This window comes from Alligator mississippiensis, chromosome 1 (assembly GCF_030867095.1).
Source record: "Alligator mississippiensis isolate rAllMis1 chromosome 1, rAllMis1, whole genome shotgun sequence".
Taxonomy (NCBI): Eukaryota; Metazoa; Chordata; order Crocodylia; family Alligatoridae; genus Alligator; species Alligator mississippiensis.
In genome coordinates this window covers 180,232,918-180,521,275 of record NC_081824.1, presented here as the reverse complement: position 1 = coordinate 180,521,275, position 288,358 = coordinate 180,232,918, and the positions used below count along the sequence as shown (strand labels likewise).

The following is a 288,358-nucleotide window of genomic DNA, read 5'->3' as shown; positions in this document are numbered from 1 at the left end:
ATCTGTTTGGAGTGTGAAGAACGTGGTGTTTCTTCTTGCCCAAGGGTGTCCTCCTCCCCTTCCATCTCCTGCAGGGTCGCCAGGGCCTCGTACCTGTTCACCAGTCGGACTGGAGAAGCTGGTACCGGTTCGCTGCGTGCCGCTCCGGTCCTGGCTGTGACCGTCTGCCACTCTGCTGTGGAGGGTATTCCCTGGGGTGCTTCTTCCTTTGGTGCCTGGGCCTACAGGGAAAGGAAATAACTATCAATTTCATCCTCCGCCTCCCTGATCCCCCTCAGCCTGCTAACCTCCTCCCGGAGCTCCCTCACCTGCGCCTCCAGAGCCCTAAGACGGGCACCTGCTGGACAGGTGTGGGGGCCCCCAATCTCTGCTCCCCCCGGCCCTGCTGGGGATACCCCACAGGCCAGGAGGTAGGGGGACACCGGCTCCCCCATGGGCTCTGTCTGGGTGGAGGCCTCAGACCTGCCCCTGGTAGCCTTGTCCCCCTGGGCAGAGGCCCTAGCAGTACTCCTCGTAGACACCATTCTACAAGCTGCTGTTTGTAGACCTGCGCGGTGTCTACGCCCTACCCCCACAGGAGTCCCACTCCTGGCCCTCCTGGCCCGCCCTCCGGTGCGAACGCTCGCGCAAACGCCGGCGTGCTCTTACAGAGCGCGCCTGTTTGCACGCTCTGTTCGTGCCGCGCGGCTCGGGAGTGCAGCTCCCTACCGGCTCAGCTATATGGGACCCAGGGGGCTTCCCCTCCGGATCCGGCTCAGCTGCGCCGGGTCCCTCCGCCCCACTTACCTTCGGGGGATCAGCTGCTGCTGCCCCCGCTGCCAATTCCTCTGTTGTTGCTGCTGCCGCCGCCGCCGCCTCCAGTCAGTTGGTTGGTAAGAAGGGCACACGTGCGTGTGGGACACACGTGTGCTGCCTCCTCTCCTTCCCGCTGCTGGTTCCCGAGTGCTGGGAACTACATCACTCCGTGGCTTTAAAGCCCGCGGTTTGAATTACCCGCCCCGCTCCAACGGCCAATCAGGCGCCCCGGTCTACCCGGAAGTGCCTGCCAGCAGTTGTGCCCCTATGCTCCCCCGCTGGGGGGATCCGCTGCCACAGGAGCCTGCTCCCCCAGGGTTAGCCCCGGGGGTGCCCCCTGGCCTGGGGGGACAGTCCCCTTCCTAGCCCTCCCTGTTTGCGCGCTCTGTTCGTGCCGCGCGACTCGGGAGCGCGGCTCCCTACCGGCTCAGCTATATGGGACCCGGGGGGCTTCCCCTCCGGATCCGGCTCAGCTGCGCCGGGTCCCTCCGCCCCACTTACCTTCAGGGGATCAGCTGCTGCTGCCCCCGCTGCCGATTCCTCTGTTGTTGCTGCTGCCGCCGCCGCCGCCTCCGGTCAGTTGGTTGGTAAGAAGGGCACACGTGCGTGCGGGACACACGTGTGCTGCCTCCTCTCCTTCCCGCTGCTGGTTCCCGAACTTAATCAAAGTTTAAGGCATATATTTTTTCTGATTCCACAGTTCGATTGCACAGTGACCCAGGTCTACCTTAGACTGGATTCCACCATCTTTAAATTGGTCTATATGCATGGAACTTCTGTTCTGTTAGGGTTTAGACTGATTTCCAATCACTGAGACTGGGTCTATGGCTAGGTACAGACATTCAAAAAACCTGAGACAGAATTGATCAAACCTTTGCAAGTTTCTATAATCTGTGTAGACTGGACTGGGAGTGAACAGTGTACATGCTTGCTAGGCATGTGCGAAGCGGGCCCTATTTGATTCATAGATGTTAGGGTCAGAAGGGACCTCAATAGATCATAGAGTCTGACCCCCTGCATAGGCCGGAAAGAGTGCTGGGTCTAGATGACCCCAGCCAGATGCCCATCTAACCTCCTCTTGAAGACCCCCAAGGTAGGGGAGAGTGCCACCTCCCTTGGGGCAATTCGGATTTGGCCCAAATCAGGGACAGTAATTCAATTAGTTGATTTGGATCACTCTCCCATATTCGATTCAGCCAAATCTGAATCTGAAGATTCGATGCTGATTCAGAGAATCGATTTTGACATAAAACACAGCTTTAAATGTTTTTTCTACATACCTCGAGGTACCAGCATGGCTTGTGAACGCTGCAATGCTGGGGCAGATGGAGCATCCCACAGGAGTGCAGGGGGGCCCTCCACGTGCTTGGCAGTAAACCCTGAAGTGGATCGCAAGTACTTCCATTCCACTTCCGGGGCTGCCGGGGAGCATGCAGGGGTGCCCCCCCACACTCCCTCGGCTTGGCGATCAGCCGCGGGGGGACCCCAAGTGCCCCCCCCAGACCTAAGAGGCACCATTCGCTGAGCAGGGGGAGCCCCCTGGGTGCTCCCCAGCAGACCCAGAAGAGGACCAGAAGTGCTTCTGACCCACTTCCGGGTCTGCTGCCAAGCACACTGGGGATTCCCCCACGCTTCTGTGGGATAGTCCGTGCACCTCAGCATTGCAGCATTCACAAGCCACCTGTTACCTAGAGGTACATAGAAAAAACATTTAAAGCTATGTCCATGTTCGAATCTTTCTGAATCTCACCGGATCGATTCGGAGGGTTCCAATTTGATTCAGAGAAATGAAAGGGTCCTCCGAGTCAATTCAGATTTGGAGATTCGGCCACCAAATTGGGCCAAATCTCCACTGAATCATATCAGCTTTGCACAGCCCTAGAGCTTGCCCTTCTGTGTGGGGGGGAAGGAAGAGGGGGCAGGAGGGAGCATGTAGATGCCTGCACTGACTGAGGCCAGCAGGCTGGGGGTGCTCTGCTATGCCTCCCAGCATGCTGAAGACTGAGGACAGCTGAATGCACCCAAGCAGCTGGCCATCATGACGGGCTTCCAGGCACATGCTCCCAACCCCCTGCTGTCAGCAGCAGGGGGGGAAGGGGAGAAGACCCAGCCCCACAGACCCAGCCAGAACACCTGGGAGGGCCATTTGGCAGGGGCTTTGATTCCCCCCCCCCCCCCAGTGCTGACAGCTGTCAGGAGACAGGGCAGGGGAGATGAGCCAGGCTGTCTAGGTGGAGGGGGGAAGCCCCTACCATGTGGTCTCCCTCAGCTGTGACCACTGCTTCCCAGCCTGGCTGGCAAATGCAGGCAGGATGTAGGGCTAGGGAGCTGAGCTTTGCTGCCTCAACTCTGCGACAGCCCAGGGGCAAGGTCAGCTTGGCTCAGCCAGAGCAGACAAATACGGGCCTGTCTGCCCTGTGAGGGGGGGTTAGCAGGGGACCCACAAAGCAGCCTGGGGTGCCAGGGGACTGTGACCTAACTTCAGTCAGGAGGGAATCTGGTGCAGAAATTCAATAAACTGGGGATTTATATAATAAACTGGTCTAACTGGTCTAACCTAAACTGAGTTAATCTGATACTACATCCATCCAGACCAGGTTCTGCAGTTTTTGAACCAGTCTACGTGCACTGAACTTCTGTTCTGTTCCAGGTTCAGACTGGTTTCTGATCACTTATGCTGGTTTATTTGTAATGTCTATAACTAGCCAAAGTGTAAGGTCCAAACTTGGGTGAACTAAGTTAGATCAGGTGGCCATTTTTAATGTGATTTAACCTCCCCCTACTCCTTTCCCCTTCTCCCCCCACACGTCTGCAATTAGCCTATATCAAAGAGTGCTATAAATGGTCCCCTGGTTCCTGTATTCAGAGATCTGAGGAAGAATGTCTCACATCTGAAATCTTGTCTAGCTTTATCCCAACAAAAGATATCACCCTAAGAAATCTTTGCTCCTTGCTCAAGACATTTCATAACTCTGCTGACATAAGAGTGCTGGAAATACATTGTGCACTGTTTTGCAATATAAGAATAGCGCAGATACCACCTCTGTTTTAAACCCTTATGCCATTTTGCAAAAGAACTTTAAAAAATGCAACAGTACTCAGTACATGTAGTTGTATTTTCTCTTCAAACCAAACATGCTACCTGTAGCCTAGTAGAAAATGTGACGGTTGAAGGATGTTGAATATCTGTGAATTTTACACAGTATAACAATTTGTGACATACTTGCTTGACAAGTTTAACATAGAAGAGAAATACAAAAAGACCTGCTAGCTGAATCTGTGTTTTTCCGCTCCACAGTATCTTCCGTGGGGTCCAGAAAGAAATCTTTCCTTTGTGTGTAGATAGCTCAGAGACCAGTTTCTTTCTTAACAAATGTCTGGGATCATCTAAAACAGGTGTGACAGGTCATTGTCCCATAAATCTATAAATTATCTTTTCTGGAATTTAAAAAACAAACAGAGCCAGTAATTGAAGTGCCAGTGAAAACTGAAGGTCAGCACAGTTAAACTGACAGTTAATTCTCCTGTGAAATACAGTATACATATAATCCTTCCTAAGGTTTGCACACTATTTGTTTCCTTCTCCTCATGACATTGATGCAAGTATTGTAACGCCAAGCCACAGGCCCTATTTTTTTTCTTTGAGCTCTGAAACAATGGCTCGAATAAACAATGCAGTAACTTACACTGAGATGGTCATATTATATTGATGAGCCTCAGAGGAATACCTGCAAACAAGCAAACTATAAATGGACTGAGTGTCTACAGTTCAGCATTTTTCAACCTTTTATTTTTTTACACTAGGAATCAAGGTCCCTCAAAGTGCCTGCTCTTTTCTCTTTTGAGAGAGTATTAGCTCTTTCTTCACAGCTTACATCAGCGAGACTCAACCTTTTTAGATTCAAGGCACCCTTGGTTAGACTCATGGCTCCCCTTGGAAAATGCTAGTTCTTAGCTTTCACTCATTTTTTGACTAAGGAAAAATAGAGCAATTCTTCAGTTCAAAAGAACTCAGACCACAGCATGGCAGAATGTTTATGACACTTTGGATTCCTGTCTGAAATCTCTTGAGTTTATCTTGTGAATCATGTGTAGGTGTTCATGCACCTGCACTAATATTGTGCAGCACCCTTCAAAAGATACCACAACACCCCACTTTACATCAATTGTGCTTGTTTCAGATTCTAAAGTCACTGGGCCTGGTTAGCAGAGTAGCTAAATAGAGCAGATCTGCCTTTCATTTGGAGCAGACCTCCAAGAAAAGAAGAACAATAACAGCTTCTCTACCACAGGTTTGAGAATCCACAGCACCTTCGCATTGATTCAGAAATAAATCCTGAAAACAGCAAACTTACAATGTGATTTAAAGTCCTTTAGACTGACATTCTAAATGACTCAACAGAACATGTCTTTAATACCTGGGGTCCTTGTACCCAGGCCACTCACTGACCTCTGAACAAAAATTACTGTCTATGCTGTAGTTGTAAGCCTTACCACCAGATGCCACTAATAGTAAAGCTAAATGTATTAAAATATTAGAACCAAGGAAAAAATAAGAGAGAGGGTAAAGCCATTTTGTGCATCAGGGCAGTGGAGTGATCTATATGAATTTTATTATTATTTCTATTACGGTAGTATTTGTTGTGCCAGGAGCTGTAGAGTGGCAGGTATAGTCCTTGCCCTGAAGAATTTAATCTTTACAATTTTACACTGAAACTTAATATATATTTCTTAATTTCTTTAATGTCATCATCACTATTGCCAGGGTCAGAATAGGCATGGATGAACCAGGTGGCTGCCTGGGGCCCAGATATGGTAATATTTTTTCGTTGTCCAATTATTATCATCATTATCTCTGGCGAAGTGGGGACCGATACTAGAAGTTTGCCTGGGGCTGCGAGGAGTCTAGGTATGGTGCTGACTATTACACATCTATTAGCGCATCAAGCTCTTTCATTAAGCACAATAACAGACACAGAAGTCCAAGGCGAGTGAGACTTTTGCTTCTTTCAAACATCAAAACTACACGTGGTGGATATTAATCCTATGCACTACTAGAAGGTGTTCAAGTATGGATGAAAGAAGTGTAAGAAGCTAATTAGAATAACAAGTGTTTTAAGCATTTTGCATTTCACTGCATGGATTCTTCTCCAGAGACTTAATGGTTCTGTGAGTGGCTCCATGCTCTCCAGTGGTCAGTTCTTTACCAGATGACCTGTGTAGAGTGTCATGTTGAATAGTGTACAGTGGCCTGTGTATAGTGCCAGTCAAGTCTCTTCCAGTTGGAAGAGAATGGGATTCCCTGAGGCTTCTACAGTCCAGCCCTCTTATCCTTTAGCCTCTTTGTAACTGGAAACTACAGACAAAAACTTGGTACTGCTGCGCAGGTCATTTTCCAAGCAACAAGTCACAGGCAGATAGCAAGTCCCAGGCTTGAATCAAAGGATGTATTGTCAACAACTCCACTTGATTTGCACACCTAATAAAGCAGACCATACATACCAGCCTTTCTGGCCCAAAAGTGGTACACACAGACTACAGGGTCCAGCAAATATTGTTTCATCTTGATGCAAGTGGCCCATGCAGGCACCATATTTAGAAGTGACAGGTCTCAGCAACCACATAGCAATGCACAGCCACAGGGTTAGTAGTAGTGGTCCGTGGGCTGTTCTTTAACTGTGACCCACATAGGTACTACTGCCACTTGTTCTCAGTAACCCAGCAGTGTCCCTGAGCTTCCCTTTTACTAAAAGGGTGTGTGGGCCGGGCCCTGCTCCCGCCGCCACGCGCGGGTCGGGAGGGGCGATCCGCGGCCTGTCTTTCGCGCACGCGGGCTGTGGCCGGCAGCCCGGGCACGCGGGGTTGGAGAGAGCCGGCGACGAGCTAGAGTTAGTCACAAACGCGTAGTGGTTGATTGAAAAGATTGTTTACTTACACCCAAAGATGGCATTGGTGTAGGCTGGACAGGTTTCCAGGCACAGCTCCCGCTTAGATCCTCGCTAGAGGACCACGACAAATTCGATTGCTCCCACGGAGTTGTTTAGGCTCCGCGGGTCCGGTTCGGTTGGGTTCGAAAGGTTCCCCGGAGTTGAGACTCCGCGGGTTCGAAGTTACAGGAAAGGGATACGTCTGGGATTGCGATCGGCGACGGGGAGAGGCTAGAAGCGAAAGCTCCGTAGGTTTGGTTCTATTGCCTGCTTAGGGGAGGCGCGTTGGGTCCGCAAGGGTCCACAGCGCTTGGAGATCTTCACACAGAGTTTCTCTCTTCCTCCCTCCTCCTTTCTCTGCCTCTCTCCTTTCTCTCCCCCTCCGACTTGGGCGGAAGCTATCCAAGCCTTTTGTACGGCTAGCAAGCCAATAGCTAGCTGCCACGTGCGCCTACATTTGGAATTGGCCAATAATGTGGCGCGAATCCAAATACAAATGACGGGAACTCCTTTGCAGCGTGTATCACCAGTATGCAAAAGAAATGCACCCTGCAAAGAAGCTGTAATTTGGCGGGAAATCCCCCGTTGCACCAGAGTTCTCTCTCGCAGCAGAGAACTCTACCATGCAAAGAACGCTACAATCGGCGGGAAAATAATTTAGCGGTTCCAAAGTGCGCACACAAACAAAAACCACAACTTTGGGTTGTGACAAAGGGAAGTCACACATTCTTTGCCTCAAGGGGCTAGAAAAAGTTTTGTAATCTAACAAAAGGCCCAGCCTGCAGAAACATTTCCAACTGTTGCCAATTCAGCTGTTTGAGGTGTATGATAAGGGACCAGATGCCATTCTACAGCTTGAACATCTGGGCTCTATGACTTATTCAAGGAGTGGCTCACTATAGTGGCAAGAAACACAGGCCGCCTGCAGCTGACAATTTTTTGTAAGAAAATATTTCATTGTGAAGAAGGTTCCGTAAACAGAGATGGAGGATGGCTGAACCACAGAAAGTATAGTTAAAGAAAAGCAAATAGCAGGGTCTTAGGGTAATTTTAGACAGAGCTCTAACCCCTGGATTGGCTACACATTAACACCTTTTAAAAGGCTTAAAGCACTTGTTATTCAGTTTAAAATTTTGCCATTTCAGGGCAGGATCATCTCTAATCTACCTAATTTTGCTCCTGTTCCATTAAGTTGTGGCCACTCTCCACAGCTATTCCACCCAAGCTGAAGTCCTCCAGCATCCCAGGATGCAGTTGCCCCTCCTAAATCAGGGCAACCAGGGACACCAAGGTACAGTGGCACAAGGCATGGCACCTTGCCCACCAGGCATGTCAGGCATAGCAAGCACTGGAGCCCCAAAGCACCAGGCAACTGCGGTGCCTCCCACTGCCACTCAGATTGGCTTGCGCTCCCACAAGACAGAGTGAGCTGGTCCAAGTGGTGGCAGGAGGCACTTGCAGTCACTTGGCACTCTGGGGCTGTGGCATTTGCTCTGCCCAGCGGGAGCAGCAAGCTGGTCCTGCCCCTGCTCACCAAGCCTCTAGCGGCAAGTGCAGGTAAAGGACAGCCAAAGACTGTTTTTTGCCTTAAGTTGTGATTGCTCCATAAGCCAAACAGCACTAAACCAATTATGCATTTGTTCAGCTTATGGCGTACAGTCTAGGTGGCCCTTAGATGCTCATACCATAGAGCAGTAGTTAATACATCTGTACTTCTGAAGACAATAGAGGAGGAACACAGAAAAGCAAGAAAACACACCCATGTAGGGCTTATAGAATTAATCATCCATGAAATACTGGTACTAGAGCAGAAAAACAAAAATGCTGCATATAAAACTTATGTCAAGGCAACCCTTAGGTATCAGTCAAATTCTCAAGCCAAAGCAGACAGCTTTGTTCTTAAAAGGGATAGGAGAGGGCCAGCAGAGTTTAGGGGGGAAAATGCCCTCCTCTCAAGAGTCAGGTGCAGCAGAACAGACATGGACAAAGAGGCTCAGTGGTCTCTAAACGGAGTCCTCACACCCACTGTCTACATGCCAACACCATCTACAATTTTACAAGCTGCATATGTAGAGTTTCTTCCTAGTCACTAACATCCTAGTTTTGGAGCACCATTCTAGGGAGAACCAAAGAACCTTGGGGATGCTAGCTGGATTTCAATGGGCAATATTAGCTAACGGCTGAGGTCACAATGACATTTTTGACAAGGTGGTACAGAATTATCCCCCCTTGTTCCCTCCAACACCTACAGCATAATTATTGGAAAAAGGGACAGCACGGTCTCTGTTAATGGTGGGTTCTTTCCCAACAGTACCTAAAATACCTGCATCTCAAGGCAATGCCACTAGATGAGACCAAGAATTAGACTGATTGTATCTCTTCTGGCTTAGCAATGATACTGACTGATTAATACTACTGGAAGATGTAGAGACATTCGGCAGAGAATCTCTCTTTGCATTTCTTTTCCGGGGACAAGCACTACCTGGGCAGGCATGCAGGTACATCCAGGACTAAGATGTCTGCTTTACAGAGCCTTTTTCCAGATTTCTCTCTAAGCGACTAAAACACAAAAGGTATTAAGAATATAAAAAAAAATTCTATGCATTGTGGGCCCAATATCTTCCCTCTCCTGAACCTCATCACCTTCTATTCCAAATGTAAGGTGTATTTTTTTACCTTACTCTAATACATAGCAACACATGCACTCATTTAAAAAACAAATTAAAGCAAGTATCATACCAAAAATAAAACACTGCACAGCACATACTTCGTCCTCTTGAGAGAGGATGAGAGAGCAAGCACATGACAGATGCTTATCATTTTGCTTAATGGGCTACCAGAAGGTGCTCAGATACTACGGGGATGGAGACAGTATAAGAACCTACACAGACCAGAACAGACAACTTTAGAAGCTTATTATATATCCATTGCTTTCATCTCACAATACTTGTACTTCCATGTGCCAGGAAACCAATGGGACATGTTCACACCATTAACATTTAAATGTGGTAGCAATCAAAAAACCTGAACCAGATGGAGGCCCAGCTCTGCTAGGCCTTCTTCAGGCATCCAGAAAGTGACAAGAAACTGTCCTCTGGTTCGCTGCTTTTGATTTGTGTCTGTCTTTATGCATCACTACACGATTTCCAGAGGGCTAATAATGCACTGCTGAAACACTGGGAGATTCAGCTTGTCTGCACCTTCTTAGCTTAGTGACTAGGTTTCACCTCAAAATCCCACAGCAGCCTCAGTTCTGCAATAGAAAAATAAAGGAGGACTAATTCAAATCACTGAGGTTTGCACCAGCCTGGGCCAAGCATAACCTTTCTGATGGGAAGCAGGGCTAGGAGAGACTGTACTACTGGCATGAGGGATGCTAGTGATCTGGTCCCAAGATATCTATCCTCTTTCCATGCAACAGGATTGATCAGATGTGTATTCGAGCAAGGCTAAGTGGAACATATCTGCTCACCAGCAAAGTGCTGATGCTGGAGACCACCTTAGAATAGAGGGCTACTTTAACACTAGCTCTCTCAGGACTTACAGCTCGCTGAAAGAATGGTAGCACTGATGTGTAGTAGTTTTCCCTAGGTCCCACACAGAACTGCTGCCACCCATAACCTCCATTTGTCCTGCTGGCCCCAAAGATGATACTGTGGCATGAAGGCAGGCAAATGAAAGTGCTCTTGCATTTCTAGTGAGCATGTTGATGGGACTTGCACTTGAGCAGCCTTAACTCTGAACAAATACACCTTTGTACTTGAGCTATAGACTGGACACTTCAAACTGCAGTTAATGCATTTGTTACCTCACATCAGGAAAGGACATAATGCAATATATGACCAAGGTTTCCTTCTCTATTTTCTTGCCAGTTTTAACAGGCTGTCTCAGATCAGATCATAGAAATACAATGGTCTGAACACTTTTCCAGGTTTTTCAGTAGCAGGCAGGATGCTCTTTCTGACCTGGTTGCTCCCCGTTCTGTTTTCCATTAATAATTTTTGTAAGTACAACAGGGTTTACTGACAAAAGACAGCCAAAGTGTTTAAGCTCCCTGCTCCTACAGAGCCAGATTCCTGCCAGCCCAGGTGCTGTTTAGTCTGGGTGGATCAGAGCTAATTCAAATTTAGAGCATTGTGTAAAGGTTGCAGCCAAAAGTTTCTCATCAATGAATAATTTTATTTTTCTAATCATTGCATCTGTGACAGCTTCACCTGAACACAAGCAGGACAAAGTAATAGAGAAGGAGAGATTCGGTTGCTGGAGAGAATTTAAAGAAAAGCACAGGATTTGCTCTATTAAAAAAATCACTTAAAAGAATGAATGTAATTAAACAAAAATACCACTGACTCATACCAGCTGCACATTTGACAAAAGAAAATGAAAGCAACAGATGCAGTCACTCTTTCCCCCTCCTCCCCACTGACTATTTGTAATTGGTGGGTATTTCATGCTAAGCATGCGACATTTTAAATGCTCCTCCTGTGATACAGCCTACTATTGTGTACACTGGACCTAGTTTTAATGCCACATGCAGAGTAGATTGATTTAGTGGACAGAGCTTGAGCCTCCAGATTTGGGTTCTGTTCCAAGCTCTTGCGTGTTCTGCTACTCGGATTTCCTCTGCTTAAAAATGGATTTCCTCTGCTTAATCACTCCCATTTGGGAAATGATTTGGGATCTATGGAAGAAAAGCACACTGAGTGCTAAGTATTTATTTTTATCAACTTTAATGAAAGTGAATGCAAGTCTAAGGATGCGTCTAAAAGTGACACTATGTCGTTGTAGCGATGCGCTACGGCAACATAGTGTCCACAGGTATCTACACGTGACCAGCAGCTACTTTGCTGTAGCAGCACGCTCCCCCATTATAGCGTGCTGCTACAGCAAAGTAGCTGCTAAAAATAACCGTGCACTGTGCATATGGTGCGTACAGGCAATTACTGAGCCACGCTTTAGTACTTCCGAAAGGAAGTACTAAAGCATGGCACGGTAACAATGTTGCCACAGGGCAACGTGTAGACATGCCCTATTTAGAGGAAATAAAGGTTCATAAAGGCTCTTGGTTCCTGTGCTATTACTTGCACACCTTTTGCCTGAAGCCATTAAAAATTATGATTAGAGAACTTATAACTTCAGGGCCTCCATCCTGCAGTCCTCTCTTCAGCAAAACTCCCAGTGACCTGAATGAGTTTTGCCTGGCTGAGGACCAAAAGCCCAAGTCCTATGTTTTATTGCCCTACTATTGACTGCGTACATTAACCTACATGGTATTTTCCACACTGGTTTATAACTTGTGGGGAATTTAAGCCAACAGCCTTGGATAATAGTATCTTCTGGATGTTTCTACCTACTCAGTCTTCTTCAGGTTTGTAATGCAGATTAAGGTTATTGAAACCAGCTGGTGCAGCTCTAAGTGATCAAACATTAATTCACAAGCTAGCCACATAACTGGAATCTATCAAACATACATCATAAAACAGACGGCTGTGAAACTATGAGCAAGTTACAGTGGCCTCTCCTTGTGAGAACACTGACATATCCTACAAAGTCTCTTTTTTCCAACTACTTCAAAAAGGGAAAGTTCTAGTTAAAGTATCACTGTACTGCTAGAAGTGACCATGGACAGGCGTTACATTTGTAGCACTAAATACACCCTTGTAATACTACACAAAGCCTATGCAAAGCCATTCAGCACTACAAAGATGATAAAAGTGCTACAAAATAATACCTCTCTCAAAGAACTTCTCAGTTTTGTCACACTACACATAATACCTGTAATTACAGGCAGTGCTACAGGGGTCTTTAGGGCCTCCAGCAGTCCTCTCTGCTCTTCCTCCAAGGAGGTGGGAGAATGGCTGGCTTCCTGATAGGCAGTGAGAAGCTGTCTTTGGCAGCTGCTGCTTTTCAGCAGCTGACAGGCAATCTTTGACTGTCTGCCCCTTTCCCCAGCAGGAGACAGTAGGCTGTCAGTGATCAGGTTCTCCTTGGGGGGAGGGGGGGGGGGGCGCGGCAGCGGCGGCTGACCAAAGAAGCAGCCCCCTATTACCCCTGGCTGGAGACCTTGCCTTTGAGGTGATTTTGTACTTCTCCAGTCAGGGTGCTGGAATGCCTGCACAGCCACATAGCACGGTTTTTGGCAGTGCTACAAACTGCTAAGACATTTAGCAGCACTACAAATGAATACTCATGTATATCCTAAAAACGGTATTGTAGGGTTCCACATTTGCTGTGTCATTCAACATTGGATGTGCTCAGCTTTTCTGATTGTCAACCATACCAGGTCAATCTGAGGCTTGGAAGTCAGGTGGATCATGGAATCATCATCAGCAATGACAATACTGCAGCTGGAGCTTAGTTAACAATGCTGGTTACAATGTACAAGCCACAACAGAGTGCGGTTTACTCTTCAATATGCAGGCCTAACTGAAATAAAAAGCAGTAAAGGCGTTTTGATTGGAGATGCAAACATATCATATTACATAGAGACTCCACAAAGAATACCCTAAAGATGCCGCACAAAGTTAAGGTACTACCAGAATAACAATTCAGAACTGCTAATAGGAAGTTAGAAACTTTTCAATGAACAAGTTGTATTAAGAGAATACCCAGACTTCTGTAACAGATGTATCCTCCAACAGAAAAAAAATCAAAGCCCCAGTCTCAGCCACCAATTGACAAAATAACTCTTCCATTTCTAATTGTGACTCTGAATACAAACAGGTAGTAGATATATAGAATACAGTACTGCTATATAACCACAGGATTTCACTCGTGGATCTCAAGCTTCCAGCACGGACTAGACTAGTTACTCTTGTAGTTAATTGGAGGAGTCCATGTTTCATCTTTTCTGAGAGGAGGAAGATGCTTTGCCAGCCTGGACAAAATGTAACCAGTGCCTCAAACCCTGTAACCCTTGACCACAGTCAAGCAAAGTGTTCCCTCTATGGTAGACTATCCCTTACCATAGCTCTTCCTCCCCTTACCTTTCCTAGCTCTGCTGTGTACCAGTTTCACCCTCACTCTATATTCTACACAGCTGATCAAGATATTGAGTAGATTGTGTTGAGAGTTGTGTGTTATGACTCTTATTCATGTTTAGAGAAATTTTCAAAAGAAGCAGATAATGCTGCACTTATTTTCTAGTGAAAGGAGCTCTTACTTTCTAGCAATTGGATATTTTGACTTGGAACATAAATACTAAATCAGCGAACTTACGTCTCATAAGACTCAGAACAGAAAATAAAGCCTCTCTTCTGTAGTCAGTAGGATCAAACTGGGGGACCATGCCTCTACCTTATGTATGACTTCTGAAACCTGAGCAACAGATTGTGACATCAAGTAGCAAATCTTGGACATCCACAGTTTCACAAGTGGCATTATCATTGGCAGTTTTAACAGAAAGGCTGAAGATTTAGGATACAGACACATGTAATGCTTACCCCAGTTGAAACGTGTTTTATAATGCAGACTAAGTTACTGAAAGCAGCTGGTGCAGCTCTGAGCCATCAGACGTTAATTTACAGACTAGCTATATAACTGGAATCTATCAAACATACATCAACAAACAGACATCTGTGAAACTATGAGCAAGTTACAGTGGCCTTTCCTTGTGAGAACACTGATATATCCTACAAAGCCTCTTTTTTCCAACTGCTTAATACTTCAAAAAAGGGAAAGCTCTTTTAAAAAGTGCTGCTGTACTGTTAGACGTGACCATGGACATGTAATACATTTGTAAGCACTAAATACACCCTTGTAATGCTACACAAAGCGAGTGCACAGCCATTCAGGCTGTTTGTAGCACTACAAAGATAGCGAAAGTGCTACAAAATAATACTTCTTTCAAAGAGGAACTACTCGGTTTTGTCACACACCATATAACCCCTGTCCAGTTAAGTGTAGCACAGCAGGGGTTTCCAAGACTCTCGGCATCCCCAGTCCACTGCTCTTTCTTCCCTGACCTGAAATGGACAGACATAAGAGTCCATTAAATTAGTTTAAAACTGTCTGGAATGATTCAAAAAGTGTGCCTGGAAAATCAAATACTTTTCTGAACCGGTTCAGTGTGAGCTGAGTACTTTTTTTATGCGTGAACACCAAGCTTTCTGTGACGCTGGTCTGATCAGTCTTCCAGGCATCCCACGTTAGCCTGGTCTCACCCCACTCAGTGCTGCAATGGACAGCTCTGGTACACAGCCAGAACACTTGTGCCCCTCCACACACTTTTTTTTTTTTTACTTTGGTTATCGCTTAAAAAAAATAAATAAATCAGTGAGCTCCCTTGCACTGCTTGTCCAATGAAAGCTATCTTCCTAGCAACCAGCTGTGTCTTCACTCCCTACTCAACAGCAACCTGCCATCATTCCCCATATCCTCCCAGAAACCACCATAGGCATCCCAAGTCAGATAAGTACACAGCAGATTTTGGTCAAGTGTAGTCTTCAGAAGCCTACTGCATTCAGGCAAGTACACTACAGATTTCAGTCACTTGCAGGCTATTGAAGTTTATTGAACCCATGTTTAGGTTGAAGGGCAAGCAGAAAACCACCCTCTGGTGTCAAAGCTGTAGCATTTCAATGCCTAAAAGGTGACTGTCCTAGTTGAATGCTAGGGCACGTTAGTATGCACACCTGACCCACAACTACAAATCAGTTCCCAATCAATGACATTTGGGAACAGTTCAGTTAAATGTGTCCACAGCTTTGGTGGCACTGGCTAGTAAAATATTTTTTCAACATTATGGGAGTCTTCTCAACAGAGGTAAGACATATTGGAAGTGTATGTATGTGCACGCACATGCACACAGCAAAGGTGGAGAGCTCATACTGCGTACTCGGTTGCTAGAGGTTTTAAACAACACCGATGTGACTAACTTGTTAACTTTTCCAAACACTTTTAAATTTAAAAATAGAACATAGCTAAAGATTTAAGAGTTTAATGCAAACCAGAGTAGTCACTATTGCAGACAATGGACTAGTCAGTGATGCTCAAACTTTCTGTCCAGTGGGCTGGATAGGCAGGGTTAGGTCTCTCCATGGGCCAGATCCAGTTAGTGGTCCTAAAAGTGTCCAGAGTGGGTACTGTGGTGTCCCATCTGGCCACACAGAGGGGAGCAGGCTCCAATCCACCCACAAGGTGGGAGAGGAGGCATGGCTCTGCCCTGATCAGGCCCTGCTAGGGGAGTGCGGTGGCCTGGCTTTGATCCATTCTGGAGCTTAGGATTTTGGCAGCAGGAAGAGATGGCAATATTAACTGTCATGGCTCCCCTCTGACAAACTTACCAACCTGTGGGGAGTCCCATTGCCTGGATTCCAACCTCCAGGCCAGAGGTTGAGCACCCTTGGACTAGGGTGGTTTCTAAAATGCTTGTTGAAGGTATAACTTAAGTGGATAGCATCAAGCATGTTAGGATACTTAATGAAAAAAGTAAACATGATTTATCTGTTAGGCTTACGATCCCATTTTCAACAAAACCACAACAAAACAAAGACAATGCAATGGTTTCCAATAAATAACTCGCATATTGAATACAGTTGGGCTTTATGTTGCAGCTGGGCAGCTTGCCTTTTGGGATGCAGGTGTAATTAAACAATACTGACTGCTCTACTTTTGAAGCCAGAATAGCATTAATGGGAATAATTTTCATTTGTGAAATTGAATTCTTCACTGATATTAGCACCTCGGCACTCTTGCCTCTTTTCCATCTCACTCAAAATTCAAAGACCATCTTCTTTCATTTGAGAAAAGATTTGTTTCATGAACTAGATAGTTTTGCTTGTGTATTTCCACTGTTCCCTTTTTCACTAAATACAAGGTATATTTGCATTACAACAGCTTCTGTGTCACTTATGAGTTCATCTGTTCTTGCTGTTTTTCTTCCTGCCTCATCCACTTAAAATTCTTGCTTTGTGACCTCATAAACAGCAAGGGATGAGGTCTTAAGGAAGAACAAGTTTGTTTTAATGGAACTTGCCCTCATACAGTAAAAATATGAAGGACAGATAAAAGCATGTCTGACATGGCAAAATAACAGCATTTCAGGAGGCATGAGCAGCTCTGAAGGCTCAGAGTATTTTTCCTTCAGAGTTTGAGGTTATGAGACTCCTAAGATAACTGTGCAATGCTTGCAGGGCTCCAAGATTCTTTGGAAAACGCAGACAAGGTAGGTATTTGCATGTATTGTGAGGCGAGGTGAGGTGTAGGAAGTGAACTGCGGTGTTTAATTTCTGTGATGCCTCCTGTCAGTCCTCTTAGGAAGACAATTTCAATTAAGTCTTTTAAGTTTGGAAGTGGAGGGAGTTGCCTAAATTTCATTTTTCAATCTGATGTTTAGAGGAATGAGGTTCAGTTAAACTGTCCAAACTATTTACTACCATAAAAACAAATAGTATCTTCTAATGCAAGTTGTTATTATAACAGACTGTTGTCAATCACTTTAACCCAAGAACAAATTTTAAATCTAGTTAATGACCCATTTCTCTTTCACACGCACACAACTCCAGGAACAGAATGGAAAGCATTTATTTCTGTACTCAGTGGAAGTTTTATGTATTTGAAATTAGTGGGGAAGAAAGATTACAGCAATTTCATTAAAAACATACCTATTTTTTTATTTTGGAGTATAGTGTGACATTCTTCCCATTTTAACTTTAATTGCCTGTTGTACTTCAGCTGAAACCAGTGAAACAGCAAAAACACACCCTATTATAAATATGGGTTCAGTTCCCACAGGCCCTGTTTTTCTTCTTCATTGACCCCAGTCACTTTACATGCTTGCATGATGTGGCACAACGTCCTGCATTGTATTTAGGTCAGGAAGGGGCCTGCACAAAAACCTACTGAAGTTGCTGCCTCTTCTGGGAGGCAGCAAATCTAGTTAATATACAGGCATTTGATTAATTAATGCTCAAATTTAAAGTAGTCTCTAGAGGCAATCGCATGCTTTCATTTTAAAATTGTGTTTTTGGTGCTGGAGCAAACGCTTTACATTTGGGCTCTTGTGTCCTGGGGCTTGTTGTATGTATCTTACTTATTAAATAACAAGAACCACGTTGCCCGACTTGGGGATCTGGGGTCTTCCTTTCCCACGTGTTTATCGATGAGTTCCTTTCTTTTTTCTTCTTTTCTTAACTCTAACATTCTTACTCAAGTTACTTACAACCTGCACTCACACAATAACCTGAGGTAGATTCTGGTATAGCAGAACTTCAGCTGCTGTTTTAACGAGGCCAAAATAGTAGTGGTACTCTTAATTACTGCTGAAACAACAATTAATCATGTGTTATATATGGAGCTCTGAGAATCTGCAGCTTTTGATTTCTGTAACTCAGGTCAACTCTAATGCTGACTTGCAAAATGAATCCACATTTAAGAATTCAACCACAGCCTGTTCACCCACCCTTTAGTCTCCCACCAAAAACTCCAACCTTACTTCTTGTAGACAAACAGGATGTCCAAAGGCTCCATTTTTATGATTGTGAAAGTTGGTGTTAAGCAGCTAACAATATCTTAAATGCTAGTTTTAGAACTGGCAATGAATCAAAACTGAGATCCTTTTAAAGAAAATATTTGCTTTATAGTAGCCACTATAAGCTCTGACTGAGGTCAGAGCCTCATTGTGCAAGACGCTGTATGTAAATCCAGTAAGAGAATGCCCCTGCTCTGAAGAATCTGCACTCTAAATAGACAAGACAGTTAAAAGCAGAGAGACAGGAATGATCATACCTATTTTTACAGATGGTGACCAGGGCACAAGAAATTAAGCCACTTGCTCATGGCCATGTAGGAGGAAGCTGTGACAGAGCCAGGAATTACATCCACAAATCTCAAGTTCAACTGTAGTGGCTTATGCACAAAATCATCCTTCCCCTCCAAATTGTGATATATTATGTATCCTTAATGCATCAAGGGAAACATTAATCAGTTGAATCCTGTGGATACCAGACACTAGATAAACTTTGATAAAGCATAAGTGAATAGGCATTATAACCCTCCAGTACTACAACATGCCATCTGGAAAATAAATTTAAAACTGAATCTGAGTTGTTTCAGAACTTTTCAGCTAAGTATCATTTAACAGTCAAATATTTCCCCTAGCAAAGAAACACACCTCAGTTTTACACCTCAGATACTATAGTTACTCCATCATCCTAAGCATTCCTTTACCAAGGCTCAGAGCATTACACTATATTGTCTGTCTTAGAGCTGATGTTCTTCACTTGCTCAAGCTGAACTTATTCTTAGTCCAGCTCTATTTCCATTTTAGGGGCTGACTGTAGTTAAATAAGTCATTGAGTAAAAGCCATATTGACATGTGAACAGGTGTAAGCACTTCTACTTCCTTTCCAAATCCTTCACCCAACCTTTCTTGCCTCTCCATGTTGAAAAGATTTTCTCATTACGTGATCAAGGCTGTAGTTAAAAACTTCTGGGAAACTAAGTTCAGAAACTTAAAAGGAATTTAATGGACCTGAAGCTCTCTCTGTTCTTTTGAAAAATCTTTCCTGAGATTCTTATTGACCATTAGTGCATACAGTGTATGAACTGTCAATTAACAAGGGGGTAGAGGTGCAGGCCAGAAAATGGAGAGAGATGTAGTTAGCTGTGTTAGTCTGAAGTCAAATAGAAGGCAGGGTAGATTTGTACCTTATAGACTAGCCACAACAGATATCTATATTAGATGTATACATGTACTGTGGTTAGTCTATAAAGGTACAAATCTACCCTGACATATATGTACTGTGGTCCGTCTATAAGGTACAAGCTAGAATAGGAAGAAAAAAGTTAGATGTATGCCAGTCAGCAAAGCCTGATGAAATTCACTCTACAGTACTTAAGGAACTAGCCAAATCAGCAGTGTTTCTCTCTGAAAAATCATGGAGGGTCAACGTTTCAGAAGACTGGAGAAGACCAAGCATCCATCTCCAAAAAAAAAGGGGGGGGGGTTACAAAGAGAATTGTACATCAGTCTAACTTTGATACCCAGGACGATATTGAACAAACTATTAGTGTGTAATCACCTAATAACACCAGATCATGCTTTTCTTTTCATCCTTTTTAACAGGGTAACTGACTTTGTCAATACAAGCAAAACAGCAGATACTGTATCTTAACCTTAATAAAGATTTTGACTCAGTCTCATGTGACATTTCCATAAGTAAACTGGGAAAACATTGCCTTGATGAAATCATAAGGAGGTGAAAAACAGATTGGAAAAAAAAAATCACATCAGAGTAGTTAGGAAACCGTTCCAATTAGAGGGCATATCAGGGGGAATTCCACAGAAGTTTATCTTGGGTCTGGTACTAGTCACTATTTTCATTTGTATAATAAAACAGCACTCTTGTACTTTTTGTTTAGTACTCAAAATAGGAGCACTGTGAATGGGTGGAGGACAGATTTAGTATTCAAGCTGACTTCAATCAATTGGAAAAAATGGTTTAAAAAATCAACAAGACTGAATTCAATAAGTGTAAAATATGGCCCCTAAGAAGAAAAAAAAATTATAAATACAAACTGGAGAATAATTCAAGACAATGGTACTGCAGAAAAGTATCTTGAACATTATGTCAGGCTATAAGCTAAGAGTAAAAAACATGATGCTGTTGCAAAAAAGGCAGATGTCATTATCAGCAAATGTATTAATACAGGAATTTCACATGCAATACTCAGGAGGTCATTACTTTGCTTGACTTGGCCCTGGCAAGGTCCTAAATGGAGTACTCTGTCCAATTTGGGGTACCACACTTTCAGAAAGATATAGACATGTTGGGAAGAGTCCAAAGGAAAGCAACAATAGCTATAAAAAGTTTGGAACGTGTGACATATGAATAAAGGATAAACATTTTTTTTTCTGGTCTATAAAAGAGAAGAGTGAGGAGGAACATAACAGTCTTTAAGTATATAAAAGGTCTTTTTAAAGAGGACTGTAATCAATTTTCTCCATGTCCACCAGCAGTGGGATGAAAAGTCATTGGCATAATTTGCAGTGTAAGAGATTAAGGTTAGGTATTAGGAAAAGTGTCAGCCTTAAAAACTGTTAAGTTACCAGTGGAGATTTTACCACTGGAACAAGTTATCACTAGAGATTTTAAGAGACTAGACAAACATCCATCAAAGACAGCCTATGTTATATTTGATCATGTCTTAGAAAAGAGACATTGACTAAAATAACCTCTTGAAGTCCCTTCTAGCCTTCCATGCCTAAGAATCTGTCCTTCTTATTCCTTATTACTCCCCATTAGTACCTGCCCTTAACGCTCTGTTTGAATCTATGTTAGACCCTATGACTTTCTTGATAGTATTTTTGAAGCATTTTTAGGTCACAATGGACAATCTAAATGACATTTTTAAACCATAAGTCTATCAGACAGTCCTACACACCCATAATGAAGATGGAATATCTAATGAGCAAATAGGATATGCTGGGTAGTCCTGTCATGAAGGATAAAAGGGAATTGCCTAAAGAGACCACAAGATGCCACCACTGTGCTATTGACCATCAGTGATGATGAGAACAACTAAAATTTCCTGGCTAGACATATTTGAAAAGACAGACTAGCAAATAGAAATTTGGAGAGACAACACCAGCCTAGCGCAAAACCTCCTGAAATTATCTCCCTTCTTGCAGGGGGTGCAGTGCCACCCCAGAGCTTTGTTCATCTTTACTGCAGAGCATTTAAACAGTACAATAATACCAGCTCCTATATAGTACAGACTGAGTGATCCACTGACACAAAGCGCTGGGATAGAATTATCTGGGGGGAAAATAATCAAACATTTCTTTTCAGATTAAATAAATTGTACATCAAGCAAAAAGTATTTAACAAAGTTTCTTTGCAATCAGGAGTGCTGTAACATAAAAGTCTGAGAAGCCCATATTCAATGTTAACAAATGTGGATATCAATCTTATGTGAGCTTGCCAGTAAATAAAGAGTGGTAAAGTAGCTGAAAAACCACATTATTGAATTGATTGCACTGTAGCTTGCACTGGTTTGCCTTTTAACTGCTGTTACAGAGAGCAAGTGTTAGTCTTCATACAAAGGCAAGGGATGGCCTTGGAGCTAAGGCACTGGACTGAGTCTCAGGATATCTGGAGTCAATTCTCAGCTTTCCTATAGTTTTCCTCTGGGATTTAGACAAGTCAATAATTCTTGTGTCCAGGTCTGCATTCCCCAGCTGTATAAGAATACTTTCTCTCACCTTTAGTCTGTTTAATCCAGTTAAATAAGATTGGATCTTACCATACGTCTGCACAGTATCCAAGTCAATGGAGCCCCATCAATGTCAGTGCCTGTGGATACTACTAGAGTCCAAATAAAAAGGGGCTGAAATTGGGATGCAGTGGCAAAGAAAACTAACAAGAAAGTACAAGATAATGTAGTTAGTAATTATGGCTTCTAAAACTGGAAACATACTGGGTAAGGGATCCTCCCTGCACTCCACTGTCTGTCTCAGGTGAAAAGGATAGTATGACTTGAAGAGGCTCCAGAAGCCCTGTATCTGGCCTAGAGGACAGCACTGGGGACAACAGAGAAGGTACTCCCCTCTGAGGACCTTCCTCCATGTTCTGGAGATGATCGGCAAGAAGCAAGTCCAGGAATGGGAGTGCCCTTTCCGGGGCAGGGACTGTGCTGTAACTCAGACAGCACAAAGGTCTAATTCACACCTAGAGGTGGAGGACACTCCAACTCACAGCACAGACTAGGATGGGGACAATGTTAATATGACTGTAAACCACCTTAATAACTTATGCCTCTGGGATATGAAATCTCTCCTGCATCTTGAAATGATCAGCACAAAACCTCATCCAATATGCCCTTATTGTAACTTTTATTATCTGAAGTGATATAAAATCCACACTACGGATATGGAAAATACAAATGGTAGTATTTTCAAAAACATCTGACTAAGGAGCACAATTCCTGTGAAAGGACTGTGCTTCTAAGCTGACTTCTGAAATTCTTGCCCAATGCAATTTGTAAAGCAAAGACAAAAAAAAATACTCATTTTAAAGGAAGAAAAATGCTTAAAATGCAAATACTGGGTGGAGGAAGGAAAGGTTCCCTCTTAAATATATAAATATATCAAAGTTCCATAATAATGAGAAAAACACTAAAAGAGGTACTGGGTGCGTCTACATGTTCATTAATGTGCAATAGTTACTGCACATTTAGTTTAATACTTGCTTAATTAAATACTAACTAAATGCACAGTAACTACAGTTACTGCACAGTAACACCAGTGCACAGTTTTTTAGTGACGCTTACTGCGCAGTGTTATTAGGCTAGTGTTATTAGGCTAAAATGCTAGTGATGCTTACTGCAGTGTTATTAGGCTACTGCACGTTAAGCATCTCATGTAGACATGCCCACTGAGGAATATTCCTATTGAAGATCTAACAAACAAAGGACTGAAGAGACTGTTAGCTGCTCCTTACTTTCTCAGCCTGGCCTTTCATATCAAAGTTCTATTTATATAGCCGTATTTATATATTTTATTATCCAGCAGGGGTTCCTTCTGCACTCGAAAACACCCAATGAAAACAGCAGAAATTCTGGGTTTACGAGGAATACAAGAGTGACCTTACACGCTACAAAGAACATCTTGGAAAGAGAATTGTGGTTAAGTAACAGCTGTTCATGCGAACTTTGATTTCTCAGATCAAACTGTCCTCATTGTCATTTCAATAGTTCATTGGTTACTCGTCAATAGAGTTAACACCATCACTTTTCTTCCCTCCAGTACTTGAGGTTTGATACCAGTTGCATAACAAGGGCAGCAGGGCACATACTTTTGCTAGTTTTAATTAGCCAGTATAGCTAACATGAGAAGTAGCCATGTGACATACAATAATCCTAGTTTGCATCAATGGCCCCAGCATAGTTGTACAGCCCACGCTGAATGAAGTCTATGCTCCTGCATCTTATTAGTATTTTTCCCATGTTAGTTAGATTAGACCTAGCCTGGGTACACCTACCCACATTACAATCACACCTTAATTTTGCTGTGTACACATATGCTAAGGCATAGATACTAGAGTCTCAAGACAGTTTTGCAAATCTTGTCTTCCATAGCAAGGTTCCATGTTCTCTCCTTGCTAACAACATTCCAGATTTTTGCTTAAAGTTCATAAAAACCACTCAGCATTGGGAGTAAATTTCCAAGCAATTAATATCTTGCATCCCAGCTTAACAGCAGGAACTCTGACTTGCCAGTGCCTTGGGCTTCATTAAGATTTCTGCACACATAAGCATTCTATTGTTACAAAATTAAAATAAGCAAATTTAGCAAGATTGCTTAGATGGCAATTTCCAGAGCATATTTTAATGTTTTGCAAAGTAATCTGACTTTGAAAATATGTAAATGATATTATCCTTCAAGACCTTAACAGTGCAGGGAGAGGAGATTGAGATTGTTCGGAGTTTTTAAAAGCTACAGCTGCTTTCTGCCAATGAGGAGCAAAGTTTTCTTTGAAAGGAACACAAAAGGCTGAAACATTAACCATTTAGTGCCAAAGGATCAGATCACATAATAAATAAAGCTCTTTGTGATTCCCAGCACCTGAGAGAAAGACACAAACTGGCTGTTGTGAATTGTGGTTCTGGACTACTTGAGATGTACTTACTTATTTTTTTCCTGCACACAACAACCTTTATCTTAAAGTGATCTGCAAAGGGAAAGCTTATGACCTTTTCACCAGAAAGATCCCCCCTCCACTTTCCCTCCTTCAAAACTCCATACCTCCCCATTGCCTTTCCAAACTTTTGATATTATAGTCCAACTTATCTACCTAGCCTGGAAGAACATCTGATGAATAGATAACTAGCGAAATAGTACCATCGTAAGAGCCAACAGAATAAAATTCAATAAAGATGAGAAAAAATGTCTTTGCCTTACCTACGCCCAGTCTAACAGTGGGCAAGTCTTGCCTAGTATTTAAATTGAGGTTAACCTGTGCTAGTGCACACACTTTTCAAGTCTAGAGCAGGCAAGGCATGCAACATGCTTAACTTCTTGCTTAACTGGTCAAGCTAAAATTGGTGTGAAAAATATTTTCTGACCTCCACAAGCGTGTCACCCCATAAGGTGGGGGACTGACTATGCATATGAGCTCTGTTTAACTACTTGATTGGGAAAAAAGTGGTCTCAGAGCCTGCTCTTTTGTGATGCAATGAATGAGATGTGTGTTCTCTTACACAAGGAACAAACACTTTGAAAATGTTATGTGGAAAGGATCATCATGGGACATGGCAGTCAAAAGCCTGCTGACCATAAAGAACCATTTCATTCCCAAAGCTATTGTTAAAGGCTCTTTGCACACTCAGACACCTCTGCATCACTCTACACTTCGTGAAGCTGCTGCAACTAACAGCTGAAGACATTTTTCTAAAACAAAAACTGGGATTCTGGAGAACATGATAGAAGATAGCAGATAGAAGAGCTGGCACACCACAAAACAAGCCAAGCCCTGCCTTCCATTACCCAGGATGACAGAACTACATGTAGAGACCCTCTCAGAGACATAGTTCTAGAAATAGCTTGACATTGTGACATTAAGCAGCACTTTTAATTGTGTTGAATGCTTAGAGAAAATGAGGTCTTGTAAGTAGCATGGCCTCTAAATCTGTTGTTTTTACTAATTGACATGTCAGTTACATAAAAAAGAAATGGAAACTTACTAAGGATACATCTCTATAGCTTAGTACAGGGGTGTGTAAGATATAGCAGAGCTAGATGTGAGCAAATTAGGATGGTACCATAAGTTGTCTATCTTTCTTAGTGGTCTGCCTCTGCTAATTTACCCTGCTGAGAAGGTAAATATTTTAGTTCAGGAACAGCACTGCATTAATATGACTATACCACCTCTGGACTTGAACTAGTTCAGGCTGTCTTTACATGAAGCTGCATTGTGCTGTGTAAATGTACCTGAAAAGAGAACGATGTCTTACTTTACAAATACCTTGTAGGCAAAAGGAAGGTGCAGTGAGCTGAAAAATGAGAGGCTGGACAGACCTTATAGTGGACAAAGCTGGGAATAGGACTCATCCCTCCAATCTAACAAACACAAGGGTGATCCACTTTACTAAACTGTCTTATAGATTAAAATCAAATACATTTATATTTTTGTCTCTTACTGAATATGGGTCTTTGTCCCGTTCCAGACATTACACCACATGGAGAGATGTGCGAGGCTTCACCTTAATGTCCACAGCTCTTTCCTACAAGTGGTAGAAACTCATGCTTTTAGATCTACAGAGTCCAGGTTTAGTCCCTGCTGATGATCCTGAAAGAGGCTGCATAGCACTCTCCTTTAGCCACTTGATCACAGATCCAGAAACAGCCCTTTTGCATCCTCATATGCAGCTTTCAAGCACTAGGGCACAAGTAGTTGTATAACTGGGATAAAGCAACATCCACTGGATGCTTCTGATAGGGTATAACAGCACCCCTCCCCATAGCACTATTCCATTGACTGTGCACTGGAAGTTTGAGATTTCTATCCTGAGATGACCCTGTAAAGGGAGTAGTGAAAACTGGACTAAATCACTGAAATGCTGTTTTTTATAACCCATACGTAGATGTGTTTGGATCTTCATATATGGACTTTTTTTGTGCAAGTTCTTCTTCTGGTTAAAATTGGAACTTTCCTTTTAGGAACTGATAGAATACCAAAGGAACTTTTTTGAAGAAAGGGAGTGCTGGTTGGACACGTGCAGAAAACGTAGGTGCAGAGAGGCAAAATATGAATGGGGCAACTGCCTATCCCTTTCAGATTGAAGGAGAGGGCTTGACAGGAATACAAAGGCATCTCCCACTCCCCAGAAGGCAGGAATGGGTAAGCCAAGTCCTTTCTGAATAGTAAAGGAGAAACTTCATTTTTATGGCTGTATTTAAAGTTGAAGTTTGAACCTGGGATGAGGGCACAAAATAGGGCTGGTGACAAATGAAAAGATATGCAATATAATTTTTCCCCCTATAAAACAAATCTCATGGCTTTTGAGCACTTGGATACGGCAATCTTGCTACACTTGGATACTGGAGTTGTATAGTGGTTGGAGAGAGTTAAGATCAGTGATGGAACCCTAAATTCCAAGCTAGTATTTAGCTTTTTTGAACAACTAGTGCAACAGTATTTTATTTACTTGCAAGTGATTCAAATCTTACTTTTTAAAAAATAATATCTATACTATTTACAACCTCACTCTCTTGACTTGGACCTTATTTTCCTTTATAGAAGATCAGGTAAGTTAGGTATAAACCACTGGCCTTTGCCATTTAGGAACCAGACTCTGGAAGCAAAGCCAAAGAGGAAAAAAAGCTTCCTGGGTTAACTCTAGCTATAGCAAGACAGTGCTAAGATCTTTCATTAGCTTCTTACGAAATAAAAGAAAAAGACAAGAGAAAAGACTGGCAGGGAAAGTCTTCAGTGGCAGACTAAGATTTACTGGGGCCCTGGACAAACAGAACATTGGAGGCCCCCCCACTGAACTGTATAATGAATGCATCATACCACTCCTCCCCTAACTGGATTCTAGTGGGGGAAGAGTCCGACCCCCTCCTGGTGCTGCCACTGCCAAGGGTGGGAGGGCCTCCATGCCCCACATGGGAGGCTGAATGGACCTGGCTGGGTTGGGGGGGGGAGGGGGCGTGGCACATGCCTGCCTCTTCTCCCTGCTCCGCACTGCCTTGCCACGGCCAGAACAGAGCCAAGTGGGGTGAGGGCAAATGTTAGCTGCCTGCTGTGGGCTCGGGGCTCTCCACTCTGCTTTCTTTGTCCCACGAGCCTTGCACTAGCCGCATGTCCCTTGCCTGCCCAGCAGCGAGAGGCATAACTCACCACCCCTGCTGCTGCCAGTTGGGCAGGGGGTGTGCGGTCGACACAGGGCTCCCAAGGGAAGGCAGCAGAGCGGAGAGCCCCAAGCCCACAGCAGGAAGCCCACATCTGCTCTGCACACAAATCTTGGGGGCACATGCCTCCCCAGTCCTCTCCTGGGGGGTGCATACAGTAGCAGAAAGCCACCCCCCCTTCTCCCTGCTGTGTCCCCTTGACAAGCTGGCCTAGATAAAATTACCATTAGGTAGATACATAATTGGCTCAATAACTGCAATGAAAGGGTAATTGTAAATGGATCAGTGTCAGAATGGCAGGAGGTTTCAAGTGTTTTCACAGGGGTCTGACCTGGATCTTATGCTGTTTAATGTGTTTATTAATGAATTGGATACTGGGAGAGAGATACCTGATCAAGTTTGCAGATTATATGAAACTGGGAAAGACTGCAAAAACTTCAGAGTATAGGAGATTTCTAGAGGATCTTGATAGATTGGTGACATGGATTACATGCAACAGAATAAAGTTCAGTACATATAAAAATGTGAGGTGCTACACCTAGGGAGGAATAACTAAATGCACAAATACAGAATGTGAGATAACTAGCAAGGAAGCAGTGTTGCTGAGAAGGATGTAGGAATTTTGGTGGATCACAGACTCAATGCATGTCAGCAATGTGAGTTACAAAACAACAAACCTAATTTTGGGCTGCATCAATGGTCGTGTTAGGTGCAGGAGTGGATCCAAGGGGGATGCACTGGTACAGCTGTACCCCACTTTGATTCCTGCTCCACCCAAAGTTTAAATCCAACTCCCTGGCAGTGGCAGCATCATTTCTATTCAGGCAGCAGTGAGAGAGTCAATTGATTTCATGGCTCATTAAAAATCTACCTGATTCCTTCTAAACTCTTTATTCCATAGGTGTTAATGACCCACTCTCCTTTATAATGATCTTGATGTTCTACTACTCAAGCTATTCTGTATTCTGTAACCTGCTGTCTGCTAGCTGCCTTCTGGTAAATATAGCACCTATTTCAGAGCTTTGCAGACTGTTTAAAAAACTCATTCCAATAAAGTTGTATTTGTTTTTGCATGTTTTTCCATGAATCTTAAACCGAGTAAGATAGCCCGAGGCCCCTAGCACGTTAGTAAAGTTTCTAGTTTTTTGTTTTTGTATTTTACCTGTTGCCTTATACGTGATGATGCACCCCACTGTCTACACCCCTTTTCAAAATCCTAGATCCACCCATGATTTTTCTGCAGGATGTAAGATGCAGGAGGTGATAGTACTACTCTACTTAGTGCTTGTTAGGCCTTAGGGTATTGTGCAATGTTCTGGGCTCCACAATTTTAGAAGGATGTAGAGAAGCTGGAGAGGATCCAGAGGTGAGTGGGAAAATGAGGATGAGTTCAAAGAGAAGTCATATAAGGAAAGGCTGAGAGAGTTGGGTGCGTCTGACTTGAGGAAAAGGAGATTAAGGGGAGGACACGATAGCAGTTTTCAAATATTTGCCATAAAGAGGAAAAGAATTGCTCTCACCTGCTGCAGTAGGCAGAACACAAAGTAATGATTTTAAAGTGCAGCAGAACAGATTTATAGGAGATAGCAAAAAACTTCCCAACTATTAAAACAATGAAGCACTGGACTAAACAGCTCAGGAAAGTTGTAGGATCTTTTTCATTGGCGGTTTTGAGGGGGCAGCTCAATAAGCATCTGATAGGGATGGATTAGTAACAGCATTTCTATATTCATGTAAGGGATTGCACCAGATGACATCTGAACTCCCTTTCAACCCTATGATTCTAAGATTCACCTTTGAAACAAATCTGAGAAAAGGGTTTAAAGATCTTACCTGCACAAAAGTAGTAAGAGTAAATTTAAAAGAAAGGGCACATAATTCCCCTCCTAAACCTACCAGGCAGATGACTGCAGTTAAAAGTAGAGAAAACAGCATTGGCTTGAGAAAGAATAGGAAAATAAAAAGGCAAACTCAGACTAATTTTATCATAAAACTAAGCTTCCAAGCAAGGAATATTTTGCTATACATGTTAGCAACTTACATACCCAATCTGAAAAATGTGTTAGTGAGGAAAGATGGATCCTTAAAGCTTCCAAAAGAAAAAGAAAAATTCCTCCCCAACCTCCCTGAATGCAGCATTTATAACTAGGGACCTACCTTGTGGTGAGACAGCCATTTTCCCAGCTTTGCCCTGGCACGAAGAGCCCATTCCATGGGCATTTCATGGCAGCCCTGCCCCTCAGCACTGATTGGCAGAGAGGCCTGTGGGGAGGGGCAGAAGGGAGGACAGGCAGCTGCCCCCTTGTCTGCTGCTCCCTTAATGCCACCTCACCAACTGGTGCCTGGAGGGAAAACTTAATGAACACTTAAAATTTTGTTTTTGGTGGGGGGTTGTGCAGAATTCATGGGCAACCCCAGATTTGTCAGTTTTCACCAAATCTGCAAAACTCTGATTTAGGTAGGTCCCTAATTATAACTAGTCCTGCTACTGAATGTGCCAAGGTCTATGACCCTTACTTTAATATTATAAAATAGAACATTGAGGTTACCCCCTACCCTGGCCTGGGTCGCTGAGCCCTTCACAAATGACAAGAAAAATTGTAAGCCTAATTCAGTCATCTCCTGGCTCTTCTATTTCTTCACAAATCCTTCCCCTCCCCCCTCCAACCTCCAAGTTTTCTTTTAACCCAAGCTATCCTTCCCGGAGGACTGGAAAAGGGCTAACGTGGTCCCCATTTTCAAAAAGGGGAGGAAGGAGGACCCGGGCAACTATAGGCCAGTCAGTCTCACCTCCATCCTTGGTAAAGTCTTTGAAAAAATTATCAAGGCCCACATTTGTGAGAGCCCGGCAGGGCAAATTATGCTGAGGGGAAACCAGCCTGGGTTTGTGGCGGGCAGATCGTGCCTGACCAATCTAGTCTCTTTCTATGACCAGGTTATGAAACGCCTGGACACAGGAGGAGGGGTGGATGTTGTATACTTAGACTTCAGGAAGGCCTTCGATATGGTATCCCACCCCATACTGGTGAACAAGTTAAGAGGCTGTGACTTGGATGACTACACAGTCCGGTGGGTGGCAAATTGCCTAGAGGGTCGCACCCAAAGAGTCGTGGTGGATGGGTCAGTCTCGACCTGGAAGGGTGTGGGCAGTGGGGTCCCGCAGGGCTCGGTCCTTGGACCGATACTCTTTAATGTCTTCATCGGTGACTTGGACGAGGGAGTCAAATGTACTCTGTCCAAGTTTGCAGATGACACAAAGCTATGGGGAGAAGTGGACATGCCGGAGGGCAGGGAACAGCTGCAGGCAGACCTGGATAGGTTGGACAAGTGGGCAAAAAACAACAGGATGCAGTTCAACAAGGAGAAATGCAAAGTGCTGCACCTAGGGAGGAAAAATGTCCAGCACACCTACAGCCTAGGGAATGACCTGCTGGGCGGCACAGAGGTGGAAAGGGATCTTGGAGTCCTAGTGGACTCCAAGATGAACATGAGCCGGCAGTGTGACGAAGCCATCAGAAAAGCCAATGGCACTTTATCATGCATCAGCAGATGCATGACGAATAGGTCCAAGGAGGTGATACTTCCCCTCTATAGGGCGCTGGTCAGACCGCAGTTGGAGTACTGCGTGCAATTCTGGGCGCCACACTTCAAGAAGGATGCGGATAACCTGGAGAGGGTCCAGAGAAGGGCCACTCATATGGTCAAGGGCCTGCAGACCAAGCCCTACGAGGAGAGACTAGAGAAACTGGACCTTTTCAGCCTCCGCAAGAGAAGGTTGAGAGGCGACCTTGTGGCTGCCTATAAGTTCATCATGGGGGCACAGAAGGGAATTGGTGAGGATTTATTCACCAAGGCGCCCCCAGGGGTTACAAGAAACAATGGCCACAAGCTAGCAGAGAGCAGATTTAGACTGGACATTAGGAAGAACTTCTTCACAGTTCAAGTGGCCAAGGTCTGGAACGGGCTCCCAAGGGAGGTGGTGCTCTCCCCTACCCTGGGGGTCTTCAAGAGGAGGTTAGATAGGCATCTAGCTGGGGTCATCTAGACCCAGCACTCTTTCCTGCTTATGCAGGGGGTCGGACTCGATGATCTATTGAGGTCCCTTCCGACCCTAACATCTATGAATCTATGAATAATCCTCTCAGCCTTTTTATACCATTCTTTTCTTTATCACTATTTTCTCCTTCCCCCGCATTCTGGTCATCCCTCCTTTGTTTTTCTGTCTTATATGGATAACTACTCAAATGACAAGCAGGAGCCAAATGCTTTAAAGGTGAGGTTCAGCAGGAAATGTGTCTCATGGAAGCGATTAACTTCCAAAAAGTATTTTTTTTTAGACATCTCTAGGTTGCCTCTCCCCATACTAGAGATTTATGGTTTGGAATTAATCTAAACTAAAAATACAAAAAAGCTTGATTATATATGCTAGAAAAGGTATTTGCATATTTCAACAGCAACTAAAAAAACCTGTATATTCAGAATTTAAAAACAAATAAACCAAGGGTTTTGTTTTTAAACTATTTCATAGCTGAAAATATGTGCAAAATGTTGAAGACAAGCATCCTTTCTAATGGATTTTCAATCCATACAAAAGCTGTCCAAATAAGAGCTGCTCTAATTCTTATACTGATCCTTAGCACCACATTTTGAATATCTAAAAACCCTTGTGGTAAAAAGCAAAGTTATATGGCTTGATAACAAGCAGCATGAAATTCATGCATTTTTAATCATTTTTCTACAACACAGGAAAAAAGCAGAGTTCGTTAATGCTAAGAAAATACACACCTTGCATTCATCTTAAATATTCAGCATTTATTTCATAAGGAAAACTGATTTCAAGACACAGAAATGAATCATTTAGAAAGTAACAAAGCAGGAAAGTGTGGGTGGGATGGGAAGAGGAAGATAAGAAAAGTACCAAATATCAGCAATAATTGGATAAAACATGGAAAAAACATGTTTTCTAAACTTACGCATCAATAGTATATGCATACAAATTAAAATTAACAGAACATGAAATCTGCATGCAATTCATAACAGTGTTACGAGGACACTTGATAAGGCACTGTTTTCTTGTGCAGAAACAGACTGCTGTCTGGAAAGCTGTCATAACATTGCACCTAGCAGCTTTCCTATTTGAGCATTATTAGCTTCTGTAACTGACACAAAGCTAAGACTCTTTAGTTAGCTCCATCAGAGGAACTTGATCAGTTTTATTTACTGTAAAGCAGATAGATATCAAGCAATCTATGAATTATTTTCATATTAGTAGGAATATTTTTATTTTAAAGTATAACAGCCAGACTTTCTTTTCCTCTCCAACCAAACTTAACACTATTAGAATTCAGTAGCAGGATTTGCAAAAGTTAACATTGCAAAAATCTGGATCTAAGTTTATTCAGTATTGTAACATTATGGCCAGGTACAGACATTACACATTTACCAGTACAAGTGATCGGAAACTGGTCTATAGCCATAACAGAAGTTCAGCACATAAAGCCAGTTTATACCTGCAACAGAACAGAAGTTCAGTATGCAGACTGGTTTAAAAATGCAAGAACCAGGTCTAAGATTTGCACCCCTCCTCCCACCAAAGGACGAATGTGTGTCCTATTCACTACCAATATAAACTACTCCACTTACAGAAAACTGCAATTTAGATTGATTCCACTTTGGCCTTTTTGAATAGCTGTACCTAGCCTATCAGCTTCTTTGTTAGATGAGGGGGTACCATGCTAAGAATGTTGAACAATTCTTATTTGCTCCTATTTAGAATCTATTCTTGTCTTGAATTAGCAGTCAGCTTTAATTTAAAAATGACATGTCATCAGATATCCTTTATTGTTAATTCATGAGATCTTTACAGTTGCTACATTGTCATATATACATTAATATTTTAAATTAGTTATTGGGATATTAAAAACACTGCACAATGATGTAAAGAAAAACGTGCATGTTCAGAATAGATATATGTTAATCAAGCAATTAAGAAAGCAATTATTTTGAGCCATTATATCACACTTTGAAGCACGTTACAAGGAGAAGGCCCACAAGCTAGTTACAAAGAATTGTAACTTTACTGAAATTCAAGTACATGAAATGAAAAAAACTGAAGTGTTGCTTATATAAAACAACATATGCATAAAAATGAGGGTATTTTCTGGTTATTATAGAAGGCATGACAGCATGGATAATTAAAGATGAAATTGTGTCTGATGTCCTAAAGCAAGGGTAGCCAACCTGCAGCACTCAGGTCACAAGTGGTAGGGGCAGCCTGCATCTGCCATGTGGCAAACTGTGGAGGAGACTGGCATCAAAAAGCAAAGCAGCAGATACGGAAGGAGAATAGGGCAGGAAGCAGAAAGCACAGCAACAGGTCATGCAGGGGAAGGGAACTGGAGTGGCACATGGTGAGGGTGCTGGCATACCTGCCAAAAAGGTTGGCCCTACTGCAACCAATCTATGGATTTATTGAGTGAAGGCTTACATACTTTAGAGTCATGGTAAGGATTTTTTTTAAATAGTACTCAAAAGATATAAAACACTTATATTACACACAGTCACTGGCTACACACAAGATCATTCCTACTTTGGTTAGGGGGTCAGCTAAGCATTGTATGAAATCCACTACTGTTACAGCAATGTATATAGAACAAATGCTTGAGGGTCAATTTACTCTAAATATGTCTCTGTTTGTTATTTGTAGGCTAAACTGGTGACATTTAAAAAAAAATAAAAAGAAAAGACTATGGGGGAGATGATAACTATTTATGTTTTATAGATTCTTTAAAGCCTGCCATACTTAATTTTGCTCTTTAAAATACAGAGTTGCATTTATTGTTCTAGTTACAGGCCCTATTAAAAACATTTACTTTCACTGGAGTCCCCATCCCTGCTAGCAGATCCATGCAAGCCCAGGCAGATCTGATAGCAGGATTGAGCTTTAGTTTGTGAGAATAAAAAGGTCCTATACATAGGAAAAAGCAGCTAGGGATTCAGAACTGAAATCTTGATATCAGAGGGCAGCATCCTATTTCCCTTTACTCACCAAAATAGCACTCACACAGCTCTGTACAGGCTCTTTTTGACACTTAGGTGCAGAGTTTGCAATCATATTCCAAGTGGAGCATAGGGGTACAAGCATGCACATCAGGCCGGGCTCTGGGCAAATATGTTCCTTCATATGCATGTACTTGGGCAGATTAAGTCCCAAAGTGCTCTAACCATCAGGCCACAGATTAGACATTCTCCAGTCTCCTCTTCAGCCCTTCTCTTGATGCTGGCTCCCCAAGACAGCCAAGAGACCGAAATACGAGGAGCCAGGAGGAAGAGAACATCAGAGGGTGCATGGCTCAGTAAGATGGCTGTTGATGCTCTGGAAGGGAGCAGGCCATAGGGTCCTTGGTCCCAGAGGCAGAAAACTTCCTCCTGTGCTTTTGATTGATTTCATCCAGTGACCTCGGTACACCATCAGAAGGAGACTGGATAATGCCTAATCTGTGAGCTGGTGGTTAGAACACTGTTCTGGGAAATCAGAGATGTACATGAAGTGGGGAGCGTGGAAGGGGAGCTAGAATCTGGGTCTCCTACTTCCTGGGCAAGTGGCCTTACAACCCCTTAGCCACTGGAGCTAAAACATGGGAGGGTTGTTGTCCTCTTAACCCTGCCAGCTGTTTATGTCTGGTTACAGTATCAAGATTTGCATTCAAGGTGTATGTGTACAGAGCCAGGTACCTGTCCAGTCACAGCAGACTACCAAGCATGCTCAATAGCTCCTCGGACACTTGCGCATCCACACTGCTTATAGAATAGGATAGCAAGCTGCATGTGTGTAAAAAATAGCAATTACGCAGTTAAATTCCATTCTGGTGCATAAAAGGCAATAGGCCTATAGTGGCCAGTATTTGAAATTAATACCCTAAGATCTGCAAGTATTTTCTGCTCAGATGTTTTATAAACAACATCCTCTCATCTGGCTTTCAGACACACAGCAGATATATAATGCAGGTGCCACCAGTTACCTTCATTGTCCAATTTGAACACATTACTTCCCTGTTAACTCCTCTACTTACAGTGCCTTCATCCCATGTCTAAACTGGTCATCACCTTCAGGACCTTTTAAAATCTACTCCCATTATTTTGCCCTGTCCAGCTTTGCATTTGCTCCTTCTCATCAATCACTTCTGTACCTTCTTTTCATGCAGGCCTGGCCATGATACAGTTCCTCCATACATGAGGAATAGGACTCTTACTGCTCACATCTGAGTCCCTTTTGGATCTCTATCCACTGTAGTGCATACAGTGAATACTCTACTTGTATATTTTCCTTTAAAATTAAAACTCTAAAACCTGTCTAAATTTAATAACTAAACTTACTTAAATGGGTTTATAATTCCCAGTAATCAGAAATGAAACCAAAATTCTTAACCTCTTGGCTCAGAATAACTTCCCTCGGCCCCTATGTAGCCTGATCAGCAGACTGCTGCGGCCCATGTGACAACAGATATAAAACATTTTTTAAATGGATACACAAAAAGTAAGTTGTGTGGGTGTGGCCCACAGCACATTGAGAGCTGCAAGTGTGGCCCACTATGGCAAATAGGTTGAGAACTTAAACTATACAGTATTTGGTTGGGGATTCTCTCCCATGTGCATAAATACTGCCTGCCTTGGCAGTCCTGAATAGGCAGCTTCAATCAGCATAAATGCAAAATAATCCACAATATTCAGAACAAGTGAGAGCTCTGAGGACAATCTCTCCATGCAAACTTGGACATGTCACATATGGTTTGAATGTCAACTTGATGAGCAAATTTAAAGCAACCCTCAAAGAGGATGCAGGTACTTCGGGGGGGGGGGGGGTGGTAAATAACCAGTTTCTCCGAGTGTTCCTATATCTGCAATGCATTGCCATGACAACTGTAATGCCAGTAGTATCAGTGTGGGATATAAAAAGGTCTGTAGATTCTATGACAGGGGCGGGCAGTTATTTCGGGTGGAAAGCCACTTACTGAGTTTTGGCAAGCCATCGAGGGCCGCATGATAGGCAGCCAGGGGCAGATAAATATTAATTTTCTAAAATTTTTAGGGGTCCCGCAGGCCGGATAGAATGGCCTGGTGGGCCGCATCTGGCCCCTGGGTCACATTTTGCCTACCCCTGCTCTATGACAACCTGGGAAGACTGGAAAGTATTTGGCCCTAAACTGTGAATGATTTAAATAGGTCATCTTTAAAGTTTATATAGTTTGTTTTTTTTCCAGTCTCGTTCCTCATAACCCCACCTTCCCTCCCCAACAGTTCCCACCACATGTGGATGCACAAAATGAAGACAAATGAACACAGCAGAAAACTCACAAGGTGGTTTAATATATTGAAACGAGCTAACCATGCAATGGATGCAAAGCATTACTCATCAGATCTTCCATCACCCCTAGGGATACAGAAGGCTGAGATAGTATTTCTTACCAGATAATTGTCTTTTAGCAGCGTCTCTCCTCATGGACCACTAATGAGTTCATGCCACCCACGTGAGAAATTTGGAGGCAGTCCAGTGTTACTTCTGAAGCCCTGCCCTTCAGCTCAAGCCAACAGAAGAGCTCTACCAAAGCTGTAGGAAAATACTATTGATTGGTCACTAGAGTTAAGACAGCAACTTCACATGAACTATATGCGTAATTTTCTTCGAGTTATTTAAGCTTCCCTTTAGGGCTGGGAAGTATTTTCTTACCACACTATCAGATTGGGCAAGAGAAACTGCTAACAAAAAAGAAAGAAGTTTCTCATTCTGCTGCACAGCTCCTCTCCTCATCCAGTGTCAGTGCAAATGAGCAAGCAGCGAATCACAGCAGTCAAGGGGGAAAAGATAACCATAGATTTAATTATCCTTGTAGTAAAACAGTATGAATAGATGTTCCACATACATAAAACAACCAATTGTATGGGAACCCACTTGGTACCAACTTCCTACCAAAGGATGCCTCCAAAATGGATTGGAAACAAACTTTGCAAGTTTTCCTCAGAGAACCATGCACTCGTTTCCCAGTCCTTCCCAAGATTCCTGTCAAGTTTTCTGAAAGTCTAAAGTGTCAATTGATGCATATGTTGATATCTTGCCTACAGTTTCTTTGAGACCCTATGACTAATGCTTTTTGGATAGAATGAAATGAACAGGGTACAGTTTTGTGCATGTTCCACACACTTGTTATTTTCTTAAAGCTCTAGGACCTCTCTTTCAAATCACCAATACTTTTGAAAAGGGGAGCGGCAGGGGGGCCGAAAAATAACAGCTGCCACTGCTGCTGCACGACCGTGCCAGCAGCACCAGCCGTCAGAAATCACTGCTGTCCAAGGCATTCAGCTGCTCAGACAAAATGGTGGAAGAACCGCTTACCACAACTTGTGGGATTGACCTTGAGCAGAAAGGTTATGGATTTTTCCTTACTGAAACAGCAGTGTGGTTTGTATAGACAGGAGAAGTAATTCCAAAATCTGTCTTGTCTGAGGTAATGGCAACTAGAACAGCCAGCCCATAGGCCTGTCCCATCAGTCATTCTAACTGATCTTGACATCTAATAATACAGAGATGGAGATTGAATGCACCTACCTTCACAGTGGCTAGTACCCATGTTTTTATGCTAGCTGGCTGTAGGACTTCAGTGAGTCATTCTGAAGAAATGCTAATTTAGCCACAAGAACCAGAACTCCATTAAAAGTATATCTGTAGTACAGTAGCAGCTAGAAACTACTGCATATGTAACATCTCCAGGTGGACTTCTTTGACCTCACAGAACCTCCCTATACGGCCTTCTTTGATGTCATGAAAGCCTTTGGCCCCATCAATTGAGAAGCACTGTGGAGGAAAATTCTGAGGTACAGCTGCCCACCAAAATTCATCACCATTCTTTCCCTTCTCTGTGACAGTATGTGAATGGTGGTTCTCAGTAACAAGCTCAAAGGGATCTGTGATAGATTTAAGACTGGAGTTAGACAAGGCCGTGTCATCACTCCAACAGTCTTCTCAATATTCCTTACCGGTGCTACATTTGACCACCAACAGGCTTCCAGTCAGAGTGGAGCTAAACTACCAATGGATGGCAAGCTGTTTAAATCTCAGGTGACTCAGAGTCAAAACCAAGACTACCTTGACCTAAATCAATCACTGAGCTCCAGTTATGCTGAAGATGCTGTAGTGTGAGCTCACTTAGAAGCAAATATTCAGGTAATTGTTGATGTCTTTACTGAAGCATACAAGAAAATGGGACTGATGCTTAACATTCAAAAGACTAAGGTCATTCATCAACAAGCTCTTAACGAGCAGTCCCTAGCTCTGGTAATTCAGATTTACAAAGAATGCTATTTCCCGTAGCTTTGAAGTCATCTGTCGCAGAAGGTTGATATTAGTGAAGAAATCCACCAATCTCCTCAAATGTGCAAGTGCAGCCTTTGGATGCCTGAGGAAATGGGTTTGAAAAAAATGTGACATCAGATTCGAAAACAAGCTCATTGTTTATCAAGCAGCTGCGATCCCTACCTCACTGTACAGAGCTAAGACATGGACAATGTGCAGGAGACACCTCAAGTTGCTGGAGAAGTAACATTAACACTGCCTATGGCAGATCTTTTGAATCCAGTGGAAAGACAGACACACTAAAGTTAGCATCTTCTCGCAAGCAAAAACCACAAGCATCAATGTGATGATCAACCAACATCAATGTTGTTGGGCTAGCCACATCATCGGGATGTCCAACTCCAAACTCCCAAAGCAAGTTTCATTCTCCCAGCTCAGTCAAGGCATACACTGAAGAGGAGGGCAGAGAAAGTGTTTCAAGGACATCCTCAAAGCCAGTTTGAAAAAAATGTAACATCAACAACAGTGCATGGGAGACTATCACCTAGGATCACCAGAAATGGAGGAAGAGTCTGCTGCAGAGATCTCAGTACTTTTAAATCTCACAAAGACAACAGGTGGAGAAGTGGGAATGGCAGAAACAGCACAGTGGACTGAACCAAGAACCCAAAGCCACCCATATCACACAAAAACAAGTGCCCAAGTTGCAGTAGAAACTGTGGATCCCAGATTGGCTTTGTCAATCATCTTTGGACCCAAAGATAAGGCAATCATGGAAGATAACCATCCTCATCTGTGAGGGATTGTTGATAATGATGTTACAATAGCAGCTGAAAACCAGGTTCTGCTATGCTTGACACTATACGAAGAGGCAGTCGTCCTCGCCTCAACAAAGTTTTCCGTTTCCTTTGGCACCAGAATTTCAAACATCACCAAATAAAAGAGGTAACATTTCCTTGTGTAATTCTGGCACCCAGACTTAACGTTATCAACAAGTATATATGCTGCACTACACATATATGCTGCATATATGCTAGGACAAGAAAGAATATATGCTACTACATTACACATTTCTTCTGATGTCCAGATTATTAAATGCAGGTGTTCCCAGTCTGAAGCGACTGACTGCAGAGGGTTTTGTATTTTATAGTTGCATTAGATTCATTTGCTATCTAAGAAATCCAGCGTGGTTGCTGAACCAGTGGTGAACTAGGAGGGACCTCTTCTCTTTTGTCAACCTTTGTGAATTGTCCTAAAAGATTCTTCTTCTCTGCCTAAGACAATATTTTTAATTACTATAATGGAGCTCAGACCTCTTGTTCATTCCCTAGTTTTGAAACAGATACAAAGAACCATGCGTTAAACACAAAGTAATCGCTAACAGGAATAAGCACCAAAGTTACCTGCCACATGGTTTCTTCCACCTTCTTCTGAAGCAACAGGCATTTGGTACTATCACAGATGAGGTATTTGAGTCAAGAGACCACTAATCTGATGCCACATGATTGCCACAGGATGAATTAAAATATTACCAATTTTTGGAAACCTGTCTGCAAGGTTGGCTCCTCATCCTCCAAGGCTTGCTTCCATACCAAGCATGCACATGTCTAACACAAATAATGGATAGGCTTTCAGCATGTCAGTTATACTTACCTGCCTACAGCAGACATTTGAATGCGATCCAATATTCAAGTTTGCATTTTACCTGGTGCATAGTTTAAAATCTACTCAGAGAAAGAAACTCACACAATGCACCAACAATTGCAACCACTGAAGATAGCTGACTGCTGCAATTAAATTTGGGATCTTCAAATATTTACCATGATGATAAAATTATGATTAGAACGAAGGCTCTTTTGACCCCTACATAACCAATTCCCTACACCGAATTAGAAAAGCCTTTATGGTTTTGAAGATATTAATCCTTTCCAGTAGTTATGCAAGTACAAATGGGTCATATCTCTGGGAAAGAGAACTAATTGCCATTATACACAGGCAAAAATAATAATGTATTTGGGTCATGCTTCAGACTAAAGACATTTCTTAAGACTCTAGGTTTGGAAGACGCCTCAATACTTTCAAAACAGCCTCCCAGCAAAACAGGCACAAATATGTTTAGCTTTAAGACAGGGACATTCAGGAAGGCATGGCTACAGTTGTTTCAGTCAAAGATCAGACACCAAGATAATGAATTGCTTGGTGCTAATAGATTTTCCTTATTATTCAGGTTTTCCTTACTTGATTCTGAAGGGTTCTAACAAGGTTTTCAAAGTGCTGTGTGATGTGTCCTTACACTTTATGGTCAATGGAACTCATTGGAAGGAAATCCTCATCAGAAGATGACAATCTCGTACTGGTGGAAGCTATTTTATGTAGTTCTTTGCAAGCCAATGGCATCCTGTGTTGAAAAAGCCCTGAAGGTTTTTGGGTAAGAGATGGAGGGAGGAATGCTTGTGCTTTTCCATGCTTGTATTAAAGGATGGCATCCTATTCTCCCTGGCACAGGAATCACTCAGTCACATGGATGGGATTTAGGCACAAATACCTCAATTGAGGATGCAGCCTGCTAGATGTTTCCAGAAGCCTGACAGGTTACTACCTGCTCCATGAGGCTAGGTAGCATCATGGTAAGTGCTTAGGAGTGACCAAGCACCTCTTCAACTTTGCTCAGTGTAGATTTATTTTTCAAGAGGAGAAGGGCTCTCTCACTTGCCTCACTGTAATCCCACGCTGAAGCAGCTTTATGAGAATAAAATCCTCTTGGACCCCTGGACTGGTCAAAGACTGGCTGAAGGACACCATATGTTTAATAGGGAATCGGCCTGGGAGAAAGGCAGAGTCCTTTTCCCTAGTAGCTGAGGAATAACAGGGCAGCTCTGGACCTAGGCAGCAGTGGCTGCTGTGCTGGTGGTGACATGGATATTTTTGGTGTGTGCCCACCTCTCCCAATGGGGAAGGAAGAGAGCACAGATGCATAGCAGATAATCAGAATGCATCTTTCATATCCGAGAGGCTTTCCCTGGCCAAATGAAACTCCTTGGGCTGAAAGTCTGCCAGGGACAATCCACAGTACACTGAAGCCAGGGAAGACTTCTCTACATTCTGCACTATATGCTGCATGCTTGAAGTAGAGCAAACACTACCACCAAGGGAAAAAACAAAAGATTTTTGCTCTAGTTGTTCCTTCAGTATTAAGTGCAGGCTTGCTAAGGTGTATTTGCCTTTTTGGGATCTACTTTCTCTGTGGTTAGCTAGACTTTTCCTAATTAAGGAAACTATGCATCATCTAGGGCCTAGCTTCTTTTCTTAGGAAGATGAAGATCCACTGCTCCATCTGGAAAGCAGGGACTTTTGGAAGTGTGCTCTCCCCTTTAGCCCAGGACTGTTAACAAGGCTTACCCCTGAGATGAGTGACCTCCTTGTCCTTAAAATGCCTCCCTTCAAAATGCTTAGCCCGTTAAGGCTTTTCTGTTGAAACTGTGGTTCCTGATTGTGGGGGATGACACTGCCAATCCAACTCTGATCCCTGAAAGGGGAGGGCCAAGTGGATGTGACAAACAGTTCTCTGGAGAGCTGGTAAAAGCTGTCTCAGAAAAGATTTAGCACTGTGGTCCCTAAGCAATTTTTGGGGGCAGCTCTGCCATGGAGTGGGGGCAGAATAGTTCCTGCAACAGTAGACTCAGGTGCCTGAAACCACCATACTGACAACCAACCTGTTTCATGAAAGAAGGAAGAATAGATTTTAATTCAATCTATTGTACAAGAAGCAATAACATTTAAAATGATAAAAAAAGAGAAAGAAGAAACTGAACCACCAACTTGTTCAGTTGTTGGAGTTAGAAACTCTGGTGGCCCAAGCTGAAAAGTAGGGCTTAGTCCTAGAGCCTCAGTAGCTGAGCCACCACCAAATTCCACAGGTGGGGCTCATTATTAGTTACTAAAGAGAGAGGAGAGCTGACCTGCATACAGGTGGAACTTGATTCAACATCACTTTCTCTATATTCCCATTTTCATATCATCATGGTTTATACAGTAGGACCCATGGGGAACAATATTAAATTAGTAAAATCAGGACATCAAGGTCTACAGGGAAGACATTATGGTCCTGAGTTCAGCTGTTTCAACTCTAAACTACAAGAGAAGTTTGCTGAAGAGGAAAGTTCTTTGACCTTCTTGCCCCACTAAAGCTTTTCATGTTGACAGCCATTTTCAATTTATATTTTTCCTTCAAGTGTCAGGTAATAAAAAGCTGCCACCCTTAACTCATGTTATCAGTTGATGTCCAGAACTACAATCAGACCAGTTATTAAGATTTGTTTTGCCAACCTCTCCTATAGTCCTTGAAGCAATAACACTACTTTAGACAGATTTGCTTCTACTGAGGATAGTCAGCAGCCCAAGTGAAGTTTACTGCATTTCCTTTCTGACATTACAGTTTACTTCGAACAATCTATATTATTTTAGGTTACACTTCAAAGTGAAGACTTGGGATAGGACCCTAAATCAGCTGAATCAGGGAAATGCCTTTTTAAGCTAAATGCAAATTAATTGCTGGGATAAACACATTAGCATGCCAATTTTTCTCCTTAGTTTTCAAGTATCATGATGCATTGTTGCACTTTCATCTAAGCTCTTCCTTGATTTCCAGTGAGATATAAGAGCTACTTATTAGAGGTGCACCAATACATCGGTCCAATATTAGATTGGCACAGATATAAAGAAAATTGGCTGTATCAGAAATCAGCCTGATGCGGCCAATAATTTGACTGATAAATGCCTGTGCATACGCAGCCGCAGCACAGCATGCAGGCAGCAAGGAGCACAGCCCGGCAGCTTGAAGAACTGCATGCAGCTGGTAAGTCTGTTGTGGTGAAAGCAGAGAGGGGAGGGAAAGGGTATTGGGGGGGGGCACACACAGATCAATGCCCGCCATGGAGAGGGAGGCAGGGAGTGGGGCAGGGACAGACACTGCTCAGCTGGGGTGAGGGGAGCTTAGGACAGAGCCACAACTTGCCCGGGGGGGCATGGTGGGGGCAGGGCAGGGCAGGGCAGCTCCCACCACTGTCCACACCATGGAAGGGCAAAGTGGGGGGAGGAGGGATTTGCCCCCAGATCTGCACTGGGCAGGGAGGGCTGCAGCTGCGGGCTGTCTTTTTGGTGGCGGTGCTAGGAGGGGGCTACCGGGGGGGGAAGGGGGGGCCTGCAGCCACCCCAAATTTCACCATAGGCCCTCTCTCCACTTTGCAAGCTGCATACTTGATTATCAGGGTAAAGACTTCGATGGGCAACAGATTTTTTTGCATTGTAATTATCCAATGTTATGATTACACTGACAGAAAATTTAACAAAATCTTGAAATCATTTTTTTCAACCTTACGCACTACTGCCTTAGCTATTATTTTATTGTACTTTACAGTTCTTGGCATAGACGGTGTTAACCATCTCCCCTCTCCCCATCTATTTCAATAGATATTGGATAATCCTCAGCACGTTACAAAGGGTTAAATCAAACTCGAAGTTGATTCTGGAGAGCTTTAAACAAGACTGTATAAAGTACAGAGTAGGCATATGGTGACTCCATTACATGCTACTGTATCTTCCTTATTTTGTATTTTTTGGAGCACAGAAAAACGCAACACCATCTGTGTATGAACAACAGACCAAACATATAATTCAGCAGTGAAATTCTGGACTTCCATTCTGACCTGAATTCCTGGTGAGCTGAGGATTTTGGAAAAGCTACGTTAAAGAAGCTGTGTAAAGACATTAAGTGACTGAGGTGTCTTTGTAAACAGTACTCTAAAGCAGGGGTGTCAAAGATATGACTGGTGGGACAGATCTGGCCCACAGAGCTGTTTCACTCCGCCCACAGATCTCCTAGAAAGGCTAATAATTCAGGGTGGGAAAAGCATCAACTCCTATGCTGCCAACACTCATTCTGCTGCCAACACTGGATGCAGCCCCTGAAGCTTTTCATGGTCTGGACCTGGCCCAAGGCCCCAAGTGAGTTTGATACTCCAACTGTAAAGGATTAGAAACTTCATGGGCATAGTCCTTAGCAATTTTAAGGTATGGTAAATGATTCAGCCCAGGCTTTAAGTACTCCCCTTGTCATAGGGAAAGAAATTGGTCTTAAATTATTTTCCAAAAAAACTGAGCTTTGGCCATTTAAATATTACCTGCTAGAAGCAGGGGGATTTTACCTTTTTTAAAAATATACTCACCATGTATGACACACTCTGAAATGCAAGCAGCAAGCAGAAGTGTGAATGCAGACTGATTATGTTGTCACTTCCAGGGTTGCACAGAGGGTATCAATGAAGTTTATGGAAAACAGACCAAATAAACAAAAAAAGTTATATTGCTCTGGATTCCCAAAAGATGAAGCAGCAATTTAAAGGAGGAGGGGAAAAAAGAACGGATGGAAAAGATGAACAGAAGGAAAATCCCCCCTACCCCGTTCTAACCCAATAAACAATAGTTAAACAGCTACTTATAGCATACTTCCAAAAAAAACTTCCTAAGCAAGATGTTTCTTGCTGTGTAGAAGATGATGTTAATTTTTAAGGGTGACCCTTTTTATTATTATTGTTTCAATATTTTATTATACAGGAAAAAATAAAGAGAAAAAGTTGGGCTAATCTGATCTGGATTTTTTTTTTTTTTTTTTTTTTTTTTTTTTTTTTATAGCTTCTGTTGGATACGAGAACCCTGTGCTACGTTTGACTGACAGCAGGGGCCATACAAACATGTTACACAATTACAACAGTCTTGAATTTACATACAGTACTTTTCATTCATGAATTTTACGTATTCCCTTTGATTACATTCTTTGTAGAGCGAGCATTTTTAAAATAACCTTTCAAATTCAGAAATAGAGCAGCAATCTAACTCATCAAATGATGAAATCATGGATTAAAAAGGTAGTTTTCACATTCGTTAAGACCTATTTGAGAATTAAAAGGTAAAATCTATTTTTAATTAAGCATCACAAATGAATGGTGGCAACATGTATATATTGCAATTTTATTTCATTTGCTCAAAACAAACAAAGTTAGCATGTAAGAAATTTAAAATGACACAATACGGTAAAAATAGCAGAGAATGAACTGAAAAAAAACCTAAAAAGGAAGTAAAACTAAATGCATGAAAATTCAACATTCATTAGTGTTTCATCTTCAGCTTTGATTGACACTTGATGTTTAAACTTTTTAAACAATGAACCTGAAATCATGACAACTATCTGAAGAGATTTCAGCACCAGCACTAAGATTCGTACATTCAGTTTGTTTGCAATTGACTTATTAGCCACTTGTGTATAGTACAGATTTATCACAGATCAGATCACAGTGTTGAGGAAAGCAGAACCTTCCTGGAGTTAGAAAGGATCCCTAAACTGCACCCAGCTTAAGACATCCACTGTACAAAAGCAGAGAACCATCATAACATGGTTTTAAAGAACTTAGTATAACAGTAAGCAAAATAATCTTAGCTTCTGTAGTTAGTCTAATTACTGAAATCTCTATAAATGGCATAGCTGTCATTATGACAGCAAGTGTTTACAGTAATTTTTAATCCAATAAAGTTTTCTGGAAAGGACCAATTCAACAATCTGCAATTATGTGAAGTATGTATGTAGAAATAGCATGAAAGAAGACATCTGTTCCTTTTTTTTTTCCTTTTAAACAGAAATCATGTTAATTTTAGACCAAGGCACAAAGCGTTTAGTGCATAAACCAGTTTCTTTCACAATCTAGTAGTTTAACCATTTATCTGATTTTGGACCACTTATACCCATTACACTATTCCACCAGGCTAGTCTTAATTTTTTCTAAAACAAAACCACAAACAAAAAAGCATGATTTCTCACAAAGATAAATGTCCTTAAGATTGAAATGTCTGCATAAACAAAAGTTACATTAAGAAAGATGAACATGCCTCCTCTTATTTAGAAGGAAACAGTACTTTACAAGCTTGCTGCATTTTTTTAATGCCTTCACTAATACATGCAGAAAAATGAGTATTTTTTGGAAAAAATAATATACTGACTTAGCTATTATTTCCATTGTAGTCCAGTCTTAGAATATGAGTGGCTATAAAAACAGGAAAATGCTTAAACGGGAAAAAAAAAATCCTCATTCCAGCCTTTTGGAAGCAGTAAATGCTGTTGTTTTGCTTTGGTGTGCAGCACTTAAGAGGATATGCTAGTTAAAGCTATTGTCCTGTGAGCAAAGTTGCATGAACTCCAGTAAACTGAAACAGGAATAATCTCTCTAATAGTAGGTAATTTTTTCTGATTAGCACAGATCACAAAACAAAGGTGGCACTCTTACAGTTCAGAGAAATTCAAGATACAATGGAACAAGTGCAGATTTTGATCCACAATATTTTCCAAAGCACTGTGGCTCTGACTTGTGCAATTTTTATTCTTTTACTCTTGTTGGTGGAGAACAATTTATGTAGCTGAGGTGTTGAATTTTTAAACTACAGTAAAGATGGTACTGTCTCCCCTTAAGAGTTCACATTATTCACTAAAGTGAATGTTGCACCACTGCTGATCTTCAGCTTCCCTTTTTCTGCTGTGACCTTGTGCTCTAATGCATCATTATAACTACTGCCCTTGTTTGGTCAGAGTCAAAAATCAGCCTCAGAAAACACAGGAGCAGTTAGTTCTTGTACTAACAAATGTATACCTTGGTAATAACTCAGATTTAAATGACCAAATGTTTGTTCTTTGACCAAGTTAAAAATGAAAACACTTTAAGAACTTCCAAAGAACAATTACTGAAGTGTTACTGAATATGAAATACAAATAGCTGAAGAAATGATACAAAAAAGATTAAGTACCTGGTTCTATTAACATGGTTACTGATAAAAGTCACAACATTTTCCTCATTATTACACATGCATGTAAATATAAGGAAAAATAGTGCAGAAATTAATTTAAAAAATTGTTAAATCAAAAGTATTACCCCCCCACCCCCCACAAATCCTTCATCCCAATTTTTCCCCTGGGCATTAATTAAGCCTTAAAAATGAAAAGGCTACCTAATATTTGTGACATGCATTTTTTTTTTTTAATTAGAAAGCTGACTGTGTTGTGTTACATTACAAAAATGTTCACATGCATAAATCTAAAAAAAGCCTGAAAATCTACTGTAAATCTACAACATACTAATGATTTACATTTGTTCACTGATTTGTATTATGTAGAAGTCTTAGATTTGGTAAAGCGTTGTAACAATTTAGGAAGGCATCTACATCTTTAAACTCTGGACTGTATTTGCTTTTTGTGTCTACAAAATTGCATGAAGGCTAACTAGAGAGGCTTCCCATAATAAAATTCCATAAACTTGATATGTTATCACTTTCTAGGTCATTTACTTACAAATACTGCCCTTTAAAGTATGCTCTAATTGTTCCATATTTTGTGATCTGGACTTGTGCACGCCTAATTTTTTTTAATTATTCATGGAAATATCAAATGTGATAGGAAGACAAACCTGAGATACATTTGCAGTACAACAGTATAACTTGCTGAATCCTTCATTAATAAAGAAAACCTCTCTGAAAAGCCTTCCCAAGCTTTTTTCTTTTTTAACAATGAATTCTGAAATATGTGCAATTTTATCTTGACATGAGAATATTTCAATGCACTGTGATGTTGTCTGACAGGTATAGGAATTTCTGCATAATCATTACAGCAACTTTTAAGACTCTTTTCCACCTGCTGTAAAGGTCAGAAAAAAGCAGCAAACTAGGAGGGAAATAGCATATCACCAGTGATGCGTCTGACGGGTTTCAGAATGTCATTTTTCCCTCCTTCCAAGTGTCCATCTCCCATTTTCTTCTAACGGCTCACAAATGTAGTCTGTTTTATACCAAGTTAGAGAGTCACATCTGCTTAGTCCAATCCTTCTACGCAGTATTTGACTTGTTCAGTTCCTGCCTGATTGCTGATTTGGAATAAAACAGGGAAAATGAATAAATTGCACATCCTAAATGAAAAAAGGGACTGGCCAAACTGAAAGAACTGACCTTTTAAAGACAGTTCCGTATGAAGTTAACAATAAAAAGTTAACACTACCACAAGAAGTTAAGAAGCTATCTTATTAAAAAGTATACTGTATTTTATTTTGGCTTGACAGGAGAAAATTTCATAATTTTAATCATCTCTATATAGAAAAAATATTTTTCCATAATATGAAAGGAGGCAATCATCATTCTACTACACCAGTATTATCATTAATTGTTATACGAACTGAATTATCATACGGAAGTCTCAGGCATTCAAAAATCCGAGACACCACCCCAACCAAGATTCTACTATAAAAGTGGCTAAAACAAACAAACAGAACAAAACTACTGTATTTACTCAAATATAAGATGAGGTTTTTTTCCTCCAATCAACATGGGGAAAAACCAATCATCTTATAACTGCATACAAGGAAACCTCATTAAATACATTTTCTATCATTAAACTGTTGCTAAAAGCAGCATGTTCTCAGTAATGGAAACCAGCCACAAAGCTCAATAAATGCAGCTAACACTAAACATAACTAGAAACGCATGGCCAGTATTGGGCAAATAGATACTGATGGGAACTTCTTTTTTGGCCATTTAAAATAACAACAAACAGGTTGGTGTTCTCTTCACAAGGAACTGGCGCTAAGTATTACAATACCAGGCCAGCAGCAAGAGGGCCAGAGACAGCCCTCCCTTGGATGCCAAAAATATTTGATCTCAGCCCAGCGCAACCCATCTATATAAAATGCATGGTAATAGCCACTGCTTGCAGTGCCAAATCAGTACCAGCTCTTTTTACAGTTATGGCGAGCTAAAACACTGAATGCATTTTGACTTTTTCATTCCCACAGCTGAGCTGTGGCTTTCATTCCCATTTCCAATGATTTCTGTTTCTTCAGCAGCTTTAAATATCTGGCAAACATTGCCAGATGCACCCCAAACTTCACCCAGAATCCCTTCATTGCCCCCTCTCTCAGCCTGTCACATACGATTAGTGTGGCCCGGCCCTCCATGAGGTGGAGCTGGACCAAGTTGCCCTGCACCTCATCTACATATACATTTTTGGAGGATCTCAGGAGTCATGACAAGAACTCCCAGTTCCAGTCATGAGTAGGGGGCTAATTAGTACATGGAACCTTTGTGGGGGAGGATCTGGAGTACACACACATACTGAGCAGTGCTGACTGAGGCCACCGTGGCTTGAAATGCTGTTGACTCTGTTGGGGCCCAGCCCAATGAAATTACCATATGGGAAATTGTGATCTTTTTGGCTATGGACTAATGGGATTACGCATAGTTTATACTATATCTAAGTATAATACTGCTGTTTAAAAGTGTGTTTATGGAATTTAGGAGCTAAATATGCATTGCTTTGAAATCTGTACCCCAAGCCCTCTGATGGAATTGTGGTAGATTACAGAACAAAGACTTATCAGTTCATAAATTAAAGGAATCCTGTGAGACTGCTCACGGTTGTCCCTGAAAGTATGATATTGATCAACTCCTGCACCTGTCAATTCATTCTGAGACATTTGTATAATCATTCCTCTATCCATAAACCTGGTAAGATGTAAATCATCTCATTTTGCAAGAGCAACAAACAAAATAGTTAATTTCTCTCTTATTACATAGCAAAGGAGTATGTTAGAGCAGTTTTACTATTATCTTGCCAATCTATCATCTTCAGAAGGTAGGAAAATTCTGAAAACAAACTACATGTTTTTACAGTCAGACAAGTTTTAGTAAGTGCTTATCCAGTCTTTATGACTTAAAAATGAAGAATATATATGGAATAGATCTTTACTCACCATCAATGAGTTCTTCCTTTAATTTTGTTAATTCCTTTCTCATTTCATCTAAAATGTCCTACGGATCAGAAGATACATAATTCTAGTGTATTTCTCAAGATTAGCCTTTCAGCTAAAAGAAATCCAAAGTGATTCTAATATTTGCTCATTTTGCAACATCTTTGAAAAAGGTATTTCATCCTGTGTCTATATCATCAAAAGTCAGCAAGACCTAATAAAATGCCAGTAAAACAAGCAGTACATTTTAAAACCTCCTGCCTAAATCATTGTATATATGATTTCTGTAATGCTTATCATCTGAATAAGGAAGTAGTCCAGTTGCAAAGATTTACTGCACAGATTTCAAGCATGTGCTCCCCACAATAAGGGGTATCATTTTCTTAAAACTATCAGGCATAGCCAGAAATAAGACTTATCCTGTAAACAAGGTAAAAAAAAAAAGCAAATGAACATAAAAAGAACCTAAAACAATTAAATCAGCAAGGGTCTAATTATTCTCAGTTACGTATGTAAAATAAAAGTAGAATTTGGGCCAAAATTATTCAAGTTAAAATTCTTATACATTTACCCTTTTCACTTCCTATTTCTCATTTCTGATTTGATATTTTAGATCATTATATTTCATGAATGCATTTAAAAGAGTGGGAAGAAGTACTGACTGTTCCTACAGGGATGTACTTTTAATCTTGGCATGCTCAGTAATCAATGGGAACAACGAACTGACATCCAAAAGATTGCAACTATTTACTTGCATACCACATGCACTCTTCCCCCAGACAATCAGTCCTCCAAGACTAGGGTGTATGCCTTAAGTGGGGAAGCTGATTTTTCTTCACTGGAATAGAAGTAGGGAGAAAAAGAAACAAGTGGACACTGCTAAAATGGCTGTCACTCCTCCCTGGGAAAGCAAGTAGCAGAGGCAGAGCCCAGTGTTAACCCTCTCATAGCTGATGGTGAAACAGTAGGTTTTGGGTGAAGAGTCACTGAGCTGCCTGAAGGCAAGGGAGCTGCTACATGAAGTCTGTAGCATCTTGTTGATGCTTGTGTTGTGGAAGCAATGCCTTCTTACAGGAACTTAATATATTTTCTCATATATAACACACCCCTGAATATAACAACCTATTTTTAAGGGCCCTAAGGAGGAAAAAATATCGTATCTTGGAGTATGGGTAAGTACCTGAGATCATGGGCTGTGTGCCAGGGCCCAATCCAACATGCCACTGTTGGGGATACATGGTGGGTTTTCTAATGGACTACCCCTGTGTGCCAGCCCAATTCAGCATGCAGGACCATGTGAGCTAGCAGTAGAGTCCCTGCAGGGTCCACAGATTTGCAGCAGGAGGAGCAGTGGCAGCTTTCATTGCCACAGCTCCCAAGCCTCCTTCCTTGCTGTCAAATCTTTGCACCCCTGGTGAAGATGCAATTCCTTACATACAATACACACCCATATCTCCCCCAGGTGGTTTTAGAGAGAAACACAAGTGTTTTATGCAAGAAAATATGGTATAAAGAACTCTGGACAGTAAAAGTAACAGTTTTACTACCCTTACAAGGGCCTGGGGACTAGCCTTACTGCTCTTCTGCCACACCAGGAAATTTGTTGCCTCTCCTGGGGTACCACACTTCCTGGACACTATGTTTCCAGGAGGACTTGCTGGAACACAGTTGGCCATGAGTTTGGCAATATTTTTTTCTCTATATATATTCTGCCTTCCAAAAAAACCAAGGTAATGTTTTACTTGGGCGCATGTAGTATGTAAGTAAATACAGTATTATCACATCATCTGCAGCTCTCATTAAAATGATAGATTTTGTTGTAGCTGAAAAAATATAATTCAAAGGAACTGTTACTTACTATTGTGGTTCAAGTAACAAGTCTTGTAACAGATTTAATTGTGCATCCCCATTCTAGGCAACTAGCTAGCAGGGCTGTGCGAAGCTTCGGTCCCTGATTCAATTCAGCGGAGATTCGGGGGCCAAATCTCTGAATCCGAATCAAATCGGAGAACCCTTGAATCTCTCCAAATTGAATCAGAACCCTCTGAATTCATCTGGAGAGATTCAGAAAGATTCAGCGATTCAGACAGACACAGCTTTAAATGTTTTTAATACATACCTCTAGGTAGCAGGCAGTTCGTGAATGCTGTGATGCTGGGGCACATGGAGTGTCCCACAAAAGTGTGAGGCACTTCCCAACGCGCTCGGCAGCAGACTTGGAAGCAGACCAGAAGTACTTCCAGTCCACTTTCAGGTCTACTGGGGAGTGTGCAAGGGGCCCTCCCCCAGCTCAGCGACTGGTGCCTCCTGGGTCTGGGCCCACCCCCACGGTCGATTGTGCACTCTTCAATGGACCCAGAATTACTTCTGGTCCACTTCCACGTTTGCCACTGATTCAGCCGAATCAAATCAGGGACAGTGATCTGAATCAACGAATTGAATCGCTGTCCCTGATTCGGGCCAAATCTGAATCCGAATCAAATAGGGCCTGCTTCGCACACCCTACTAGCTAGCAGCGTTCTCTCTGTACAGTGGAACTAAGGAGTGGCTGCTGTGTCAGCTGAACAGGCTTGAGTACTGCTCTCCTAAATTTGGTATTTAATCTAGTAGCCAATCCAGTGCCTACTGCTTGATAAACATGAGAAACTACTCCATGCAGGAGCTTGGCATATTTCAGACAGGCACATTTTAGAAAGGGCTCTGTTGAAGTAAGCCAGAAACCATCAGTGGCAGAGGTATAACTAGCTATCTAAATAACTAAATGAAATATTATGTTAGTCATTTTCAAAGTCTCTGTAATGAAATGGCCTGGACAGCCAACATGGCCAATTGTAGTCAAATAAATAAATATTAGAACAATGTAAAAGATTTGGCGCTCTCTGCAAGTACTGCAGAGCTTTGAAGTGAGTGATTTCTTATTCCTTTATGTGCAATATGGTCTGGGAAGAACATGTGCAACTCGACTGGTTTAAGAGGAAGTAACAAACCAATTTGGGAATAAATTTTACATGAGATCCCAGTATCACCTGTTTTTAATGGAAAAACACATATGAAGATTCCCACCATGACAGCCTAAAGCTCTCTCACACTCCTGGCTGCTTCAAGGCCACAAGACTGTTCTGAGGGTGAGATGGTAGATGAAGCACTCCAAGAAAGGCTCAAAAGGGCCTCCATTAGATTTGTAAGTATGATATCCTATGCCAGGGGTTTTCAACCTTTTTTAAGCAAGGTACCTTCTGGTGTGTACCCCATCTGGATGCAGGGGAGAGGCAGGGCTGGCAGCCAGCTGGGGAGCAGGGTGGGGAGGAGGAGTGTCCCCGACAGACGGCTGTATGCAGAACCGGCAGTGCAGGGAGCTTGCACACGGCCACCACTGCTATTTATACACACCGTGTTGCCACCAGGCACCACTTTCCTGCGCCCAAGTATCCCTGCATCTCTGTGCCATCAGATTCACATGCGGGCGGCCATCAGCGCCCCCCTCCCCCAAGCAGCAATGCTGAGTAATGCATGGATGGTGGCGGCAGCCCCACCCCACCATGCCGCCACTTCCCAAGTACCCCTGTTTCTCTGCACTGCTGCCACATACCCCCTGGGGCCTTCCCAAGTACCCCCAGGTGTACGCATACCCCTGTTTGACAACCCTTGTTCTATGCTGAAGCAAGTTTTATAATCAAGTTTGGGAGAAACTTGTAAACTATCAGATGAGAGAAGTCAGTGACTATCAGTTGATAATATACCAGCTACTACTTACAAGAGGAACTTGATTCAGCTGAAGGAAGGTACAGAGATTTTAACTGTAACAAAGTCAAGCATCTTCAAAACTGGGCATACATTAGGATTTAGACTGTGTTGGAAACCCCATATTGAGACTCTGCTAGGAACTTATTCTGCTAACTGGAACAGAAACTGTCCTGCTCTGCAGCAGGAATTCTTGAACGTAAGATAAACTGTTCATTCCAGCCAGGTTACTGAAACACAGAAAATGGGTGGAATATTTGTCCCTGGTTCATCAGGTAACATGCCTGAGTGGTGACCACAAAGATATCTGTAAAACTGGTCAGCCAAAACCACCTGGGCAAAGAAGGAGCTACTAAGATGTCTGTGGCCTAGTCTCACAATCTTAGTAATTAAACTTGGCATTAGTACAATTGATGGGAAAGATTAAAACCAGGCCTTGCTCCCCTGCAGAAGGAAGGTAGCCAGCAATGAGTCCTGGTTTGTGCCACCATCAGACAAGAACCAAAATGGATAAGATAGCTCTGGACAATAACCTCCAGGACTTAATTATTGCCTGTAACCTTTGACCATGCCAGATGGGAGGGGGGAAGGACTTATAATGATCAGCTCGGTCTTGATTTTGACTTTGTTTACCACCCTTTCAAACTTGCTTCAAAGGAAGCATGGTGAATGACAGAATGAGAATAAACAAGCATTTCCTGATTTAACATGATTACATTTGGGATGGGTATTCCCAGATGGTAACTGTGCAAAAAGGAGACATTCTTTGTCTTCGCAAGTGCTGTGTCAGAAGTGCTTACAGTTTAGTGCTGGAGTGGAGATCCCTAGAAGAGTAGCCTTCAAATCCCTGAGGAAATGAAGCAACTCAACCATCTTGCTCTTGAAAAGCTCTGTTCCTCTGGAGGGTAATGTCTCTACATATAGTTGCTTGGACATTCTCCTTGGAATACCAGATTCCTATGACCAGGAGGCATAACATGATTGCTGTGGCCATAGACCTACTAGCTACATCAGACTTCATTGATGTTTCTAGTACTGCTTTAACTGCCATCTAGTTGTCTGATGGTGTTGCTCAGCTCTGCTCCAAAACCATAAGCAAGCTAAAACTGAAAAGGAGGAGTTATTATTTCCCACATCAACAAACTATTTTATGAACTAGGCCTGGCACCTTATAATATGAAGTTGGAAGGAGGGCAGATCGATATACCTTTTGACTAAAAAGGTCTAATTTATTTGGCAACCTTACCTTTGGTGTACTCAGTCTTGAACTGCAGATTCTACAAGAAACCCTGCTGACATTTTCTAAAGACTTCAGGTGCCAAAGTTTTCTAGGCCCAATATGTCTTCATTAATTTGGAGGGCAATTCTTAATGACAGAAAGGATATAAGAACATTTAGTAGCTTGTGCATGTTCTTTAGGCTGTTCCTGGACATGTAAGAAAGTAGAATCCAGTAAGGCTAAGGTGGCTGATCTGTCCACAATTCATAATGCAAAATGTTACTAGAACACCCTCTAGGGTTCCTGTCTAACATGACAGGAGATTCCCTACTAGATGCAAAATTGAACTGAAGATGGTTAAGAGGAATTTCTTTCTAGGAAGGTGATATCATTTAAGACATCCCTGTTGCCAAGGCTACCAGTATTAGAATTTGGCTTGGTTCTGAGGCAAGAGAAGATAACAGTTTCTCTAAGGTGTATCTAAGCACCAAAATAAGTTAATTTAATCAATGCTGGTAGAAATATAGATACCTGTGTTAGTACTGGCACTACAGCCTCTCTCTCTTCTTTTTTTTAATCCATCCCTTGCTGCTCGTTAGACCTCAGTGTCAATGAGTTTGGAAGGTTCATCTTCAGGGGGATTCTTCTTGTAGGATTATCATGCTGGACAATGAACTGTGCTTAGAATAGATTTGTCATTCAGCATTTCATTAAGAAAATTAAATGGATGCTGAGTTTTTATCTTGGAGTCAGTTATGGTAGTGCTGGAATCAACACAGATCTTGGCACTGGTACCCATAGGATTCTCTTCTCCATTGGAACCACGTGCGTGGTGCCTGGTTACCACGGTACATGCTATGGTTTGTCTCTCCAATTCTGTTCAATCTTCTCAAAGACCAGAAGACTTCCACAGACTGATATCACAGATTTAATTCAAAGCTTGCATCTCTATTTTCAGATGAGGAATTAAAAGAATGGCAGATTGAAGACTTGTCACAAATGTAATATTCCTTGAGGCAGACAAGATATGTGCCCATCAATTAAGGGCAGAATACCACAGCATGGTGGACAGGGCTTAAAACTTCTTGGTTTCAAGCCTGGCATGATGGTGGGTAGCACAAAACCTTCCTCTCCATTGCTGCTGTACAGGGAAATAGCTCTGTCCTATTGCTCTTTGTAATACCAATCAAGAAATTAAAAGGGATGTTTTCATCATACTCATTCCAAATGTCTTTGTTTTAAATTCCAGAAAGAATAGCAGATGGGACATGTGCCAGGTTCCACCAAATTGATACACAGGTGGTAAGAAGCAGCTGAAGGACAGTCATAGTTGTTCTGCCTTTTATGTTCTCACACAGGAACATAGGTAGCACTGGGTACATGTTTAGCTCCAAACATTACTATTTAGAAAAAGAGGCACAGTTCGCACTCATCTGGTGTAGACATATTAGTAGTAGGAGCCACAATGACATATTTTAAACACAACAATGTTCATTATCTGTTAAATGTATCTTGAGACTATACTGCTGGATGTACTATATGTGTCAGCATATAATTCAACTAGTAGCAAGTAATTAAACAATTTTGTAAAATGATAACTATTAATGGAGATAATGCAAGGTTAAAATCTTATGTTTAGTTAAGAGCTGCTGTTAAGATCTTTAGAGGTGCTCTTATTACTTATTCTAGAAAGGTTCCTATGGAATTGTATTATATACCTGTTTCAATCTGTCATAATCTAGCCCTTCTGACTGAACTCCATTGGCACTGGGTTGCCCCGATGGTGTAGATTTTGGTCTGTAGAACAAAAAAAGATGACGATGTATTACAGGTCTCCAATTACCACACTGCATAGAGACATATTATAAAGCAGATATTTCCACAAAAACAACTCATTTGTTTTGTTAATGGTAACAGCATATCAAACTTTAAAGAAGAGAGATGAAAATAGGATTTGTTCAAAGATGCATTCAGACCCACAAACATCAAAGTTGTACATACAGAAAGGAAACCAGCAATCAAGGGCATTTTCTCAGTCTGGAACTACCAAGTATTGTATTAATATATAATGAATTGTTAGTTCAAAACATTTACAATTCAACAAGTAAAGCTATTTTTACCTTTGTTTTTTTCTTTCTACAACTCATGGAAAAGTGTTGCCTCCGAGCTTAGCTTGAAGTCCTTCACGTGTTTCCTTTATTTTTTTTTTTTTTATAAAGGAAACCGGTCATTAAAACACACTGTCACGGTGATTTTCCCCGTGACCGAGGATGGCTCTACACTTATCCTGCAATATGCAGTATGTGAGATAGCCTTTAAAAAGGCTGTTAAGGATTAATCTACATGCTTGCAAGACCATACCAAAGGATTGCAAGATATACCACCCATGCTAGTTTGGCAGTTCTAACACTTCTACCTGTTTCAGAGGAAAGCATTATGTTAAGATAGGTTTGCAGAAGACTCTCTCACATTGACATTTTTCCTGCATGCATTTTCAAAAAGTCTTTAGTACATAGCTTGCTTAGAGCACGGGTCAGCCCATGGACTGGATCCAGCTCACAGAGTCAAAAGACTTCATTATTGTGGGGCTTTGCTTGTGCCAGCACCAGGGCTGGGCAACAACAAACTGTGCTGGGGCTGGGCAGCTACATCTATACCACAACTATGGGGCAAGGAGAAGTGGCATCCAGGGTCAATGCACTAGTCCACCTTGGACATGAGTGGGTTCTTCTGTCCTGCAGGTCTGAAAAGCCAAAGACTGCTGGCTTAAGAGTTTGTCAGTAAGTTCTCCACATTTACTTTTTTTGTCCTCTTTCTTTCAGACATTGCCCATCAGCTAAGCACAAGACATTACATCTGTTATGCTGTTGGGGTAACCCTGGCCATCTGGAGGGTACCTTGGAGTTAGGGGAAGGAAGGGACAAGGGGAAAGGAGAGAATGGTAATAAAAGGGTAACAGGTAAATGTTTTGGATGAAGCCAAAACTCCTCCTCATTACTTTTTCATTAACTTCCACTGGTGTCCTAGGCATTTTTTAAGCTTGATAGCAATTCCCAAGTAGTAGCATGATTGATACTTAAAGCCTTACAGGCCCTAGAATAATCCGGCTAACAGGCCATGGTTCGTGTAGAATAGTCATTTCAGGAAGCTCTAGAGATGAGCCTTGGGAGGTAGAGTGCCTTGAACAACCATCTCCTGGCCCTCTTCTCTCCTGGTTGCTACCAGAAGTCTTTTCCAATGCCTCATTTGTCTTTTGAATGTTAAAACTATAGTCACCTAACCAGAAATTCCAGATTTCCATGCAAGTTTACCCTGTGCTGCTAGCAGTTTATGCATTCTCATGCAGTAATTACTTTTAAAATCCTGCCTTTTAATACATACTGCCTTCTCCACCAACCCTGGTTAGGCTTCAAATTTATACATGCACACACACCCACCCACCATCAATTTCAAAATTTCATTTCCTTACATTAGAATTAATCTGGCATACTACTTTAAAGAGCCTTCCTACCTGGCTAGAAGACAGCAGGCTCTGTACCTCTGTCATGCTGTGAGGTAAGTAGCGCTGTTTACCTGAAGTGAGGCTGACTGCAGGGAACGTATGCACCTTATAAACTAACTAAATCAGAGGTATATGGCGCAAGCTTCCATGAGCTTGTGCTCACTTCACCAGATGCTGTGAGATCAGTGTATAAAATGGAGTGAGTGATTTGAATACAAAAGATAGGAAGGGAAGGAGGCGAGAGGGGTGCAGTACTGAGATTTTCTGACCTCTTCTGTCCCTGTGGATGTATTGCTTATTTGAATAAGATAAGCCAGGTAACAGAATAAGAATCTATAATCCCTGTTTAGACCACACTGAACACAGTCTGATCTCTGGATTTCTTTTCTTTGCAATGTCCTGTTCAAGTTAGTTTTTAAAGTTTTGCTGTTTTAAGAACAGCTACTCTGAGGTCAGCAATAGAACATCCAGGGAGTTTGTTCAGTGTAGACAGCAGAGAGGCACTGTAAACAGGTGAAGGTGTACATGGTACTGGTAGAATTATAGGTGAATGAACCTTGGATGTTATAATCCCTAGGAGGCACATATGGGTTTGTTGCAAGGCTTTGTGCCCTCTTGAGAATGAGAGATATGCAGCCTGTTGCTTGAGAGATACTAATTGAGGCTTAGGGGGCAATCTGTAAGCCAGGACTAGGGTTATCCCCCATGGCTAACTTGAAATGGCTGTCCTTGTGCAGGAAGGGTTGGAGGTCATTAATGGTATGTCCAAAGTATGCAAGCTAGGGGCTGTAGATTACAGCCATAGGGATTTTGTTGCTCTTCTCCCAGGGTTGGTATTGTAGCAGGATGGAGCGAGGTCTGAGTCTGGTTTCATTAATTTTGGCAGGTACAGTTTGGGAATTGTATTAAAATTGTAGGAAACCCTGCTCCAGATCCTTAAATTGTGCATCCCAGTCCAGAGCTCTGCTGTAAAATGATGGATCTAGTGCTGGGCTTAGGATGAAAACTGGCGTCGTGAAGGTAGTATGGTGATTGGTTTCTGATACAATGTGGCAGCAACATGGCCACTGCAAACCTTCACCATGGTACCCACAAAATGAATTTGCTGGGTAGATTTTTTTATGGAGTGCCCTCCAGTAATGTTTACTCAGGACTGCTAGAGTCTTGTCTGGTCTCTGAGAGTACCCCTTGAAGATGGCCCAGGCTTGGCTTCTAGGGCAAGGGGAGAGCCTGAGCTCCTTCCCGCTGTGAGACACTGGCCTTCCAGTCTCTCAGCCTACCCTGGTTCTCAGTGGTGCTGACTGCAGGAGTGATCATCCAGTTCTGTGCCTGAGAGAAGGATTTCACCTCTTCTTGGGATGACCCAGAACAATCCACAGTTCCCAGGCAGCACAGCAGACTGTCTCTTCAGGACAGGCATTTACTGGGGAAAAAGCCATATGGGCAGGATTATCTGCCCCCTCATCCCTCCATCCTCAATATAACCTGAATATCCTGAGAGATTCTCCACTTGCTTCAGTCACCTAACTTCTCAACAGGACCTGCCAGGGTGCTTGCTTCCAGCCTGCTCTCCCATTGTCATCTCTCTCCTCTGGGCACCTCTTGTATGTTGGGCATCTCACCTTTGTTGATATGTCAAAGCCATTCAAAGCTTCAGCCATTCAAAATGGATGCTAAAGGTCCACCTGTTCTCATTCTGCACAGTGCCAGCCCAAACACTTAACTCTCATTCTCTGTGTACATGCTAATGAGGTCAACTGAGTCGCACAATATAACGTGAACATAGTTAACACAAAACTATCACAATAAAACCTGTATTCCATTACAGGAGTACTCCAGAATTAGTTTGATGGAAGGGTGGAAGTTTCATAGATTCATAGATGCTAGTGTCAGAAGGGACCTCAATAGATCATCGAGTCCAACCCCCTGCATAGGCAGGAAAGAGTGCTGGGTTCAGATGACCCCAGCTAGATGCCTATCTAACCTCCTCTTGAAGACCCCCAGGATAGGGGAGAGCACCACCTCCCTTGGGAGCCCATTCCAGACTTTGGCCACTCTAACTGTGAAGAAGTTTTTCCTAATGTCCAGTCTAAATCTGCTCTCTGCTAGCTTATGGCCATTACTTCTTGTAACCCCCAGGGGTGCCTTGGTGAATAAAACCTCACCAATTCCCTTCTGTCCCCCTGATGAACTTATAGGCAGCCACAAGGTTGCCTCTCAACCTTCTCTTGCAGAGGCTGAAGAGGTCCAGGTGCCCTAGTCTCTCCTCATAGGGCTTGGCCTGCAAGCCCTTAACCATACGAGTGGCCCTTCTCTGGATCCTCTCCAGGTTATCCACATCCCTCTTGAAGTGTGGCACCCAAAATTGCACGCAGTATTCCAACTGCGGTCTGACCAGCACCCGATAGAGGGGAAGTATCACCACCTTGGTTCTGTTCGTCATGCATCTGCTGATGCACGATAAAGTGCCATTAGCTTTTCTGATGGCTTCGTCACACTGACGACTCATGTTCATCTTGGAGTCCACTAGGACTCCAAGATCCCTTTCCGCTTCCGTGCCTCCAAGCAGGTCATTTCCTAGGCAGTAGGTATGCTGGACATTTTTCCTCCCTTGGTGCAGCACTTTGCATTTCTCCTTGTTGAATTGCATTCTGTTGTTTTCCGCCCATATGTCCAACCTGTCCAGGTCTGCTTGTAGTTGTTCCCTGCTCTCCGGCGTGTCCACTTCTCCCCACAGTTTTGTGTCATCCGCAAACTTAGACAGAATACACTTCACTCCCTCGTCCAAGTCGCTGACGAAGACATTGAAGAGTATCAGTCCAAGGACCAAGCCCTGCAGGACCCCACTGCCCATACCCTTCCAGGTCGATACCAACCCATCCACTACGACTCTCTGGGTACGACCCTCTAGCTAATTCATCACCCACCGGACTGTGTAGTCATCCAAGTCACATCCTCTTAACTTGTTCACCAGTATGGTGCGGGATACCGTATTGAAGGCCTTCCTGAAGTCTAAGTAAACGACGTCAAACCCTACTCCTGCCTCCAGGTGTTTTGTAACCTGGTCATAAAAAGAGACCAGATTAGTCAGGCATGATCTACCAGCTACAAACCTGTGCTGGTTTCCCCTCAGCATAATTTTTCCTGCCGGGCTCTCGCAAATGTGAGCCTTGATAATTTTTTCAAAGACTTTGCCTAGGATGGAGGTGAGACTGACTGGCCTATAGTTGCCTGGGTCCTCCTTCCTCCCCTTCTTGAAAATGGGGACCACATTGTCCCTTTTCCAGTCCTCCAGGACCTGGCCCATGCGCCATGAGTGTTCAAATATTCCCGCCAGTGGCTGTGCAATGATGTCAGCCAGTGCCTTCAGTACCCTCGGATGGAGCTCATCCGGGCCTGCCGACTTAAATGCATCCAGTTCCTCCAAGTGCCTCTACACCATCTCAGGGTCTACGCTTGGTAGTCTGGCATCCTGCTGCTGCCTCTCTACAATCCCAGTGAGAGCCTTGTCTTGCCCCTCGCTTAGAAACACTGAGGCAAAGAACTTGTTGAGGAGTTCAGCCTTGTCCCCCCCGTCCGTCACCAATTGCTTCTGTCCATTTCATAGAGGTCCTATTCCAGCCTGGGTCTTCCTTTTACTCCCTATATATCTAAAAAACAATTTTTTGTTATCCTTAACTTGGGATGCCACCCTCAGCTCCATGGTAGCTTTGGCCTGTCTAACTGCCTCCCTACAAGCGCGAGCAGAGGAGGTATACTCCTCTTCAGTAATCTCTCCCCGTTTCCACTTTTTATATGCCCCCCTTTTTGCCCATAGGCTGCTCTGGATTTCTCTGGTCAGCCAAGGAAGCCTCTTGGCCCCTTTCCCCCTTTTTCCCTGCATTGGGATCATCTCACTTTGTGCCCGAAGGATCATTTCCTTAAGGCACAGCCACCCTTCCTGGGCTCCCATCTCTTCAAAACTCTTACTCTGCAGTGCGTCCCTGACTAAACGCCTGAATTCATTGAAATCAGCTTTCCTAAAGTCTAGCACTTTCACCCTGCTAGTTGTTAAAATCCTGGTGAAATTTCTCCTTAAGATTCATTCCCATGTGTCCACATGATGATATTGTTGATGTACCTTAGATATATCAGGGGAATGAGGGCAGAGCTTTTGTGACTCCTTTGTCCCTAGGGAGTTTATTGCTCGTTTGCCTCTTTCAACACTGCCCCCCACCTTCCCCTCCTGTCTTTCATATTCAAATCACTTTTTCCATTTTATACACTGCTCTGTACATGTCCTTTCACAACATCTGATGAAGTGAGCTCAAGCTCATGAAAGCTTACGCTATATATCTCTGATTAAGTTAGCCTTTAAGGCAGGGATGGGCAAAATGTGGCCCGCAGGGTGGATGCGGCCCACCAGCCCATTCTATCTGGCCTGCAGGGTCCCTAAAAAATTTAGAAAAGTGATATTTATCTGCCCCCAGCCGCCTGTCAAGTAGCCCTCAATGGCTTGCCAAAACTGAGTAAGTGGCCCTTCACCCAAAATAATTGCCCGTCCCTGCTTTAAGGTATAAAACAACTCCATGCTGTGCTACATTTAGTAGCAAACGTAAGAAGCATTTTGTTTCTCTTATTTTTGTCATCCTAAGGAATGGCCTAAATTTACTTTAGTCGAGGATGTCTGAGCCACAGACTAGGAAGGTCCAACAACATAGTTTGATTTCCTTCATGGGACAGGATATATCTCAGTTCACCTATCAGGTCCATCAGTTCAAACCAGAACATTTGGGTGGCATTAAAAATTGATTTATAAATAGAAGCAAGTATACCTTATATCTCCCTCCCCTGAATGCCCAGCTTTCCTCCTTTTTTGCCTTTGCATTTACTTTCTATTTAATCAAACCTAAACAAGCGGTATTTACCCTAAAAAAAAAAATGCAAAGCATCATGGGAAGTTTTTCTGGGATATGGACTATCTATCACACAACATCTGCCCAGCATCTAGGACATCACGCTTTATGTTCTATTTACCTTTAGGTATTACCATAAATTGACAGAAAGCCGACTAAAAAAAATCTAACCGAAGGGGGGGGGAAATTAAAATATCACTTATTGAGGTGGAATGGGCTGCACACTCATTCTGCAAAGAACATTTGATATTATAGAAGCTATTCCAACTTCTGTATTCTTAGGTAAAACTTGGATTTTCCCTGTAATATCTTGTACACAAAATTATGCTGAAAGGTTTAAAAAATGTGGAACATATGGTTAAGATGTTTAAATACCTAATTTATATAGGTCATTTATTTGCTTTATTTGAATACTCATTCCTACCCAAAATACAAATTCATGAGACTGCAGTCCCTGTGAGGAGACACATTAAACCAAAATACTAGAATTTCTTCACCTTTTCTCAAAAGCAAAAACCTCGAAGCAGACCGTGGCAGCCAAATTTTATTAGTTTCGTTTGGCTGTTCATTAAAAGTGGAATCTCTCAAACTATTTGAAGCTGACCACATTAAAATTAAAGGTGAACTATACATTTAAGAACATTGGGAGCCAATGAAATGCTAGAAAATAAGAGAAATTAAGTAACTATAAAATAGCTGAAAAATATAAATTACCTTGTACCCATAAAAAGCTACACAGTACATGTTACTGCTATGACAAGCCAATTATAAGTTTGTTGTAATCTTTTGATATTGAGCTCTACTATGGCATGAGAGAATCCTTTTAAACTTAGAAAATTAACTTGCCAACAATTGTTGCTTTATCGTACATCTGAAAATGTTGAAAGAGCATGCAGAATCTGGCAGCAGAATGTGCGTCTTGGAAAGCTAGAAATGAATACAAGTATTTTTATTTTTAAAAGGGGAATTTTCCATACAATAAGAATTGTATACACTCCCTCTCCATCCATATGCCACGCACTTCAGTCTGAGCATTTCCACTGCTTTCACATACAGTGCCTTGTTTTATGACTAACACCATTCCTTGGAAAGAGCCACTGCAATTTTTCCAGTCAGAGACCAATAACATGCTTCCCAACTACTGATGAATAAAGACAGGAACATACATTAATGGAAGAACGTAGCTCTTACAAAATAAGAACTTCTCAGTCCTTTTGGTTTAGAACTGTAAGAAACACCAACATTATTAATATCACATTATTTTTGCTCCCTTAGCCAAATTCTGTCACCTCCCACCAACACTGTAATTATCTGCCTGAGAACTGTATAAGGAAAATTCTCAATGTGAAGAGTGCATTCTTTCACGGATGTCTGGGTCCATTGCAGGAAAGGTTGTCTATCCAACAAAATCTAGGACAGGGCAGGCAAAATCCAGCCTGTGGGCAGATGAAGCGTGCAGCAAACTCCATTTCCCAGCAGCCCCGGCCCACTTAACTGCAGCCTGTTTCCATGGAGACCCCAGGAGCAGGAGGGCTATGAGCAGGGCCATAGTTCCCATGGAGACTGGCCCAAGCAGCGCTGGTAGGGCATGGAGCTGGGAGATCCTCCAAGGCCAGGGTTGGAATTTGCAGCACTGACAGCGCAGGCTGGCGCCAGGGCAGAACTGCAGTCTGTTGTCCACACACCCCAGGCAGGGGCATGCAGGCAGCGGATCGTGGCTCTGTCTCAGCTCTGGGCCACACTGTTACCACCGCAAGATCACTGCCCTGGCTGGAGCAACTCCCCACCCAGCTACATGCCCTGCCAGCACTGCTGAGGCGGTCTCCATGGAAACCTGGCCCTAAGCCATCACAGCCCTGCAACTCCTGGGGTCTCCATGGAAACTAGCTGCAGCAGCATAGGCAAGGGCTGCTGGGAAATGGAGTCCAGGTGCTGGCTGAGTCCGCTATTTTGCGCACCCCGATCTAGGAACTCTAATTTCCTTCCAAGTCTGATAATTTTTTGTTAAATTTCAAACAACAGTTTCCCTTTAATTATTTGATTCTCTTATCTTCTACACTTACAAGATAACAGGCTACTGAAACTGCTACGAGAAACTACCAGTCACTGAAAATGTAGCCAAAAAGACACCCAACCTTTGTGCCCTGAGGTCATTACTGGTTCATTACCTACTAGCTCAATAAGCCACCTTTGAAACACAAGAAAATGTGATTTACACATGCAAGATAAAGATTTTACTCATGCTAACATGCAAAATACCACCACCCAAGATAATCATATAGTGGCAGAACTTTTTATACAAAAGAACAGATAGTCACCACAGTACACATTTTGTTGCAAAAGACATGGCAAAAAGTTGAAAACTTTGCATTAGCAATTTTCTACAGCACAATACCACTCTTTGATTTGAAAATACCAACAGCCAGCATCTTAACTAATCAATTTGTCCAAAAATCAAGTGTGGCACTTTCTTAAAGAATATCTGAACGCTGGGTGCTTTATGAACTGTCAAACTAATGCTCTGGATAACAGATGCTAGGCCTGTGCGAAGCGGCAAGTATTCAATTTGGATTCTGATTTAAAGGGACATCAATTCGAGTCACTGTCTCAGTTTGATTTGGCCAATTCAGGTTCAGCATCGATTTGGAGATTCAGCCCTAGACTATAATGGAGAATCACTAAAATACCTATAACCTTGTCATTTTTTTTGCAGATTCAGATGAAAACAGCAGGGATGGTAGCCCCTTCTGAGGGCATGAAACCTGCCAAGTTTCAAGGAGATAGGTGTAGGGGTGTTTGTGAAAGTGCACCTCAAGGTTTTGAAAGCAAAATTCATATCACCTGTGTGTATTAAGGGGTGTAGGTTGTAGCCATGTTGGTCTAAGGACACAGGCAGGCAAAGTTCTTTGGGTCTAATAAAAGATACCAGATTGACCAACTGAATAGTTGGAGAAATAGATCTTAGCAAGTTTTCAGGTTTAAAAAGCCTTTGTCAGGCTGAGGAAGCATCTGCAGTTGGTGTATCTTCCTGGATGGAATGAATCATTGGAGATGCACAGGGCGGGCACACAGGTGCATGTGCACCCCCTGCAAAAAGGTACCGCCAACACTGTCAGCAGTACCTAAGGGCAGCCCACAACTGCAGCTGGCTATCGCTGATGCTACCAGCAGCACCATACCCCCCACCACCCACAGCACTGGCTGTGGCCGCCTGCAGGAGCTCCCCGCTTACTGCCACCACGCTGCCACTGATGTGTGCGGGAGCTCACTGTGCCCCCACAGCCTCTGGGGGCACATGGCATTCATGAAATGAATAATAAAGAAGCCAGAGGCTGGTATGCATGCAAGAAAGCCAGTCACTGAAATGTAAATTGAGGCATCAGGGGGTGAGAGACCGTCCACACAAGAGGTCATACATCACATATGTCTATGGTGACTACCAATCTATGTAGAAAAAGCTCAACCCTGTAACAATCAAAGTTGGTTATGAAAGCAAAACCAAAACAACCCCAAACCACAAATCCTAACAGGATGATACCTGTTTAACGAATCATAGGACCTGTTTTCAGAAACAATCAGATTTTTCCATGGAGATTCCCGTCTATGAAGGGGGAAAAACACTAACTTAACAAGCTATATAATAGAGCTACGCTATATACACTATAAATCAGATTAAAAATGCAAGTGACTGCTTTCAGAAAATTACTGTATCAGATAAATCAGGGACTATAAAATGAAAGATGTTTAAGTAATTTAGAAGTGCAGACCTAAATAAGAGAAGCTTAATTTTAAATAAGACAGCAGGTGTTTTATATATATTTACTATGAATACTAATTCCCTGGATACCAAAGATAGAAAATTCTGCTTATTTTTTCAAACATTCCACCAATCCTCCTATGTGACTCATGCCCTCTTTGCATAGGCTGGAGACAAATTTCAGCTCAAGGAGAATTTTCTTCCCTGAAAAATAAGCTTTGATGGCTAAGCATTAAACCAACTGACCAAATGTACTTTATGCAATAGTGTTCAATGACTGATTCTGGAGAGCAAGGCCTACATAAAGACAATTCCCAGCATAAATTACTTGCTGAGGCAGATGCATCAAACCTAAAATGGTTTAAATGTATTCAAGGACATCTAGGTGACACTTCTTAAATGGTGATATGGGTTTGAGGCTTTAAATAAAAGAAACAGTGAAAGACCTTCTTCACTTAGTTATGGTGACATTGGAAAATAAACTTTGTCAATACTTTTCCAGTCTAGAAATAAAAAATTCTTGTATTAATAGATTAATCCTTCATAAATATAACTAAAAGGCTATGGACAATCCAAACTATGTTAAGACCTCTTGTGAGAAGTTGTAGAAGATGCATAAAAATCTTGATGAAGCATTTTCATGATGTGAAATACAAGTCCTGACTTGCAAATAACTCGCAGGACTGTTCTGAGAACAGCTTCACTCATGCAGGTCACAAGCTGTTCATAAGAAATGACAGTTCTACAGCCCAACTAACTAAAGCAATCACAATGATAAATGCTGTTTTAAAAAACAGAAGGCAGCGTATGGGAGTCATGGCCATAGAGACAGGTAGAACAAACATTTAAAACCAAGTTCAGATTCTGTGCACAGACCACAAGGTTAAACCTGGTTTCATACAAAGATATGGTGTTAACAAAATAGCAGAGGAAAAAAACACCAATGGAAATAACCCCATTTTTGACCCTTCTACTTTTCCTCTGACAATTGCTTCAGGAGTGGAAATCTGTCCCTGAAGGGTTCTATGTCATTGACTATCAAATACAGAACACTAAATCTCAACGATTGCTTGCATTAGCAGTGAAAGGAAACAAAGCAAAGATGCTGTCTCAAGACTGAAGAAGTCATCAACTGCTTGAGCCTGCCTGGTTTTTGAAAATAAGAAAAAGGTGCTAGAAGGCTGAATGGCCCTTAGGCACTACTTTTATTTTAGTTGCCAGATGTCAGAATGTTTTGCCAGTGATACCAACGGGACATTCAACTAAGTAATAATTCTTTCCTTCTATTTGGTTATCAGACCTTATTTCAGCCGCTTCTATTAGCCTTTTCTATCCTTGAGAATTCTAGTGCAAAATACTTATTTGAAAGAACAGTCTCCCCCAGGTCTATCTTGGAATTCTGCAAATTATCTTAAGACACTTAAGAGACTAACAAAGAAAAAAGTCTGTCCTTTGATTAACTCTTATCGAGTGCCTTATGAGGAACACTGAAATGAACAATTCCTTTCCTCCCCCAGTGGCCAAGTATATGCATTTTAGACATTCGGAGGAACATCCATTAAATAATTTGTCCCAAAGTGTAGAATGACTATTGCAGCCAGTTCTGTCATATCATCCAACTAGCCTGTGATGTTCCAGCTGGCATACAGGCAATAATGCAGTCGCATATTGAAAGGCCTGTACATTTTAAGGTGACACCAAGGATGGGGTTGACCCACAGAATTGCTCAAGGCTCCCTTCAGAATCAGATTTAATCAAGTTTATATATTTAGTGAGGTAGCTATATTTCAACTAGCACAATAATACTGACTAATCTGTCAGATAGATTCATCTTCTGTGCATGAACAGTCTCTCTAATCTGCCTGAGGTCAGGAGGTTAACTAGCATTTAAGGATTCTTTAGAAGGAAAATTAAAAGTTTTGATAACCAAAGTTATACTGCAATTCATAGAGTTATACTCTGAAAGCTGTTAAAAAGATTCTATTTTGCTTTCTATTGTATTTAGTATCAAAACCTCATTTATCACTCCTCCCCAAACCTCATTATCAAAACTTACATTTTATCGAATAACAAAGTTACACTTCTAACCCCATAAAAATACTAAAACAAAACAGTTTCAGATGCTGTAGAATATTCAGATGAGTTTTTGCAATTTTATTGCAATCACTTTAAGCAGCATGAGTAATGGCAATGATGTACATGTGAAAAGGATAAGTACTGGTATAAAAAGCAGGATACCTGGAAATAACAGGTGACTTGCTTCCATTCACTGTATTTGTTCTTTCCCAAGGCTTTCTTGTTAGTTCTTTAAGAAATAATTAAAATTAAATTGTTAAACAACACACCCATTACGTTGCCTTAACAATGCATCTGAAGTAATTTCAAGTAGATGTGAGTAAGCTAGTTAGGAACTTTACCACTCTACACTAACTCAAATATTACAAAAGCCTAAATCTGTCTGTCTGTCTGTAATGCTTTATTCACAGCGGGCCCAGGCCTGCTCCTCCCTTCCCTTCGCCGCTGCAGGAGGGAAGGGGAAGCAGGCCCGGATGCGGGGGGAGGGCTGCTCGGGCTCCCTCCCCACCCGCTCCCCTCCTGTCACTCTTGACAGGCAATTAGCTAGTTCTTCAATATGAAAGCTACCATCTGCCATACTCTCATCACTTTTATCAGGTTACACTGTTATTGTATTGAGACTCAATCACGGATTGCTACATAAACACTAAAGAGAGAGGCAGAGGGGGGGACAGAGGGGCTGCCCCAAGCTACTTTAGTTAAAGTGAAAAAATAAAATACTTACAAAAAGATAAGAGTTTTAAAATTTTGTCTAACAGGTAAAATGAACAATATTAGAGCTTTCAAGTTAGCTGGGTTCTGCTTCAAGCTGCAGACATGCCTTACAGTGGAGCTGTCCAGTTGGTGAACTGTGGGCAGCATGAAGTCCCTAAAACATTAGCATGCAGCCCACGGGGTCCTGCCCATAACCTACCCACACTGTGCACTCTCCAGCCTAAAAGGTGCAGAGGATCTGGGGGTCTGCTCATCCACCAATGCAGTATGTAGTCTCTGGGTCTGTGGCCCTCATGGCATGAGGCCCCTGGATACTTGGAAGTTAGACCACCCTGTTTTACAAACACTGCTAAAAACAGTTTCAGCAGACCTAGAGTATTCCAGGAAGACTGGACTAATTTTCCTTACCAAACAAAATATGCATTTTACTTCACAGTGTAATTTTTATTGTTTTTAGTGAAATTACAGTATACGTTTAATATTAAGAACAGTTTATCGTTTTGCCTTGTAAATGAATGTAAAGTGAGACCTAAAACTACTGAAAAAGAATATTGCTTTAGCTTGTTAGCTGAACAAGAACAAGTAAAATCATCATGGTACAGTAGGTAGCGCACTGGAGGACAGCTTTGGTTTATACACTCTTAGGTCTGCCACGGACCTTCAGTGTGATGCTGAGCAAGTCACTGCACTTGTGTCTCTATTTCCCTTTTGTGCCACTTATCTGTTTTTTCCTATTTAGATAAAACACTTCAGGGTAAGGCCTGTTTCTGTCTTTGTCCAGTATCCTGTACAAGAGGATGCTATATCTCAGATGAGGCCTACTCCAGAACCACTTCTTTGTTCAGACTTAAGTGGGGAACTGCCCTCATACTTGATCAAGCTCTGTGACCCATTATACTGAATTGTGTTTTCAGTTTTATTTGGAATTCTCCCCAGCAAGATTTGGATTCCTACTGTGAGTCACCTGCAGCAATTTGAAGACACACAATGCTCATGATAATGAACTGTGTGGTAAACTTTTGTCTACCAGTTAAAATGATTGCTGAAGTCTTTGTCAAGTGACAGGAAGAATGAACCATTCATGATTAAAGGCAGCAAATAAAAGCATTCCACTGCGCATAAGCCTATTGCAGTTACTGCATATCTGCAAACATTTTAGGTCTGACCATGACTGTCTTGTTTTCTTCCTCTTGGGTACTACCTTCAAATGGAAAGATTAGAGAAAAGGGCTATCAAACAATTTTTCTTATGTTCCCTGCCAGCTGCCTCCCTTTCCTTACACACTTAAACTACTCCATCCTGGCTCGGAATAAGATTAATTGCATTTCACCTGAGACGTTTTTTCTTTTACTAAACTTGGTAGACAAATTGTTCTACAATACAACACATGATGGTCTGATATGGAATATGAAAGAGTTCTAATTCAGTTATTGGGAATAAGTGTCAAATATACTGCCATCAGTCCTTGCTATTTTTTAAAAAACTGGATACAATTGGAATATTTCCAGTGTATAACTTGCGTGAAATTTTATATTTGGTTTTGTCCGTCTAAATGCCAGACAGGTGAATCCGTTAAAAATGTATGACTTTGCTCACCCTCACTTTGTTCAAATTAAGTAACCTTTCATGTCTCACTAGAGCATAAGATCTTTTTAATAAAATTATCAATTGACTTGCATACAATAATACAAGAAAAGATCACTGGCAAGGATGATAACTAGGGATAAACCAATCTTTGGATAAATTATATCAATATACCAACAGAGATTTATTTAAAATTATTGGATATGCTAAGATATTTTTATTCTTTCCCCTGAGAGGAGAAATATTCAAGATTAAAAAGTCTGATACCATATCAATTCAGTTTGTAACAATTTCAGGATGAACATTTAGAGAGGATTTACAGAGGGTATACCATTCACAACACAAATCTACATTACTTACCAGGTGTGCTCGTTGAAGAAGCTTTTGATGTTGATGGTTCTGATTCTTCCTGATTAAAAAAGAAAAAGAAAGTCTTAGAAAGTTAAGTAGGCTGGTCAGATTCATGTACAGCTGTTTAACTGAACTGTTGAAATATTTGTAATTTTTTTAATGGGAAGTTATTGGCTCTATTCACATGACTTTTCTAAAAGCTACACAAGCAATTTGTAAGTACCAAATTTAAATATGTAACACAACCTTATTATACTGAAATCTTCTGAAAAAGGGGTGTTATGATTCATATTAAACTAAACTATAAATGGCCCTTAATTTCACCATTAAAATGGCTTAAGTGTACATCTAGTATTGAATAATTCACAGCAGACAATCATTTGTCAACTTACAATTTTATCCTCCTTTTGTTCTGGTTCTGTTGATCCCTTTTCTGCAATTCTTCTCCTACAATGAAAAGATACAAATTAGTAGATGGCTAAAGTCTTCAGTGCTACAGCTAAAAGATGGGAAATATTTGTTTAGTGATAACTGAAAGCTGAAAGCAATATCAATTTAAAAGGAGTAAAAACCAGTGATAAAGAGACACTTTTCACAGAATCTTCTCAGCATCTGATGAAGCTGCTGCTTGCAAAAGCTTATGCAGCTCTGATTTTAGAAGATGCAAGTCTGAAATCAGGAAGAAGGCAGTATAGATTAACACAGCTACTTCTCTCCTCAGAATCTTCTTGCCAAATGTTGGTTTTGCAATCACATTTTCCTATCCAAAATGCAATTTTTATCCCACGCTACTAAATGGAAGGCCAATGCAGAAGAAACAAGCTACCTCATTTATATGAGTGAACCTATTTATAAATTACCATCAAAAGCTCAGAGTAAACAAATCTCTCTAACTGACATATTTCTCCAAGTTACAAATTGATGTTAATAGCAGGTACAAGAGTTTCAGACAGATTTGCTTCTTATGTTGATGTAATCTCTTTAAGATAACAGTGAAAACATTCTGCTGGTTACAGTTGCTTAGGAATAAAATGATCTGCTTACCTCCTGGCCAGCAGGGCACTCATTTCTTCCATTAATCCACTCCCCCCTAAGGGAAGTGGCCCATTTCCACGACTGCTATCTGTTTTAGATAAAGCAGAGCTTGTTCCTCCACTCGAACCAGAAGATTCTTCCCCCTTTATGACAATACACAAAATAATGTTGCAAGTCTAAATTAGTTTAAAAAATGTATTGTTTTACATTAATGCAAGAAAACTGATTTTAGAAGCTACAAAAATCAAATAGGGATAAATGAATCTGCTGTGAATAAGTCCTTACAACACTGCTTTAATCAGCCAGGTTACCCTTTGGATAGCCCTATTTCTGCTATTCAGCATTAAATGGATACTAGAAATTATTCCAAAGCTACCCATAGTTTTTCAAAGCAGAAGTCAGAAAAGTAAAATGCAGAATTACATTTACCCGTGACACTTTCCTAAGTTTGGCTCCAGCCAGTGCAGCTGCTAGTCCAGTTAAAGGGCGATTGTCTTCAGACATATATCCCATAGAAAATCCAGAGGCAGGGAGAGGAGGAGCAGGAGGTGGTGGAGGAGGAGCAGGAGAAGGAACTTGGCTGGGAAGGGGAGGAGGTGGCGGTGGCGGTGGCGGCCCTGAGGGTGGAAGAGGTGGTGGTGGTGGTGGTGGTGGACCAGGAGGAGGTGGGACTGCTACTGAAGACTGGATTGGGCCAGGTGGCAGTGGGGGTGGGGGTGGAGGTGCAGGTAGTCCTTGGATGACACCTATTCAAAAGAAAAGAAAAGAATGTAGAGTAGGGATTTTATTTTTATTGAAATGAGGACTTTTCTTGTATATCATGTAGTCTTCCCAAATTCATTAGAAAATAGTTTGGTCTTTACCCATGAAAATAATCTACCTCAGAAGGAAAAACTTTTAAAACCCATTAGAGGGTAAGATACGGTATAAAAATGCTTCAGAAGAGGTCAAAAAGCTGCTGCGATTACTTAGAATATGATAACACTAATCAGCCTTTGTATCAAACTGGAAGATTCCTATGGTAAGATAGAGAACAGAGCAGATTTTTTACAGCAAGCAAATAAGCATCGTAAGCATGGTAATTAATAAGAAAAAATAATAATTTACCTGGGAACCCAGAATGGCTTTAAATTGAGCTTATAATGCAATGAAACTTTAGAACCAGATACTCCTACTCTCCAGCACTTAAAAAATGTTTAGAAGTGAAAGCATTTTCAACTCTGGTCTCTAGACAATTTAATCTGACATGAAACATTTTGGGACTCAACATTCAAATAGTTTAATATAAACATATGTTAGTGAGTTAGCAGCTTGTTATTCTGGTAAGACAGAACTTAAGGGAGATAAGTTTTCATTTTGTGAAAGAAAAATTTACATGACTAATTATGCAATTCAGATTCATATGCAGTATGCCTGTATTTTGAAGAGCACCATATAAATATAAACACATATACAAAATAGGGGATTACAGTACCACAAAATGGCAAACACAAATGAAAGTGCAACTTAATCGTTTAAAAACTCAGCCCTCTATCCCAGTTGCTATAGGCCAGTCTTAATAAATGGCTGATGGACTGTTGGATCATCAACTAATCTAACAAATCTCTAACATTTTGACTTCAAACAAAAGTTGCATTGATTTAACTAAAATTTACATACGGGCACTCAAATCTATTTTCAAAATCATATTCATGTCAAATTGTGTCCCCAGGGTTTTGCACTGGTTGAACTAGACTGATTTTAAAGCCAGTTTTAGCTAAATTGGTTTAACTCTATGTTACTATTCTAAAATGTAAGTATATAATCTCAAACTCACTCCGGAATTATACAGTAGTTGCATTCTGAGTTCTAAAACTTGAACTACATTATAAGCATCACCTGATAGTTAAAACTACCTTTCACTAAAGTTGGTTCAAAACTGCAATATATGTTCCTTCATTTATGCTCTAATTAAAGAACTAATTACTACTGCATTAGTATTATGAAATTCTAAATAAACCAATGATGCAGAATTCATCAAATAAGAATCTCACTTAAATTTTTCTTGAAGCATGAGATCCAAAGAGCCTGGACATGTTATGGTCTCACACAGAATATGTAACCCCCACATTTTTCTCTATTAAACTTTTTAATGTCCCCTACTTGCACACTGGATTCTATGGTGGTATTAAGATCACTGCAACTTTCAAAGTGTTTCGAGGTTTTTTGGACAGGGCGGGATATAAACCTAATAAATAAATATTTTTAAGGCAACTAAGGAGCTTTTGATGCAAATTATTTTAGAGTGCACACCTGTTTAGTTCATTAGTAGCAATAACAGAAAGCCTTACCCTGCTGGGTCGGAGGTTCAATCAGCTGAGAGGCTGCCTGCAAGACTGGCTCAGAAGCAGAGGAGTCTCCCAGCACAGAGTTTAGAGAGTTCTCAACAGAGGCAGGGGTAGCTGCAGAGGGAGAAGGGAGAACACTAGGCTTGGATGAGGGAGTTGAGGCATTAGGGGAACTTGGAGAAGGAGAAGCTTGAGGTCCAGAGAGTGAGAGAGGTGGAAAGGAAGGCAGTGGTGGAGGTGGGGGTGGTGGCGGGGGAGTTGGACCTGAGGTAGAAGGTGAAGGAGCTGGATAAGCTACGCATTCAGGAAGCCCATTGGGAGCAGTAGGGGATGGAGGCATTTGGGACAATGGACTAGAAGCAGGAATTGGGAGAACAGGTCTTGGACCAGTAGCTTTGCCTGGTGGACTGCTAATCATGACTGGAGGAGACGGGGGGAGAGGTGCAAAACTGGGGGCAGACCAGGCAACAGGCTTTGTATTTGGGGGCAAAGAACTTGGAACATTCACAGGAGAAGGTGGTCGAGAACTTTTGTTCAGAGGACGAGGAACTGTAGCATAATGGGGAAGAACTGGGTGGAAGGCTGAGCCTAAAGATGTAGCAAAACGTGATGCAGAGTGCCTTAGTGGTGGTGTAGGGGGAGCGGAAGTCGCTGGTGCAGAAGTCACTACAGCATAATCCGGAGTGGAATCTGATATTGGCGCTGAGACTGCTTTTGCATATGATGGAGGAGGTGCTGAAGGAGGCTGGCAACTGGAGTATTCAGGAAGTGGAGTGCTATACAGGGAGTTGTCGAAAGATGGAGCTGGACAGAAGATGGAAAGCAGCAGCAAAGGCAGGATAAAAAAGGAGAAAGAGAAAAAGGGAGCTAATGAAGCAACAAAACCAGCATTCAAACAAAATGTATAAATGTAGACTATAGTTAGTACCAGAGGATTAGGCACAAGTGAAAATACTGTTAGGAAAGTTTTTACATACTATTAACAGCTTTTCTTGATTTCACCAACTATTTTTGTGCCTTTGTTTGAATTTACAAGCACATTCTGGAAATCTAAAGAAATATGGAATAAATTTGCTCAACTCCCATCAGTGGGACTGATCAGGTGACTGCTTTGTTAGGTCCTTCCTTATCAGCTTGCATCTTACTTCATTCCAAAACAAGTGTAGTGATCTTGATGTTAATTATAATTCCACTAATAAAGCTCACAGCATCTAGGCAGTAAGATTTTATTCCCCTCTTCTGAAAACAGAGATCACTTCGTACAAAAGTAAAAACAGTTCAAGTAAAATGCCAAGAAAGTTGATACCTTCTTCCTCACACGACTTGTCTGTACAATAAATTCTTTAATTTTACCAATAGTTGATTTCTCATGTGCATTAAGTTTATTATTGAAGAACAACTAAGAAATAATCAGATGGATCATTATATTACAAAATGGGGACGGTAAAGCTAGCTCCTGGCTTATCTTTAGATCCATATCTACTTAGATAGTTCATTAATACATCTGCTGGTACATCAAACACATTGTACTGACATCTCACCACAAAGTTAATTAATAAATAAGGAATAAGACTCTTAGGCCTGAGCCCACATTACATGTATGCCACAACTCGGATATTAATTGCGCTATGAATGGTAGGGGTACCACATGCATGCCCAATTTAAGGCACTATAAAATGAAACACCAGCCACAAAAATATTCTGCATGTAGAACATTTTCATCACTGGTTTCTATGGTGCCTTAACTGAACCAGTGGCATATTAACACACCAGTGCAGATTCTTAGCAGTCAGCTGATTATCAGAATTAGTAGTAGACATCCCTGAGTCTCCAGCTAAAGTAGCCTGGGGCTGCCCTGCAAGCTCCTGGCCAGGAGCTGAAAGGTTCCCCCACTGCAAAGTTTAACTCCTCATGCCAAGTTGCCATGGTGAGGCCCAGCACAGGGAATGAGGTCCCTGGTGGCAGGGTGCAGGGGAGAGCTGAAGGGCTTCCCCTGCTGGGCACATTAAATGCCTGCATCTTGAACTAGCCCAGTGCAGTCCTGGGGACAATTGCTGGACCCAGTTGAGACAGCCCTGGGTGTCACAAGTGGGGCTTGCAGGCACCCAGCTTTAGACTCGTCTTTGCAGGGGAACCCAGTATCATGATTTTTATAAAAACATGTACAAATCATGATCCCAGGCTCCCCTTGCAAGGGCAAGTAGGAAGGTGAGATTTGGATCTGATCCCTGATCCCCAAAATTACACCTCCTGCCATGCATGTGTGATAAGACAGGAGACAATTGTTTGGACCAGGGATCAGATCCCATGGCAACATTAAATTAATATGTGGCAGTGGCTTTATTTCAAGGCAGACCTTTCACTATCAATCATGGCTTATGAACATGTACACCGCTAACACTTAGATTCCCATATAATTGATGGTGTCATTTTCAGATTATGCATATAAAATCTGGCCTGGCTTAATTGAGCAAACTAGATTAGGAAGTATTTAGAAATTGTAGTTCATTTTTAACAGGTCATGCCTCAGCAGGACCAGCATATTAAAACACTTTCATGAAGTTAGAAAATACAGTAATACAGTAAACCAAGTATTTCACTCCAGAACCACTAGAAATTAAGGCAATTCTGAAGAATTGTTGTCAGGGGCTCCTATGGGAATCTACATTTTTCATAGCAAAGAGTGATGCTCATCCAGGAAATCAAAGTATGAAATCTTTGAGAAACCATTTATTTGTACAGAAATGTTATATAATTACCATCAATTCTTCCCAGTCCTATTGCATTGACCATATATGCAAATAATCTAGACAGTAGTCAAATACACTGTTCTAAAATTCTTACCAGCATTTGAAATTCTTCTCTCTCTTTCCCATTCCAGTTGTTCCCTTTCTAACTGTTCTTGCCGTTCTCTCTCTTGCCTTTCCCGTTCAAGCCGTTCCAGTCTCTCTCGTTCTTGCCTCTCTCTTTCTTGTCTCTCCCTTTCTAGACGTTCCTGCCGCTCTCTTTCTTGCCGCTCTCTTTCTAGCTGTTCCTGTTCTAGACGCTCTCTTTCAAGTCTTTCCCTTTCTAGTCGCTCTCTTTCCAGCCTCTCCCGTTCCATTCTTTCACGATCCAGCCTCTCCCGTTCCAGCTCCTTCTGCCGTTGCTGCTCTTGCAACTGTCTACAATTAAGAAAAATTGAAGAATGAAAACAGGCGACCAAGAAACTACTTGGGCAAGGGGTTCAAGGGTTTTTAGGCTTTTACTGTTTAAAAAAGGCAACTTCCTGATCTTGGCATTAATGAAGACAATGCTATGGGTAGAAAAAGATGTTGCCTTTGTGCCACAATAAAAATTTTTATCCCTTGTCACACCATAAATTGTGGCAGATAAAGGATCATGCTCAACTTTCCCTGCTTCCAGAGACATGTCTCTGACTTCCCCTGCTTACTGAGATGCATCTCAGATATGTCTCAGTAAGTGGGAAAAGCAGAATGGGTGTTCCCAGGACCTGAAGGGCCCGATCCTGTGCAGGAGTTTCCCCATAAGCCCTGGGAGAACATGGCACCTGTTGTCCTGCAGTATCAACAGAAGGAACAATGGGCAACGTACGTTTAATCCAATTTAGTAGATCTGCTGTGCCAGGACACATCACAGCTAATCTGCTTCATTTGGTGATGTCTATGTCTATATTGTGATACTTCTTATCCACTCAAGAGTCTTACTTATACATATTAACTTCTCCACCCAATGTAATAATTAGGTGAGTTATTAAGAGTAACAGAATAGTTATATATCCAATTTTTTTTTTTTTTTTTTTTTTTTTACTAGTGGCCTATCAAAGTACAATATACATATTTAAATTTTGGGAGACATATTAAATAAATGCAAGACTGACAAACCATTAGTGCTAAATAATTTACTAACCAATATCTAATATCTTTCAAGTTTGGGAGCTGCAAATTACATTTGTGCTTGTTTTACATATATTATCAGTTTACATATGAAGTGATGATATAAAGAACCCAGAACAATCACACAAAAACACAAGTCTCACAACAAAATAAAATGTTTCTCTTGCAAGTTAATCATAATATAAGGGAAGACTTTTTCTGCAAAGACAACATTGAGACCACCCACCCACACATACCCACAGAGTATACATTACCTATCAACATTTTCCAGCTTGAATAATACATTGGTAAATCAATAAAGATCAGCTTGATTATTATCTAGTATTGTTTTGAATCAGGAGGTTCAAAACCTGAGGATTCCTTCATTGTCGTGAAGCCAGCGTAGCCAGTTAGATAATACTTTTTGCAGTCACTGGCACAGAGGCATGAGTGAGGTAGTGCAATGTTGCACTATAGCTATCCCAAGCTAGTAGATGGCCAACACGCTTTAAAAGAGTCTAAAGGCAAAAGTCAGAGACAATTTGGCACCCCAGGCTGGAGTTTATGGCTTGGCCCCTTGCTGTAAGCTTCAAATCTCCACTCCACAGAGAGCTCAAGTCACCTGTGTTTACCCTTGCTGCAAATACCCAGACCCTCTGCAGCAAGAATAAACAGAGGCACAAAGAGTAGCAGGGAGAGTTATGGAGGAGGATGCTAAGGAAGAGAGACAGATTGGTACAGTTCCATACTGCCCAATCCCCTTTGGGCCAGATCGGACCTCTTCACAGGTCAGATCTAGTCCGGGTGCTGAAGGTTGCCAACTCCTGGTCTAAGGTTTCTCTTAACTATGCCCAGGCCTGTATAAAACTTGCTCTGTAATCAAGGAGCTTTCAACTACTCCTTAACAGCTTCCCAACTATCTCCTACTTTTGCTCAGCAGGTACCAGGAAGAGATGAAAATTTGGGTCCAGGTTTAAGAAATTAGACTAATTTGCAACTTTGCTATTCAAGACTTATTTTACTGAAGAATTTTTTTCCAATGCATACTTTTATAAAAGCTGGAAGTCTAAAATATTTGAGAACTGTTCACATTTGCACTGACACTTAATTTGCTCACACAGAACACCATTAACTCTCAAGGAATGGACACACAACAGGTTTACTCCAGAGTTAGCTGACCTTTCCATGTAGCAAGTCACCAAGTATCAAAGGTAAAATTCTCCCTTGAAATAAATATATGTAGTAACTTTAGTATGTAGGAAAATTACTACATAACATGTGTCATGTTCTCATTCTCATAGGTAGTTTATCCTAGACTAACCCATTACTCAATGGCACTGGTCACTGTTCAATAATTAAAGCTCCACCTTCCTTTCTATTATAAGCCTCATCTGACCAAAATCCACCAAAAAGATCTAGGAAATTTTACACAACAGGGACATCAAAGATAGGGCTGGCCTGCTGAGCCCTATGATCTGCCCTGCAGTGCAGCATGTACATCTCAGATCAGGCCTGCATATTGCATAAAATATACACCAGCTCCAGTCCAATGTGCTGCATGTGGCATACAGAGCCTGTCTGGTGTGCACTGCACAGGACAGCACACACAGCATGCAGCACACCGGGCTAGTCCAGCACAGGCACCATGTGGCGTCCAATCTGGAACAGCCCTCTGCACTGGATCCAGAAACGGGACTAGTTTGTGGGCCCAATCCAGCCTATGGATCAGACCTGTGCCCCACATCCAGATGAGTCTGATAACCGTGTTCTACTATATGTAAAGGTATTTTCTGCAGTACATGAAGTTAATTAAACCTGAATTATAACCCCTTAGAAATGGGGTAGAACATTTAGTAGAGATGTTAACATTTTACATTTAGTAGAAATGTTAAAAAAAATTCTGGAAGTTTCACTTTTTAACACTTTCTTTCCCTTTTGTTTTTTTGACGAATTCCAATTTTATTGAACACTGATTTTTTCAACCGAGATCTAACATTTAAGACTAAAATTTATATGTTGGATTTGAAGTTTCAAAATGTATTTATTTCCTTTAGTGGAATGTCAATAAGAAACACTAGTTCACAGAGCTTACTATAATATCTCAAAAGACCACTAGAAATTTATTTAAGCTTTCATTTTTCAAAAAGATACTCTTTCTTCCTTACTAATATGTAATTGCATTGGCATAACCCAAATGTAAGGGAGGTTCATAACAGGAAGAAAAAGGGATTTTTGTAATCAATTGGCTTGCTGGAAGGTACCTGGGTTCCCCAAAACTTCTGCACAGTAAAAAAAATTCAAGGCTCTTAAGACTTACTGGATACTTCCTTCCCCCTGCACAGCTGAAGTAATCCTAAATAAATATAAGGATGGACAAGACCAAGGCATCCCCTGTCAGCTCAAAACCACTTCATAAACATTAGCCATTGTAGTGTATGCTTTTATCATATTCTAAAAAGTTTTACTGTCAGGGGAAGAGATTAATTTGATAGTCATGACTCTTGAAGTCTTTGGACTCCCTAGTGGTAGTAGTTTGGTGATGATGGAACACTTGTTAGTAAAAATAGACCAAAAATGTATTGAGTAACTTGGTAATACTTGATAACTATTTTTAGTCATTGCTGATCAGGGATAATACCTGAATCTGTATTTTTAAAATCAAAATACCAAACTTGAGCCATTGAGTACCCTACCGTACATATGATATTATTTACTTTTGTTCCATGCATTTCCCCGTTTTCCATTTTTTTCAGCACCTACAAGATTAAAAAGCAACTGAAGGAAAAGCTTGTCCTGAAAGCCAGGAACAGAAAGAAAAATGAGCATTTATATCAGTGATTTACAGCCAGGGTGCTGGGAGATCTCTTTAAGAGTGTGGCAGGGTACCGCACAAAAATAACACCATCAGATATACACACACCTACAAGATTTGTAAGACAGACCCAGAGATTTCAAGAAGGAATCCAGTGTCAAAAACATTATGACCTGTTGTGGTCTTTGAGTTCTTTGCCACAAAAGAATTGCTCTATTATTTTTCTGTTGGCAAAAAACAAGTGAAGGCTAATACCTGGTATTTTTAGAAGGGGTGCCGCCTTGAGTTTAAGAAAGTTTAAGAACCACTGGCTTATAAGAATGCTCTATTAACAGGGGGAAGCAAAATCCTTGTTAGAGCTTGCAAGCATTTCCTGCCTATTATGTTTTATAAAGGTACCATTAACTGAAACAGCCTTATCAGTAATATTTTTTTTCTGACAATCCATTTAATATTTCTTAGCTTTAAATATTTAAAGCCATTCATATCATTCACTGTTCATTTTTATAGATAACATTATCCATTTCCCTAGCCAATCTAGAATCCTACTTTTTTACAATGAGCCGTATATATTTATTTGGGTTGAGTGATCATAAGCAAGCTATTGTGTTAGTTATCCAACTGCAAGTGTGAGAATTCACCAGTTGGCTAGCTATTAATTCATTTGTCCCTCCCTCACCCTGTTTCCTGAAGTTAGAATCCTCTGTTGACATGCTTTTTAGAGTAATATACATAACTCGTCCATCTCGCATGTTAAAAAAGTCAACTACAAAATAAAATTATAAAAAATACAGACATTGTGATTTACTTCCTATTGGAGTACCTCATATTTTTTCTAGCAGAAGCAACATAAGAGCCTTCCAAGCTTTTAAGACTCCATACAAAGCTCTATTAAACTGAGCATAACACAGTTGGGGGTGGGAGGAAAGGGTGTCATGCTCTGTAGCCAAAAGTACGAGGGGCATGTCAGCAGCAGTTTGCTGTGATTCACTAGGCAATCACGATTTTCATGTTCAGCAGCTGACCATGAATACCACTCAGAACAAACAAACAAACAAAAAATTGAAACTCATTTAGAGTGTATTTTAAAAGAAATTAAGGTTAAAAAAAAATCAATTTAATATTCTTGTTCAGCTGTCTTCTTAAGATGTTACATTTATTGTGCCAGTACTGTGCAAATTGTAACATGACAACTGGCCATACATTAAAATTATCTTGGTATACCTTCTGCACCACAAAAGAGTTGATGTTTAACAAGCAACTTCTCTGTAGATAATCTGCCATTTTTATCCAGGGATAAACTGGTTTAATGCCTGGAATGTTAGGAGTGTGTGATGCTCATCAACAGTATGCAATAAACGTAATGCCTGCTTGGGGCCTTATACCACTGATCAGGTTAAGAAACACTTTTGATCAGGGCAATGGAAAGCCATTTGTAACATTTACAAACATTTTTTAAAAGATTGTTAAAATATAAAGTATTGAACAAGCATTATAAAGTAACAATATTTAGAAAAGCTCTTTGTCATCAAGTTTTTGTGAGCTTGCTTGCCTACAGCTAATTGCAAAGGCATATCTTGACTAACATAAAAATGTTTTTTTAAAGAGTATGTTTACCAGCCAATGCTAAAATTCACTACGCGTGAAAACCTGCATGAGGTGAAGTATAATGTGCCTTATCTACACTAGTTTTAGCTCTAACTTTCCAGTACCAATTTGTTCTAACTCATGCTCAAATACCCTATTTTCCAAGTCAAGAGAAGCTTAGAAGCTGCATCTACTTAAAATAAACAACTGTTTTGCTGCCTACAATTCTGAAAATACTGGAATACTAATCCTTGTTTCCACTTCAGTTCTGTATCCACTCTTTCAGGCCTCTGAAGTACTGCACAATTTGTTTTATAAATGAAATCGGTGTAGAACAAAGCAAAAAAAAAGAAAAAGCCCCTGAAGAAATTTAGTGAGGGATACACCTCTAACTACAATCAACTATTTAAGAAAATATTGCATTTCATTCAGACACAGCTAGGACTAGTATTCCACATTACTAGATGACTAGACGTTTGAAAATGGATGGTTTAAAAGGTAAGCATTTTTTTAAAATATTCCAGACAGAAACATTTTTCTCTCTTCCTTTTTTATACCTCTGAGAATGTGCCTTCTCATCCCCTATAGAAGAAATTAGCTTCCCAAGGCATCAAACAACCCTCAAAATCTTCTGTTGTTAAAACAGTTTCCCTTTCAAACAGAAGTGAATTCTAATCTAGGTTTCCAAGGAAAGTAGCCTAATGCAATACTGTTTTACTACAGTTATGATTACATTAAACTACTTTTTTCACTATTAAATTGCCAACTTAGTAAAAATGTATGTATTCTCTCTGGTTATTCTATGCAGTTGAAATGCTACAAAAATTATTTTAAAAAATCTGTCACTCATGCTATCTTGAAGTCGAAAGTTAATTATACTGTCACTGGGGTTAAATTATTCTAATTATATTTTAAAATTTGGATTAATGGAAACCTATTGGCTGATTTACTCAAAAAGTCAAGAGTGGGTACTGTAAAACTAAATAACATTGCACAAGTCTTTCATAATACTAATACCGCAATGCATAGATATAGAAATATATTTACAGATTTCAAAAATATCAAATCATGCTAGCCCTACTGTGCAGCCTAATTATGAAAACTAAAATTTTCAGATCTCCTTTCTGTTAGCCCTTTCATAGAATCACAGAAAGTGAGAGTTGGAAGGGACCTCAGGAAGTCATCTAGTCCAGGGGTGAGCAAAATATGGCCCATAGGCCGGATCCAGCCCACCACGCCATTCTGTCCGGCCCACAGGGTCCTTAAAAACATTTAGAAAATTAATATTTATCTGCTTCTAGCTGCTTGTCAAAGATGACACGAGACAGGGGTAGTAGGATCCAGGGGAAGCCAGCAGCAGGATGCAGCAGCCAACAATGGGACACACCCAGGCAGTGTTGGGTGTGTGTGCGAGTATGGTGGGGTGTGTGAGGGAGTGTGGGTACATGTGTGAGGTGTGACTGGGGCTTGGGTGGGTTGGATGTGTGCATGTGAGGGGCTCTCCCCTCCCACACACCCTTTGTGATCTGACTGAGCCCAGACCGTCCTCAGATTGGGGGGAGGGAGGGGGTGGAAAGGAATCAGCGCTGCCTGCCTGGCTCGCAGTGTGCTACAAAGGCAGGGAAAGCATTTGCTGCTGCCAGCAGGAAGCAAGACAAGCCCCTAGGATAGGGGAAGGGGGGGGACAGGGCCTGGAACCCTTGGTCTCTGCCCACACCTGTCTGGCAGGGCTGCACCAATCTCTCACTTATTCACACTGCTGCTCTCCTGCCACCTTCCTGTCCCATGCCTGCCTGGTGGGGCTGAACCAAGCCCATGCTGGCTCCTGCTGCTGCTCCCACCTCACCTGCCTGTCCCATGCCTGCCTGAAGAGGCTTTATGAACCACCAAGCTCTTTCAGGTCCCTCCCCTCCTCCCTATCCACGTGCTCACTTGCCCAGCCATGTATGAGCAGGATCAGAGTGAGCTGCAGGCAGAGCCCCACTCCCCTCAATGCTGCATCTTCCCCTCCCTATCTGCCGCCCAGAGCGCTGCAGCGGGGACAGGAGTCACTGGAGGCTGGGGCAGCCCAGCAGTTCCCTGGGTACAGCAGCATCAGCCCTGCCCAGAAGTTGTGCCTGCTGGCCAGAGCTGGCACCCTCTGGCAGTGGAGGCTGGGAGCACAGTACACAATCCCAGGTGGGAGGAGGCAGGACTTAGCCCCATGCAGATGCAATTAATTGGTGGATGCCTGCCTGCAGGCCAGATCCCATGAACTTGCAGGCCAGATCCAGCCCACGGGCTGTATTTTCCCCATCCCTGGTCTAGCCAGGTCTTAAAAGCCTCCAAGGATGGAGATATTACAACCTCTCTAGGCAGCCTCTTCCAGTGCTTTACTATCCTTACTATTTAGCTTCAAGCTAAAGAATACATAAGATGACAGAACTTTTTAACTAGCTTCACTCCTCCAAACAAGCCTGAAGAATGGCTCCCCAACTAAAACTACACGAAACCCAAACCAGGCAGGCCTTACTAGTCATCAGCCCTCACAAACCGTCTCCCCAGGCAGCAGTAGCTTCCTGCTCCTCTCCCAAGCCAGACTCCCACTCAAACTCCCCTGCTGACCTGTTGGCTGGTCCTGTGCTGCTCACTTCCATGTTGCTTACTTTTAGCAAGCCTAACCTTCTGCTCAGGTAAGCCCCACCTTCTTACTCGCACTGCAATCAACCCCAATCACTCACATGCAGGTAGAGAAGACAGCATTGGGACAAAGAGCCATGGTTTTCTTCAGAAAGTATGAAAAGATACAGGTTTGTCAGTTGTTGACATAAGTATGTCCTCATGCCTGAGAAAAGATGTTTATTTTTGCCAGAAGGGTCAAATCAAAAACTGCAGAAGAGGAGCCTACATAGTTGGAATCCCCAATACGGAAACTGTCCATGGAAGTCAACTCTCATCTGACCTGGCTTCCCAATGAGTTCCTTAATAAAGTGTTTCCGTACAGCTGTCAAACTTCAAAATTCATTAAGACCCAGTGGTATTAATACTGACCTGATCATCTTGAACCTGAGATCCTAATACTAAAGATTTTTTCTTTCACAATGAAGACAGGGGAAAGTCGGAAGATTAACCCAGGCTATCACTGTTGTGGAAAAGACCCACGCATTGGCTCTGAACCTCAGAAACCAGCAACATGTTAAAACCACTATTTTATCCGAAGCAGCCTCCAAATCCACTTCAAATCTATTTGTGCAAACCTAGCAAGATAAACTAAAAAACGCTTCCTAAATCAAAGATCTCTTGTAAAATACTTGGATCTGCAGGGTTTTCCTATCCAGAGCTATCCTTTAAAAAGTAATGCTTAATACTGTTAAAGCAGCTGTTTTTCCACATGGTCCCAAGTTTCCTTATTAGAGACATACTGTTTCTTTCCCTTCTTGTAAAGGAGAGAGAACCACCAAACCTTAAGAGAAATCTGGTCCTATTCTTTATCAGGCATTAGAACTGAAGTGCACTCAAGGGAGCTGCACTGGCTGAATAGAATGGCTCACAGCTGAAGTAACTCCAACAGCTGCCAAATCTGTAGCTGGCCCATGACAAATAGAGAGTCAGTAAAATTACTTCATGAAAAGTCTAGCCCAACTATTAATTCTAACTCAAATTAACACATTTTGTCTTAAATTTTTAGAAAATTCATTTTGTATGCAAGAGGTACTGAATGTTTTGGGGAAAAGATAAAAAGTCAAGGACAAAACAGAACTCAACCTTAATCTGAATTGTGACCAGCAACTTTTTGAATTATCACCTTTTAAAACATATACACCCCATCTTGATTTTTGTTTCTTTTAAATTTGATTTCAACATGTAGACCAGTGGTCCCCAACCTTTTTGGACTCAAGGGACCCACCCCTCACTGGGCTTGAGGCACCCCTCTTGAGGCACCCCTCAAACAGACTCCAGGCACTCCCATCCATAAAACTTTTGTGAATTGTGTGGCACCCAAATTCAAAAACTAATTTATATATTGCAGTACTTACCTCATTACATAAGGGCTTAGTTGTAGGGGTGAGGGAATCATCCAGGCAATCATGAATAAACCTGAGCCTGGTTTATCTGCTTATCTCCTCATACCTCATGGCACCCTTCAAAGGATCTGGTGGAACCCTAGGGTGCCCTGCCACCCTGGTTGAAAAATCACTGATGTTGACAAACTGAAGCAAATTTCAGGTACTTTATTTTATTCTAGAATATTAAACCAGCTACAGCATTAACATTTGTAGTCAGCCAATAATAGTTAACTTCCAGTGTAGTATATATGTAATTACTATTATTTTAAGAAGCTTTGCTGCAATTTGAAAAGGTCACCTAACTTTGACTCACTGGCATGGTTCTGCAATTAGTGTTAAACATTTATAAGAAAAATTGACAGATGAATTGGCGTGGAAAGACTGGCTAGTGCACTTATTGGCCTTGTCTTCAACCAAAAAGTATCGGAGAATAATTACTGGATATGGGATAAAAAGAACTGAAGGGTTACATCTCCAAAACAGAAAAACTTATACAGCAAGTCTGTTTTTGATATCAAAGTGAGTTCTATGGGAAAGGAAAAATCAGCAAAGACATAGGTAGGAAAAGCCATCAAAATGTAATTTTAAAGCTTCAAATATATACCTGGATTCACATGCAGGACAGCAGAGAAATATTACTCTGGCCAATGATGGACAGCACTAATAAAGAGGCTTACAGATAGAAGCAGGCCTAACTATATGATTTTATCTTATGTTAAACATAGTATTTCAAAGCTTAGATTCTTCTATGCTTAATAATGCTAAGTTTAATATATAAATTCCTATATCACTGCTGTTGTTTAAGTAGCTGCCTGGTTTTATGCTGGTGTAATCCAATTGTGTCATTCTTAGTTGATGCATACAATTCAAATAATTTTGTTATTTGAGTTCTTGTTATTTTCATTATGTTTATAAGAACTCTTTTGATATGTGTGGCCTCTCAAATATGCAATAGCACCAATTTTCAAAGTTAATGCCAATTTCCCATTGTCATTACATGGCAAAAAGCAGGAAAGGAGCCAGGAGACACACTAAAAATATTAGGGAACTATTGAAAAAGAAAAAAGAAATAAGAAATATATATATAAATAATGGAGGAACTGCTCAGCAACCAGGGAGAAATACACCTGTATCACCAGGGCCTGCAGGTATGAGACACAGAAAGCTAAGGCAGGTATGGAGATCAAGCTGGCAACCAGTATTGAAGACAACAAAAAGTCCTTCTACAGATGCATAGGCAGCAAGAAAAGATCACGCTCCACTGTGGGACCCCTACTGAATACCCAGAGGCAGCTCACAGTCGATGCCCGCAAAAAGGCAGAACTCCTAAACACATACTTTGTGTTGGTATTCCTGAAATCCAACAGGGACTGCTCACCTGACCAGAGGCCCAGGGAACATGGGGAAGGTAACAGCCTACATGAAATCAGCCCAGAACAGGAGGGATCTTCTACAACACTTGGATGTTTTCAAGTCTGCTGGGCCAGATGACCTGTACCTGAGAGTCCTAACAGAAGAACTGGCCAAGCTTATAGCAGCACCACTGGCCAAGCTGTCTGAAGAGTCATGGAACTTAGGAGTGTGGTCCCAGACAACTGGAAGAAGGCCAATATGGTGCCCATCTTTAAGAAAAGGAAGAGGGATGACCCCACAAATGTCAGACTGATCAGTCTGACCTTGGTCCTGGGTAAAATCTTTGAAAAGTTGGTTAAGGAGGCCATCAGTTACAAGCTGGTAACAGATGGGGTGCTAAAAAACAACCAGCACAGCTTTGTCAAGAGTAGACCATGCCTGATGAACCTTGTGTACTTTTACAACCAGGTAACTAACTATCTGGATATGGGACACAAGGTTGAAGCCATCTACTTAGGCTTCAGTAAAGCCTTTGACTCTGTCTCTCACGGGATTCTCTCTAACAAACTGGAGAATACTGGGTGGACAACTGGCTTAGAGGCCACTCCCAGAGAGTGGTAATTGATGGGATGACCTCATCCTGGAGGGCTGTCTCCAGTGGTGCCCCCAGGGATCAGTGCTTGGACCCATGCTATTCAATATATTCATTAATGACCTGAATGAGAAGATGGAAAGCTCAATGATTAAGTTCACAGATGATACCAAGCTGTGGGGAAATGTGGGCACACCAGAGGATAGGGCAAAGATCCAGAATGACCGTGAGAGAGTGGATTTATGGACAGAACAAAATCAGATGAGGTTTAACAGGGAGAAGTGCAAGGTCCTTCACCTGGGTAGGAAAAACCCTCACCACAACTACACAACTGGCCGAGCTTATAGCAGCACCACTGGCCAAGCTGTCTGAAGAGTCATAGAACTTGGGAGTGGTCCCAGACAACTGGAAGAAGGCCAGTATGGTGCCCATCTTTAAGAAAAGGAAGAGGGATGACCCCCAGTGGGTGGTGGCCCACTGGCTGGCACAGCATCTGAATGAGACCTGGGGTCACAATCGACTGGAAGAAGAGTATGAGCCAACAGTGCAATGAGGTTGCCAGAAGGGAAAATAAAACTCTGGTGTGCGTCAGCTGATGCGTGACCAATAGATCCAGGGAGGTACTCCTCCCTCTATTCTGCATTGGTGAGGCCCTCAGCTGGAGTACTGTGGCCTGTTCTGGGCATCGCACTTCAATAAGGATGTGGATAAGCTTGAGAAGGTACAAAGAAGGGCCACCCATATGGTTAAGGGCATGCTGGGTGGGCCCTGTGAGGAGAAGATCCAGGAACTTGGTCAGTTGAGCCTGAGTAAGAGAAAGCTGAGAGGTGATTTAAAAGCCACCTACAAGTACATCAGGGGGAAGCATCAAGAACTAAGAGACCAACTTTTCAGGAGGGCACCTTAAGGGAGGACGAGGACCAATGGACATAAGCTAATAGAGGGTAAATTCAGGCTAGCCTGAAGGAAAAACCTTTTCTCTGTAAAAAGTCACCTGAATCTGGAACACACTCCCAGCAGAGGTGGTACAGTCATCCTCCTTGGAGGTGTTCAAGATAATACTGGACAGGTACCTGGTCAAGCGCATCTGAACCCAATAACTTCCTGCCCACGGCAGGGCACCAGACTTGATGATCTGACACGTCCCTTCTGGTTCTATGATTATTGAGCTTTTATTTAAGTACTCTAAATGCAATGCAGGTTTTGCCCAATGACCTCATGTGTCTAATATAAACAACACAGTCCAATGGAATATGTATTCCAAAGATCTCAAAACTCGGTGCATTGCAAGTATTATTGAACTACTAAATTTGCTGTAGATAAATCATTTTTAGTCAAGAATGGGAGTCCTGAATTGTTTCAATGCACTGCAACATATGAATTTCAATTCCTGCTATAGACAACCTCCATCTGGAGTGAAAAATACTGAGGAGAAAAATGAAAGGCAACAATTTTTGGTGTTATCTTTTACTGGATCAACTTTATGATCTGGAGGGATGTTAGACAAGGTCTTCAAACCAAAGTGCCTTTCCTCACTCCGAAAAAATGCCAAAACAACACCTCACTCCAACCTTCCCCCTCTGAAGTTACAAGAAGGGCTTTCAATTATATATCAGCTCATATATAACATCTCATGTACAGCAACATATGTTTCAGTTGCAACAGTGACCAGGACTTTTCCCCAACTCAAACTCACCTACATTGGCTCAACTTGAGAAAAGTTTAAAGGTGCTGATTTTGACCTACAAAATGCTAAAAGGTCTAGCTCATTTCCACCTGACATACCAGCTTTTTGAGGACACTACATACTACATCAGATGCAATAAGGTGAGGCTCTCTAGCTGCAAGTTGTCCAATAGGACTAAATGAGCAAGGAACCCGGCAGCTATGGAATTCTGCTGACCTATAAACACTGCTAAGTTCAGCTGCTGAATACAGATTTGAAGTGGTAGCTGTTAAGAAGGTGATTTTTTATTTACATTTGTGGGTAACAGGTAGACTAGATGGACAGCATTTACCTTTTCTAAAAAAATAAGCAAGCAAAGAAAGAAACCTTTGGTATACTAATTCTGCATGTTATCCCATTTTCCTTTTACAAGCAGTCCTTGGACTTATGACAATTGGTTCCTGAAAACCATGTCTCAAGTCAAAACATTGTAACTTGGAACTGATTTTCCCCATAGGAAACAATGTTATAATGGGGGAAGAGGGGGTTGAGGCCCGATACCCTATTTTCACCAAAAATAACCCAGAATTTTGTACTCATCTATAGATAAGTAATATAGTTACATTAAGGGTCTAATAAAAGATATCAAATTCACCCAAGGAACCTTGTCTGCCATAGTTACATTAATGTATTTATATTGTAAACAGCAGTCATATGGATTTGGAAGGACTTCTTTGAGGTGACTTTGCTGGACTTTTTGAAGGGCTCTTGGCTGGAGTCTTCTCAGGAGTCTTGGCTGCAGGTTTTTCTGGAGTCTTGTCTGCTTTCTTAAAGAAAGTGTCCAAGGAAATTTGGACAGATGTTCTCCAGGGAGATGGGCAATGCAGCTAACTTGTTCGCTGGTGTGGCGTTGTGTCTCGTCAGATCAAGCATTGTAAAATCGAAACTGACATCAGAAAGTTGAAACAGGGTTTCAACTTATAAACATTTTAAGTGCAAAATGTTATAACTCAAAACTTTGTAAGTCAAGGACTGCCTGTACTTATTTTTAATTATTCTATCCTCCAGAATTTGTTCCAAGGCCTTTCATACTATTGGCTAGCAGGTATGTAGTTGCTCAGATCAGAAGGGCTCTCTTCTATAACCTGAGGCTCACCAATTGAAAACAGGAAAGAGGGAAGAGACCTGGGGGTAGTGGTCTGACACAAAACAACTGAGCCACCAATGTGATGCAACCAAGAAAAAGGCAAATGCAATCCAATCCCATACTGAGTAAAGTACTTCATTAACTTGACTACAAGACACCCCTGATGATAAGACAACCCCCCAATACTTAGATTCTATATATGGAAAATGTATATATGTGTTATAATTTTTCAGGTATAGAATCTAATTATTGGAGACTTGCCTTGAATTTGTTACCCTACTACTTCGGGGGGGGAGGGGGGGGAATAAAACTGGGAGAATCAGGTAGCCCCCCTACTTCCCTGCCACTGCTACAGAAGGGAAAATAAATCTGGTGGATTAGATAGCCCTCCCCCACCACTTCCCTTCAACTTCTTCCCACTGCAGTCCCTTCCCCCACTCCCTACCATCAAAACTTGCTCTTCCTGAGCACATGAAAGTGAGGGGCAAATCTGAAAATGCAGACCTTGAAATAAACATACCTGCAGTTATTTGCATATGTTCAAAGACTTAGTTCATCCAGAATTGAGGTACTCCATAAAAATACTTTAAAGCAGCACTTTTGTGCCTACTTACTTATATATAGTACACTTGATCTGAGCCTTCAAGAGGCCAAAAAGCAACATATTTATCCAAAGACAAAATGTTCATGATTTACCAAGCCACGGTGACCTCAGCACTGCTTAGTATGCATGCATACTCCAGATATTCCTCCCCCACCCAAACAGAGGATCCATGTGCTAATTAGCCCCCCACTCATGACTGGAACCGGTTGTTCCTGTCACAAGTCCTGGGATCCCTCCAAATATTAGATGCAGATGAGATGCAGGGCAACCTGGTCCAGCTTCACCTTATGGAGGGCAGGGCCACACTAATCATATGCAACAGGCTGAGGGGGGAGAGGCAACAGAGGGATACTGAGTGAACAGTTTGGGGCCCTGTTTGGCAATGTTTGCCACACATTTAAGGTTAGCGAAGAAACAGGAATCACTGGAAATAGGAAAGAAAGGCACAGCTCAGCTGTGAGAGTGAAGAGGAAGTCAAAACAAATGCAATGTAGTGACTCACCATGACTTGAAGAGTTGGTGCTGAGGGGGACTGTGGTCTGTGGACGCAACTATTTTTCCTGCTCAGATGGACTACAATAACCTAGTCTTGTGGCAGGTTCCCATCAGCATAGACCATGTATATTATAGTCATACTCAGTGTGACATTTAAATCAACTTCTCAGTTGGTTTTCATGACTAAGTGCTTATTTTTCCCAGCAGTTTAATGACAGGCAATGTATTTAATGAAGTTTGCTTGTAGTTACTTCTCACTTAACATCATAGTTATGTTCTTGAAAAAAATGTGACTAAGCAAAACAATATTAAGCGAATCCAATTACGTCGCAGTATTTACCTACTAGCAGGCAGTGGCCAAATGTTATAACTGAACATTGTGTAACTTTAAATGAGTCTGTTCTCTAATAGATTAGCGACATAATAACAAAACAACGTTAACTAGGACAAGGTTAAGTGAGGAGTACCTGTAAGCAAATGTAAGGCAAGCAGCTTACCCTCCCCTGCCATGCTACTTCCAGGGGGGAAAACCCTTCTCTTGTACTGGAATAAACACACAATAGTTAATAAAAGAGAGGGAGCTGTTACTGATGTTTGTACAAGTCACCAGGTATCTCATGGAATTTTCTATGTAAATTCTGGTAACCCATATTCAAGAAAAATGTATTCCAACTGGAACAAGTACAGAGGAAGGCTCCTACAATCATCAGAAGCATAGAGAACCTACCCTATGACAGGAGACTAAAAGAGATTGTTTTGATATGCTAATTTACCCATATATTGAGAGGGCACAGGATTGTTTTGCATAATCATATTGGTGGATAAACAACAGAGGGAACATGAGGGAGAAAGCAAGCTATTTAAACTTAGACACATGTTGGCACAAAAGCAAATCTGTATCTAGGGCTGTCAAACTATTAAAAAATGTAATCGTGATTAAAAAATTAGTTGCAATCAATTGTGATTTTAATTGCATAGCTAAAAACTCCAAATTATGGGCAGAAAAACTCAAAATTATGCAAGTAATATGTATGGTTGGAGGGGTGAGTATGGGGGGGAATTTGTGAAGTTGTGGGGTGACGTGGGGATGTGTGTGGGTTTTGGAGCCAGGGAAGGGGGTTCCCCACAGAAGGATCTGGAGCCCCAGGAGGGGAGACCCACACAGGACCCACACATCCCCTTAGCAGGATGCCCAACTTGAGTGGCGTTTCTGCAGAGCTGCCCTGGGTGGTGTTTCTGCAGAACATGGCCCCAGTGGCAGTGGGCTCACCCCATCCTTGCCCCAGCAATGGTGGCCACAGGCTGCCTGGGCTGGGGCAGCTGCTCTAGCCCCAGCCCGGACCTGAAATTCCTCACCTACCTGCTCGGTGGATCCCAGGTGGTCATGACCCGCCCTGAGGCCAAGCTGCGGAGCCCAAGCATGCCAGGAAACCCTACCATGGCCCAGCACCACCTTCCCAAAATCCCCAGCACTGCCAGCCTAGCTGCTTGGGGCCCTGGATGGGGGTTATGTGGGGTGGGTGTGCCCCCCACACCTGCTGTAGCTTCCTGAAGCCCACGCCTGGGCTGCCTGTGGCCCTTCTGGACTGCCACCGTAGCCCCACTGGGCGGCCCAGAGACAGCGGTAATGGTGGCAGGGCAGGGCAACCTGGGTGCAGGCTCCAAAACCATGTGCACAATTAACATGTTAAAAAAAATTAACGCATTAATTGGTTCTTGAGTTAACCGTGCATATTAACACCAATTAATTGACAGCCCTAGTATTAAACTTTTCAAAAATAAATTTAGGTCGGAGCTAGATTTCTAACCATGAAAAGAGTCAAGTTCTGGAACAGTGGGTTGGAGAGCCAGGAAAACTTAATTGATTTAAAATTGTGGTTTGATAAAACTAGACTCAATAACTTACAAGGCGCGTTCTAATCCTACATCCTAATTAATGCTGATTAAAGATAATTAATGCTCAGGTAGAAAGTAATTTTTTATCTTTGTTTTCTGCTTTAAATCATTCATCCAAATTTAAAGATTTAAGAAAGGGTAAGATTTCTAAAGAGAAATGTGGTTCAAATAATGGAAACCAAGAGTCAAAAAGTCTCAATACTGCTCTTAAAATGGTAACATATATTGGATTAATTGTAGCAACTAATGATATTGTCATACCTAGAAAAGTTCTGTAATTGTCTTAAGGAATAACTACCTGATTTTGAAGAAAGGGTAATGCAGTAGTCTCTCTCTCTCTCTCTCTCTCTCTCTCTCAACGAATGCAAGACTACTTAGCTGAAACAGTGCTTCACAATATGATAAACATGTCAATGTTATCCAACATCTCTACTGAGTTATATTCTGATCAAATTATGCCTACTGGATCCAGATAAAGATAGTCATTCCATTAAGGCTTAAAAAGTCAGACTCGACAGGAATGGCCTTCTTAAGAAAAGGTCTACTATGAATGAAAGGCCAGAATTTTTTGTCAGCAAATGGAAGAAGTTCTTAAGTCTCATTACTGAGTAAATATTTTTTCAAGACACAAATCTTGCTTAATACTTGTTTAAGATTTTAATTTATACTTAAGTCCATTATCACCATCCATCACACAAAAGGCATCATCTCCCACCCAGCTTGCTTTCTTACTCTCTTCCTCCATTTCTTTTGTCCCAGGCCGTTATCACACAAGTTTTAATGCATGCAAAGACTATTAAGTGTGATATACAATCACCTTGTTTTATTATTTTTTCTCATATGAGATTTCATACTATAAAATTATGTTCAGAGTCAGATAATCAATGTTCTGGAACACAACAAAAATGGGCTACCCAAATTATACTAGGGATAATCTTAGCCCCACAACAATTGAGATGGGAGAATATTAAGGCATATTAATGCCTCCTGCAGAACATCCCTATAGGACACAAGTTATGCAGTGTGCCTCTAAGATATGTACCTCAATCTTATCCTGTTACAGCACTCTACTGACTACTTTAAGATGTTGTATAAATTTGGTTTACATCTTGAAGTCAGTCAATTTCAGTTACAACCTGAAGCTAATTATAACTAAGTCAAGTCAAGGTTGAATAAATACATTTTAAATAATGATAGTGTTGTTAAAGTTTAGAATACATTCCTTTTCAAATTGTCCAAGCTACTTTAAGTTATCCACTTCTTGTTAACCTTTTTTCAAGTGACAAGAATCCAACAGTCTACCATTCTCCAGAACTAAGCACAAAAATATTAGTGAGGACTCAAAATAGTTTTATGTACAAGGGCTGTACAGTAGTGTAGTTATGTGTTTTGATTATTCTTCCCCCTCTTAGAAACTTTATCTCAATGAACAGAATATAGACAAAAACTACAGCAGATCTTTACAACATTTAACACTAATAACAAAACACCTTACATACATTCTCCTGAAAAAGCAAATCAGATTTTTGAGTACTTACAACAGGAGCCGGTCAACCTTTGGTCCATTACCTCTCTGAAAGACAATGGGAGGCCTATATGTTTTCATTGCTCCTACAATCTATACACTTATTTTCTGTCTATGGAGTTCCTGTTCTCTTTATAAATACTTGTTTGAAGTGGTGATGATTTCCAAGCTATTTATAAATCTTAGCCAATGAGTTTCCTACTGACATATGAGACACTGGCACAGTGATTGATTTACATGCCTCACAATATATTATTTATCACTGCTAAAATAGGTGGTACAATATTATAAACATAACATGAGTAATACAAAGAGGCATGGCATGACCTAATATTATATTTTAACATGGACGTTATAATACCAATCTGTTCTGAAATCATTTAATATATACAGATGCCTATTTGAGAATGTGCCTACAGTTAGAACCAATGAAGTTGCACTCAGCAGCTTTTGCCTTTCCTACTGAGTTAAGTCTCCTGTTTTTGACTACCGTTCCCTCCATGAAAAAACTAAGGTCAATCCACTTTGGCTATAGTTACAAAACTAAGTTATGTAAGTTTTCCTCAAAAGTCCTGGTTAATATGTATCTGTAGAACTGCAGCCACAATCACTTTTGAGATCCATTATTGACCTTATCTAAATGAATGCTGGTAAAATATATACACTGTGCCTTCAGTTTGCTTGGTCATTCTCTGTAATACTAGGTACAAAAGCTAACAATCACATGCTAATATTTTGGAAAAACACCAAACAAAGATAGGACTATCAACTTTGGATGGTAACATGAAAACTGCCCAGACTTAAGTATTTCAATACTGATTCGACTATATAACGTAAAACTACAGGTATAAAAATAATTCAAAATACTATGGATTGCAAAGTTAGTGCTAAGTGACTTTACAGATGATTACATCATTAAATGCACAATCACTAATTTAGATCCACATCCATGAGGACCAACAGTAAAAAGTATTCAGCTTAAAGAAGCCTTTTTACTTTCATGTATGCTGTATGAATTTGAACCCAAGAGTATTAGATTATAAATTTCTTGTGGACTACTGAAAAGACATTCAAAGGACAAAAATGTAACTAAAATACTTTAGAACATTTTATTTTTAATCTCACTCCGTGCTTGACATTGTTATGAAGTGAATTAATATATTTCAGGAATTTAAGTGATGTGACAGAGGGATTCTGTCACTAATGGCCCCATATTAGCAAATGCTTAGCATTCTCCCTGCCTGATCTCTTAAATGTAAAAGAAATAGATCATCTCCACTGCATAAATGAACACTGGTTAGGAAAAAAGGGAGAACAATGAAATAGAAGCTTGCTAAGTGTTGTCTTTAAAAAATGCAGTTTCTTAATATAAAAAAACTAATACTAGGAAGTGCTTTACAGCAAAATCTTTACACCAAGTAAATATATTCTAGAATAGCAGGTGCCTGCATATAGATACTATTTTCACTACTCTACTGCCATTATTAAATCTGCTACATAATATGGCAGTCAATGTTATGAAGACAAAAAAGAATCTTGGAACTGTTAATTTAATTGAATAGGCAGTATTACAAAGTATGCCTATGATTAAGAAAATTAGAAATTTCTTCTGTGCTAAAAGATACAAAGTAGATTCTACTGTTTATCTCTGTACAGGAGACAATATATGTTTATATCGCTTACCTGAGTGCACTTTAATATAACACATCTCTATCCCTAAATACACGTAATCAACCAGGTATTGGAACCGACCTGCCTTCTGTACGGAGCAGCAACATTACACATTTAAGGATAACCTTAATATATCATTAAAATCCAAACCTTAAGCATGGTTTTTGGCTAATAAATTCATCTTATTAGCTAGGTCACTGGAGATAACAGCTTTATTTGTTTAAAAATTCATACACTTTTTAATGTTCTCAAGTAGCAGAAACCTTGGTTAACTGTCCAGCTAAATGTTGGCTCTGAGCATTGTGCCCTGTATCTAGAGCCTAGAAGTATCAGACATCTGTAAATATATTCAAACCGTATACAGAACCCTACTTTCTTCCTACATGTTCATTGCTTCCTCAATTATCCAAAGACTATTCCTGAATATTATAATGGATTTTCACTATGATAGAAAAGTCTGTGGGAGTCTAAAACTTGTTAACACCAACAATTAAGTTCTATTCAATTTAAAAAACACAGTAACTGTAGTAGAAAACCTGAAAAAGGATTTAAAAATGACAAAATCTAGTTACTGGACTTTCATATACAGTCTTTGAAAAAAAAATTTTTTAAAGCATTCACAAAGCAATTTTCCTGCTACAATAGGAATAGTAAAGGCATATTGAAAATTGTGCCAAAAATTAACTTTCTAAGAGTTCACAAAGCAATGAAATGGGAAATGGAAGTAATGTTGCATATTAATAGGAAGAGAATGAAATCTCTTATATTTGGCACCAGAACTCTATTTGATACTGTTTTTTGTACTAATGTATTTTCTCAAAAAAAATTATTGGGGCAAGGTAATGGCCTATATTAAGAGTTATTTACATCTTCTGTTTCCTTGAAATATGGTTTGAGATTATACATTTCAAATAACTATAGGAGAAGCCAGAATCTTCACAAGGTTAGATTCCTTACCCCTTTGCAAACATGCGGGTTTTATGAAGTAACTGGGGGTTTATGAAGCTTCTATGATCAGCTCTGTGGGACTATTGATCAGCTCCAGTTGGGTAGAGAAGCAGAGCCTTTTGAAATAAAAGCTGTAACGAACAGCTCAATAGTTCATTCTTACTTCCGTATCCTCACTGAGAATTAAGCAGGTTGTGAACAACCCAAGCATGAATGGTCTGGGTTCTACTGTACTGAGGTTGTTTAGATAAAAATAACAGAATCAAATATGTAATTTGTTCATGTGGTCAGCCCCTGATCAATAATCAATATTAAATACCGATGGTAACAGGAAGATTATTTATGTTAAATATAAATAAATCATTTTCAAAAACAAGACAACCTTAAATAAAGGGACCCTAATCTAGATATAGGAAATGTCATACTGTCGAAAGGTACATAATGCTGATTTTTTAATGTCAATTGTCTGTTCACTATGCACTGCTACTGAGTCAAATCTAGATGATGAATTACAGTTTATTATAAATTATCCACCATCTGGTTCAACTGACAACTTCAAAATAAAATGCATGGAAAAAATAAAACCAGAGTTAAATACTTGAATGCTTTAAAATTAGCTTTTCATTACTATTTTTATATTGCATTTAATATTAAAACATATTGGGATTTTCAAAATACTGCACGCTGTTTGGCAGACAGTACCCTGTCCACAGATCACAGCACAAGTAGGGAAGCTGACATGGGTAACTGGTCCCTCCCGAATCTGGAGGGGCACCAAATTGCCGCCAGGGAGTGGAGAGGGGAGAGTCCCCCCAGTCCCCACCACAGCCGATCACCAAGCCAGCAGCAAAACTGGAAGTGCACTTCCGGTTTTGTGGCTGGTGCTGCCAAGGGTGCATGGCCGATCTCAGAGGGTGTATGTGCACCTGCATGCATCCCCTACGCATCGCCAATGGAAGCTGAGCCCATTTCCCAATAGTAATTTAACAACATTCTTCAATCTGCTGGACGGACCACACTTAGAAACAAGGCTATTCAGTCTCAAGCTATTTTAGCTATTTCTAATTTAAGGCATTCTCTTTCCTGCCACTCCTTTCTTTTTTAGTAAAGAATATGAGTACATTGACATACCTAGAGCTCAAGAAAGTAGGCATTTATAAAAGTGAAAATTTGGACTGGAGGGGGAAAAAAAAAAAAAAAAAAAAATCAATCTGCTTGAAAATCATGGTACTGAATTTTCTCTAGTATTCCCTTCTGGTGTCCTTACTTTAGTGACTGGAACATGAAAAGTCCTATGTGGATTTCTGACAAAAGATGCGACAACTAGATTTCTGTACTAGAGTTGCTGCACCTGAGCAAACTGATGAGAAATGTTGCACTACTGCACAGCATAATCTGCAAACAGGTAACTGCATCAATGCAAATTACTTTTTATACCAGAGTATTTGCACTACACACCCATTCACTGATCCCCACCAAAAAGTCTGAATTTCTAACCTAGGTTTTTTGGATCTCGTCATGAAATATAAATGGTTCAACTAGCAAACAAGTAAAGCTCTATAACATCAGTAGGGACAAAAGCATAATAGCAAGTACTGTGTTACAGATTGTTGGTGTAATGTAAAAACTAACAAGTATTGGTATTTCAATCCAAAAGTCGAGCAGTAAAAAAGGTTAAAAAGTTATGCCTATCAATATGGTTCTATTCATGTAATGCATTTTACCTTCTCTGGATTTCCAGCTCTTCTTGTGATGGGCCATTTTGAACTTGTGGAGGAAGCTGAGAATTCTGTCGAGGCAACGTTGGACCTGTGAATGGAGACAGATTAGAAATGAACATATCTTACACTTTTAAGGTATAAAAAAAAAAACAAAAACCCAGAAAATCAGGAAACTCAAATAGCCACAACATGAAGCTATATAAATTATTCTTTTTTTTTTCTAGCAAAACAAAACAAGCTCCATGATGCAGTATAGCAAATAAAAGCTGCCACAAATATTGCTTTATGTATTTCCAGAATGGAATCATTTCAAATGAATGAAAAAGTTCAACAGGAATGCAAAAATAAAGTTTTACATATGATGAGATTTAAGACTAAACAGGTGTTCATAGGCTTTCAAAAGACTCCCATATTAAAAATTTTCTTTGACAATGAACAAACACTCTTGAGTGAAGGGGAAAAACTCAAAGAATTAAAAACTCACCTAAATAGAACACTGGAAATGAAAAACAGGAGAAAAAACATCAGATATTTATCACCATACTGAAAGTGTGAAGATAAATTTATGTTCCCTAAGACTGCATTAAAATAAATTTCACAAATATATTTTGTCACCTGGACCAAGGTAAATTCCTCTGCACAAAGAGTATTTATTTACTTACTCATTTATTTTTAATATTTTACTCCTAAAATCTGAAACTGTAGCACAAAAAGCCTTAGAAATAGTACATTTTTCCAAGGATACAGCATATTGATTTTTTAAAAATGTGTACCACTTCTATGGTTGCTATATAGAGAGGTCAGGGAAAGCTATACTTGTTTAACTTTTTGCATTTGACACCATTTTATAGATCAAGGCTGAACAACTTCTGACTGTGTGGGCTGTGCACCTCCCAGGCCATACACCACATACCACAATGCACAGGTCCCCGTGCTGGAGGTACTCCCCTTCCTTCCCACCACCCTGACAAAGGATGTAATCCCTTGGGTCCCTGCCAAACCCACCTACTGTGGGCTCCCTCAGCCCTGTGGTCCATGCCATGCTGCACTACTCCCAGAATAGGGGCACATAGCAGAAGCAGGAAGAGAGAGGGGTAGCCCAGAGACTCCAGTGGCAGCAGAAGGAGAATGATCGAGGGAGTGGCACCCAGACTAGGTACCTGAGGGCTGCAGGGTACCCCTTGGGGGGCAGATACAGGGCATACATGGACAGCCAGCTGGACAGCCCTATTATAGACAGTAATTTTCGTGATTTCCCTTGCACCTCAGACATTTCTTGGGCCATCACAGCTATAACACCACTCTTGCCCTTGTGCAGTCAGCCAAACAAATGCTTACTTCCAAAAAGGAAGGGCCCCCTGCACGCAGCAGCAGCAGTTCCACTATATGTACAAGAACCTATCGTGATACAAGTGAACTAAATCATGCCAACTTTAACCTTGCTTCATTCAGGGTTAAAGTTGAAACAGTCTGGCTACATTTGTATTGCTACAGGCTCCTACACTCAGAGCTGTTACAGAAAAAGAGCTGCTCTGCAGTCCAGGGCAGCAGTTCCCCTTCTTTTGAAACTGATCCAGCAGAGGCCACATACAGACATTCAATTTCTCCTGAGAGAGTTGTTACTCTACCAGGAGAAACCACAAGTATACAAATGTTCAGGATTTTTTCTTCCAGAGCAAAAATGGCCATTCTGGGAGAAAAATAACAGGGAGTAACTAGGGTTAACTGACTCCCATAAGAGTTTCTCCTGCAAGTACATGATCTCTTCTGACAAAAGGCACAACACATTCCTATAGCATCCTAGGGTGCTTTGCTTCAACTTTGCCCCCCACCCCCTGAGGAGCAGAACACACCCCCTTTTACAATCACCACATCGTGCTTTGCAGGCCGTCTCTCCCTGCAGAAGTCTGGTTCAGCCAAATCAGGGCTGCCTTGTGCACTGCTGCCATTTGTTGCCAGGCAGACTGAGGGACCCTTCAGAGGATGCCTAGATGTATGCACGAGGCCTCTCTGGCTGCACAGAATCAGCACTGAAAGCTCTCTGCTTTTCAAGAGCTCAATATCAAACTTATGTTCAGGCATCACTGGGTAAGTTTTTCTCCCAGCAAAACAAACTAGAATTCTAGAAGAATTCTTCCAGCTCATTTGAACATGTGTACGCAGTCTGAACATCTGCTGATATTCAAAGTATCACACAGCAAAAGGGAAAAATCAGAATTTTAAAAATGTGGGAATGCAAGACTGCAAAACCTGGTAAGGCAACTCTGAGTTTCAGATTCTAAATTCCTTGAAACTTATTTATGACTAGCTATCATATTAATGTATCCTCTTATATATGGCATTTTGTTCAAAATGCTGTACTAGATTGCACAGTGTGCCTAGTTTTATTATAGGCTTTACATTTTTCTAGACACTTTCACGGACAAGCTGCTCTATTCAGGAGTTATTTCACATCCATATTCTTCCTTAACAGTGTTTTGTAAGACCTGCTTTATAACTAATATTATGCATTGTTTTTAAGGTAAAATAGAGGAGTGCATAACCAAGCAATTAATAAATACTGTATGATGTGTCAACATTAACTATTGCTCCTACTTGGGTAGAAATTTTAAAATATATACTTTATATATAATTATCTATGCATTGTTTGTTATACCCCAAATCATGTATCACGGTGAGAAGACAACACATTTTCAAAATGTCAGTGTCATGTTTCTGCAAATATCCCCAATATTTCCTATTTGAGTCATGAAAAGATGTGTTCAGGTATTGACTTTTCTATAGTAGTCTTGCCTGGACACAGTAGTGCATATTAACATTTTTAAAAACATATAATTTCAAATACATTAAAATAGCTACATCATAAACAGATACTCTCTCTAGAAAAGGACAGTACAATCTCATAAAGGAATCTCCAAAGAGATGCAACTCATCATGCTGTTTACCCGTCACATTGTCATTTAAGTTGTTTGTAATGCCACTAACCAGCCATCAGAAAACAACAGAACTCACATTTGACATGGAACATAAAAATAGTAAACGGATATGACAAGATGTGGGAATGATGTCCTCTGTAAAAAAGTAGTTCTCAAACTTTTTAGACTCAAGACACCTTTGTTAGACTAGCAGCAACACTTGGAAAAATGCCAGCTCTTAGCTTTCACCTGGTTTTTAACTACAGAAAAAAGGGAGCAATTTTTCCATTGCAAAGAACAAAGACCACAACAGTTCAAAATGTTTTTGACACTATGGATTCCCTATTTGAAATCCTTCATTATATCTTGTGAATCATGTACAGATGTTTCCATACATGACAGTGCAAATACTACATGATAGGGCTATGCGAAGCTTCAGTCCCCGATTCGATTCAGCAGAGATTTGGCCCAATTTGGTGGCCAAATCTCCAAATCTGAATTGAATCAAGAGACCCCTTAATCTCTCCGAATCGAATAGGAACCCATCTAAATTAATTCGGAGAGATTTGGAAAGATTCAATGATTCCAACATAGACACAGCTTTAAATGTTTTTTCTACATACCTCAAGGTACCAGGCGGCTCATGAATTCCGAGACGCTGGGGTGGATAGAGCATCCCACAGGAACGCAGGAGGCTCCCCAGTGTGCTCAGCAGCAGACCCGGAAGTGGACCAGAAAAGCTTCCGGGTCTGCCGGGGAGCGTCCTAATCCCCTCCTCCCCGCACCAGCACTCCTGTGGGATGCTCCATCCACCCCAGCATTGCAGTATTCATGAGCCACACCTGGTACCTGAAGGTATGTAGAAAAAACATTTGAAGCCATGTCTATGGCCGACTCACGGATTCTCCGAATCAGCATTGAATCTTCAGATTCAGATTCAGCCAAATAGAATCGGGGACAGTGATCTGAATCAACAAATCAAATCACTGTCCCCAATTCAGGACAAATCCAAATTGAATACGGCCACTTTCGCACACCCCTACTACATGGTACCTTGGTTGAGAATCACTGCTGTAAACTAAGAAGCAGGCAAGTGCATACAGCACAACATGGAACAAAAGAATGGTATGTAGAATGAGGCAGAATACTCAATGGTGTTGTAAGTGAGAAAATCTTGTTCAATATAGTGACTTCCAGTCTTATATGGTAATCAGGGATGTTCACAATTAGATAAGCAATTTAAAAAAAAAACAAACCACACAAAACAGGAAAAATAGCTCAAATGAATAGGTAACAATGGATACATTATCAAGTATGCATCCTGGTATACACTTAAAATATATATGAGGAAAATATGGAAGTCAGATTAATTTGTGACTTTATGTATTCTATGGATTTTAGTTTTGAAAAACAACTGAATAAGCCAAATTTGCTTAAGGTACCAATTTCTCAAGAAAAACACATTAAATGCTGAATATCTTTTTTTATATCTAAATGTAAAACATTCTCCTGTGAATTACCTGGTGTAAATTCTGAATGGCAGCTAGTTTTCTGGGAAGATTTCATTTTTCATAACATTTACTAACCCTCCTTGTGCCTAGGGCACAGAAGAGAAAGGGCAGCATGTATATCTTGCTCTTCAGTTGCTTTTCATGTGCAGTCTTCTTCTGAACGTAATTCAAAAGAAGGCAAGAAGGGCAGGATGCAAATGTGTATGTGGACATTATAGCTTGAATTCCTGTAACTGAAAAAGATTTTCAATCTTTTCAGCAATTGTCAACCTACACATTTTCTTGCTGTAGGCAACACCAAAGCAGTGCCTACGTGTATCTGAAGGTCAGGCTTGGACAACCTGTAGACAAAAAGTAACTGGAAGGCCATTGTATCAGATGCTTCATTCTGCACAAAAACTTCTGCAACTGCACAGTGCTTGGTAAAAGTATGCATCAAGCTCCAGGTGACTGGTCTGCAGACATCCCCTATAACAATGTTGCTTAGAATTACAAGAGAGATAACCTAGGTCCTGTTATAGAGTGGGTTCATATCAGAGAAGAGAGGCTCCACACTTCAGTGGTCATACAGCATAATTTCACACCACCAATATTCAGCTTAACAGTCTCTGGACTGATACTGCTCAACTTTTAGATCTCTCAGTTATCCCTTTGTATCCCTGTTAACATGGAAATCGCTATCCATGACTGCTGAATACCCCCAAAATGTATCTGCATGGGTTATGTTCTAACCCATGGCTGAGCAGGACTTCAGCTAGAAGGACTGGAAGACTTTGACCTTCTGAAGACTGTACCATGTTGAGGAACCAAATTGAAAGCATGGAGCCTCTCTCTCATTCTCTGTGATTCCCTTGATGGTAAGGAGAAAGAAGCTACCTGATTAGAATGTCAAGAAAAGATAAACTGGACCTGCTGGGAAAGAGGTAACAAGAGGAAAAAGACTGCAATTGTCTGAATGAAGAAAGTTTGGAAGTTGGGGGTAGGGAAGGGACTATTACTGGATGGGCAAGGGAAATCTGGACTAGGTAGTAAATAAAGAATGAATGGAAACTGGTCATATCAGGAGCTAAGGGAGGAAAGGGATTGAAAACCATCAAGATGCAAAAGAAAAGGATCTAATGAAGAGCAGTGATGTGGTTAGAAAAATGAGCCTAGCTGGTCACATATACTGGGATATATAGATCCATAAGGATGAGTGGTATTCAAAGCTGCATAATGAGCCCAGGGAAAGCACACTAAGACTTGGAGGCACTGGGAAAGCAAAACCTGGACATGGGGCAAGGGGAAGGGAGGAATGAGAAGAATCAGGCCTGATTTGACAAGGACCATAAGATCAGTTTGGAAATCTTGAAGTCTGGAAACAGTAGAGGGAAGGACAATGCTACTGGGGCAAGGGTCAGGGGTGGAGTAAAGATAAGAGTGGAACACCATCAGATTAGAATGAACAGAACAGAAGGGGTCAAACTCTTTGCCCACAAATGTATACTCTCCTGCAGGCCATCAAGTGGAACCTGAGTATTTTAAGTCTCAACCTCTGCTATAAGCATCTATCTGTGAAATCACAGTACTGAAGCATCTCATATTCTTTTAGTCCTGGCCCATATAGGAGGATAACAGTTTACAGGTATCAATTTCTCTGTGGGCACATCTACACGTGCGCTTTAATGCGCTGTAACCTATTTTACTGTGCATCAAAGCATCACGCCAAAAAATATGACAATATGCTAGTGACCAGTAAAAATAGGTTACTGCACATTAAGCATCACTATAAAAGTACACTTTTGCTACTGTGCGTTTGGGCAGCCTAACGCCCATTTATTTAGTACCTTTACATAAGAGGTACTAAACTTAATGCACAGTAGCAAAAGTGCATTAATGAACATGTAGGCACGCCCTATAGGCTCAAATAGTTGAAGTCCGTGATGAATCTAACAGTTCCAATCCTACTGATGTCACTGACAACATGATAGAAATTTTTTTTATTTTTTACTTTTTTTAATTCCTGGAGAAAGGAATTGATTCTTTTTTTGTTGCTGTTGTTAAATATAACATACATTTTCTTTGTCTTCGAGTTCGTTATATGTTGACAGCTCTTAAGAGCATACATTGCAGGCATTACTTAAACATTAAAGAGTTTCTATTTTAGAAGTGAAACTTTAGCCATTGATATGTCAGCTTTGTCATCTACAAGAGTTGAACAAATTTCTACCATATGGTTATCAATCAGATTTTACTAATGAAAGCCTAGCCGGAAAAGGAAATTATTAAAAAACAACAAGCCAAGGATCTTTTATAGAGATCATAGCTTGCCAAGGGTAACCATTTACTATAACATTTGATCATACACCTTTCTTGTATATATCCCACCTCTCCCCTCCCAGAGAAATGAGGGTGCATATTATATGTGAAGGAAAGAGCTCTCTATAGGTACAAAAATCAGGGTGGGGGGGAAGAGGGAGCAAGGAAGAACAGAGCAGAGCAGTGACAGCAATGGGAGCCATGGCAACTAACAATCCACCACTTACTTCCCCCCTCCCCGGCCCTCTGTCACCAAATTTCTGCATCCATGGGGAAGCCTCCTCCCCAGCTGTGCGCCAGACTGGGCTGGTATGTGGAGGCAGGGGGCACCCATCATACAGGTCTGGCTCCAGCATTGGCCCAGACCTGCCATGCAGCTTCAGCTACAGCACTGGCTTGGCCAGTTCAGGACCTAGCGTACAGCATCAGGGCCAGCATGCAACTCCCAACACCCAAACTCCCAGCCCAGGTACACATATCCCCCAGCCCCCATGCACAACCCCATAGCTCTGCAGACCCATATACTTACCATTACTCTAAGGTAAGAGCTTTTTCTTTCTTGGGGCCTTCTCAAAATGGGTTGCATGTTACATTCAAGCGTACGTTATATGGTAGAAAATATGGTACCTTGCTTCAGATCTGTAGTGGCACAAACAAGACTCTAATGGGAAAAGTATCCCATGATTTGCAGCGGCTGCAATGCAGAAAACCAGAAGGACAGCCAAATAGAGGTTTTTTTGCCAATTGTAGCATTTTTTTCTATATCTATGTTTGGCCTATTTGTCCAGATAAGTACCTTACTACAGAACTGCCAACAATCAACACAAATGTTTCCAGGTTACACTTGTTACAATAGATACAAAACATGTATTAAGTACCCTAATAGATTTATTAGAAGCATTCTTGTATCAGAAAACTTTAGTATGTTTCTGTGAAGGAAAAGCTATTATAATACACTTGTTTCACTTTTATTCTGGTCAGCTCCTCAGGGCAAGTACAGACTTAACAAGACTAATGTCAAGTTAAAAGTACAGTATGAGGGGGAATAACATAAAATGGGTGGGGAAGGAGGATAAGGGGTGGGGAAAGAACTATTCATTATCTATCTTAAAAATATTCAATTGTAGTTGAAAGATAAGAGAATAAGCAATTATTTTTCTGCTGGAATACCCCTATACATCTACTCCCACCTATCTCAACCCCAAAAGATATTGAAGAATATCTTGAATCAGGGAATAAATAAAGAAAACAGAAAAGACTACATAATAAATAATAATTGGAGCTTAGAGTAGAGGAGCCCTACTACATCCTCTACTATGAGCCCCAATTGCTTTTTCCTCTAAATCAATACAGCTACAACCTGGATACCTGACATATGGAAGATATCAAATTTTAGCCAATTTTTAAAATTAAATCTCATAATTTCCCAGGCAGGAAGCAATTTTGATCACCTGTAACCTGAGATACTGCTCCTGCCTTTGCTCAGAGCAATTTGCATCGCCATAGAGCCTTACAAGAAGCTAAGAGACACTTATCAGCTAAGAACTATCTGCTGTAAGTACCCCATCTTTTGACTCCTCTGTGAGATATGAACTTCCATTTCTACCCAGGAGGACTTTAACAATCTTTTCTCCAATGCCTGAAGGGTGTTTGTGCCTGAAAACTTGCAATTAAAGAATTTTTTTGCAAAAATCTTCTTGGTCTAATAAAACACATCTCCTCTACTATGAGCCTCAACTGCTGTTTCCTCTAGACCAATATGGCTACAACCTGGATACCTGATACACAATAAATAAGCACTCATTGTAGGTCCTCTCAGACACCTGAAAATGCTCTGGAAACCTCAAACACCCTGTAAGGTAGGTGTCCCATCCATTTTAAAACTGCACGAACTGAAGCACGGAGGTTAAATGACTCACTCAATATATTGCATTACTGAGTACATAGTAAAATAAGTAACGAAATCTATTCATCCTATATACGGCTCCTTAATCTAGCCAACAGACTCTCCTCACCAAGAGATGCACGTCATAAAATAGAATGAACAATCTTTGGTACTCTTTATTCCAATTTTCTTTCCATGTGGTGATTCACACATCACCAAGTGGAGATTCAACAAATAAAAGAAACAAGGCCTTTAAAAAATAATTTATCGTAGTACAAAAACAGATTTTGCAAAACAGAAAGGCCACGTCTATTTATGTTTAGTGGTGCAGTGTCTATACAATACTGTTGTAAAAGAATTTAGTAAACATTTGGCTGCTATACAGATTTTAATAGGCCAAATTAATGAGATTATTTTATTATGACTGGTTGGTTTCTAGTGGAATTATATATAACCTGACCTGCAAATGGTAACCCTCCAGGAAGCAAATCCAATTAACCATTTTGAACTGGTTCTCTTGGGGTGTTCATACACGTGCTCTAGCACTGGGGGAGAGGGGGTGCCTTAATTAGAGCAGCTCTAAGAGCCACTAATTAAAGCATCCGGAGCATCTTGTATATCAGCACCCCCATGCTTCAAAATAGCGGTAGGAGTGCTTTATCTAAAGCTCACTGAACAAACTTTAGGTAAGTCAACCCCACCATTTTGAAGCATAGGAATGCTAATACATCAGACGCGGGAGGCTGCTGGACAGCGGTAACTGCCATACTCTAGACAACTCGAATAATCGAGTCTGCTCCAACATGCTGAAATTCCAGCATCTCAGAGCAGCCTTCCTGCTTGTGTATAGGCACCCTTGCAGACAGCACTAAACCAAAGAAAAATCACTACCTACTTTGATATGCTGTTTCCAGTAAGTCAAGTTTGTTCAGTTACACTGTCACTATTTGGCTCATTTCTGTCCCAGAAAAGCAGGTATAAGTAAAATAGCATGAAGAGGGCTTATCTTGAGAAAACATTCTGGTCCATTTATGAGGCTGTATTATTTTATCTCTGTTTAGTGCAGAATGAACCTACTTCTCTATGAAGCCAATACATTGTTACCATCAACAGAGAAAGAGACAGTGTATTTGCCTTTTTATTTTTAAATTAAGTACAATGCAAATATGTACTTGTAATCATTGTATATCATTAAAATGCATCTTTTAATCACTGAATATATCATTAAAATACAACTTTTGTAAGCCCTTTTCAACAAAAGAACAAAAAAAAATCTTCTTAAAGAATGGCTGTTATTGGAAAAAGTGTAGCTGTACCTTAGTCAACTACATAAGATCTATGCACTAAAACTGGTTAGGAAAATGAGCTCCCTTTAGAAAGCATTTCCTGAACAGCAATATAAAATCTCTAGTTTGTGGTATTATTGTTTAATGATAGGGCTCTCTACCTAATGGCTTGTGGGCTGCATGTGGCCCCCAAAGGGTTAGTACATGGCTGACCAGCTCCTGCTGTGGCCCCCTCTTCAAGTTCCTCTGCCCTCTCCAGCTTTTAGTTCCTGCCCTCACTCCTGAGGGTGGGGTAATGCAACAGGAGGGGGTGGTGTGCGCAAGGTGTACACATGGTGGAAGGCAAGGGTGCCCATGGTGCATGTGTGGCAGGGCAAGAGGCAGAGTTGCTTGCTCTGCATGAGAAAAGGGCATGACCTGAGCTGCAGGTGGCTGTATGGCTAGGAGAAGAGAGGGATAATGTACATGCAAGTGGGGGGGGGGGGGGGTGCAGGCCACCTGTGGGGCACACACAGCCAAGAGAGAAGCAGGGAGCCAGGGTATCTACCTATGCTCTGCTTGTGATGGAGGGAGCAGTGCTAGGCTGGGGAAAGCCTCGGGGAGTGTGGTGCTGCCTGCCTTAGCCTGTAGCCTGAGCCTAGGACTACAACTCATGCAGCACATGGCCCAATTGCCCAGAAGTTGGACAGCTCTGGTTTAACAATTAAAAACTGCAAAGCTGTCACAAACTTAAGCTCACATGAAACTAAGTTAAATAGTGCTGAAACTGGTTGTTCAAGTCAAAATATGAAATAAGGCTTTTCAAGCAAAGAATCAATTGAAAATAAATAGCGAGTTGATGAAGTAGTATGAAGGTTAGAAAGAACAGATTACTTAGCTACTTCAAGGAAAGCTCATATTCGTATTATATAAAAGGAAAGCTTCCTCTCATTTTCCTCCATTAAAACTACTTACTTTTACGGACAGAATTTCAGATTTGGCAAAGCATTTAGTTTTATTCGGTGCTAACAGTAGGCTCCTGAGGACCTGCTGCTATAGAACATTATGATTTCAATTTCCTTATGCTAGTTGTTCTATGCAGTTGATCTTATTTAAGATATCATTATCAGAGGATTTAGTACACTTATGACAGCAAGCAAACAAAAACATGCGCATAAAAACTGCTGCAAAAGAAACTTTGTAATTTACATAAAAATCCTTATAGAAAGAGATTAGAAAATGTAGCTAAAACCCATTTATTAAACAACTTTCAAAAGTAGAGTACATATACCTTTTTTATGCGCAAGTAGCTCTGCCCTTGAAACTAGCAAGCCCTATTTTCATAACTTAGGATCATAGAAAAGTAGCACTGGAATGGACCTCGTAAGGTCTAATCCAGCTCTGTGCTCAAGGCAGTATCATTCTTGACTAATTATTTTATAAATAGCCATAAATATAGATAACTGGGAGTATATGTTTCAGAAAGGTGTACAAAGAACAATCAACCCCTTGTAAAGATTATATATTTTATCTTTAAATATTTTTATATATATAAACGTGTGCGCGCGCACGCGCGCACATAGTATAAAGACAGCACACGTGCATGTGCACAACACCCCCACCCATTTCACCAGCTTGTTTTCAGTCTCCTTTCTATCCACTAAAAACCATTTCTCTTGTGCACTTGTTCCCACTGCCATCCCTGATAATAGTGTAGATGACAGCCCTGTCTATATACAGTTCTTTTTTATTGGTTTATATGTAACATTCTTTTCTCGGTTACTTACATTTTTATTTCCTCGACAAAAAAATTTAAATCCAGGCTCGAATTATGGTTTTGTACCCCTTTTGTGCAGACGGGTTCATTAAACATTGTTTTCAGCATTAAAAATGCAGTCCATTAAAGCTAGAAAGACATTCATAACTGAACTAAGAATTTTGGAGGATCTCTCTCTCTTAAAAAAGAAAAAAAACAGGAAATGGATTTCTGAAGGAAGGGTACTGTCACTTGTAAATGTTTTTCATGTCTTTGAAGCAACATACTTTTATTTATTGGCTTACAAAGGCCAAGAGACCTTTTTTTCTCCCCGTGGTAACATGGTGTTCTATTGTTTGTTCTATTCCTGGCATCATCATCATCTTACTGCGCGACTTCAGGCAAGTCAAAAACTTAATCTCTGCTGTGCCTCAGTTTCCCCATGTATATAATGAGGATAATGATACTGAACACGTTTGCAAGCACTTTGAGATGAACTGATAAAAGCACTACCATTATCACTTTAAATATATTATGCCAATATTATCTATTGCAAACTTGCTTCTTCTTAAATTTCATCAGCAGTAGTAGACAGAAATGCTGTTGTCTGCACAGAAGACAATCATCACTTTTTACTTTTGATATTACTAAATGAGACTTTAAATTGGCAGTTTTGGAAATACAAGCACGAGATTGTAAAGGCACTGCTCACTTATTAAACACAAACCTTTAAAATAGCTGACGCTCATAATGATTTTACTCAAGACCAATAGATTGCATTACTGAATTAATTTAAAAAAAACAACCTTTACATCTATGTTCATTTTGTGAATAAGAGGTTTCAAATACGGCATCTCCATGATCACTCTGAAGTCAGGCCAACTGGAGAATTTTAATACTATTCTTCAAGACTTGGACCCAAATTTTAGCTTAGTACTTTTATGCGATATATTACTGACCCTTGTGATAATACTATGCAATAGAAAACAGTACACAGGTAATGGTTAGAGACAATTGCAATAATGCTGAACAGTCTGAGCCCCAAAGCATACAATAACTAAAATTAAAGTTGATATTTCTTTTAATAATGTTACATGCTATAGAATTATAAAGGGAGTAGAACGGATAGACAATAACTAAATGACAAAATTCCTATTATTAAACCACACTGTTCAGATTTTGAGAAATTGGTAATGTAAAGTTATCCTCCTAGGTGACCTAAGTCATCTTGCGACCTAAGTCACCTTTCAGAAGACTCAGTGCAACTAAAAGAAAAAATGGCTACTGTTACAGAATATACCAAATATAGGTCTAAATCAATTTTCTTTTAATAAAATGTTAAATCAAACATTTAAACAGGAACAAAACAGAACAAAAAACCCCAAAAAACTTACAAGCAAATATGGAGATTTTATTCCACTTCTGACAACACAGACACTGCCACATCCCATTACTACTGTGCTGGCAAGAAGTAATCTCAGTCCCCTCCAGAGAATTGTCAGAATGCAGGTAAACCACCATTACTTTAATGCAGCAGAAGCAGTTCTCCCTCCCCACCCCCAAATAAGGTTTACAGGTTCTTATTGCAGTTTGAAGTATGACATTCTTGATGACCCAAATCTGAGATTTTTTTTTTTCTTGTTTAGCAGATTCATTCTGTTCAGTAGCATAATAGTCACATATTCTGGAAAGGCTCCTTGAGTTCTTACTGCAGTTTGCATTTCCCGAAGTTACTAAATTATTCATTCCATAATATGCATATGGCTAACCCAATCAGCAATGATTCTGTTAACTCTATCTTTATTAAGGGAAAAAAAACACTGAACAAACTCATAGCTTTAAAACATGTATTATATATATCATGAGCTTTGTATAGAAGCAATCTTGACCAGTTTGATCTCAAGCCTTAGTTTAATAATCCATAATAGTATAATTATGGAGGCACAACTCTCATCTGAAAAATACTGTTGTTTTCAGAAGGTAGTATAGCTGTTCCTATTTCCAAAGTCTCTTCTTCACCCAGCCAGGGGGGGTGATTTTCAAATGAGAAATGACCTGCTATCAATAATTGAGCATAATCCCACATGGGTAGCGATTTAAAAAGCAAACAAAGAAAACAAACAAAAAACCCCACTTTGACAGTTTTAATTTGAACTCTTTAACCTTGCTAACCAGTAGTTTTCTGGCTTGAGGGTATCCAACCTGTGGCATGAGTACCACAAGTACCAAGGGCAGTCACTGTGTGTGTGCCCTGACATGTTAAGTCAGGGATGGGGCAGGCAGCAGATCAGACAGGGGTCCCTGCACAATGTAGGGAACAGAAAGCAGAGCAGCAGATCTGGCAGGGGATGGGAATCAAAGTGGCACTCTGGGAACAGCACAGGGCTTAATTTATGGCACATCTGCCTAAAAGGCTAGCCCCCACTATTTTAGTTGATCAGGAACTATGATTTCTTTTGACCACTGTAGACATATAATTACCCATTAGTTCTAGATAAAAGATTTCAAAGGTCCTTAAAATGAGCATTAGAACCAGCAATCAACTGAGGTTAATCCACACTAGTCATTTAATGGTACTATACTATTAAAATGCCACAGCAGCTAATACTTCATCACTGCTAGAAATTCATGCAACATACTGATATTTGGAAAGACAGTATTCCAGCTTTTCTAAGGTACTCTGCTAGCTTTAATACTGCATGCAATACATTACTTTAAAAAAAACAAAACACACTCAGTGTATACTCTTACATTTATGTCTACTGATTCTGTGTTTATAGAAGACCATCCCTGCCAATGAGCCAGCCACTGATCAGTAGCAAAGAAATCGCTTAATTACCTTGCCACTCATTAAATTCAAGAAAACAAAGACATCTCCTATTTACCAAAATGATCAAAATGTTGTACTTCAGACAAGTTTTAGCTTTACATTGCTATATAGACAAATGATCTGTATTTACTCCTGGAAACTCTTTGTTTTGCTGAATCCAGTAAAAGATTCTGCCTATTTCCTGAATAAATGGATTTAACCTGTGGCAAAGAATGCAGTACAATTCCTGTTCCCTCTTAAATGATAAAAGGAACTAAGTACCATCTTCTTAATTTGGCACAACCTATTCTTATATGGCCTTCTGCATTTCTTTATGAAATCAAATCAGTAAAGGAAATGCAGATTATATTGTTTGTCATTAAAAATCATGGACACTAAAAACTCTTGCATCAAAATATATTGAGTATATTTAGTATTGTTGACAATGACAAACATCAGTAATCTTCAAAAAGTGTCTTGATGCCCACCTTGCTGAGGTCATCTGACCCCAGCAGTCTTTCCTGCCCAAGGGCAGGAGGGCTGGACTCAATGATTTTGTAAGGTCTTTTCCAGCCCCTAACATCTATGAAATACCCCTAAATATACTGACTTATCACAATTTCTACTGAAGAGAAAAATGTGATCGTCTCCTTTAGAATACCCCTAATTTAGTTGAGGTCCCTAAACTCTCACATTTAAAATATTTGTACCCTACATTGAAGCCTATTAGAATCCTAAACCCCAGCTGATAATATAAATAGCATCTAAGCAAGTACTATATTTTGATTCCTCCACAACAGAACTAGTAGGAGAGTTTACATTGACATAACCTCATCCCAGATCTATTGTCACAATGATGCAGCATGTAAACATGTAAGTTGCAAACAAAAAGAGAAAGTTTATTCTTCATTTTAAAACAATTCAGGGGATGCATAAGCCATCCAACTTCTGAAGGAATGTTAGAAACATTTACCTATAAAAAAAGTAAAAGAACTCCCAACTTGGACCTTTAAAAAAAAAAAAATCTTTTGTAACATTTTCATGGGATCTAAATGTCATCTAAAGAATGCCAACATTTTAAAGTTAAAATACAGTCCCCCATTTCACAGATAAATCCAAAAATTATCTGAAGAGCATGCCCAGCACACTTGTAATAAAATAAAAAATTAAAATATTTCATTGTTGCAGGAAGAGTCCAACCAATATATAACAGTATAAATTCAGAATCAAGCAACTAAAAGTCTTACTTTTTCTTTTATATTTCTTGGCCTGTGTAAGTAAGGAATGTGTGCAACAAAACTGGAGATGTTTAAACAGGATTCTCCTAGTTGACTTGAATTTAAAGGTTGTAAAATACTGTTACATACATTTAGATTTAGAAAAATAAAAGTAGAAAATATCACTGTAGGTAAGTTATCCTCTTGAAGATTAACATTTCCTTAATTCAGTTAAGCCAGGTGAAATAAAATAATATACTTTCAGGGGTTAAATGTATTTGTAAATTATTTTGAATACAACAGGAAACTCAAAATGAGCAATATCCTTATTAAAGGATATATGCTGAAACTGCCAATGTAACATACTATTTAAAATCAAATGCACGTTTTAAAATAGACTGAAGCATATTTTTAATAAAAATCTATTTAAGTCAAGGACAGTTTCCTAGCAATAAAAGTGCTGATGACACTGATACTGCAGAGCCAGTGATCTGCCCAAATGAAAAAAAAATTCCATGATGTCAGAGATACTAGAAAAAGAGCTAGAGAAAAGTCCTGTACTTAAAAGCTGATGCAAGTAGCACAGATATATAACTAAAGCACCTGAGCACTGAAAAATACTTTAAAAAAAAGAGAAAAAGCAAGCAGAAGTCAAGGTTTCTGTGTACAAATAACTTCAACTGAAATAAAGGAAATGTAGCTATAACCTCTAGAAGAAACACTGGATGTTACGATACTCTTGATTTCTCCTTAAATTAAAGATGCTGGCTAAATCTCCTTCCCTTGTAGTCAAGAACCTACATTCCCTTTCACTGCTATAGCTAATTCAGACCCTCTCAAACCCAAATACAATGGAGTTTGGGTATCAAGTAAGAATCCTTACTTGGAATAACCTGAAACCAACGTGTGTACATCAATGAAGATTGACAGCTAGTAGGACCCAAGGAATTTTTTAGCCCATTTCCATCTGTTACTTGGTAAATTTATGCAGATTACATGGATTGAGAATGAAATTTGTAATATTTCTATATAAAACACTCTGATCTCTGTATTAATAATTATCATAAAACATTTTAAAGCCCTTTAATACTTTCTTAAACCTGGAATATGACCAATTTGTAATGATCAAGACCTCTGAAAACAAGATGAAATGCAATATTTCTTCCACAAAGCTTGGCACATAATGCAAAGAAAAGACTGACTGAAGAAATAAAAAAAACCCTGCAATGTGAACAGCAAGAACCCTTCAACTATGGAAAGCATCGAAGCCATCTGCAAAAGAAATCAATAATATCCTTTGAACTGTACTTTTTCTTTTGATGTAAAATCCTTCTCTCTCAAGAAGGTACACACTCATCCATAGAACACCTCATGCTCAATAGTGCTTTATTTCATCATATACTATAATTAAGCCAGTATATTACGTTTTATTTTAAAATGTTGTTAAGTGTGCTTTTTTAACCTTCTATAGTACATAAACAGGTACAAATATCTCAGTTTTACAAATAAACTCATTTTGACATTACTTAAAGTGTCTGGTGGTCATCAAGACTAAGGGTTGGACCACATACAGAAGTATTTAAAATGTCATTAGTATGACTAAACATTTGCCATAAACTAAATGATTTAACTCTGGCAAAATTAATAAAGTTTTCAAAAATAAATTAACAAAAAAACCCTCTCAAATGGCCACATTTCTATGACCACAGAACTCTATTAGCACCTGCCTACCTTAAAAAAAAGCATTGGTATAGCCAAAACTATAGAACTCATTACTGGATATCAACCATCTGGCCAACTACTAACCCGTGTTATTTTCTACTTTTGATTAATACTATTGAAAAAGTTAAGAAAACTCCTTAAATATCAGGTTCTTAAGAGCTCATTGAAATCTGTCAATAAAAATGGATAACAATTTATGGGACAGATAACCTTCTGATTAGAGGTGCACCAATACATTGGTCTCATATCGGATCGGTACCAATATGAAGAAATGGCTGTATCTGATATCAGCCCGATGGGGCCGATAATTTAGCTGATAAATGCCTATGCTGCATGCAGCTGCAGCACAGCACAGACCACAGCTGGCAGCGTGAAGACCTGCCTCCAGCTGTTACGTCAGAAGAGGGGAGAGGGAAGGGTCGTTGGGGGGGGCCACAGGTTAATGTCCCCCCCAGTGAGGGATGGGGCAGGTGCAGGCGCTGCCCAACCGGGGTGCGGGTGGGTGCATGGGACAAAGCCACAGCTCATGGGGTGGGGGCAGCTTCTGCCACTGCTTGCACCCCAAGAGGGCGGGGGGTGTGACACAGGGTGGGCTGCAGTTGCAGGGTGGAGCTGGATCCGGCACTCCGTGGGGCTGTTCTTGTCAGGGGCTGGGCTCAGAATGGGCTCTAGCAGCATTGGGAGGAGGCTGCAGCCACCCTAAATTTCACCGCAGCTGCGCTCCCAGCCCCACACTGCCTGCTGCAACTCCAGCTCAACGCCCCACCTCCACCCAAGCGCTGGGAAAAGCTGGGGCTGCACAAGGCAGCAGCACGGGGCTGGGAGCACAGCTGTGGCAAAATATGGGGTGGCTGCAGCCTTCTCCCAGTGCCACCAGAGCCTGCGCCAAGCCCAGCCCCCAGCAAGAAAAGCCCCGTTCACCACCAGCTCCACCTCGTAGCTGCAGCCTGTCCCATGTCGCACAGATCCAAGGGCACACACATCCCCACACTTCAAAATGGTGGTGGGTTTGCTTTAACTAAAGCTTGATTTATGAACTTTTAAGCATGGGGATGAGAAATGCACAAGATACCAAGGCTGCTGGAGTGTTCTAAATAGAATGCTCCTGCATACTCAATTAATCAAGCCTGCTTGATTAAGCAGACTCTGTTTCATAGAGTCTGGTCCAACATGTTCCAATTAGAACACACCGGAGCAGGCATGTGACTAGGTGAGACTAGAAAATAGATGAAAAATAGAGTATTGAGGTTAATCCTAACAAAACAGAGGGTATGAACAAACAAAACATACATTTCAAGTGCTTTAAAAGGGGAGCTTTTAAAAGTTCAGAAGCTAAGAGCAAGTGTTACACTGTAACATATGCCTGCATAATCCTGTAGCAACACAAGTGAGCTGAACTTCCCCAGATGAGTCACAGCTGAAGTTGGAGTGGTTTTAGCTTGTTCTTGTATCCTTTAACAGGGATACAACTGTTATGTCTGTCTATACCCTGAGGTAATATTGGTTGGCAGCAGGAAGTAGCAAAAGAATGCAGGAATACTATCTGTTCCTTTAACTTATGGTGTCCACAATAGTTGGGTCAGGTTGGCAGCCTAACAATATGGTTAAAGTCTCAGCTGCTACTGGAAAAATCAGATAGCAGTAATGGAGAGCTCAGCTTTCTTTTTTGCACACAACATGAAAGGTGGAATGCAGACCCAGTAATTGTTACCCAGACCCTTGGCACTTTAAGAATATAGACTACTTCAATGACTTTTGCATGGAGATGCATCCTAAAAAAAATATTTGGAAACTGAAGTTGGGGAAGAATGTAGCACTCTTACTGGTACATATATTGCCTTGTTATATGTATACACAAACTGCCCATCAAAAATGACAGCGGAGACGGATAGCAGGGACAGAGCCCAGCATTTGGCCCTGCGCCCCCATTCCCCCACTCCCTGTGCTAGTCCAGCCCAGCCCCCTTCAGGCCCGACCCCTTCCACCCAGGCAGTTTCGGTTTGGGGCTGGGGCCACTTCCCATCCTCCACCCCCGCCACCTCTGCCGTGGGCCTGACCCCATTGCCTGCCCCCCCCCCCCGGTCCCTTGCTGCGGGGGCTCTGCTTCAGCGTTGGAGCCAGGTCTGCCCCCCCCACCCCAGCCACTTCAGCCATTTCCCCACACCCCCCTGCTCCAGAGCCGAGCCCATATCTGCACCCCCTGCTTGCTGCTTTGGACCTGGTCCTGTTCCCCTACCCCACCCCCTGCAGCTTTGGGTCTGCACCTGCTCCCCCCACAGCTGCTGCCACACCCGTGCCACCACTGACCCACACCTGCAGGCCCGGCAGTTGGCACAGGCCCGGTGGTGGTTGCGGGCCCGGCATCAGCGGCAGGTACAGGCCTGGTGGCAGTGGGCCCGGGCTCAGCAGCGGCCACAGGCACAGGGTGGCAGCCATGGCTACCAGTAACCACCCCCTCCCCTCCCTGCCAGCTCTTGTTGTGGGGGTGAGGGGAGGGTGCTCTGGCCCCTGGCTCCAAGGAGCAGATCTGGGGGGGCTCTGCCCCCTCTGTTATGGTGAGGCTCCAGTCCTCACCATCCCCCTCTGCCTCCAAGGAGCACCGGGGGGGGGGGGGGGGGGGGAGGAGGAGGCTCAGTCCTCACTGTGATGGAGGTGCTCCGCTGTCTGTCCTGTCCATCTACAGCACTTTGGACTGGCTGCCGAGACAGTCAATCAGAACATGAATAAAGTATTATAGACAGACAACCATGGCCGCAGTCTTCTTATATGGGGATGACAGTCTTCCAAGTAAACAGGGAAGTCACTGGTGAGTCTGTAGATTATGGAGAAGTCCAATCTGAAATCAACTACAGAGATGCCAAATACTTCCAGGAGGCAAGAGTAGATCCTAGAAATGTCAGGTCACAGCTTTTTTCCCTTTGTCTCTCTCTCCTCTCTCCACCTCCACAGCGAGGTAAGTTTATTTAAATTAATCAATGCTTTGTTGTACATCACTGTGCCATTATGGGCAATTCAGTACTTGAGTCTCCCAGACGTTGATCTTAATACCACAGTTATTCAGAGGGCCTTCAAGGAATCCTTGAACCTCTTCTTTTGCTTACCTCTAAAGCAGTGACCTTTGGTGAGCTGGAAATATAGGACCCTGTTTTGGGAACCAGTTGTCATTCATTCTTATGACATGTCCTACCTAATGAAGCTGGTGTCATAAAATGTGGCTTTAATGCTGTTGTTACTTGCTCGAACCAGAAAATTAGCATTTATTCTTGTGTCTTTCTAATCGAGTTGGAGGATTTTCTGAAGATATCACTGGTGGTAGCATTCCAAAAATTTCATGTGTTTCTGATATGTTGTCCAAGTTTCACACCCATACAACAGGGCAGGGATGTCAAAAGCCTGGTAGACAAGAAGTTTGGTCTGGTTCCTGATGTCATGATCACTGAAGACAATTTTGGAGAGATCCAAAAGCAACAGTGGCAGATCTTATCTGGTGTTGAATGTCATCCATGTTTATTGTCATATTGAATGTAACAGTCTGAATGTTTGTAACAGTTGCCCATTAGCCAGTTTAGAAAAAGACAAGATTCTTCTTCTTATCTAGGCCGTTGTTTTGGCCTACGTGCGGAAGGTCCGGGCTTTGCTCAAAGTCTTAACTCTTGAATTTTATCTTTAGAGGCCTTTAACAAGGTTAACCTAAAATGACCCTTAAGCAAACATCCCACATTCCGAGAAATCAAACCCTAGGAGCCTTTGAAAAGAGGTTGTAAAAGGTCACTGCAGTGGTGTGGAAATTCCCCAAAGAAACTGAACCCAGCAGAAATCTGTTAAGAAAGGTCCGAGCCCAAATTTGGGAGTAGTGACAGGTTTGGTTAGGAGGGGCCCAAGACAGCAACTCGCTCAATAAAAACTGTAACCTGCTGTCCCAATTTGGAGGTAACCTCACTTGCAGAACAACAAAGGAAGAATCGCAAGTGTAGGCCGGATCAGACTGATCACCTGAACCACCCTCTCCATGAACACGAATCTCTTAGTTCACACTGAAGCTGCGGAGCACCCGAAAGGGACTGAAGGAAGGGGACTTAGTCCTATCAGTATTGAGGCCAGCCCACTGAACCATACTACTGAGGCCAACTCATTAAATTATACTACTGAGGAATGAAAGCATATCTAGGCGTTTGGCTTCTCGGAATTTTAGGATTGTAAGTATATCATGAAAATAACAGTATTGATTCAAATTTAACTTTTAGTTGTAATTGTTTTAAGAAAGTGCATTTGGAGCATTGTTTCTAATGTATATAGTTACTGTGTTCTTAATGTTTGTGGTATTTCTTAAAGCTAAGCAGTGCCATATGCGTAGCAAAGAATTTAAAATAAAATTGTGTTGTATGAATTAAGTGTGCAATCATTGTGAAATCGTGTAAGTAGCTAAAAATTTCCCCAGCCAGTGCATTAAATGAATCAGTAAGTTGTGTGGGATTTTCTCTATTCCATAACCCACTAGAGACATTTACTTTTTGGGAAATGTGGCTAGTCACGTAAAGGAAACATTCAATATTCTTCAAGGATTGCCCTCCTCCAACTGCAATATGTGGGGGAATAGCTGGTTAGTTTGGGGTGGGTTGGTAAAGTATGTTGGTTTTTGTGAAGTTGACAGTAAGTTTAAGCATTTCATACACTTCACTAAAATTATCAAGAGTGACCTGGAGTTCTTCAATTGAGTAGGCACAGAGGACACAATAGTCAGCACACTGAAGATCAGCAACGGCAGGGCTGGTTGTCTTGGATTTGGACTGTAACTGTTTAATGTTAAAGAAATTCCCAGCCATGAAGTACTAGATGGTGACCCCAGATGGAAGTCTAAAGACAATGAGATGCAGAATAGCTGCAATATAGATGAAAAAAAGTGTTGGTTCAATCATGCATCCTTGCTTGACTCCAGTTCTAATGGCAAAGGGATCTATTATTGAGCCACTGCTTAGAACAGTTGCTGTCATATCATCATGAAGAAGTCTATGAAATTAACATATTTTGGTGGGCATCCAAAACTTGTTGGTATCTTCCATAGGGCCTCTGTTGATTGAATCAAAGGCCTTTGGGTCAATAAAAGCCATGCGAAGATCTTGGTGTTCCTTGTTGAACTTCTGCAGCTGTCTAGCAACAAAGGTCATATATTTATCATACTTTTAATTTTGTATACATCGGAGTGGCCTGAAACCACATTGGGACTCAGAAACTCCTCAGAGATAAAAGTGAGTCTATTGAGAATGCAAGGGAAGATTAGGGACGTAGATATCGTTTTTAAAGAAGTATGTTTTACCTCCTCAAATTATATAAATTAAAACAGGGGTTTTCAATCTTTTTGGGTCAACGTACCCCTGGCAGTTGGTCAAAGTTTCGGCAGCATGGCAGCACCTGCTGACAAGCACCCATTGAGGCCATCCCAAGTACCCCCAGGGGTACACATACCCCCAGTTGAAAACCCCTGGGTTAAACTATTAACCAATAATACAGCAGCTGCTAGGAGCTGCTCCTGGGGTATGGGGCCCTTTGACAAGGAAAGCGGGGAGGCTGCAATGGCAAGCCCAGCCAAACACAGCCCACCTAGAAGGCTGGAAAGAAGGAAGCAACTGTAAACAACCAGCTAATTGCCTACTTGATGAGTCATCAGGCTGCCTGCAGTTTTCCTCTTAGGCTATAGGTACTCATCCCCCTCGTCCCTCCACAACCCCTTCCTTGCTCCTCCCTCCCAACTGCCTGTCCTGCCACCTTCTGGTTCCTGCTGAAGCATTGTCCGGCTTCCCCTCCCCCCGCTTCCCTTCCAGACTGTGCCTGCCAAGCTAAGCAATAACCAGTGAGCTAACCAGTTATCACTGCACTCACCTGATAAACATTTAATCATTTAGCCTTTCACATCCCTAGTAAGGATGTTCCTAGCTAAGAACTGAAGTACAATACCACAATAACTGCTGCAATCAGATACATCTCCTTTCTTGAATATGGTAACAAGTCTGGTTCCTCTCAAATCACTGAGAATCCGTTTGTATCCCCTGCTTTTCATATAAAAACAATGGACAGTTGATAAGAAAGCTTTTTTTGACCTTGCTTATAAAATGTCACCTGGTATTCCATCAGGACTACACACTTCATTGTTCTTCATCTGTTTAATTGCTTTCCCTACCTCCTGATAAACTGGTTAATCTGAAGGACAGTCCTTAATGGTGTGCTGTGGAATGGCTTTGATAGTACTGTCTTTGACATAAGAATCTCTATTCAGAAGCTCTTGAAAGTGCTCCTTCCACAGTACATTGATAGTGGAGCTGTCTTTAAGGAAGGTTATTCCATCTGTCAGCTTAGAGGAACAGCTCCTTGTATGTATGGCCCATTGATAGCTTTGGTTACGCTTAAGAAACTACGTATCTTGTGGCTATCAGCAACCTTTTTGATCTCTTTTGCTTTGTCCTCCCACCACTTGTCCTTTCACTCCTGACTTTTCTTCTGGGTCCTGGCTTTAATGCGTCAATAAACGTTTTGCTTCTGTTTGATATCATTCTGCCAAGCTTTGAAGACTTTGGTTTTTCTGTTACAATGAGTGCTTGAATTTCCCTATCCTTCTCATTGAAACAGCCCTGCCATTTCTTTGTGGAAGCCCAGATATTCCCATGGATGCTTTGTGGACACCTTTCTTGAACCTCAAGAAAAGCTTCCCCATGTACCATACATACCATCACAGTTGACAGCAACACATGTTTAAACAGAAGGTCTAATAGTATATACAAGAATGAATCTTTAGGAGGGCTGTATGGTTTTAGAATTCATTCCTATCATTGTTCACCTAGTCTCAGTATGACAATGTATAGGACATTCTGCAAAGTCCATCTCCCCTACTTCCACCTATTTGAGGGAATGATTAGAAATAGCAACATAAAGATAGAATGAGTTGAATTTTCTGGTTTTGGTAATGGGTTTGTACCATTGTGTATTAATAATATTTTATTGTTTTGTTTATATCTTCAAAGTTATGGCAGGAGTCCCTGGAACAAATAGATAAACACTGTCTTTAATTTTGTATACATCTAAATAGCTAAAATAACAATTTTCTGTAGACAAAAGCAGGAGATGTATATGAAGAACAGAATGCTACAGATCAAAGCAACCACCCTTGACCCTTCAATATGCTAGCAACTGTACCATCCTTGCACATGCTGAGAACGAACTCCAGACTATGCTGGATCTTTTCAGAGAAGCCTACTAAGAAAATGTAAGTGCTCTATCAGCTTGCCCCAAGCCACGAATTCCCCCACCACGCACAATTACCATCAGGAAAAAACCATGCAGGTAGTCAAGTACTTCCCCTACCTCTGTAGCCCCCTCTCTGAAAGGAAATATTAGGTCCAGCACAGGACCCAGCGTGCAAGTCCCTCCTTTGGGAAATTGTTTTGGTGCGTCTTTATTTATCATGGTCTTCAAAGAGATACCAAGATCCAAGTCTACAATGCAGTCATCATCCCCACTCTCCTTTATGGATGTGAAACAGGGGAGACCTACCATTGTCATCTCGAGATCCTGGAGAGGTATCGCCAGCAATGCCTTTGGAAAATCCTCCGTATCAAATGGGAAAATTGCCACACAAACACCAACATCCTTGCTGAAGCCAATGTTACCAGCATTGAGTCAGTGCTCTTCAAGCACCAACTTCACTGGGCTGGACATTGTGTGCAAATACCCGACTCCCAAAACAAGTGCTCTACACCCAGCTTAGTAATGGTCTAGGATTCCCCTGTGGCCAGAGGAAACACAACAAGCACACATCAAAGGCATAGCTCAGGAAAACAGATGCCCATGTCATGACCTGGAGGAGCTGGCAGCTGACAACTCAAATAGCGCTGCAACCCATCAATAGGCTGTGGTAGAGATTATCCTCAAATCAATGAGGGATTGCTGACAACAACAACATGCTATTACCAAAGTCCTGCCATTTCACCTTTGGAGTTCCTTCGCAGTTCTCTATAAATTCCATCCAGTCCTAGATACTTGTTACTATTTAATTTAGTTTGGTTTATCAATTTGTTTTAAAACTTCCACTGCTGTCACTTCAATGTGGTCCAACTCTTCAAACCCATCTACTAGAAAGGATTGATTTAGCGTGGGAATTTCCTTAGTATCTTCCGTGGTATAGACTGATGCAAATAATTTGTTTACCTTCTCTGCTATGACCCTATCTTCCCTGAGTGCACCTTACACCTTGGTTATCTAATGGCCCCATTGATTCTCTAGCTGGCTTCCTGCTTCTGATGTGTTGTTTAAAGTTTTTATTATTTACTTTAGCATCTTTTCCTAGATGCTGCTTAACTAATTGTTTGGCCTGCCTTAATTTGCTTTAACACTTGACCTGACACAGTTTAGGAGCTTTCCGGTTTCCCTCATTTGGGCACATCTTTCATTTTTTCAAATACTGTATGCTCTTTTTTTTGCCTTGAATGGGGTTTTACTGATCCACCGGGTACCCTTTCTAATTTGTGGTATACACTTTTCCTGAACCTCTAATATGGTATTTTTAAACAGTTTCCAAGATTCCTGCAGGCTTTTTACAGTTTTGATTGCTCCTTTAAATTTCTAATTTACTCATTTTTGCGTGATTTCCCTTCCTAAAGTTGTATATTGGCATGGTGGACTCTTTGGGCTTACTCCCTCCTGCCAGAGTCTTTTTTTTGCAGTTCAGTTCTGTTAAGGGGACCATGATTAAAGGATTAAAGTTGGTTAGTTTCACATAAGCAGTAAATTGTTTAGTGATAATTCAGACAAACAAAAAAGTCGTACTGACAAGAATGATCCTGTCTTATTCTAAACTGGGTCTTGCATTATGCTGAATGCATGTTACACTAGACCCTCAATAGCTTGGTGATGTGGAACCGTACAGAAACCTGAAATAGATGCCTATGACCACATATGATTTGTTTCAAAAGTTAAGTCCTGAACCACCTACCAAACTGAAAACTATGCTTTTGACAAATTACTTCCATGCTTTCAAATTAGGTTTCCCAGAGCCACAATGGTTCAGGAAGGACATAGGGGCAGAGAATGCCTAGCTAGCATAGGACTACTGTCCCTTATTATAACAATGGTCATTTTTAAACACTTAATAAAAAGCACAGATGAAATGTTCCTAATCATTAAATTCAGGATGTCCTAATTCATCCCAGAATGAAAGTCTGTGGCCACTGGAGTTGTCATTTTGTGTGTGTGGAGTTGTGTATGTTAGGATGAGCATTAGCACAAATTGTCTGAAAAAAAAGTGTAGAGGAGATTGCTGAAGGTTCCTAGGAGACATCTAAAATGAAGGCAAACCTAAATCTAGGAAATACAATTGCTTGGCACAATGAAGACCACAATCCCAAATGAGGTTTTTGCTATTATACCAATACATCACCTCAGTTTGCTGGAAGAGGGATTAGATACTAATAATTATACAACAAGAACTCCTCCTAGATTGCCTAATGCACTATTACGTTTTCCCCCAGATTCAAACACCTCCATGATCAAGAGCAGGAACTTAAAATCTGGTAAGAGATTAGTCATGGGATTAGAGGTGCCTTTTGTTGGCGTTTTGATAATCTATAAATATTTATCTAGGTTTTCTTTGATACAGTTCTTGCTTTACTACAAAACCCAGCCTGCTTCTGTGTGCAATGTACTAGTGCTCTGTTTGGCACAGAGACATAGGAGTTTAGACTGCCTCAAAGTACACTTCAACATCGGGAAATATACACTGGATTGGGAACCAGAAATCAAGTGTCCACGTCTCATGTCGACTGATAGTGTCAATTCTGTACCCTTATTAATGATTAAGATTTCTTATTGCATTAAAGGTATACAAACTAGAAAGAGAGCCTACATCCCTAATATGGCCACTCTAAGCCTCAGCCACCTAGTCTCACCGTCCATCAGAAAATCTGAAAGATCCAAGTATTTATCAATGCTTTGTTACACATGAAGAATCTCGTGAACATACAATTATTTCACTGTATTACATATCCTCTTTCACAGAGGTTAACCACATGTTCCTGGTGTCAACTATTGCAGGTAATCCTTCAGTTTAAATGGTAACAGTATGTCTTGCAGAGCTAAAGACCTGCAGTTGAAGCTTTGTTGGATGATAAGGAAGTGAAACATGTCTTATACAACTGTGAATACAATATCTGTTTCATTAAAAATCTGAAACATACAGAAAAATGTAAAAATAATTCAAGTCATGAAACCAAACACAAAAAGGAAATGCCATTAGAAAAGGAAACACATGACTAGGATTTAAGTCCCTTATGATTCCTACCTCATTCAGCTTACAGGATGAACTGCAAACCAGACTAGCCAAAATTGATGAAAAGATTGAAATAGAGACGTCCTACAACGTATATACATGTAATCCAAAAAACCCACAACATACATGCAAGTATGAAGATACATAGCTACACAGTGAATGTTAATTAAATGCACCATCATTGCACAAAGGTACTATCAAACTTAACTGCAAGTAAAGTTTTTTCTGCTAACACGGAACACTGACATTTGTAGAGGTAATTGCTTCTAATTTCTGTTAACAAAAATACACCAAATAATCTATTAGCCGACCCCAGGCACTAGGCCCAAGAAACCAATAATGTAAGAGTTCTAGGGACATATCAGAAGTATACTCATTTAACCATTTTCCTATATTCCCATTCCTCACATCTCAAGTGCTTTGCATGAAGCATTTTAGGTACTTGCTTTTACACAGCTGAGTTGCATCATGAATGTGGAGAGAGTTAAACATAATAATAATAATATCTGGAACTTTTATAGCAAGGTGAGTGTGAAACCTTATAGGGAAGGATTTTAGACCTAACTGGATAGGTCAGTTACTTGGGATATTTGGAGTAAATAGGAAGCCTACAAGGACTAACAATAATTTTAAAAAACTAACCACCACCTTATCGGGGGGAAAAAAAAGCCCGAAGGACAAAGTGAAGAGAAGCATTAGACATTGCACAGGAAATTAAAAGAAATAAAGACTCTCTGGCTATACAAATTAAAAAAAAATGGGGTTGCATAAAATGAAAATGGGGTCAATTTTGAAAAAATAATCAAAGTATACCCCCAAACTAGGCAAATACTTGGTCTCATTCTTTCATAGAAGCGATACTCAGGATTAGAACATGGGGACAAAAGCATATAAACTACTAGGAATGAATGCACAGAAATGGAAATTACTACATCTGAGATAGAAATAACATTCAAAAAGCAAATGAGCTCAAATTAGGAGAACATATAATCCCTGTCCCAGAATACTAAAATAACTGACATGTGCAAATCACAAGTCTGGTATCAAGCAGTTTTAATCAATCTATGAAAGCATATATAGTACTAAACAGCTGAAGAACAGCAAACACAGCACCTTATATTTAAGGCAGAGAAGCAACCAGGATAACTGCAATTCCTTTAGTCCAGTGGTCTCCAACCTTTTTCAGTAGGAGTTCACTTTTGGAATTTAAAAGCAAACCAAGACCTACCCCCTGCCCAGCAAGTAAAGTTGTGGTGAGGGAAGGGAGGGTGCAGATTAAGGCAGAGGGAGAAAAAAAAAAATATTTGGAGGCACATCCCCCCAGTCTGTGGGGGAAGAGGCAGGGGGAGGGGAAAGGGCCGTTTGGGGGGGGGGGGCAAATCAAGGCCCCAACCCTAGCCCCACTCCCTCTCTTACTGCTGGGGCCTCAATCTGCGCCCCCCCAACTGCAGTGACGGAAAGTTGGGCTGGAGCAGGGGCAGGTCCTGCAGCCAGGTCGGGGCAGGACAGAGTTGCTCAGGGCTCATCTGGGACATGTGTACACACCCGGGGGGGGGCACATGCCCCCAGATCTGCATGCGGGGTGGGGCAGACTACAGCTGTGGGCTGGGGCCAGGCAGCCAGGAACAGCCTGGCTTGCAGTGCCAGTGCTAAGAGCAGGGCTTCGGGGGGGGGGGGGGTGAAAGAGAGTAGTAGCCCCCCCTACCTAGCCTCAGCCAGAGTGCAGCACAGCCTCCCAGCCCCAGCCTTCAGCGACAGCCATCCCACCCCATGCAGATCCCAGGCACATGGCCCCCATGCCCTCGGGGGGAGGCTGCATCAGGGTGTTCCCAGCTGCACTGCATTCAGGGGTGGTGGCACTGGGATGGGGGGGTTGGGGGGGGCTACAGCAAATTTTGGGGTGGCTGCATGCCCCCCCCACCCGTGGCCGCATGCCCCCCCCACCCGTGGACCCGCTCCAAGCACTGCCACTGCCTGCCCCAAGCTGCAGCAGGGCTTGGGGCGCAAAGTCCAGCCCACAGCAGCAGCCGCCTCACTCTGCACTTGCCCCACTCACCCGGTTGGGGGGAAGGGAGGGACTCATTCCCCTAACCCAGCCCGGCCCTGTCAGCAGGGGGCACAGCTCAGCCCAGCCATGTGTATCCTGACACTCCTACATCCCGGCAGCTCCCCATGTGCACCCCACCACTCCCAATCGTGGTGCCTCTGACAGTCGATCTCAGTCTGGGGGGGCTAGCCCTGTCAGACTGAGATCAACTGTCAGGGGCTCCCCGATAGATCAGTTGATCAGGATCAATTGGTCGATGACCACTGTTTTAGTCTGATCTCAGTAGTGTACAAGGCTTTAGAATAATTTTTCCTTCAAAATTTAAGTCAATGCAGTAAATGGAGAAAAAGGGAAGGGATGAGACTTACCCAGGTAGATTATGCCCAATAAAGAATTCAAGTTTACCATATGTGTTTTTTAAACAAGGGAAATTAAATATACTCTGTGGATTTTGATAAAGCATTTCATACAGCACACAAAACATTAATATGGAAAACATGGAAATTAGTACAAAAACTTAGAAGCAGATGAGGAACTGGCTAAAGGACAGATAACAACAGGTTGTGCTGCCAGGAAAATCATGGAATTATTTAAAATTTAGTCTGGGACTGATCTCATTAAGTATTTTCATTAATGACCTTGGCACTAGATTAGCAGTGATGACATGTAATCTATTGATGACACAATGTTGGGAGAATCATTGATACAGAGAAAACTCAGCATACCATGCAGGAAAACCTGGATGAACTTGAAGACTGGAGTAATAGAAATGGGATTAAATTTAATAGTATGAAGTTCAAGGTCATGTTATCTATAGACCAATACAAGTTTCCACTACAAATTGGGGGTTTGGCAGTTGAAAATGGCAGAGGAGAAAGACTTGTGTGTATTAGTTGATCACAAGAGAACTATTAGGCACTAGGAATATTTAGGATGTTTAGTCAATTGGGCTAGGGACAGATGTTATACATAAACCAGTTTAAGTGACCAGAAACTGGTTTAAGCCTGTAACAGAACAGAAGTTCAGTGCACATAAACCAGTTTCAAAATGGCTGAAACAGGTTTGAGATAAACCTGGTTGAATGTAGTATCAGACTTAACTGATTCAGCTCAAACCGGTTTATGCAACTTGTGTCCCAGACTGCTTCCTGATTTAACTTAAATCAGAGTCCCCCAGCATCCTGGCATGCTCTTCAGCCATGGGTGGGGCTGTGATCTCTGCACCAGTACAGCAAGGCTGGCCACACCCCTCTAGGCCCCATACCCCCTAGCTGGAGCAGGGGCAGACAGGGGTGTGGCCAGATGCCATCCCCAAGGTGAAGGGGGCAGGGAAGAGATTTATTTCCCCTCCCTCCCCTGGCCCACCAGCACAAACTCCAGTCAGGGTCTAACAGGCAGGGCATAGAAGCTCCTGCCACACATTTCTCCACTCATTGCTCCAGCAGCGGGGGCATGGCCAGCCCTGGCAGTAGCCTCAAATGAACTGGCCAGGGAGGGGGTTTAACATGGCTGGGGTATGTCTTACACTCCTCCATCACTACTGCAGCAGGAAGGATGTGGGCGCAGCCTCGCTGGCTGGCATGGCACCCTTAGGCAAGAGGGCAAGGAAGAGGGTTATTTCCCCCCTCCCTCCAGCATCGGGTGAAAGGGGCAGACAAGGAGTTTATTCTGTGGCTTGCCCCACACAGGAAGTGATCAGCAGTGACGGTGGGCAGGGCAGGCAGACCCCAGCTACAGTCCCTCAGGAGTAGAGGGGGTGGAGGTGGGGATAAACCCCCTCCCTGCTCCTTCTGCTTCAGGGGCCATGCCAGTTGGCGTCTGACCGCACCCCTGTCCCTGTGGCTACAGCGGCGAGGGGGGAGCACCAGACAGACCCCGGCCTGGGTCCATGTCAATGGGACAGGGAAGAAGGAGTTAAACCCCCTCCCTGGCCAGTTCACTTAGGGCTATTACCGGGACTGGCCACACCCCTACTGCTAGGTGGCGAGTGGCATTTAAAGTCTGGGGGCCAAGAACCAGGCTTTGGGACATCTTTCTCAAGCCCAATTTCTAAGGGTGCACTGATAGAGATTTGGGGGGCCACTACCAATTTTTAAGGAGGATTTTTAAGTATCGGCCAATACTGATTCAATTTCTGATACAGTGGTGTGCAGCTGGTAAGTCTGTTGTGATGAAAGGGGATAGGGGACGGAAAGGGCATTGTGGGGGGCAGATCAACACCCCCCCCTCCCCAGTGAGGGAGAGAGTGGGGCTGGGGCTGAGGTAGGCGCTGCCCAGCTGGGGTGGAACAGGCGCACAGCTCGTCCAGGGCACATGGTGGGGAGACATGGCTCCCGCCTCTCGTCTGGGAGGACATGGGGGGGGGGGGGGGGGCGCCATGTGTCCCTGGATCTGTGCTGGGCAGGCTGCAGCTCTGCATTCAGGGCGGGTTGCAGCAGCGCTGCGAAGGAGGTGATGGGTGGGGGCCTATAGCCACCCCAAGTTTTGCCATAGCCCCCTCCCAGTGCCGCTGCCACCTGCCCCAAGCACAGCGCAGCCCCTGGCCACCCGGCACAGCTCTGGGGCACATCTCCCCCCCCCCCCCCATGCCCTCCCAGAAAACCATCGGGAGCAGCAGCAGGAGCTGCTGGACGAGTGGTGTGCAGCAGCAGGAGCCACCCTCCCGCCCCCCAGACGAGCCATGGCTCTGCCCCACACCTGCCCCACCCAGGCAGCGCCTACCTGAGCCCCAGCCCCATTCCCTCCCTCACTGCAGGGGTCATTGATCTGCCCCCCCCATGCCCTTTCCCTCCCCTTTCACCACAACAGACTTATCAGCTGAACACAGCTCTCCTTGCTGCTGGGCTATGCTTCTTGCTGCCTGCGTGCTGTGCTGCAGCTGCGCACACATGCATTTATTGGCCAAATTATCAGCAACATCAGGCTGATTTCCGATCTAGTCAATTTTCTTTATATCTGTGTTGATCTGATATCGGACTGATGTAGCAGTGCAGCTCTACCAATTTCTGATCCCTAGGCTTTGTTTGCAATTCTCACCCCCACTGCCAAGCTGGGCAGCAAGGGTGGCATTAGGAAGCCAGAGGGGGCCAGCATAGGCCCTGGCCTCTTCCTCAAACTGGAGGCTCTCAGATTTGCAGAAGAGAGAGAGAGAGCAATAGGGCAAAACCCGCAGTTATTTTATTTAGGATATGATACAGTGATCACAAAGCAAAGAGAAACATTTCCAATTATACGTCCAAATTTTCTAGCCAGCTGATTGCCTCAGGTGTTAGTATTGTGCAATTCCAACAGAGGTCCACTAAATGCATGAAGAGGACATTCAGAGGTGATGAGATTCCAAGTCTGAAAAGGGGCACTACAGTCACAGTTCAGTGAACTAGCCCAGCCCCATCAATGTAACCAAAACCTGCTGTGTGCTGTCCCCGTCCCAATTTGGTTTAGGGAGGACCAAAGATGTCTACGGAGATCAGAGCCAGTTGGTCTAATGGTAAGATTTGTAATAATAATTTCCATTAGAGGGTGAATTGAGTCACTCTTGTGGCCAGGCATCCTGGGTGTTAAATGAATCTTGCTCAAGTTGAACTGTTGTTCTCCAAGCAGGATGTTTAGGATTCTGATCTTGGATCTAGTGGGTTTAAACGATCTTTGTGTATAGGCAGCTGTGGGTTATTTTTTTATTTTAGTCCATAATTAAGGCATTTTTTCTTCTTAATGGGGAAGGATGTATATTGCTAAGAATAGGGAGACATTGAAAGGGAGTAGATTGATTTGTTCATGTAATGATTTACATCGCTTGGTTGAGTTGTATGCCAACCTTATTAGTATGAGAACAGATAGGTCAAAGGCAGTTAGGTCAAAGGATGTGGTCATCATGGGGGACCTAAACTATCCTGACATCTGCTGGGAAAAGCAGTCAGCCAGGTCTGACTGTTCACATAGGTTCCTAGCCAGGTTACAGGACCTCCATCTAACCCAGGAGATGCACAGTCCCACCAGGGGAAATGCCTTGTTAGACCTGGTCCTGGCCACAGGCAACAACCTGGTGAGGGGACTGCAGGTGCTTGATCACCTGGGCAACAGTGATCATTGCCTACTGGAATTCACCATCCAGCGCAGGGTGGCAAAGGCCTGCAGCAAGACAATAATCCTGGACTTCAGAAGGGTGGATTTCAATGAGGTAAGGAGATTAGTCGGGGAGAGACTGAGGTCCCGGAGGGGAGTTGGGAGTTCAAGAAGAGTGGTCATTCCTTAAGGAAATGATCCTCCAAGCTCAAAGGGTGGCAATCCCAACAAGGGTCAAAGGGAGCAAGAGTGCTTAAAAGCCCCCTTGGCTAACAAAAAGCATCCAGGAACGTCTCAAGGCTAAAAAGGAGGCATACACCCAATGGAAGGGAGGGGCCATCCCCAGAGAGGACTATACAGCTGCTGCTCGGGTTTGTAGCAGGGCTGTTAGGAAGGGTAAAGTGAAAATGGAACTGGGACTAGCAACCCAGATCAAGGACAATAAGAAGTCCTTTTTTAAATACATAGGGGGTAAAAAGAAGGTTCCGGGTAACATAGGGCCTCTGCAGGACACGCTTGGAAGTCTGGTGGTCGCACCAGATGTCAAAACTAACTTATTTAACAACTTCTTTGCCTCCATTTTTCTGAGCAGGGACCAGGTCATCCCCATCATGATCCCCGACGGTCCCAGGGGAGGCGCAGCCAGGCCCAGGGTCGGAGTGGACCTAGTTAGGGACCTCCTGGTGGGACTGGACACGTCCAAATAAGCAGGTCCTGACGATCTCCACCCCAGAGTGCTGAGAGAATTAGCAGAGGTCATTGCGGGTCCCCTGGCACAGCATTACAGAGACTGGAAAAAGACCAATGTGGTCCCTATTTTCAAAAAGGGGAGGAAGGAGGACCCAGGAAACTATAGGCCCATTAGTCTTACCTCGGTCCTGGGGAAGCTCTTCGAGAAAATTATTCAGGAGCACATCTACAAGGGACCAGCAGGGGAGTGTATGCTTAGGGGCAACCAACATGGGCTCATCAGAGGCAGGTCCTGTCAGACCAACCTGGTGGCCTTCTATGATCAGGTCACTAAATCCTTGGATGCAGGCACTGTGGTGGACATAGTCTTTCTGGACTTTAGGAAGGCCTTTGACACTGTCTCTCACCCCATTCTCATTAAAAAAATTAGGCGACTGTGGTGTCGCTCCCTACATGGTCAGAAGGGTCGCCAATTGGCTGGAGGGCCGTACCCAGAGAGAGTGGTGGTGGACGGGTCTTTTTCGACCTGGAAGGATGTAGGCAGTGGGGTTCCACAGGGCTCAGTCCTCGGGCCTGCGCTGTTCAACATCTTCATCAGCGACTTGGACAAGGTGGTGAATAGCACCTTGTTCAAATTCGCAGATGACACTAAGACGTGGGGCACGCTAGAAGGGAGGAATGGACTGCAATCAGACCTGGACAGGTTACAGAGGTAGGCAGATTAGAAAAGGATGGGTTTCAACACCGACAAGTGCAAGGTGCTGCACCTGGGGAGGAAGAACCAGCAGCACACCTACAGGCTGGGGAACTCTCCTCTCGCCAGCACAGAGGCAGAAAAGGATCTTGGAGTCATTATTGACTCAAAGATGAATATGGGACCTTGGTCAGGCCCCAGTTGGAGTACTGCATCCAGTTCTGGGCACCGCATTTCAGGAGGGATGTGGACAACATTGAGAGGATCCAGAGGAGGGCCACTTGCATGATCAGGGGACAGCAGGGCAGGCCCTATGAGGACAGGCTACGGGATCTGAACCTGTTCATCCTCCACAAGAGAAGGTTGAGAGGGGATCTGGTGGCCGTCTATAACCTGGCCAAGGGAGACCAGCAGGCAATGGGAGAGTCTCTGTTCCCCCGAGCACTACCGGGAGTAACAAGAAACAACAGCCATAAGCTGACAGAGAGCAGATTCAGGCTGGATATCAGGAGGCACTACTTCACAGTCAGGGTGGCTAGGATCTGGAACCAACTTCCAAGGGAAATGGTCCTCGCTCCTACCCTGGGGGTATTTAAGAGGAGGCTAGATGCACCTTGCCAGGGTCGTCTGACCCCAGCATTCTTTCCTGCCATGGCAGGGGGTCAGACTTGACGATCTGCTCAGGTCCCTTCCGATCCTACTAACTATGAAACTGTTTAAACAGACTCGGGCACAGTATTCTACTAAAGATTAGACCAGTGCTAAGGCTGTTTTTCCTCAGTGCATCAGCATCGGCTTCCCAAGAAGGACCAGCGGATTTCTGGAGCAAATTATTATAGGTTTTTAACTTAGCTGCTGTCATAGTTAAGTGATTTTATAGGACATTGTTCTATCTATGATGATTCCTAAATATTTTGGAGTACTATTATAGAAGCTGATTTCTGAAAACAATAATGGATTGATAATTAGTTTGTTTATTGATCATGTGAAATATAGACACTTCCGTTTTCCCAGGGTCTGGACACACAAGCCATTGCTTAAAGTAGGTATCTAAAGAATTTAGATCAGATGAAAGTATTATTTCTGCTCTGGAGAAACAAGAGTTTTGCATAAAGAGAATGATATCATCAGCATACAGGAATTTTCTTGAGGAAGTGTCCAGGAGGTCATGAATGTAAAGATTAAACAGCAGAGGTGCCAGGGCTGATCCCTGCTGGAGTCCACTGTTCAATTTATGTGGTCTACTCTTAATGTTATCAGAAACAATCTAGAACCATTGATTGCTAAGCATGTTGTCTAGTAAATAAGCAATTTTAAGACAAGGTGTGATGCCCAAGAACTTTAAGATGAGTCCTTGTCTCTAGACTGTATCATATGTAGCTGAGAAATTGAGGAAAACAGTTACAGTTTTTAGTGACTTTTCAAAGCCATTTTCTATATTTGTAGTCAGGGCCACAGAGTCCTGCAGTCACTTCCCCAAACGGGGGGCTGCCTGGTTTGGAAAAGAGTCAGGAGGTAGCTGTTGCTGCTACTCTCTTCCCTCCCTTCCTGGTGTAGGAGAGTGGGGGAAGGATGCAACCATTTACTCTTGCGAGGGGGGGGGGGAGGCGGCGGGCGGCACAGAAGTCTCTCACAAGGGAGATCTTGTTGACACCTGGAAGATCTTCCCTCAGAACCGGCATGTTTCTTCTGCGGAGAAATTGAGTGAATGTTTATATGCTTGTCATTTCTACCAGAAGAACAGTGAATTCTCCCAATGGAAAATGTGATGCCTGCACACAGCCTAAAAGAGCTTGGCTTGCTCATCTCAGCAAGACAATGACTAAATGTATATATTATTGCTCTCTCTAACTACATTGGGGGGGGGGGGGGGAGACAGACAGACACACAACATGGAGAGTGGGGAGAGGATAGGGGAGAGAGATGGAACCTAAATGTAAGAAAGAACTATTTAAGCTAAACGATTTTCACCACATACTGATATTCTTAAACTTGCCATCTGATATTGGATTTACAAGTAGCTTTATTAAGACTAAAATGACAAATTTCCAGAGTTATTCTCCCAATATCTGATCCAAAGCCTCGTAATTTTAATAATGGCTTCGGATCAGATCCTACATATCAAGTGTTTTTAGCTTTCTGCTAAAAACTACACCTGAGATCTGAATAGTTAAGCTGTGGTTTCTGCTACTTATAACAATAAAGTCATTGTACTGTTATAAGAAGTAGAAACCACTGTTCAACTTCTCCACACTAGCATACTATCAGATACAGTAGCACATCTGTAAAATTACTGTAAGGTTTACACTGCCTCTATTCACATTTCATTCATAATAATCATATTAATTATGATTTCTAGCACCACCTAAGGTCCCACTAAGAAAAGAGTCCCATTGTGCTTAGCAGCATATGATATGCTGTCAGCATTCAGGGCTAAGTGAGAATTCACGTTAAGAGTTAAAGCATAGTTAAATACTGAGTACAGATTGAACTTGGAGTATTTATTTTGACTTTCTATTCCTTTATATTCATACTGGTCCCAAGCAGATTATATAGACAGGTTACAGAACAAAAAGTAGGAACCAATAACATTTTTAAAAGAAGCTACATATAAACAAAAAACAGTAAAAGTTTATAACAGAAAACAGTTCTTTATAACAATGTTAACTACTAGAAGGCTGGACTTATTCTTCATTTTTACAAATTTTTGGTTCCCTAGGTAATCTGAATCTTTGAGACATTACCCTTTCTGTAGGTAAAAAGTATAATCAGTTTCTAACAATTTAATTAACATGTGAGGCATACTTGAAATATTCTACAATACTCCTGGCAGTAATAAAATGTATTTTGCTGGCTGAGTAAGCAAGAAAGCAGATTTCAGATGGCAATAGGTAACATTTCTGCTGATCATGATTTTATGAAAAAAATATATAAAGAACTTCTCAAAGAAGAAAAGCATTCCAAAACTGTTACATTTCAAACAGATGTTGGCACAGATTTTCCTTATCCATTCAGAAACAAAAATATTTGGGCTGAAATTTGTGCATCTGGGTTCCTCCTCCACCTTATTTTGTCCCCCTCCTAGCAAAGATTCATCTTTGTTGAATTTCACTTTGCTGTCTATAGCCCAGTTCAATTCATTAAAACTCCTTTCATTTTTAATCCTACCATCCAAAGCATTTTCAACCTCTTCCAGTTCTTATCTTCAAATATATCAGTATATTTTCTATTCAGGCATCTAAACCAGTGGTTCTCAACCTTTTTTGTACCAGGACCCGTTTGTAAACATTGATGGCCAGTCCCAACTGAGTGCCCCTCACTCCCACCCCACTGCCCCTGGCCACACAGCTCCCTCGTGTGTGGGGCAAACGGGTGGGGAGGAGAGAGGGGCTCCCCAAGCAGCCCCTCACAAGCTGGAGCTCTGCCAGCCTGCAAGGGAAAACCCACAGTTTCCCACATTTCTCTCCTTTAAAGGAGAATCCATTTTTAAAGTTTGTTTGCAACACTTTCATATATTCTTACAACCTACTTTCGGGTCACAATCCATCATGGGTTGAAAAACACTGATCTAAACCATTAGTGAAAAAATTAAAACAACTTGATTTGAGATTAGGGCAAAGATAAGCTAGGAGTTTTAAGTGTTCTAATACATTCTGAATATCCTTTAACAAATGTATATGTTAACAAATTTATGGTTTGGAAATAAAGTCTAAGACTTACATTTTACTATACATGGAGCTTATTGCACAATTTATATTTATTTGTGACCTGCGCATATTATACAGAACAGATAATTAAGCAAACACTTTGAAATTTACTATATTATACGTCCATGAAACATCTCTACAATACAGACATGTTTCCATAGTAGGACCGACCCACTGTTCTAGCATGCAAACATTACCCTAGAAGATGCTATTTCCTACACTAAGGTTTCAGAAGACAAGCCTAAGTTTAGGCTTAAGTTCTAATGTAGTAGTTCAGGGCACTGTGGCTCCAAGACCCCTCAGGGGTACTCCAGCACAGGTGCTACTGCCATGGCAGTAAAGCTGCCCCACGTGCATTGCTCCTGCATTAGGGCTCTGATAAGGCTGAAACAGGCCATCCCCCACCATGTTCCAGGAGGAAACGGGGGAGGGAGCCAAACCAGGAAGGAATACACAGCACGAAGCAGCTCTTCCCTGCTTTAGGCTGATCAGAGCTCTAATGCAGCTCTACTGTGCGCATGAGCCAAAGCCCTTCCCAGGCTGATTGCACAGCAGGTGCACAGGGCACTTACTGGGAGGCAGCAGAATCTGGTTGCAAAGCACTGAGGTAAGCTGAGGCAGCACCGGTCCTTCTCAACCAGGGATACCGCTACATTCAAAAAGGTGATGGAGTGCCCTGACCCTGAAAAGGTTGATAACTGCTATTCTAATGCTTCCCCTAGGAAAGGGTGAAGAAGTAGTTCAAATTTCTACAAGTAGACAAAGAAACCCAATTCTACCCTCCCCCGGTCCATCTGCATACATTTATTAAAAATCTCAAGACTTAGTCCAACATTTCAGTTTAATTTTTGCATCTCTAATCTCTATATTTCAACAAACAGCAGAAAAGACTTACCAGCTTCCTGTGAATTTAATACTTCTAAGGCATGCATCATGGCACTTGCGAAGACATTGGCATCTTCTTTGCTGCCAAAGTTAAGACCATACACCTGTCTAGCATCGCGCCACTGGTGGAAGGTCTGTGTAGCCTGATTGTACTTCAGCCCTTTTGGAATGGCACAATTTATTACCACCTAAGAAAATAAAGTAAATACTTTTAAGTACAACTTAAGTCTCAAATACGTACTTTATCATTCCTCACAAATTTCAGCTTCTTTCCTGCAGTCATTTGCATTTACTAAATTGCTTGCATTATGTTATTGCTAAATTTAACACTTGGCTACTCATTACAAGTTTAAAGAACTGCTCCTTTTTACACCTTGGTGCCAACATTGCATTAGATCTGTGCTGAAAACTGACAGCCAGAAGTACCAGTATGCTATCAAGGAATTTTTTTGCAGCCAATTGGTGACGCATCAGTTTCTACAAAATACTTAATTTTACTGTTTCCAAAGTTAGAGTACAAATTTTAGTGCAATCTAGTTCAATATTTTCTTCTTCAGTTTTTAGACAGCCTAAAAAAAAACCTTACATACTCTACCCTTTTATCTCAACAGAATGTTAAACTACTATTATTAAGCTTAGAAAAATATTTAATGTTGACACTTCAATCAATTTTAGCATAAATAATTCGTAAAGCGTGAATCTCTGCATTTAAATATATGAAACTATGTACAACAAACTCTTGATCTATGCTTTATCATTTCCAAAGCAAAGACTGGGCACAGAAGGTGAGCAAAAATTAAGAGTGCTCCTGGAACCAGAGGGTGACATTACATGCGACACTTAGACCATACTAAATCTTTGGAATGTTAAACCATGTTAAACTTAAAATGTTCTGTAAGTAGCTACAAGTTAAGGGTTAATACTGCTGCCCGGCTTGGGCCTCCTGCTCATCCCCTTTGGAACCTCCAGGTTGACTTGACCTCTTGGAGCGCTGTCCGGCCCCATGCCACCCCAGCCAGGGCCAGCCATCGCCCGGTTCCGCTTGGAGGGGTCGCTGGGCACTGACCCCAAGGCCCCACGACCCTGCTGGAACCATCCAGAAGCACCTGCCTTCCTGGTCCTCAGACCAATCACCAGGGCGAACCTGGATTTGTGCCCAGGCTCCTGAAACTGCCGCCCAGCTTGGGCCTCTGGGTCGTCCCGGTGCCGGTTGTCCCTGTCCGCAGGCCCACGCGCACTGCCCAGGTGCCCAGACTTGCCCTCTGGACAGGCGAGGGAAGCATGCGAATTGGCAGGTGACTTGTGGTAGTATCCAGGCCCGAGTCCCCCGTCCCTATATACCTGCAGGTACCTTCCTAAACGTAGTACCCATGCCGGGCTCCAGGGCGAGGGGTCAGGGAATGCATTTTGCATGACCCCTTATGGACTTCCAGGTGCTGGCTGGGCACCAGGTCAACCTATGTCATTCAGCTCTGGGGGGTGCGTTTCAGACACCAGGTCAACCAATTGATTCCTATGGGAGGTTTTCCGGACACCACGTCAACCAGGCACTTGAAGGGGAGGCCCCTCTGGCACCAGGTCAACCCTGGCCTGGCACTAGGGCCTTTTCATGCACCACATCAACCCAGACAAGGTTCCTTGGGTGAATTTGATATCTTTTATTAGACCAACCCAAATGGTTGGAGAATAGTTATTAAGCAAGCTTTCAGGTTCAATAACCCTTCGTCAGGCTAAGGAAGCTTCAGCAGTTGCTGCGTGCTCTTCCTGGATGGAATGAAAAGTAAACAAGCCAGGGGCTGGGCTGCGCTGGGCTGGGCTGCGCTGGGCTGGGGAGTCAGTTGCCAGGCAGATTGTAATGCATCCAAAATCCAATGTCTATGTTTAGTCCCTGATCTCTAGTATCCAGCAGGTTGATGAAATGGAGCTCATAGGCTCGTCTCTGGGATGTGTTGTGTAAGTTTCCCTTGAGGATCAGGACTGAGAGATTGGAGAGAGAGTGGCCCTCCTGTGAGAAATGTGCCCCCACCGGTAATTGGGTGTTTCTGTCTTTGATGGATTTCCGGTGTGCGTTCATTCTGGTGCACAGTTGATGTCTGGTCTCTCCTACATATCTTCCATCAGGGCATTTGGTGCATTGGATGAGGTATACTACATTCTTGGAGGTGCAGCTGTAAGATCCTGGGATGCTGATGGCTCTGTTGTGGGGTGTAGTAATAGTGGAGGTGGTGGAGATGTGGGGCCAGGTGTTCTCTTCAGTACAGATGAAGATACCACCGTATCTGTACTGAAGAGAACACCTGGGATTGCCACCTCACCAATCTTAAAAAAGGCTTTCACCCAGCAAGGACACTCCTCCAGAGAGGTAGATCGCATGTTTGAAAGAGCCACCTGGATACCACGTGAAGAACTGCTGCAGTACAGAAGAAAAACACCGACAAATCGCACACCGCTGGTTATGACGTATCATCCATCCCTTGAACCTGTATGGAAAATCCTCAAAAAATTGCAACCCATATTAGAAAAAGACCCTATTCTTAAAAAGATCTTCCCAGAGCCACCCATTCTAGCCTTCAGACAAGCACCAAACCTTGCCAACCTCATCACCAGAAGCAAACTTCCTCAAGCCCAGAACACACCAAAAGGATCCAGACCGTGCCAGGACAAGAAATGCAAAACCTGCCCCCACATCTCCACCACCTCCACTATTACTACACCCCACAACAGAGCCATCAGCATCCCAGGATCTTACAGCTGCACCTCCAAGAACGTAGTATACCTCATCCAATGCACCAGATGCCCTGATGGAAGATATGTAGGAGAGACCAGACAACAACTGTGCACCAGAATGAACGCACACCGGAAATCCATCAAAGACAGAAACACCCAATTACCGGTGGGGGCACATTTCTCACAGGAGGGCCACTCTCTCTCCAATCTCTCAGTCCTGATCCTCAAGGGAAACTTACACAACACTTCCCAGAGACGAGCCTATGAGCTCCATTTCATCAACCTGCTGGATACTAGAGATCAGGGACTAAACATAGACATTGGATTTTGGATACATTACAATCTGCCTGGCAACTGACTCCCCAGCCCAGCCCAGCCCCTGGCTTGTTTACTTTTCATTCCATCCAGGAAGAGCACGCAGCAACTGCTGAAGCTTCCTTAGCCTGACGAAGGGTTTTTGAACCTGAAAGCTTGCTTAATAACTATTCTCCAACCATTTGGGTTGGTCTAATAAAAGATATCAAATTCACCCAAAGAACCTTGTCTGCCTATATCCTTAGACCAACACGGCTACAACCTAAACCCCTGCCACATCAACCCATGCATTTGACTGGCAGGCCTCTTGGGCACCAGGTCAACCTGGGCCTGGCAATGGGGCTTTTCTGGACACCATGTCAAACCATGCATTTGAATGGCAGGCCCTGTAAGCACCACATCAACCCATGCATTTCAATGGAAGGCTTCCCTAGCAATGGGGCTTTTCCAGACACCACATCAACCCGTGCATTTGAGTGGCAGGCCTGCCTGGCACCAGGTCAGCCCGGGCCTGGCAATGGGACTTTTCTGGACACTACATCAACCTGTGCATTTAACTGACAGGCCTCTTAAGCACCAGGTCAACCCATGCATTTGAATGGCAGGCCTTTTTGGATGCTGGATCACACTGGCCATTGCAACGCGGGCCTTTTTGGATGCCAGCTCAGCCGAGTCATTGCAAGGCGGGCCTTTTCAGACACCGGGTCAGTCCAGACACTGGAATGGGGGGGGTGCATTTTGGATACCAGGTCCACCCCAGCCTTGCAGTGGGAGCCTTTTTGGATGCGGGATCAGCCCAGGGATTGCCATGGGGGGCTTTTTGGACACTGGGTCAGCCCAGGCTTTGCAAGGCGAGCCTTTTCAGACACCGGGTCCACCCCACCCTTGCAGTGGGAGCCTTTTTGGATACCAGGTCACCCCAGGCATTGCAAGGAGGGCCTTTTCGGATGCCAGGTCAACCCAGGCATTGCCATGGGGGGCTTTTTGGACACAAGGTCCACCCCACCCTTGCAGTGGGAGCCTTTTCAGAAGCTGAGTCACAATGGGCATTGCAAGATGGGTCTTTTTGGGCATGCTATCAACCCATTCATTCCTATGGGAGGCTGACAAAGTACCCGGCAGAATTTTTTAGTGTCTTATTTTGCTGATGAATATTTGCATTTTACTTTCTCTTCTTTCATCCTGTCCCCCCCCGCATCTTAATTTTCTCGCCTTCCGGTTGGTTTCACTAATACAGTTTCTTGGCTGACAGCTCTGACTTGCTAGTAAAGGGCTGGGAAGCAGGATTATAGCTAGAAGCCACAACACCTGGGTTCTTCCCCTTCTCTGGGTGGAAGTGGGGCTGGGAGTGGTGAATCCCAGGATGCTGGAGGACTGTAAATTGCTCATTTTATCTTTCTGGAGCAGACTGAAATTACCTTAACACAAGCTAGGCATGGCACTACTATGATTTAACAAACTTTAAACGTGTGCACACTTATAGTTGAAGTGCCCTTAGTCTTATCTAAGTGCAACTTGTTCTGTCTAGCCTGTTATTTCAACAAATGGAGAGGCATACGGAAGACTAATTTTGCAGACAGCTGCAAGGTTTAATATAAAGACCACTCCTGACAAAGATGATTGTTTAGAGTTCCATAAGAGGACTGCAATATTTGTGCAGACTTCTAGAAGTACTTCGCACCCTTCGTTGTGTAAGTGACCACAGGGATGAATTTTTGTCTAGCACTGTATATTTCTTATGCTGTTAAATAACAAACAATACCGGTTTCAGAAATTCTCTCTCTATATGTGGGTTATGTGCTTTTACTGTCGTGTTCCTAAAGAAACTGTAGCCACAGAATACTCAAAGCTGGGGGTCAAAGAGGTGTCTCGAGCCCACAAAAGAATGTGAAGAGTAGGCACTAAATTCAGGAGAACAGACAGGCGAACACTGAGTTCCAGTCATCAGAAGAGTAGTAGAAAGGTGATATGCACCTCAACAGTGTGCCTAGAGCAGTGGTTCTCAACCTTTATGAAGGGGTACCTGGAGTCTAAAACTTACTTGGTACCCTATTTCAGAAACTAATTTATTACAGTGCTTAACTCCTTGCACAAGGGCCAGGCAGGTAGAAAAGAATAAGTGCTTACCTCCTTACACCCATGGCATCTTTAAAAAGGATCTCACAGAATCTCAGCATGCCATGTCACCCTGGTTGAGAAGCACTGGCCTAGAGGCTCCATAGTCATGGGTGCTACCTGCACACTGTTCAGGCTCCACAGGCTTAAATACACAGAGTACCACAAACTAACAGAGCAGTCAGGTGAGTATTTATCAGAAGGAGCTTGATCAGACTTTACACCTAGACTAACCCCCTATTCCCCAAATTTATTACAAAGTTACTGTGAAACCTCACGGCTAATTTCTGCAGTTCCTGCATGGGGAAAATCTTTTAGCCAAATACATGACTGAGTCCCTCTACACTTTCTATGCAGCATAAAGTGCCAGATCTCACCTCAGTATCACAATGCATTCAGGAGTTGGCACAGCTTAAAATTTTACAATTATATTTTTAAACTGAACTGTAAAGTGAGACTCAACTATGAAAAATGGCACATTTTACCTCCACAGATGTGTTCCCTTTGTGGACGTGTAAAGCCTGCCTTTACTTGAATAAAATATGCTTTGCTCCTGAATGACCTATGGACCCAATACAGCTTAAAAAAACTGAGATAGATACTGTTTTGATTTGTACTCTGTAACTTGTTTGCAGAATCTTAATCTTGGTAAAGATTTGATTTACCTTACAAGATATTGCCAGCAGAACTCCTGTTTTGCTGTCAAAACTTTGAGTAAGAAATACCTAAAGCTCTTCTGCAATAGCAGGACCCTCCTTTCTGCTGGCTGAGTTGATTTAACTCTGCCAACTAGGAGTAAAGCACTGTATCATTTGTCAAGTGGTGCAAGGCATGGGAATGTCTACACACTCTTCTGACAACTGCCACAATTCCTTCAGCAGTTGGTACCTTCCCAACATACTGTTTTCACTCTGGTGGCTTGGCTGGTGCAGTGGAGCTGCATGGGTCTGCCAAAAGTGCTTGGATGTGCACATGCTCTGATAGCTTGTCAGTTGCTGTCTGGTTGCAAAACAAGGTATTGGTAGACAAGGCTTTCATGCGGTATATAGAAGTGTTCATAAGGGCACCTTACAGATAAAAGTTAATGTTAGTAAAGTGTCTAAGTTTTCACCTCAATATTAAGGATGCTGTGACATAAGGGCAACAGAATACTACATTCTGACATATAGGCATGAAGGTAGTGCTTATTTTTAAAGTGGTAATTTTCAGACATCTTTTGTATTAATTTTCTATTATTTACTCTTTAACTTAGTTACTCTTATTGTTAACCCTAAATAAGTTAAATTCTCATACAGAAATGGTTTAATACCAATATCTATAAAGACAGAATTTATAATTCAAGGATAGGTTTATAATATTTGAAGTTAAAAAACAGACTTAGCTACATGTACAAAATGCAACCATCAAGACTAGAGACATTATTAGTTACCATACCATTAAGTAATGTAATCTTACATGGGAAACTAAATGTATAATAAAGCCAAAGACTGAAATTTAACCTTAAAATGTATTAATCAGCATATTAATCTCCAGAACAATAGTCCAACATTAACATGAATACTGCCAAAATGGACCATGACACTTTTTGCCCTAGATTTTACCAGATGATTTGTATAACTAGCAGAAAAATGTCTGAAAAAGACCAGTTGTTTTTAAAAACTGAAGTTTAAAAATAGAGATGGAAATGCAGTGAGAAAAGAAATGACCTTAGTACTATTTTTATTTCAGTCAAATGCCTTTTGTCAGGACAAACCATGTTATGTTCCCAAGGTCTGCACAACTAAACCAATACTGTGCCCCAACATACATTTATGTGCCCAAATTCAGATAAGCAATAATATGACATCAAAATTAACTTTTTAAAAAAGTCTAAGATTTAAGATCAAACTAAAACCAAATTTACAACCATGTCACACAATGATGTGAATGTCATTAAAATTATGACTTAATAGTAAAGAATTAATATTAATAAATGCACTGAGTATAAGTGATATTAATAATGACCAATAGTTTCCATCAAGGTTTCAAAGCTAATACATACCATATTTTCTCACATACAATACATACTTAAATATAATAGATATTTTGTCTTTGAAAAGCTGAGTGAAGAAAAATTATTTTCCCAGAATTATGGCTGCACAGAATAGGGATAAAGCTTAATCTTCAGCTGACTTACCCTTCCTTTCATGCATGACTAAAGCTGAATCCTTAGCCACTGCTGTTGAAGACTGGTCTTCATGGATAGATCTATCATTTTGAAGAGTTAAGAGTCTATGCTAAAGAGTCTGAACTAAAACTTGAGGGCATTTTTACATGTGCTCCAGGGGTGAAGAGGGCACTTTAATTAAAGCAGCTCTGAGAGCCACCCTAATTAAAGTGCTCAGAGCATCTTGTGTACCAGTGTCCCTGCACTTCAAAATGGCAGCAGGGCACTTTATCTAAAGCTTGAACACAGTTTAGATAAAGCACCCCACCACCATTTTGAAGTGCAGAGCTCCTGATACACAAGACAGAGGCTGGTTGGATTAATAGAGTCTGTTCCAACACGCTGTAATTAGTGCAACAGAGCAGCCTCCACACTTGTGTACAGGAACCCTAAGAGGCTGTAAAACAAACCAGAAACACCTAACAGACAGCAAAATTGCCTTTAAAAAGGTTAGCCTGATTAATGGAACATCTAAACCATTAAAAAAGATGGTCATTAACACCTGTGGAGTGAGTGAACAATGAGGCATTAAGTCAACTGAATCTTTCAGCTGCCTGAACAGTAATACCAGTAGAAGCTGGGTGCTTCTCCATTTAATACATGCATCCCAATTCTGGGAAAAAGGGTACACATTATACACTATATAGCAACATCTCAGGTTAAATATTTAGGCCAGGGGCTGGCAGCCTATGACCTATGGGCCATCTCTGGCACATGTTTTAAGAACAGCTAGCTAATCTCTGGCTTCTGCCCAATCGATTCCATGTTTTACTGATGGCCAACTGCTCTCTGGCCCTTCCAAGATAGCCTCTGCTCAAATTACCTACTCAAAATCCTTGCTTCTCAAGTGGATGAGAAGAGAGGCAGGGGGAATAGCTTTTCTTACAGCCAGCCCCTAGTAAGTTTGCCAACCCCCAATTTAGCCAGTTAATGATATTTGCAGGCATCCTAGCAGTTTCAATTGTATCCATGCCAAAATAACTTCACAAAAGTCACCACACTCAAAGAACATATTCATTTACATTCACATTTTGCTTAAGAAAGAATGCCTCCTTGCACTCCTGGGAAGCTGCTCGGGAGAGAGAAGGAAGTAGTGCACTCAGCAGAGGCCGCCCCATGGGGAACAGATCACCCCCTTCCTCCCCAGGGTGAGCTGAGGAGGACCCAGCCCAACAGCATGGAGTAGACTTCCATGTCACGGCTGCAGCAGCATAAGTACAGCTGGAGGCATAGGGCCCTGGTGCCACCATAGGGCCAGCAGTCTCACTACTGTGGTGGGAAGGCCCTGCCTGACCCCAGGGGTGGGGAGAAACACCTCCCTCCCCATGTGAGGTTTGACCTAGAAACTACTATGCAAAGCCTAAGCAAAAGTGAATGTTATGTGACGAATGCCCATCTGCAATGATAAGAAAGAGACAGTCTTAGATAAAGGGGGCTTGAAAACAAAAGCAGAATCAGAGTACTAGGCCAAAGAGCTCATTATAATACTAAAAATCACACCCCTAGGTGGGCAAAAGATATGCTAATGAAACATGTATGTATGTTAATGAGATACATAGCTAAAACACAGGTATAGAGACATGCTCAGTAAAGAACTCCTTGCGTCACTCCTTTATAGCCAATTAGCAAACAAGGATGCTTATGAAGGTTTAGAAACTCCTGTATAAAATGGTTTAGTTTTTTGAAAACTAGTGTGCTTGTTCTGTGAGATTATTCCGCTTGCACCTTTTATTGCTAGCAATAAATCTTCTTTATACTTTCACCCCTGGTATCTTTATTGGCCTTTGCATACCGGGCACAAACCCAGACTTGAGCTGGGGCCTAACACCCATGGCAGTGGGATCCAAGCACAGGAGATGTCTGCAGCCCCAACCCTTGCCCCGGGGGGGGGGGGGGGGGGGGGAGCTGTGGCTCCAGAGCTGGGCAGCACCCTCTAGTGGCTAAGATATGCCCACCACCTCATATCCATAGCTCTCTGCCAGCAGCACAGTGAAGACATAAGGGGTTGGGGCCATTCCTACCAGAGGTCACTAAACTAGGTATGAGCTATCAGTTAACCATTAACCATTTAACCAATACAATTGGAGGAGGTTTAAAAGGATATTTTTAAACAATATTTACATCCCTAGTGAGGACTACATTGCAATAAAACTTGTATAAGTAGGCTAAAGCTTTGAATATGCATTCAGACTCATTTCTGTAAAGTAAGTCCTTTACAGCAGGAAGTTCCCAGATAAAAACAGATTCAATTCTCATGTGTGCAAGAGCATGGTCAACAATGCAGAAGCAGGACACATCTAGATCTGTACATAAAATTTCACAGGAATCAGTTATTCTTATTGATGGCAAAACTGTCAGAAAGAAAAAATCCCATAAATCAAATATGATAGGTACGTCCAGATTTTAGTGCAAGATGACTGAAAAAAGGAAGTCAAGTTTACGAAGTTGACAGTTTTCCTTTAATCCATGTACACACATCTCAAAAACAGTTAGTAGAAAAGCACTAAACATTTTGCTTCTCACTATTCTCACGACCATGGAGTTTTTGACACTGTTGTGACTCCCACATCACAAATAGCACACCATTTTCAAGTCACCTTGCAAGGTGCTGAAAGTGGAGGAATCTAACAGCTTCCTGACTCCTTTAAGAGTCAAGGATGCCACTTCCTCAATGTAACAGACATTAAGTTATTCTAATGGCATGTTCAAAGGGGAATTTAGTCCATTAGAAACTAAGGCATGAATTTAAATAGGTATCATTTTACCACTGTAAACTCCACTCCCCATGTAGACATTCCTGTTCCAGTGCAAGTACTCATTTTGGTTATGTAAATTAAGAAACTCTTCTTCACAAACATAAAATTACTAATACACTATGTGCTAGAGAAGAAGAATAATCTGTACTACTACAGGAGAAAGGAACAGTTGTGTGTGCAGTATCTGTATTAAACAGATTTCACAGACATTAGGGCTGGAAGGTACCTCGCAAGATCATCGGGTCCAAACTAGATGTATTATCTATATCCACATTCCACTTCAGGTGTGTGTACATTCAGTGCACTTGAGCTAAAGATTTTTGGTATCCTACTGGAGTGGTGCATATAATCAGAAGTGTTTTTGTGGTTCTAGGACAGGGCATAGCTGCTCCTTTAGTTACTGTAAGCTGTAACCTTTAGTTACTTAGCCACCAGAAGCTTAGAAGTAACTGACCCCACAGCAACATGACTGAGTGCAGGTCTTGGAATCTGGATTTGTACTTGTCTTGAAGTACTAGTTACTTTTATGTAAACCTTCCCTCTTTAAGCAGCTGCAAACAGATAATTCATTTCAGGCGACTCCCAAACAGTTTTCTTTAGATAGTGGAAACTCAAAGTCTAAAAAACAAAAACTGATGGACTACCTTTTCAAAGTTTGCTTTCAATGCTTTGATGGAAGCAAAATATTCAAAGCAAAATGTTGCTCTCCAAAATGTCCATGACTAGACAGTTCCTCAGATAGGCCTCTGATGTAGCCTGAGTTCTGGTGCGAATTCTTTGCAGATGTTATACGTCTGCTAGGTTACTCGTAGAAAATCTGGTTTGAAATTGTCTGACACAGCCTGCTATCTTATCCTTCTGCATACCATAAGCCATGGAATTACTTAGCACTGTCAACAACAACAAAAGAGCACTCTACACACATCCAGGGTGCAGCTTTTTATCCCTATAACACATTTTTGGGAAAAAAAATCAGAAGATTTATTACCCAATTCAGATGGAAATTAGTTATGAACTCTGACTGGAATTTAAGAGAACCCATTAACAAAACTTCACTCATTAGAAAATTGTGTATGGAGGTGCCACCATCAGCACTTATTCCCTCGTTCCTACTACTACATGAAGAACAGGTGAAATGGACCAATGGGCTAATGGCTCTAAAGGCAGTCCCATGAGTCTTGTCAAAACCAATTTAGATTCCAACAGGGATCTGACTAGTCAGCAAGCCCTTTAACATGTTATAGGATTCCCTATTCTCAGGTAGGAATGTAGACCCTCCTTGAACACACAAGAAGATAACCTGGCAGATATATAAGTTTATAGAGCAAGGGTAGCCAACCTCCAGCAGAGGTGTCAGAGTGTAGCACACAAAGGCATCTCATTTGGCACGTGCGCCTTGGGGTGCACAGCAGGGAAGGGGCTGGGGCTACACTGCCTCAAGGATTGGGCCCCTTGTGGCTCTTCCACTATCCACCCCTGGCACACCAACATCTTACAACACAAGGCTGCAGGTGCTTTTGGCACTCTGTGCAAATATGTTGCCAACCTGTTATAGAGAGACCTGCTTTTTTTTGCTCCAGTAGATATTACAAAATACTTTCCCCTCCACATTCTGGATGGTGGCAGTGGATTACAGCAGGCCCAAATGGAAAATCTTTTCTATTAAGATGTTCTTATCAAATATTTCCTACTGCTAATAAGGATTTTTTTGTATATTTTACAAATAGATTCTTACTGATACACAAACATGCAAGAACATATTTGCTGAGGTATAGATTACAAGAACCAGTATAGAGAATCCTGCCAGTAAGTTTGACATATCATGCCTTGAAACAGGTGTAACATTAGTAGTTGAACAGGCAGGTTTGCAGGCATGAGAATTAAATGAGTCTCTTCCAAGACCAGGCTACCATAGTCACCCTGACATGTTTACTTCAAATTTTCCTATAAACCCAGAATCATCAGCTTTGGAAGGAATGCAGCAGGGCGGGACCTTGAGCCCACAGCCCGTGCCCGCCCCCACCCCTGCCCCATGCACAGATCTGGGGGGCACAGGTCCCCCTTGCTCCTCAGGGTTGCGCACAGTGCTGGGGAGCCACCCCCCCCAGACAAGCTTCCCAAGGCCCCATCCTACTCCCTGCTGGGGCCCTGCAGCTGCACACTGTGGCCCCAAGCCCAACACCACCCTGGGGGAAGCCCCAGTCTCAGCCCTGCCCAACCCCCACCCTCTCCCTACAGAGTCTGAATACCACCTGCCCCCTCCCCCAACCTACCTACCTGCAGGAGCTGCTCTCCAAGCCCCTGCCTGACCACCCTTCTCCTGCTCCCTCTCAGCTCCCTGCAGGCTGGAATTGTGCCAGCCTGCAGGGAGCTCATCACAAAACTGCAAAATCCGTGGGTTTCTCCGGTAAAATAAGAAATCCACGTTTGCCTCTGATAAAAGGTAGAATCTGCAGTTTACTCTGTTTTTCCATGGGAAACAGAAAACCCAGATCCCTGGTCATGAACAAGTCGCATCAAATAACCCCATCAAATCCAAACCACACTTGCATTTTTCAGGGATTATTTATGATTTCCCATCCTGAGGTTATCTGACAGAATGTTCTACAACCTAGAGAGGTTAGAAGCCTTGAAAGATAACATCATTCTGAATGCAGACATTTCAGAGCTGAACCACCTTTAGATGCAAGGGGATTGGAACCCTTCACCCTTTTGAGGTACAATGTTGTGCCTGAATTGGCACTTGGACTGTGAGTTTCATGATGACCAGAAGACAGTGCACACATAGTGTATGGTCCTCTAGTCCAAAATGATTAAATGAGGAGTTTATTCCTGAATTAACCTTACTCACTGAGACCACATCCCATCCAAGTAGGACTGGGGACCAAATTGCATTGATCTGTCAGTGTTTCTACTAAGAGAAAGAGTAAGGTACCCCACTGCAGAAATGTTTTGAACTCAGCCATAAGCTGAAAAATGGTAGGACTTGAGAGATGAATGAATCATCATGTTCAAATAATATATTAATTGATGCTCTAAGCATCAGTGAGCTTTAAAAAAAAAAACAACCCCCAAAACCAGTGCTTAATTCATGGCACATTTGTAATAGCACAAATTTTCAGGTTCTGTTTTTGCGAAACTAACCATATTTTAGCTAGTAATTTAAAATTACCCCCATGCTGATTAAGCCCAAGGTAATTATTGAGGTGAGGTGAACACACAATGCTATCTGAACAAAAGCATAATCAATATCCTGAATTGTAAAAACAGAGATTTTAGATTCTCTCCCTTTTTCCTAGAGCCTGAAAGCCCAAATCTGCACCAGAACTTCTACTGTAGAAGTACCTTGGGACAAGATGCATCGTAGTACTTAAAGTTGAACACCTTGGGAAGTTGCTTGCCATGCAAAAGCCTTAAAATAGGGGTGTCAAATCTTACGAATGCTGTCTATCATTTGGTAGACAAACCAACTGTGAATCACCCAATCATCTCTGATACAGGATCATAGGAAAGTAGGGTTGGAAGAGTCCATACAAGGTCAAGTCTAGCCCCCTGCTCAAGGCAGGATTTTCTCCAACTAAACCAGGGGCAGGCAATTATTTTGGGCGGAGGGCCACTTATCGAGTTTTGGCAAGCTGTCAAAGGCCACATGGGTAGCCCTGCCCCTTGACAGGTGCCCTGCCCCCTGGTCACCATCTTGTGACCAGCAGTCCCTCCCCTTGCCCCTAGAAGTATTCCTTTCAGCAAAGGGTTTTTCCTTCTCAGAACCAGAAAAATAACAAATTCTATTCTAAAAAGTGATCATCTACAACATTCATCAACTTGATTTCAAAAAATATTTTGTTGATTTACATGCGTTCATGTAGCATACAGAGGCGACTGCACAATAACTTAAAATGAAGTCTTATTCTTGTATATTGTGGGGGGTGGGTATAAGTGTGTGGGGGCTGTGGATATATGGGGTGTGGGTGGTATGGGGGGAGGGTGGCTGGGGTTTGTGTATGGCAGTGCAAGGTGGGGGGTAGGTGCATGTGTATGGAGGGGTATGCGTATAGGACTCACCCTATGAACACACACACACACACACACACACACACACACACACACACACACCCCCACCCACCCCTACCAGCGCAGTCCCTTGCTCTGCGGTCCAGGGATGCAGCCAGGAGCCACAGCCAGGTGGTGCTGGAGCAGGGCAGAAGCAAGAAAGCAGGGAACTGTCTTGGGCAGCCCAGGCCTGCCCACCCCAAGCCTGCTGAGGGCTCCCTCTGTGTCCTATGGGTCCTACTGCCCCTGCCCCATCAAGTTTCAACAGGGAGCCGGGGCAAATAAATGTTAATTACTAAATGTTCTAGGGGCTCCACAGGCCAGACAGAATGGCCTGGCAGGCCGAATTCAGCCCGCGGGCTGTATTTTGCCTGCCCCTGGACTAAACCATCCCAGTCAAATGTCTGCCCAACCTGTTCTTGAAAGTTTCTAGGGGTAGGGATTCCACAACTTCCCTACATAGCCTGTTCCAATGCTTGACCACCCTTCACAGTCAGAATGTTCCTCCTAATCTCCCACCAAAATTTCCTCTGCTGTTGCTTGAGGCCCTTGTCCCCAGTTTTGTCTCCGGATGAAGAGCTGGGGGGGTGGGATTCTGGAAACTGGAGGCCAGGACTAGGATCTAAAATGACCTGTATAGGCTGGAGAAATGTTCCATAGTCAGTCAGGTAAGATGCAAGGACAAAGGCAAAGTTCTATACTTGGGATGGAATAACCACGTGCACTAATACAGACAGGGGAATGACTAGCTAAGCTGCAGTACTGCAGAGAAGGACCTGGATGTTATGGAGAATTGTAATATGATCCAACAGTGTGATCTTATTGCTAAAAAAAAAAAACAACAGCATCCTGGGTTATATTAACAGAAGTGTCACTTGTGAAGCAAGGGAAGCGATTCTTTTATTCCATTCAGCACTCGTGGGACATCACCCGAAGTACCGTGTCCAATTTTGGGCCCCACACCAAGAAAGACATGGACAGTTTGAAAAGAGTACACAGCAGGGCAACAAAAATGATTAGGGGCTTGGGAGACTAAACTTAAGAGGAAAGGTGGAAAGAACAAAGGCTATTTAGCCTAGAAAAGAGAAAGCAGAGGGAGGATTTAATATGTCTTCAAATACCTGAAGGGCAATTATAGAAAAGATGGAGATGGGCTTTTTTCTGTGGCTGTAGGGAACAAGACTAGGAACAGTGACCTCAATCTGCAGCAGGGGAAATTTAGGTTGGACATAAGGAGGAAATTCATAATTATGAGAGTGGTCAGGTATTGAAATAGGCCACCTAAAGAAATTGTGGCATCTCCATGCTCGGAACATTCAACAGCAGGTTAGACAGAGACCTGGGCAGGAATGGTTATATGTTTTTTTTATATTTCAGAAAAGGACAGGATGGTAAGATAGCATGTACCTTTATGCCACTTGCCTCATGCGACTATTGTCTACTGTGTCCCCACATGCAGTTTTGCAAACTTAGGGTCTGGGTTAAATGCAATATAGCAAGGATCTGTGATTAGTGTTTGGATTTAGTCAAACCCTTCATGCCCACCCAAGTTATTGCCACAGAAACAAATGGAGCCACTAGTAAGGTTTTCCCTGGTTCAAACTGCAGGCTTAAAGCACAAAGAGTGGCAAATTGAGGGCACTACTGAAAGATGTTTTGCCTTTGTAAAACACTTCCACTCTCAAGGGTCTTTGGATGATGCTATATAAAGGCTGAAGCAGAAGAAAACTGCTGTCATGGTCTCTAAGGCTAGGGACAGAAGTTGTACATAAACAGGTTTAAGTGATCAGAAACTGGTTTAAACCTCTAACAGAACAGAAGCGCAGTACACATAAACCAGTTTCAAATGGCTGAAACTAGTTTAAGATAAACCTGGTTGAATGTAGTATTATATTTAACTGATTTGGGTTAAACCAGTTTATGAAACTTCTGTCCCAGACCCCTTCCTGGTTCAAGTTAAATCACAATCCCCCAGCATCCCAGCTTGCTTTGCACCATGCTTTGCAGCCCTGGGCTGGGCTGTCTGCTCCAGACAGCAGGGCTGGCCCCACCCCGCCCCTCTGCTCCCTAGCTGGAGCAGTGAGGGCTGGCTGACAAGGGGTTGGGGAGCAGGAGGCAAGCCTGGCTGGGTATGCAGCCCAGCCTAACAGACCAGTGATTATCAACCAGGGTGCCACACAATATTAGCAGTGTTAGGTGTACAGTGCAAACATATACATGGTTCATAAATCAGAATTCATAACTTCAAAACCATTCTGACCAGCTGTCTTTCTAGAGCCCACACTCCAAGGTCTTTCTGGAACCTACACTCCAAGAGGGTCTGTACCCAGCTGAGTCCTATGCTCCTGGATCAAAATGTTAATCCCATAGATTTACCCAGCAAATAAACCTGGAGTTTAGCTTCATAGTCTTTAACCTAGGAGATAAACAGCTTACAAATAGTGCACATCCAAGCCACATGGGACTTCTGTATAAAATAGTAAAGTTATTTAGCACATCCACCTGTGACAAGCATACCCCATTTCAAGAGGTACACAGCTTAAAGCCAGGTGACTTGAGGGAAATTATGCTGACAAGCCATGGGTTAGGTCCTGCTGAACTGAGGGGGAAAAAAATGGACTCTCTCAACTACAGAAAGCACATGGTGCAGGGAGCCTCATTTCTTAGAAGCAGCTGATGGAAAACAGTAGGGAGGGATGGGAAAGAAACACGATTCATGGATGCCAGGGTCAGAAGGGACCTCAATAGATCGAGTCCAACCCCCTGCCTAGGCAGAAAAAAGAGTGCTGGGATCAGATGCCTATCCAGCCTTCTCTTGAAGACCCCCGTCTGCGGGGGCTGCCTGACAAGGGGTCTGTGGTCAGGGGCGGGAGAGGGGTCTGGGGGCTCCCTCCCCTGTCCTTCTTGTAACCGCCTACAGGCCCTGGAGGAGCAGGTGAGGGAGCTCCAGGCCGAGGTGAGAAGGCTGCGGGGGATCAGGGCTGCAGAGGATGAAATTGAGTTATTTCCATTCTCTGCAGGGTCAGAAATCAAGCAGAGAGGCCCCCCAAGTAGGATGCACTGCAGAGGCATGGCAGAAGGTACCCACCAGAACAAAGCCTGCCCAGGCTAGTGCAGTGTCAGCTCCCCGGGTACAATTCGGGAGTAGATACGAGGCCTTGGCAGCCTTGGGGGAGGGGGCTGATGGGATGTCTCCGGAGGAGATGAAGCCACTCCAGGCAATGCACGGACTGAGTAAGGACAGAACAACAAGATGAGGAGCCGCAGAGTCCTCATCATTGGAGATTCCATCCTGAGGGGAACAGAGGGACCCATCTGTTGCCCCAATCCTATGGCACGTGAGGTCTGCAGGCTGCCTGGGGCCCAGATTTGGGACATCACAAAGATGATCCCGGACTCATCCAACCCTCTGACCAGCAACTCATGGTCCTGATACACGTGCAAACAAATTATGTGGCCAAGAGCAGTCCAGACTGCATCATGAAGGACTACAAGGCTCTGGGGGCCAAGCTCAAGGAGACAAGGGTGCAGGTGGTATTCTCCTCTATTCTCCTGGTGGGTAGACACGGACAGCGCCACAAGGCCTGCATCAGTGAGGTCAACCGGAGGCTTCGGAGCTGGTGTTACTAAGCGGGCTTCGGGTTCTTCGACAAGGACCCCCATTTCCATGCAGGGGGCATGATTGGGTGGGATAGGCTTCATCTTTCCCCAAAAGGTAAACATGTCTTTTCTTCCAGGTTGGCTGACCTTGTACAGCAGGCTTTAAACTAGTCTCACCAGGGGACGGGGCCACAGAGGCACAGAAGGATACTTCACTATCAAGCCAGGTGTTGAGCACAAGAAGTACCCAGGTAAGTGACAGGGACCACAACAGACTTAGGAACAAGGGGGCAGCACGAACACCCACAGGTCTTAAATGCCTCTACACTAATGCTAGAAGTATGGAGAATAAGCAGGAGTAGCTCACCCTCCTGCTAGCTGTCATAAATCCAGACATAGTAGGGCTCACAGAAACCTGGTGGAATTCTACCCACAACTGGGCAGTAGATATCAAGGGCTGCAGGCTGTACAGGTGGGACAGCAGGGAGAAAAGGAGGGGGTATAGTGCTCTACGCCAAGGAGCAATACATGTCCTCAACGAGCAAGGTAGGGTCAGAAGCGGGGCTGACTGAGGTACTCTGGGTAAGAATACAAGGGGACCGTGGGGAAAGGGACTTAATGGTGGGTGTCTATTACAGACGGCCCAACCAGGAGGAAGAGCTGGCCCGGGAATTTTTTAGGACAGCTCACAGAGGCTGTCATGTCAAGAGATCTGGTAGTTATGGGTGACTTGAACTACCTAGACATCTGCTGGGAAGAGCAGTCAGCTAGGTCTGACCGTTCACATAGATTCCTAGCTGAGATACAGGATCTCCACCTAACTCAGGAGGTGCACAGTCCCACCAAGGGAAATGCCCTGCTGGACTTGGTCCTCGCCACAGGCGATGTCAGCTGGTGAGGGAATTGCGGGTTCCCAGCCACCTGGGCAATAGTGATCATCACCTGCTGGAATTCACTAACCAGCACAGGGTGTCAAGGGCTAGCAGTAAGGCAGAAGTCCTTGACTTCAGGAGGGCCGACTTCAATGAGTTAAGAAGACTAGTACGAGAGGCAGTGTGATCCTGAAGTTTTGGGGAGATGGGAGTCCAACACGGGTAGTCATTTCTCAAGGAGACAATCCTCCAAGCCCGAAGGGAGTCAGTCCCAATGCATAACAAAGGGGGTAAGAGTGCTAAAAAGCCCCCATGGCTCAACAAGGGCATTCAGGTATGCCTGAGGGCTAAAAAGGAGGCATACATCTGATGGAAGCAAAGGACTATTACCAAAGAGGATCACACCTCCGTTGCTCGAGGCTGTATGGCAGCTGTTAGGAAGGCCAAGGCTAAGATAGAACTGGGGCTGGCAACCAGGATTAAGGATAACAAAAAGTCCTTTTTCAAATACATAGGGAGCAAGAAGGCACTGGGTAACGTAGGGTCCCTGTGAGACGTGCTTGGCAATCTGGTGACTGCTACAAACGAAAAAGTGGACCTTTTTAACAAATTCTTTGCCTCCATTTTTCTGACCAGGGACTGGGACATCTCCCCCACCAGGAGTACAGAAGGACTCAGAGGAGGCACCGTCAGGCCCAGGGTTAGGGATGACTTAGTTAGGGAACTTCTGGGGGGGCTGGATGTATTCAAATCAGCAGGCCCAGATGTTCTTCATCCAAGGGTGCTGAGGGAATTGGCAGGGGTCATTGCAGGGACCCTGGCACAGCTATACGAGTGCTCATGGAGCTCATCAGGTGCCAGATGACTGGAAAAAGGCCAATGTGGTCCCCATTTACAAGAAAGGGAGAAAGGAGGACCCAGGTAACTATAGGTCTTACCTAGGTCCTGGGGAAGATCTTTGAGAAAATTATCAAGGAGCACATCTGCAAGGGACTAGCAGAGGAGATCATGCTCAAGGGGAACCAACATGGGTTCATTAAGGGAAGTTCCTGTCAGATCAACCTTATTTTCTTTTATGATCAGGTCACAAAGTCCTTGGATGAAGGCATGGGGGTGGATGTCATCTTCCTGGACTTTAAGAAGGCCTTTGACACCATCTCTCATGCCATTCTCATAAAAAAAAAACTAGGCAACTGCAGCATTGATGGGTGGTTAATTGGCTGAACAGTCACACGCAGAGAGTGATGGTGGATGGGTCGTTTTCAACCTGGAGGCATGTGGACAGTGGGGTTCCCCAGGGCTTGGTCCTCGGGCCCATACTGTTCAACATCTTTATCAACAACTTGGACGAGGGGGTGGAAAGCACCTTGTCCAAGTTCGGTGATGATACCAAGATATGGGGTGAGGTGGGCACGCCAGAAGGGAGGGATAGAATCCAGCTAGATCTGGACAGGTTACAGGGATGGGCAGATGAGAATAGGGTGGAATTCAACACAGACGAGTGCAGGGTACTGCATCTAGTGAAAAGGAACCAGCAGTATACCTATAGGGTGGGGAACACCCTTCTCATCAGCACAGAGGCAGAAAGGGATCTTTGAGTCATTGTTGACTCCAGGTTGAACATGAGCCGCCAATGCGAGGAAGCTGTCAGTAAGGCTAACTGCACCTTGTCATACATCCACAGATGCATCACAAGCAGGTCCAGGGAGGTGATCTTCCCCCTCTATGCAGCATTGGTCAGGCTGCAGTTGGAGTACTGTGTCCAGTTTTGGGCGCTGCACTTCAAGAGAGATGTGGCTAGCATTGAGAGGGTCCAGAGGAGGGCCACTCGTATGATCAGCGGGCAGCAGGGCAGACCATACGAGGAGAGACTAGAGGGCCTGAACCTATTCAGCCTCCACAAGAGAAGGCTGAGGGGGGATTCTGGTGGCTGTCTACAAATTCACCAGGGGCGATCAGCAGGGAATAGGAGATGCCCTGTTCCCCTGGGCACCACATGGGGTAACTAGGAATAACGGCCACAAATTGATAGAGAGCAGGTTCAGGCTAGACATCAGGAGGCATTATTTTACAGTTAGGGCAGCTAGGACCTGGAACCAACTTCCAAGGTGTTCGCTCCTACTTTGGGGGTCTTTAAGAGGAGGCTGAATAGACACCTGACTGGGGTCATATGACCCCAGCATCTGTTCCTGCCCAAGGCAGGGGGTCGGACTTGATGATCTGTTAGGTCCCTTCCAACCCTAGCTACTATGATACCCCCAAGGTAGGGGAGAGCACCACCTCCCGTAGAAGCCCATTCCAAATTTTGGCCACCCTTGCTATGAAGAAGTCTTTCCTGATACCTAGCTTAAATCTGCTCTGTCAGTTTGTGACCATTGTTCGTTGTTACCCCAAGAGGCGCCCTGGTGAACAGAGGATCTCCAATCCCTTGTGGCCACTTATAAATTCATTAGGGGGACGCAGCAAGATCACCTCTCAGCCTTCTCTTGTGGAGACTGAAGAGGTCCAGGTCCCTCAGTCTCTCCTCATAGGGCTTGTCCTGTAAGTCCCTAACCATACAAGTGACCCTCCTCTGCACACTCTTGAGTCTATCAGCATCCTTCTTGAAGTATGGTGCCCAAAACTGGATGCAGTACTCCAACTGTGGTCTGACCAATGCTGTAATAGAGGGGAAGTATCACCTCCTTGGTTCTATTTGTCATGCATCTGTTGATGCATGATAAAGTGTGGTTAGCTTTGCTGATGATTTCGTCACACTGACGACTCATATTCATCTCGGAGTCCACTATGACTCCGAGATCCCTCTCCGCTACTGTGCTGCTGAGAGGGTCATTTCCTAGCCAGTAGGTGTGCTGGACATTTTTTCGCCCTAGGTGCAGCACTCCACATTTGTCCTTGTTGTACTGCATCTTATTGTGTACTGCCCACTTTTCTGACCTTTCCAGGTCTGTCTACAATTGTTTCCCTACCTCCCAGAGTGTGCACTTCACCCTACAATTCATTATTGTCTGCAAACTTGGACAGAGTACACTTCACACCCACATCGAAGTCACTGATGAAGACATTGAAGAATACAGGTCCAAGGACCGAACCCTGTGGGACCCCACTACCCACACCCTTCCAGGTCAATACCGACCTGTCTACTACACTGGGTGAGACCGCTAAGCCAATTTGCCACACACCGAACCATGTAAACATTTATGTCACAGCCTCTTAATTTATTTATGAGCATGGGATGAGATACCATATCAGAAGCCTTGCTAAAATCCAAGAAAACAACATCCACCTCTACTCCTGTGTCTAAACATTTTGAGACCCTGTCATAAAACAAAGCCAAACCAGATTGGTCAGGCATGATCTACCTGTTATGAATCCATGCTGGTTGCCCTGCTGCATTATTTTTCCCACTGGACTCAAACAAATCGACCAGCAGGGCTCGGTCCTTGGACCGATACTCTTCAATGTCTTCATCAGCGACTTGGACGAGGGAGTGAAGTGTACTCTGTCCAAGTTTGCAGATGACACAAAGCTATGGGGAGAAGTGGACATGCCGGAGGGCAGGGAACAACTACAAGCAGACCTGGACAGGTTGGACAAGTGGGCAGAAAACAACAGAATGCAATTCAACAAGGAGAAATGCAAAGTGCTGCACCTAGGGAGGAAAAATGTCCAGCACACCTACAGCCTAGGGAATGACCTGCTGGGTGGCACGGAAGTGGAAAGGGATCTTGGAGTCCTAGTGGTCTCCAAGATGAACATGAGCCGGCAGTGTGACGAAAGCCATCAGAAAAGCCAATGGCACTTTATCGTGCATCAGCAGATGCATGACAAATAGATCCAAGGAGGTGATACTTCCCCTCTATCGGGCACTGGTCAGACCACAGTTGGAGTACTGCATGCAATTCTGGGCACCGCACTTCAAGAGGGATGCGGATAACCTGGAGAGGGTCCAAAGAAGGGCCACTCGTATGGTTAAGGGCTTGCAGACCAAGCCTTACGAGGAGAGGCTAGAGAACCTGGACCTTTTCAGCCTCCGCAAGAGAAGGTTGAGAGGTGACCTTGTGGCTTCCTATAAGTTCATCACGGGGGCACAGAAGGGAATTGGTGAGGTTTTATTCACTGAGGCACCCCCGGGGGTTACAAAAAATAATGGCCACAAGCTAGCAGAGAGCAGATTTAGACTGGACATTAGGAAAAACTTCTTCACAGTTCGAGTGGCCAAGGTCTGGAATGGGCTCCCAAGGGAGGTGGTGCTCTCCCCTACCCTGGGGGTCTTCAAGAGGAGGTTAGATAAGCATCTAGCTGGGGTCACCTAAACCCAGCACTCTTTCCTGCCTATGCAGGGGGTCAGACTCGATGATCTATTGAGGTGCCTTCCGACCCTAACATCTATGAATCTATAAATCTATGAAATATGATCCTTCATAATCTTTTCAAAGACTTTTCCAAGGATGAAGGTGAGACGAACTGGCCTATAATTACTTGGATCCTCCTTCTACCCCTTCTTGAAAATAGGGACCACACTGGCCCTTTTCCAGTCCTCCGGGACCTGACCCGAGAGCCATGAGCACTCAAACAGCCATGCCAGTGGTTCTGCTAAGACACTGGCCAATTCCTTCAGTACACTCAGATGCAGCTCATCTGGGTCTGCTGACTTAAACATATCCAGTCCATCCAATTAACTCTGCACCAAGTCAGCAGCAACAGGTGGTGAGCTGGTGTTCCTCTGATGCCCATCTAAGAACCCATTAGGAGACTTATCTTGACCCCTGTTCAGGAACACAAAGGCAAAAAATCTCACTGAATAGATCAGCCTTGTCCCCCCATCTGCCACTAATTGCTCCTTCTTGTTCAGTAGGGGTCCTATGTTGCCCTGCACCTTCCTTTTACTCCCTACATACCTAAAAAAGAGACTTTCTGATGTCTTTTATTTGTGTTGCCAGCCTTAGCTCTGTAGTTGCTTTGGCCTTTCTAACTGCCTCCCTGCAAGTGCGGACCAAGTAGGTATACTCCTGCTTGGTAGCTTCCACTGCCTATATGCCTTCTTTTTTGCCCTTAGGCTCCCCTGGATTTCCGTTTAGCCAAGGAAGTTTTTTGGCTCCTTTCTCCCTTTTCCCCTCATACTGGGATCGTCTTGCTCTGTGCCCGAAGGATCACTTCCTTCAGGAACGACCACCCCTCCTGGACTTCCATCTCGCCAATACTCCTATCTGCAATGCGTCACTGACTAAACTCCTAAGTACACTGAAGTTAGCTTTCCTAAAGTCAAGCACTTCTACCCTATGCCATATGGTGAATTCAACTGGTTGGTGGTCACTGTCTCCAAGGTGACCATGAATCTGCAGCTCCCCTACACCAGGTCATCCCCTGTAGCCAGCACCAAGTCCAGTAAGGTATTCCCCCTAGAGGGACCAGTGTTGGGTGAAGGTCACGCAGGTTAAGAACCTATGTGAACAGTTGGATTTGGCTGACTGCTCCTCCCAGCAGATGTCAGGGTAGTTTAGGTCCCCCATGACAACCATGTCCCTAAACTGTACAGCCTCAGAGCTGCCTCAAGACTATTAGGTCATGGTAGCCTTTTATAGCACACCTTTGCATTAAGAGATCACGTTAAAGTGATTATGAGCAGAGATCCTGGTTCTCCCTGGGTGGCATAGCTAGAGCAGAGCCCAAGGGCAGGGAGCTGGGGGGGGGGGGGGGGGGGGGGAGACACAGGCTGACCACTGCAAGCCTGGCTCCCTGCCCTCCCCCTGCGCTGCTGTAGCCCAGCAGGCAGGACCCAGCGCAGCAAAGCAGAGCAGGGCCAAGCAGGAAAGCTCACTGCCACCACTGGGAGCTCTGTGCCACCATGGCAAAGTGCCCCCTGCCCATCTGGCAGCAGCAAGGCCCCCAACTCTACTCCACCATGCCCACTGCTGTTGGACAGACAAGGGGTGCCTTGCCAGGGTGAAGCAGGACTTGCAGCGGCAGGGAGCTTCTCACCCCACTCTGCCTTGCCATGCCAGGTCCCACCTGCTGGGCTATAGAGGCCCTAGGGGGAGGACAGCAGGAAGGGGAGCCCGAGCACACAGCAGACAGCCCACATCCACCCCTGCCCTGTGCACAGATTTAGAGGACATGTGCCCTCCCCTGCACTCCACCATCAGGAGTGTACACAGCAGCAGGGAGCTGGCTCATCCCCCACTGCCCTCCAGATGAGCCACCCACAGATCTGTCCCACTCCCTGTCCAGGCCCTGCGACCACATATTGGCCCCAGGCCCCACATACCGCCCCCTATGGGGGACTCAATCCCCATCCCCCCCACTGGACTTACTTGCAGGAATTGCTCTCCTGGCTGCCTGGTAGCCATGTAAGTGTGTAACTGTGCACATGCACATGGCATCCTCTGCCTGACTGCCCTCCTCCTGCTCCCCACAGCCCTTTGTAGACTGGAACTCTGCCTACCTGCGGAGAGCTCTATGCAAAAGTAGAAAATCCATGTTTCTCTGTTACAACGAAAAGTCCATGTTTTTCTTGCTTAAAAGGAGAAAAATCCATATTTTTCCCCATGAGAAACAAAAAGCCTGGATCCCTGATTATGAGCACCAATCCATAAGTCATCTAGAGTTACTCCTTCACAACATTCTCCTACCTTATATAGACTCTTTTCTTTGCTTTTAGATCTGTTTACATTTAGCCTGTAAACATTTAGCTGCGCCCTAGGTGCAGCACTCCTCATTTGTCCTCGTTGTACTGCATCCTATTGTGTACTGCCCACTTTTCTGACCTTTCCAGGTCTGCCTACCATTGCTTCCCTACCTCCCAGAGTGTGCACCTCACCCTACAATTTAGAGTATAATACACATTTCAGTGTATTATAACTACACATAGCCAGGAGATTTACGTCACTAAGTACACTGTCCATATTTGCTACCTCAGCAATATTTGAGACCATGTTGCTAAGTTTGCAAATTGCAAAAATGTTATCCTTTAGATATCACTAATAAAATATTAAACGTATTGGATTGAGAACCAATCCTCAGCATAACTTGCTAAAAATAGCCCATGCTTATGGATGTCTTCCCATGAGCAACTATACCGTAAGATGTTAAGCAAGCCAGTTTTTAATCCATTTAATGTGTGCCCTGTTAATCCATATAATGCAAATATTTTAAAATCAGTGTGATACAGTATACAAAGTCACTATCATCAGTGACCTTTAGTCTACCAGACCAATAATCTTGTCAAAAAAGATAAAAGCTTTGTTTGACAAAACCCACCTTCCACAAAACCAAGCTGACTAGTATTATTTACATATTAAACCTCCAATGACAGACCCAAATAAACTATTCTATTATTTTATCTGAGACTGACACCAAAGAAATTAGTCCATAGTTTTACCAGTCATCCCTTTTACTCTTTTTAAAACTGAAGTTACATTTGCAGTCATCCACTTATTTTCCTAGTTTTCCAGATTTGTTAAAAATTAACATTGTTACAGAGTTCTTCAGTTCATTTCTTGGGAATAAGTAATTCAGACCTATTGATCTGAAAATATATATTTTTGTAAATGTTTAGGAGACTGTGCCTCTCATTTCTTTAGTATGCAATGTAAACTTTCTACTCCCTTGACATCACTCAAGTAGAAGGGATAAATCTCCCTGCTTCTCTCCAATAAGAAGATAAAACACCTATTGAACATATCTGCATCACCATTTACAAATTTTCTCATCATCTGCACCTAGCAACAGGGTTGGATGTAGGGTTTCTCTTGTTTTTAATGTTTTAATAGTACCATGATATTTCTAACTACTGGCCACTGGCATCTCGTCAATTCCTCTGAAACCCTTTATTGGTTATCTGATTACTTTATCTTGCAAGAAGCAGACATTTCTTAGGGTGATCTCTTTTACTGGACCATCTACATAGCTGGGATAAATCCTTGCCTCTCGTGTAATTCCTGGACCATCATGGCTACACCATCACTTTTACACAATTTTAATTTCTCAACCATGCTATATTTCAAGTCTTTCCTACAAACATTAGATCTCCACTACTAGTAAATGTGTTGAACAATTATGAATACCTTCATGGTTTATGATATTCAATAAAATAGTGCCTTGGAATGGATGATTAACAAAATGGGTATTGTAAGGCTGACTTCAAGTTAATCTCATGAGATGAAGGGGTCTGAATGGTACATGAAAATGCTTCTTAGATCAGTGACACTGTAAAGTGTTCTCCAAAGATCATTGTTATTATGAAATTAAACTGCCTACTATAAACTGCATTCTTCTATATATTCAACCTACAGTTGCATACTACATCTGGTAGTGGATACCATAAAGGAAAGATTAGTAGATACTGTTTCACAAATATGAGCTCTATTGCAGTTATCCCCAGGTGTCATACAACTGATTCCTTAATATATAGGACTCACATCCATATTTAGGAAATGGACAAATCTGTTTCTAGGGAGATGTGGAGACTACCCTTGAGAATTAATTTTTGCACATCTTCTAGTTTACTGACCATTATTTACTATTACTATTTACCCAAATTCATGCTGGCCCTGAATTTAAGACAGACAATCTTCTAATAATTAAGTTTCTATACATGGAAAAATTATAAATGTTATAATGTGCTATACACAAAATCTAATTATTGGAAGATTGTATTTAATTCGTAACTTCCACTGCTGCAGTGGAGAAAACAGTGGCAGGGGGCAGGTGGTGCAAGGCCTGACCCTTGCCACCTGTCCCCTCTACCTCTTGCTCTTCCTGCTGTATACCTGCACCTCCCCACCCCTCTGACAACTTACCCTTGCTCCAGCCTGGCTCCAGCCCATGCTTGCTCTGACCCCAGCCCCAGTCCAGTGGCAGTGGCAAGAGGTTTTCCCCACATTGTTTGGGGGAAGAAGGACAACCTACTTTTGGATTACAGTAAATACAGTAAAGAATCCTTGAGCTATTCCCTACATGGAGACCTCAGTGGATCATTTGGGAAAGGATAACGCATTATTTTGGCAAAAAGCTCGACTTGCTGTTGCCCTCTTATTTTTGTTATGAGTCCCCAGCTTGGATAGAAAAAGGAATTCCAGCCACAACATGACTGCTTTAGCACACAAAGTATCTGAATGAACCACTGCTTTATAAATAACCTCTCTCATCAGAATGCCGCTATTCCATTTAACTTGCAAGTCAGCCTTCCAAGATCTCGGCCATATACATATACCATGATGTCCAGAGCTGAGCTTGCAAAACGAGCTCAAGGAAGCATTAAGTACAAACAGGTATTTTACAAATCTCACAGGATCCTGACTTCATTCAAGATTTCTGGTATGTTTTCTAGGCACAATAAAATAGTCCTAAAGTGTGGAAGGTGCAAATATTTTAAATAACCCATTATAATGGTTCTTCTTCAATACCGCTTCCATTTTTCTGTTCTCAAGACTGTACTGATACATTACTGTCAATGTATAGCGGGGTGAGGGCATAAACAAAGCTCTTACTTCTGTTTTGGAGAAACAGGATATTTTAATTTAAAAAATCTTGTGAAGTTCATTGCCATATGATACAGGAAAAGTTTAGCAGGATTAAAAAAAATACTATAACATAAATACTGAACAAAATCTGGCAGCGTTCTCCTAATAAGAATTCAAAACAAAAATTTGAGGTGCACTGATACATTGGTCCCATATCAGATCAACACCAAAATAGGGAAAATTGCAAGCATAGGAAATCGGCTTTTTTTGCTTGATGTGGCCAATAACGTGGCTGATAAATGCCCTGTGCGTGAGCGCAGCCACAGCATGCATGGGGCCAGGAGCATAGCCCAGCAGCTTGGAGACCAGCATTTAGCTAGTAAGTTTGGTGTGGGGGAAGGAGTGGGGGGAGGGCGGCAGATGGAGGCCCCCAGGGTGAGGGAGGGAGAGAGTGGGACTGGGCCAGGCACTGCTTAGCTGGGACAGGGCAGGCATGGGACAGGGCTGCAAGCGGCTCATCTGGGGGTGGGGAGGGGGGAGGAGCAGGGGAGGGGTCTGCCACTGCTGCACACACCCCAGGAGGGCATGGAGAGGCATGTGTCCCCAGATCTGCAAATGGGGTGGGATAGAACAGACTGCCACTGGGGGCTGAGCCAGGCTATGCTGCGCTCAGGGCGCATGCTGGCAGTACTGGGAAGGGAGGGTGGGTGGGCAACAGCAAAAATTTTGGGGCTGCAGCCTCCCTGCCGTAGCTCTGATCCCAGCTCTGCCACCACCTATCCAGAGCAGAGCACAGCACAGCACAGCCCAGCCCAGCCCCTGCCAGGAAGAGCCCAGCACAGCCCCAGCCCAGTGGCATCCCACCCCACCCTACACAAATCCAGGGGCACACCCCCGCCCATACCCTCCCAGGAAGCATGCAAGGAGAGAGCCGCTCCCCATATGAGCTGTGGCTCTGTCCTGATCTCCACCCCACTCCAGCTGAGCAGTGCCTGCCCCAGCCCCACTCCCTCCCTCACCACAGGGACCTCAATCTTATGATGTGGAGATTAAGGGGAAACATAAAGAAGGAAGGTAGTGGGTACAGATTTGGGAAGGAGGATTTGTTTTGTAATTTGACAGTTTACCATGAAACAAATTGATGTATAAGGCAATTGCTTGATGTTCTCCTTGACCTAATCTATTTGCCTGTCTACTAGAAGTTGAAATACTTGGAAAAGTGGCCATCTCTTCTTAAAGGCTTAGAAAGTCCCTGGTGTATTGCAGATAATACCATAAACTACTCTTATTTCAGATCATGCCATTACCTCATTGAGAAAACAGCTCTCCTAAGTGATTAGTTAGGATATTTACCAGTATGTTTTCTAGGAAAATTGTTTTTAGGAGGTTCACTTACTTGATGGTCTTGAATTTTCCTGCCCACTACTCGAAAGGTATTGTTGCCTGTATGATGATAAATATGAACTCTGCTGAATCCAGTTGACCCACCAGCTGGTACCCATTTCTTATTGGCATCATCATAGACCATTACTGCAGCTCGTGCTTGGCAGATACTCTGTTCACTGTTAAGGTTAAAAAGTAAAAATATTATTAAGACAAATGAAAGAACAATATTCAAGCAAACAAATAAACAAAACAATATATTAGACTTGCTAAACAAATATTTATCAGATTTTTCTAAAGGAAAGTTTACCAATAAACATGACCTTGAGTTATTGCCCTGTGAGTAAGAACTGTAAAATATGACTTAAAAATCTGTGAAAAACTTGTAAGGTCTTAGATGTCTAAGTCTCTTAAGTTGTATTGACATTCTATGGTTCTCAGCCTTTTTTTCAGACTCAAGACAGCATTCTGGAAAATGCAGCTCTTAGCTTTCACTCATTTTTTACTACAGAAAAATAACAGAGCAATTCTTCTGTTGAAAATAATTCAGAAAGGCCACAGCAGGTCAGAAAGATTTTAACAAAATTAATTTGTTTGGAATCTCTGGGTCTACCTTGTGAATCATACTTGATTCATATTGATTTGATTTGTGTTCATCTTGTGACTCATATTTGTTAAGTTTGCAAGGCACCCTGTAGCACCCCTGAAAGGACCTCCGGCATCCTGGTTGGGAATCACTGTTCTATGGCTTTCTACAGCTTATCAGTAAGAGCTCCTTTGCCAGCGCAGCATGCCATTTGATGATGAAGTGACTACGTAGACTAAAAAACCCTTTTGCTAGTATAAGCTGGGGACTTTACACATATAATTATATCGGGGTGCTCAACCCCCTACCCACAGGCCCATGGATTGTCATCCAGTCCACAGTGCTCCCCACAGCTCCATGGGAAGCCCCGTGGGACTGAGGCCCTGCATATCAGACCCAATCTTGACACACGGGCCTGGGCAGAGGTGGTACAGGGCCCCTGGAGCCTGATCTTGCAGGTGGAGGCAATGCAGGGCCCAATCCCAGGGGTATGGAGGTCCAATCTGGCCTGTGGACCAGACCCACACCCCTCATATGGCCCATTGGGCCAACAGGTTGAGTACTGATGAGTTATACTGATGACGTCTTTGTAGATAAGCCCTGAGTAAAGCAGTCATGTTGAGATCAAGGTGCACTCTTAAGTTTAGGGGAAGCCACGAGAACCCACAAAAGAGAAGAACAGATGAGAAATACTATCTTCAGTAAAGACAATTCCTTTCCAGTAAGTGCCTAGACACAGACTGGCACAAAAAAATAGCAAGGAATGGTTACTTATCACTATTCCAAATTCTTTAAATACATAGTTGTGACATCGTAGGAAGTGCATGTAGTACCCTAGCTTGCAAGGAATGCTGCGTCCCCTTTCAGAGTTGGGAAAACGGACAATCTGCAAAGGCAACCTACGAAGGAGAAACGCAGAATGAGCTACATCTAATTAAGATATAAAATTGAAAGAAAGGCTTTCCCTGTGCAATATTTTTTATGTTTATTTATTTATTTGTTTGTTTATTTGTTTATTTATAGCATTAGTTCATTCAAGGAATCATAGAAAGTTACCGTTGGAAGGGACCTCAGGAGGTCATCTAGTCCAACCCCCTGCTCAAAGCAGGATCAGCCCCAACTCCAACCAAGGCTTTGTCTAGCTGGGTTTTGAGAGCCTCCAAGGATGGAGCTTCCACCACTTCTCTGGGTAACATGTTCCAGTGTTTTACTACCCTCCTAGTGAGATAATTCTTTCTAATATCTAACCTAAACTTCCTTTCCTGCAACTTCAGACCATTGTTTTGTCATTTGCCACTATTGAGAACAGTCTAGCTCAGGGGCAGGCAATTATTTTGGGCAGAGGGACACTTTTGGCAGGCTGTCAAGGGCCGCATGGGTAGCCCCACCCCTTGACAGGTGCCCCGCCCCCTGGTCACCACCTTCGGACCAACTGTACCACGGTCAGCACTGGTGGGGCCCAGAGGGGGGCACAGGCCGGCAAAGGTCTGTGGAGCTGGGCTGGGCTGCACCAGCAGGGAGGGGGGAAGATAGCCCGGCTCCATAGTGCCCCTGCCAGCTGAGACCCTGCGCTCCTGCCACCCTGCTCTGGGATCTACCGGCACTGGGCCCAGGACACTGGTGCGGGCCCTGTGCTCCCACTGGCTCCCTGCCCGCTCACACCCAGTGCCCCCCAGCCCCATGGTACAGGCTGTGTGCTGTCCTCTGCCTTGACCCCCTGCTTGCCAGCAGGAAAGAAGCTGGTGCTGAGCATGGGGAAAAGTGGCCCCTCGCCTGCCCCATGGCTGGCGCTCCCCGATGCAGCCGCTCACAGTCCACATGGGGCTGTCTGGAGCAGGCACAGGCAGCCTCGTGCAGGCTGCAGGTGGTTGCAGCACGGGGAGGGGGCCACTTTTTCCCACGCTCAGCACCAGCTTGTAACCCGCCCCACTGCCAGCCTGGCAGTGGGGCCGGGTTACAAGCTGGTGCTGAGTGGTGGAGGGGGGAGGGGGATAGGGAAAGCAACCCCTTGCCTGCCCCATGCCCAGCACCCCACGCTGCAGCCACTTGCAGCCCGCCTGGGGCCACCTGTGCCTACTCCGGACAACCCCACATGGGCTGCGAGCGCATGAGGATCTGGCTCCATGATTTTTTTTTAAAGGGACTGAGGTGAGGCTGACTGGTCTGTAGTTTCCTGGATCCTCCTTTTTCCCTTTCTTAAATATGGGTCCTATCTTCGCCCTTTTCCAATCATCCAGGACCTCTCCTGATCATCATGAGTTTCCAATGAGGGCCAATGGCTCTACAATCACATCAACCAACTCCTTCAGCACCTTCATAGATTCATAGATGTTAGGGTCGGAAGGCACCTCAATAGATCATCGAGTCTGACCCCCTGCATAAGCAGGAAAGAGTGCTGGGTCTAGATGACCCCAGCTAGATACTCATCTAACCTCCTCTTGAAGACCCCCAGAGTAGGGGAGAGCACCACCTCCCTTGGGAGCCCGTTCCAGACCTCGGCCACTCGAACTCTGAAGAAGTTCTTCCTAATGTCCAATTTAAATCTGCTCTCTGCTAGCTTGTGGCCATTGTTTCTTGTAACCCCCGGGGGCGCCTTGGTGAATAAATACTCACCAATTCCCTTCTGTGCCCCCGTGATGAACTTATAGGCAGCTACAAGGTCGCCTCTCAACCTTCTCTTGCGGAGGCTGAAAAGATCCAGTTTCTCTAGTCTCTCCTCGTAGGGCTTGGTCTGCAGGCCCTTAACCATACGAGTGGCCCTTCTCTGGACTCTCTCCAGGTTATCCGCATCCCTCTTGAATTGCGGCGCCCAGAATTGCACGCAGTACTCCAACTGCGGTCTGACCAGCACCCGATAGAGGGGAAGTATCACCTCCCTGGACCTATTCATCATGCATCTGCTGATGCACGATGAAGTGCCATTGGCTTTTCTGATGGCTTCATCACACTGCCGGCTCATGTTCATCTTGGAGTCCACTAGGACTCCAAGATCCCTTTCCACCTCTGTGCCGCCCAGCAGGTCATTCCCTAGGCTGTAGGTGTGCTGGACATTTTTCCTCCCTAGGTGCAGCACTTTGCATTTCTCCTTGTTGAACTGCATCCTGTTGTTTTCTGCCCACTTGTCCAACCTATCCAGGTCTGCCTGCAGCTGCTCCCTGCCCTCCGGCATGTCCACTTCTCCCCATAGCTTTGTGTCATCTGCAAACCTGGACAGAGTACATTTGACTACCTCGTCCAAGTCACTGATGAAGATATTGAAGAGTATCGGTCCAAGGACCGAGCCCTGCGGGACCCCACTGCCCACACCCTTCCAGGTTGAGACTGACCCATCCACCACGACTCTCTGGGTGAGACCCTCCAGCCAATTCGCCACCCACTGGACTGTGTAGTCATCCACATCACAGCCTCTTAACTTGTTCACCACTATGGGGTGGGATACCGTATTGAAGGCCTTCCTGAAGTCTAAGTATACGACATCCACCCCTCCTCCTGTGTCCAGGCGTTTCGTAACCTGGTCATAGAAAGAGACTAGATTGGTCAGGCACGATCTGCCCGCCACAAGCCCGTGCTGGTTTCCCCTCAGCATAATTTGCCCTGCCAGGCTCTCACAAATGTGAGCCTTGATAATTTTTTCAAAGACTTTACCAAGGATGGAGGTGAGACTGACCGGCCTATAGTTGCCCGGGTCCTCCTTCCTCCCCTTTTTGAAAATGGGGACCACGTTAGCCCTTTTCCAGTCTTCTGGGACTTGGCCCGTGCGCCACGAGCGTTCGAATATTCCCGCCAGTGGCTCTGCAATGATGTCGGCCAGTGCCTTCAGCACCCTCGGATGGAGCTCATCCGGGCCTGCCGACTTAAAGGCATCCAGTTCTTCCAAGTGACTCGGGTGTATCCCATCCGGCCCAATGGATTTGTACATGTCCAGCTTTCCTAGGTATTCCCTAACCTGTTCTTTCACCACTGAAGGCTGCTTACCTCCTCCCCAAACTGCTACCTGGTGCAGTAGTTTGGGAGCTGACCTTGCCTGTGAAGACCGAGGCAAAAAAGGCACTGAGCACTTCAGCCTTTTCTGTATCCTGTCACAAGGCTGCCTCCCCCATTCAGTAAGGGACTCACACTTTTCCTGATCCTCCTCTTGCTACCAACATACTTGTAGAAACCCTCGTTGCTTTTCACATCCCTTGCTAGCTGCAACTCCAATTGCACTTCAGCCTTCCTGGCTTCATCCCTGCATGCCCAAGCAATGCTCTTAAATAAACACCTAGGGAAGAATATAAGTTTCTACTTCTTACAAGCTTCCTTCATGTGACTTAGTTTACTAAAGAGTTCCATGCTAAGCCAAACTGGTCTTCTGCCATACTTGCTAGTCTTCTTGTGCATCAGGATGGTTTGTTCCTGCACTCTCAGGAAGGCTTCTTTGAAGTACAGCCAGCTCTCCTGGACTCCTCTCCCCTTCAGCCTGGCTTCCCAGGGGATCCTGCCCACGAGTTCCCTGACTGAGTCAGTCTGCTTTTCTGAAGACCAGGGTCTTTACTCGGCGTCTCTCCATCCTTCCTTTCCTCAGGATCCTGAATTCAATCATCTTGCAGTTGCTGTTGCATAAGTTGCCATCCACTATACTACATTCCCCACCAATTCTTCCCTGTTTGTGAGCGGCAGGTCAAAAAGAACATGACCCCTAGTTGGCCACTCCAGCACTTGCACCAGGAACTTGTCTCCAACACTCTCCAAAAACTTCCTGGATTGCCTGCGCACTGCTGTATTGCCCTCCCAGCAGATGTCATGGTGATTGAAGTCCCCCATAAGAAACAGGGCCAGTGATCAGGAAACTTCTGCTAGCTGTTTGAAAAAAGCATCATCCACCAAATCCACAAAGTCAACTCAAGTTTTGAAACTGACATTTCTTTTTAAGAGTCTGCGTGTGCATGCAAACACGACACATACAAGTCATATACATTCATAGAGACATGTTTTTGAGTCTAAGAGTGAAATGTGCCAATTTTAATCCAAAAAAGCATGCCTTAGGTTCAAAAGTTAGGGAACATTATCTTAGGCAGTAAGTGTGAGAGCATACAAAGGCACATCAGCACACAATACAAGTCATCCAGCTGTAAGAGATCAAGAACATTTGTATATTACTTCATCTACACTGCACTGCAACCACTTTAGGAAGAAGGATGATGTCTGAACATTCCACAGATCTAAAAAATAAGTCTATGCCAAATTCTGGCCTTTGAGGAATTCTGTTGGCTTAGCAATTAATAAAATTATAATTTAAGAGTAGTATCCCATCTTTTTAGCCTAAGGACTGAAAATATTTTAAAAAAGTAGAGCCCAAACTGCTTTAAGCATATTTCCCCCTGTTCTTCTCCCTTTGCACTAATCAGGAAGTGCAGTGGGACAGATCCTCACAAAACCCCTGCAGGGATACTGCCATATAGGAGATTCCAGCAGGCACAAAGTAAACCTAACTGGCTTCTACGCACCCCTTGCTGCAGCTTCTGGTGTAGGACACAAGCTGGGACAGAAATAGGAAGTGGGTGGAGCATGCTGAACTCCAGCTATTCTAGAACTGGCACACACCCCGAAGGGGACGCTGCTACTTGATTCAAAGGTCTGGCCCATTCCTTCCACCCAACTCTAAATCAGTGTTTCTCAACCCATGGTACGCATACCCATGGGGGTACGCGAGACATGGGCAGGGGGTACGCAGGTGCTGTATTTTGAGTTTTGCCCGCCCCCCTGCCTGTTCGGACTGGAAGTTCCAGCCATCGCCCCTCCTGCCGCAACCAGTATACCAGGGCTTTCACTCCCCACCATCAGTGTGCCAGGGCACAGGGAGGGCCCCCCCCCCACACAGGCTGCTTTGCTCCAGGCCATGGTGAGACTTGGTTCGTGGCAGCAAAACCGGAAGCGCTACGGTGGGACTTTTGGTTTCCCTTTGCCATGTCGATCAGCAGGTGGTACATAAGGTACCAAAGGTTGAGAACCACTGCTCTAGGTCATTTGTAGGAAAGGAGAAATTCTTTGCCAGAATGTGACAGAACCACAGAGGGCTCCAACAGCAGGTAAGATGGCAAAGATGCAACCAAAAAACAGCCTATAGGGCTAAAAAGAAAAGCACTAGAACCAGGTTCTCTTCCTGTAATAATAAGAGATACAAAACAGTCAGTAAGCATGGGTTCTGACTTCAAAAATCAAATATGCATTTTCTTACCACACTTGCCTTTGAGGAACATAATTTAGAGCTCAAGGACAACAAATGACCTCTGGAGAGACTGGTCAGAAACTAATAATCTACCTATTTAAAAACACGATTTTTAGATGCATTTTACAGCTCCATTAAAGTCTGCTATAGCTAGCTAAAAGGTTCTCTCAAAGGACAAGATTATTTCAAAATGTATTCTACCCTGCCATATTTAGATTGTTTCCTTAACAATTATCTTGCTGAAGTCAAGATCTAGAGGCCTCTTGTACAGTCTTTCAAAAACTATCAGATCACAGGAAAGTAGGGCTGGAAGGGACCTCATGTGACTCAATTCGTACAAAGCACAGTACAGACAACATGCATAATACTAATGAATTTCTACCACAGCTAGATCTGATCACTGACAACCTGAAAATGTGTGAACTCCCAACTAAATGTCTGATTGATTTTGTATGTTGTCCTTTAAAGCAAGAATCTAAAAGATATCCAGATACGAGAGTGGAACTTAAAGAAAATAACTGGTGGACATTAACCAATGGGCTTTCACCTAACATGGGGATGAATTCTGGGTGAGATTTTCACATTACCTCATCTTTGTGGAATGCCGTGTAGAAAGACTCAGCCACACAGGCCTAAAACTTGCTCACTCTTCTGGCTGCAACAAGCTGCAGGAAATACGGAGCATTCCCAGAGAGAGTAAGTAAAGCTCCAGGAGTATAAGAAAGACTGTATTTAGGTTTCTGGCAGAAACAGGCTCTTGCATTGCTGGGTATCTAAGAGTCTCCTGACAACTTCAATACCACTGAGAAAAACAAGTCTCAGTATGATTGTACAAGTGTTGGAAAGCAGAATTGCAAAGAAATGCTCTTCAAAGCAAACTAAAAGGCTAACTGTGTCAAACAGTTTGCAGATCAACTACCAGGGGCCAGCACTGGGTCCAGGTTGCCCGAATTGAGAACACTTTTGGTACTAAGAACAGGTTTTTTTTGTCAAAGTCTTCCTGCTTCTTAGGGCTAAAAATAAGTGATATTCTTTTAACTATTTTTAAATTAAGAGTTTTTCTTATTTTTATAAACAGATCAGTCTAAAACAAAATCCAAATTTTGTGTAAAATATGCTCGGGGATAGACTTTTCATAATCTTAAAAAATATTTAAATAAAATAAAATATGCTAAATCCAGGAACTATCATCAAAGACCGTTACTAACTACATACTTTCCCAACATAAAGAATCAGGAAAAAAACAGTTACTTTTGAGGGCAAGGTCTATAAATATGGCCCAATCAGTCATGTACTACCATATTTGCTCAAATCCAAGATGAGGTTCCCCATCCCAAACAGCGTTGGAGGGGAAAGCCTCGTCTTAGATTCAAGTACCAGCCTGGAACAGGTAGCAGCTCAGCTCCAGGTGTGGTCCCAGGCTCAGAGCCAAAGCCAAGCCACCCCCTGCCCCTAGGCTGGAGTGGCTTGTGCAGCAGGAAAGGGGACACGTAGCCAGGGAAGACTGTGTGGTGAGGAGGGGGGCATCCCACTGTTGGACATGGGGGGGGGGGGAAGGGGGGAGAGCTGGCCACTTGCCTCCATCGTTTCTTTCTCCACCACAGCAGTAGGGGGACATATTTAGTATGACCTTCCACTAATAAGATTCTATATATGGAAAGTAAAACAAATTTATAATTTTTAATGTATAACATCTAACTATTGGGGGGGGGCAGTCATCTTAAGTTCAAAGTTGTCTTGGGTTTGGGGAAATATGGTATATTAAGAATGTATTCCTACGAGGACACAAGGACTCTACTACTAGATACAACAGAAGCACCATGGATGTTGGGACCCAGCCTGACTCCAGGCAACCCTATCATAGCACCTCATAAGGAACATCCACTGAGCTGCACATAGGTGGTTTCATACTCTCATTAATCAAATGCAAAGAGACTCCATTTTGTTGTCAAACTACATGTCCTAAAGCAGTGGGGGTCAATCTTTTTGGCAGTTACATCACAAGTTAGTACTGCACTCTAAGGGTGCACCAATAAAGATTTTTTTGGCCAATACCAATGACCAATTATTAACCTACCACATCAGCCGATACTGATCCAATAGCTGATATGCAGCCCAGCAGCTTTTAGAGCAGCCTCTGGCTGGTAAGTCTGTGGAGGTGGAAGGGAAAGGGGGCAGACTGAGGCCCCCCCATGGTGAGGGAGGGAGTGGAGCTAGGGCAGGTGCTGCCCCGTCAGGGCAGGGCCCAAGACAGAGCCACGGGCGGCTCGTCCAAAGGGCACAGGAGGTGGGGAGGGGTGCGGCTCCTAGATGCCGCACACACCCCTAGGGGAAGTACAAGGGGGCATGTGGGCCCCAGACTTGTGCATGGAGCAAGGGTGGGCTGCCCACTGCGGGCTTGGGGCCAGAGGCTGCACCAGCCTCTTTCCAGTGGGGGGGGAGGGGCGGGGGGCTGGACCGGGGGGGGGGCAGCAGCACTGAGAAGGAAGGCTATAGGGTGGGCTAGCACTTGGTCTTCTCCACCTGGCCCCTATGCTAGGAGGTAAGTGCAGACTCACCTCTGGGTAAAGGCCAGGCTTGTCACTGCTGGCCCCTACGTAAAGAACTAAGTGCTCACTCCTCCCTTCCCTGACTCCCATCCCTTTCCTTTGTGTATGAGAAGCTAAACAGGCTCATCTGTGCCCACCCAGCTCCAATGCAAGAAGGTTTAAGCTCATGATTGTCCCTGCCTTGCTGCTCTGTGAGGAGTTAAGTGCTCATCCCTTCTGCTCACACTCCCCGCCCCAACCTGGAATTAAGTACTGCAATAAATAAATTACTTATTGAAATGGGGTGCCTTATGGCTTGTCCATAATGCCAATTTGCCTGCTAAAGAAACAAGCACCACATATTCCGTGCTACTCCACAAATACCCAAGCCTGGCAAACAAACAAGGCAAAATGATTAAATGGGTTCTGACCGTGTGCATAATGTCATTCCTAGGCTTTGTGACTTGGGAGATCATGAGAATAATCCTGAGGCATAAGATGCAGGCTGCTGAAGTTGGTCTAAGCCAGCAGTGAGCAAGCTTTGGGAAACAGGCCAAAACAACCTGCCTCTGGTGTGATGCAGGCCAGGGGCTTCAGTGGCACTGTGGTGGTAGGTGAGTTTTTTTGCCTATACTGCTGCTGCAGTCAGAAGGGAGGGAGAAAAGAAGCAGTGGCAGGATGGGTCCAACTTCCATTACGTTCATTACATTGATGCAACTTTCCACCAACAAGTGCAATTTTGTTTTAACAGTGGTAGATTTTATACCACTAAGCAAAATAATAGTTAATAGGACTATTCATGCTTGCACCTGTCCAAGTATTATACTGCCTACAACAGTTTTATAGAGTTCAAATAATGCTCTAAGTATCAGTGGGATTTAAAAGAAAAAAAACCAGAACACAGTGCTTAATTCATTGCATATTTATAATAGCACAAATTCAGGTTAATTTCATAAAACAGAACCATATTTTAGTTAGTAATTTAAAACTACCCCCATGCGAATTAAGATTGGGGTAACTATTGGGAGGGTAGACAAGCAATGCCATATGAACAAGGATATAAATCAATATCCTGAATTGTAATAAGAGACATTTTAGTTTCTAGAGGCAGAGATTCCACAACTTCTCTAGGTAGCCTGTTCCAATGCTTGACCACCCCTACAGTCAGAACGTTCCTCCTTATCATTTACCTAAACTTCCTTTGTTGCAGCTTGAGGCTCTTAACCTAGTCCTGTCTCGCACAGCCACAGAGAAAAGCCTACATCTGTTCTCTCTACAAATTTCCCTTCGTGTATTTGAAGACTTAACCTGGAGGCAATACCTAATGCACAGCCCGTAGGATGGGATCAGGACTGTGGAACTGTGTCACTCAGCCACAGCACTCCTAGAGAAACTATGCCTACTATTGAAATCTGGGTTATGAGATCCCACTGGGGGTACATGCTGGCAGCAGGGGTTAAGCGATGGGTGGAGTCTATCCCTGTGGTGACCATTGCCAATTTAGATCCAGCTCAGGGAGCTGGGTGAATACAACACCCCTGTCTTACATAAATCCATTCATAGTGCATTTCATGCTCAGTCCCATGCTATGAGGCTTAAAAAAGGGCTTGTCCCACTGCAGCCCATCTGTTCTGCCCTCATGTTTTTGCAGTTTTGGTGACAATCATTTACATGGCAACAGGCTGATAGCCAACAGGTGTTAGACTTGACTACAATACAGTTACAGAAAAAGTTCACTATTTAGTTGGCCTAATAAAAGCTACATCTACCCAAAGAACCTTGCTTGTCTCATTCAAAGAAACAGTGTGACAGCAAAGATCAATAACAATTCCATATGAAATCCTGTCAAACTAGATTTGTGATTTTTTTTAAATCAAGTACAGGTGTGTACACTTCACTGTGCAAAAACAATGGACCTGTCAATTAAAATGTTTAAGGTAACCTCCTCACTGAAATGTTCGCTATGTACCAATCTGCATCAAAATTTGCTGCACTAACCCTATAGCCAGCAGTGTGCTCTGTGTGAAGCTGTACATAGATCTTTGATGCCAAGCAGCTAACAGTCTCAACAGACAACCTAAGAAACTAAGAGAAATGTCAACTTTTCTTAATGTTTTGAAAATGTACTTTAGTGTTTGAGAGTTTAGCTTAAACTAATTTGAAAAGAAAAAATGACCCCTGCGATACTGAAAGAGAATGTTTTAAGCATAGAAGCCATATAAAGAGTGGCGAAGCTGGCTTAAACCAGTACGGCAAAACGATGAGCAAAAGTAATAACAAATTGTAACAGAGAAATAGGTAAAGGAAGAGTGAAGTAAATCATGAAAAACCTTAAGCTTCAAAAATTATCTAATGCTTTTAACTACAGTTTTACTATCACTCCAATTATAAAATAGGTGATGAAGAACAGGAAGTAGTAACTTGTGAAAAAGAACTTCACTGCACTGATACGAATGGACCAACAAGAAGCAAAATGGAAATTAAGGATGTCAAAGTTAACGAAACCATAAGGTGGCAAATAAGGTGTGGTAGAATCTAGACCTTTATATAATGATGGTTCCCAACCTGCTTACATTTGCACCAAGTTACCAAGTCAAGATAAAGCCAACTACACTAGTGGTTCTCAACCTTGTTAAACTTGAGGCACCCCTCAAAATTCCACCCCTTAGGTTTTGTTCATTTATTGAGTGCACAAACATTATAGAGCAATTTTTGTTGTTGTAAATAACTCCAAAAGACTACAACAGGTCAGAATGTTTTTGACACTCTGGATTCCTATTTGAAATCTCTGGGTTTCTCTTAAGAACCCAAGTTTGCACACATAAAAGTGGTAACATCACATTTCACCCTGGTTGAAAATCAATGCACTGAACTGTTCACTCCAGCTTTTACTTCAAATTACATTCTTTCTCCACACAGCTGGCTGGAGAAAGGGTGTACTTTAAAATGAAAGCTGCAATAAATGGCTGGAGCACCTCAGGAGTCTCTCAGTGCTGTTTGCTGTGGCTAGTTCTCAAACCCTCATCTTTACAGGACAGTAAGGAACCTAAACTTGCAAAGATCCAGGTTGTACTTTATCTATCTTAATATACTAATATGGTGCTTCTCAACCTTCAGTCCACCAGCCAGACACAGAGCCAGATGCAAAGCCAGTGGGAACATCTGATTGTCAACCAACATGTCAGCATGGGTGAACACTCCTGCTACTAGTTCCTCCTTTCCCCTGCTACTAAATTCAGTGATGGGGAAAAAGGGCTATAAGCAGCAGCAGTGTTCATGCATGCTGACATACCAGGGAACTCTGAGCTTTCACGCAGCTCAGGAGCTGATCACGTCACAGTTACTGCTTGGACCCTCTTTTCCTTGCTCTAGCTACATCACCTCAAAGTAATGAAAACCCCATTGCTCTGGGGCACAGCATGGTCCCAACCTGCACTGCATTTCCAAAAGCACACAACCCTCCCTTTAGGAGGTGCTAGTAGGGCACTGGGAATCACAGACAACTGAAATAAGATACCATGTTGCCAGCTAGGCAATCTCCATCTGTCATTTGAGAGAAATTCTTTAATTATCTTGTACAAGATTATGGTTGGTCTTATTTTTGGTAATGATTTTTAAAAGTTTAATTACGTTTAGAATTTTTTAAATAATACAATAGTATACTGAACTTTTACTTTGTATAAATAAGCCTAAAATACTAGAATAAGTAATGTCGGAAAGGAAAACCATATAAAATACTTAATATTAGGATACTCCAAAGTATAGAATTATAATGTTTTTCTATACGGAGAAGCTCACGTCCTTGGTTAAAAAAAGGAAAAGAAAAAGAAAATGAAGCAAACCTTAAAATAGTTGAACAACACTGCTCTAATAGAAAATAAGAAAAGCAGGGGGAAATTGGCAGAAACTAGCAAGTAACAAGCTGACTCACCAAGTGTTATCAATTAACGTGGAACAAGATTTTTTATTGGGGGGGGGGTTTCATTTATTTTTTTAAATATAATTTATACCCTGTTTTACAAAATTATATGCCAAAAGTTAATTTAGGCAACTGGAAATTGGGTATCATCAAGACCCTCTAAAAAATAGTTAGACTTCTGATTTTATCCAACTTTGATCTCAAAAATAAATAAATTAATGGTTTCAAAATATCTGGCTTGATGACTCAAGAACAGATAAATATATCCAAAATAAAAGGTTTACAGCTGCAAGTTGTTTAGTTAAACTCAGAAATTACCCCTCAGATCATCCATATGTTTTTTTCCTTCAATATCAGGGGAAAATAGCATGAAGGGAATAAGAGATTACTAATACCAACATGAAGAAATTTTCATCTAACTTTATACGGTGAAAAATTCATGTTTCCATCAGACAAGTCAACAAAACATGCATCTTCCTATGTTTCTAGTTGCCTCATACAAAGGAAGGAAAAAGAAATAACTGAAGGAACACATAGAAATATAACCAATACACTTCTTACTCTATGCAACTATTTTTTTTTAATTGAACTAGATTCATAAGACTCTTAACAAGCCTTGTTAATAATAAAAATTATCTGTAACAATACATAAGATTACTAATGTATCTTAAAATAAATAACACTTCTAGGGACTAAGAATTACATTTTACACATTTTTGACTCATTAAGCCCACCCTCTGCATCACCTTCACATAAAACTAAACATCTCATCCAAGAGGAATCTCAGCAACTGTATTATCCCAAATCCCTCAAGGTATCTATGTTTGGTAAAAAAAGGCTCAGAGACAGTCTGAGCAGAAAATTTCATTGCCTGAAGCATTCTATTGGCTGTCAGACTAGTAGTCTTGCACTAAGATCACTTTAAGTAAATCAAAGCAGAGATTTATGAATCCAAACATATCATTCTTTAATGCTTCCTATGCTTTTTCTCAGAGAATGTCTGCATAGAAGAGGAGCAATTACAACACTAGCAGTACAAACAACTCAGAATTCTAAATAATTTTTAAAAGAGACTTTTTGATTTTATATTCATTTATTATTTCTCAATAGTCTCAATTTATATAAGAGACTACACCACTGATGCTCCACCAGGGTGCTGCAGCATCCTCCAGGGTACCATGCAACATTTGGGCTGTTTAGTATGCATGGTTCGCAAGACAAACCAAGAGATTTTCAATAGGAATCCAGTGTCAAAAACATTTGTTGTGGTCTTTTTAATTTTTTTTGGAACAGCATTGCTATATTATTTTTTCATAATCAAAAACTGAGGGAAGGCTAAGAGCTGGCACTTTCCAGGGGGGTGCTTTAAGACCAAAAAAGGCTGAGAGTCACTGTACTGGATATTAGAAGAACAGTCATGCAAAAACATCTTTGTACCCTTCACAAATTAATTTATGCCTTATTGTGACGTTTAATGCAAAACATATGATTAGCAAATGATATCAGCAGATCATTTTCTCAACTTCACCTAGAAAATATGGCCTGTTCTTTGACACTTGTGGTCAGAATGTTTACTGACTAAATACCAAAGTAATTTAACAGCCAGATATATTTTAAAAATCACTTTCCAAGCAGCATTTGAAAGAAGTTTGGAACAATCTTCAAACTAATGATTACACGGATTACAAAATGAGCACATTTTATTAAATAAGGCAATTTGATTTTATATGAAGGTCTAACAAATCACAACAAACAACCCAAAGGAAAAAAAATATTAGGAATCCCCTTAAAACAAATAAAATAATCTGCATTCTATCTAGCAAAAGCTAGCCTCAGTAGCAACTACTGTATTTACCTGAATCCAAGACAAAACTGAATTTAAAACAACTACCCAGTAATTAGATTCTATATATAAAAAAATCTATTAAAATGCTATACTTTTCCATGTAGTCAGCAGTCCCTCAATATCAGGGTGACAGTCTTCCATAAATAGGGAAGTCATTAATAAATCTGGAGATGAATGAGGAGACCAATGCAAGATCTGCATGTTGATTGCAGGCATGGTATACAGTTATAGAAGGAAGTGGATCCTGGTGATGCTGGGTCTCAGCTCTTTTCCTTTGTCCCTCTCACCTATTCACCTCCATAATGAGACAAATTTGATCAAAATGGTCAATGCCTTGTCATACTCAGCCAGGGATGATTCAGAGCTCAGGTCCCCCAAGTATTGATGTCAATATCACAGTTCTTCAGATTGGTCTTTAAGCTGTCCTTGAAGCTCTTCTTTTGCCTACCTCTAGAAATGTGATCACTGGCAAGTTGCGAGTACAGGACCTGTTTCAGGAGCCATTTGTCAGGCATCCTTATGACCTGTCCTGCCTAATGGAGCTGGTGCTATATATAAACATGGCTTCAACACTGGTGATCTTTGCTTGAGCCAGAACTCCAATATTCATTATTTTGTCCTTTCAATTGAGGTAGAGGATTTTCTGAAGACATCATTGGTGGTAACACTCCAAAGCTCTCTGGGGCTTCTGTTAAGCTGTCCGAGTTTTACACCCACACAGCAGGCTAGAGATAACAACAGCCTGACAGACAAGAATTTTGGTTTGGGTCCTGATGTCATGATCAGGGACACAATTTTGTAGATGTTCAAAAGGCAGCAATGGCAGATTTTTTCAGTGCTGAATCTAGAAATCATCATCATCCACGTTTCCATTTCTGGTAAGGGAAATACTCAAAATTCTCCAAGTATTACCCTCTAATTGTAATGTGTGGGGGAGGAGGGAGCAGCTGGCTGTTTTGGGGCAGGTTGAAAAAAGTATTTTGTTTTTTTGTGCAGTTGACAATAAGTCTAAGCATTTCACATGCTTCACAGAAGCAGTGAGTGACCTGGATCTCTTTGATCAAGTGGATACATATGACAACAGCATACTGAAGATCAGTAATGACAATGTTGGTTATCATGGATTTGGAACCTATCTGGTTGATGTTAAAGAGATTCCCCAGCCACACAGTACTGGATGCTGACTCCAGATGGAAGCCCAGCAGCAATGAGATATGAAATAGCTGCAATATAGATAGAAGAAAATGTTAGTGCAATCATGCATCCCTGCTTGACTCCAGGAGTTCTAACAGCAAAGGAATTAATTTCTGAGCCACAGCTTACACTTTCTCATCATGTCATCATCACAAAGAAATCTAATGATGGCAACAACTTCTGATGGGCATTCAAATCTCATCAGTATCTTCCAAAGGGCCTTTCTGTTGATTGAATCAAAGGCCTTAGGTCAACAAAGGCCATATAAAGATCTCAGTGTTGCTGCAGATAAAGCCATGTGTTGATTTTGCTATCTGGACCAAAATTGTTACTCAGATGCGAAATGTCCGCTTGGCATACACAAGTGTCTCGTGACCTTTTGTTTTACACTGACCAACAGACAACATGCAACAGTCATCAGTGCTTACGCCCTGGCTGCACATGATGAAACTAAGGAAGAATCCTATTCTAAACCCAGCCAAGTCTTGTCATCTGCCCCCAAAAAAGATAAGACCATTCTTGGGAATTTCAATGCTACACTGGGCAGAGAATCTGAACTATGGAAAGGAACACTTGGAAAGGAAGGGGTGGGAAAAGTCAATTCAAATGGAATTTTCCTTCTGAGCAAGTGTTTGGAATGTAGTCTTATCATTACAAACTCCCTATTCAGTTACAGAAGAAATGAAAGACATCATGGATGCACCCCCTACTCAAAACACTGCAGAGATATGCTTAAAAGGGGTAAGTGGTGCTTTCAGCAGTCCATCCAGTTGCTCACCTCCACAGAAAACTAGGGCAATCTTATTAACCAAGGATCAGGGCAGGTGTGCTGGCTCAAGTGCTTGGCCCAGCCCGGCATGGTTAATGAAGAAGACACCCTGACAATATGTTCCATCATGCCCATTCATCACCCCAAAATGGTGTAAGCAAAAGAAACAACCAAAGAAGAGGTTCAATATTATTAAGTGCTTGAAAGACCCTGATAAAAGCAATTATTTCCAGCAGTACTCTCCAACCTCACTGATGATATTGACACCACTGATCACTGGGAAAGCCTCAGGAAAGGCATGCTTGAGTCATGAGAAGAATCTCTAGGCTTCTCCACAAAGAAATATCAGGACTGGTTTGATGAGAATGATAAGAAAATTCAAGTTCTCATTGACAAAAAAAGGGGGGGGGGAGTGGGAAGGGTAGGCAGCAGGGGAAGTCAAGCAGCTTGCTCCCTGCTCCTTGCTCCACAACACCTTGCCCTTGCCACCTGTCTGTCCACACCACTTACCTCCCCCACTATCCTATGTTTGGGCTGGGGTTGGGGCTGGAGCAAACATGCGCTGTGGCCCAGGCTGTGGAGAGGCTAGAGCCTGCTGAAGCTGGAGCCAAGCTAAGCAATAGGGGGAGTTTTAGGGGGAAAAGAGGAGGGAAAAGCAGGGAAAGGGAAGAAACAGACAGGGGAGCAGAGACTGTGGGGTACAAGGAGACAGGGAAAGAGGTAGCAGGGGGATGGGGACAGGGACAAACAGCAGCCTTAGCTTGGGCTCCAACCCTAGGTTAGGGCCAGGGCTAGAGCTAAAGCAACAACAGCTAAACCTTGTAAACCAAATCCAAGACAAGGGGCTTTTTCTACCACCCCCATTAAATGGGGGGAACTTTGTCTTGAATTTGAGTAAATGCAGTAATGTCCCCCAAAGCCACCCTGCTTCAGTCCACCCACCTTGCTCCCACTCAGCAGCAGTGGTGTCTGCCAAGCCAATAGGCACACCAAACTGCTCCGCGTCCTTGGCAGGCTCCACTCCAGGACTTCCAACCAACCAGCTAGGACTGGAATAGGGAAGCCGGGAGTGTTCAGGTTTGCTTGGGATGGATGGTCATCCTATTCGTTAACAAAATTCCATTTAAGATTTGGATTTAAAACATTTACTTTTTCCATTTAATTAAAATGAAGTCAGACACTTCCTTCCTTTTTCATGTCCTTGTATGACAAGGCATTTTGCAGAACTTGTAGATTCGTTAGAATCTGACAGGGCTGCACCATGAGCACTTCTGCTATGGTCTTGACCTTGCAACCTCTGGGCTGTCAGCCATGCACCTCAGTGCCCATGCCACCCCAGTGCCAGTCAGATAAGGAAGAGCTGTACAGGCAACCCCCGCTTAATGCTGTTTCGCTTCGCACTATTTCACTATAACGCTCATTTTAAATTGATACCTGATTTCACTTAGTGTTCAGCGAGTTTCATGATAACGCTCACGGTTGCCATCTTGAGTCATTAAAAATAATTGTGGTCACCATCTTGGGTTGTCAAATACTTTCAGTTTCACTTAACGCTCGGTTTTTCAGGAACAAATTAAGAGTGCTAAGTGAGGGTTGCCTGTATACATTTTAGCAAGGGTAAAAGGGAAAAGGCTGCTCTTCAGAGCACTATCTGGGAATGAAATTATAAATCACGGCTATCAAATTCAAAGTAAGTGGCTGGATATTTGCTAAGCAGCTGCTTTATGGGTTTGAGGAGCCCGGTCAGAACCTAACTTCATAGCCACTGAGTATCTAAGGCAGCAGTTCCCAAATGCTGAGAGACTGCACACCACCAATTTAAAACCATACAACCTTAAGTACCACCAGCAAATTTTTGTCGTATAAAGTAATTATAATAAATCTGTTAATGCATACCAACAGGTTTTCTGTGTACCACTGGTGGTATGCATACCACAGATTGAGAACCACTGAGCTAAAGTGTGGGCGGGTTTCTCTTTCCTTTTGCTTTCTTAACATATTAATTTTGGAATAGGAGTGGCTCATGTATGTAAAATATAAAATCTTCCCTATATTGGTTTTGGGGGTTCTCTGACAGATTAGTACTAGTACACTGCTATGTTATGAGAATCTAGATGCCTAGGCAGTTTTGCAGCCACTGAGAAGTGTCAAATTAAGATTGCTCTGACTTGTACACCTACATTTCCAACTTAAAGGATGTAAATGCGTAAGTACCTACAAAGTCTATTAGGATCTCCTAAATAGGAACAGAGAACTTCTATGAAACCTATCACTACAACCCATTTATACAGTGTACTCAATTTAAGTGCCTAGCCTCTCGACTAAAGAAGACCTGTGGCACTTTCTCCAACTCAATCTAAACAATACTCATTAACTATAGGAACAACTTGGACAACACTTTCTGCATCTCATTAAGGCCCATTACATCATTTCTCAGAGTGCCTCATGCCTCTAATACAGTGGTTTTCAACCTTTCTTCATTTGTGGACCCCTAAAAATTTTTGAATGGAGGTGTGGACCCCTTTGAAAATTTTGAATGCAAGTGTGGAACCCTCTGAATTTTAAGTAAGGGTATTCACATAGTTTTGATTTATCATCGTCATCTTTTTCAGACCCCTTGGGCATAATCTGTGGACCCTCAGGGGTCCCTGGACCACAGATTGAAAACCACTGCTCTAATCAGCAGCCTTGAAATTAACAAAATCTAATCAGTTCAAAGCTGATTTAGAGTTCTTGAAATCAACAGCTCTAAGTCAGTATTGTCAATTATGCAATTAGTGGACTACAATTACTTACAAAATAGACAGTATGGCCAAAAATTCCTAGCGTTTAAATGATTTATACACTTAGTCAACATGCATATAACCAAAGTTTGTCACAATGCAGGTAGCTGGGACTAGACTTGTGTTACGCAATTAGGCAAACTTTGCACTTGTGGCAAACCCACAGTGTAAAGTGAAATGTAGCATACACTTCTATAGTGCAAATAGTCTACCAAAAAAAAAAATAAAAATCTAACATATGCACATAACTTGTTTGTTTCAGCAGAAGATGCTCTCCTAAACAGCTGCACCAAAATTTGAGAGTCAATACAGCTATGCATGCAGATTTTAAAAAGTTAGATAGACAACTTTATTGTTCCTTTCCTTGAAAGGAAGAGGAACAGTGGAAACAAAAGGAACTCAACAACAACCAACACACCACACAAATAAACTAGTAAATGTCTTAAAAGGCACTACAGAACAGGTGCTCAGATATAAATACATGTATTTCTTAACCGTGCAATCAGATAATTGCATTTACAATCCTAGTTAGGACTAAACCCAGATTCTCTGAACAGACTATCAAAATATTCTGTGAAATCATTATTAAAAAAAAAAATAAAAAAAAATCAAACTTTATAAAATATCAGTTCTTTAGTCCTGTAAGTGCTATTTCTTTAAACTACCATAAAACATGCTACTGTATCTACTTACATTGTTATAGGCAACTGAAAAGTCAAAGGAGTTTCCAGTGTTTTAATAAAAAATTGCTGCTCTATGTCAGACATTCTTAAAACCCTCATGGTAAATTAAATATCCAGCACTGCAATTCTTCTCACAAACGTCTAAGTGACCAAGACTATTAGAAACTTGTAAGCAATGCCTCAAATTTCTAATTAAGTTGGATAGTCCTCTTGAAAGAATGTCTGTCCCCTAAAATAAACATACTGCTGAAAGCTTATCTACATACTAAATTCTCTCTTCCCTGCCTCAATCCTCTTTAACAGCAATATTTTAATATTAGATGTAGTCGTATAATTGAACAGCTACTTCTACAGTCCAAAATTAAAATGTGACCATTGTATACATTTCTGTCTTCAGTCTGTTCCTTTCTGATTAAAACATCTATTCTCTAGAGCTACAAAACTATTAGCTTCCTACTCAGTGCTGTCATTCTCTCTCCTTATAAGAGTTAAGACTAGGAGTTTCCTAATTTGGAACGCCAGCGTGGCAACACAAAAATCTGCTACTAGACTCATGCTGGTTCTTTTTTTTAAATCTTAGGTCTTCAAAATATTTATGAATTAGGAAGTTATAAGATTAACTCTGAATGTTTTAGCTAAATGGCTGAACAGATTTTTAAAGAGGCATATTCATTTAAAAGCTAAAATTAACAGGTTGCAAGAATCTTCCAAATCTAAAAATAAAGGCAGAGTTAAGATGTTAGAGATACCTTACATCTTGTTTCAGCACTTATTTTCAGTCAGCTATAAGAAAGTGCCTTGAGTGACCAGTGACAGTTCAGAGAGTCAAAAAATGGCACATCTTCATATCCCCTAAAAGATTCTCCCTTATCCTATAAACCATCTGAGTAGATAAGCAAAAGGTTTCAGGAGTTCCTAGGAATGAACAAATTTGTACTCAAAAAAATTTCAAATACGACATAAATCAGCTGTCGCAATGTGGACAACCTTGTCATTATTTGTCATGCCTAAACCTTCATTTTGAGGAAGATAAAAGGAAAATACTTACTAGGAAGTTTTTGCAATAAACTGGATTGCTAAATATTTCCTGGACCTAGTCAGCAGTTTTTAGGCATACATAAGGTAGAGAACCAAAGCTGACTGGGAAAGTAAATTAACACTTTCTAAAAGAGAGAAATATCAAGCATACATGCTTATCCCTTGATACAGATGACCATAAGATAACAAGTACCATCAAGTGTACTCCAATAATACTACAATTTACTTTATGGTTAACTCTATCCCCCCTTTTTTTTTTAGGTTCTAGATCACTGGCCAGCAAACTAAGTGTGCCTGGGGGGGGCCATATGATCTGGTCCAGGAGGCTCACCAGATCCAGAAATCTGGCAGCAGTGGCAGCATTAAATCACCATAGCTTCCAGAACTAATTAACTAATTAGTGGCAATTAATGCTGTCACTATGGGGAGCCCTGCAGGTCAGACCCAGTACTTGGCACCAGACCAGCACATGGGTCACACCTCAGCTGGATCTGGTGTACCAGGTTGCACCCACAGACTAACCCCATGCTGGACCCAGCATGCAGACTGGCATCCATGCCATTTATCTGACCAGGAGAGCCAGAAGGCTGATCACCAGAGTTCTAAATGGCATCTACTCAATTGTCTCAAGGTCTTTAAAAGCTCCTTTAGCTGGCAAGTACATGAAAATGACTGTTATGTATCACTAGCATTCACAAACTGAAGATCGTGTTTTGTTACTACTGCTAAATTTCAAGCCAATAGCAACATGCACTTTGTCCTCCTTGGTAAAGCATATATTCCCATGTTTTCCTGTTACCTTAGGTTTGGACTACAGGCAGTCAGACTTATAATGTTTCAAGTTACAACATTTTGCACTTACAACGTTTATAAATTGACACCGTTTCAACTTTATGATGTCAGTTTCAACTTCACAACGCTTGATCCGATGCCACGCCACACCAGCAAACAAGTTCACTGTGTCACTCACCTCCCTGGAGACCATCTGTCCAAACGTCCTTGGACAATTTCTTTAAGAAAGCAGACAAGACTCCAGAAAAACCTACAGCCAAGACTCCCAAGAAGACTCCAGCCTTTCAAAAAGTCCAGCAAAGTCACCTCAAAGAAGTCTTTCCAAAACAATGTGATTGCTATTTACTATATAAATGCATTAAATGTAGTTATATTACTCATCTATAACTGACAGAGTACAAAATTCTGGAGTATTTTTTGTGAAAATTGTGTATAGGGCCTTGGTTCAGGAACCAATCCTCCATTTATAACAGTATTTCTTATGAGAAAATTGGTTCGGAGTTGCAACGTTTCGACTTAAAATGCGGTTTTCAGGTGCCAATTGTGTCGTAAGTCTGAGGACTGCCTGTATGCTACAACACTTTGCAAAGAACTGCATCTAAATGTTACTCTGAGAGGTACAATAAGCAGCTACTCAATTGTTAACATTGCAGCATATTTTAAAAATCATGTCATGCCACTGGTTGTATACAAAGTATGAGATACTGATCCTAACACAACTCTGTGAGTTATCTACCAAGAAATGAGTCCACCGATATATCAGTTGCCTACTGGAGCAGCGCCGGTAAGAGGGAAATTTACATTACTGGCTATCAGCTTGTTTGGCCATTATAGCCAATAATGTTCTCTGATAATTATGCCTTCTGGCGGGGACCCCTGGATGCCTGGGTTTCCTCGTGACCGCATGGCTGGGGCCCTGGACACCTGGTCCCCCCCCGAAAGTTGGGGTGACCCCCCCATCCCCTTACTGATAGGCCAGGCTGAGCTAACGTGGAGCAGCTGGCACAGTGTCCTCGGCATGGCACAAACTGCAGGCTGGGGCCAGGAAGGGGTGGGTAGAGCCAAGTTGCCCAGCCCAGCGTGACTCAACCCACAGTTAATAGACTGGTATTGGCTGATATGGCTGGTTATAATTGGCTATCAGTATCGGCCAAGAAAATCTTTATCAGTGCACCCCTACTTCCTTAAAATACTCCATACATCTCAGTCCCATGGGCCAGATAATATGGCTCTGCCAGGCAGATTTGATCTATAGGCCAGAGGTTGATCTCAGTCCCATAACAGAAACTGATCAGAAAAGGATGTTAAATATTCCTGATACTAGATGAAGCAGATTCTTGTTAAAGCATTCATCTTTAGAGAACTTTAATCTTCACTAAAGGGCAAGCCAAAACCTCGTGACTTTCCGAATAATTCATTACTTCCCAAGAAGGAGATGTTTTACTAACAGGTGATGGTCATGAGACTCATCTGAGCCAGGGTAATTAAACCCGAATTTAGAGGTTGCTGAAAACAGATGTTTCACCTATTTTGGGCTGCCAATAAACAACGTATTATTGCTTACAAAGTACTTCACTGGTACAACAGTAAACCTTATAGAATTTGCAGTGATCAATAGTTACCAAACATTTAATTTCCAGTTGTATGTGGGTACCACTCTAAGTACATTAAACGCAAGGATAGAACATTTAAAATCCATGGCTGTCCATCATGTGGCTCCCCTGCCACAGTGCACAGCATCCCCCTATTGGCACCCCTGCACTATGCTGCATAGCTCCCTCCCCCCCGCAACCCGCACCATATGGACCCCACCAGCACTACTATGCCACATGGCATGCGCCTCCCAAGCCCTGAGCTGTGCACTGCCACAGTCCTATGCATGGGTGGATCTAGAGTTTTGAAAAGGGGGGTGCAGATTGTGTGGCTGTGGTGGCCATTGATGCATCCCCAGAATACCAGACAGCCCCTTAGTGACAGCCCCCTTCAATCAATCAGTGGTGAGGGGTGGGGCTGCTGTCTCTTCAGCCAGTCAGCAGCGAGAGGTAGAGCCACCACCTCCCTCCCCCCTCTCGCTGGTTCAGAGCCCCTCTCCTCCTGGCTATTCACTGCCCTACCTCTAGGCACAGACAATCATGGGGACAAATGACTGACATATTTCCACCAATGAACTGAAAAACAGGATTTTTTGCTGTCTGTTCCTGGTTCAGGAACAGGCAGGGTACAAAAGGTTTAAACAGAAGGTTCCAGTATAAAACAGGACCAATGACCACCCTAAATATGAAACTGCATTAGATATAAACACAACACTTTCTCCAATTAAAGAGAAAGCAGAAGCTTTACTAATATACTAGAGGCTAGCACTATATTATTCAGTTTAAGATTAAATCAAAAACAAATATAACTATTAGAATGTGCACTCATTTCCTACATTTATACATAACATTTTAAAAAGCATAACAAACGAGGCAAAGAATAGTCAAAAGATATTGTCTCACTAGTCCTGTAGTCATTACAATTGAAATGTATGTCTCATTCAGATACTCAAGAAGGCTAGATCTTATGAATCCCAACAGTGCTTCCAATACTTCAGTCATTTCTACACCTGAACTAACATTACCACACTTGAGTTAAGGCTTTTAACAAGAGCTAAAAAACAGTTAAAATAGAAAAGATATTACCAGAAAGAGCTAGAAGACAGCAAAACTACAGAAGCAAAAAAAATAAATTTAAATAGTGGAACATCAAGATTATTAAAAATTATAGAGGGTCATTAACACCTGTGAAGTGGAGAGAAACTGAGCAAGAATCAGAGAGGTGATAGATAGTGAGCCATGAAGTTAATAGACTTTTCTCAGCACTGTCTGAATAGAAATGCTGCTGCCCTCCTAAGCAGTTTAAAAAAGTTGAGGTAGAGCAAGAGTGAAGGAGAGGTTAGGGGAAGAGGAGAGGGGAAGTGTGCAAGTGCACCCAGAGTGGGCCTTAGAGATGGGTGACATGGGCAACAGCCCCCTGTGGTCAGGGGACACCATGCACACAGCAGTGTTCTACCCCTGCCCCGCTCCAACCAATCCCCACCCCCTTCCCCCACCATGGCTCAGGAGGAGGCAGGCCTAGCAGTGCAAGCATCTGTGGGAACACACTCCCTACCTCCTGTGATGGAGTCAGGGAGACACACCCACAGTGCTGGGGACCAAGCCAGGGACAGGGTCACCTGCCTGGGCAGCAGCTCTCTCCCTTCCTTCCTTCCCCCCACCCCACTCTGCCTGGCTGAGGCTGGCAGCACAGCTGAACAGCGGGTGTCACAATTGTTCCTGGTCTTAGTGGCACCTCCACACATGAGCACTCAAGCAGCAGCAGGCTGGGCTGACAGTTGCTGGGTGCTGCAGAGCAGCATCCAGGGATGGGGCACACCAAAATACAAGCTCACCCAAAGCACCATTTCCTCCCCCCCCCCCCCCCACCCTGGATCTGCCCCTAGCCCTTTGGGCTATGTGATTTGCCCCATCCCTAGAGGCAGGAAATGGAAGCTAGAAGAGGAAGAGAGAGCCCAGAGACCTCATTAGTAGCAGCAGCAGCACGATGAGGGGAGCAGCACCCGGACAGGGAGGTCAGGAATCACAAGTTAACCCTTTGGGAGCCACTAGTTAGCCCATCCTGATTTAAATGCATCATTATGCACCCAATGTAGGAATCAGTACCCGATGTTGGCAACAGTGAAGTGTTTAAATGTTAAGTACTTGGTTAAATAGGAAAAGATTCAGACCTATACCCATACTTGCCCTACTCTCTATAAATTCTAGATGCTTCTCTTTCAGATCACACTTTAAAAAAAGGCGGTATCGTCTAGTCCACACGGGCATTCGCAATTGAAAAGCATGTTGCAAGACTGGAGGTTTGCCCCAATTACCTCCAACAAAAGTTCCCAAACTATACATAATGCAACGTGACATGCATGGTCAATTGGTATATATATCATTAAGAATGAAAAGCATTTCTATAGTATAAAGGCAGATTCACCCAAAGAACCCTGTCTGATATCTTTCATTAGACCAACTTAAATAGTTGGAAAACACCCCTCTATAGTATAAATGTATTTGTGTTATTTAGAAATTAACATTTCAGTAAAATTGACAGAATGTTGATTGGTTTTTATCTAAAAATAATCTTTGCTTAATACACCATTGCTAGGGTTTTAGGCTATTTTCTAAGGGATTAAGTTTGTCTTAATTCATGCTATTTTTTTTATCAGAATTAGGATTATTTTATTGTAAGACTGTTATTTAAATGATAACCACATATAATATTTAACAAGACTTTAAAAGGAGCTGTGAAGGGGAACCTGAAGGGGAATTCAAACAATTTATGTTGTAACATACACTTTTAATACTATTTTAATACTAATGGTAATGTTTCAATAAAGTGAAAAGGTTGTTTGCATCTAATTAGACTGCATAAAATAGAAAAGTAGTAAATTGCTTTACTAGTTGACTTTAAAAAAAGGAAACAAAAAATTGAATAAGCAGAAATCTGAATGCCATTCATTCCATTCTAAGTATACCGTCTCCCTGACTCACTTTTCCTCTCAACACAGAGAAACAATTACAGTAACTAATTCAACCTAGTTAATTATTAACACTAACTCTACACCAAGTTGGAAGTTTCTCTCCTAGAAAGGAGGACTCAATCTAGATAACACCTTGAAGTATCAAGCAGTAACTGTTTAATAACTTTACACGGAATGTCAGCTCTAATTAAACTCTCTCTCAACAAAAAAACCCAGCTAGAATGAACAAGCATAATTTAACTTTCCACTTTGGTACAAGAATGTGTCACTCTAGATGTTTTCAGTTTTTCTTATCTAATCCGGTCTACATTTAATACCCAATCTAACAGAAACCAAGACTTAATTCCACTTTTAACAAGCAAACAAAAGTGATAGTTGCTTGAAACGTTAACCACCTTCCACTTCAAAAAGAAGCTAGTCTGTTGGTTTTTTTGTCCAAAGACAGTGTAAAGGTTTCCAAGCAACGTAACTAAAAACTTTGATAATTCTTTTTGAACATAAAGCAGAAGATAAATAAATGCAATTCTTGAAGTTTTTCTGAAGAAGCATCTTAATGAAGATGGACAAGCTGAAACAAATATTTTTAAATCATCTTTGCCAGAAATCTTGGGAGAAACTTTATCGTTTGCAGTAATTTCCAACTTTGAAACTTCTAACTAATGAGCTCATCTGACATTGGGTCTGAAAATAAGTCATTAACTTGAAGAGTGCAACATTAGATTTACCTGGGTTTTCTTGACCTCAGTTCTTAGGAATTAAGCTATTTTTCCATCTGCATTTCTCATGTCCAAAAATAAATTGTGAAACTCAAAGGATGCTGAGCTACGTACCATATATTTTAAATCTTCCCATATACACGCAAATCTGTATCATAGTTAACCAGCAGGAGGGGGAAAAAAGTGTATCCATCTCTTCAAAATTCCTTTTTTCAAGTATTAAAAATCAACAGGTCAATTGCAACACACAGTCTGCTTACAGCTTGAGGAAGTGTCAGGTGACTGAATCAGATCTATCAGTTACTAAGTAATAGGAGGCCACCTCACCTCCTGAAATTCCCTCCAGTGGAGAACTTCATAGATGCTAGGGTCAGAAGGGACCTCAATAGATCATCGAGTCTGACCCCCTGCATAGGCAAGAAAGTGCTGGGTTCAGAAGACCCCAGCTAGATGCTTATCTAACCTCCTCTTGAAGACCCCCAGGGTAGGGGAGAGCACCACCTCCCTTGGGAGCCCATTCCAGACCTTGGCCACTCGAACTGTGAAGAAGTTCTTCCTAACGTCTAGTCTAAATCTGCTCTCTGCTAGCTTGTGGCCATTGTTTCTTGTAACCCCCAGGGGCGCCTTGGTGAATAAAACCTCACCAATTCCCTTCTGTGTCCCCGTGATGAACTTATAGGCAGCCACAAGGTTGCCTCTCAACCTTCTCTTGCGGAGGCTGAAGAGGTCCAGGTGCCCCAGTCTCTCCTCATAGGTCTTGGCCTGAAAGCCCTTATCCATATGAATGGCCCTTCTCTGGACCCTCTCCAGGTTATCCACATCCCTCTTGAAGTGCGGCACCCAAAACTGCACGCAGTATTCCAACTGCGGTCTGACCAGCGCCCGATAGAGGGGAATTATCACCTCCTTGGATCTGTTCGTCATGCATCTGCTGATGCACGATAAAGTGCCATTAGCTTTTCTGATGGCTTCGTCACACTGACGACTCATGTTCGTCTTGGAGTCCACCAGGACTCCAAGATCCCTTTCCGCTTCCGTGCCTCCAAGCAGGTCATTTCCTAGGCAGTAGGTATGCTGGACATTTTTCCTCCCTAGGTGCAGCACTTTGCATTTTTCCTTGTTGAACTGCATTCTGTTGTTTTCCGCCCACTTGTCCAACCTGTCCAGGTCTGCTTGTAGCTGTTCCCTGCCCTCCGGCGTGTCCACTTCTACCCACAGTTTTGTGTCATCTGCAAACTTGGACAGAGTACACTTCACTCCCTTGTCCAAGTCGCTGATGAAGACATTGAAGAGTATCGGTCCAAGGACCGAGCCCTGCGGGACCCCACTGCCCATACCCTTCTAGGTCGATACCAACCCATCCACTATGATTCTCTGGGTGCGACCCTCTAGCCAATTCGCCACCCACTGGACCGTGTAGTCATCCAAGTCACAGCCTCTTAACTTGTTTACCAGTATGGGGTGGGATACCGTATCGAAGGCCTTCCCGAAGTCTAAGTATACAACATCAACCCCTACTCCTGTGTCCAGGCATTTTGTAACCCGATCATAAAAAGAGACTAGATTAGTCAGGCATGATCTACCTGCTACAAACCCATGCTGGTTTCCCCTCAGCATAATTTGTCCTGCCAGGCTCTCGCAAATGTGAGCCTTGATAATTTTTTCAAAGACTTTGCCTAGGATGGAGGTGAGACTGACTGGCCTATAGTTGCCTGGGTCCTCCTTCCTCCCCTTCTTGAAAATGGGGACCACACTGGCCCTTTTCCAGTCCTCCGGGACCTGGCCCGTGCACCACAACTGCTCAAATATTAATCGCCAGTGGTTGCGCAATGACGTCAGCCAGTGCCTTCAGTACCCTCGGACGGAGCTCATACGGGCCTGCCGACTTAAAGGCATCCAGTTCCTCCAAGTGACCCTGCACTATCTCAGGGTCTACACTTGGTAGTCTGGCGTGCTGCTGCCTCTCTACAATCCCAGTGAGAGCCTTGTCCTGCCCCTTACTTAGGAACACTGAGGCAAAGAACTCATTGAGGAGTTCAGCCTTGTCCCCACCCTGTCCGTCACCAATTGCTTCTGCCCATTTAGCAGGGATACTATTCCACCCTGGGCCTTCCTTTTGCTCCCTATGTATCTAAAAAAACAAATTTTTGTTATCCTTTACTTGGGATGCCATCCTCAGCTCCATGGTAGCTTTGGCCCATTTAACTGCCTCTCTACACATGCGAGCAGAGGAGGTATACTCCTCTTCGGTAATCTCTCCCCGTTTCCACTTTTTATATGCTCCCCTTTTAGTCCGCAGTCTGCCCTGGATTTCTCTGGTCAGCCAAGGAAGGCTCCTGGCCCCTATCCCTCTTTTTCCTCACATCGGGATCGTCTCCCTCTGTGCCCAAAGGATCATTTCCTTAAAGTACAGCCACCCTTCCTGGGCTCCCATCTGTTCAAAACTCCTACTCTGCAGTGCATCCTTGACTAATCTCCTGAGCTCCTTGAAATTAGCTTTCCTAAAGTCTAGCACTTTCACCCTACCAGTTACCTTACCCACTCAACGTCTTATGATGAATTCTATTATTTGGTGATCACTGTCCCCCAGGTGACTACCAATCTGTAGGTCCCCTACCATATCATCCCCCAGAATTTCCACCAGATAATTCTATACTTTGGAGAAATTGTTCTTGTTAAGCGATAAATTCTACTTAATGACAACAAAACCAACTCTCATTATCAAATGTAAGACATGTCCCGAGAATAGAGACTCAAGAATATAGATAAGGCTTTTTTGTTGTTCTTCCTCGACTGTATAGCAATTACTGCAGGATTTTAAAAGTAGTAGGACAAAGCCAAATCTGCCAAATAGGGGCATCCAAAAAGAAGATTATACTCCCCTTGTCAAAAAAAAAAGGAATGGGTACCAGCTAAGATTAGATAACTAGTATGAAGAACTTGGCGAACTGATGCACTGATAATTATGCGACTGTTTGGCCATGCCAGCTGAAACTGTATAGCTAGTCCTTTCCACTGCGTCTACATTCCCACAATGCAATAAACCATCTGTTCTGTTGCAGACTTAGGTTCTGATGCTTTAAACCAGCAAGCACAGAAGTGACTTTTCATATCAACTATCCAAATCCAGCATTACAAGATTGTCATAGGGAAAAAGGTAGTCATAAACTAGTGGTTTTGAAGCCAAAAGGAACACTGGCCTGTTCTTTTATTAAAACGATTTAATAGACAAAGCATCTAACACAGGGGTAGGCAAAATGGTGATCCAGCTGGCAGCCAGGCTCCATTTCCCATCAGCCCCTCCCCACATCACTGAGGCTGATTTCCACAGACCCCAGGCATGCAGCCGGGCAGGGGCTGGGTCGGGATTCTGCAGCCCTGACAGCAAGGTCCGAAGCCAGGGCAGAGCCTTGATCTGCTGCCCACACGCCCCGGGGCAGGGGTGTCTAGGCAGTGAACTGTGGCACTCCCCCAACTCTGGACCATGTTGTCACTGCCACAAAATCCCAGTCCCAGCCCCAGAGCAGCTCCCTACACCCAGCTGCGTGCCTTGCCAGTGCTGCTTGGGCCATTCTCCATGGAAACCCCAGCCCCATGCTGTCAGGGCCCTGCCTTCCTGAGGTCTCCACGGAAACAGGTTGCAGTGAGGTGGACATTGGCTGCTGGGAAATGGGAGTGTGCCATGGGCCAAATGTGGCCCACAGGCCAGATTCTGCTTGCCTCAATCTAACAGGCCATCACATATTTTAGCATCCATGGTATAAATATGTCAAACAGAAGTAGGATTGGAGAATCACTGCAGCTGTGATTAATTGAGAAAATATACAAGCAGCACAGTTTTTTGGCAATACGTTTTACAGGACCAAATCTATGTTGGGAAGGATATTAGACAAGCCTACCCAAAAGCGTGTCTAATTTTTCTCCCAATGATAACTGGTCCAATAAAAGGTACTGCCAAAAAACCTGCTTCTTGCACACCAAGCAGAAGAATTTTAAATTAAAAAAAAACAACAAACAAACAAAAAAAAACCCCACACACAACTCTGAATAAAATGCAATTGCTAGTATAAGGATTGCCCCAATGAAAATCCGGCGCTGTTTTCTGCTCCTACACAAGCTACTCAACAGTACAAGACAGCTATTAAGATAAAAAAAGAATCAATAAAAGCAGAACTGTTAAGAGTTAAACATGCCTACCACAGCAAGGTCATACCATAAAAGCATTGCCAGGACTTTACTAGGAACACCTAAGCAACTTTATTCTTCAGGAACAGTATCCAATAATTATGAAAAACAATGCAAAGGGAGTTAAAGTGTACCTGGACCAATGGATCCACCAAAAAGAGTACTGACTGTAATGTCTTATTTACTGTGCACTGAGGACTGCCTTACTACACTTTGATTCTTGAATACAAGACCCAATCCTGCAAAAATCACATGCTTGATTTCAATAGAATTATCTATATGAGTTTTCACAATTTACATGCTTTGAAAACCTTTACAGCAATTGTTTCAGTGATGGAGGGTTACATTTCTAATAAATCTCTTTTGTTGTCGTTTAAAATCATTTAAAGGAACAAAAAGATACTTGGAACAGTGGTTCCCAACCTACCTGAACAAAACCACAGTCAACCCTCAACATTTCTTGCCAGCCACCATGCACCTTTATGCAATTTGAAGCCCCCTTATCATGGCCCTGACAACCCACCAGTGGCATGCAGAACAGTGAGGGAACCACTGCTCTAGAATGTAGCTACATTTGTTATTTAAAAGCAACAGTTGAAAGGTACTGTATTATGCATAAACTGCAGTAGTGGTGGCAATGACAAGGATTTTTTGGTGATAATTTCTTTTACTGTAGCTGGAAGAGATGTTAGACAAGCTTTCCGACACAAGTGACTTTCTTCAGGTCTGAACATTCTTCCTCAGCGCAGAGATGCACCTTACAGAGCAACTGAATCAGAGATTCATGAGTTTTCATGAGCCACAACAAAATCCATCAAACGCTACAAAAGGACATAAACGATGAGGTTATCAAAAAGGGAGTGATTTAAATACAGAAGACAGAGAAGAGGGGAGAGGGGAAAAAGAGAAGTTGTCAAACTGTGACCTGGGCCTGCCTGACACAGCCACTAATCCTAGTCTGCCACTCCAACTGATCATGCAGGCTGGGCAAAGCTGGCTGGGAGCCTCCATCAGGGTCCAGCCATCCACCACTCCTGAACATCAAAAAGATGGTAAACTGACTCATTGCATTAGAACTGGTAAAGACAAAATATTTAGTATGATTTATCTGTATACGTTTACATAAATTTTACTATAATTTTAGAATAGTATTCACTACCTTATTTAAATAAGTTAGGCTATATGTTTAATTCTCAAAAAAACTTAAGATTTTTTTTTTCCAATCTTACTTAAAAAACAAAACAAACTCATCAGATATGTATGTATGCATGCATGCTGCCTTACAAGTATTTAAGACTGTTAAGGATCCACTTTGCAGTACACTTCCCTATCATCTGTCTCCTTGCTCAGTTTCATTCTTAAATCCTGGCTTCCATGTCGCTATCCAGTAGAATGCAATACAGTGAGAGACTACCCAAGAAGAATTTAACCATAAAACTAAAAATATACTGTATGATTATTTTATGTATTTATCTTGAACAGAATCCTAAATTGTGGCCAGACAAGGCCTATCAACTAAATGTTGAAAGCAAAACACATGGCTGTAATGCAGAGTTTTCTTTCTGTACTAACCATTACTTCCAGATTCTGAGTAAGAGACAGAAATAGTTTTGAGATGCAGGCTCAGTAGAAACAAAATGCTTTCAGGGAGCAAGTAACATATTTAGCAACAACTAAGGCTATTAATGATTCAGTGCTGGAACCAGAAACAGAGGTTGATTAATCTGAGGTTTTGCTCATGGTAGGAAAATTTTCAGATTTATTCCATCTAGCATCAATTTAACTTCTTAGCAGATTTAAAGTGGCAGGAACCACAAGAACAGTCTGAAGTAGAGTTCCTACTAGAACTGAGCTAGCATTAAGCAACGGAAATGAAGGTATTTGCAGATTTAATCAGTTTTCAACAGTGGCTAGATACTTTTAGTACCCCCCAAAATGGTTAGAAAGTTCTTATACATTATAACCTCTAGGACAGTTTCTTGAAGAAACCTACCCTAGAAAAAGAAAGCTATGGATGGCAGCAAACTCTGGTTAAATTTGCCAGTACAAAGAGTGCAAATAACAATTAATTATCCAGTAATGACCAACTTATTAAGAGGTGCTGGGGGGAAGGGAAGAGAAGCAATGGAAATTGGAACATCAGTGAATTAAACCACTGCAGGAAACTGTCCAACTCGTTCAAGACAAAATGCTTAATTAGCTCCAATGGATTTAATTAGCAGATATTCAAATCTGAAGGATATACAAGGTCACTTTACCTAAGGAACCTGTTTCTACCGGGATTCTAAAGCCCCTCCCATTACTACACATCCAGATACTTTCCAATCTTTTGTGGGTTGACCCTCAGTTCTGAAATAGTACTATTACTCCCATTCTACAGAGGTGGAAATGAGGCCACATGGGATACCTAGGATGGAACAACAAATTCAATGTAGTTCTCTCAAATCTTAGATCCATGCCCCTTCCCACCCTGCCCTCCTATCCACTAGACCATTCCAGTCTTCTAGCCATCCCTCACTGAGAGAAAGCTTGGCCAAGAAAGCCATTTAAATGGTTGTATAAGCACAATGACTTATGATTTTAGACTCTACAGCAAATAGATAGATTTTAATCTGCATTGGCCTTAATTTTAAGGGGAAGAAACCGTTTTAATTCTTCCTTCATCTCACATGTACAAACAATAGCATTCACTATTTACCCACACTGTGTGGGCTACGAGTTAATTTGTTTTAAAAGAGCTCCTAGCAGTCAATCAAGTCTATTCTGATTAAGCCTTTCAGGAGTTGCAACAGTATTTACCTAATCCAGAATATACCAATTTACAATAAAGTATAAATTAATCAAATTTTCACTATATTCTAGACAAAAGTATTTTGTTATTCTAACCCTATTCTGCTGCTAGGACATTAGACTAAACTATTTTCAACATGGGATATTTAAAGATCTGAACCATGCAATACAGAATAGTCGCATCAAAGTACTCGCACAAGTTCTTTCTAGGGGTGCAACAATAAAGATTTTTTGAGCTGATACCAATGGCAGATTATTAACAAGCCAGATCAGCTGATAATGATCCAATTGCCAGTATGCATCTCGGCAGCTTGGACAGCAGTGTGCAGCTGGTAAGTCTGACTGGCAAAAGGGACAGAGAAAGGGAAGGGGGGGCAGATCAAGGCCCTCACAGTGAGGGAGTGGGGCTTGGGGTTGGGGCAGGTGCTGCCTAGTTGGGGCAGGGCAGGGCATGGGACAGAGCCATGAGCAGCTAGTCTGGGAAGCATGGGGGGGGGGAGGGAGGGAGCAGCTCCTGCCACTGGCGCACCTCAGGGGTGCTATAGTCACCCCAGAATTCACCGTAGCCCCCCCCCCGAGCTGCAGCCATCTTGTATGTTAGCGTGTCCATGCTGGGTACTGCCTGATCCCCTGGTTCTCACCTGCCATGACTTCGATCTTATTAAACAAATGGGGAGGGAAGAGATGTTGCAATGATTAGTATCTGCAGAAGGACCACACTTGGTCTATTTCATGATCTAGGTGCTTTTTTTATTCTCTCTTTTACAGAGGACTGGAGGGGAGGCAGCAGCTCATCCAGACTGTTCCCAGGATCACCCCAGTGCTCCAAAGAGGATCTCCGATGGCTCAATCTATCCAGTAAGTGCCACCAGATGTTTTGCTGGCTTATGGCTGTGCCCGTAATCAGTCCCAGCAGGTTTCCAGCTCTACGCCAACTGTCCTATGTAGGGTGTCCCCATCTGCCTCTTCTTACATGGGTTGCTCGCTGTAACCCGCTGCGTTCACAGTCATTGCCCGTTCCAAATAATAAGAAAAAGGGGAAAAGATACAAAAGGTTTCTTTTTTCACCCACATCTCAGCTCCCTGCTGCCAATTAACTCATTAGCTGCTCGTTAAAGGGCACCGCCCAATCTTTTGCTGCGCTCTGTGCCAGCATGGGTCCGGGAATCTCCCCGCGGTTGGGTTCACAGTCCTGGACCCAGCTCCCCTCGAGTTCTGGGGTGATGGGCAAGGTCTCTTCTGGGGTCTTAGGCTTGCGACCCGCTTTTGCTTCAACGTTGCCTCGCCGCATCCCTGCACGGAACCACGGCTTCTCTCAGTGTGGTGGCTCAGTTTTCCCCGGACTCACCGCCACTCCTGTAGGCTCCTGCTAAGTAGCGAGCGTGGTTTACCGGCCCCAGGCTCTGGAGTCCCTCGGTCAGCACTGGCCTCGTGTCACGGATCCCTCCTCACAGGAGCCCCCAGCAGCTCCTCTCTTCTCTCGTGGTACCTGAAGGCAACTTTCTCTAGGCATCGTCCTCTTCATATCACCGGGCACCAAGTTCCATTGGCTCTCTGCAGGTACGGGTGTGGGGCGTCTCCTCGGGCCATAATCACTACCAGCTGTGAGATTTCTCAAGTAACAGCTTCAGTCGGGAACCCTGTTACAGTCTAACCTATGCGCAGCCCTGGCCTACCCCCCTGCCAAGAGCCTGATGCCATGCTTGGTCCCAGCCCACAGCAGCAGCCTGCCCCTGCCCCACGAAGATCCAGGGGGCACATGCCAATCATCCATGCCTCCCCTGGGGTGTGCCAGCAGCATGAACAAGCCCCACCCTACGGCTCTGTCCTGTGTCCCACCCCAGCTAGGCTGCACCTACCCCTGGCCCCAGCCCCACCCTCGCTCCCTCCCTCACCGCAGGGGCCTCAATCTGCCCCTCTCTTTTCCTCCCCCGCCCCTTTTCACCCCACAGACTTACCAGCCAGATGCTCCTCTCCAAGCTGCCAGGCTGTGTGCATGAATGCAGCATGTATCAGTGACATTATCAGCCACATCAGCCAAAAAAAGCCAATTGCCGATAATGTCAATTTTGCTTTTATTGGTGCCAATACAATAAGAACCAATGTATTGGTGCACATCTAGTTTTTTTCATAAAAGTTTGTAAAGTAAGAATTAAGGGATAATGAGGCATACATGGAAAACTATGGATTCATGACCGGATCAGAAGAGATGGATCAATCAAGTAAGTGGAAGGCTGTAAGAGTAGTGAGGTAGATAGGAGGGAATAGATTACAGAAGCTCCTCCAGTAACTGACTAGTAACTAGCAGCAGAAACTTCTTATGGAAATAATTCCCACACCAGAGATCCTCCCCTCAGGGGACAAACCAGAATTGACCCAAATTGAGATACAGGAGATTACAAAGGAAGCTGATAAACTAAAGAGCGGCAAATCACAAAGACCAAATGGCATTCATCCCCCCACCACCTCATCTTGTACAGCAGCCTCTCCAGGCCTTGATTACCCTTGTTGCTCTTTCCTTTATCTTTTCCAGTTTAACTATATAGAAAAGATAAAGGAAAGAGCAACAAAGACAATCAAGGCCTGGAAAGGCTGCTGTACAATGCAATTAAATAGGCTAGGACTTTTTATCTTGGTGAAAAAAAAAGATGACTGATGGGAAATATAATAAAGGTCTATAAAATAATGAATAGTGTAGAGAAAGTAAATAGGGATTTACTATTTGCCATTTTTCACAATACAGAAATAAGGACCATACAAGTAAATTATAAGAAACAGGTTTAAAACTAACAGAAGAATTCCACCCCACCACAGAGCATGCAACTACTTATGGAATTCATTGCTACAAGATGTTGTAGAGTCCAACAATTTAACTGAAAGAGGATGCGAAATTCATGAAGAATGGGTCCACCAGTGGTTATTAAAAGAGGTGGCAGGCTCCAAATTACAGCTTCATACCCTTCCAAGTGCTGACAACTCTAAGGGAAGCGAGGCAGGAGACAGCTTAGTCTGGCCAGGTCCTGCATAAAACACTCTTCCACCTAGTATCCACTCTGTGCCACCATGAAATACAGGGCATTTGGTTGGATGGCCCTGTGGTCTGAATAAGGTTTCTTATGGCATCTATGTTCTTATCTCAACTGTCACACAATAACAAATCTGCTTTGGAATAAGTATATGCTTGCTGTAAGAATCTAAAAGCACTTCCTTTAAAGCATATCCTTTTAAGCAGTAACCAAGGATGATTTCCATCTGTTGCTCTTGAGCCCCAAATTGCCTAAGTATAGAACACAATAAACGCTATTCTTGACTTATTACAGTTTCTTGGAAACGGTCAAGTTTTGTCAAGATACAGGCAACCTAAAATGCTCGAGTTCTTAAATGTGCTAACTCCTACAGCTAGACGTCTTCAAAACTTCTGGAGTCACTGAATCCAAATAGCAGAAGTCTACTGGAAGTGTGATACCCCCTTGCAAATATTAAATATTTCTTGTTCACTGACTGACAGAGATGTAGAGAAGTGTGTCCTGGACGTACAGATCTGTGAACCAGTGCTGAGAACATTATCAAGGTTATGGTTACCATTCTAAACTTAAACAAATGAAGCAGTCCTTTGGAAAAAAGCTTCCTCCTGCCTTTTTGGAGAAAAGCATGTACAAGGTATACATGCATGTTTCTTTTCAATACAGGGCAAAGGATATTTCTCTGAAAACAAAAATCAAGTTAATCTTTTGCTAGAATGGTCTCTAGAGAAGAGTGCCTTGAAAAGACTGAGAAGATGGGCAAGCTTAAGGAATGCCTAAAATGGCAAAGTAACCTAACTCAATGGATGCCTACACACAAGCAGGGAGGCTGCTCTGATGAGCTATAATTCTAGCTATAATTAAATCGGAGTCCACCGGAGTGCAGCAATTATCATGCTCCAGCAGCCTCCTGCATCTTGTGAATTAGTGTCCCCATACCTCAAAATGGTGGCAGGGGTGCTTTATCTAAAGCTTGTTCAATGAGCTTTAGATAAAGTGTCCCCACTGACATTTTGAAGTGTGGGGATGCTGCTACATGAGACATTCTGGGTGCTTTAATTAGAGCAGCTCTTGGAGCCACTCTAATTAAAGCACCTCTCCCCCACCCCCCCCAACACACACTCATGGAGCATGTGTATAAACACCCAATCCCAATGATTTCTAGGTTCCCTTGATCCATGCTGTTGTTGTCCTAAGTCTTTTGAAAGTAAAGCAACTAGCCCTAAAGCAGGCAAAGACTTATAGGGCTCTTTCTTCACAATTCCTCTCACCTCCTGACATAGCCATCAAATTAACTATTTGGAAGTTATTATCAGCTTTGCTGAATCTTATAAAAAACCCCATGGATTTCTACCAGTAACTTTAGCTATAGTACCCAGCACTTTGTTAACAGGTCTTTGCCATTATTCCCCCTCAGAAGCCAGAAATGCAAGTTCTCCTCTGGAACCCTGCAGTACTCTGAGGCATTCCAATACAGGCAGCCTCTGCTTAACGCTTTCATTTAATGCTATTTCACTATAACGCTCATTTGAAATTGATACCGTCCCAAGCCCCGCCCCTGCTGGGCAGCACCTGCCCCTGGCTCAGCCCCAGCCCTACTCCTTCTGTCACTGCAGGGGCCTCAATCTGCCCCCCCCCCCCACACAACAGGACTTACCAGCCCAACACTGGTCTCCAAGCTGCCGGGCTGCATATTGGCAACCGAATTGATATTGGCCAATATCACTCGTTAAATATCAGCCATCGGTATCAGCCCAAAAAATCTCTATCAGTGCACCCTTAACTGCAAAGTTCATCACTGATACTACAACTGCCTTATATGAAGGGTAATACTTTACTTAAAAGTGGGAGATTCTGGTCATCCATGAACCAGAACAATAATACCAGGCAAATAAAACATAACATCTTTTTCTGAAAGGAAACCTAATAAAAGCCGCATCCCAACTTACTGTTAAACTATGCTAAAAGGGCAATTAGCCCCTGTTATGCTTCAGGTTTAAAAGATGGTAATATTGCTGTCTTAATGCCAATAAAAATGAAGTAAGGGACAGCTGCCCCTGCATGTACTCAGAAGGTAGACAAGAGCATTCAGGGTACTGGCACAACAAACCAGCAGTACCAATCAGAAAAAGAGTCCAATCCCAGAGAAGTAACTCAGAGAACAGATGAGCTCTTAAAACTTAGACTGAATGCAGGAATATTATTAACAACAATAATAGTAATATTATTATTACTACTACGTTATCCATTGGACACAAACCACACAGTGCAAGCCACTGCATAGTAGAGTGATGAATCATAGAATTAAGGACCTCTGTGGGGAAACATACTTTTCATTATGCTGGATCTAAATCAGGACCATCAATGCCTCACTTATCCAGGAGATCATTCAAGTTTTCACAAGTATCCAGACAGCAGTAGCCGCCAAAAAAGCTACTTTTTAAAACGTGTATTTTCTGGCAATATCTTCAGTTATGTTGAGATATTCAATTTAAAGTTTATAAATTTTGCCAGGGGTTTATTAAGATGTAACATGTTCAGGTAAGGTACATTTCCAACTTCAAAATATATTTTAAGCACACATTTCTGTGAAGTGTCCAAAATCAGCTCAGAATACATCTATTCAAGTCATTACGCTGCGTCTTCTAGAAGTGTCACTGCTCTTGAAGCTAAACGTGAAAGTCACATAGTCCTGGTTTCAAAAGCTGATTTCCAACTGAATCTCAATAAAATTGTATGGCCTAAGTCTACCAAGTCACCATGCATGTGCAAAGGTAAGGAACCATGACAACTTGTTAAAGAACATTACTTATTTTGCTCAGCAAAGAAATGTACAAGGAAATTATTTCCTTCTAGATTGGTTAGGAAAGTTACCTTTTTATATCTGAATGTATAAACATATTTGAATGTGTAATACTATTAATTCCAAATGTTAAAAAAAATAACCAAATCAAGAAAAAAGTATGTCAGTTTGAGATTTAAAAAAAACCCTTAAATTTCAAATGGTCTTTCACATTGAACCTTTAGGTGGTCCAATTTTCCAACTTCTCTGTACCTAAAAAGGTTAGACACTTTCTTGATAGCCCAGATCACCAGTCATTTGACTCAAGATGAATGTACACATAAACCAAGTTAACAGTGGAAATATCTCATTACAAACCGCAGTGGGCTCTGTGGGTACAGTCTTCTTCCTGAAAACACCGTGCAAGTGCACAGGTCACAGCCACTACAAAGGTATTTCAGAAACTAAGAGCAAAATGGCTGCCCATAATGTATCGTAATGTACTGTAATGGCAGCTGGAACTGCACTTCCTAGTAGACTGCTGAGGAAAGGGGAAGGGAGCCAAGTGAGAGCTGGGGTTTTGGCATATGCCAAAACAGGTAACAGTTGGGAAAGTATGTGCAGGAATGGCAGCAAGACATGTAGTGGAGATATAGGAGCTCAAGCGGGGCTGATTTTAACAGGCTATAGGTGGCAAGACAGATATCTAGAAGCTACAGTGGGGATGGTCCTGAAAGGCTGCTCCTGGCAATACATGGGGCAGAGACCCAGGAGCTGCAGCAGCGTGATACAGGTAGGCTGCAGTTGGCAAGGTATGTGGCAGAGATCTGGTAGATGCAGTGCAGCAGACTCCGTGAACCACAGTGGTGGGGCTCAAGTGTGGGGCCTGAGTGTACAGTTAAGCCAGTTCTGTGGGCCACAGTGGTGGGGTTCAGGCACAGCACTTGAGCGCACAGTGAGACTGGGGACTGGTTTGAGAGCCCCCTGGAATTGGGGGAAGAGCTCAAGGGTTCCTCAATGTCAATATTCTGTGATTAGTGTTTCCCATTGGTTACCTTGTTATTTGTTGCTGAAACCTTTTACCACTGAGTGACTGTCTATTGTCTGTTATGTTTATTCTAAGTGTACATACCTTAATGCTTAAAAATCGCCTGTTATGTAGATTATACATGTATATATCCTAATGTACTCACCAGTGTGTTCCCAATCTCCTAAACCCACTGGCCTGCGACCCAACCCCCAGTGACCCTATATAAAATTTATAAGAAACCCATACTGGCTCATGCAGTTTCCAGGGCTGGGTACAGTATGTTTACTACAAACAGGAAGCTACATAGCAGCAGAGAACACTGATAGCAGCATTATCAAATGCATCCATCATTTTGCATTGAACAGATTTCATAGACATTAGAGCTGGAAAGAACCTTGCAAGTTCATCAGGTCCAGCCCCATAATGTGACACTGATGACCATGTACAACAGGGCTTTACAGATCAAGTGCGCAAAGAACAGGGTTCTGTCATTCATTTTTTGTGAGCCAAAGGTGTACTGCCTAGTGAAACTCACCATTAGACTTGTGGCACAACATGTTGAGCGCTGTATGGTTCAACAGAAGGTCTATGAGTGAGTGAAAAAGTTCAGAAATGGTCTTTGTGGATGCAGATTCACCAGTGATACAGAGGTACAACTTGCAGAAAGTGGCTGTCACAGCAATCTACTTATGGGCAACTGGTGCTGCCTTAGTTGGGGGGGGGGGGGGGGGGGCGCCACGTGCCCCCTCCAGTGACCGGGGCCAGGGGATCCCCCACAGCAAAAACTTACCCACTGGTAAGCAACTGCGCGCTGATCCAAAAAGCGGCCACAGCACTCCTGGAAGTGGCCACAGCCTACACGCGGCACTCGCAGGGGGTGCACCAGCACTCCCGCCTACCCCCACTGCCTGTCACCTGAGTGGAGAGCACAGCCCAGCCTGACAGGGGGTGCACCGGCGCTCTCAGTGGGTACACATGCACCCCTGTGCACCCCCTACATGTCACCACTGCCTTCGATAATGGTATCAAGAGACTTGTGATTTGCTGGAATACTTGTGTTACAAAGTAGGGCAACTATGTAGGCAAGTGATGTGTAGAAATGTTTGTATGTAAGATTTTTATTTCAAAATCGCAGTTAGCTTCTAAAACACCCTAAGGAATATTCCAAACTACTGAAAGTCAGAGAAATAGTAATATTTAGATATTATATCTAATTTTAATAAGAGACTAAAATTTACTTCTCAAGGTAAAAACAGCACTTTCCTACAAGTATTTCTTATACACTACTCTATGCATCTTTTTTTAAAACTAACTAGGCTACAAGTTACTCAGAGTAAAAAAAGTTTTCAAATGGACCACTGAACTGTATTGATAAGTAATGCTAGCTAGTGTGGACAAGGCAAAATTTAAGTGGGGTTTAAAGTTACTCATGACCAGGGATCCTGGTTTTCTTGGTTAAAACCCCATAAATTCTCTGATAAAATGAAATGCCACTCATATGCACACACACGTAAGTTGAACACAAAATTCTATTGATTTACAATTTTAAAGTAATTTGGAAGCCTACAAGTGCCTCAACCATTATAATAAAATAAATTCTAAATACCTATATATTTTGGCGTCTGATTTGAGATTTTATTATCATGGAAAAATCAGAGCTAGCCCTGCCCCCTTCACTCACCAGGATGCAAATCCAGCTGCAGCTCTCTCCCCTGCTGCTTTGTGGTTCTGTGCAGCCCTGATATTCCAGTGCCCTGCCCCTGCTCATGCTGATGCCCCCTCACTCACAACCCCCAACCCTCCCAGTACTCCTCACTCACAACCCAGTCCCCCTTCGCTCCCAGCTCTGCTGGTGCCCCCTCACTCCTAACCCGCAGCCCCCCATGCCCCCCAGCCCCTGCTGGCTGTTGCCCCTTGCTCCCAACCCGCAGCCCCCTGGCCCTAACAGTGCCCCTCACTCCTGAGGAACAGTCCTCCAAACCCCCTCCAGCCCTGCTGGTGCCCCCTCACTCCTGACCCATAGCCTCCCCCCTCCAGTGTGCATTGGAGGTGCATGTACCTCAGTACCAGATTTTTGTGCCCATAGCGGGGTATGGGGCTACGGCTTAACCGAACCAGCACTGGGCAGGAGCTGCCTCTGTGGCCCAGCAGGTGGGACTCCATACAGGAGGGAATGCCATGCCACCATGGCCACCAGAGTGAGGCACCCTCTACCTGCCCAGCAGCAGGAGGCAGGGGAGGAGAATACTCCAGGCTGCTGCCACTGAGAGACCCACTGCCATGCTGCAAAGCTGAGGCACTGCGGCAGAGGCAGCATGGAGTTGTGTGCCCCTGCTGCTGCCAGGTGGGCAGGGGGCACTTCAGCTTGGTGGCCATGGTGGCATGGCCTGGTGCTCCCAGCAGCCGTGGCAGCAGCACCAAGCCACCCCACTCTGCTCCACCCTCCTGCGCCAGTTCCCACCTACTGGGCCACGGAGACAGTTCCTACCTAGTGGCAGTCTGGCCAGGCTGCAGCCCCATACCCTGCTGTGGGTGTAGAAGTTTGGGGGAGGGGCACATGCCCCACCATGCCCCCATACACATTGCCTATGTCCCGCCCCCATAGACTTACCTGCAGGAAGCTGCAGGAGCTGCTCCCCACCATGCTACCTGGCTGCATTGCTGGCCACGTGCATGTGTGGCCTCCTGCCTCTGATCACCCTCCTCCAGCTCCCTTGCAGCTACTTGAGACTGGAACTCTGCCAGCCTGCAAGAAGAAACCTGTGGTTTCCCAAATTTTTCTCCTTCAAAAAGGAAAAAAAAACCCCACAGAATCATAGAAAATTAGGGTTGACCTCAGGAGGTCATCTAATCCAACCCCCAACAAGGCAGGACCATGCCCAACTAAATCATTCCAGCCAAAGCTTTGCCCAGCCAGGTCTTATAAGCCTCCAAGGATGGAGATTCTACCACCTCTCTGGGTAACCTGATCCAATATTTTACTACCCTCCTAGTAAGAAAATTCTTCCTAATGTCTAACCTAAACTTCACTTGCTGCAATTTGAGACTGTTGCTCCTTACTGTCATCTGCCAAAATCCATATTTTTCCAGGGGAAACAAGAAAACTTGGATCTCTGCTCATGGACTAGTTCCTGGATTTAGGCTAGTTTATTTTTCAGTCAAATTTAGGAAACTTGCTCTCCTCTCCCAGCACTGGCTGAAACTGTTACCAAAAAAGCAGGATCAATACATTGGCTACTTCTCTTATATAATTCTATATTAATTCCAGGCTTCCCACTCTGGACTGTTATTATTAACAACACTCTAATATTAAATAACAATGTGCAGACCCCCAAGCCCTTTTCCTCCTAAACAGTGGGAAGGGATAGCCACTGGGGCCTGCAGGCTGCATGAGACCCACAAGACACTAGTTGGACAGCCCTGTACTACATATTTCATGTCTTTTCACCACTCTGAGGGTCAGTCATAGCAACTAGAGCTTTTATTTCCTCTGAGGTCTAATGAGCAACAAGAGACTGTATCCAGTCATCTTCCAACAAATATCCAGTTTAATATGTCACAAACTAATTAGAAACCATATAAAGATCTATTAAAACCTCATAACCAATTTATTTTCACTGCCACGAATATGAATTCTGCTTAATCAATTTTAACTGGTAATTTAATTCAGTTTTAAATTGATTATTAAAATGTTAACTTCAGACAAATAAAAAAAACCTATGAGGACAAAATTATTAATTGGTTTAAAATACAGAACATCATTTTCTTTCAAAAAAAAAAAAAAAAAAAGTTTTACCTTGTATTTAAAATTTCATTTCAGTTGTGAAATATGGCTTTAAAAAAAATGAAAAACATGTATACAGAAGTCAAAACAATTGCGTCAAAAACTTAGCTTGTAAAATGAGGATATTCTGAAATTAGCCATTATGTAAAAACAGTACACAAAGATAATTAAATATGAAGCTAGATATTGTTTTAGTCATCTTCTGTTGCTCAATAATTCTCTCTGAAATGAAAAAACAAGTTCATCTTTTACCATTAACAAAGCACACGGTTGAAGTGCAGTTCTCTTCTGAAAAGAAAATTATAAAAGGCACAGGTTTGTATCTCAATTTTATATATTTACTTAATATTTTCAATATATATTTTCAGCTCTTCAAATTCTGAAATGCACAATAAACAGGACTTTTTCAGACACGTGTATTGCCAGAAATAAGATATTCTGCATGATAAAATATGGCCCTACTTCCACATGAGCAGCTTACATTTTCTTCAATGGCATTTGTGTAGACGTAACTGAAGACTGTTTTGGCCCTTCAACTGAAACCTAACTGAACTGATTAATGAACTAGTATACAATTCTAATTATTCCCCCATAGTTGCATGAACCCTAGAACTAACAATGGTAAGCTTCATATTTGCCCTGAAATAATGTAATAATTTCAGCTAAGAGATCCAAGTGTTTTGACTCCTCCCTTGTTTCTGACTTCATAGATTCATAGATGTTAGGGTCGGAAGGGACCTCAATAGATCATCAAGTCTGACCCCCTGCATAAGCAGGAAAGAGTGCTGGGTCTAGATGACCCCAGCTAGATACTCGTCTAACCTCCTCTTGAAGACCCCCAGGGTAAGGCAGAGCACCACCTCCCTTGGGAGCCCGTTCCAGACCTTGGCCACTCAAACTGTGAAGAAGTTCTTCCTAATATCCAGTCTAAATCTGCTTTCTGCTAGCTTGTGGCCATTGTTTCTTGTAACCCCCGGGGGCGCCTTGGTGAATAAATCCTCACCTATTCCCTTCTGTGCCCCCATGATGAACTTGTAGGCAGCCACAAGGTCGCCTCTCAACCTTCTCTTGCGGAGGCTGAAAAGGTCCAGTTTCTCTAGTCTCTCCTCGTAGGGCTTGGTCTGCAGGCCCTTGACCATACGAGTTGCCCTTCTCTGTACCCTCTCCAGGTTATCCGCATCCTTCTTGAAGTGTGGCGCCCAGAATTGCACGCAGTACTCCAACTGCGGTCTGACCAGCGCCCGATAGAGGGGAAGTATCACCTCCCTGGACCTATTCGTCATGCATCTGCTGATGCACGATAAAGTGCCATTGGCTTTTCTGATGGCTTCGTCACACTGCCGGCTCATGTTCATCTTGGAGTCCACTAGGACTCCAAGATCCCTTTCCACCTCTGTGCCGCCCAGCAGGTCATTCCCTAGGCTGTAGGTGTGCTGGACATTTTTCCTCCCTAGGTGCAGCACTTTGCATTTCTCCTTGTTGAACTGCATCCTGTTGTTTTCTGCCCACTTGTCCAACCTATCCAGGTCTGCTTGCAGCTGTTCCCTGCCCTCCGGCGTGTCCACTTCTCCCCATAGCTTTGTGTCATCTGCAAACTTGGACAGAGTACATTTGACTCCCTCGTCCAAGTCGCTGATGAAGACATTAAAGAGTATCGGTCCAAGGACCGAGCCCTGCGGGACCCCACTGCCCACACCCTTCCAGGTTGAGACCGACCCATCCACCACGACTCTTTGGGTGCGACCCTCTAGCCAATTCGCCACCCACCGGACTGTGCAGTCATCCACATCACAGCCTCTTAACTTGTTCACCAGTATGGGGTGGGATACCGTATCAAAGGCCTTCCTGAAGTCTAAGTATACGACATCCACCCCTCCTCCTGTGTCCAGGCGTTTCGTAACCTGGTCATAGAAAGAGACTAGGTTGGTCAGGCACGATCTGCCCGCCACAAACCCGTGCTGGTTTCCCCTCAGCATAATTTGCCCTGCCGGGTTCTCACAAATGTGAGCCTTGATAATTTTTTCAAAGACTTTACCAAGGATGGAGGTGAGACTGACTGGCCTATAGTTGCCCGGGTCCTCCTTCCTCCCCTTTTTGAAAATGGGGACCACATTAGCCCTTTTCCAGTCCTCTGGGACTTGGCCCGTGCGCCACGAGCGTTCGAATATTCCCGCCAGTGGTTCTGCAATGATGTCGGCCAGTGCCTTCAGCACCCTCGGATGGAGCCCATCCGGGCCTGCCGACTTAAAGGCATCCAGTTCTTCCAAGTGACTCTGCACCACCTCAGGATCTATGTATGGAAGTCCAGCGCCTTGCTGCTGCCTCTCTACAACCCCAGTGAGAGACTTGTCGTGCCCCTCGCTTAGGAACACTGAGGCAAAGAACTCGTTGAGGAGTTCAGCCTTGTCCCCCCTATCTGTCACCAGTTGTTTCTGCCCATTTAGCAGCGGTCCTATTCCTCCCTGGGCCTTCCTTTTACTCCCAATATATCTAAAAAACAATTTCTTGTTGTCCTTTACTTGGGTTGCCATCCTCAGCTCCATGGTAGCTTTGGCCCGCCTAACTGCCTCCCTACAAGCACGAGCAGAGGAGGTATATTCATCTTTAGTGATCTCCCCCTGTTTCCACTTTTTATGTGCTCCCCTTTTGGCCCTTAGGCTGCCCTGGATTTCTCTGGTCAGCCATGGAAGCCTCTTGGCCCCTCTCCCTCTTTTGCCTCGCTCGGGGATCGTCTTGCTTTGTGCCCAAAGGATCATTTCCTTTAGGCACAGCCACCCTTCTTGGGCTCCCATCCCTTCAAAACTCCTACTCTGCAGTGCTTCCTTGACTAATCGCCTGAGTGCATTGAGATCAGCTTTCCTAAAGTCTAGCACTTTCACCCTACTAGTTACCTTACCCACTCGCCGTCTTATGTTGAATTCTATTGTAAGGTGATCACTGTCTCCCAAATGGCTACCGATCTGGAGGTCCCCTATCATGTCATCTCCCGTTGCCAATACCAGATCCAGTATGGCATTCCCCCTAGTGGGACCATGCACCTCCTGTGTCAGGTGGAGGTCCTGTACACAGGTTAGAAACCTGCGTGAGCGATGGGACCTTGCTGTCTGCGTCTCCCAGCAGATGTCCGGGTAGTTTAGGTCCCCCATGAACTGTTGCTTTCTCCCCTCCTAGACTCAGGGGCCATGAATGCTTCTGAGGTCCAAAAGAAACACTTAAAAGGCTGAAAAGAGAACCAGACATAATCTATCCAACTTCTTCAAAATGCATAACAGAATCCAGGGTCTGTCACAGTAACTGTTTTAGTCCTAGACTACATAAACGGGCAGCTACATGCTCAGTGAGGTTTTACTTTTGCACATTCCACTCCTCCGCCCCCTCTTATAAAGAAATATTTGGTCTTTAAATCCAGCTTTTTCAGAGTAAAGCAGTTAAGTGGCCACCTCTTACATCACTATATACTTACTAGTGTGTTCTTTCCCCTCAACATTTTAATATCCAAAACCCTATGACAAGCATATATATAATTTTGAAAGTCCAATTATTACTCACACTAATTAAATGATACTAGCCCCTTTAAATTCCATCTTGGATAAGGACAGTTATGCCACTATCTCCTAAAAAAGAAAAAAATAAGTCAAGCCAAAGGTAAAGAAAGCATCTTACAAATAAGACTGTTATAACAACAAGAAGTTCTCACAGTAACCACAACTGCCAGTGCAACGATCAGGTACCAAACCATCAATTTACGCAGCACAAAGCTTTTATTTTTGTTTTTTTCATATACACAACCAATTTTCTTACTGTTGTTTTAAGCACAAATAAAGATACCAAGTACAGAAGAGATGTTTTCACTGTTTAAAGTTTTAATATAGTAAACTAATTTAGTTCAGTACTCCTCCTTTATGTGGGAAGGACAGAAAAAGAAAGGATAGCAGCACAATACCAGAAGTTTGATTTAATTTTAAAGCCCAAGCTTCTGAAACACTGCTCTAGCATGGACTATTGTGGCCCCTCCAATTCATGTTAACCAACCCCACAAAGAACCTCACGCTTGAAATCTGTGTTTACTTTGCATGCATCAGCTTCCTCGTTATTACTAGAAATTTTATATCATTACCTTCACAGAATTTCAGCATGTGCCATGTTAAGAATACTAGCTGGGAACACAGTTTTTTGATAAGGGTTCTCATGTATGATTAAGTAAAATAACCCCAGAGGCAATAGGAAAGTTATAATGAATGGCTGGTCCTCCAGTTGGAGAAAAGCTGTACAAGTTACCGGTACAAATGTTATAATACATAGGCTTGGAAGCGGTGAGAGACGCGCGGGTGAAAGCCCGCTGCGCCCCCGCTCCCCTGAAGCCCCCCAGAAACCCTCCAGCAGCTGCGGAGCCCCCCGCCGACCCCCAGCACAGCAGGAGGTAAGCAGGGCCCGTGGAGAGAAGGGGCTAACCCCTTAGTGAGCGGGAGGAGGCGGCTGAGTGGAGCCGGGCCGGGTCAAGCCCCACCCAGGTCCCTACTTCGCCCAGCCCCACAGGGAGCCACGTGACCGGAGCCACGCAAACAGGCTGCGCAAACAGGCGCGCTTCTCTGCCGGCGCGTTAGTGCGGAGTTCGTGCGGGAGGGCACACGGGAGGGCACAGGACCCTGCCTGCACACCCCCCCAGGGTAGACAGTCCCAGTCGTAGCCAGCCTACCAGAGGCATGACACAGATGGGCACGCGCCACACCCTGAGGATCTCCTTGGGCTCCGCAGCCCCCGCCACCTCAGAGACTGCCACCCAGACGGAGCCCCTGGCTCTCGGCTGCGGGGGCTGCCTGTCCCTTTTTCAGGCTCTGGGGCCCGGGAGCATGGCTACTTCCCCTTGTGGTGTCTGCTCCCTTTTGGGGTCTCTGGCACGCCAGCTGGAGGAGCTCCAGGCCACAGTCCAGAGACTGCATGCCATCAGGGACTGCGAGGAGATAGACTCCTACTGCCAGGCCCTTCTCCCCCGGGAGGCAGAGGGTAGACCACAGTCTCCCTCCAGGCCAAAGGAGGACTCCAGGACCTCCTGCTCTGTCCAGCCAGGGGCATGGACCAAGGTGGTCAAGGGCCCTAAGGCCTGCTGCACCAAGGCCCCTGCCCTGCCAGAGCTGAGCAACAGGTACGCATCTCTTGCTGCTCCAGCAGAGCCTGCCGAGTTGCCGGCTCCCACAGGCAACACGGGCCCAACTGCAGCTACCGCCCCTGCTCTCCCCAAGACAAAACGTAAGGTGTTTGTTGTGGGAGACTCCCTCCTGAGGGGGCAATCCGCCACCCCGACCCCTTAGCCTGGGAAGTCTGCTTCTTCCCCGGGGGCCCGCATCCGGGACATTGTGGAGAGGATCCCAAAGCTCCTCAAACCCACAGACCACTATCCCATGCTCCTTATTCATGTGGGCACCAATGACATGGCTCGGAGCACTCCCAGCCGGGTCATGAGGCGCTACAGTGATTTGGGGGCACAGGTGGTGTTCTCGTCAATCCTCCCAGTCTCAGGCTATGGGCTGAGGAGGGAGAGGAGGATCCATGTGGTCAACCAAAGACTGCAGCGCTGGTGTCATCGGGAAGGCTTTGGCTTTCATGACCACAGCCCGCTCTTTGGTGAGAGAGGCAGCAAGCTGCTGGGAAGAGATGGCCTCCACCTCTCTCCCCTAGGGAGGAGGCTCTTCTCAGCCAGACTGGCTGACCTGCTCCACCGGGCTTTAAACTAAGCCTGCTGGGGGTCGGGGGGACGACCGCCACTGCTGGCCTGCTGAGCAATCCTTGCAAAGCCAGTGGGTCAAGGCACTTAAGGGAGCCCACCCCTGCCCCAGCCTTGGTAAAATCTGTGGGCAAGGAAGGAGCCCCCCAGGGGACACTTGCCTGCCTGTACACAAATGCCAGGAGCTTGGGGAATAAGCAGGAGGAGCTCATCCTCCTGCTCAATGCAAATAGTTATGATGTCATAGGGATAATGGAGACCTGGTGGAACTCCACCCATGACTGGACCACGGGGATAGATGGCTATACCCTGTACTGGAGGGATTGTGTAGAGAAAAGGGGCGGGGGTGTAGCTCTCTACGTTAAGGAAAGCTACACGTCCCTGCAAGCCGATATTGGTGACCAGGGTGGACGACTGGAGACCCTCTGGGTTAAAATCCGTGGGGAACACGGCACAGGGGACACACTGGTGGGAGTCTACTACAGACCTCCCACCTGAAGTCCTGAGCTTGACCAGGAGTTTGCCCGGGAACTGGCTGAGGCCGCATGCTCCAGGACCATGGCTGTCATGGGTGACTTCAATTACCCGGACATCTCATGGGAGGATCGCTCAGCAAAATCTGAGCAGTCGCAAAGCTTCCTCTCGTGTGTGGATGACCTCTACCTGACTCAAGAAGTCTATGGGCCAACGAGAGGCAAAGCGCTGCTCAACCTGGTACTGACCACTGGGGAGGACCTAGTCAGCGACCTAGTGATCGATGGGAAGCTGGGTGACAGCGACCACGAGCTGATCACCTTCACCATCCGCCGAAAAGCTGGCAAGTCAGTCAGCAACACGTAAGTCCTTGACTTCAGGAAAGCCGACTTTGACAAGCTCAGGAGGCTTGTCAGTGAGGCCCTAAGGGACCATGACCACAGGGAGAGGGGAGTTCAAGAAGAGTGGTTGCTCCTCAAGGGAGCGATCCTCAATGCACAAACTAAGTCTATTCTACCTCGGAGGAAAGGCAGCAAGAGGGCACAGCAGCCCCCCTGGCTCTCCAGGGATCTAGCAGACCTCCTGAGGCTAAAAAGAAAGGCCTACAAAGGATGGAGGATGGGAGTCACCTCCAAGGAGGATTATTCTGCACTGGTCCGGTCCTGTAGGGAGCAGACCAGGAAAGCCAAGGCTGCAACTGAACTCCAACTAGCTTCAAGCATCAAGGACAATAAAAAGTCCTTTTTCAGATATGTGGGGAGCCAGAGGAAAATCAGGGGCAACAGTGGACCCCTGCTGAACCAGATGGGGCAACTGACAACTGACACCCAGGAAAAAGCCAACCTATTAAATAGGTACTTTGCGTTGGTCTTTCATCAGTCCCATGGGACGCCCATGCCCGCTACAGAACAGGGAAGTCCGGGTAAGGGTGATCCCCTGCCCTCCATTAATGCTGACTTTGTGAAGGAACATCTTGAGAAGCTGGATACCTTCAAGTCAGCTGGCCCTGACAATCTTCACCCCAGGGTACTCAAGGAGCTGGCGAGCATCATAGCCCAGCCTCTAGCACGGATCTTTGAAAACTCTTGGCGCTCTGGTGTAGTGCCCGATGACTGGAAGAAGGCCAATGTGGTGCCTATCTTCAAGAAAGGGAAGAAAGTGGATCCGGCTAACTATAGGCCCATTAGCCTGACTTCTATCCCTGGGAAGGTCTTAGAAAAGTTTATTAAAGAGGCCATCCTTAATGGACTGGCCGACGCCAACATCTTAAGGGATAGCCAGCACGGGTTTGTTGCGGGTAGGTCTTGCTTGACCAATCTCATTTCCTTCTACGACCAGGTGACCTATCACCTGGACAAGGGAGAAGAGATTGATGTCATATATCTTGACTTCAAAAAAGCCTTCGATCTGGTATCCCATGATCACCTCTTGGAGAAACTGGCCAATTGTCGCCTTGGGTCCACCACAATCCACTGGCTAGAAAATTGGCTCCGTGTTCGGACCCAGAGGGTAGTAATTGATGGAAGTCACTCATCATGGTGTCCTGTGACCAGTGGGGTCCCCCAAGGCTCTGTCCTTGGACCCATACTGTTCAACATCTTCATTAATGATGCGGGCGCTGGAGTCAGAAGCGGACTGGCCAAGTTCACCGATGACACCAAACTTTGGGGCAAAGAATCCACGCCAGAAGACAGGTGGGTGATCCAGGCTGACCTGGACAGGCTCAGCAAGTGGGCGGATGAGAATCTGATGGTGTTCAACGCCGATAAATGCAAGGTTCTCCACCTTGGGAAGAAAAACCTGCAGCATCCTTATAGGCTCGGCAGTGCTATGTTGGCTAGCACTATGCAAGAAAGAGACTTGGGGGTCATCATTGACCACAAGATGAACATGAGCCTGCAGTGCGATGCTGCGGCTAGTAAAGTGACCAAAATGCTGGCTTGCATCCATAGATGCTTCTCAAGCAAATCCCGGGACGTCATTCTCCCCCTGTACTCGGCCTTAGTGAGGCCACAGCTGGAGTACTGCGTCCAGTTTTGGGCTCCACAATTCAAAAAGGATGTGGAGAAGCTTGAGAGAGTCCAGAGAAGAGCCACGCGCATGATCAGAGATCAGGGAAGCAGACCCTACGATGACAGGCTGAGAGCCCTGGGGCTCTTTAGCCTGGGAAAGCGCAGGCTCAGGGGTGATCTGATGGCCACCTATAAGTTTATCAGGGGTGACCACCAGTATCTGGGGGAACGTTTGTTCACCAGAGCACCCCTAGGGATGACGACTAGGTCGAACGGTCATAAACTACTACAAGACCATTTCAGGCTGGACATAAGGAAGTATTTCTTTACTGTCCGAGCCCCCAAGGTCTGGAACAGCCTGCCACCGGAGGTGGTTCAAGCACCTACATTGAACACCTTCAAGAGCAAACTGGATGCTTATCTTGCTGGGATCCTATGACCCCAGCTGACTTTCTGCCCTTTGGGCAGGGGGCTGGACTTGATGATCTTCCGAAGTTCTTTCCAGCCCTAATGTCTATGAAATCTATGAAATACCAGGAAAAATCTCTTAAGTTTCGGTTCTAAATATAGTACTTAGAAAAACGTTAACTACTATAGTTAACTGGGAACTTCATAAAACTTTCAAATGTGCAGAAATCTGCAGCAATGACCCTACAGACAAGCCCACAATCTACTGTGGATTATTTTATGTTATAGTTATTGCACAAATTAAAACAAAAAAAAAAAAAGTCTGTACAGAAATCTAGTGGTGCTGGATCAGAAACAACAGGTGTAAAATAGAAAACAAATCTCAAAACTCAGGTGCTTCCTAAAACTGCAGTTTGAAAACAAAAGTCAGATGATCTGTCCATGACATAACAGAATTACGGAGGCAACAGAATTTATGTTTCCAAAGTCTGACTGCTGTGAGAAACGGGGAAAAGGTACTTCAAAGTCCATGGCTGTAGCTAAAGAAATGGGAGTCACAGTCAAGGTCGATTCAAAGGGAGCCAAGAATTCAGAAGAGGCATGTAGAATGCTGAAAGCCTCACAGGAAAAAGACAGGAATTAGCAGATACTCCAGAAAAACAAGTTCCAACCAAGATGTGTTCAGAAGACCAAGTGGAAGAGCAGTAGTGGTAAAGAACCAGATGCCAGTTTTAAAATATTCTTAGAAGGGTGACTGCACAAAGATTGAGACTCATTCTGAGCAGTGAATTCACCAAATATTAAGCTGATAGATGGCAAGGTTTGCAACTAAAAATGCATGGCACCACAAACAAGATGCAGTCATGAAGAAAAGGAAGCACTGAAAAGGGGAAGAAATCATTCGGGGGCAAACCTAACTCAACATGCTAGTAAAACCAGCAACAGATTTTCTGATGTTCATGAAGGTACTGGGAATGGTGAGAGAAAAGGAAGAAAAAAGGATCTTTGAGATGGCAGAGTGTAAAGATCTGTTCATTACAAGAGCATTTAAGAATAAATAAGAAAAAATAAGAATAAGAGTAACACAAACTTGCCTACAAGAGTGGGCAGAACACAAGCCAAACTGACTATATGCGGGTGAGACAAAAACTGGAAAAATTTTATAAACAGCAAGATCACACCGCAAGAAACACCTGACTATGCAATATACACTGCTTGTTACAACCAGCAACAGAATTGATAGTAAGAAGTGGAAACAGGAGAAAACGAGACTGGAAGCTGGAGAAAGAAAACATTCAGGAGTTCATAGAAAAATATTCTGAGAAGAAAAAAAAAAAGAGTACAGGAACCAAAAACCTAGAGAAAGAATGGAAAGCCATGCAGGGAAATACTCCTGTTGCTGTTCGTGTGACTATGTGGAAGAACACAGAGTAGCACGAGACAAGGCAGGCAAACCCGGTAATGGAATGAGAAAATACAGACATCCAAATAAAGAAAAAGGCGTAACTCAGCAGAAGACAAGAGATAATCACATGGAGTAAATGAAGCAAAAAAGGGCAGTGGCCAAAGCTGGAAGAGTGCCTGAGTATCTTAGATAACTGAAGGTTAGAGCTACGTAATGTATGGACCAAATTAAAAGTAAGACTGGATACACAGATCCCTCCCATAATTGTCCATAGTTGCCGATTTTGGCATGTGGCAGGATCTAAGAATATTTTAGGGTAAAAAACAAACTGATCGTTTAAAGCCTAGGGCTGAAAAAAACCCTTTTTTCTGATGCTGAAATAATTGTTACAAGCAAGAACTTTGTTCCCCTTCCCCCCCCCGGAAGACCTTCACTGGATGTTCCCGATTCCAGAAGCTCTCACAAAAGATCATTATGTTATGCATCAATCTTCTACTGGTTGGTCTTTCTAGGAATCTTTTAAATGAGCACTTTAAGACCTGAAGGAAAGTAATTTTCTAAGTGTGCAAGCCTCTCAACAGAATATTCTCTAAACTAAATTTTAAATTTGAAGTCATTGAGGTTAAAACCATAGTTTGTATTAAAAACAGGTTTTATAAACAATTTGAAATACAAGGTCAAAAAACCCAGCCATGATTCTCACCCATTCACTCCTTTTATTCAAAACAACCAAACCAGACATGTCATCCCACACTGGAGCCTTCCTCTAGCATTCAAAACTGTGAGATGCAAAATGAATCTCTAGGCAGTGGTGGTGCTTCTGAAATTTTCCATTACTTGGAGGACAACACTGGCATGATGTCCCATTCGTGGAGAGGAGACACAGAGGGACCCATGCACAAAAAATCTAGAAAATTATCATCTTCCTATTTCAAACCATATCGTAACTAAATATTTTCCCAAGAGTAAAATCTTCTCTCAAGGGAAATATCCAGATCAAGAAATTAATTCCTTTGAGGGAAAAAAAGAAAGAAAAAGGATTCTAAATGGAAGACAACCTCTATAAAAACAGGATCCAACTCGCATACATTTGCTACTGTATTATATTTATCAACTTCCAGAAGACCAAATTGGAAACAAAACCAAAACATATGGGATGAGCTACAGTAATTAAATGCTGAAGACAACACAAGTAGGCTTCTTTTAGCCTTTAACCAAAGCTATTAAGTATTGAAAAAAAATTTAAAAAAAGTTTGAGCACAAAAAGAAGAGATTCCCCAAATCCTGAAACAAGAACATTTACTTGTGAAAGCCAATTATAAGAGAGATTATGTAGACAGCATTTTCTTGTTTGAAAAAAAAAAGTAGCTGGCCCCTGCTAGCCAAACAAGACATGGCTGACTTCAAACAAACTGAGAGTGATACCCTTCACAAGAGGGAATCCTATAGGACAGAAATACTAGGAAAGTTGACTGGGGGCACTGGTGCCCAGAACTCTCCCTATCTCTTGTTCTGCAATGCAGTGGAGAGAATGAACCTCTCTCACTTTGTACTAACACAATTATTTTTGGGCTCATAAGTCACAGGATTACCAAACATATTTTATAAAGAAAATGGGAAAAAAAAAATCTCCTTTATACTGAAAATAAAAAACAAACATACAAAATTATTCACACCTGGAATTGGGGAAATCAAATAGAAGCCTTAGTTCAACCTTCAAAGAGTACTGAAGAATCCGAACTTGGATCTTTACATTCCCTGGTACAATGTATTCCACCTGTACTTCAGAAGGTGCGAACAGACAAGACATTTGCAATGGTATAATCACCATTATGCTAGTATATTAAAATAATAATAATAGGCAAATGCAGTGTGTGTGGGGGGGAGGTGACAATTTAAGGACACCTACCAATAATTGGGTTCCATACATGGAACATTAAAGCAACGTCTAAATTTTCCATTTACAGAATCTAATTATTAAGGGGTCATCTTAAAATTCAAGGACATACTGGATTAAGTTAAATACAGCATTATATTGCCTTATGCTCACAAAAGTTGACTCATTTAAATTCTGAATAGGTTCTTTTACAAGACTAAGTGCACTTAGTTGTATCAAATGAAGACAATGCATTCTGTATAAATCATAACGGGGGGAAAAAAGCGATTAGGTTGAAAAGTTAATCAGTTATTACATCTCCTTTGGGCAAAAGACTTTTATTAATTATGCAACCTAATAGGGTTTAGGATACCAGTATATCTAACAGGCAGAAATGCCTAGAAAAGTGGTAATTAATTGTAAATGTTAAAGAAAATGTATTTAAATTAGTCACAGTTCCAGATATATTCCTCATGTACTTTGTTAATGTATTTCTTAACAGTACAAGTCTAATGTTACTTCTTTAGTAGTTTAGAAAGGCTGATCATAAGTCTCCTTCTGAAATGTTTTCATGAGTTATTTAGAACAGGACTGTCAAACTTAGGTGTCGGGCTGCTGTGGTAGAACCCTATCACTCAGCTCACAAGGCCGCACCAGCAATGCACAGCTCTGGGCCCTTTCCCACTGAGCAACAGTGGGACAGGCAGCTACTGAGGCCCATCAGCTGGCTGCATGTGAACCACTAGCAGGCTACTAGCTGGCAGCCCTGCCCAATTAAAGGATAGCCTTGATCACTGAGGACCAACCTTTTCTGGCAGGTGTGTCACAAATTAGCCCTGATGCCCACTCTATGATCCTTTTCCCTTGCCACTCTGCTTTCTGCTCCCTGCCTGATCTACCACTCTGTTGCCCATCCTTTCCCCAGTCTGCCATGTGCCACACACACAAGCTGTTCATGCCACTTGTGGCACATGTGCTGCACGATGGCCACCCATGGTCTAGAGCAATGTGAACATACAGCAAGCCATTCATGGGCATCTTTCAAAATTCCAGAAAAAGATAGATAAACCTTCCAAGTAGATTTTCAAAATGTCCAACCAACCATTATTATGTTTCTGCAGTGTCATTTCTTTTCTGCACTTAAAAGAACTAAAAAGAGCCTGCACTTCTTCAATCAGGAAATCTTTCATTATTTGCAAGAGCTTCAAAAATATCTTTCCAAGGGTTTCAATTCCTTTTATTTATAGTATATTTTTACTTATGTTTTAGGAGGATAATCAACTTTTATGTTTTAATGACTGCACACAAGTCAGTTCCAATTAGCACAACTATTTGGAATTCTTCTATACTACTGAACATCATATAGTATGATGTCAATGACTACATACTACAGAGATCAGCTTCATCCTAAAGTGCTGAAATTTCTTTTTTTTTTTTGCAAGCTGTGTATAATGTGGTCTCCCAGATACACAGACTGCGCAGCCTGTGCCCAGCAACAAGGAAGACCAATGCTGCTGCTGGCTCCAGGCAGGAGCAGCAGTCTGTCATCTGGCCCAGTGGCGGGAGGGCAGGGGACAGCCAGGGCTGCACTCCAAGCGGCTCCACAGCCCCATGGAGTTCTGCCCTGCCACGGGAGGTGGAGTGCAGCCCTGGCTCTCCCTGCCTCCTGCCACCAGGCTGAAATCCGTGGGACTGGCAGAGCTGGTTGGACCAAAGCCCTGACTCTCCACACCTCCCACTGCCAGGCTGCACTCTGAGCAGCTCCATAACCCCATGGAGCTGAGCCCGACAGCAGGAGGTAGAGCGCAGCCCTGGCTCTCCCCACCTGCGCTCAGAGCTGCTCTGCCAGCCCCATGGAGCTCAGCCCAGTGGCGGGAGGCAGAGCACAGCTCCATGGGGCTTCGGAGGCACTCAGAGCACAGCCCTGGCTCTCCCCTGCCTCCTACCAGTAAGCTGCTTTGAAACATTTTGAAACGTTTCAGTGCCCTCATTTCGTTTCAAAGCTGTTTTGAAGCTTTTTGCTTCGTTTCAATTTCACTGTTTTGAGCTCGAAATGCATCAAAACAGCTTTGAAACAAAATACTTCAACATTTTGCACAGCCCTATAATCCACAATACCAAAGGAATCCTCTTAAACTCCTGATGCAAGAAGGCAGACCACTTTTTGTCTGTTGCATCTGCTTTCAGGCCAGGTACAGACATTACTTTTACCAGTATAAGTGATTGGAAACTAGTCTATACCCATAACAGAACAGAAGTTTGGCATGTAGACTGGGTACCGTCATTTTTAATCCAATCTAAGATTTGCCCTCCCCCCCCCCCGACCCAAGTCAGAAGGGTATGTGTTCTGTTCACTACCAATCTAAACTATGCCACTTCCAGAATAACATGCAACATAGCCTGAGGCGGAATCTATCGTTCTGAATGTCTGTCTACACCTAGTCTCCTGCCATAAGGCAGAAGAGGCAAGTAGCTAAACTGAAGCAATCAAAAACAGCCAATTAAAGACTACACAGAGCAAAATGCAAGACTACTGGATAACTATTAGCAAAATATCCCATTTTGTTTCAAGTTTCTAACATTAATTTTTTTTTTAATTCCATTGGAATAGACAATCTTGCCAAATGTTGATTTTTACAACATAAATTTTACAGCATACAAGGATTTACGCAAGAGTGCTTTGCCCTCTAAAACATGTCTAACTTTATCCCAACTATAGAGCTGGTACAATAAGATGTATCAACCACAAAAGTCCTTGCCTCTTGCATAATTCCTGGACCATCACAGCTACCACCTCCCTCTAAAACTACCATTTCTATTTAATTGTCATCTATATAATTTGGAAGAGGGGCCAGCACTTTGTATTTCAGTATCTACGCTAGTCTAGCTGCATAAGTTCTGGAGTGGTGCCCTAGGACATTTTGGTCCATGCATAAACAATTTTAAATCAATCTAACTTGGTGCAAGCTAGCTTTAAAACTGTTAGATCAGCTGTGTCCCCCCTCTAATTCCTTTCAAAGTGTGTGTATGTTGAGGAAGGGAAAGGAAACTAAAATTCCCTTAAGATGACATCAGAAATGGCTGAACAGTTCTGCTGTAGGCAGTTCTGACCCGACTTCCAACTCTCTCACTTCCCTTCTTGTGGAGCATCTGCTTTATCTCTTTAGAAAATAATTAAAAAAAAAAAAAAATCACAGCCATGCACAGCTTTCTTTTGACTCTTGGAAAACTGTACCTAATGATGTTTCCTTTATAGCTACCCACTCTTACAGAGGTCTCTCATACCAAACTATATATACTACATTGCATGGGATTGTTTTTACCTCTCACCATTTTGCTGCTTTCAATCTTTCCTTTCCCACTGCAATAGCATGGTATCCAACCGTCTTCCGTGTTGCTGTTATGTACCACCTATGCAGCTCCTCTCTACTCATCTTCTTCATTGACTCCCAACTCTCTCTCATTGTGATCTTGCATGCTCCAATTTGTCATTTCAGTGTCTAAAACAATTACTTATGCAACTCCATAGCTCCATATATCTATCCTTTTCTCCTCTTCTAAACTGGATAAAGTATCCAAGACTACCATCTCACTTTGGCTAGTTAGCAACAGTTTGGAGAGGAATAGTGCTTGAAAAATTCCCTTTTGACCATCACCTAGACTCAGAGGTGTAAGCGGCCAGCAGTGACGCACACTGCAGGAGCAGCAACCAGAAGTACCCGACATGCATATTGGTGGCAAAAAATGGAGGCGACGTCTCTTTCCAGCAGCAGCAGCAAACTACTGGCTGCAGTTCCTGCACTATGCACTGCTGCCATTTCTCTGCCCTCCCCGCTGCAGAAAAGATGCACTTGACACTTCCCTAATGTTTTCTTTCTTGCTTTCAGTCATGTGCCCATCCACAGACCAAGGTCAGAAAATAAGTAGCCCACAAGGCTCTCTGCTCAGACTAACTGATATATGCCACAGTATACAATGGACAGAAAGGCCCTACATTGGCGAGATGCAAAGCTACAAGTTTATACAGGCAGTCCTTGGACTTACAATGTTTAGATTTAAGACGCGATTTTCAGGAACCAATTGTTGTAACTCGGAACCAATTTTCTCATAAGAAACAATGTTATAAATGGGGGATTGGTTCCTGAAAAAAGGCCCGATACCCTATTTTCACTAAAAATACCCTAGAATTTTGTACTCTATCAATTATAAATGAGTACTATAGTTACATTTATGTATTTATATGGTAAATAGCAATCATATTGATTTGGAAGGACTTCTTTGCAGGTGACTTTGCTGGACTTTTTAAAGGGTTCTTGGCTGGAGTCTTCTCAGGAGTCTTGTCTGCTTTCTTAAAGAGAGCGTCCAAGGAAGTTTGGACAAATGTTCTCCAGGGAGATGAGCGATGTAGCGAACTTGGTTGCTGGCGTCGCATTGGATCGAGTGTTGTTAAAGTCGAAACTGACGTCAGAAAGTTGAAACAGGGTATCAATTTCTAAAAGCTGCAAGTGCAAAACGTAAGTCGAAACATTTTAAGTGGAGGACTACCTGTACCTTCCTGCAGTAGGGGAAAAAGGAGAACAGGAAGGGGAGGCGCCCCCTAGCTTCACTCCATCACTCTCCCTTTAGGCAGTGGCTATAGCTTATGCCCCTCTCACCCACTCAGCTTTATGCTACTGCCAAGGCCCTTTCAGTTCCCCCCCCTCCCCCTGGTCTCTTTCCTCACTGCTATACCAACAATCCTGTCCTTTTGGGACCTCCAATGCATAGCAATGTAATGTATTAATATTCATGGCTTATTTTCTGCTATCAGCCCTCTCCTTCCTTTCTTCCACTCATTCTCTACACCATTGCCCACTCTGGCTCCTTTTTTCCAATTTCTACTTGCGAACTCTAATCTGCTAACTGCCCACATTTACTTTATGTGCTTCTGTAGAAGAGCATCCCTGGCTTGACCCATGAGACACCTGACAATTTCCTTAAGCAGGAAACCCACAACAGCAGCAACTAGGTGCTGTCTTGAGTCCCCAAAGATTTAAAAATAAATAAATAAATAAATAAATAAATAAATCAATCAATCAATCAGGATGGGTAAAAATCAACAATTTCTTTAAAATAAAAACATTGGATTTTTTTTAAATCTAAAAATCAGATTTTTTAATTTAATCATATTTTTAATTTTTAAGATTTTTTTTTAAACAACAAACCTATATAGTTTTAAATTTAAGGTATGTTAAAGCTCAAAGATATCATCGTGGAATAGAGATTATAAACTTCTAATGATATATTATTTGAGACAATATAGTCATATAAAACTTTTTCTAAAAAGGTTACAAATAGGTCACAACAGGCCATGAACTATATTAGGAGGCCCGATCTTATGGGGTTCCCAGAGGCTCCTCTGTAGATTAGAAAAGATTAGAGAAAACTACTCTACCCAATGAGACTCAGTGCTCAGTCAAGATCCCATTAAGCATCTCTGTGATGCTTCATTTCAGTTCTCAAACTGTGGATTTGTCTCCGGAGATAACATCCTTGTTAACAGCAGTATATTGAGATGAGAAAGGACAGACCTGATTACCTACTGTCAGCCCTATTGTCTCTCTGCAAGTTTGTGTACACAGAGTCAAGCCCTTACCCCTCTCTAAAGTGCAAAATTTCAAGAAGTTAAATGAACAGAGAATTGTTAAGGGTGGAGTAGATCTGGGCAAGTAGGAAGAGTCTGCAGATAAATGCAAGGAGGGAGGGGCAGTAGAAACAAGAGAGAAACATTTTGAGCAGACTATTCCAGAAGTCTTGAGGGATACGTTTCTGAGTATAGCTTCTCCATTGATTTGAGATCTAGTGAGGGAATGGTATGTTAGAAGGAAAAATCTATCATGGCAGCAGGCTTGCAAAGCCATAAAAGAAACCCTGTTGGAAATGATTTAATGAAGATTATTTTAAACAACAAGAATGCACTTTGTAGAAAACAGTGATTAAACCTAGGCTTCCTGGCCAGTGATTTAAAATAGATTTGATATAAATCAAATCCGCCCTGGTAAAACTCTCCCACCCCCACCTCTGCTCTTGATACCCCTCTCTCGCCAGTGCTCAGCAGCACCTTCCCTCTCCATCAGAGTATGCCCAGGCACAAGCCCTGCTAACTACAACTCTGAGGGTATGAAGAGTGGGCCCTGCCACCACCGTCACTTCCTGGTTAACCCAAGGACACAGGGAGCTCCAAGGCCACTCTGTCCTCACTTCAGCCAGGGGCACCAGGAGCAGGGTGCTGGGCACTGGGCCAGGCTGGAAAGAGTGGCTGTAGCAGGTAGGTGGGTTCCTCCTTCCTGCATCTGCCCGCTGCAGCAGTGTCAGCCATGGGTTGGGGCAGCAGCAGACAGGTCCCCTTCTCCTGTGCTCAGTGGTATAATTAGCAGGAGTTTGGGGGAATTGGAGGAGAGGTGGAACCAAGAGCAGGAGTTGGAGAGTGGGAGAGATTCTTACCTGCTTCAGAGACTCAAATGTCCCTAGTTGCTGCTGACATTGTAGTCTGCCTACTGAAGGTGGCGGGGCAGAGCCCACAGTCACCCCTATGGCATTGGTCACAGTTCCTGCACCCCATTTTTCAAAATCCTAGATCTGTCTATGGCCCCAAGTGTCCTCACTCCACCTTCTGATCAGTCTTCCATTTTCCCTAACCTCTTCCTATTATCCTTACATTTCTCCTCATTATTGAACTTTCAGAAACTTATCACTTACCTAAAACCTATGGATTATTTGGGGAGGTAAGTGGCAAAAAATTAAATAGTTACATTTTAAAGCAGCTGAAGAGATTGACATTTCCCTAATCTTTTCTTCCTTACTTTCAGTCACATGCCCATACACAGGCCAAGGTAAGAAGAAAAGAAGTCCACAAGGTTCTCTGCTCAACCTAACTGATATGCACCACAGTGTACAATGGAAAGAAATGCCTTACATCAGTGAGGTGCAAAGCTCATAAATAAAAGTTTGTACTTCCATCTCCCCCTGATTTCTATCATCTTACTGCCAGAGGGGGGGAAAAAAAACAAAAAAAAACAAAAAACTAAAACTCGCTTTTTACATACATTTTACTGAAACAGGTTTTATACAATGGAGGCATTATGAAGACTGAAAAGGATGAAATTAAGTGACAGCAAAGAAAACAACACCAGAAAAACTTGAAGTCTTTGCCAAATTGAGCTTTGGATGGGAGATGCACTATGCTCCTAGAAACAAAATCAGCTATGACTATCAGCTTTGTGGCTCAGTCATCCTCTGAAATCTAGCAGTCATGAACTGCAACTTATTTAATGAAATTTCACATTTGCTCAAAATACTGGTACCCAGCATTAAGCACGGAAGTTCAAAGTTCTGCAAAAATGCACATTCTAGGTGGGAAAGATGAGCAGCATGTACTTTTTCAGGTAGTCTGCAAGCAGGAGAAGCCATAAAAGTACTAACTAAATCTCAGTGACATTACAAAGTAGTAAAATATTTTACAAAATAAAGAAGCTCCATTGATTTGGGCTTTTTAAAAAAAAAAAAATAAAAATCTTTTCAACTAAGATATTTTGCAGCTATTAGTGACAAACTGTATTAGAAGACAAAGAATTAGGTCTTTCCAAAGAAGTTTTAGCTTACGACGTAGATCACTGATACTTTAAAAATAGAATCTTTGTACACCCAACTCAGAAGAAATTTCAGTTTTATAAAATAACACAGGGCAATTTCAAGCATTTTTAGTTTTATATAGAGCACATCTTTACCTTGCACATTGTACACAACTTTACTGTAGTGTACACGAGAACCTTTAATTTTAAGAGCCTATTTTCTTTATAATTTCATAGTTGGTAGGGTCGGAAGGGACCTGAGCAGATCAAGTCCGACCCCCTGCCACAGGCAGAACAGAATGCTGGGGTCAAACAACCCTGGCAAGGTGTCTATCTAGCCTCCTTTTGAAGACCCCCAGGGTAGGAGCGAGCACCAATTCTGTTGGAAGTTGGTTCCAGATCCTAGCCGCCCTGACTGTGAAGTAGTGCTTCCTGATGTCTAGCCTGAACCTATTCTCACAGTCAACTTGTGACTGTTGTTCCTGGTTACTCCTGGTAGTGCTCAGGGGAACAGAGACTCTCCCATTCCCCTCTGGTAAGTTTATAGACAGCCACCAAATCCCCTCTCAGCCTTCTCTCGTGGAGGTTGAACAAGTTCAGGTCCCGCAGCCTCTCCTTGTAGGGCCTGCCCTACTGCCCCCTAACCAGGGGAGGCACAGCCAGGCCCAGGGTCAGTGAGGACCCAGTCAGGGAACCTCTGGTGGGACTAGATGTGTTCAAATCAGCAGGTCCTGATGATCTCCACCCTGGAGTGCTGAAGGAATTAGCAGAGGTCATTGCGGGACACCTGGCACGGCTTACTAGCACTCATGGTACTCTGGCAAGGTGCCAGAGGACTGGAAAAAGGCCAATATGGTCCCCATTTTCAAAAAAGGGAGGAAGGAAGACCCAGTAAACTATAGGCCCGTTAGTCTTACCTCGGTCCTGGGGAAGCTCGTTGAGAAAATTATCCAGGTGCATATCTGCGAGGTTCCAGCAGGGGAGATTATGCTCAGGGGCAACTAGCATGGGTTCATTAGAGGCAGGTCCTGTCAGACCAGCATGGTAGCCTTCCACAACCAGGTCACAAAAGCCTTAGTTGCAGGTGTCATGGTGGACGTAGTCTTTCTGGACTTTAGGAAGGCCTTTGACACTGTCTCTCACCCCATTCTTATTAAAAAAATTAGGCAACTGTGGTGTCAATGCCTACACAGTCAGATGGGCCGCTCATCGGCTGGAGGGCCGCACCCAGAGAGGTGGCGGACAGGTCATTTTTCGACCTGGAGGGATATGGGCAGTGGGGTTCCACAGGGCTTGGTCCTCGGGCCCGCACTGTTCAACATCTTCATCAGCGACTTAGATGAGGGGATGAAAAGCACCTTGTTCAAATTCACACATGACACTAAGATGTGGGGAGAAGTGGGCACACTAGAGGAACAGCATGCAATCAGATCTGGACAGGTTACAGGGGTGGGTGGATGAGAACAGGATGGGTTTCAATACTGACACGTGCAAGGTACTGCACCTAGGAACCAGCAGCACACCTACAGGCTGGGGAACTCCCTTCTCGTCAGCACAGAGGCAGAAAAGGATCTTGGAGTCATTATTGATGCCAAAATGAACATGGGCTGACAGTGTGGGGACGTGGTCAGGAAGGCTAACTGTACCTTGTCATGCATCCACAGATGCATCACGAGTGGGTCCAAGGACATGATCCTCCCCCTCCATGCGACATTTGTCAGGCCGCAGTTGGAGTACTGCGTCCAGTTCTGGGTGCCGCACTTCAGGAGGGATGTGGCCAGCATCAAGAGGGTCCAGAGGAGGGCCACTCACATGATCAGGAGGCAGCAAGGCACGTCCTACGAGGGGAGGCTACGGGACCTGAACCTGTTCAGCCTCCACAAGAGAAGGCTGAGAGGGGATCTGGTGGCCGTCTACAAATGACCAAGGGGGACCAGCAAATGATGGGAGAGTCCCTGTTCCCCTGAGCACTACCAGGAGTAATGAGGAATAACGGCCATAAATTGATGGAGAGTAGATTCAGGAAAGATATCAGGAGGCACTACTTCACAGTCAGGAAACCAACTTCCAAGGGAAGTGGTGCTCACTCCTACCCCAGGGGTCTTCAAAAGGAGGCTAGATAGACACCCTGCCGAGGTCGTTTGATCCCAGCATTCTTTCCTGCCCATGGCAGGGGGTTGGACTTGATGATCTGCTCAGGTCCCTTCCGATCCTACCAACTATGAAACCATGCAAGTGGCACTCCTTTGGACTCTCTCAATATTGTCCACATCCCTCCTGAAGTGAGGCACCCAGAAGTGGACACAGTACTCCAACTGGGGCCTGACAAATGTCGCATAGAGGGGGAGGATCACCTCCTTGGACCTGCACGAGATGCATCTGTGGATGCATGACAAGGTGTGGTTAGCCTTACTGACCACGTCCTCACATTGGCAGCCCATGTTCATCTTGGAATCAGTAATGACTCCAAGATCCTTTTCTGCCTCTGTGCTGATGAGAAGGGAGTTCCCCAGCTGTTTTTTTCTCCCTAGGTACAGTACCTTTCACTTGTCAGTATTGAATTGCATCCTATTCTCATCCACCCACCCCTGTAACCTATCCAGATCTAGCTGTAGCCTGTCTCTCCCTTTGAGCGTGCCCACCTCTCCCCACATCTTAATGTCATCCACGAATTTGAACAAGGTGCTTTTTACCCCCTCATCCAAGTCACTGATGAAGATGTTAAACAGTGCGGGCCCGAGGACCAAGCCCTGGAGGAACCCACTGCCCACATTCCTCCAGGTCAAAAATGACCCGTCCACCACCACTCTCTGGGTGCGGCCCTCCAGCCAATTTATGACCCATCTGATTGTGTTGGCATCAATGCCACAGTCGCCTAATTTTTTAAATGAGAATGGGGTGAGAGACAGAGTCAAAGGCCTTCCTAAAGTCCAGAAAGACTATGTCCACCACGACACCTGCGTCCAAGGATTTTGTGACCTGGCCGCAGAAGGCAATCAGGTTGGTCTGACAGGACCTGCCCCTAATGAACCCGTGCTGGTTGCCCCTAAGCATAATCTTCCCTGCTGGTCCCTTGCAGATGTGCTCCTGGATAAATTTTCTCAACGAGCTTCCCCAGGACCAAGGTAAGACTAACAGGCCTATAGTTTCCTGGGTCCTCCTTCCTCGCCTTTTTGAAAATGGGGATTCAATACTCTCCGACCCTAGGCCCAGCTATGCCTTTCCTTAGTCCATCCGGAATCCCGGTGGGATGTCCCCGGTCCCTGCTTTAGAAGATGCACATTAAATTTTTAAAATTATATACATAGATACATACTTTAGTTTGTGAAATGCTTGTGAAAATGTGAAATTAAAGACTGATAAACATATATATATGTCAGACCTTGCAGTAAGGACAATAGACACTACCAGCTTCAGGCTACTACAGATTACCATGAGACACCTGTCACTCAAGCTTTTTCAGTGTTCTCTCTAGCATCTCTATATAGCCATTTATATATAGTAGAACCTGTGTTCTTTGCCAGGTTAGGTTCCTTAGCCCTCTGCAAAGAATCAAGTGGTATACACAAACTTCAGAAAAAAAAAAATTGTACAGGACCACCGAAGTACTCCAGCAGCTGCTAAAGCTTTTATTTTGAAGGGTGACTCAGGATTGATGTGTTCCAGCTGAGTGGGAAAGCAGCACCCTTTCAAGTAAGTCACAGCAATCACTTGAGTAGCTAATTCTTAATTTGGCAACCTGATGTGAATAAGCAAGTAGCCAACCATCCCTATACCAAATCTGAGCACTACTTAATATTACACTTTGAATATCCCTTTTTGGACAGATAGCACATTTGCACTGTAGTTGTGCACCAGAGCTAAGCACCACCTTGTATACATACAAGCATGTGGGATGTTGCAACTCTCCAACATCCAGATATAATGACATGCTTCAATTGCTAGATTGCTACATGAAATACATTCAACTTATATTAAGAAATTAAGCTTTCTGGAGCCGCAAGCAAGCAAGCAAGCTTCACGAATTTGCGTGTCATCCTTTCGCAGGGGCCATGCTAATCTTCTCTGTAAAAGAAAAAGTGTGTTTTATTCTGGGACACACGATAGGTAAGAAAATACAGTATATCATTTGTCAAAGTCAGAAAGGGCAATCATCTAGTCTGCATTATATCAACCAGTTTTTAGTCAGCAATCACTGAATCAAATTCAATAACTGGGAGCAAAAATAGTGCATCTTTTAGAAAGTTATGTAGTCTGTAAAGCAGTTGTTCTTAACCTTTTAATACTCAAGGCACCCCCACAGAAAAGCCAGCTTTTAGCTCTGACTCCATTTTTTACTACAAAAATAAATAAATAGAACAATTTTTCTGTTGCAAGGAGCTCAAAAAGACCACAAAAGGTCAGAATGTTTTTGACACTGCGGATTCCCATTTGAAACATCTGGGTTTTATACTGTGAATGATATAACCATGCTAATAGCATGTACCACCTTTAAAAAGGCTCTCATAGGACACCCCAAGTTACCGTGGCACCCTGGTTGAGAATCACTGCTGTAGAGATTTCAAACCATATAGAACTTACCATAACCTTTGATAAATTATTCCAATAGTTAGCTAACCTCACTGTTGAGAGCTTAAGATTTATTTTAAGTTAAAACTTATTGAGCTTCAGTTTTTAGCCGAACTGGACTAGACTGGATTTTATTATGCCTTTTTCTGATTAGGCTCTCTTTAGTATATCATATCTTCTCCCTTTGCAGATACTTACAGACTGTGGTCAAGTCACCTCTTAAATTGCTCTTCAATACATTAAACAGACTGAATTCTTTAAGTCCCACTGTAAGGCAAACTTTTCTGTCCTCAAGTCATTAATAACTACCTATATATCATCTCCCATTTCTTCACTCTTAAGTGAAGTGCTAGAAACAGAAATGTACGTTATATTTTAACATAAATCTCACCACTGCACTTTCCTACTGTTACCTGATATTTCCATCTATAAATAATCACATTAGAACTTTTAGCCAATATTGTACACAAGGTGCTCACACCGAATCAATTCTCCACCAGTACCCGAGTCCTTTTTAGCAAACTTGCATGACTATAGATTCCAACAATGTAAAAATGTCTTGCATTCTTTGCTCATAGCTGGCCTTGCATTTGGCTGCGTAAACAAATGCATCTGAAAGCATCCAATTTAATGAATAATCCAAATTACTCTGTCTGTCCCATTTTTATTGTTACTTCTGATCACCAAAATGTGTACCACCTCAAGATATCAGCACTTATTTTGTTTCAGGTCATTAAGTGTTCAGTAGACTTAGGACACTGATTAGTATTTCTGTAAAGCAAAACAGATATGTATCCCTGAATTAGCACTTGAGCATTGTCTCAACTACTGTCTATAGTCATGTTTGTTAAGGTAAGGGGTTCATGAAAATCATTCAGAAAATTCCTATTACAGCTCCTGGGGAGATCAACACTGCTAGTTAAAAACCAAGTTGTCTTGATAAACTTCTGAAAACTCAACTTTATTTTGTCCCACACCCAAAAACAGTTTCCCTTTACTGCACAGAGTCTTTCACAGCTATGCACTGTGGTTAGAGCAATTCCATCAGACAGAACAGGCACCATTTACCAGATAAGATGGTGAAGGGGCATGACAAATCAAGAGTCCTAAATGAAAGGCATCATGGGTTCCATCCTGAAGCTAAAAACTACAGAAAAGATCTTTACTCTTCAGATCTGCTCTCTTTGGAACAGTGACAAAGCACAATTTGAACTATCTGAATGAGTATGAAGCACTCAGATCTTTGAAAGATAAAAGGTATCTGTCAATTTGGGGCAGGGGGAAAAATTGCTGAAAGCTTTCAAATTAAACATGAATATTAATAAGATAAGAACAAGACAGGCCATTAGATTATCTGGTGAGACCTCCTTTATAATAAATTAGACTAATTAGAAAGAGAGAACATCTGAAAGGAGTATCCCTATAACAGATGTCCAGAGGAAAACACAAGTATACAACTATTTATAATACATTAATATAGAGAAACAAATCAAAGTGAAGCAACTACATGTAGTGCGTGTGGGGAGGGCAGTATTTGCTTCCTGGAAAGAAAAAAGCCAGGATCAGAACAGATTATTTAGAACGTTACAACCAACCTCTGCCCTCTTGTGGACAACTACCAAAGTGTTGCCACCAAACAAACATTCTTTGTACCATATGCTGTTCATTAAGGTCCCGATAGCAACTAGCCCTTGATTCAGTTCTGGGTCTCAAGCGCAGTGCCAAGTGAAGGCTGGATGTCTGCCACCTTCCATGGCCAACAGAGCCTTGCTATCTAGGGTCTTTATGCAATCATTCTATATCATGAGTAAAGAGATAGCATTGCCTATATATCAGGGGTGCTAAACCTCTAGCCTGCATGCCAAATATAGACCATGGAGCCATGGTATCTGGCCTGCGGGGCTCCCTGTGGGTTAGAAAATTTGGCAGCAGAGGAGCAGTGGTAATTACTACCACCACCCTTCCCCACTGCCAAATTCCTAAGCCCTCCATTGCAGTCCAGAAACAGGCCACACCCCCTTTCCCACTGAATTGGGACCAGGCTACGTTCCATTCCCTCCACAAGGCTGGGCTGGGGCTGAGCCAAGACCCCTTCCCCTCACACAGCTGGATCAGGGCTGGGCTTCCCCCTGCCCCACTTCACACAACCAGATGGAGCCACCAGACAGATCTGGCCTGCGGACACACCAGGCACTGCATGCTGGGGAAAAGGGGCACCATTGCTCTATACTAAAGATTGTCCCAACCTTCCCTAATAACAGGGGTATCCAACCTGCAGCAGATGTGCCACAAGTGGCACAGGCAGCCTGTTTGGGGTACACAGCAGGTCAGGCCAGAAAGCAGAGCAGCAAGCTAGGCAGAGGAAGAGGACTGGAATGAACCTAGGGAGGATGAAGAGCTAATCTGTGGTACACCTACCAAAAAGACTGGCCTCCACTGACTTAAAGATCTGATTTTTGGTTGCTTATACCAGTGGTTCCCAACCCTTTTAGACCACAGACTGGCAGTGACCAGTATACTGCGGACCAGCAGCCAACCCTTTTTTATACTCAGTATAAAAAAAGGTTGGCTATCAGTCCACAATATGCTGATCACTTCCAGACTTCCAGTCTGGCAGCCAATCCTTCATGACCCAGGGGCTGGGAACCTCTGGCTTATAGAACTTTGGCAATCTTTAACCCTTGGCCTCATGTTTTCTATGCCAAGCAAATTTTTGTTCTTTTGACTGTTCAAAAAACAAAAACACCTTTAACCATGAAATATACTTTCTAAAACTTAGATGGAATTTTCAGAGACCTGCTATACTAGGCACAACCCACCCCACAGCTGTAAGGATTAAGTAAGATTTTCCTTGCAATTACTGCTCCTCGATGCTGCAGTCTGTCATGTGCTACTGCAATCCTATGCCCAAGAACTGTGTGCAGAGACCATCTCTCCTGTGACCTCAATACTGCCCCTGCTGGCAGCAAAACCATGTGGAGGAAAAGTGCAGCCTCATGCATAAAAGCAACATGACTTTTATGCAGAGAGGTAAAATGACTGGGAAAGAACCTCAGGGATGCAACAGTAGGAAAAAGAAAAAGACTGGTTGAGCAAAGTAAGGAAAGGAGAAAGACAATAGGGACTGAAAGCCAGGTGGGTCTGACCACTTCCAGTCAGCAAATACCTGTGAAGCCCACAGTAAAAGCAAACATTGTTCTTTTATATTGAACCTTTTATATGAAGGAAACAGCCTGTTACTACCACTACCACCACAACTACAAGTTACACTGGGAGGTCAAATGACAGAAGTCTCTACCATGAATCTACTATCAGCAGATTTGGAGCCACATGGACTCCAGTATTATGCCACATAATAACAACTCTTTCTTCTATTTGATTTTAAAAAAGCCCTAGAAATTTAAAGAAATTCATGCAACTTTGTAAAAGAACATAAGAAGTTGTAAAATCAAGCAATCAAAAGTTAAGATTGCCTGTGCCACCTTAAAAGAGTTATCAGACCGCAAACATTTTATATTTCCTCATGGGCTTTTCTATGATGCTCAACACTATAGAATCTGAATGCTCCAAAACTTAATTAACTAATTTTCATGTTGTTGATGGAAAAAGTAAGGGAGTGATAGATGCATTTATAATGCAGAACAGAGACAAAGATCAGTGCCCAGTGCTCACTAATTCTTATTGGCGATTAAAGAAACCTGCAACCTAATTTTGAGAAGTTCGTACAGTACTTTATAACATCAAAGTATAGCTCCCATTGTCTTGATGTAGAGCTGTGCATGCTAAGCACATCTGCTAATCAGACCTACTGAATTCAAAGTCAAAGTACACTGTGCAGCAACTCCTTTAATCTTTCGTGCTCCCCAGTGAGCACCTCACCCCTTGTCCCTCCCCCCCTCCCTCCTGATCATCAGGAAAGCTAAACATGGAGCCGTTTTTACCATCCCACCAGTCAGCAAACAGCAGGGCCATCTGGGGCCCCTCAGCCAATCAGTGGCGAGAAGCAAAAACAGTGCCATATTTAAAACTGCAGTTCTTGCCTCCCCACTGATCAGGAGTGAACTGCAAGTGGGGACCCTCCACCAGTCAGCGGAGGGAGGGAGGGGCACAGGGGAACCTGCAAGATTAAAGGACCCATAGCGCACCTCACTTCTGCCATGAATTCAGCAGGCCCCTACCCATGGTCTAAGTTTAGCACTGATAAAAAAGAGGAAGCACAAACCTAGTGACCATCTTCGAAAACTTAAGTGATTTGCCCACCTTCACACAGAACAAGAACTGACAGAAACAGGGCACACAAATTTTTGAAGGCAACAGCCAACTGCTCTGACCCAGACACCATTCTCTCTTGCAGCAGTCTTCTGTTTCATTCACAAGCCACCTTCCAACTTTTATAGACAAGACAGAAGTCCTAGAAACAACCTCCTCAGACATACAACCTAGACTGTATCCTAGAGACAAACCTATCTGGATTTAAAAAAAAACAGGAAAAGGGGTCTTGTGACAAAAAAGCATCACATAACTAGAGACTAATTTAATGTCTACATATATGGAGGGGGAGAAGCAAATTAAAATTATACAAGCAACACAGAAACAGAAGACTTGATTTTGCCATCAGAATGTTCTTTTAACAGTTTTATATATAGTCTGCATAAAGGCATAAGAGATTATCTAGGACAGGGGCTGGCAACCTGTGGCCTGTGGGTTGAATCTAGACCACAAAGCCATTTTACATGGCCCAGGAAACCAGGACTTCTTCAGTGTTTTGGCAGCAGCCAGCCTGAAACAGCCTGCCTTGAACCAAGCTGAATAATTTTGGCGAACCACTGCTGAAGCATTGCAAACCCTTCATTTAGGAGCCATGGGATTGCTTTTACTGAATTTTATAATATATGCAAACCTCTTAAAGCTCCTTAATAGTTGGACTCAGCATATAAGATCTAACTCAGAGCTGGGCAATTATTTTGGCTTGAAGGACACTTAAGGAGCTTCAGTGAGCTGTTGCAGGCTAGGGGTGGAGAGGCAATTGATCCTATCTGGCCCCAGGCCCACCACCAGATGGAGCAGGCACATAGGGTCTCCACAGAGAAAATCTGCGACCCCATGGGCAGGGCAGATTAGACAAAGCTGCGGATGGGCATGAAGCAGGATCCAGGATGGACAGGCCCAGGATTGCATAGCAGCGACATCATGGAACTGAGGCCCAGGACAGAGCCGCAATCTGCTCCCTGCACATCCCTGCAATGGACACCAGTTCCGCAGGCAGTGGTGTGTGAAAAGCAGATTGCAGCTCTGCCCTGGGCCCCAAACTTGTGTTGTCACTGCCAGCCCCAGTCCTGGCCCCTGCCAACCCATTCCACTCCCAGACACCACTCCCTGCCCACTCAGGGCCCCATCCCATCTGCCTGACTAAGCGTGCCCTGTGTGGGCCCCCCCCTCAGGCCAGTCTCCATGGAAACTTCACCTGCCACCTGCTCCATTCAACACCCCTGGGGGTAGGTGTGGGGTGGATTAGCAGTAGCAGCCACACGGAGCAGCCCAGGAGCAGCAGTACTTACTGCATACCCCATGGCCTAGGCAAACACACCTCGGCCAGGTGGGGCCGAGGGACCCACCATGGGCCAGACAGAATCCCTTGGCAAGCCAGATGTGGTCTCTGGGCCATGTTTAGCCCACCTCTGATCTAACTTGTTCCAATTGCTTGCATATGGGGAATTAAGAAACAACAACGCTTGACGCTGATCTCAAACTGTTTTGGGACTATTTTTTGAGCTGACAAGCTCCAATCAAATCTGTTCCAGTTAAGATGGCACACGATCTCTGGTCTCATTGGCCTGTCCAGTTTTTGAAGCTAGAAATTTATGACAGCATGCCATCAATGGGACAGCAAGGAGTTTGGCTTAGTTCACCAAAAACTACTTTGCTTGCTTTATTCAAAAGATTCTTGTCACTGGAAAAAGGAAACAAACCAACATTCTGATCCTGCTGTACATAGAATCATAGAAAATTAGGGTTGGAAGGGACCTCAATAGGTCATCTAATCCAACTTCCTGCTTAAAGACGGACCACCCCCAAAACTATCATTCCAGAGAAGGTGCTGTCTACCCAGGTCTTATGAAGATTCCACAACCACTTTTTTGGATTGGCAGTAGCAGCCACAACCACTTCTATACTCCTAGTGAGAAATACATGGCACTACAGAGAAAAGGCAGTACAGATCCCAAAGTGGAAGTGTTTTGGTCAACTGAGATTGAGAGTGGGACTTTGGAAACACGGGTCAATTTACATAGCTGCCTGATCACAGCTGTAACTGTATACACAGTATACATCAAAGCTTGTAAATCAAAGCTTGAAAAACTAATGCTAGGTTGTAAAGACTTCAGAAATACCTGCATCTCTGTCTAGTTGGTCTTCAGAATACCGTTTCTTCTAACATCCAAAAAATGTAGCATCCTTTCTTGGATTTTGTCAGCACTTAGGTCTAATACTGCAATAGAGTAATGAGATCATGCTCTTACAGACAGCCATTTGCCTTCCACATTTATATGAAGCAGGATGAATAATGTCTGGAGCCCTATACAAAGCAGTCTGCAAACCTAACTGCAAACTCCGATTCCTACTCTGTTGTCTCTCTTAACTAGTCTTCCTGCTTAGCAGCTCTAAGCAGGCAAGGCTCCCCCAATCCTTTTCTTTATCGTAATATGGTATAGAGAGATGGACAATGCCTCTTCCTCTTGTTTTTCCATTGATCCTCAAAAGTTGGGAATCCATCTCTGAGAATCGATAGTAGGGAGTTTACAAATCCAAGCCAAAGCATAACTAATATTCAACAGGATGTGTCTGCCCATCTGGGCTATGTATACTGGACTTTTCTTTGGGTAGGTCTGCGATTAAAAAAAGAAAAAAAAAAGGAAGCCTTCCCAACAAAAGTATTTTGTGATTCTTCACATGCCAGCTCAAACATCTAGGATTAGATGTTAATAAAATAACCTACTGCCTGCAGAGCCATCTGGACTATGCAACACTGCAGGTTGGGGTGCGGCAGGTGGATTGGGGTGGCACACTAATGACAGTGACAGACTGTGGTGACAAGCCAGCTTGGAAGCAGACCATGCTCAGAGCTAAGCTCCATCGACCCCCTCTCCCCATACCTGCACCCTATACTTGTATAGAAGATAAAAAACTAGCCATTTTAAAGTATGTGTCATCCTAGCCTCATCTACTTATTAAGGTGGAATTAAAAAGCTGATTTTTAAAGTGGTTACTTACCGTATGTTTGCTACCAAACACTAACATGTGCCTGTTCAAAAGACAAAAAAACACCAGGAAAAGCATAAAAAAGGAAGAGAGAAAGAACAAGCTGAGGGGGTGAGAAATATAAGAGTACAAGATATTTAAAAACTGTCAAAAGTTGTCAGCCCTTTGATTCCATAGAAACTGTGCTGGCAGAATTTCTTCTTCAGCCTTCCATGTATGTCAGCAACACCATTGATACTACCTTTCCCACAACTGAAACACTGAGAAAGTTAAATGTATACATTTCTATGAAGATAATGATTGGATCCAGTTCAAGTTAAATAAAACCTAAGGAGTGTAACATACAAGCAAAGAAAACAATTACCTCCTCAACCTTCACCTCCAGAAGGAAAAAACTGGAGAAAAAGTTACTTTCCTTTACATCAGTCACTAAGCCATCTTGAGTCTACCCCTTGAGTCTCTCTTAAAGACTTTCAGATAAACTAACACCACTTACAGCTGAACTCTTAGGCCTTCCCTACTCCCTGTTCTCAAATCCATGGAAATGACACTTCGTGGTTAATTTAAAAAGTTGAACAAGTTAAACCTAACTTCTCAATGTCACAACAGTTACTTGCATCCAAGCTAGGGCAACTCATCCAAAAACAGAGAAAGGGAAAAAGGTCAGACTATTTACAGTTTTGGAATACAAGAAACAGAAGACAGAAAAAAAAGAAAGATTTTTCAGTCATTTCAATGTCAGGTTTCTCTGCTGAAATGCCAACATCACCAAGATAGCTAGTTTTGGGCTCAGGTTATGCTCAGAAGAATGTTGTTGTCATCATCACTGTCCCTCATCTAACCTCCCACAAAAAATTATAGTACTCATTCAAGTACAGAACATAGTATATGCACAAAATCAACTTTAGATGTGCCTACTGCAATTATGAACCATAAAGCTGGGAGTACCACAAGTAAATAGGTTATAAGCAGGGATCCTGATTCTGTTTCAAAATCCCAAAATCTCTGATAAAAAAAAAAAATCCCTAAACCCATGTTTTTCCATGATTAAAATGAAATGCTACTACATATATATTATATATCAGCTGAACACTGTTTTATTGATACATTTACTATTTTAAAGCTCACCAGGACTGTGAGTCCAAGTGCAGCTGTCCCCTGCCACCCGCTTTAGGGCGCTGAGCAGCCCTGATATGCTGGTGCCAGTGCCCCTCACTCCCAACCCACAGCCCCCTGGCCCTTCCACTGCCCCTCACTCACAACTGGCAGCCCCCTGCTCCCCCAGCCGTCACAGGGGGCCTCCAGCTGCCAGGGCCATGAGACCAGGGCCAGGGCTTGCAGTCCTCTGCTTCTCCCTCCTCCCCCAAGCAACACCCTGTGCGGGCTGGGAGCAGTCCGAGGCCCTTTTTTCGCACGGCAGGCTGTGGCCAGCAGCCCGGACACGCTGGGTCAGGGAAGGCAGGCGGCACGCTAGAATTAGGCACAGACGCTTAATGGTTGTTTAAGATTGTTTACTTACACCATAGATGGTCGCGGTGCAGGCTGGAACGTTTCCAGGAATACTTCACTTAAATCCTAGTTTTAGGCCTTGGACAGAGCTCTGGATTCACTCACAATTCACTCACACAAAGTTTTCGAGGCTCCGTGGAACTTTTGCGCACAGGGAAAGGGTACATCGAGGATTGCGCTCAGCGACGGGGAGAGGCTAGAGGCTGATCAGACCCCTGTTGCCTTCTTGATATTCACGCTGGGTCCAATAGGCTCCGCAGCGCTTAGAGATCTTCACGAGACGTGAAGTCTCCTCCTCCTGATGTTCGTGGAGTCCTCCAACTTGGGCGGAAACCACTCAAGCCTCTTATACGGCTAGCAAACCAATCGCTAGCCGCCATGTAGGATTAATTTAGAACTGACCAATAGTGGGACACAAATTTGAATACAAATGGCGGGAACTCCTTGCAACGTGCATTTCTGCGCTGCAACGAAGAAATGCACCCTGCAAAGAAAGCTACAAACGGCAGGAAAATAATTTAGCAGTGCTGAAGCACACACAAACAAAAACAAAAAACAAAAAAAACAAAAAAAATCACGCCCTTGGGTTGTGACACACCCAAGCCCCAGATGCTTCCCACAGGAGGCGGAAGCTGCTGAGGCCAAAGCAGAGCACAGAGCCTGGCTGTTCCTCCTCCTGGAGGCAGCACCAAGGGAGTGGAGCCCATGGGGAGGAGGATGTGGGCTGCCTCTGGCAGCCTCAGGGCACCCCACCCTACTGTGGGGCAGGCTCACTTCCACTGCCAGGAGCCCCATGCCAACCACACCACCATGGTGAGGCACCTACTGCTCACAGGGCAGCAGCAACTCCATGTTGCCATCACTGCTGCCAGGCAGGCAGGAAATGCCTCACTATGGCAGAGTGGCTGGCATGGGGCTCCCAGCAGCAGAAATGAGCCTGCCCACCCCACTCTGCTGTGGAGGCCCTAGGGGAAGGGCAGCAGAGTGAGGAGTCCCAAGGCTGCAGCAGCCAGCCCACATCCGTCCCTGGCCCATGCATAAATCTGGGGGGCACATGCCCCTCATGCCTCCCTCCCCAGGATTGCACATAGTAGCAGGGAGTCAGCCCCTCAGCCACCCCTAGATGAGTTGCCTGCAACTCCTTCCTGGTCCCCAGCCAGGCCCTGCAGCCACACTAATCCTGCCACAGGCCCGGACCCCACACACAGGCCCAACTGGGCAGCCCTCCCAGCCCCCCCCCAACTTACCTGCAGGGAGCTGCTCTCCACTCTGCCTGGCTGCCATGTGCATGTGCACCTGCACAGAGCACCCCTAGATAGCCTTCCTCCCACTCCCCCAGCCCCAAGCACCCCTTGCAGGCTGGAACTCTGTCAGCCTGCAAGGCAAGGGGAAACCTACCATTTCCTGCGGTTTTCCCCTTTAAAAGGGGGAAAATCCGCGTTTTTCCATGGTGAACAGAAAACCTGGAACCCTAGTTATGATAGTAGCTGCTCCTTTATACTTAACTTTAATGTACGAAGTATTTTTCTCTAACCACATGAAAGTAAGAAAATAGTATTTCAAGTTACTTCCAGTCATCCATAACTTCAATTAGCGCATGTTTTATTTCTCCTTCCTGTTAGCAAGTCAACAAATACAGTACTCATGATCAAGAAAACAACTGAATGCATGTCCACCTCTGGTTTACAGAAGTGTGCCACAATAGATCTTACACAAAGTCAGCAAAAGTATTTCACATGCTAATTTCAATGTTTAAAATTATTTAAAGTATCTAATCTAAAGTTATACAGGATGCCAAAATCAAAATTTTAAAAGGTATATTGTATTTAAGCATTAAATCAATATTTAGCACCAAGAAATACTTGTTTTTGAATATCAGTAAAGAAATTGAAATTGCTGTAGCAGAGACATAAGAACTACAGCACATACATTTAATACACAATAACCCTAATATCATATACATATGTACATGCATAATTACCTCTCAGTATTAAGTTTAGAAGTTGATATATACTTATTATAACTCAAATAGCTGTTTATACATGTATAAAGTTACATGCTTTTCAGTAGCATTTATGCCATTCTTCCCAATTTATTTTATTTTCATTTCAATGTAACATTCTGCTGGTTTATAGTTCTACTATTAAACGTAAGACACTGACCTTCTTTTAGCATATTAAACACCCACAGAAATACAAAAAACACATCAGAAAAATCTTCTGGTTCCACCAAAGTGAAACATTAATTTATCAGTAGCCCACTACTGTATTTGAAAATATTTTAGATAAAGACTGACTGAAAAGATTATGTTATTTTATTTCTGTCCTCACTGTATGCCTTCCCCCCACCCACCCCAAGACAAGCTAGGTTATATTAAAACATTACAGTTTCAAGTTATCTTTTGTCCTTCATTTAAGTATTGGTTTCGCAGCACATACATGAAGAAAGTAATACCCTAAGCAGAACAGCACAATCTTTATTTCAGAATCCTTCTAAAGATAGCTTGGATACATTTTGTAAAATAACCTGTCACTTGATTTTTTAAGTCAATAAAAGTCAATTGGTGCTTTCAGCACAGGATTCCACTGAAACTGATTTACTTTGTGTGGTATTTATATTTATTTAAATGTTTTCCAAAATTCACAGCCTACTAAGTTCTTCCACACAAAAAGTTTACCCCACTTCTGAAGTCTTACCATGTTGCTTGGCAATACCACTCCACCTCCAGGAATATAACCAACACCCTTTTTTTGTCTGGCTAGAAGATTATATTGCACAGGTGTCCTTTACATCTGAAAACAAAGAAAGGCTATGCAAGTAAGTACTCCCATGTAACCACAGTTACAGCAAGTGTCCAAAGAAAAACTAAGATGCATACTTTACATTAAGAATTCTGTAGAAAGCCTGAACCATAACCTCCTCAGAAGTATGAAATGAACATGCAGAGAATACAAATTTAATATATCCTGTACCAAGTGACATTGTTTGTTGCATAGCAACAGGAATCTGCTGCAGAAAAACAGTATGGAACTTTTTTTTTTTTTTATTTGCCAAGCTACAATTAACCCTATCAGTCTATGAAGAATGAGAAGCAACACAGTATACACAATTGCAAGTATTACAGATATAACATACAAGTCCATCAGTACCAAAAATTAGCATATTTAATTTTTGTAAAATCCTTCTGGACTGCTCCCCACCCTCCTGTTCTCTGTTTTGTTTTGGGTTTTTGGTTTGTTTGTTTGGTTTTGTGTTTTGTTTTGTTTTTTTTGGGGGGGGGGCGGGGGCTGGAAGTCATGCTTCTGTATTTAGCATTCCCTAGTTCTAGCCTACAACCTGAAATATGCTCATTTTGCAGAATTATTTTGGCAATTATCTTACCTAATACATTTGTTTTTCAAATCATTGCATCTTTTTATCAATTCTTCTAAAGAGAAGTTTCCACTCAAAAATGTGTGTCCACTAACATAGGAGGAAACTCCCACTGCAGTTTCATTTTTGTGAATAGTTTTTAAGAAAGTAAATTCAATAAAAGTGAAATCAAGCCCAGGTTACTTTATTTTTAAGCTTCTGTCCTTGATGGAGTTTGTTGTTTTTTTTCTTATCTTGTGGGTTGTTCATCTGTTATTGTAAGCCACACTGAACCTTTCTGGATAAGGTGAGAAGTAGTCTTAACAATACCAGCAATACTAATATAACTCCAACTCTTGGACAGCCAAAGGTTTTGATGGGACAGAAAAATATTAAAATAAGCCATAACAGTTTGGCTAAAATATATTCAAATTCTTGAAAATGAGGAAACCATATTCACTCTAATACATTTTCAAAACAATTATAGAGTGAATACCACAAACGACTATGGCTGTTTTGTTTCATTCTCCCTTTTACAGCCATATACTTACATAGTTGGTCAAGGTAAGCATTATTGTTCAACACAACTCTCTAGGAAACCAATGTATTATATGGAACATGAAAAAACTGTAACACACCAAACTAGACTGACAGCAGTGTCATTTTCTCTTTCCTATTCCCAAAAAAGGCAACATTAAGTACCATGAGAACTAGGACTAATGAACTCCCAAGGTAAATCAATAACCAATCCCCCAGAACATTTTCCTGTTGTGAGGAAGTATCTGTTAAATTTCCTGCTGTGTCATGAAGGAAGTTTAAGGTAATCGGGTTATAGAATTTTGCAAATTCAAGTTGTGCTCAGTTTACTCTATCACAAATTAAATTAAAGTTACAGAAGATAACTACAGCTTTTCTTGTGTCTGATAAGGAAGAAATCAGGGTGACAGAAAATACAAAAAATTCTTTTTTTCCCAACCATCTTCTATGCATATTCTATACTGGATAGTCCGTTTTTGTGTGCAAAACAAAGTCACCAGAATAATAGTCAGACTGCTCTATAATCAAGATTTTTTTTATTAGTTTTTGTAAGGCAGAATCCTTGCCCCTCAAGTCAATGAGAAAATTTTTAATCAACTGCAATTGCATCACTATTTCACTCTGTGTCATGTATAGTCAACAGAAAAATAGGTTATTTTTCTGTCCTCCCTGCTTATTAGTAGGTAGATCCAGATGGCTATGAAAGTCTTTATTCATTATTAGTCAATTAGTATGCTATAAGCAGATTTCTTACCCTTTGTTTCCTTTTTAGGGGGGGAAAAACCTCAAGAATCCACATACATGACACAGAAGAAGATCTTTCATTGGATCAACTGCATACTTTGGATAAACACAGACAAGCTTTCAGATGCAGATTATTTTTCAGGCAGTTGCACTAGTAAACCTAAATTTTCATTCTAGGAGTACTTGCAAAATTAGTGTCCTTTATGCAGAGATAAAAACTTCACTAGAAGCAAATCATTGTGTTTAAATACATACACCACAAGCACAAAACATTTCCTGTAGAATATAATTAAATGACCACCTATATTTTTGAGAGTCAAGTAACTGATATATAGTTTCAGTTAGGTATCATAAACCTGACGGCAGGTTTCAATAAAATTGTGTGCAAAAAAAAAAATCAAGACATTCTGTAAGATTCCTGCTACACAGACAGCACACTAGAGTTAAACCAGTAAAGAGTTTTTTTGTTTGTTTGTGCTCTTATTTAAAACTTTCCCTAACAAAAAGATATGCAAATTCAAGATAGGATTTTCAAGTACTCAGCTTAGCCGAACTGCATTTTTTTAAGCTAAAAGGAATTTAACTATGGATTTCAGTGATAGAAAAATAAAAGCCCAGTAGTGTTATACAGTAGTCGCATCATACATGCATTTAACTTGCGCAAATTCAATTACACGCGGGGGAGGATGGGGGGGGGAGGGCGCGGCGGCGCACATGGGGCTTAAGTTTGCGGAGACGGCAGGAGGTTTGGCAGCGTAGTGGTGGCCTGGCGGCACACAGCCATCCCCCCCACCACCCCCCGCTGCTGCTCTGCCACCGGCCACACAGCTCCAAGCACGGCTCCACGGCAGCAGCAGGAGGTTTTAGAAGCAGAGGCAGTCACCACTAGTCAAATCGCTGGCGATTTGGCAGTGTGCTGGTCGCCTGGTGGCACGCAGCCATCCCCCCCACCACCCCGCACTGCGATTTGACTATACGCGATTTTCGCCTTACGCACTGACCTCAGAACCTAACCCCTGCATAAGATGCAACATGCCTGTATTTTTATCTTGTTTATTATGGTTGCCATGCTTATGGTAATTATTGCTAAAAAATTACATGACATTTGACACTCTATACAGTCATACAGGGACCTCAGTTTGTTTTTTTTCAGGCTGGTCCACCAGGTTAGTTAGGATCCCTAAATTAAGAAGCCCTGTCCCCACTAGTCAATACTGCAGGAGAAGTGCTCAAGATTTTTTGTCTCTTACCTGCCTTTATAAACAAGGGAAAGTGTCTTCACACTTTCCAAAGTAACAATATAAAACTTTAAAAATTGCTATTTCTGATCTTTCCAGTCTTTGGTTACCCTGTATGCATAATCCATGTACACTGCAATTTCCTAGCAGCATAAATAGCTACAAATTCTTTTTTTTATTAACCTGTTACTTAATAATCCTCTAGAATCTAAACTTCTGTTTAAAAAAAAAAAAAAAAAAAGAGTCTGCCCCATTTATTGTTGGAAAAAATGTACTTCAAAACAATTAGCTAAATATAACCTCACTAGCCAATTGGCTGGGGGGGGAAGTAGGCCAGGATGGATCCCTGTGCCCCACCCCGTCTGGGCCTGCTCCCTGCTTCCTGCCTACTGCTTGGGGTCCAGGCCCATTCCTCCCTGCCCCCCCCCCGCAGCAGGAGGGGGAAGGGAGGAGCAGGCCCAGGCCCAATGCAGGAGTTGACTGGGCCTGAGGGTGGGGCAGCCAGGCCACCACCGTGGGTGGGGAGAGGAGCAGCAGCCCCGGCCGACCCAATGGCAGCAGGTGGACAGAAGGAGTAGGCTCATGGCTGACATGGGGGTAGTAGGAGAGGAGTGGGCCTGGGCCCGAGGTGGGGAGGAGGCCCGCTCCTCCCCTCCCCCAGCCGCTGCTGCATTGGGCCGCATGCACTGCTCAACCCCCACCTTGCATTGGGCAGTATCTGCTGCTTCCGCCCCTCCCCCCCCCCATGTCAGCCCTGGGCCCACTCCTTGCTTCCCCCATTGCCACCAGGTAGGTCCTGCAGGCAGCAATGACAGAAGGGGGGACCCCCCCTGAGGCAGGCGCTGGTGGCCTCACCCCCCCCCCAATCACCTGCAAGAAGCAAGGGAGGGAGGGGCAAGGCCAGCTCCAGTGGCCTCCCCCCCCCCCCCATCGTCACCACCTGCAAGGAGCAGGGCGGGGGGGGCAAGGCCAGCATCCCCGCCATCATGGAGGCGCGTTGCCACCTGTCCGAACACTTCTTCACACTCTGATTGGCTGTTTGTCAGACAAACAGAATAAGGCTTTTATAATATTAGATTCAGTGATCACTGATATCTAATGCATCTGCAGACTGCCTGAAACAGCTCAAAGATGCGTGTTGTTTCCATGTGGTGGCTCTGAAGCCTAAGACAGGAATAGAAGTCAAGTTATCCATCCAACTGCTGCCCACTTGTGTACTTATCTAGGACTGCCATAGGTAGTGACATACTAGAGTCAAGGATTATTCTGGTGGGGAATATGTAATTTATAGATTTCATAGACATCAGGGCAGGAAGGGACCTCGGAAGATCATCGAGTCCAGCCCCCCGCCCAAAGGGCAGGACGTCAGCTGGGGTCATAGGATCCCAGCAAGATAAGCATCCAGTTTCATCCTGAAGGTGTTCAATGAAGGCGCTTGAACAACCTCCGGCAGCAGGCTGTTCCAGACCTTGGGGGCTCGGACAGTAAAGAAATTCTTCCTTATGTCCAGCCTGAAACGATCTTGTAGTAGTTTGTGACCATTCGTCCTCGTCATCCCTTGGGGCGCTCTGGTGAACAAACGTTCCCCTAGATACTGGTGATCACCCCTGATAAACTTGTAGGTGGCCATCAGATCACCCCTGAGCCTGCGCTTTTCCAGGCTAAAGAGCCCCAGGGCTCTCAGCCTGTCATTGTAGGGTCTGCTTCCCTGACCTCTGATCATGCGCGTGGCTCTTCTCTGGATTCTCTCAAGCTTCTCCACATCCTTTTTGAATTGTGGAGCCCAAAACTGGACGCAGTACTCCAGCTGCGGCCTCACTAAGGCCGAGTACAGGGGGAGAATGACGTCCCGGGATTTGCTTGAGAAGCATCTATGGATGCAAGCCAGCGTTTTGGTCGCTTTACTAGCCGCAGCATCGCATTGCAGGCTCATGTTCATCTTGTGGTCAATGATGACCCCCAAGTCTCTTTCTCCCATAGTGCTAACCAACATAGCACTGCCAAGCCTATAAGGATGCTGCGGGTTTTTTTTCCCCCCAAGGTGGAGAACCTTGCATTTATCGGCGTTGAACACCATCAGATTCTCATCCGCCCACTTGCTGAGCCTGTCCAGGTCAGCCTGGATCACCCGCCTGTCTTCTGGCGTGGATGCTTTGCCCCAAAGTTTGGTGTCATCGGCGAACTTGGCCAGTCCGCTTCTGACTCCAGTGTCCACATCGTTAATGAAGATGTTGAACAGTATGGGTCCAAGGACAGAGCCCTGGGGGACCCCACTGGTCACAGGACACCACGATGAGTGACTTCCATCAATTACTACCCTCTGGGTCCGACCCCGGAGCCAATTTTCCAGCCAGTGGATCGTGGGGGACCCAAGGCGACAATTGGCCAGTTTCTCCAAGAGACTATCATGGGACACCAGATCGAAGGCTTTTTTGAAGTCAAGATATATGACATCAATCTCTTCTCCCTTGTCCAGGTGATAGGTCACCCGGTCGTAGAAGGAAATGAGATTGGTCAAGCAAGACCTACCCGCAACAAACTCGTGCTGGCTATCCCTTAAGATGTTGGCGTCGGCCAGTCCATTAAGGATGGCCTCCTTAATAAACTTTTCTAAGATCTTCCCCGGGATAGAAGTCAGGCTGATGGGCCTATAGTTAGCCGGATCCACTTTCCTCCCTTTCTTGAAGATAGGCACCACGTTGGCCTTCTTCCAGTCTTCGGGCACTACACCAGAGCGCCAAGAGTTTTCAAAGATCCGCGCTAGAGGCTGGGCTATGATGCTCGCCAGCTCCTTGAGTACCCTGGGGTGAAGATTGTCAGGGCCGGCTGACTTGAAGGTATCCAGCTTCTCAAGATGTTCCTTCACAAAGTCAGCATTAATGGAGGGCAGGGGATCACCCTCACCCAGACTTCCCGGCCCTGTAGCAGGCACAGGCGTCCCATGGGGCTGATGAAAGACCGACGCAAAGTACCTATTTAATAGGTTGGCTTTTTCCTGGGCGTCAGTTGTCAGTTGCCCCATCTGGTTCAGCAGGGGTCCAACGTTGCCCCTGCTTTTCCTCTGGCTCCCCACATATCTGAAAAAGGACTTTTTATTGTCCTTGATGCTCAAAGCTAGCTGGAGTTCAGTTGCAGCCTTGGCTTTCCTGGTCTGCTCCCTACAGGACCGGACCAATGCAGAATAATCCTCCTTGGAGGTGACTCCCATCCTCCATCCTTTGTAGGCCTTTCTTTTTAGCCTCAGGAGGTCTGCTAGGTCCCTGGAGAGCCAGGGGGGCTGCTGTGCCCTCTTGCTGCCTTTCCTCCGAGATGGAATAGACTTAGTTTGTGCATTGAGGATCGCTCCCTTGAGGAGCAACCACTCTTCTTGAACTCCCCTCTCCCCGTGGTCATGGCCCCTTAGGGCCTCACTGACAAGCCTCCTGAGCTTGTCAAAGTCGGCTTTCCTGAAGTCAAGGACTTGCGTGTTGCTGACTGACTTGCCAGCTTTTCGGCGGATGGTGAAGGTGATCAGCTCGTGGTCGCTGTCACCCAGCTTCCCATCGATCACTAGGTCGCCGACTAGGTCCTCCCCAGTAGCCAGCACCAGGTCGAGCAGCGCTTTGCCTCTCGTTGGCCCATAGACTTCTTGAGTCAGGTAGAGGTCATCCACGCACGAGAGGAAGCTCTGCGACCGCTCAGATTTTGCTGAGCCATCCTCCCACGAGATGTCTGGGTAATTGAAGTCACCCATGACAACCATGGTCCTGGAGCAAGCTGCCTCAGCCAGTTCCTGGGCAAACTCCTGGTCTAGCTCAGGACTTTGGGTGGGAGGTCTGTAACAGACTCCCACCATTGTGTCCCCTGTGCCGTGTTCCCCACAGATTTTAACCCAGAGGGTCTCCAGCCGTCCACCCTGGTCGCCAATATCGGCTTGCAGGGACACGTAGCTTTCCTTAACATAGAGAGCTACACCCCCGCCCCTTTTCTCTACACGATCCCTCCTGTACAGGGTATAGCCATCTATCCCCGTGGTCCAGTCATGGGTGGAGTTCCACCAGGTCTCCATTATCCCTATGACATCATAACTATTTGCATTGAGCAGGAGGATGAGCTCCTCCTGCTTATTCCCCAAGCTCCTGGCATTTGTGTACAGGCAGGCAAGCACCCCCTGGGGGGCTCCTTCCTTGCCCACAGATTTTACCAGGGCTGGGGCTGGGGCAGGCTCCCTTGAGTGCCATGATCCACGGGCTTTGCAAGGACTGTTCAGCGGGCCAGCAGTGGTGGTCGTCCCCCCGTCCCCCAGCGGGCTTAGTTTAAAGCCCGGTGGAGCAGGTCAGCCAGTCTGGCTGAGAAGAGCCTCCTCCCTAGGGGAGAGAGGTGGAGACCATCTCTTCCCAGCAGCTCGCAACTGTGCAATTTTAAATTACTTCTTTCCCAGCTTGAAACCGGAAAGCAGAGACAGATTGCTCTTGCAAATTCTAAGGGTCACCACTGCCTCAGGAATACCAACGTAAAACGAAGCTGCAACATGCAGTTGTCAAAACTTCTAGCTTCCCTTGTCCCCTTCAGTACCTATATTGTATCATAGAAATGATAGATTCCCCAATATAAAACCCTGCACCTAATTTTTGGTGCACTATAAAGTTTATTAAATTGATCAAAATAAAGGACATTGGACTGACTGCACTATACTGCAAAAAAAATGGAAGAGGTAGGAAAGGTGCTTGTCACATCTAGGCTTTTATATAGTATCCAAAACAATCCCAGAAATAGTACATGGATATAGTAATTACAACATACTTGACTGAACTGCTTCTGGTTTGCATCCACTGTTTGAAATTCTGCCCCCAATCATAAACTTCAGTACAGTATAAACATGCTGCTGCACTCCTCAGCAACCAAAAGTCCAATCATGGCCCACTTGATCTGAGAAATTAGGTTTTCTATTAGTTGCACCTATCCAATAGAATCACTGGATTCACATACTTAACAGCACACAAAGTGCCCCACAAGTCTGAGGCAAGCACTGAAAGCCTGTATCCAAGAGCTACTGAAACTTCTGTTAGCAACAGCATGCTCCTCTGTACTACCCTGGAATTCAGCTGCCTCTGGCTCCTAGATCTACAGGCAGTCAATTCTCTTTCTAGGGACTTGTCAACCTTACAAGGTCTGTGCCAGAACCTGCAGACACCTGCACAGTTTCTAGTATTTCTATGCAGCTCCTGCCAGAACCAAATAGATCCCCTATAGCAACTGTCTCAGTTCTGTACGCAGTACATCCTGGGTCACACCAGCTCTTCAAGGAGCGTGGGCACCCTTCTGACAGCTTCCAAGGTAACACCAGAAGTCTTCTGTCATTCAGGCAGAAGTTTCCAGGAATTTGCAGGAGTAGAAAAACATGGTGAAAATGGGGGCACATGGGTAGAGAACTAAAGTCACCTTAAAGACGAGCTTCCAGCCAGGAGGCAATAAAGAACTGCTCCTTGGTTCACCCCCACCCCCAAGGGAGCCCAACAATTGAAAGTCTGTCCTCTCCCCTCTATAAGGGGGTGGGGGCAGGAGGAGAGGAGCATTTCCCTGACAGCTCACCACTGCGCAGGCTATCAGAGAGCAAACCATTCTCCCTCTCTCTTGGGAGGGGTGGAGGGAGAGCAGAGGACTGTGAGATGATGAGAGTCCTATGGACCCCCATCATACTGTGCAAAACTGAATAGGCATTACACATGGCACTAGAAAACTTTGCTCTCCAGCTAAATTTGATGCTTTAAACAGCTAACAGTTTTTCAGCAGAATCACTATGTTCTCTGACACAAACTGCCAAACACCTGTACACTTGCTATTTGTGCTGGAATAAGGGCATATTTCTGAACACAAAAGTAGTGATTAATACAGGCTTGTCCAACATGCGGCCCACCAAGCCATTTTATCTGGCCCGCAGTGGCAGCGTGGAGCGTGGTGGCAGCGGCACGCGGAGCCACGGCAAGGCAGGCAGGGCCAGCCTGTGGGCCCCAGCCGGCAGCGGGGGGAGGGGAGCTGCTTGGCCCCGCGCAGGAAGCCAAGCAGCGGCCGCTGGCACTGCCAGCCCGCGCCTGCCTCCTCACCCGCCCGCTTCAAGCCAGGCCCGCTGCCCTGCCCTGCCCCACCCCACAGCAAAGCAGCGCCTGCTCCCCCGGGCAGTCTCCTCCCGGGCGCTGCAGCTCTCCGGGCCTGGCCACCTGCAAGCGAGGCCCCAAGGGGGCCTGCTTCTCGTGTGCTGCTGGGGACAGGAGGAGCCTGGCTGGGTCTGCACCGGCCAGCAGAAGCGGAGCCGTGTGCCGCTAGGGACAAGCCTGCGCCGGTCAGTCCCGAGTGGCACACGACTCTACTGCCGCTTCTGCTGGCCGGTGCAGACCTGGCCGGCCTCCTCCCATCCCCAGCAGCACATGGGAAGTCGACTTCAGCTGCATGCTGCTTTTCCTGGCCAGTGCTGACCCGGTTCTGCCCAGGCGGGTCCTGCAGCACCATGTCAACCCGGGCATGGCACCAGCAGGCCGGGGGGGGGGGGGGGGGGGGGGGGGGGCCAGGTTAACCCCAGCCTGGCCCCATGGCTTCTCCAGCAACAGGTCAACCCAGCTGTAGCCAAGCGGGCATGCATGCCATGTCAACCAGCACTATGTCAACCCCTGCAACTTAATTGGTGTCAAAGGTCACATGATATCACTTCTTGATATGATACCACTTCCTGTGATGTCTTTGAATATGGCTCGCCGGCCCACTAGGTGATAAAAAGTTCATGATCCGGCCCCACACTCAAAAAGGTTGGACACCCCTGGAGTAGTAGAACATCAGACATGTAAGGCCATGGCAACAAAATTATGTAGTGTAGACCAGGCTTGAGTCTTTAAACGGTTGCCTTTCTGTCTTGTCATAAATGCACATCCTAATTTATTGACTTTCTGGTCACAGAAAAGCATCACACTACCTTAGCATATTGAGAATATCAGAATTATCCAAGACAGTCCCTGCACCTTTTCTCCTTTCACAGCCAAAGTATGCCCCACTGGCCAGTTCCAGTAATTATCTTAAGTTTACTAGTTACTAAAGCTGTAGTGAAACTCAGTTCCTAACAGTGATAAGTGTTTACTATTTTGATTAATATGAAAGATGATGTGTCTACTTGTTTTTTTTCCTACTTAATATGAACTAAGTTTAGAATACTACCCATATTTTATCTACATTTTCCCAAGGGATGATGTAACCAATCTCAAAGGTTGGAAATGCATGAATTGAGACCTGAGAAAGTTGTGACACGAGAATATCAACCCTGAAAATAATCCCTTGCGTTCTTAAGGTGTATGTTTATTGTCAGCTATATATAGAAGTTAATGGTCCTCCTCAGTCATTTACTTCTTGCAGCGTGGATCACCACAGGACTTCACTGGAATACACTTCATTTTCTGTCTTTAACTAGATGATTGAGCCACATGGCATATCTGATTAGGGAAGCAACTCTCCTACATCTAAAAGTGTTTATTCTATATATACTCTTTGCCTCTATGCAGTATGGTATTCCAACATCTATTTCCTGTGCAGTAAACCCATCTCACTCATACCAGCATGACCTGTTCTTGAGCTTACATCGAGTGATGAATTAATATGTGTTCATCTAACAAAATATTTTTCTCCAGATATATGAGAACTTAAACAGCACACTAGTCACACTTTTTTTTTTTTTTTAAGTAGTCATGAAGAGTTAAAGCTGCCCTAAGCTACGTTAAAAGGATAGTTACATTCTAGTTTTTAGCTAACAGCTTGATGAACTAAGAACGGAAACAGAAATAATTTCTCTTAAACTCATTTTTTGAAAAAAAGTTTGAGGGAAGGAAAACCTCAAGCCAAAAACACAGTGGAATTGCTGAAAATAAGATCTAAAACCTGTTCTCTAGAAAACTCAGTACTGTGGTCAGAGGGATATATAGTTTGCTTGTAATTAAAATACAACTGCTAAAAAAAACCCAAAGTCTTATCAGAAACTAGAGGTACGTGTACACTTTTTTTAAACTCTGAAGGAAACGGCACTGACCAGCTTCTCTCATGACTTTTGCAGTCATCCCATTACTCTGATTTATTACCTCTGCCATAATTAAGTTCATCTGGATTTCATCTTTTACTGTTTTCTCAGTCAGGCAACGCCATATTATTTCAGACTACTATATTTGCTGTAAGGAAAAAAGAGTAAGTTATCCCACAGCAAGTAACTGCAGTTTTACAGAAACTAACCACTAACTGCACTTACCAAAACTAAGCACACTATACAATTAAATTCTTCACTAGACCTGTCATTTCTATTTTAGAAGTTCAGTTCTTGCTTAAGGAAAAAATATTTCATTCGCATCTATTATTTAGACTATTTTATAGAAGATTCATTCCTAATGAAAGAACCAAAAACTGCCCAAAGAAACACACACTTTCCATTATCCTCAATTACAGATGAGCACAGAGAGCATAATTTAGCACCATGTACATTAATGGGTACATTTCTTTATGATGTTTTATTAGTACACTAGGAACAGACATGGCATTTGTCCCAGGACTAGTTGTGCCTGTGTTTGTCCTGGAACAGGAAAATCAGGAGACTGGCATGCACACAAGTCACCCTTCCAACAAGGGTTTAGCAAGCGTCTGAATGCACTGCTGCTTTTCTGCCACTGATTCAATGATGCGATCCCAGGGCAACTGTTCAGATGTACTTTGTGATGCCCTGAGACAAACCATTAGCACTTCTTATCCCATAAAATATTTTGGGGCTGTCCCATGACAACAGACATGGGGATCAGAACAAATGTACTTTGTCTCAGGAGAAAATGGTTTCTCCTGGGATCTGCAACCTAAGAGAGGCTCTGAGAGAGAAGGAAGCACGAATAGCCTGTAACAAGTAGAGATACAGCAGACCCCCGATTTATGCAATTACGACTTCAGCATCCCTCGTGTTTAGGCGATTTTTTTATTAGGATCTAGACTGAAAAATGCCCCTCGAGATTTGCGTATATACACGAACGCTCGCAAGGTTCACATATATACGTGAACGCCTCACAAGATTTGCAGGCGGAATCAAGCAGAGCTGTGCCACTATTGTGCCACCACTGTGGTAGCAGCATCTCAAGATGCATAGGTGAGACGCTAGACGTGCGTCCTAAAGGCGATTTCACCAAGAAAAGGGGAAAAAAAAGTTATGACTAAGGTATGTCTAGAGTACGCAACCCCTCATTATTCTATTATTTCCTAGGGGGAAGTCGTACCGACTTGCACAAAATTCCCCTGGAATGCAATACTCATGTAAAATTGGGGGTCTACGGTACAAAGAAAATGTGTTCTTTTAAAACTTAAAGAAGTGTTACTTGCTTACGTAAAAAAAAACAGTACACAACAGAAGACCAATACAGGTAGATGGCCTGAGGAACAAGGAGGTAAAATATTACTGTATATTCTTCACAGCAAACTATTTTCATAACAAATCTATCACCTAGACTACTTAGGAAAAACCTGTTGTTTTGGAAGGAAATTAAAAAAGGTTTATTTTATTGATTCAAAAAGTAACAAGTTGTGTGTAAAATTCAGACAGACAGACCAACCTAAATGGCAACATAATAAAAACTTTAGTATGGTCTAACTATGGTCTAACTCTTCCCAAAGCTAATAGTAACAAAGGTTCTGCAATTATTACTGCACTGACAAGTTTTTCTGAGAATGCATGAGAAACCAAAGCGATCCGGATTCTTTGTCATTATACTAGCCCTACAAAGCTAATGCCAAAAACTGCTTGCCAAAGTAAAGTGGCCTAGACATACAACGTTAGCAGATATGCACAATAAGGTAATTAAGTTTCAAATAAGTTTTGACAGTCACTTTTCTGACAACTATTGCCCCTTTTAAAGACTAGGTGTGTTTACTACCTAGGATACTTGAAAGAAAGAATGCATATTTCCCAATGTAAATTCCAATCAGCATGAACACTGAGTTTTTACTTTTTTAAAATTTTCTACAACAAAGCAAAGAGGTAATGCTTTCACTCTAACAGAGCAATAAGAGAAAAGTCATCTTAAATAAAACCTATAGACTCAAAATACTGGAAAATAATATGCTCTAATCAAAACATGTTTTAAAAAGTGTCAAATCTGTTTTGAAGAAAGTAAAGTTAGGCTTTTGTCAGAAAAGATTATAAAACCAACACCCCACACACTCTCCAATTTTTATTTTTATTTTTCGAATTAATGTTTAATGGAAGATGCAAAGCCCTTTGAACAGGGACCAGAAAGCAGGACGCTGCACCCTCTGAGTCACTGCCTTAAGCACAAAGTTAGAGGCAGGCTCCCACTTATGATTCTGGTACCATGAACTCCGGATTCTTTGTTGAATAGTACCCCATGTTTAACGGAAGTGGTGGAATGTGTCACCCAACTTGGCCCATCATTTGGTAACAAGAGCACTTACTTGGGAAATGGGAGATAAGTACACTTCTCAGGCTGAAGGTCTAGAACATAGCCAATTTGCTCCTTGGGCAAGCTCAATAACTACTGGTTCTTTAAAGGCAGACACTGCCACCAGATCCATTTTAAAACCAAGCAACCATTTTTGCACTTTCCCAAACTATCCTGCTGGTGTGGGATAGGAAACCTAAAAGGATGCCTATGAAATCAGGTCCCTCTGGGAACTTGGATGCCACTCCACTTTGTTTCTAGATGCAAACAGAACATAAGGTAGGAGTTCAGCTCCTAGCTGCTCAGACTGGAACAGTTCTAGGAATATGCAGTATTGAACCTAAAGGTCTCTAGCTCATTTTCAGGCCCAAAAGAGAACAAGTTTCAGGTCCTTCCATAGTTAGGCAGCTGCTGAGCAGAGATTCTTTTGGATCGTAATTTTGGGCTTAAATGCCTAAAGACCACTCATTTAAGTTCTTTCCTGCTAATGGGAAACAGAAGTCAAGGGAACAACAGGTCCAAGCCATACTAAATCTGCATAATGACACTATGAAATTAGGATTTTTTTTTTTTGATTTTTTTTTTAACTGTCAGAGCACACTGCTTGCTTAGAACTGTACAAAGCAAAACGTCCCTGTTGTAAGTGTCATAACCCAATGATTTTTGGTGCCTCGGCACATTGGAATTTTCCCGCCACATGGAGCTTTCTTTGCACGGTGGATTTCTCAGCTGCAGAGGGAAATCCCCGGTGCAAAAGAGTTCCCACCACACACATGCAAATTCGTACCCTATTATTGGCTGATTCTAAATTATTCCTATGTGGCAGCTAGCAATTGGCTCACTAGCCGTATAAAAGGTTAGAGCCTTTCCGCCCAAGTCGGAGGACTCCACAACCACCTCATGGAGAACTCTGAGCGCGCTGTGGAGCCTAGCAAACTCCACGTGTGTCTTGGAGGAGGACAGAGAGGCCTGATCAGCTCTTAGCCACTCCCCGTCATAGTGTAATTTGACGTATCCCCCCCGTGTGAAAAAGCGCTCGTGGAGTCGTATATCGACGACTCATCTCAGTTCGGTGAGGTTCAGAAGAGATCTCACTTGCGTTTGTTTGTCTGCAACTGCAACTCAAGCAAGTTTCCTCCCTGCACTGTGACCATCGGCAGTGTAAGTAAAGCTTTCTTTATAAAACCAATATGCTTCCATGCCTAACTCTACTCCGTCGTGGAAAACCACACCTGACGGTCCGGGCTACTGGCCATAGCCTTAGACCGCCCCTCAGTCCCGACAGTAAGAAACTTCCAATCTGAAATTTTAACATCTCTGCTTCTGTGATGAGATCAATATAAAACTCTCACACCCTCTTTTTAAACACGGCAAGTAAAATACCAGAAATAGTGAGTATGAGATATACACGCTTGAACCCTTGGGACCCTGGAAGAGTACTACAAATTAATTATTAATCTAATAAATAAGGACAAAACTCTAGAATGAATTTTAGGAACATGAAAGGATAGCAAAATTACACTTCTTTATCAACCTCCAAAACGTTTTCCTCGCAGTGCTTCCTTCAGTGTAGGCAAGTTTCTAGAGCATCTTTTAAAAAAAATAAAGAAAAAAAAAAATCGAAACAAAATCCCCCCTGTACTATTAATGAAATGATGTAGTACATTTTTAGACTAGATAAAAGGAGGATTGCATTAGGCATCAGGCATTATAGAAGCAGATTCATTTGGCTTGACCATACATCTCAGATTTCCTTTGTCTCCACAAGGTTTAAGCAAGCAACACTTTATTTAGCTCTTGTGCTGCCTCCCGAAATGTGTACTTGTTACCGATGGTACAGACTGTAAATCAGAAGATTAGTCTTTCCACCTCTAATTTAACTTGTAGGAAGATTATAGCAGAGCACCACACAAAAAGTGTTAAAGCATGACCTTATTTTAGCTTCCTCACGTTTTTCTTTTTTTATTTTAAACAACTTATTTTTGAACGAACTGTAAATACTAGTTGGTAGAGATGTACCATGAAATAAAAAAAAAAATACTGTTGTCATAAATAACAATTCTCCACTTTCCTTCATTCAGCTACCAGAAAGTATTTTAAATATTACACTCATACAGACACAAATATAGATCGTGAGGGCTTAGCTATTTATGATTTCAGATCTAGTCCTTTAAGCACACACTTTAAGGTATCCCCCACCCATTCAAAAGCAAAGCAGCACAAAGATGCAGCACTTGTTCTTAATACACAATGTTCTACGGATGCTGCCAGATAGATACAAATCCTGGTTGTGCTTCAAATTTGTGAAAACATATATGGAAGGTTAAGGTAGCAAAATGGGTAAGGGGACTTTCATATGTGCCCAGATTAAAACTGACCTTGTAGGTAGAAAAAGAAAGTGGAAACCATATCATATTAACCCCTACCAGACAGATTCTCTCAACACAAAAATGCCACAAGTTCTGCTCAATTCACAACTTTGCTACACTGAAGAAACAGGACTGTGGTCAGGAAAGTGAAGAAAAAAAAAAAAAGTTGTTCAAGCTAGCTCACATGAGCTCAGCCTACAGTATTTTTACTTTTAGCCAATATTAGAATTCTGATTCTAAGTATTCTCTCAGCACCAAGCGGAATTTTAATGTTTAGAACCTGAACATATCCAGGTGTTTAGATACAACTAGCACATACATACTTCTACATTGCTGAACAGAAGCAGGCATGAAATAAATAATTATTTTAGATTAAAAGTCTAAGTTAAAAAGAAGAACATAACTTTGGGTATAAAATGTCCATAAACCCTGACTAATGGTTTAGAACTATACTCCTATAATAAATTCTGAGCAAAATGTACAAGAGTAGGGAGCCCACTCCATAAGCCTGACACACACACACATGCCTCAGAGTTAAATATTCCTCTCACAGATGATCTAAGTGTATCACGCTGTTCAATTATCATCTACTGAGAGGACATCTACCTCTCCCTATTTTGTGGGGAGAGAAAAGACGACTCTCAGCCCCCTTCATTTTAGCTGGGTAGAACAGGAAGACAGGAAAAATGTGACAAGCTTTACTTTTTTCACAAGAAGTCAGCTCAAGGCCCTGAATAAAGGGCAATGGAAAGCAACTTGCATTTACCCTATCACAGTCATGCTGATCTCAGCCTCCTGAGATCGCACCTCTCCTTGCTCATTTTTAGTTTTGGAACTCTGCAATACAAGTTTGTAAGATGGCCAGAAAGCATTTTGTAGGAAAAAGCATGTTCTGGTTGATGCACATTTAGTCCTCAAGATTTCTATGAATGAAAACCTTATAAATCTACTATCAAAATAATTCACTAAATTCTATCCAGAGACCTTGGGGCAAAGCAGTTGTCAGCTTCCATATCACACGGGCAGAAAACAACCAGTCCAAGAACTGCTTGCAACTGTCACAAATGAAGTGTAAGCTAACGAAGTCTGCACCAGTATCAGACAGATGACTTAGTCCATCTGTTAGTTTTCTTAGAACAAGGCAAGTAACCTGAACCAAATTCTTGTGCCTACCTGAAATGTCTGCCTACCCCTCCAATTCTACTCTTGAGAAATGAGAAACGTAGCGATTGGGAAAACATACAGTACCAAATACAGTTTGATTTAAATAACTGGTGTGCACTTTCAACATTTTGTGAAATAACTCTGTCCTAGATTAAGCATTCTTTCCAATATGTAATATGTCATGCTGAAATTAAATGCTAAAAGAGAAGAACAAATCTGAAATTTAACCCTATATAATAAGTCTTGGGCAATACAGGAGACCCTCACCATTCACAAGGGATACGTTCCAGAGATCCCTGCAAATGGTAAAACCTGTGAATACTGACGGGGCTCCCTGTCAGACCCCACAGCCACCCCCTGCTCCCCCACATTGTTCGCAGGGCTCACCCACAGCACCTGGGGACCAACCCCTTCCCCCCGTTGCACTGCACACACTCCAAGCACTGCCATGGCTGCCTCCAGGGGAGAAGATGCCGCCGCCTTCCCCAGCACTTGCTCTCCATCCCTGCCGCAGCCCCAGACCCAGGAGCTCGGTGCAGTGCCCCAACACACCCTGAGTGCGGTTGTGCCATTGGTGTGGCGCACTGAGAATATTTGAATCCGGAAATCCCAAGTTCACAGATAGCGAGGGTTTCCTGTACACTTTAATGGTCAGAGTTACTGCCTCCTTCTATTCCACTGCTGCAACAGAAGATTGCAGTTAGCTGACCGTGTTGCCATCATCTATTCTCTCACCTTTTGGGTTATGTACACCTAGCAAGGAACTCTAGGATGCACATGAGATTCCTCAGTTATTCTTTATGGTATGAAACTGTTCATTTTGGTGCTATTGGCCTGAGCCTGTATTTTTTTTTAATTCTTATTAAACCAATAGTAAATGATACCATGTCTCAATGCAGTTTAAGAGGTAACAAAAATCTATTTGACTGGGACAAAAATCCACTTGACTAATTTTAACAACATTGCCCGATTTGTTTTTAAAGTCAAAATATTTGCACAGAAGCAGAACTTTAAGGTTGTTTCAGATATCATTTTGGATTTAAAGATAAGTTAAAATAATGAGGAAGTTATCATTAAGTAGGAAATGAAATGCATTAATGCCAGATCTGATATAATGCAGCCACTTTTCCCACTGAACAGAAGTGCTGTTAAAAATAGAACCTATATAAAACCATAATTGGTCTGTCAGAACAATAACTGTTTGCCAACCATAAAACAACACATAGGAAAGTAAAGAAATATAGTTAATAGCTGAAACTCTGAATATATAATTTGCGCTTGCTGATATCTGACATCTCTTTTCTGCATTTCCTTCAGTCTGGACAATTAAACTAGAATAGTCTGTTTCATTTTTCTGAATTTTATGCACTCATAGAATGTAGGTCTCCCCCTACATATATTATAGATGTTTAAATCCAAAGACTGCACTGTTTAATTTTAACACAAGTGTCCTGAAAAGTTTATTAGGTTGCGTACAGCCTTCAGAAACTAAACTCTGAAACTACGAGTTGTCACACTATCTACTTGAATGCTGAAAACCATTTTCTGCCCCATTTGCACTCCATTTAAGATAAGAATTTTAGAAATGTATGAATCAACCTCTTTATTGAAAAAAACATTTTCATATTGCGTTCAGAATGTTATTTACATACGAGCTTCCAATACAGCATAACCAGATGTCATGCTACAAAAAATAAGTTTTAAAATAGAAGTAGCAAATACACAATAATTTAAAAAAATATATTTTAACCTACCGACTCTTTTCAGCATCCCAACCTGCTATTATTTAGAAATCTCTAGCACATGTATCTATTTCCTATTACCTATTATTATGACATAAATACATTCAAGCAACACTGCATTAAGAGCATCACCTTCAATTGCAATACATTAACAGAAAGATGTCTGCAGGAATCAACTGGTTGCCTACCTAACAGGAAGACAAGTTGAGGGCCACATGCAAGCCAAATGCAACCTTCCTGAAATTAGCAACTTTATACATGCAGTTCTCTTTACTACTAGGTAATTTTAGATTTAAGACACATATGCAGTCTGTGCCCAGTACCTGAAATGTACCAAGATGCTACATCATCTTCATTCAAATACAAAAAACCCATTGCAAAAATTAAACATCATGAACTGATGTTTAGGAATCCAATATTAAGCATGTAAACTTGTGAAGCATAATTAGACAGCTTAAATTGACATTGTTTTGTTTTATTTGACAAGAAAAAATAAAGTTGTAATATTTAAACAGTCAACTAGATACCCAAAATAAGGTGGCAGGATTTCATAAGCATCAATCCAAAATTACTTCAGGCTTGGATTTACAAGACAGTGGTTTTCTGGCCACTTTGCAATTTGGTCTTTATTGTGTACCTTATTGCCAAGAGCAGCAACAGTTATTTCAGGTCAGAAAGACTTAGTGTACCATGAAATGATTATGAATATCTGTTCCTTTCATATTGGTCAATGTATACAATTTGTCAATTGTACAGATTACTACAAAGCTAGGTTAGTTTATAATGACTCAAGCTATAGGCATTTCCTCTATGGAAAACTAGAGGAGTCTCCACCTTAGAATTAAGTTTTAAATTGTCTAATCTTTCTCTCTGTCTAGATACAGATAAAAATAAATATTTTAAAACATGCTAGTTAAACATTTTAAAAACACTCTAGCAGAGACAGGCAAGCTGTATATGATACGTTAGCTGGTCATGTTGGCATCCACTCCCTTACAAAGGTTTACCTCATCCAGCAACAGTATTAAAGACAACTTTCCTGCCTTGAAGACATGTTTTAACTAGCGTCCGGCAGGCTTTAGTCCCGCTTTTTGCTTTCAGGAAAAAGCTGTTCCCTGGTGTTTCTTGTGTTCCTTCTACTGTTCAACCTCAAGCCCTAGGTCCTATTCAAAACATGTTTTAACTAATGTCTTTTGGAAATACACTTTCTATGCTAGTCTAAACAAGCCTCAAAAGGAAATGTTCACAGAAGGCTTGCCCTCTCATACCTGTTGTGGCAATTAAACCAAACTGATTTTGAAACTGATTTAACAGTTTCAAAACTGTCCACGTAAGAGGACTACACCACTTTTAAGAACATGATTTTTAGACTGATTCAGTTTAACAGGCACAACTTGGAGTATTTATACAAGCCTTCAACTTATTGAAGAATTGTTAGATTTCTTTAAAATATCCAGTAATCATTCATCAGGAGTACTTAATTCAGAACATATCTGCTGCTGGGTAATGATCTGCACTTAGCATTTGCAGACACAAAATACTAAGCGTGATGTTCATGCTTAGAGTCTGCATGAATGTGTGAATATGCAGATTACTCAAAGTTAACTACATGTTATGTCTAAGTAGGCAGCCTCATCCCACATCTACACTAGAAACTTTTGCTGGTGCAGTGATGTTAAAAGACTTGCCTTTTTCTTTTCTTTCTTAGGTGTTTCAAACACTAGTACAGATGCAATTATTTCAGCATAAGGCTGTTTTTGCCAGTCAGATTATTTTGGTCTTGGGGCTAGCATAAAGTATCCTGGGGAGGGCTTGCTAGGTGAAAGATGTGTCTACACACTAAATGGTGCGATTGGGCTGGTTCGCCCTAACCTCCCTTCTAGCAGGGACCTGCTTATTAAAACTGTTGCTTCAACAACACTTAAAAACACAAAACCCGGACATCAAAATCTCAGCTCTTGCCTGTTCAGTGCTTGTGACTACAACAAGTTATGTGTTGATTTTTTTTCAAGCATTGAGAATTCAGATACCTGCAGAAAATACCACTGTTTAAAGCAAAAAGTAAAGCTACCACACATTAGGATACAAGCAGAGCTTTAAAAAAAAACAAAAAAACAACCCTGCATAAAGAGCTGCAAACAATAGCTACAAACGCAGACATCGCTGGTACAAAGCCCTCGGCGGACAAGAAACCCGGAGAAGAGGCTGGGAAGGGAAGCAGCCCTCCCCATGCCGAGGCCGGGCAGGGAGCATTTGCCCTTGGGAGGGGGGAGGCTTAAAGTAGCGCAGGACAAGAACGGAACAGGCAGCCCCGGCTCAGAGGGAAGCCGCCGGCGCCCCCATGCCGGGCCGCACTGCCGCAGACAGACCGGGCACGGCTCTGGCCGCCAGCGCCCTGCCGCTGCCCGGGCCCCCGCCGGCCACACAAAGGAGCCTCGGAGCCAGCCGGGAGGCGCCGCCGGGGCGGGGGGGATGGCACGCAGCCGCCTTCCAGGGACGCGGCAGCGAGGGGCATCCCCTGCCCGCCCCCAGCCGGGGACTTCCCAGCCTGCAGCCTCCGGGCGGGGGGGGAAGGGGGCTCCTCGCTCCTATTTATTGATTACACAGGGAAAAACCCAGCTGCCGCCGCTGCTGCAATGCAACACCCGCAGGCGGGCGGGCTGGCCGGCGCGCGGCAGGAGGCGCCCTCCTCCCCCCGGCACCAGGTGAGTCCCGCCCGCCCCGGGCAGCAGGGACACGCCGCGAGACCCGGCCCCTCCCCCCCGAGCGCGGCCGTTACCGCCGCGCGCGCTCTCCCCTCCCCCAACGTCGCGCGCAGACCCCAACTGCCGCCGGGGGGGGGCTGCAATGGAGTATTTCTATAGATGGAAACAACAGAGGCGGCGGCGCAGGGAAAAGACCCCTCCCCACTCCCGGGACAATAAGCCCCCTTCCCCTCCGCCCCTCCCCCACGCAGGGACCCCGCAGCGCCCCCCGCCACATACACAACGCCAGGGGGGGGGGTGAAGACCCAGCCAGCCGCAGCACCCCCCGCTTACCTCATGGTGCTGCCCGGGGCGGGGGAGCCGCTCTCCTGTCCGCTCCGCAGGAGCCGGCGCTTCAGCAGGCAGCGAGGCGAGTCGAGTCCCGTCCCGTCCCGTCCCTTCCCTTCCCTTCCCTGCCTGCCGCGGGCTCCCCTGTTCAGCCGCCTGGCCGGGCCGGAGCAGACCACAGCGGGGAGTCGCGGGGGGGAGGTTGGGGGGGGTGAGGGAGGGAACGGGGCGGACAGGAATGTACCAACGCGCCAAGTGGGGAGGGGGTGAAAGGGGAGGGGCGATGCCGAAGGGCCGCGAGCGCCGACAGCAGCGCGCGGGCCGCAAGAGACTCCGGCTCGTGGGGGGAGGGAGGCGTGGCGTACGCTGGAGACGCTGCGGGAGGCCACGCTCCCTCTGGGGCTGGGGCCAGCGCGGCACTCACGTGGGGATGGAGCGTTGCGGCAGGGCCGAGCTGGGGATTATGCGCAGTGGCGCCCCCTACTGGCTCTCCCCCCCTCCTCCCGGCGGAACAAAGTAGTGAGCCAGCGCAGAATGCGGCCGGGGGTTACATAGGTGTGCGCTGCTTGCGTAGCGCTCAGTGCCCGGCCGGTCAGCGCCGCAGCCCCACCCTTCCCCGGGGCTGCAGAAACCAGTGCCCCTACTGGTGCAGTGTTTCACAGGTGGCTTTGCAGGCGTGGGCTGTGCGTCCAGTGCTGGGCACCAGCCTGCTTGGCACCTGTGCCACAATTCCCTCTTCCCCTGCCTTATCTGCTTGCTGCGCCCCACCCCATCTGCCTGTGTGCCACACACAGGCTGCCCCCACTGCGTGCACTCCTGAAAAGATCTGAATTCTCAAAACACAAGCAGAGTCCCCCTGTGTCTGAAGAAGGGTGTGTGCGCCCAAAAGCTTGCAAAGAACAATTTTTCCAAGTATTTAGTTGGTTAAATAAAAGAGATCGCATTCACCCAGAGAACCCAGTCAGTTTCAGACACTTTAGTCCTGGGTCTCAGTGCATGCCCCCTCCACTGATGCAGAGATGTGAAGCTAAGTGCCCCCCGCCCTGGACCTGGGATTGATTCTGTGCATGGCACACAACAGGCATGAGGGCACTGCCAGGCTCCTGTAACTCTGATGTACAGGCAGGTTGGGGAAATGGCTGAGGGGAAGCACAGGTAACCATAATGCCACTGCTCAAACCTGTCTTGCGCAGTAGCAGCCACTTGTGCGAAAGGCTCACTGCAGCTGAAGGTAAGGTCAAGCAGCCCTAGGGCTGCCCTAGTCTATGCTGAGTACTGAATAAGGCCAAACTGAATAAGTCCAACGCAGTCACACCTCGGAATTGGAGTCGTCATTTTTCTCTTGGGAAATCCAAGGACTCATTTCTTGCCCATCCCAACAGGCACAACATTAGGATTTGGAGAAAGCAAGGGTAGAAGATTACTCTTAACATAGGCACCAAATTTGATTTTTTCCAGCAGGGGCTGAGCCCCAGGCATGCCCATAAGAGGCAGTGCATTACTTCAACCCAGCTCACCCCATGTCTGTAAAGATTGGGTGCTTTAGTGGGGCTTTTTTGGCACTTTTAGCTAATAGCTGATTGAATCTAGCTAAAAGTGCCAAAAAGCCCTGCTGAAGCACCTGGCCTATACGGATGCTGCAGAGCTGGGTTGAGGTAATGTGCCGCTTCTTCCAGTAAAGCACATTTTTTGAAAGTCTGCAAGCAGCCACAGAGATCTAACATGTAAAACCAAACCAGCCAGGCTCATGGGTGCTGAACACCCACTAATTTTTTTGGTGGGTGCTTGAGCCTCAGAGCACCCACAGAGTCAGCATCTATGACTCTCACAGGCTTCTGCTGTTCAGGCCGGGGAGCCCAGTGAAATGACTTTGCAAAGCCCTGGAATGGACTGGACCAACCTTGAACGTCTCTGTCACTAAATGACATATTCTTTCCTCTCTGCACTTTTTCTTCCACTTGCAAAGAGTCTGATTCAGACCCCATTACTCAGACTATGTATTCCCTTACTCCACAAGTACTCAGCATGAATGAAGTGGTAGAATTAGGCCTTTTATTTCTAGGAAAATGTACAATTAGTGCAGCCCACTAAATGAACACTACAGGTTAAATTATTTTATACTTCTAACTGCCTTTTTGTGCTCCCATAAGCATAATGCCCCAGGATATGTTATGAGAAAATGGGAGTATTATTTCAGTCACATGCACATTTGCCATTACATCTTTCACTAACCACGTTTGTACTAAATACAGATTTATATTTTGTTTTAAACTCTCCCACTGAAACAAACACATGGTGCACAGAACTTCAGTCCAATTCTTGTTCAGCCAATTTTAGTCAGTGCATACCCATTCTCTTCAGCATTAATTAAAATAAATTATATACAGCTACCTTTGTAATTTCCAGTAACTTATAGACATTTTAATAGTTTTATATCTCTCTGACTACAGTGCCCCTACCCTTCCCCAATATTACGTGTGTCTCTTTAAGTTTTACAGTGAAGAAAATTATAGGATCCTTTCTTTTAAAAAAATGACAGATACCATGACCTGTTTATAAATGTCTGTTCTTATTTTCACATCATCTATCATTTGCTCTAACCCACAGAGAAACATATGAGCCTCATTTATTCCACATTACATCAACCTCCTCTTCATTGGGTAGTGCAGTTTTTGAGAAAAGTTCATCCCTAGTCAAATAAGTAGTCAAGTAATGGGATAAAAGGGAAACCTGGTAAGAGATACATTGACCAGCTGTTGGAAAAGACTCATTCAAAAAGGGAAAAAGGCTCTGAAATTGAAGCGATATTTACAAGGAAAATGATCATGTGTTGCTGGGATGGAGATAATGTAAATGAAAAGGTTACTGCAGAAGTAAATCACAAAATACAGATGTGTAATCAGAAGACGGGCAAGCACTAAATATCCTTAATGAGTAGGTATTTTTGGCAGCAATCTAAACACACAATGAAAGAAGGGATATATTTGAATTGGTAAAAAATCTCTTTTTTAAATAAATGCTCTTTGATTATTATGGATGTCTCAGAACTAACCAACACAAACAGTAGGGTTGGGATTTCTAAATTGTGCTTTAATATAGGTAAGTACCTAGGTTTCTGATGGCTGACAATAGAAAGAAGTTCTTTACTGTGAAGCTTTAAAACTTCACTAATTTCTAAGTTTATCACGCTACCTCAAAACTATTTTCAGAATAACAGTATGGCTAAAAGAGCAATTTAGAAAGCGAAATCTGTTGAAATTAGTCAATCATAAAAATAAAGAATTATGTTAGAAACTTTGTCACATTGCACTAGATCTAAGAAATGCATTGAATGGCTTCATTCTAACATGTGGATGAATGAGAGTATCACTTTATACAAGACCTGTTATTCCAAATTAGAAAAATGTGAGAATTGCTAATACAATCAATGACAGCCAAATCAAATAAAATTGTGACTTTGACAGACTGTTCAAAAGGAAGCTCAGGTAACCAGTTCACCCAAGGAATGATAATAGCCAGAAGCAAGCAGGAGTTACTAACCCCCTCGAAAGAGCTAGGCTCATCTACAACAAATGGACAGCAAGAGATTCTACAGAAACAAATATGATTACATAGAAAATCCAGATTCCTGTTGATATGAGAGTAAAAGTGATAATATGTTTCCTCAAAGCTGACAGTGGATCATAAAGTCTAGAATAGCACCAAGAGAATCATTTCACATGCTGGCATTGCAATGGTTACCAAAGTAGAGTCATTAGGGATTGTACTAAAAGCACCACTGGATTAAGCTGTAACCAAATAAAGGTAGAGTAACTCATGCTGGCAGTTGCATGCACTGAAAACCAGCCAGACTGCTATAGAGCTAAAATAAACTAAAGTTTACTAGTTAAGTGACTTTTCTTCTCCTGGACACTTTTAAAGATGATATTGTCAAGGAATTAAAGTAGTTTGTTTAACACAGGATAACTATTTATCATGTTACTAAACATCCATGTTAGGGAAATTAACGTAAGAAAAGTATTGTGTTTCTGAACTTACCCATATATACTAGTGTTCTAATTCTTAGATGTGTTGGAGCTGATTTTTGCAATTCTATGACTCTCTGGGTGGTGGGGGTCCTCTGGTGTCATCTACTGTTAATAATACCCACACCACCCCCCATCTCATCCTTGACTCCATCCAGTGCCGTACCTAGACTCCTGGTGGCCCTGAGCAAACTTTTGGTATCGGGTCCTCCTTTGCCAGAAATAATGATAATAATAATCGGACAACAGGGGGTTAGGTATATGCATATGCGCAATATTAAAACTTTTTTTGCAATTTTTTTTTTTCATTTTTGGGCCCCCTTTCTGTCCAGGCCCCCAGTGCAGGGATTTCACCCATGCCTGTATCCACGTCTGACTCCATCCATGTAAGCAACACAAGATACTTGCCAGGGGTGTGATAGGACTTCTTCCGTGAGAAGTCCTATCAGCCATACCAATGTCCTGGGATCATGGGCAGTTAGCATTATGGAGCATCCTAAAGGTTGTTGTAGCATGTGTCAAAGGACCAAGCTGACACTCATGGACCCAGGCTCAAGAGAGTTTGCTTAAAGCAATCTTTGCGTCCCTCTCCAGAGGTGGTGTTCTGTGCAGCTGCAGCTGAGGAGTGAAATCTAGGTGCTTCCAGAAGACTAAATAAACGTATTTTGAATCAAATATCATGCCTTCTCTTCAACCAACCTAACTCCCAAGAGCTCATTGAATGCTCAGACATAGCTCAGCCAGGCACAAGCCAGCAGAAAATGTGTTTCTGTTTAGTATCAGCCAGCTGCAGGAGACTTGGCAGTCTACTCCTGAGTGCTGTTTATGAACAGACCCAGCTGAGTCAGTCTCATATCACCAGTATGGGCCACCCTCTATATAGGGTCATGAGGGGATGTATGACTCATACCCAGAAGCATCAGGGGATCAGGTTTGGAAGCTTCAAGCAGCCTGACCCTTTCTGTCTCATAGATGTTTCCCAGTTTTCTTTTAAGCAACCTCCCCATTTGTAACATTTATTTATTTGGAAAGTTGTGTATATTTGGGACAAAGAAAGGAATTAATGCCTTTACAGAAGATGTGTCTGACTTTAATGAGGGTCCCCATTAATGGACAACAGCAGTCATACAAGGTCACTTAAATCTTCAATTCACTCAGATAGTACAATGCAGGATACAGAGAGATTTTTCTGGGGTAGGGGAAGTGGTTTGTTTACTTTGCCTTTTTTGTCGAATTTTTGGTTTTTATAAAGTATTTTTGGCTTTTATGGAGTATCATTTTTACTTAATGTGTTATGGCTTTTTTGCATGCGTGGGAGGAGATTTTTGTTGTTCATTTGTTTAGATTCCTTTCTGAAGAGGTGTGACATGGAGGGAAAATAACATTTAAAAACCAAAACTCGAGAATGTCTGTGATGGAAGGGGAAGTGAAAGAAGTGCAGTTAAAAGAGCAGATTGGAGAAGGAGAAAGCAAATGTTTAATCTGTAAAAACAGAGAGACTATTCCAAGAATAGGGGCCAGAGTGAAGAAAGTGGCTGGGTCACTATGCCGCCATTAATAATTGGAGATTATGAGAACAGAAATCATTAAAATAATCTAATTTATTTATTAGTTCCATTACTGATACTGGTCACTTACTTTAAGTATTTCAGGGCCTGACATTTGCTGTGCTGGGCTAAACTGATGTCTACACCAGCTCAATAAAGCTCACTGATTTTTATACCATCTCAAGATCCAATGTTTAATTTGAACAATAAAAATATAGTAGGCACCATAACTTCTTTTTCCAATACATTTTCAATTTTAGGTTGTCAGATGTCAACACATGGCTTCAATGTGTGTGCCTGTAGCATGCTCTGAAAGCAAATATTCTATACATTTATTGATGAGTCAAATATTCTTAGTACCATTACCTGTGTTCTCCTTAGCCTGATTTTTGGGAAGGTTATCATCTGTTATTTTGGCATTTTTACAGATTAATAATTTTTTTAAACTGGGGGAATGACTCAGCAGGAAAAAAATACAGGACAGTCAGCAAGGTCTTTTCTTCAAGGGATAATGTTTACTGAAAGAAAAATAAGCATAAGCAGAAAAGGTGGGGGGGGAGCGGAGAACTTCTAGTAGAGGTATTCAACACAGTCCTATAACACTTGAATGTGGACCTTGATCATCCTGCCAGCAGTCTCTGTCCTCTGTTACCTGAGCAAACATTTTATAGGCCTTACCTCAAGCATCTCTGCAATAGGAATGGGAGCATGAGCTAAATCTAACTTTTTTTTTTATTGGGCATCTATCAGCACTCTTACACTTTGCCATACAACATCATGGATCTGTATAGTACTTTTCAGTCCATTACCAGCACTGACTTCAATATTTAAGGGGTTTTTTTTCCAAAAAATGTAAAAAGTTTTGTGAGGGGATTGTTTTCACTCAAATTCTTACAAAAAGGATCTGTGTTGTGCCATAGATGACTCTGATGGTGAAATCTCTTTCTGTATATGTAAGTGTCATGTGTAAAAATACACGATTGTGTGACAATGTGTCAAATGCTTCCCTGGCAGCCAGATGAATTAGGACTTTTGTGCTGACCCTTGTCTTTCATTCACCTTCACCCAGCCTCCACACTGTTACTTTGGACTACTTCGAAGTGACATGTTAATGTAGGTCCAGGGTGATACCATCAACTTAACCTTTTACTTTCCACCTTCTTTTTCCCATCCCAACATTTAATCACTCTACTTCCCATCCACCTGTGTACCTCTTATGTATTACAAATAATTTTTTTTTCATAATTGTCTTCTTTGTTATATCAGTCTTGCTATTTGCCCTTCCCCTCCCTCCTTCCTCTTCCTCCCTGTCCCCAGCAGCAGGAGAAAAGAAGGGATGAGTGGCCACAGTGCTCAGCCCCTGGGCTCCAGAGCTGCATGAAAGCAGACACTGAGCACTGTGACCATTCTGTCTTTTCCCCTGCTACTTAATTTGGAAGGAGGGGGCGGGAAGGTGAAACCAGTGATGCTCATCCCCTGGGCTCCAGAACAGCATGAAACCAGGGGCTCTGGCTAGACCCCGTGCTGACCAGTTAGTGGCCCCAGAGCTCACTGCACATACGAAGCTCTCAGCTCCCCGGCATTCAGGATCATGGCAAGGGGTGCAGCCACACCTGCTTTGGCTGTGTGGCACATGCACAATAAGTTCTCCTCACTGTGTGTGACCCACATACATCTGAAACAAGCGTGGCTGAACCTTCTTCACCTCCATCCTGGATCCATCCATTCCATTTAAATCAGACCATGCCCTTCCCTTCAAATCAGAGCTCAGAGGAACAGCTGACACAGCTGTAGATAATTCCCCTGGTTCTCCAGATAGTTTAAAATGTCTTTTGACTGCATAATGTGGCCTTAGTGGACCACCAAATCCATCCCTGTGGGAGCAGGATCAAGTTTTAAGCATCTTTCCTTCTTTCCCCCCCCCCCCGCCCCCCCCGCTACGGATGAGTGGCAACCTGTTTACCAATTCTGGTTAGTGTTAACTGTGAAGTTAGACATAACTTAGAATAATAATATCTGAATAAAGGTAGGAACTCAGAAGATGATGGTATCCTCCTCATTTCTTTCCAGCACTGCAGTATTTGCTTTCTGGCAACAGCTTTAGCCAAATAGACTATTTGGATTTCAAATTTAGTAAGTGATAAATCATCCATAAGACCCAAAATACACAAAGCAGCAGTTGCAAAAATATCCTTCCTCAATGTTTTAGAAGGAACATCACAAACACATTTGCCAAATGAATTAATGTTTCTATAAAAAGGCACACAGAGAAACGAACTCTAAAATCTTACAACACCATCACATGCTGTTATAAATACTAAAACTAACTAGCAATAAGTTCAAAAGTAAAGTATATTCTGTAAAATAAATGGTAATGAAAGCCTTGCAAGTGAACCGCCTCCATACATTTTAGAATATGGTTCCATATTCCAACCACCTTCAAGATGTAATATGAACTGCCAGCTCCACTGAGCATTGATTCTGTACTTCCTCCATCAGTTGAGTTCTAATGTTTCATAAATATAATCACAGAAATAATAATGGGCTTACTCCTGTTGATCTCAGTAGGAGCAGGCTTAGGCTTAATCTTCTATTCCTGGATATTATAATTCTACTTGTTTGTTATAAATAAATGTTTACATTGTTGTCCCACTTATCATGTACTCCAGTCAGGACTTAGTTACTGCAGTGAATTAACTTCCCTCGATATTAATCTGTGTGTCATATACCCTCACATCCAGCAGAGATGTTTCATTAACATCAGTTTCATGAAAAAAGAAGAAAGAGGTAGGACAGACGGCATTCACCCTAGGGTCCTGAAGGAGATCAGATGGGAAATTGCCTAACTCTTAACTGTAGTATGCAACCTGTCACTAAAAACAGCCTTGGTACCAGAGGACTGGAAGATTGCTGATGTGACTCCCATATTTAAAAAAGTCTAGAGGGGACCCCAGGAAATACAGGCTAGTGAATGTAACTTCTGTTCCCGGAAAACAATAATTTAAAAATGAATTATTCAGCATATGGATGAACATGACTTGCTGTGAATGAGTCAACATGGCTTTGTCAAAGTGAAATCATGTCTCAGCATCCTACTAGAGTTCAGGCAGGTGGATCAGGGTGATCCAGTTGACACAGAATATCTGGACTTCGAAAAAGCCTTTGACAAAGTCCCCCATCAGAGGCTCTTCAAGTTAGGTAGCAATGGGATTACAGGGGAAGTCCATTCATTGATTAGGAATTGGCTTAAAGATAGCAACAAAGTGTCAGTATAAATGATCAGTTTTGGGGATGGAAAAAAGTAAACAATGGAGTCCCCTAGGGATCTGTTGGGACTAGTGTTGTTTAACATATTCATAAATTATCTGGGAAAGGGGTTGAGTAGCAAGGTGGCCAAATTTGAGGAGGATACAAAATTGTTCAAAGTGGAAAGACTAAGGAGGACTGTGAGGAACTAAAGAAGGACCTGGCACTATTGAGCAAATGTAAAACTAAATGGCTGATGAAATTCAATGCAGATAAGTGTAAAGTGATGCGCATAGGCAAAAATAACCTAAACTATACCTACACTAGGATGGGCCTACTTTAGCTGTTACCACACAGGAAAGGGATCTGGAAGTCATTATGGACAATTCACTAAAAACATCAGCTTAGTGCTGAGCAGCTGTCGAAAAGGCAAACACAGTGCTAGGAATTAACAGGAAGAGAATTGTAGACTAAACAGAAAGTACCACTGTGCTCCTTTATAAATGCATGGTGTGTCCACACCTTGAATACTGTACCTAATTCTGGTCCCCACACCTCAAAAAGGATAATAGAAGAACAAGAGAAGGGTAACAAAGATGATTAGTGGCATGGAGGGGCTTCCATATGAGGAGAGACTATAGCGGCTAGGCCTATTCAGGTTAGAAAAGAGACATTCAGGGGAGACATGATACGGGCTTACAAAATACTAAACGGTGAGGAGAAACTAAATAGGGATTTATTTTCACAACCTCTCAAAATATAAGAACTAGGGGTCACAAAATGAATGTGGTAGGTAGTAAGTTCAAGACTGACAAAAAGAAGTTATTTTTCACACAGTGGGCATATCTATACTTGCCATTAATGCACCTGAATAAACTCTGGTGCAGGAGTTTATTGCTACTGGGCATAGCGTTTACATGTGTACCCAGGACTGCAGCACATTGAGCCAAGACAACGCAGCCCCAGCTGGCAGGGGGCCTAGGTTGTCAGCCTTCAAGCCCAAAACTGCTCCGCCCCAGCTCAGTGTGCTGCAGAGGGGGCTGGCTGGGGATGAGGGTGCAATAGTGCAGGACTAGCTGGCAGGTTGCCCCTGGACTATAGCACCCTCATGCCCCAGTGAGCCCCAGTCACTATCTACACATGCATTGCATCTCACAAAATAGCTACACCGTAGGATAGTACTTGTCAGGCAGTACTATCCTATACCAGAATCAATTAGTTTACTGCAGCCTAATAACACTGCACGTGTAGGCAGTGACACTTTACTGCAGAGCTAATTAGTCAACTCCGCAGTAAAGTGCATGTATAGCTGCACCCAGTGTATAATTAAAGTGTGGAACTCGTTGCTACAGGACATTGTGGAAGCTAACAGTTTAGCCAGATCTGAAAAGGAATTGTACAAAATATTGGAGAAAAGGTGCATCAGGAGCTATTGAGCATGGGAGTTTCATAGATTCATAGATGTTAGGGTCGGAAGGGACCTCAATAGATCATCGAGTCCGACCCCCTGCATAAGCAGGAAAGAGTGCTGGGTCTAGATGACCCCAGCTAGATACTCGTCTAACCTCCTCTTGAAGACCCCCAGGGTAGGGGAGAGCACCACCTCCCTTGGGAGCCCGTTCCAGACCTTGGCCACTCGAACTGTGAAGAAGTTCTTCCTAATGTCCGATCTAAATCTGCTCTCTGCTAGCTTGTGGCCATTGTTTCTTGTAACCCCCGGGGGCGCCTTGGTGAATAAATACTCACCAATTCCCTTCTGTGCCCCCGTGATGAACTTAAAGGCAGCCACAAGGTCGCCTCTCAACCTTCTCTTGCGGAGGCTGAAAATGTCCAGTTTCTCTAGTCTTTCCTCGTAGGGCTTGGTCTGCAGGCCCTTGACCATACGAGTTGCCCTTCTCTGGACCCTCTCCAGGTTATCCGCATCCTTCTTGAAGTGTGGCGCCCAGAATTGCACGCAGTACTCCAACTGCGGTCTGACCAGCGCCCTATAGAGGGGAAGTATCACCTCCCTGGACCTATTCATCATGCATCTGCTGATGCACGATAAAGTGCCATTGGCTTTTCTGATGGCTTCGTCACGCTGCCGGCTCATGTTCATCTTGGAGTCCACTAGGACTCCAAGATCCCTTTCCACCTCTGTGCCACCCAGCAGGTCATTCCCTAGGCTGTAGGTGTGCTGGACATTTTTCCTCCCTAGGTGCAGCACTTTGCATTTCTCCTTGTTGAACTGCATCCTGTTGTTTTTTGCCCACTTGTCCAACCTATCCAGGTCTGCCTGCAGCTGTTCCCTGCCCTCCGGCGTGTCCACTTCTCCCCATAGCTTTGTGTCATCTGCAAACTTGGACAGAGTACATTTGACTCCCTCGTCCAAGTCACTGATGAAGACATTAAAGAGTATTGGTCCAAGGACCGAACCCTGCGGGACCCCACTGCCCACACCCTTCCAGGTTGAGACCGACCCATCCACCACGACTCTCTGGGTGCGACCCTCTAGCCAATTCGCCACCCACCGGACTGTGTAGTCATCCACATCACAGCCAGTGTCCCGAGGCCAGTGCCAGCAGGGCCCAGAACAGGGCGGCAGGACTACAGTGTCCCGGCCAGCAGGGGCTCTATGGAGCTGGGCCAGCTCCCCCCTTTCCCTGCTGGTGCAGCCCAGCCCGGATCCACAGACCCCTGCCAGCCTGTGCCCTGCTCTGGGGCCCACTGGCGCTGGCCCTGGGATCCCAAGACATTGGGACATTTGTCCCAAGATGGTGACCAGGGGGCGGGGCACCTGTCAAGGGGCAGGGCTACCCATGCAGCCCTCGACAGCTCGCCAAAACTGGGTAAGCAGCCCTCCGCCCGAAATAATTGCCTGCCCCTGACCTATGGTCTGACCCAGTAAATGGTAGTTCTTTTGTAAATACATTGCTAATCATTGTTTCTTCATTCAGTCCACATCCAAATATGGACTATTTAAAAGAATCCATTCTGCATCTTTGAATACTGACATTGTGATTGACTAGTGAGAAAGGAAAGCTTTCCTCCTGGGGAAAAATTAGAATAGAAATTAGAGACAGAGAAGTCAATCATACATGTCCAAAGGAAGAACATTCCTTATAGAGCGTGGGTGGGCAGGATGTGAATGCGAGGGAAGGTGGGGGAGGTGTGGGGACCCCTTGCATACTCCCTCCATGGTGCGTAGTCCCCGCAGGCAGTAGACACTCAGGATGCTTGTGCCCAGCACAGGTGCTGGTGCCTGGCAGTGCACAGCTCTGACCAGCTCTGCACATCACAGCAAGGAGCACAGCCTGGCCAGGCTGCCTCTATCATCAGGGCTCCCTGCCAAGCACGTGCAGTTCCCACAGTCGTGCACCACCAGAGGGAAGCTTCATGTGCTAGAGCCAGTTGCCTCTGCCGCTCCCTGCCATGCAGGTCCCTGGACTCCACCAGAAGTGAAGGGGTGCCCCAGCCCCTGCTTCCCTGTGCAGTCTCAGGATCTGTATGGAGCATGGAGCTTCCCCCCGGTGGCACGCAAGTGCGGGAGCTGCATGTGTGCAGTATGGAGCCCCAGCGATAGAGGTGGCCTGGCCAGGCTGCACTCTTTACCATGTTGTGCAGCTCTGGCTGGAGCTGTGCACCGCCAGGCACCAGTGCCTGTGCTGGGCACGCGCGCAGAAGGGCCCCTGCTTGCTGCTGCTGCTGCTGCCATCTGCACACCACGGGGGAAAGGTGAAGGGGGTCCCCTCATCACCCCCACATCCCACAAATGCTACACACCCACACCCTGCCCCCAACAACTGCCCCACCTATACACATCCCCAAACAAACCCTATTGCCTCCCACACACAGCCACAACCCCTCACAAACCACCCCCACACATCCCACCATACATACACACACACACACATCCCACTGCACACACACTCACACCACATTCCTCAGACACAATATACAAGACTAAGACTTTATTGTTGAGCTATTCTACAAGCCCCTCTATATACAATACTCAAACAAATCATGACAAAAATATTTTTTGTAATAAAATTAAAATATGTTAGAGTAGGTGTTTGACTTTTAATGTATGATTTGGGGTTTTTTCTGGTTCTAAAATGGCAACCCCCTCTCCTGAAAGGAGTATTTCTGGGGGGGAAGGGGAAGAACTTCCGGTAGTAAAGGTCAGGCATTAGGGATAGAAGTTCCAGCCCTAAGATGATTAGGGGGCGGGGCAACTGTCAAGGGGCAGGGCGACACATGCGACTCTCAAAAGCTCACCAAACTTCATTAAGCAGCCCTCCAACCAAAATAATTGCCTGCCCCTGTTCTACAGTTTTGTCCAGTGTAGATTTAAATGTCCCATATAATGGGGTATTCCACATCTTCCCTTATGAAACTACTTGATATCATAATACATCTCATTGTCAGGATGTTCTTCCTATTAGTCAGCCTAATTTTTCCTCTTCTTGATTTTACCCTTGTCCTCAAATAATTTCCCTTCCTAGCACTGTACTTTCATTTTGTTGCTCTTCTCTGAACTCCCTCCGATTTATTTACCTCTGGTATTGGGTGCTCAGAACTGCACTCTGTATTCCAGGTGCAGCCTTTAACTCATGAAAGACTGGTGCCTCCTGAGACTGGGGGGCACCATAGCCACGACCAGGGACTGCCTGCAGATGGGGGGGCAAGTGGCAAGCAGTGACCACTCGCAGAAGCCAGCGGTGGCTTCAGCGGCGGCCAATCTTGGGGGGGGCACATACTTCCCCCATGCCCTCCCTACGCGTTGCCTATGCTCCAACTCCTTGATGCCTCTGAATATGCAGCCAGAAATCACATCTCATTAGAATGAATGCGCTGGGGGTGTTCTCACTCTGTATGAAAAAACAGGTAATACTATATGTGTGAAGCAAAGAAAGAATTATTTATAACAAAACCCTGAGGGATGTTCAGATCATCAGTTTGTTTAATTGTGATGATTGGCTGAACACATTCCTAACCCTCTAATTGTGAATAGAGGTTGCCTTGTGCAGTGGAACAACTCTCATAACAATGAACCATTCATTCAGCTGTGACTGCACCAATGGGCAGAGGGGAAGGGAAGTGTCAGCTTTGTAAGGTTTGAAATTATTACTTTAAAAACCCCCACACAAAACAAACAAGCTATAAAGGTACCAGCCATGAGATAAGGAACCTTTTACTTCTCAGGGGCTGCTGGGTTAAAACTACCCCAGGTTGGAAATGACTACAACAGTAAGCATCTCATAGCTTCAGAAAGTACAAAAAGAATCTGCAGAATGCATTGATGTATAATGCTGACAGGACACATTCAGACAAACATACTCTTTTGGAGGGAGCAAAGGCTACTTTCCCTTTCCACAAAGGGGCCCAACAGATCTCCTGGAGAACTGAGCATACAGCAGGGGTCAGCAACATTTTTGGGCAGAATACCAAAAACACCCGCAACCTTGGCTTGTAAGATGTTGGCATGCCAGGGTGGATGGCAGGGGAATTGCAAGGGGCCCAATCCTTGCTGTGGCAGCACAGCCCTGGCCCCTTCCTTGCCATCCACCCCAAGCAAAATGCTTTTATGTGCCAGGCTCTTGTATGTGTGTCAGGGGTTGCCTACCCCTGGTGTATAGGGAGAGGGGCAGGATTTGTGGTACGTCATTAGAACCCAGCTCTGCCAGAGTCCTTACTTTTGCAGCAAGGTATAGGGACACAAAGAAT

The 288,358-nt window shown here is 43.2% G+C and overlaps 2 protein-coding genes and 1 pseudogene across 8 annotated transcripts in view; all 3 read right to left on the bottom strand.

Annotated features, from left to right (window-relative positions):
• Positions 1-846, bottom strand: part of LOC132244847 (uncharacterized) — a 1,387-nt gene extending 541 nt beyond the window's left edge. Inside the window, exons 1-2 of the mRNA XM_059717453.1 lie at positions 787-846; positions 1-221 (exon numbers count right to left, since the gene is read on the bottom strand). The exon at positions 1-221 is cut by the window's left edge and continues 541 nt beyond it. Coding sequence (XP_059573436.1) covers positions 1-65 — 65 coding nt within the window. The 5' untranslated portion in view covers positions 66-221; positions 787-846. The remainder of the gene's footprint in view (positions 222-786) is intronic.
• Positions 847-45,935: 45,089 nt separating this feature from the next.
• Positions 45,936-274,137, bottom strand: ENAH (ENAH actin regulator). 7 transcript variants are annotated; one of them, XM_059717435.1, is made up of 15 exons: positions 273,841-274,137; positions 171,170-171,335; positions 141,679-141,856; positions 101,897-101,981; positions 78,800-79,119; positions 75,959-76,759; positions 74,058-74,374; positions 73,638-73,771; positions 72,986-73,040; positions 72,603-72,651; positions 70,107-70,173; positions 67,650-67,712; positions 57,433-57,511; positions 50,758-50,815; positions 45,936-48,879 (listed from the first exon to the last, which is right to left on the bottom strand). In XM_059717435.1, the coding sequence occupies exons 1-15, from the start codon at positions 273,843-273,845 to the stop codon at positions 48,842-48,844; spliced, it is 2,415 nt and encodes an 804-aa protein (XP_059573418.1). In that variant the 5' UTR covers positions 273,846-274,137; the 3' UTR covers positions 45,936-48,841. The 7 variants fall into 7 exon arrangements, with proteins under 7 accessions (XP_059573418.1, XP_019338664.1, XP_019338668.1 ...); XM_019483119.2 differs by lacking the exon at positions 273,841-274,137 and adding an exon at positions 186,336-186,358; XM_019483123.2 differs by lacking the exon at positions 273,841-274,137 and adding an exon at positions 186,336-186,358 and having other exon boundaries at positions 75,959-76,069.
• Positions 239,886-239,985, bottom strand: LOC132248020 (U6 spliceosomal RNA; annotated as a pseudogene).
• Positions 274,138-288,358: the final 14,221 nt, after the last annotated feature.

Coding starts and splice junctions, on each gene's coding strand:
- ENAH (XM_019483119.2), bottom strand. Junction 76,760..78,799: donor GAGAAGAATTTCAAATGCTG/GTAAGAATTTTA, acceptor TCTTCTGTCCAG/CTCCATCTTTCGACAACTCC. Junction 48,880..50,757: donor AAAGGAAGAACTCATTGATG/GTGAGTAAAGAT, acceptor ATTCCAAATCAG/CAATCAGGCAGGAACTGAAC.